The sequence below is a fragment of the Eublepharis macularius genome, chromosome 3 (genome assembly GCF_028583425.1).
Source record: "Eublepharis macularius isolate TG4126 chromosome 3, MPM_Emac_v1.0, whole genome shotgun sequence".
Classification (NCBI taxonomy): domain Eukaryota; kingdom Metazoa; phylum Chordata; class Lepidosauria; order Squamata; family Eublepharidae; genus Eublepharis; species Eublepharis macularius.
The window spans coordinates 47,330,110-47,569,478 of NC_072792.1; the positions used below are offsets into that span (position 1 = coordinate 47,330,110).

The window sequence follows — 239,369 nt, forward strand, 5'->3', positions numbered from 1 at the left end:
AAAAAGTTTGCCTCTAGTCTCAGTGAGAAAGGTCGGCTATAAATAAATCATAGCTCCCTCCTGTATATTGGGGAGAGGGGAGCATCTCTTACTTAAACGTGAGAGATTCAGAATTAGACATTTTAAATGAATAGATTTTCTGTTTTTCAAATAGTATCGGGATATTTGGATATGGTGTCATGGTATGGGGGAAGCAGGGGTTAATCGCACCCCCACACTCTGTTCATGATTTCAGTTGTCCTTCAGAGCGGCTGTTTGTGCTATAGGGGAAAAATATACAGATGATGAAAATGAGGGGGTAGAAGGGTTAACCCCCTACCTCTGATATTGCACTCATCTGAATCTTTTTCTTTATCTCTCTTCAGTGTTGGCTATTTGCAATTTAAACAAGAAGAGACACCACCTCTTCACACTGAGGGTATCTGTTTTCTTCTTTCATCAACATGCCGAACTCAAACCTGAACTAGACATTACAATTTGTAACACTTAGGATCACAGTTTTCCCAGCCTGACAAGTTTCCCAACCTGATTTTTATATTGACATTGACAGTCAAATGTCAAGTGAGGGAACTTGTTTTTCAAGCAAGATGGTACGAAGGAAAGGGTCCAGCCTCCCTGGTGCCATTTTCCTGATTCAAAACAGCCTGGGGAGCATTATTTGCCCCACACATGCACTGGTGGCTACATGTGCAGTCCCTCAACAAGTGAGGCTGTTAAACTTAAACTTACCCCTGCCCCACTGTTCTTCATTGCACTCTGGTGAATTCAGCATTTTGCTTCCAGTCAAGCTTATTTTCCAGAACTGAAGGTGGGCTGGAAGAGAAATTCTTAAATGCCCCAAAACATTTTATTGAAACAGAGGATCTAAATGACACTTTTCTCATAATGATAAAAAACAAAAATGGGGTATATACTTACCTCATGATTAAATACCATATTATTCTTTTAAGGTCACAAATAAAAACCCTTTAGGGAACACAAAGCTTAGATGCTACCAACCAGTTCAATAAAGTTTTACTGTGAACAGAGGTTTAAACAAATCAGGGCTGAGGGGATTTAAACAAACAAAAGGAGAAGCCAGAGTGTGGGATTTGGATCACCTTAAGTTCAGAGGTCCATTTTGCCTTCTCCTGTCTCTGTCGCTTCATTGTTGCCTCCATAATATGAAAACCTGGGGGGGGGCGGGTTGCAGAAAGGGCTTGGACGTGTGAGGCAGTTAGAGTTCATCTACACATCATTTTGGGAATACAAAATAATACTTCTGATCTGAAACATGAATTTATTGAATCCATGTATGTTCTGAAGATCACACTTCCTTCTTGTTTTTTTCAAAACATGGGCTCCAGAGCTAAACAAAGACCGCTTTACAGGAAATTAACCAACATGAAGCTGCTTTGTACTAAATCAGACCATTGGCCCAAATGCCTACTCAGACTGGCAGCGGCTCTCCATCTCAGGCCAAGAGGGGTTTTTCACCTCACCTCCCACCCGGTCCTTTTAACTAGAGTTGCCAAGTACGGAACCTGGGACCTTCCTCCTGCAAAGTGGAGGCTCTTCCAGTGAGCCACAAATCCTCCCCTAATCCCCTAAACAACAGTTTGAGTCTTTTCCCAAACTCTTATCAAATGATTTAATTTGATTCACTATTTATCAGGTTCCTAAGAGGGTCTGTTGCTCAGTAGTAGAAGGCCAAAATTCAATTCCTGGCACCCCCATTTTAAAGGATTACAGGCAGCAGGACATGCAAAGGCTGTTGTCTGCCTGAGACGCTGGAGAATCTCTGTCAGTCAGAACAGATAATACCCAATGAGACGAGCAGTCTGATAACAGATCTAGAGTAAAGATTTTTCCCCCTGCTAATCGTTTGTTGTTTCAGCCATCTATGAAGTCAACTTTTTAGTTCTGTTTTTGGTGGCTCTCCAAGCTACCATATGTAGTGGGATCTCAAACATCCCCCTGTTGGGAGATATTTCTTCACTTGATATAGGAACAGTTCGTAACTATGGAAATGTTTACAAGTCATAATATAGTTATTTATGAGCAAATAATTATATATACACAACAAACCTGACAATTTATATAAAAAATCATACATTTTAATTAAAAGCCCATCCTTTACCGAGGTATCAACATTACAATTCCAGTTATGTTGCTTATTATGCATTATGAAGGTTAATGGGGAAGACTGTTGTAACTGATTTTGATTTATGAACATCCTGGATTTATAAATCAGGATAGATTAGTTTTCTTTTGCTACTGCAGGTCTATCTTTTTTGTCAATTGCAAAAAGCGCTAGCTAAGATAAAGCTTAAATTACCTTGTTCGAACTGAAGCCAAGAAAAATGGCTCTGCTTATGGACTTTGACAAGTGTTAGTAAGATAGAAGACGGGACCCTTTGAATTCCCACTACTATAATATATCTTGGTCTTTGCATAAAATTAAATGGAATTTAAAAACTTTTTTTCCTCCCAGACTAAAAACTGTAGAGTGTGGATGACATACACACTTATAAAAAAACAACTCTTGGCCCATATTACGTATACAGGTGTTTAAAGACGTGAACATATTTCCCATATTGTGAGGAAAACACTGGTGTAACTTGGATATACCCAGGGCTTTTTTTCTGGGAAAAGAGGTGGTGGAACTGAGTGGGTTGCCCTCGGAGAAAATGGTCACATGGCTGGTGGCCTCGCCCCCTGATCTCCAGACAGAGGGGAGTTTAGATTGCCCTCCGTGCCGTTCCGCTCCAGCGGCATGGAGGGCAATCTAAACTCCCCTGTCTGGAGATCAGGGGGCGGGGCCACTAGCCATGTGACCATTTTCAAGAGGTTCCAGAACTCCGTTCCACCATGTTCCCACTGAAAAAAAGCCCTGGATATACCTATACTAATTAGCCGCTTTCAGTCATTACAGTTTTGGCAGTCGGGGGCGGGGGGGATTGTGCTATTCACAATCCTGTCAATATACGTGGCTGCATTTTGTGTGAATAAGGCAATGTGCATTTTTCCAGGATTGGTACATGTAAATGTAAACCTCAGGAAAATAATCTAGGTATCTGATTTCATGGACCATGTCTGGAAAAATTCTCATGTTGCCCTTTTGTGTGTGTGAAATGGTGATCATGCATATCAAGAGGATCGCAGGTAGTACAATCACTCTTTACATGCCGTTTCAGCACTATTACAGTATCGACTGAAAAGCGATATTGAATCTGCCACAGAAAGTGCAGAGCTGCCCTTTTAATCTTAAAATTTTAAAAAAGAAACCCTCCATATAGGTGCTTTTGTAACATTGTAATTTTTTTTCTTTGACCGCCAGATGTCACTGTCGATCTACTTGCAGCCCAGGCAAAACTCTCTAATATCTCTCTTTCCATAAATTACATGATGATGTGTAAACCCCACTGATGCTTGGATGGAAAGTTGATTACTGTGCTACTTCATATTTATAAGTCTCTATTTAATCCAAGTAAGTACGAGCCTTTCTGCCAGTATACATTAATGATAATAATAATCAAAAAACAATAAAATATGTTGCAGGCCCAGCATTGATGCGGAAAGAGGAGCAAGGGCAAGGCGACAGAACACACCAGACCACCTTGATGGAGTTGAAAGAGGCCACAGCTTTACTGATTTACAGCTTGAGGAGCATTGGCGCTGCATAGGGCCCGGATCTTGGCATTGGCTGATCCACCTGCCAGCCGATGACTTCCAGCCCCCTCAGACCAGCAGCTGGGAAGGGGAACCACAGGATGACAGTTAGTGGGACACCACATGGGTGCATACCTTTGTGTGGATCCCCTGCCACCTAGGAGTGCTTTGATAGCCCCTGAGCTGGGCATGCACCTATCATACTCACTCCCAAGATCCCTTAAGGAGATCCCCATAATAGGTCCAGAGGAGTTAGCCGTGTTAGTCTGTAGTAGCAAAATCAAAAAGAGTCCAGTAGCACCTTTAAGACTAACCATCTTTATTGTAGCATAAGCTTTCGAGAATCACAGTCCTCTTCGTCAGATGCACTGACGAAGAGAACTGTGATTCTCGAAAGCTTATGCTACAATTAAGTTGGTTAGTCTTAAAGGTGCTACTGGCCTCTTTTTGATTTTGCCCCATAATAGGGTCACACAGGCCCTATTTCCCCCCAAAGAGATCCGTGCCAAATGCCCAAACTGCCACAAGAGCCACAAAATGGCTCCTGCCAAAGCTCCTAGAGCCACAACCAACCCAGCAAGCCATCCCGGACATCCTGCAACCAAATGTCCTCTCCTGAACTGGACAGGAGCACCCCATCAGGACAGAAGAAGGCCTCCACTCTGAAAGAGATATCCTTGTGAGGAATCACCATACCATGCCCGCCCCCCTGCCCCAGTCTCAACAAACTGTCCTACAGCCTTGGCCAACTTCTTTGGGCCAGGTCAGCTCTGTCTGGGTCAGCAGCCTCACGCTACAAGCAATATTTTAGCAAGCCTGACCACAGTACGTGCATCTGGGGAAAGCATCCCCAGAGGAGTTCCAGACTGGCCACAATAGAATGCTTCAAGCCCATGCCCCGCTGTCTGCTTAAGTCATTCTCCCCAGCTGGATGACCTGGACATTGGAGGGAGGACGCCTGACGACTGGTGCAGCGAAGAACTGTTAGCACCAGCAAGTCCTACAGCATTCTCCTGACGCCGATTCAGGTGATGTTGACAGCACCATCCAGGCCAACCTGCTGGCCCCATCTGGATAGCCCAGTACATGATGCTGTGCCCGCAGATCTAGACAGAGTTTTGCCAAACTGCAAGGACTGCCAAGAGAGGTTACGTTAGTGAGTGCCCCCCCATGCTTTTAAATGAGCCAGGTAGTGAAGGACCATGGTCCCCGAGGTAGTCCAGTAGACTACACCACCAGCGCTGGCAGAAAATGCCAGGAAACTGGAAGCGACTGCAGAGTAGGCCTGGAGGGTGGAGGGAGCAATGGAGTTGACTGTGATCTTTCACAAAGGTCATATTGAATGAGTTTGGGGAAACATCACATGAAAGCAGGGAGAAACCCCAAAAGGTGGACAATTGAGGAATGATATTGAGTGGAATTGCCAAAAAAAAAAGGATTTTAAACCAGAGCAAAACTTGGTTAGTTACCCTAACAAGCCAGCCACTAGATACCATTGGGAGGGGTTTTCCAAGGGCTTCCACATTCCCTTTGTCTGGGGTCTGGGTCCCAGCCCCCAGACTTGCCAGGAGGGAGCAGTGGGAGGCAACTGGGAGGCAGTGGCCCTACCACCCCAGCCAGCAACCAGGTCCAGAACCTGCCCACTCCAGGGGGAAGAGGCGAAAGGCCCAAGCCTCAGAGGGCTGGGGGGAGACCAGCCAGTCCCACCCTCCAGGGGGAAGAGAGGGGGCTAAGCAGGACAGAGGCAAAGGGCCAAGGCAGGGAGAACAGGGACCCAGCAACAGCCCAAACAGAGCCCTTACCTGCCAAGGAGGAGAAGCAGCCACTACAGGCCAGAGCCACACCCTGGCTAGAGGACAGCAGTCTGGCTCAGGAGGTGCTAGGAGCCAAGCCCCTCCAGGTGGAGCTGCCACAGGCATTCTAGGAGAGGAGATGGGTAGCCCCGCCCAGCATCAATGAGCAGGCAGCCCAGAAGCTGGCCAGGGCAGCTCCTCGCAAGCAAGGCCAGGCATACTCAGCAGCACAGAAGCCGGCTGGGGCAGCTCCTTGTGAGCAAGGCCAAGGAGACCTCAGCTGAGGATGGCTCGCATTCAACCCCACCCTGCCAGCAAGGCAAGGAAGCCAGGAAGGGATTAGTGGTAGGAGGGAAACACCTGAGGGAAGGCACAGCTGGGCCAAGTCAGGAGAGGGAACAAGCCTAGAAGGAGGGCGGGGCGGGTAAAGGAAACCCTATATAAGGTGGCTAGGAAGAGCTCTGAGGTGGTGGGTGTGATTAAGGAGTGATGGTGTGGAGTGAGAGCAGAGCAGTGTGAGAGTGGAGGCTTGGAGGAAATTTCTGGGAGGAGGAGATGATGGAGGACGCAGAGGATGAGCAGGCCAGCGAGTGGACTGAGAGGGAGTCTGGGTGATGTATACCGCCCCTCCTTCTGCAGAGCAGGGTCCTGCAGTATCCCTGGTGCCCCTCTGATGTCAGGGCTGGCCTAGCTGGGGCCTCGCCCAGCAGCGGCAGTGACAAGCCCTGACATCCTTCACTGGCCCCCAGGTCTCCACAATCTCTGGCATCCTCAAGTCTGCCAAAGATCTGCAAGGCATTGTGGAAGCAAGAACTGTGAAGGGTGCGGGCCCCTTCTGTACCTTGCCCTGCCCAATCTGAGGATATCCCCACTAGGAGAGGTGTTGAAGAAGACCCTTGGAGATTGTTGACTGATTTATCACCTGTCATATCCCCAGGGCTCTTCAGTTAATGAATGCTATCCATGCCAGCTAGATGGTGAAGTCAAACAGCCAACCTCTGCGCAAAAGAATAAATGGACACAAATCTGACATTAAAAATGGTGACATCCAGAAACCAGTGGGAGAACACTTCAATTTACCAGGACATTCCATCAAGGACTTAAAGGTCACTGTAGTTCAACAGAAACCTTTCAAAAACAAAATCCAACGGGAAGCTGCTGAATTGGAATTCATATGTAAATTTGACTCAGTTAAGCTGGGATTGAATAGAGACTATGAATGGTTATCTCATTATCAGAAGTAACTGACTTCCTTAACAGAAGCAAACTGATCTCCATATCAGAAGCTACTGTTTGCATCTACTCCACCCTCCCCTCTCCACCTATATATCTGACCAGTTACTTCTTGCCCTCCATGCATCTGACGAAGAGAACTGTGATTCTCGAAAGCTTATGCTACAATAAAGTTGGTTAGTCTTAAAGGTGGTACTGGACTCTTTTTGATTCTGTGTTTGCTGCCGCTATGAAAGCTACATAGAGAATCATAGCCATATGGAAGCAGTCTTAATCAAAGATGGTTCCTTCATGGCTGAGTAGAGATTTTAACATGGGTCTCTCCAGTCACAATTACACACTTTACTCAATAAACCATATAGGCTTGCTTGTGTTGGGACCCTGCTCTCACTTGGCACAGCAGAGTAATTCCCTGGACGGATTTTGTCAGAAAAGGCCAAGTATACCACTGAACTGTGCACTGATTCTCCAGAAGGTATATGGAGTATCTTGGATGAGCAAAGTTAAAACTGGCCTGCAGCTTAGTCGTAGTGATGCTACTGGCAAGAAGCTTCTGGTAACTCACTAGTGATTTTCATGTTGTTTCCAGACAAAAGGAGAGCATGTACGGGGCAAGGCTAGGAGGTTGTTTGAATAATTCTCAAGTTTGAAGACCAGGAGAGTTAATGGAGAGATAGGTCTGTGGGAGTGATTATATTTACCTCCATGCTTTTCTTTTTTGAGAAAAAAAACATTGCTGTTTGAAAGAAAACTGTTTTGAACATGGAAAAATATAAGGAACACATTCAGAATCCAGCTGTGAACTCTATTAATTCCCATGGTTACTGATTCAGTGCAAGCTATTTATATATCTGTATCTGGAGTAAATATGCAGTGCACAGAAAGGGTCTGAAAATGAGGGGGCTTTTGAGGGGGACAATACCTTGTTTTTCATTCAAATGTTGCACTTCACACTTCAGGAATGAGCATTTTCAATCCACTTTCCACATCTGAGATTTAAAATTTGCTGTTGTCTAAAAGTAGTGCTGTACTGAATTTGAGATATTTCATTTTTGAGGGTGGGGGGAATCACAGTTTAAGGGCAAGGTGAATGGTTCACTAAACCCCTCTCCTTGCTGTTTTTGATCTGTAGTTTCTTTGGTATTGCTTTGTTTTAATTTGCCTGGGCTTATTAACTGCTTGATTCCAAGCTGTCAGAATTCATGTGGTCAACATGATTACAACTCCCCATGACCACTCAGATGTGACTATGTGATGATATCACTCAGAGCAAATGAAGTTCTCCCAATGGCTTCAGCTCTGAGAAATGCAGCCCTGGCTTGCCATACTGTTTTGCAGGGCTTGTTTCTGGGAAAAGAGGTGGTGGAACTCAGTGGGTTGCCCTCAGAGAAAATGGTCACATGGCTGGTGGCCCCGCCCCCTGATTTCTAGACAGAGATCCTGGAGATCCGGGGGCTGGGCCACCAGCCATGTGACCATTTTCAAGAGGTTCCGGAACTCCGTTCCACCACGTTCCAGCTGAAAAAAAGCCCTGCTGTTTTGGCAGTTTCATTGCCTGGCAACGCTGCAGCACTTTGCCCTGATACACCTGTACTCATGAACTCTGGGGGCAGAATGTGGATCCAAAGATATATAACACTGAAAGTGATGCAGTGTGAACTGTTAGCTCTGGATGTCGCCAATCTGTAATGTGTTGCTGTAACGTGTTACTTTGCATCAGATTTGCACCCAGATATGCACCCCCAGCTAATTATCCATGTATAACTGGATATAAACTAGATAACATTAGCCTGTTTACTTGGGCATTGGAAATTCTTCAAGAATAGAGAAATATCTCCTGGAGTTTGGAAATGATGTAAAGAAGACATGAGGATGTGTGAAACTTCCTTATAATGATGCCGTTTCATCTTGATCTGTAACATAGCACTTAATTTTAATCTGATTAAGGTCACAATCCTAAAAACACTTTCCTGGGAGTAAGTGCCATTGACTAATATGGGACTTCTTTCTGCTGTGCCCTACATTTACTGAAATTATTATATTTACAAACAGGGACAAGTAGACATGGGCACGATTTAAAAAATACCCGATTTTGGCGTTTGTGCCATCGTGACTCAGCTAATCGTTTCCGTCCACGGCAACCGATCCAGCAGTCGGGGGTTTGCTTGTTTGGGACTTGATCGGTTTTATCGGTTTCTGTTTGGAATTGCAGACACTCTTGCACCAGTAATTTATTCGTGGGGCAACGGAGCCAGGGGAATGAGCTGTGTTTGCCCTCCTTCTGTCGCCCTCAAAACACGAATGGAAGCCCAGCTTTCCTTGATTAGCAGGCTTCCTTCCAACCACGGAGCAGCAACCCAGGGGAGGGAGGGGGAAGGGGGTGTTCTGAAGCCATGGGAACAAAGGAAAGGCAAAAGGCAGTGCGGGAGGCTGGGAGGCCGCCCGCGCCGTTCGTCTTTCCCCAGGACAAGAGGCGCATGGGCAAGCCAGCCACCCCTTGTCCTGGGGAAGGCAAAAGGCAGCGCAGGAGTCTGGGAGGCTGCCTGCGCCATTCGTCTTTCCCCATGACAAGGGGCGCGCGGGCAAGCCAGCCACCCCTTGTCCTGGGGAAAGGCAAAAGGCAGCGCAGGAGGCTGGGAGGCCACCTGCGCCGTTCACCTTTCCCCAGGACAAGGGGTGCGCGGGCAAGCTGGCTGCCCCTTGTCTTGCGGGGCAGGTGAACGGCGCGGGCAGCCGCTGAGCCACTCGTGCTGCTGCCAGCTCCGCAGCGCACCGGGACAGCCGGCTTGCTGCGTGGGCGGGGGGGGCGACCCAGGAGCGCACGCGCACGCGCAAGAGCCTGACTACGGTTGCCCTGGGTGCTGGCAACCATAGATCTGGCCCTGGGAATGTCCCCTCTCTGAGGGGAGGCGGCTCGTTGCCGGGTTAAAAACTCCCCCCCTCTACTCTAAGAGAGAGAGAGAGAGAGAGAGTGTGTGTGTGTGTGTGTGTGAGAGAGAGAGAATGTCCCCTCCCTCCCTGAATGGAGGCGGTTCATCGCCGCCTCCCCCTGCCCGCTGGGCCTGGTGGCTGCTGCCACCAACCACCATTCCTATATTGCTGGAAACAGCAGGGCACCCTTCCGCTTAGGCCTTCCTGATTCCGGATCGGAAATGGGACTTGATCGGTTAGAATCGGTGGCCTGGGTTCAGCAGCGGCCCGGATCCACGAACAGCTTAATCGGTATTTTTTTTTGGATCGTGCCCATCTCTACTCACAAGAACTTACAGTATCTCATTTTCTTCTCCCTGACTATTTCCCTTCTCTTCCCTGAAAGCCCCCATAGTCTTTCGCCCTGTCCTGCTTCCTTCTCTCCTTCCCACCCACCAGCCAACCCATCTTCATCTGCCCCCATGTCTTCATCTTTCCCTCCATCACTCCCCTTGGCAACCTCTATCTGGGAAAACTATGGCCTAGTTCTGCAGTGAGAAAACTGCATGGACTTGCAGAGGGTACCTCACTTTCCCTATATCGCTCCCACAATATTATCTCTTTTCTTTCCCCTAACAGCCCCCATATCCTCACTTTTCCCTTCTTCCTTCTCCCCAGCAGCACCAATAAACCTTTGTTTTGTCTGCCCCCATTTTCAGCTATGTTTATTATTTATTTATACTCTTTCTGCCCAGTGGGAACCCAAAGCAGCTTGCATCATTCTCCTATCTTCTATTTTATCATCACATCCCTGTGAGAATGTGTGACTGGCCCAAAGTCACTCAATGAGATTCCATGGCAGTGTAGGGATTCAATCCTGGGTCTGTCTTGAAACTCTAACCACTGCACCACATTGATCAGATGGACAGGAGGAAGCAGGCAATCCTGAGTGAGTATCAAGTTGCCTGGTGGCTGCTGCAGGGCCTGGTTCTGGTAGTCCTTCCTCAAAGAACAAAACAGTTCTTGAAAAGGCCCTGCTCCCTTCCTTGCTACCGTTTACAGACAGAAGCCAAGGCTTGAATGATGACAATACTGTTATATGGGTATATTTACACGTCACTGCCTCAGGAGGTGGTAGCAGCTTCAAGCATAGACAGCTTCAAGAGGGGGTTGGATAAACATACGGAGCAGAGGTCCATCAGTGGCTATTAGCCACAAGGTATAGATGGAACTCTCTGTCTAGGGCAGTGATGCTCTGTAATCTTGGTGTTTGGGGGGGCAATCAGTGGGAGGGCAATCAGTGTCCCTTCCCCACTGGCAGACCTCCTGATGACACCTGGTTTTTTGGCCACTGTGTGACACAGAGTGTTGGACTGGATGGGCCGCTGGCCTGATCCAACATGGCTTCTCTTATTTTCCTACCTGCCTCCCCTTCCTTAGGCACCTTGTATGTCATAATATCAGAGACATCTGGAAATGGGAAGAAGGAGAAAGGCAGGTGGGGAACTCATGCCTCTGCTTGGGCCTCTGGACCCACTGCTTGCTGCTGCCGTAGTATCGGATGAATTGGAGAGGGTATGAGGAGTTGGTGTGAAAGCACCATCCAAGCCAGAGAAGAACTGGGGTGCCGTGTGGTTCCTCTCTCTTTGAAGGTGAGCCTTGTATGAATTGTTTATGCTCTGACCAAAGGAATGCAAACGTTTAGGAGCATTGTTAATAAAAATCAACAACTTTTGGACGTGTGCACATGGCCAAATAACAACAACATTTGATTTCTATACCGCCCTTCAGGACAACTTAATGCCCACTCAGAGCGGTTTACAAAGTAAGTCATTATTATTCCCACAACAAAACAACCTGTGAGGTGTGTGGGGCTGAGAGAGCTCCAGAGAACTGTGACTAGCCCAAGGTCACCCAGCTGGCTTCAAGTGGAGAAGTGGGGAATCAAACCCGGCTCTCCAGATTAGAGTCCTGCGCTCTTACATGACGAGGCTCTATGGACGTTTAACTACTGTAGTGAACAAGCAATACTCTGATATGCTAAATCAGCGATTGGTTAATCTAGTACAATATTGCCTTCTCTGTCCAGCAGCAGCTTCCCTGGGTGTCAGGCAGAGTGGGGCCTTTCCCTGCTATCGGATGGCCAAAGTAGATATGACAGCATCCTGGGATACTGCCAGCATCTTAGAGTGGTTTCAAAATACTGTGAGGGGCCCATGCATGCAGTGGAGCAAGCTGAGGCCCTCTTGTCCGTGCCCCCCCCCCCATTTTATCAGGTGTGGAAATGACCACATCCCACTGCATAGCTGTTTTGACACGTGAAATGGCATGGTAGTGAGGTTGAGGGGAACGAGAGCACCTCATCCCATCATGCAGTGGGCCTGGTGGATTTTTTAAAATCACTTTAAAATGGCAGCTGCATCCTCATGGTGGACATGAGGATGCTATCCTATCTAATTTGGCCCTGAGATTCTTTTAAATTGAGCCATTGGAACTGCAAAGCATATGATCTACCACTGAGCCATGGTCCCTTCCACGCTGGTTTGTTGGTTGTCTGGGAACCCTTTGCATATTTTCTTACCATACTTCTCCTTTGAATCCGCTCTCTGTACCATGTCACAGAAAATAGCACCGCTACATGGCAACTCACTAAGCAAAGTGAAGGAACAACCAGTCTAGCTCTTGATTTGCATTTATTTGGTACTTATTCTTCAGCCGACCCTTTCCTCATTGGTCTCTTCCAGTTCTATATTGGGCCTCATATTCTAAAAGCCCGGAGAGTCCTGTGGAGTGGAGTGACAGGTCAGATTATCAGCAAAGGGCAACAGATGGAGCTAAATGGTCAAGCAGGTCTGCCCTGTACATGCTGAGCTGACCAACTTTTATCACCCATGATTGTAACTCCTCATTGCTGCTGTTTGGTTATTCTGATTGCTGTATTCAAAGCAACATTTCATATCCATGGATTAACCTTTCAAATTATCCTGATAGATGTATACAGGCAAAAATGTGCTGTAGAAGGACTAAAAGTGCCACCTGGTCAACATTTTATTGGTCCCACCAATAAAACTGTATTCCGGTATGAAAACAGTGGCTTTGATACCATTGAAAATCTCCATCAGAAAAATGTGACTTCTCCACCTCCTGCTGAAGCCCCAAATGCCCCCTGAAATGTTGCTGCTGGGAGACACAGGGCCCCCAGAAATAGCTTAAGGGGGGAGTCAGAGGTCTGCCACAGGAGTCGTGAAAAACCCTCAATATGTACAGAGAAACGATTGGTGAGATTGAACTCAGTATCATGGTCTGAAATGCCACTTAACTTCAAAGCACGCTGAACAAGGTCTTTTTTCTTTATTAATTGCATTCCTTCATTCATCATGCCAGTCTCTGTCCACAATAGACAAGATTCTGCAAGGCTGCACATATAGCCTTAACCTAAAGGACAATATTTTTGAAACTTAATCCATGCAACTGGCTCAAGGATGGCCTTGTGAGCGCCAATCAGGAAAGAGATCCAGGATTTGCATATAAATTTCATGCATTATGTAAGTGAATCACCTGGATAGGGTTAGCATGGGACTGCTAATGAAATAAATGTAAATATCTTTCCTTTGTGACCTCATGTATAACATGCAAAAATAAAATGGCTCATCTGCCAGTGATATCAAGCTGCCCTAAAATACGGAAAGCATCAAGAACCTTGGTCTAGAAAAAGCTCAGCATGCCAAAATCGCTTGATTTTAATGAGTTTTCGAGAGCTCAACTCTGTATTAGTTTGTAGTTAGAAGTTGCCTCTTACGCACCTGCCCTGTTTTCCCAGGTCTGTGTAATACTTCCCTATTCTTTTCTCACTTTCCTGTTGCCTCTTCACAGCAACTTTTAGTCTTATTTGAGGCCAATTGATGTTTTGAGTTTTAAAAAAACCTCCTCTTGGAAAATGTGATAATTTGAGAGCCATCTTGGATCTCATGTTGAGCGAAAGGAGGCACAGTTTAAAACAGTTAAGCAAGCATGAATGACAGAAGGGACACATTTTCCGTCTTCCCCATCATACCTCATAGAGTTCCACCCCCAGTCCTATCACAAAAGACAAGGGTATTGACCTTTTTTGTGACTACTCCTTTTTTTCCTTTTGCTTCGTCTGCTTCACCCAGATGGGAACACAACACAGCCAGCTGCTTGGGGACCTGGAGAATTTAAATATATTTTAAATGTCATATACTTTGCAAATTTTAATTAAACTGTCTATTAAAATTCTACTTAGGAGCACAGTCATTTGGCATTTCAATATGTAAAAAGATATTGCTGTGATGGAATCTCCCCTGAAGTAAAATTGCAAGGGAGAGGGAGACTTACGAATGAACTAAACAAAGGCTAAATACTGGGAAGATTCTGATACCCAACAAGTAACCTTAAGAGAGTAGAAGATAATTTGAAGAGAGATGTCTAGGGGTCGTGGAATAATAAAAAGGCCCAGAGATGGTATGAAGCTGAGGGAAAACTCTGGTAAAATGATACACACAGTGAAATCCTAAGCAGAGTTAACAGTTTTCTAAGTACATTGAAATCAATGAACTTTGAAGAGTATAACTCTGCTTAGAATTGCACTGAAAGTCTTGGGTTGTTTGCAAATGTATCCCAAATCAAGCAGTGAATTCCATGAGAAGACATTAAGTGTTATCATGTGTCACAGCAGTGTCCCTTCTAGTACTGTCTACTCCAATTGGCAGCAGCTCTAGTATCTCTGGTAGTAGCCTTGCTTCTTCTAACCCTTTAAGATAGAGAAGTCATGGACTACATTTATAACAATGTGTGCACCTCACTACTGAGCCACCACCTCTTGGGTACAAGCATACATTCACGTACAAGAGCACCTGTATTTTAAAACATGGAATACAAGATGGTTGCATTATCATGATGTTTGCCCCATTATATACATAGTCTCACCGCTAATTACCACACCCCAAAAGGTATCAGAACAAAAATATGAACGCAGTCATTTGTGACACAGCTATATGCAAGAGTTCGTTGATAGCACTGCCTGGTAGGGAAGTCCTCTCTCTTCTTCATAAAAAGGCTTTCAAGTTCACTGGACATATGTCTGCATAGCTAGAGACGTGGCTTGTTATTCTCACAGTTAAAAGCCCCTCATGGGTGAAAATAAGCTGGAAAGAAAGTAGCCAAAGTGGTACCTCCCCTTTTCTGATTTGAGCACCCAAGAGAGACAGTGGGGGTGAAAAAGTTCCCTGCTGAAGCCCCTACACAAACAAGAAAATCATCTGCCACATGTATATTCTACCCTTCTTCCAAGGAACAGGTATGAGGTCATCACATTTTATCCCCACAACAAACCAATGAGGTAACAGAAATTGGAGCATAGACATTGGTTCCAACCCATCCACCAAACACTATGACTGACTGCCAGTCTCCACAGTCCATGTAAAATATTCTGTATATTTCCACTACTTCCAATGAGCACAATGTGATTGTTTGATGGTCCCACTAAGAAGAATATCATTGTGAGGGGAGGGAATAGTTTCTCCCTTTGTCACACACAGTTCCATATGTGAGTGGCTTGTTGTGAGTTGATGTTAAGGATTTGAAGGATGTGATGGGAAGTTATATGAGACAGTGGATAGAAGTGTTGTACTTGGAACAAGGAATATTTGGGTTCAAATCCCTGTTCGGCCATGAAACTCACTGGATTACCAATGACACACAGTCTCTGTATCATGGCATATCATGGCTCATAAGGAGGTTGTGAGGATAAATCTCATGGGACTCTCAAGTAAATTTCTTAAAGGTGAAATATAAAGATGATACTGGCAGAATGATTCAAGCAAGAGTGACGGATGAGTGAAAATGAGCGAAGCTGATGTGGTTGAGCACAGGGAGAGAGATGGTCCTCCAGATAGGAGGGACCAAGGCCATGAAGGGCTTGGTATGTGATAGCCATCTAATACCTTGAACTGAGACCAGTAACTGGCAGAGAGCTACTGGAGTGGCTGCGGAACGTGAGTCACATGCATGTTCCACCTACGGTAGCTCCTGCTAATCACAAGGCTGTAGTGTTGTGCACTGATTGGAGCCTCCAAATTAACTTGATACCTTCAGTGTGTTGCATGAATCTAGTCTTCTTGACATTACTGTGATGTGGATCCAGATAGTCAGATCAGGGGGCCATCTTCCAGGTAGATAGCCTTTTTTTGCAGCTGCATTAACTTGCATTTCTAACAGCAATGATGGATCCATTATAACCCCTAAGTTCTTAACCAAGTCTACAAGAGTTAACTGAACCCCATCAAAAGTGAGGAGCACAATGTCCTTCAATATCTCTAGCTTCCCAGCCAGCCTATCTTGTCTGAACTGAGTTTCAATTTGTTTGCTTTCAGCCATTTGACCACAGCAGTCAGGCAGTGACCCAAAACCTCTACCGCATCACCCAGTGATTTGGATAATGAGATATAGAGCTGGGTGTCATCTTCATACTGATGGCATCCAATTCTATAACTATGAATGATTTCTCCTAAAGGTTTTACATAGAGGTTAAATAACATGGAGGATAAGACTGGGTGCTGTGGAACCCCACAAGACAATTCCCACACTAAAGGTAGTTGGTCTCCAAAAGCAACCCTTTGAGTCCATTCCATGAGAAATTATTCAGACCAGCACAAGGTGCATCCTCTAATGGCATGACCTACTGCATCAAAGGGTGGGTAGGTAGGTAGGTGGGTGGGTGGGTGGGTGGATGGATGGATGGATGGATGGATGGATGGATGGATGGATGGATGGATGGATGGATAGATAGATAGATAGATAGATAGATAGATAGATAGATAGATAGATAGATAGATAGATAGATAGATAGATAGATAGATAGATAGATAGATAGATAGATAGATAGATAGATAGATAGATAGATGCAGAGAGAAGCAAAAAAGAAGGATCTAACTTCATGTGAACTACTAAGACGAGTGAAAATCTGTCAGCTAACAGGATGGTTGTAAAATGTCAACTGCTAAAACCGAAAATTCAATAGTTACAAGAAATGACAACTATCATGTTAAAAGCTCCACCCAGTGATCACTATATGTTGTAATTGGTGCATAACCAAGGTAGGCTTTCACCAAGCATGATTTTTTTTAAAAAGTGATCCAAAAAAGTGATCCTAAGATCCCAGGTATGCTTTCCCCCATAATCTCATCCATTGTAAAAACCGGTTTTGTGTCATTTATTTAGCAGGAGATCTGGAGAAGCCAAATTAATTAATACTTAGGGCCAAAAAGTAGCCTTAGTTTTTCTCCCAGACAATCTTCTCATTAAGATAAGGTGGCACTATATGCTAGAATGATCTCAGCAGGTGTTGTCTATAGTGCCTTCTGATTAGAAATAATTCATTATGTATGTCATCTGAAGGTACAGATGTTGATTTTAATGTACATGATACAAATGTCAACATCTGTCTTTGTGCCAAAAGGGATAGGTGCTAAGAGCAGTCTTTGAGAACAAAATATTTCTGTGCCCTTACTTGAAAGTAAATACTGTAATGAATGAATCTCCAAGACAGCCAATTTTGAGCGAGCATCTTAAGATGACCAAACTTCATTTCATAAGCTGGAACAGGATTTTGACACCTATGTGTCTCTCAAAGTATCACTCCCGGGGAGACCAACGGAGAACAGAGCTACACTTGATGGCCCATTACGGAGAATTTTCTTCCAATCTAACTCCTCTGGTACATGTGGCCCAGAGACCTCTGCACATAACCTCAAAAGTGCTGGGTGCAAAACCCACATGATTCTGGAGAAACCATTCATTAATATTTATGTTGCTGACTCATGCATCTCCTCTGATGCCTGCGCTCGCATCCTTCCACTCCTGCTTGTGAGTCCTTTGCCAGTTCTGCTCCCAGCTGCAGATGCTGCCTAGTGCTACTAGACAGGAGCATGTGAGTCGTGCACAAAGCCTTAGCATTCCTAGTGGCCATGGCAGTGGCATTCCTACCTGCACCCATCACCCAGTATCATGAGAGAGAAGTCATGCAGGCATTGTAGGCAGCTGTGACTACAAGTGGTAGGAGAGCTTGTTAGTGGGCAAAGGAAGGACGCACAGGCAGGTGGAGATGTGCGTGGGGGGGGCAAAAAGGGGAGACTTGTTGTAGGTATGAGGGACCCGGAGCACCATCTGACGAGGACCCCCCAAAACTGGGCCTGAGCTGGCATCAGTGTAGCCTGAGGTGGGACAATTATCAAGGCCGAGGATTTCTAGCAGGCTTCGCTGTCTGCATGCCTCCTTGAGGCTGACTGCACACACTTCTCCCACCCATCCGGTCACTTGCAAGCCTTCCCTTCCTACTTACGCTGCTGGCCATATGAGCCGACCAAGGTAGAGGCAAGCAGGTGGTATATGTAGCTGGGAGGGCTCAGAAATGAGTGAGCAGAGCAAGGATGCTCAAGTGGGTGATGGGGAAGATGAGCAGGAAGGTGTTGCAAGTGGGATGTAGCAGCGGGGAGAGGAGGGGTCCCAAGCACTCTCTGCTCCCCCAGACCTGGAAGCAGCCCTGCAAGGGGCCATCAGTGAAAGCCACAAAGAGGTAATTCTCCAGTCTGTGGCGGCTTCAGCAAAGGGCAACAGTGCTGAGGGTCTTGAATAAAGCTTCTTTAAATGGATGCACCCAACCTCATGCTGTTTGACAAGTACGATGGAAATAACTGGGACGTGACTTCGAAACAAACATTTTCAGGATCAAGGAAATAAAGGATATTTACCTGCTCAGAACTGTGGCCCCATTCATGAGGGGGAAAGCTACATAAATATGACTTTCCCACCAATAAAAGACATTACATGGCTTTAACTTTGGATTTTCCTTTGGACCAATATGGCAAACCCTCTTTTCCCTACCAATATTTTGCTCAAGAGATTTTTTTAAAAATGCCATACACATCTGTGGGAGATTCCTCTTCTTTTTCAAGTAGTTTCTCTTCTGTTGAGATATCTTCAGTTTTCTGGGTAGGAGAAATGTTAACAAAGAGTAATTTCTTTGTTAAATGCTTCAAGCTAACAATCGGTAACAGGGCAATTATTTTCTGGGGACTTTCTTGCTCAAAATACTTGTTCCAGGGTCATATCTAGTACAAACCATGTGACCTCAGGGGAAAAAAAATTCCTACTTAAAAATACAAAACATGCTTCATCACATTGGTCAAATCCACATTCACCCATTACCCGCATGTTTATCGGATATCTTCTGTTTGCCTCCAATCCGCGATTTTTTCCTCTTCGTTCACATTCCTGCTTCCAATCCGTCTTTCTCGTGCGTCCCTCCGGTCACACGGCTGCTTGAAAACCGCTTTTTTGGGCGGGACCTTTTTTCCCGCCCATTTTTTAAAAAAAAATTTTGAGCGCACTTTTCCGTTATTTTGATCTTGCCTTATAAAGAAACATCATTGAAGATAACGATGCCTCTCTTTCCCCCACTGACGGCTCTGATGGCTCTCTCCCGTTTCTTTTTTGGAAATTTGGAAGCATGTGGGAAGCTTTCGTGGGCATTTCCTATGCAGGACAGTTCATTGCCTGAATTTTACTGAAGTTTCACTTCCTTGGAGTGTCATTATTTCGATATTTCATAATTTCGATATTACAGTAATATAAAATAAAAAAAATAAAAAACAGTTAAAAAGGAAGTTTTGCGAGTCCGTTCTGAGGGTGGATTCACCCCAAAATGATTTTTCAAACTACCAGATTTGATTCAGAAACAGCATAATCAATAAATCCTATGCTATGAAGTAAAAAACAGTCTTTTGCAGACTACGGAGCACTTGCAAGTTGAATCAGCCAATAGGAACTCTCGGAACGGCCGGAGAGACAGGAAGGGGGGTGTTTTTTTAAAAAACCGCATAAATTGTGCATTGGCCCGTTCACGGCCACCGTGAAACTCCCGTTGAAAACCTGTGACCACATATTCGGGAGAAATGCAAATGAAATGCGTCTGTTTAATGAGGTAATGTGACCAGCACTCGGGATTGCGTGGGGAATGCGGGGAACATGCAACTTAGAATAAGTAATGTGGATTTGACCATTGTTGGTTTTGGACAAATGGTGTATTTAATTTAGCCCTCTTGGCTAGTCACGGAAAAGTGATTTTGGTTCTGGCTCAGCATTGCTGAAAAATTTCTATGTGCATAGCCTTGCTGTTGATGATATGTGAATCAGCAGTGACTCAACATGACTTTTAGGTCTCTGATTCACTTTGCCAAAAATGTTACTAACACCAAGCAATTTGATTAGAAAGCCAGGGACATTACAACAATGCTTTTTAAACTATGTCTTCTTCAGTCACATTTTTTCCAAGCAAAGATTTAAGTCTGCAGCTGCTTTGAGTATGCATATCAAAAGGCCTGCCTCTGCATAGATGGGGGAAATGCACATCTCCTTTCAAGTAAACCTGGGTTGATATTAGGAGTGATTCTGCACACATTGGATAATGCACTTTCAATGCACTTTATCAGTCGTTTGAGGTGGATTTTTTGTTCTGCACACAAAAAAATCTGTTCCAAATGATCTATAAAGAGAATTGGAAGTGCATTATCCAACGTGTGCGGAATCACACATTTATGTTTCATATGTTTGCTTGTGAAGAGTTGGACCATTGTATTCTGATGTATATAACCTGAGTTATAGAATCTCCTTCCACAAACAGCATATGGAATTTTATAAACAATATTCATAATGACACATTTTCTTAAGTGGCACATTCTTAAAGCCACATTTTTGAAGCATGTGCACACATACTTCTGGTGTTTCCATATATAAGTATGGCATGTATTATGCTTAGGATTTTATGGATCTGATACTATAAAGCTATTTGGTGATTAATTGTGTGTGAAAAATAATCTGACCAGACATGGCATGTTGATTGCCTTCCTTGTTCAAACCAATGGATAATTGTCTACCCTATTTTTACCAGAGAATTAAACTTGGGTAGTTTGTTTTTTTAAGCACTCTAAGCACATCTTGTCTTAATGAACACTATAAATTAATAATGCAATGTGTATAGTCATTCTATGTACACTACTAATATTGTAATAATCTTTTCTTATATTCTCCTGACCCTAAGTTTAATTTCTAAGCTAAACATTCTCAACACTCTAAGCATTTCTTCATGGGGAAATGCTAGTGTTCTCTCTAAGAACTGGCATTGTTGATTACAAGGTAATCAAACCAGCATAGAACACAGAAAGCCCAATCAGTTGCTGTTGAATTTCCATTATATTTCTTTATAAATGGCAAAAGATGTTGAATTCATTCAGTTACTTCCCATGACTGGTATTTCTAAAAATAAATTGTTATGTATAGGCTTGAGGCCAAGAACATCATAGAATCTCAACTATATTTGGATGCCAATTTAAATAAGGAAAAGAACAAGAGGAACCGCACACTTACAACACAGAAGGCCTACACTTTCTGCAGGCTGCAAGCACAGCTTGCATTCTCCAGGCCAAGCAAAAAAGCTCCGAAGGATACCACACTTTTTACAGAACTGTTCCATACTTAAGGTTGCCAACCCTCCAGGTGGGGCCTGCAGAAATTACAGCTGATCTCCAGGCTACAGAGATCAGTTCCCCTGGAGAGAATGGTTGCTTTGGAGGGTGGGCTGCTCTGGAGGGTGGGGCTCTTCCTTCCCCAAACACTGCTCTCCCCAGGGTCCACCCCTAAATATCCAGGAATTTCCTAAGCCAGAGTTGGCAGCCTTATCCATACACCACTCACATTCTTTCTAAAATGGAGGCTCGTTCTTCTCACCTTGCATGGGAAACAGTGTAAGCAAGTAAAGTATGTGATGTAACTTATTTAACATGTCTGGAAGAGTGACAGCTGTCTCCTCCACATATTCACTAGACCCACATCTGTCCTGTTTGAAAGCACAACCCATACCTGTGCACAATGTGCAAACAAACTTGCTTTATATTGAGTCAGTCCATCCACCTAGCAAGTGTCAAGTATTGTCTCCTTGAGCTCTCCAGTAGCTCCAGCTCCAATTCACTGTGCATACTCAGTTTATGCTTACCTCTTCTTCCACTTTGTCACTCAAGTCAATCTCCACAAATGATGATGCATCCTTCTGTGAAGCAAATACCAAATAAAGGACTCAAAGTTATGAGTGACCCCTAGGGGAGAATTCCACAATATACACATATGTAGTGCTGTAATTTTTGTTTTAAAAAGTGCTGGTACTCAATACTGGTGAGTTACATGGATATGTGCCCCTGCACATATGCATGTAACTAAAGCTTGACAACTACTTTTATGAGGGAAAAGCAGCCACTGCAGTTATAGTATGTTCTTCATTTGCATCTGAAGTGTGGTGGTGGCAGCATATATTTCACCCTCAGAACAGTCCTACAAGGCAGGTGAGGCTCTCTGCCCCTGGTTGTCCTGACAGCTTTGTGGCAGAATGGAGAGACCTGAACCCATATCTCCTGGATCCTAATCCAGTGTTCTAGCCCCTACACCATGCTAGGGCTCAAGGCATGCTTTCTACTGCCTATCAGTAGTGATGCTTAGTAAAATATTTAATGGCGATATATTTTATCTAAATTGGAAGTTCATTTCTGCTATATGTATCTAGAAGTGAGATGCTCTATATTTTCCTCAATGATGTTACCATGTAGGAAATTGATGCAGAAATTGGCCTTGTATAGGTCTTCACCTGCGTAGAATGTAAGCTTTCTATAGGCAATGCGGATAATTCGTCTAATACCTAACTGAATAGATGGAATTAAATGTGACAAAGCTGAGACATTCTTTTTAAAATCCTGGCATATTATTGTTGGTGTTTCTCAAAACACTAAAAAAAACCCTTGCTTTCTAATTAGAGAGAAATTGAATGCAGGGGATATTTTCCTGAGAAATTACTTGCCTTTATCTTCAGGAGAACATCTTCTAAGTCACTTTGTTCTTTTGTATTCTGCAGATTTAAAAGTAGATGATTTAATGCAGTCATTTTAAATAAGTGGGCATATTATGTGCTGAGCAAGGGTTAAAGGGCTGCTTGTTTGCATTGTGTATTAATGTGGTGACCACATTCCATCTAATCAAAAGTCTGAGTCAGGAATTGAGTGGGGCTGGGACTCTTTGGCGTCAATGAGTTGAATCAAGCTAGATTTCCCTCTCAGTTTCACCCAGTTCTTCTCCTCACTACAACTCCCATTCAACATATTTTTTGGGCATTCCAGCTCAACTATAACAACAACAACAACATTCGATTTATATACGGACCTTCAGGATGACTTCTCACACCCACTCAGAGCGGTTTACAAAGTATGTTATTATTATCTTCACAACAACAATCACCCTGTGAGGTGGGGTGGGGCTGAGATCACTCCTAGAAGCTGTAACTGATCCAAGGTCACCCGGCTGGCTTCAAGTGGAGGAGTGGGAAATCAAACCCGGTTCTCCAGATTAGAGTCCTGCGCTCTTAACCACTACGCCAAACTGGCTCCCCAGCATAGCCATTTTGAGTGGATAATGGGAACCTCTTCTCCCTTTCTTGTCACTGGAAAAGCTAGTTGTATCCAGCCCATTATCTCTGCCATTGACTTGCTCCTTCATGAACTGAAGCACAGGCAAAAATTTCTTTGATCCTCCCCCAAATGTGTGAACCTCAACACAGTATGATATGAAGTAGATGGACCACTGCTGGATCCAGCAGAGGTGGTCTTCGTAGAAACTTGGGAGGGCTCTTAGAGCCAAGCTACAAGTGATGAATTACACTTGCCTGGCAAGTGAACAGACTCAAGTGTATTTCTCCCTGTTCACTTGCCATTCACTTGTGCTCCACTTGATCAAGTGGAGCACAAGTGGAGCGCAAGTGAACAGGGAGGAATACATGTGAGTCTGTTCACTTGCCAGGCAAGTGTCATTCGTCACTTGTAGCTTGGTCCTCATTATCACACTGAGCACTCATGCAGAAACCTGGTCTACACAAGAAGCAGAATGCATTGGGAGTCCAGAGGAGGTAGAACAGGTTGCGTTATTTCAGATACAGGATCATCTGGACTGGACCCAAACCTTTACCCGTATTTTGCTAATTTATTTTAGTTTGAAGGAAGGTTCCTTCTTTTTTTAAAAAATGAGGAAAATGGCATTCCTCACCCATAATCTGAAGTAATCCCATCTGTTTAGCCACTTCCATGCATTACATATGGAGACCATGTCGCCAACGTAAGTCAGCGGCAGCAGAGGCTGCAACAGTGGAGCTCTACCACAGCAGAGATGTCATTTCACACATAGGGTTTCCATCCTATGTAACAGTCAGATATGAATTGCAATATTCTTTGCAATTGCCTTGTGTGCAGAGCTCAGTTGGATCAGGGCTGTGGCACATCTACAGAAGGGTCTTCAGCAGAAGGGGCTTCAGCATCCTCCCCCCGTGCCATTTCTCCAACCTGAAACAGTCCTATTAGGACTGCCTTTGTGTTCATCTCTGATTTAGCCTATAGACAAATGTGGAACTGCTATAAAGAAAAGACTGAAAGACACTTGAATTTGTAAAGACACCTGACCTGTTTTTCAGAGGTGTGCTTACTAGCAGGTTCTTCTTGCACATGATCACCTTCTTTATCCTTTCTGCTCTCATGTATTTTCTTCTTAATCTCTTTGAGACTGCCCAAGGGAGAAATATTAGTATTTTAATTCAGGTTTATGCCGTCTAACTGAAGAATTAAACAGACACATTATGTTTATAGCCACGAGTTAGAATATTGTTTTATCAATTGGCATTTGAACAAAAAAACACTTCCTAGTTGTTAACTTTTAAAAGTTTAGATCATCCCCCCCCACCCCCGTGCTCTTAGATTTGTGGGTGAGTAATGGGAACTATCTTGTTGAAAATACCTTATGGGTGCCACTCCTTTCTTGTAAAGCATCAGAGTTCAAACATCCTTTCTAAGAAATTAGGTTCAGGATGCACAGACCGGATTCATTATTCCCACTGCTAGGGAACTGCAGGGAACTAATTTTTGCAGGGGCCTGGTTTGGATTGGGACCACAGCATGATGACGACTGCTACACATGCTGCTCCAAACAGGATAAATATCACCCCAAGGACATTTCAGGTCAGGAAAACAACACGGGGCGGGGGGAGTGGCTGAAGCCTTTCCCCCATGGTCTCAGTCTGAACTGAGCCCCCTGGCACTTGAAAAATTAGCATGTCTTGCAGTAGGGAAAGTGAGTCAGATTGGGGAAAATTGGACCTGACTTAGGGCCAAGCTACAAGTGACGAATGACACTTGAACGGCAAGTGGATTGAGTGCAAGTGCGGCAAGTGGATTGAGAGCAAGTGGAGGGCAAGTGAACAGGGAGGAATACACTTGCCGTTCAAGTGTTATTCATCACTTGTAGTTTGGCCCTTATTTTAAAAGTTAATGCCCAGTTTGGATTCAGCACAAGGATGATGAAAGGAATGTGCAAGGATTGCCAAACTTCCTAACTTTCTGTCTCCCCCTGCAATCCAATAGTCATATCTGGCCTGGGGTGTATTGATTCCCAGGGTCACAGAGCTCAAGCGAAGTAAGCCATGTAGGAAGGCGTCTGCAGTGAGGAGGGAGAAGAGGGCAAATCACTCTCTTCTTCCTCTTCTCTCAGCATAACTCTGCTCATGGAAGAGGCAGGAGAGCGTCTTTCTGCCCGTTTCCCAGTGCAGTATCCCAACTCACATGGCTTTTTTCATCTGGGTCCTACAACCCTGGGAATAAACGTTGAGAGTATTTCCAGTTAAAGACTGCGAAACTTCATTCAGTACTCTTACTCTCTCTTGTGTAATTCATAGAGCACACACACACCCAGTGTAATTTTCATATTAAAGTGGTCATTTACCAGCTAATATCATCTTCTGCACTTCGCACCCTTTCTTCTGTAGATGAAGTTTCTAGAAGAAAAATAAAGGTTTCATAAGCAGCCCTTCTGGGCAAGCAGAATCAAGCTTCCCTCTCTTAGGGCTACAATCTCACATCCTAATAGATAGCCCTGAGGGGTCCTAAGTCCAATCATGAAAGGAATAAAATGAATGCTCATGAAAAACAGTGGTAGGTGGGACAGTAAAATTCAACTAGTGAAACCAGATAAATGTAGCTCTTCTGGTTGATTTTGAACTCAACAACAAAATCTTCAGCTGTCAGGTAAAATTGAATGATATCAGGACAGGAGTCTTTACTATATTGTAATGCACAAATGGAGTCTGTGGACATCACAGTTAGTTACAGCAGTTGTAGTGAACAATCCTCTTTAACGACCTAGCTGCCCTCGTGTGAAGTTTCTAAAGTGCTGGAGAATAAAAAGAGATGTATGGAATGTTTAGAGATAGTTGCCTTTGAGGGGAGTGACATTGGATACCATGGCTGTTTCCACACGGCTTACCTTTTGCCGGAACACAGCGTGTTCTCGTGCGAAATCGAGCAATAACAGCGTCTTCCTGGCACAATTTTGCGCATGAAGATGCTGTGTTCCGGCAAAAGGTAAGCCATGTGGAAACGGCCCTTACACTGCTTCATAAGGAAACGTTGTCTTGGCAAGGTAGGTTTGTTCAGTGAGAAGAGATCCCAGGAGGCAAAGGACAGGGAGTGAAGGAAAAGAGTGGCCAAACCAACAGTAATCTGTGATACAGGAACGTGAGTAAGAAAAGCAGCTGTAGGCCTGAGGAAGACAAACACAGAAAGCAGAAGACTGAGGAAAGGAGGTTCTGCTCTAATTCTGGGTAGAAAACAATTCAGGCACAAGGGGCCTCATGGGAGGGAAATGTAGGCAGCTTGGCGGAATGTTGGACAAGTGACAGTTGTCCATTGGACAGCAGTCAGAGAGCCAAGCTGCAAGACTAGGATGCCTACATTTCCCATCAAAACTTGAGGGAAGCTGATTCGTTTTCGTTTTCTCAGCCATGCCGGACGCTCCTCTCGGCTGGTCCGGGAGGAAACGACCGGGCACCCTGACCGGGCGGCTGATCCGCAAGGATTAGCCCCCAGGACTCCCAGGGAGGGAGCCAGGGTCCGGGACGCTGCGGGAAGAACTCCCCGAAATTAATGCGGGGGGGGGGGGAATTGCCCGTTTGTCCCTATGGAGGCCGACAGACGTGCGCGGTGCCTCGAGTGCCGCCGGGCAACGAGAAACGGCAAATAAAAGAAACAGGCGGAAGCCCGTAAACAAGCGAATCCCTTCTGTTCTACAAGCGTTGGTGAAGGAGAGGTTGATCTGAAGAAGACTCGTTCTTCCCCTTCGGTGAGTTCCAGAATTTTGTTGGCGCCTCCCCCCCCCCCAAAATGGCAGCAAAGAAGCAAAGTCCCGCTCTCGGTAAGTCAATCTCGGCTACCTTGAAGGGGGAGTCGCTCGAAGAGTTGGTGCGCAGGGCGGTGGTGGAAGCCATAAAACCCTTTGTTGACAAGCTGAACGAAACTGATCAAAGGGTGGGCTCAATTGAAAGCGAAGTGAAAACCATTAAGGCAGCTGCGGGGGGGGGCAGAGAAGTCTGCTCTGGAAAGTGCGTCACTTGTGAAGGCTACGAAAAAAGAGCTGAAGTTGGTGGAGAACCAGCTGATCGGGCTACAGGTGGAACGAACGCAGACAACTTTGCGTCTCCAAAACGTGAAAGAGGAGGAAAATGAGGATCTGTGGGAGGTGGTCTCGGAACTATTGGCGATACCCGCGAGGACGACTAAAGAAGAGGTTAAAAGTGCCATTTTGGAGGTCCGTCGGGCTTCTTCAAAATATGCAACAAAGTGACAGTTGCCTCGTGAGATCATTATTGACTTTTCATTTAAAAAGATTCGGGACACCATCCTATATAACTCATACAATGCGGATTTGGACTTTTTGGGTTTGAAAGTCAAGATTTTGAAGGACGTTCCATTTCTAGTCCGGAAAAGGCGTTTTAAGTATAAAAAATTTGCAGCTCTTCTGAGGGACCATGGAATAAAGTACAAATGGTTATTCCCGGAAGGAATATGGTTTAGATATAAAGATCAGGCCTATAAGATACTATCAGAAGATCAACTAAAGGATTTTGAGAATAAAAACCCGGAACTCTGCTGCACCGAGAACGAAGAAAAGGAGAAGCCGGAGGGGGGGGGAGGAGGAGGAGAGCACCGCAACAGCGATTGCACAGAGAGAATTGCGTCCGGGACCTAGAAGGGGGAGGAAAGTTTAATCAGAATTTGAAATGTTTATTCTCTGTATGATTAACCACTCCATCATTATCCTATGGAGCTATTTTTGTATTATGACAGTATGAAGGGAAAACATGAAGTGTAGTGTTTAGTGTTTGTAGTTCATTCCCCCCCCTTTTCTTTTTCCATCCCCTTTTGTCCCTTAAAAAAAAAAAAAAAAAAAAAACTTGAGGGAAGCTGACAAGTGTCCAACCTGTGCCTTTTGTCACTTGTAGTTCCGCACATATTTCCAGCTAGTCTTTCTCATCCAACCTGAGAGGCTGTCCTGGGACAGCAGGAAGAAGTTTTGCTTTGCTTTCGTATTGGCTAATCTGTGACAGCTGCTAGTTTCACAGACAGGACCAGTTGTGGAGGAAGACTGGCAAGGGGTAAAGGAAATTTGACCAAACATGGCCTACCTCAGTACTTTTCCTCTTCCTGAGCTACAGTCTACAGCCTGAGACCAAAATATGGCATTGCTGAAGACTTATTATCTAACTGGGCCAATCTTTTGTACACATTTTGTTTGTGTGGAAAGCAAAGCAACAGAGATCTCTTGCCACTCCACTTTAAAGCCTGTTGAATCCTATTCAGACAGCACAAATTGTCCTGGCGTTATTTGGTATGCTTCTACAAAGACAGCTGTTACCAATCTCCCATATGAAAGTTTACGGATTCAAAGGCTATGGCTGGTCACAAATTTATTTCCCACGAGAACACATTTTCACAGAGTTTGATAAGAAGGGAAGCTTCCATCCACCATTTTCTGTGGTGGATGGAAGCTTTCTATCTTATTGTCACTGTTTAATGAATAAAGCCGCATCCCGAACTTATATTACTCCAAAATATGGTTTAGCAGTTACACTGTGGACCAAATATGACCCCAGGATGAGGAATGCTATGTGATACGCCAAACTTCTACTAAGAAACAAGAAACTTGGCAAACAATCTTCTTTGAGGGATAAGCAGCTAACCACAGCTATCTTGTTGAATTGGAACTTCTAGCAATATTAGCTAATAACCAAAGCTCATGCTACAGAACAAACACTGGAGAAAATAAATGAAAATGACACAACGTATGAAGCCATGCTCTTCTTTTTTTAGATCTTAACCACAAACCAAATTGTCTTCTAAGAAATTTCTTACCAGCTTCTTGCAACGTCTTCTCAATCAGCCCTGCTAGCTCAGGTTTAAGAGAGTAATTATGGAGTCTGACACTCTTGCTTTTGTGGAGGTCAGCTGTTTCTGTAGCTCGGTGGGTCCCAAGTAGAGGTTTTGTCACAAAAGGCATCCCTGCTAGACGTCGCCTGTACACGATGGCTGGAGTCTTGGACATTTTTTTAGTTCTTCATGTTAACTAGGTCTGGAGAATAATTTAGGGCTTTTCTCAGTGGCTGGTTCCCCCTCCCTTTAAATGTGTTGCCTTTTGTTCACACACTGGATTGTTGCACTGCTTCTATGACATCACAAAAGGTGAAATGAAACAATCTGCCCCATCCATCAAAACTGTTCCAGTGTTTAAAAAGCCGGCTCACATATTTCTACTTATTTGGTTAGTATATTAGGACATTATTTTACATAGCAATGGAAACTCTTGTCAATCTATAGATGACACACTTGGAAGGGAGTGGGTCTCATTCCTATTTAATGGCAAAGGATTTCTCCATCTCTATGGAGTACTGACCAGGCTACGACTCTGCCACTGTTGTCTGTCCCAGTTACCATTGCTGAAGATTTTTTTTTCTGAACTTGTATGGTTCTAGTTCCCTTCTGGTGGAAAAGAGAATCTTATCAGGAAATAAAAAGCAGGACTGAAAAGGGTGTGTGTGCTGAATGTGAAAGGGAAAGATCTGCATGAAAGAGAATATAGGTCTAATTTTTCAATGAAGAGATGGGAATGGATGCAAAAACATGCATCCCATCCAATTAATCAACAAACAACATCTACACAGAACTGGAATCAAGCTTTCTAGACCCCTGGTGGGATGGGGCATATCCCACCCTCACTTGGGACAGCGAAGCAGAATTTGTTTTTAAAGTATGTCAGGTCAACACTGTGACATCACATATAGAGAAATCCCTGGAAGTTATGTTACTCCTCTCTAGGAATCACCAGAAATTCTATGGTAAAACTTCATGCCACCATCCTCCCTCCCCCGTTGCTTCAAGTAGCAGTGGGCAATGGGAAGTCAGGGTGAGGGATGTCCTGCCCCCAGTTGGGGCTTGGCAGCCTGAGTTAACACATTGGGAGGTTCTAGGAAATCAGCATTTGTATAACAGATAGAGATCTATGTCCTAATTATAATATTTTCTGCATTGGTACCAGCTTATGTATTTTCCTCATCGCTGCTGTGGCCGTTGATACAACATAGTGGCAATGGGGCTTGCACATAGCAGGTTTCCCTGCTCAGAACCCAGGAAGCAGCCACTCCCACCACTCCAGGGCTTTTCTGTTTTTTTAAAAAAATTGGCACTTGGGTATCATTACAGTATTATAACAATCCCTGTATCAGATTCTGTGAATTCCTAGCTTTAAGAAAGCAAGACTCTATCTCTTTTGTTAAGGAGATATGACTTTCTCTGTATATTTCCACAAAGGAAAAGGCTAATGATTTTTTTTTAAGTGAAACACGAGAATTCAAAGAATCTGATAAGCAATTGTTATATCTTTACATTGTTATATCAGGAGGGGCTGTGGCTCAGTGGAAAAGCCACTGCATTGCATGCAGAAATCCAAGGGTTCAGTCCTTGGCATCTCCAGTTGAAAGGACCAGACAGTAGCCGATGTGAAAGACCTCTACTTGAGACCCTGGAGTAGGGCTTCCAGTCCCCTCATGCATTTACAAAGTTCTTCAAAATAGCGAGTAATGGGTTTCCCCCCTCCTACTCGGAAGGTAAGGGGACATGGCAATGCTATCCTGGAGGACCATGGCCTGAGTAGACTAGGGGGTCCCAACATGGTGCCCTTGGGAACTATTGCACCCACCAACACGTTTCCTGGTGCCCGCCAACTGTTTTTAGAAAGTGGGTGGAGCCAAATGGAGCTTTTGCCAAGCATGGCTTTTGACTGGCCATCAGGTATTTGATTAGCTGTGCAGATTTTTAAAAGCATTGCTTTAGCAGAAGCTGCTTCCACAGCACAATGATCTTCACTGTGTGACTAAAGGTAAGCTGTAGCAGCCATTTTGTGGTCTGCTTCACCTCCTGTAGTAGCCATTTGCAGCCATTTTGTGGCTGTACCCACCACACTGTGAGTGGAACTAAGTGACAAAAGGCACAGGTTGGACACTTGTCAGCTTCCCTCAAGTTTTAATGGGAAATGTAGGCATCCTAGTCTTGAAGCTTCGCTCTCTGACTGATGGTTGATTCAAGATAGAGCAGCTTCATGCATGCACATGGTTATTCAATTGCTGATTAAAGCTCCAAATAAACCTCCTAGTGGCGGGGGAGGCAATGACTGCTGTAGGGACAGGGGCAGGGAAAATGGCTGTCATTTGGGCAGGACTGGAAAAATTCAAACTTTCCTGCCCACATTACAGCCATCCAGGCTTTGCTGTGACCTTTCCCAGAACTGCAAGATTGGGAAAGATTGGAGAAAAGCTAAAGAAATTCTGGGAGGTGCACAAATGCACCATGATGCTGTGGAAAGCAGGAAAAAACTTCACCTCCCAACTGCGACAAATTGTTACGGACAATCAGCCTATGTGGATATGCCCTAAGTCCTCAGACACTTAGGCCACAACATAACACAGCTTAACAGTGCAATCCTAAACAGAATTACCCCCTTGTAAGACCATTACTTCAATGCACTGTAATGTGCATAAGCCCTAGTGGCTTTAATGGCATTTAATTCAGTATTAAGATTGTGGCTTGATTTGTTAAGATTCCATTTAATCAAACTTTATTGCCATAGTCGAAGGCCCTTGCATAACAGGTTAATATCTGGTAAAAAATCAAGACCGTTACTCATTAATAAAATACAGAAATTATGTACATATATCCATATTAGTCAGAGGCACCACATAAATGACACTAGTTTTTGGACCTCTTTCCCCCCACACTTCTTGCACAGTTTCTTTGCCACAATAGCAAATAATACAGCCTGATAAGATGTACTTTTATCATTATCAGACAACAGATGAACAACTATATCCTGTGGTGACCAAGCAGTATACTGAAAAAAGACAAAATTAAAAAAAAACCCAGTCCTCCTTGGGGAATCATACAACCAGCAACATAGCAAGTAATGGACTAGATCAGAGGTTCTCGCTGTGGTGCCTGTGGGTGCCATTCTTCCTGCCGACATTTTCCCTGGTACTTCCTTTTTTAAGAAAGTGGGCAGACCAGGTGGAGCTTTTAATCAGCAGAGCTTCTGATTGGCCATTGCATATCTGATTGGCTGTGCAGATTTTAAAAAAAACTTTCTGCAGTAGTTGCTACCACAGCACAGCATTGCTGAAGGCAAGTTGTGTGTATGCAAGCCATTATTTTAAGTTCATTTTACAACACATGTTAAACAGAGCTTCTGCCTGAAATTTTGAAGCGATACTATTAGAGTTATGCATAACCTTACTCCCTGACATTTTGTGGCTGGCTCTACCTCTTGAGGCAGTCATTTTGTGGTTTGCTTGGCCTCTTGCAGCAGCCATTTTGTATTTGTGCCACCACCTTGTGGCAGAGTTCCAAAAGTGCCCTCAGGCTTGAAAATGTTAGGGATCTAGGGCTGCCAGGTCTCCCTGGCAATCAGTGGGAGATTTAGAGGGGGGGCAGGTTTTGCAGTGCATACCTTTGTAATCCTCACTTGCATGTGCCTCTGCACCCTGCCACAATGCCATCACTTCTGGAAGTGATATTGTTGCCGGGGGGGGGGGCAGAAATGCACACGCTCTTCACACCAGGGCCAATTCCTTAAGAATCTGCCCAAAGTGGTGTTTTGCACTAATTCTTATGGAACAGACCCTGGCATGAAGTGCATGCACGCACCTGCCCCCCGGCAATGACATCACTTCTGAAAGTGACATCATGGCAGGGCACAGAGGCATGCACACGTTTGTCCAGGCTGTGGGGGCAGGGGATTCCCCCACTTCCAGCTTTCGCCCTCCACCATCACTGACTTGGCCAGTGGGGGGGAAAGGCCCTGAGGAGCATGCCCACCAGCGTGCAGCTCGTGCGCTCCTGGGAGCACATGCAAGAGAGACACCCACCAAGGTGAGTGCCAGGTTTCCCACCGAGGTGTCAAGGAGACTTGGCAACCCCATCGGGCTGCCTGCTGGTAGTGTTGCTCTCCAGGCAGCTTGCCTCCTGCTGTTGATTGCAAGTGATCGATGGGCAGAAAGGCAAACTTCCCAGTGTTTGTTCACCACCAGCAGGCACCTGGCAACCCGATGGGGACTGGACTAGATCTTCAATACAACAACTTTGACATATAAACAGTCAGTTTTATCCAGGGTTATGTTCATACATGCCCTCCTAATACGTATGTGTAAGATGCTAGCCAGCTTCACACCACATTATCAAACTGGTTTACATTTTTTAACCTGATTATATATTCTGCAACCCATTAATTTAAGTAACTGCTTTACTAAAAACATAATGTGACTTTTTGAGTTACTGGTGGAAGCTTAAAACAATTTACTATTTAACAAAGAAAAAGATACTATCCATGGTTAAAAGGAAAGGCCAACTGTAATTCTTTTTTTAGCTCTGTATTACTGAAACAGCCCACAGCCAGAAAAGCTGGACTTGCAACTCACAGAGATACATGCGTGCCCTTCAATCTCAGCCAATCAATTAACATTGACTTTCACTAATCCCCCAAGCTGTTCAGTGCCATCCTATTCCTACTTAATGAAACATCGGCAACTGAAGCTCAATGGGGCTTGTTCTCGAGTGAGTATTGGATTGCCGATTCAGTTGATTAATCTACCAATTAAATCAATTTAAAGTCTGCAGCACTTCTATAAAAGGTTGAATATGTTTTACTTTTTTCCCTTCAAGCCACAGGCAACTTTTTACATATGGGAAGAGTTGTGTGTGTGTGTGTGTATCGTGTTGTTGTCTGTATCTTTGAATTGTGCAAGTAAGCTTTCACTTTTTTAAAACACCTGATATCCTTTAGTTACCGATACATGCACACACGCTTTTCTGAAATAAAACACTTTTTATTGGCAAGTAGAACACACATTGCAGGTCATTAGTATTTAATTAAAAGTCTATTAAGTTACAAATACATTTTTTTTTAAAAAAAAAACTGGCTTTCAGAGGGCAGTTCATGGCACATAGACCTTTCCCAGTCGTTCTGCTGGCAAGTGACAGGATACCATTTCTCATCCTGTAGTTCCCTAACACAATGAATTGCTAAGGAACAAGAAAATATGTAACATTACTAAAAAAAAAATAGAGGATGCAAGACAGAGAGAGAGAGAGAGAGAGAGAGAGAGAGAGAGAGAGAGAGAGAGAGAGAGAGAGAGAGAGAGAGAGAGAGAGAGATTAATTTATTTAAATAGGATTTGAGTGCTCTGTGCTGGGTTTAGTTTCAGTATTTCTTTAATGCTCCAAATGCCTGCAGGAAACTGAAGATTTCTTCAGAAACGTGATTAGGCAAAAACAATGGAATCTTGATATCAATCTGAAAGTTCATTCATTATGGTCCAAAAATATTTCTTCCTTCTTCAAAAAAACCTCATCACTTCTGTTACGTTATTTAGGCTTTTATCAAAACCCAACATGCATTGCAGCAGACCTTTAAAGAGAGGTTACGACATATAGCTAAACAGCAAATACATACATATACATGTGTGTATGTATCTGTGCGCGCATGCACGTGCACACACACACACACACACACATATATAAAACATCACGTACACTTATATCGCATCATCATTTCCTCTCCTTAGCAATATCTACTGATATTTATGAGGTACATAACTCATTCCACTTCATCTAACATATTTAACAAGTTACAACTGTGTTAATGCTAATTTTTTAAAAAGAAACACCTATATTTCAATTTTTTTTTGTAGAAAGTATAAATTTCATCCCCCAAAAACAGAGCTAGGAGAATATGAACTTCAGTTGAGTATATAAACCTTCACAACTTTCTGCTCTGGTCTCTAAAAGAATGGGCAAGCCCCATTTGGCAGACACTTCTCCTACACAGTTAAAGCAGCACAAGCCCCTAATTAGAACACGTTTCTCTGAAATTACAGCTCTGTCCCTTTTTAGGGCAGTTGGGATGTTATTTGTGAACAAGACATGGTCTTCCAACATGGATAATGCTTCTGTGTTGGGCGTACAAGCCATGGGTAAACATGGGAGAATCCATTTGTGTCTGAAATGCATCTAGTTTGCAGCAGTCAATCTCTGTACAAAGGGTATTTTGAGAAGATACAGCAGTGTCTAGTTTTTCACATTTCGCCTGAGAAAGAACCTGGTGAGGTTCAGAACACTTTGGGACTACAGTGCTACACAGTAAATCCATTTCCACTTCCTGGTGTTACCGCTATGTTCTACTGTCTGCATGAGGTCAAATATGAGCACATGTGGAAATGACAAACTGAACGTGATCTGAATCCCTCCCCCCCACCCATATGTGGAAGTACTATGAATGAAGGAAACGTGTTGTGTGATCCTTTAAAACAGGAGAAAAATACAGTCACTCCGATATCCAAGCTAAATTTTCTGTGAAAGTCTCTCCGAGCAGTCTTGTATTATTTACACTTTTGACTATTTGCTTTAATTTGTATTATTTAACTTTATGGCACCGCTTATAGCAAAAATAGAAAATGCCTTGATGGAAACAACTTTTATCTCAAAAATATTAAGAAGTACCATTAAATATTTAGATTTCTCTTAAAAAGCCAACCCCTCAACAAACATTAAGCTGCTGCTAAGACCAAACTGCCCTGCTGTTTGCCTGGCCTATGGTAATGCAAGCTACAGTATAGGGAGACTGCCAGAAAGGGGCTACTCTCCACTTTGTTTTAAACAATGCCACTAAAAAGGGGGAGGGGATGTGCTGCAAAGCCTTCTTTAACTGCTGTGAGGCATCGCACAAAAAGTAGCCAACAGCCAATAACAAAGTTTAGAAAAAAGCTTCCAACAACGTTGTTGGCTTTCAGTTATGTAAAGGGATTGTGGAAATTGTCCGTATGAAGTCCACACACTTTGATCATTGAACTGATCACTAAAACACACACACAAACACAATGCAACACAACCAATGAAAACCACCAAGAAGGCAGAGTTCCTCCATCTGTTTACACCAGATGAATTTAAAGTGCATAGCAACTACTTTAAACAGTTCCTGGAGAGAGAAAATGCTCAGCAAGCCTGGTGCTCGTTATGTACATCTCGCTACAAGTGGCTCCTCTTTTTCTTCTCCTCCTCCTCCTCCTTCTAATTCAACCTATCAGCAACTTCTTTCAAACTTCAAATGGAATGTGCTGAGATTTCTGACTGCTGCCTGATGTAACTCTGGAAGCTCTTGTCTCCAATGGGATGTTCTCTACAGAATGAGCAATAAAGAAGAAGAGAGGCATGTTTATCATACATTTTGCAGAGAAGGAGAAAGTCTAAGGCAAAAAAGAAGGAAAGGCGCTCTCCCTTTTTCCCTCTAGAAGAAAGCCTTGGCATGAGTGAAATGAATGGAAATCCAGGAAGGCCAATAACAGTTTGGATATCCTGGAATACCAAGGCTTCAGATGCCAAAAAAGCAAAAAAGGTGACTTGCCAACCAACCATCTAACATTATGGATGAACAAGGTAAGAACAAGATGGAAGTATTGTGTCTATGAGCTTCACATGGGAAATGCATCTTTGAACAGTCAAAGCCTTTGGAAAGGAAGAACTTTATACAGGAGCAGTATAGGGTAGTGATTGACCATGCAATGAAGGGGGTGCGTATACCTAGTGATGGCACTGAAATCCAGAATTTCCTGGCTTGGTATATCTATCACATTTTTTTTCTTGCCCCTTCTCCAAGGATTCAGTTTACAGAATTACCATGCTTCGTATAAGTGTTTGCCATAAATCATTCCAAGTTCAGAAAAATCACATGTACACAACGGTACAAGAAATACCTGATAAACAACAAATCTCATGGGATACCAATAAATTTTTCACAGTTAAAAAAAACATACCTGCAGGAACCTGTTTCACTAGTCCAACTTCCTCAATCATGTTATTTCAGAGAATCAGATTCTGCCTATATTGTAAGCTTAAAGCCAGGAACCACAATCTCTTACTGTACCCTTTGGTTGATGACTCTGGACCAAGCAGCCTGGAGCGGGGGGGCGTGCAGTATATTTTAATTGAGTAGGATGCTCATGTTTGAACAGTTTCGAGGCTGCTTTCTGGTTGTGCCTTCATTTGAAAGAAGCCCATTTCCCAAGTCTTTTCATCTGGGCAGATGTATTTAGTGGAATTGTGAGGCGTAATGCTCCTTTAAAGTGCAAGTGTTGTGGAGCAATGGGGAATTGTTTTGCTAGGTGCCGCTGCCCTCTTTGATACAGAAAAGCAAGAAGCATTGTCTGCTTCCTACATCATGTTAAAACAAACCATAATTCTCAACAATCGGTGTGAAGCAGCATACGCAAGTAGGTGAGACAGGATGCACAACTTGCTATCATGAGCTTACAGAGATCTCATGGGGCTGATGGGAAGAGAAAGAATTGCATATGAGATTTCCTTTAAAGAAAGTTTGTAACTGCTGAAATTTTCCTATCATTAAGCAAAGCAAGGGAGAGGACTAGTGAACCTGCATGTGGCCCAAAAGATCTATACCAGCTCAGTGAGTGAGTCTTCAGCCCAGATAGCAGAAGATCACTGGGTCTGAGATGCATAATGGTTGGTGGTCCTGAGACAGCAGGTCTAACCACATGAAGAAGCAGAATTTTATAACTGGCATTATCGTGCCCTCGAGCTACTTCAGAGGGTGGCTAAATGCTGACTTCTCTACACAGGATTAGACACAAAAACCACACAAAACCGCTATCTTCTGGTCAGGGCTGGACCGTCCAGCTATAGAGAAGCTTCATGAGATCTAGATCACAGTGTGCATAAGCAGAGGACTGGGGTATGGCAAAATAGCACCTGCATAACAAGCACTTCACAGTAGCCCAAAGACAGCAATACTGCAGGAAAAGCAAGCCAAAACTAAACCCCTCCACTCAGTATTTTGAAAGAAAAGAATGCCAGGGGACTGGAGTGCTATTTTTCAGGAGTGTTCCCGAGCAAAACACACTTACTGGCTCCCATATTTTGTCTTCTTGAACTTATCCCTCTTGTATTGGGCATGTTCCTGCTCTAGGGTTTTAACACTTGCAACAATCTGTTTTAGTGTCTTATAGGTCTCCTGAGGGTCATCGATGACAAAGGTTGAATACTCTTCCTGTTCTGGCCCATCATATACAGATTTGCTGCCACAAGCCTCTGGCAAAAAGAAAACAGGGGAAAAAAAGAGACACTTGTGTAACTAACATGAGATAAAAAAGCATCTCCAGTGAATGGATACCAAGGCAACTGCAAGTCCACCTCTACTAATCAAGAGCAAAAAGTTATACACTAGGAAAATGAACAAAAGGAAGAGACCAAACGGATCAAGCATCCTGGTGTCCAACCGTGGCCATTCAAATGACTCTGAGAGCTCACAGCCAGAGCAGAAAGGTCGTACACTTCCCCAGTTCATGCCTGGCATTTGGTTTTCAGAGGCATACCTTCACTCAGCTATCATGGTTAACAGCCACATATTGATGCATCTTCCACAGACTTGTCGGATCACAGTTAGAAGCCATCTAAAACATGGGTCTGCTTCCACACTGGGGCTCAAAAACACATCTTCTGCTAGGAACACAGAAGGACCTGCAGAGCCTGTCTTTGCTGTGTTCACTGATGCTGCTGCCATGCCACACTTCCTCCCCTTCTCCGCATCATGTCAGCACAGAAGGAGCAACATGATTTAGAGTCATCCAGGGCCTCCCCGAAGCCCAGTACCCTCCCCTCCTTCTTCCTTGCCCGTTTCCCAGCTAAGCCACAGGGGAGAACATGTGGAACGACACTCAGCTCTTCTCCATACTGACTGCAGGCAAAGCATCCACATGGACATTCTGCCCACAACCACCCAGCTGTCTCCCCAATGAGCCAGGGAAAACAATGTGCTTTGAGCTTTTGCATGGCACAGGCTGTGAATTAGTTTGGGGAAGGGAAGACTTGCTTCCACTACCTATTCTGTTGGAGCTTTTGCTCTTTGCACAGTCACCTATGCTTGATTAAATGTAGGCAACGACACCTTTCTATTGGCAAAAGCTTTGCTTACTCAAAGCAAAAAGAGATAAGGGCAAAGGGACAGGCAGTTCGGAAATGGTAAGAGGGGTCATAGGTTTGCAATTACACATGGCTGAGAGTAAGTTTAAATATATCTGACACCACTGGCTTACTTCCTACAGTTATATTTATATTTTAAGCTTAAGATATCCTGACTCTCCCCTGAGCTCAAGCAGATTCTGGAGTTTGGCAAACTGGTAGTTCAAAATAGTTTGCAAACATGCCAAGAAATGCAGTGATCATATGATGTTCCTTCCCTCCTTTTACATTCATTGAATACTTTTGCCTAACACTCATATTTCATTGATGAATCTGAAAGTAAATGTCTTTTAGGACCTAAAGTGATTGATGAGATATTTACATGTGCGTGCAGTTAAGAGTGGCCTATACATCGATAATCTGAATGATGAACTTGATCAGTCATTTCCTAAATTTATTGTTCACTTTGAATTAAGATTTACCTTTACTGGCTAATTCTGAACAAACTACTTGCTGTATACACATATAAACTGTTGTATGATTTTGTTTGCAAAGTAACTATTTAAAAACTAGAAGTTGTTGTAATTACACAGGAAAATAAGCCATGCAAAACTCTTCTTATCAACATAAATAGCATAATGTAATTTATATATGCGTGATATACAGGTATCATTTCAGATTCTCCAAAGCAATAGATCCTTGAAAATGAAGTTTTTAAAACAGGTGACCAAAGAAGTGACACTCACCTTCCATTTTCTCCAATTTAGACAAATACAAATTAAAAAGGGAGTAGATTCGTTCAGTTTCTCTGTCACCATCTATGTCTAATTGTATATTTGCTGGTAGACCCCTGCAGAAACATTTAGGAAAAGGTTATATGCATTCAATTTTTTTTCTTCCTGCCATGGTACACATGGATCACATGGATCTTTATCTTGCAAAAGAACAACAAGATTCCAAAATTAAACAATAATATGAACATTTAGTCCATTTAAATTATATATGGAGTTTTGCAAAAAGTGATAAACCTTACAGCTTAATATTTTCTCTTTTTGAGAAATCAGAGCAGTGATCTGCACCCCTTCCCCAGGCCAAATGCTCTACATGTTTAAATGAACATGAACTTCCTAGTTTGTGGCTCAGCAAACTGTGCTGTAAAGCTAAAGGTTTCGTTCAGCACAAAGACGCAATGTGTTCCCTTTCTAACTTTCTGACTATACAATTAATCTGGCCACTCAAGCATGGGGGAATGCAATGTCTCATTAGCACAGCATATTCTAAGCAATGCAGGAGGTGAATGGGTATGGGCTTTAACCTTTCTATTCTGCTTCGCTGGGAAGGTCAGATGTCAACTCTAACTGGTCTCCTTGTTTTACCTTGACGCACAAGGCATACTGTGACACAAATGCTGTAATTCAGAGAAACTCCAACATCAACTGGTAGTGTAACTTCTGTAAGTAGAAAAGAGCAAGAGTCCAGTGGCACCTATAAGACTAACAAAATTTGTGGTAGGATAATGAGCTTTTGTGACTCACAGGTCACTTCTTTAGGCTCACGAAAGCTCATACCCTACCACAAATTTTGATAGTCTTATAGGTGCTACTGGACTCTTGCTCTTTTCTACTGCTACGGACAGTCTAACATAGCTACCCATCTTTTTCTGTATAAGTATGATTCTTGTTCATAGCACATAATTTTTAAGCACAAGTCTGTGATAATTGTGCGCTGAGATGGAAGTGAAGCCATGCCTTTTTAGGCAGTTGCCCATGGTGGTGAGACAGAGTTCCTATTCTGCAACATATTAAAATGTAGGGGAATTTTAAGCTGATGAATGGAACCTTCCCAATAGGAGAAAGTCTCTTATCCATCTGGTGAAATTATTTATTTATATTTATTTATTTAAAAGAATTTCTATCTCCCAAATGGTTCAAGTAGGTAGTAGCTGTGTTGGTCTGCAGTAGAGCAACAGGATTTGAGTCTAGAGACACCTTGGACACCAACAAGATTTTCAGATTATAAGCTTTTAAGAGCCAGAGCTCTTTTCTTTAGTGAAGAGCTTTCGGCTCAGGATTTCTCCACTCCTCCCTGTACCTGAAGAAGGGAGCTTTGACTCTCAAAAGTTTATACTCTGAAAATCTTGTTGGTTTCTAAGGTGCCACTAGACTCAAATCCTGCTATCCCCATAATGTATGCCTGAAGGACATATGCCCTCCATCCCTCAGGGGATGGGAACTATGCAATGAAAAAAGCATTCTAAAATTGAACAATACATATATTACAAGGGCCGTTTTCACACTTCTTACTGGCTCCGGTATGTCGCGCAAAGCTCCTGCAAGGACAGCGTCTTCCTGGCGCAATTTCCTGGTTCTCACGCGAAATCGCACCAGGAAGATGCTGTCCTTGCGGGAGCTTTGTGCAACATACCGGAGCCGGTAAGACATGTGAAAATGGCCAAGATATGGTCTGCAAAACAGGGTTTCTATTACTAATATAGTATTAAATTAATGAACCATTTACCATCATTTAGAAAATGGCTAAAGTTTATAGAAGAATATTTTTTTTCTTTGTAGTTCAAGTTTGAATCATCAGTCATGTGGGTTAACTTACTCAATTAAACATGCACAAACTTTTATAACAGCATAAACTATTATTACTGAATGGAAAAATAGTTTCTTAGTTGTGGGGTGCTATATGCAGTATCATAGCAGGCTCTATCTTTAAAAAGTTATCTTGCTGAGACAGAGTGGAGTTCCAAGATGGTACCTGCTGCATTTGGGTTTTTTTTCTGGGGTGTGTGTGTGCTTAATATTGTATTGAAAATGAAAAATTAAAAGCTGTTGGCCTGAACAACCGAGGACAAGTTTTTAGTTAGATATTAATTCTAATAGATTAATATCACAGATTAATTGCAGCAAGAATAAAACTTCTAAGACTGCCTCGTGCGATAAGGCTAATAAAAACTAGCTGTTTTGCAGATGATTTGAGGAAAACCAGAATAAGAAAATGGCTAAGTAGCATTTTAATACATATTAATACACGTTTTCCCTCACATCACTTAGCATCAGTTCACAGCCTTTTTCACGATCTGAAGGCTACACATTTCATCATCAATATACTTCAAGGAAAATTTAGAACAGGAAGCATCCTAGAAAGTCCTTACCCAGTGCAGGGAGTACAGCCAGGAGTATTATCTGCAGTAGCTTTACAGCACAGCCAGTGCCCATTAAGGTATGCAGAGGGGTGATAGACAGTGAGACGTTTCTTGTTACACTGGCTAACTTTGGTAAGGATATCAATCCAGTCCTTGGCCTCGACACAGTTATTTGCTTGGATGTACAGGACTCTTTCAGGCTGAATAACTTGAAACATCTGAAAAGTACAGAGATGAGGAATAACAATCAATCATTTAAAATTGAACGTTCACACAGAAAAACCTGCTTCACGTGGGTCGTCATGTTGGTCTGCAGTAGAAGAGCAAGATTCGGGTCTAGTAGCACCTTAAAGACCAAGTAGGTTTTCAGGGTATGAGCTTTTCAAGACTCAAAGCTCCTTTGTCTCTCAAAAGCTCATACCCTGGAAATCGGTTTGGTTTTTAAGGTGCTACTGGACTTGAATCTTACAGAAAAGCCCGAATGAGTTCTTTAGGTCCCCAGGTTAGGCTTCAATCTCAGATCATGAGATTTCCAGTTCAAGCCTTGGATTCCCTGATATAGACCTTGTAAAAACACATAAAACATGATCTATAACTAGAATGCTGAACTTGGACTGGACCTAGAGTGGCTAGATGGGGACTGGAATAGGGGGAGGGGGAGCGAAAGCACTGACCTGTTTTTTAAAAACTTTTGCATGCACAGCACACAAGCACTTCTATACAGTGCAATGATGTCACTAGCTGAAGTGACATAATCATGTTGACCCACTTCTGGGTGCCCGGGCTGGCTGGCCACTGCTGCCAGTGCTGCGTAGGAGGCTGGGGGGCTAGGCTGGTCAAGGGTGATGGAGCAAGGGGGAGGGGAGGGGCCATGTATCCAGTATTTGGGGCATGTTTTTCCCAGACAGCCCCCCAAAATACCAGATAGCTGATATCCTTATAGTGACTCAAACTACATGCAATAATGGCAGTCCCATTTCTTTAAGTCTAGGTATAAAATAGAGGGTGTCTGGGGGCAGGGGGAGTGGTTCCAATTTCTAATGCAAAAAAGAGTGAGGGGAGCTGAGCTCCCTGCCCCCATGTCTGCTTCAGAACCTCTCTGTCCAGATGCTTCTCTCTTAGCTGGGCACCCTTCCAGTATGCAAAGCCCAGCTGGAGGAAAAGTGATATCAAGCAAGACATTGCAGAGATGGACAACTGCAGGCAGGGGCAGAGGGAAGGATTTAGAACCACCCACCTCACATGTGCCCCTTTTGCCTTAAAAACTAAAAACAAAACCAAGCTCAGCATCCTCTGCTTTATATGCAGCTGTGTCCTAAGCAAATTGCAGCACCATTCTAATTAGTTACACTCTTCTGAGTCCATGGGCTTAGGAGGGTGCAACTCTATCTAGGATGGCACTGTCAGTCTAGCACTAGTGGAAAAGAGCAATAGTCCAGTAGCACCTATAAGATTAACATAATTAGTGGTATGAGCTTTCATGAGCCACAGATCACTTCTTCAGATACCACTAGTCTAACACTAGTAAGTGTAGCTTGAGGCTTAGTGGCTGGTCTAACAGCAAAGTTTCTGCATATTTTCTGAAGATGCAGGAGCCAGTTCCACACATACACACACGACAAAAATACTATCCGCATCACTTTTTTGCAATTATGATCCCTTTACAAATTCAATCCAAGCACTGCAAGGAGACACTTCCGTAAGTATTCTTCACAGTTACCCAAAACAAAAATCTGATGTACATTGTGCAGCCCCATGCTTCAAAGATGATCCAATATAATTTTCCCAGAAGCAAACAGACATTGTGGTTATAAGATGTAACTGAAAGAAACAACTATCCAGAATCTAGTAAGTCATTATTGAGCAAGAATGACTCAAAATATGCTGCAAATAACTGAATTCCTATTCATTTCCCACAGCATGCAAAGCTGTTTTACAATGATATTTAAAACAGCTCTGTGGATGTTTGTGAACCATCTATTTTTAAGAAATGACTATAAATGGGTAATAAAAATAGTTCTTGAAAATAACATAGAGAGAAAATCTGCTTACATTTTTCATTTTGAATGACTCCTCCTCCAATTTTTCTACTGCCAGAATGTTTTCAATTGGAATGCTACACAGCGGATGATCACCTGCAGGAAGGAATCAGATCAAAAGAATATCATTTTAAATGCTCATCCTATGACTATCAAACGAGCTAAGTAGAATGGCAAGGAAGAAACTCAGACCTCCTGTTTTAAAGGGCACACTCAGTAGTGTTAATTTTAAGTCATTCCAAATACCGTCAAAATAAAGACACAAAAGACCTAAAGAAACTGCATATTATACAACACTGAAAATACATTGAAAGTAGTTTGTATTCTATATATATTATGTAGAAGCATTCCATATGGCATAAAGAGAGCATATTATATCACTACTGAATTTCCTGTCATTAAAATCTTAAAATAATTACTGTCTTTGAAAAGTTAATTGTTTCTTAAAGCATTTTTTCTGTTTTGGAAAAAAAAATCCACATATCTAATTCTGACCCCAGGCCCTAAAATGTGAAAGATTTATGCAATCTGAAGAGAAACCAGAGTGTAGGCGCTAGAATGAGAATTTAAAAAATCCACAAAATGGAGCCATGTACAAAGAATGACGATTTTCTGCCAACCCATGAGAACCTCTAGGTGTCTTATGACATGAAATGTGATACATGAGTTGGGCTGGAAGGTTCTCTAACCCAACTCATCTTTCATGACTGACAGGGACTTTCCTTCAGAACTGTTGGGAAAGCGGGGAGGAAATCAGTTGTGGAAGATGATGGGGCAGCAGGAGGGGATTCAGCTTTCCCTCCCTTCAATCCCGTGCCACTTTGGGACAGTAAAAAAATTGGTAGCAGGGGTTGCTGTTTGTCCTGCAAGTTCCACATGACTGCCCACACATCCTGAGCATATGCATGGAACTGGCAACGCAGTCATCGATTGGCTGGGTGCTGGACATGACCGAGGAGGGTTGAAGCAGAAAGTGCATCACCCACACTTGGTGCTTCAAAGCCTCCAACTATTGCTACCCAGTTGCTGATGTAGAAGCATGCTGGGAACAAACTTTTCCATCCATCTCCACTCCCGTTACCAAGCAGCCTGGCGGCAAGAGGCAATGAAGCAGAAAGTGTGGGATGCATTTCCTGCTTCAACCCTCATGCTCCTCCAGGGTCTGGCCAGCAGAAGGGTTGGAAGGCAGAGAAAGGGTGGTGGTGGTGAGAAACCGGAGGCATGGATGGATGGGATTTCCCTCACTCGTGAATACTGCAGGCCTCTCTTCTTTTATATTAAGAAAAATGCTGATGAAGCAGATGGCATAACTTCATTACCTTTGCTTTTCTGATAAGTAAATTCATGGTTAGTGAGTCGAAACCATCTCTTCTTGAAGTTCTTCATACCAAATCGCTTCCTCCCTTGCGCTCTCTTGATCATGAACCTATTGCAAATGAGCATTACACAGAAAGAAGCATTACACAACTGGCGTTCCTAGCCATGAGCACAAGTCCTCCCTGTTCACCTGTCTGAGTAAAATCCAACAACAAGAATACATCTTGATAAAGAAGCAAGTGGCACAAATTTAGTTAACCTGTGCTAATTCACTCCTGTTTTACGAAGATGCATTCTAATATTCTGCAGCTCAGTTTTGTAAGTGAGTCCTCCACATGACCATATCATGCGAGAATGCTTACAGCAGATCATTTGTATGGAAGCACCCTCATGTCAAACTTGTGTATGGGTTACAGAAGCAAAGCTACCACATGCAAGGAGATGCTGATGTTGGGGATCTTTTAAACATGTGATACATAGAGGTGATAAAACTAACGATATGAAATATGTAGATGACACCACGTTACTGGCAGAAAATAGTAAAGACTTCAAATAGCTACCCATGATGGTTAAAAGAGAAAGTGCCAAAGCAGAATTACAGCTGAACATCAAAAAGACAAAAGTAATGACTACTGAGGAATTACATAGCTTTCAGGCGGGCAATGAAGAAATTGAAGTTGTCAAAGATTTTCCGTTTCTTGACTCAACCATCAACCAAGAGGACTAAGCCAAGAAATCAGAAGCAGACTGAGACGTGAAGACCAGCCATGGAGGAATCTGAAAGGAAGGTCGGTCTCTCTGGAGACCAAGATCAAGGTAATTCATACTGTGGCATCTCCCATTCCTACGTATGGATGTGAAGGTTGGACAATGAAGAAAGGTGACAGGAAGAAAATTGATTTATTTGAAATGTGATGTTAAAGGAGAGTTTTATGGATACAATGGACCACCAAATAAACAAGTAAATGGATTCTAGATCAAATCAAGCCTGAATTCTCCCTGGAAGTTAAAATGACTAAACTGAGGCTACTGTAATTTGGTCCATCGAAAAATGAACAAGTGCTGAACTCTGAATTTATCTCCAGACTTTAATGGGGGTTAAAGAAAACTGTAGTCTTTTTAAATGTACACAAACTCTGGTGTAGAATTTCACTAACAGCTGTACTAGAGGGAGACAGTTTGTAAAAACAAAACAAAACGAAGCACCAACCCCCACACTTGTCGCACAATCAGTTTTTATCTCATAAGGAGTCACACAGAATTTTCAAGTGAAGAACAGCAGAGTTACAAAATGATAGTGGACAAAGCAAGGAAAAAGAAACAATGAACATAACCACAACATATGGCACAAAAATGTTCAGTAAAGAGCACAAATTTGATTGTGTTCTAACTTCCACTCTGAGGCTGGAACCATTTAATGGGAAAAACTGGTACAGGGGACGAGAAGGGAATAATATATGCCCAACTGCCACCTCCAAACTACTTCTGTCTCAACTAGGGAAAATTTAATCTATCTGTAAACTTTCTCCAGTAGACCAAATCAGTTTACAGGTGGTGATTTTAGTAGGAAAACAGAGTAAGCAGGAAAATGAAATAAAGCAGAAAGAGCTTCTCCCACCAACCAGTTGCCCTCTCCCTTAAAAACCACAGCCCTCGTGGTTGCATTCTGCACAAAGAAAAACCATCACGCCATGTGCAGTTATACACTAAAGCAATCACCCAAAATTTTCTGACTGTGCAGTCCTATGCAGAGTTGCACCTTTCTAAGTGTATTGACTTTGATGGACTTGTCTTAAAAGAATGTACCATTGCTTAGTATGTCACCTGACAAACAATATTCTTTAAATGGATCTGCTTTAGCAGAAGGAGAGTCATGAAAACATGACTCTAGGGCAGAGGGGATCAGGCGGGCTACTATTTCCCCTCTTAACTCTTGCAACAAGGATCAGATTTTATTAGCATTATTTTTAAATGCTTTAACTCAGATTCAGGGTGTCATAAATTTAAAATCCAGTTACATAAAATAAACACTTAAGTAGATATCCAGAAAAAAACTTTCACCAAAGCTCCTGGCTCCAAGTATCAGCTAAATCTTGGGGTTTAGTTATTTAAAAATCTGTATCCTGCTTTTTCAGAATACATTCAATGATGCTAACAGTACATTGGCTACCAAAACCTAGACAAAAACGGAAATTTTAAAGCATTTCTAGAAAATGCTAAGAAGAGGGTAGAGACGGCAGTCAGAGTTTGGGAAGTTTGAGAGGGAATGTTATAATTGGAGACAATCTTGTGAAGCTCTGGATCATTGAAGGGCAACTCACAAGTTATGCACAGTAGATGAAGGATTTCAAGTTTTTAAAAAAGAGTACTATGAATTGTGCTCAGAAAGCTGCCAAAAGCCAGTGGAGCACCGGGGTAGCGAACTCTCACAGGATAAAGACTGACCCAAAGGTGGAGGTGGCAGGCTTGTACACGCTTCCCTAGATGCATCTGTCCACTTTAACTAGCTGCAGGTAAAATGGTAAAATCACACAGTAAGAGCAAAGAACACAGCCCTATGTAGACTTCTAGGTTAGAAGAGACCCAAGAACTGGGAGTGCTAGCCTGCTGCTGAGGCAACCTGACCTAAGAGGACCTTTATCTTAACATGTTAAAAGTACATACAGGATTTCTGTAAAAATCTGTCATCTTTCTAGTGGTTCCTTCTATATCCTTGAGAACAGCTGTGGATCTCTGCTTGCTTTTTACCATCTCCTGTATTTTCTCAATGAAATTAAAACATATTCAGAGACAAATACTTTAAGGCTTTTTATTTCCTAACATCTAAAAACACTTAAAACTGTGTGATGGAATAACTGACAGAAGCCAATCCCCCTGTTATAGAGGAAAGTTTGAACGGAGGCTGAGATTTTCACAAAGGTACTACATGAATGTCCTTGGGAGAAACAAAGGAATGGTGAGAGCAAGTGGTGGGTTCCCCCTCCCCTTTACTCTTTGAAAAGAATCAGATAGACAAGAAGCTATTTGCTGAGTGTCTCCGAGCCTTCTCAGTGCCAGCATTGCAGCAACAAGCAAGACCACAAATATCACAAGCATCACATGGCTTGGCTTTCTAGCACAGAGAATTATTGGCCTTTGGAGTGGACAGAGAAAGAGGCTGAATCACTGGCTAAGGGGTGGGGGAAGACACACATAAACTATACTCAGTCACTACCCAAGCAATTATTCTACAAGGATCTGTGATACACCTGTTATTGGAATCATATATCTTCTGCCTGCCCTAATCCATCACATCTCGAGCGATGATGCGGTGTATTGTGAACAATGATAGTCAACCTGTTTTAACTTGATAATGTGACTGTTTTTACTTCTATGTACTGTATTTTAAATTATTTTATTGTTACTATAGTGTTGTAACCTGCCCTGAGCCCACAGCATAAGTTGTGGCAAAAAAAGTGCAAGTCTGTGATCAGACAGGCAAAAAGGGAATATGAGGAGCATATTGCAAAGAACATAAAGAAAAACAATAAACAATTCTTTACATATATTAGAAGTAGGAAACCAGCTAGGGAGGCAGTGGGGCCCTTGGATGACCAAGGCGTAAAAGGATTACTAAAGGGTGATAGGGAAATGGCCGAGAAGCTGAATGCGTTCTTTGCTTCTGTCTTCACTGTGGAAGATAAGAAGTGCATGCCCACTCCGGATGCACTGACTTTGGGAGGGGTTTTGAAAGACCTGAGTCACATTGAGGTGACGAGAGAGGAGGTTATGCGACTGCTAGATAATTTAAAAACTGATAAATCACCGGGCCCAGATGGCATACATCCAAGAGTTCTGAAAGAACTCAAGTGTAAACTTGTAGATCTCCTCACAAAAATATGTAATCTGTCATTAAACTCTGCATCTGTTCCTGAGGACTGGAAGGTAGCTAATGTTGTCCCCATCTTTAAAAAAGGTTCCAGGGGAGATCCGGGAAATTACAGGCCAGTCAGCCTGACGTCAATACCGGGTAAGTTGGTGGAAACTATTATCAAAAATAAAATTAGTGGGCACATTGATGACCAAAAGCTGATGAGGAAAACTCAGCATGGGTTCTGTAAGGGAAGATCTCGTCTCACCAATCTGTTAGAGTTCTTTGAGGGAGTGAACAAACAAGTGGACAAGGGAGACCCGATAGATATTGTTTATCTTGACTTCCAGAAAGCTTTTGACAAAGTTCCTCATCAAAGGCTCCTAAGTAAGCTCAGTAGCTATGGGATAAAGGGCCAAGTCCTCTTGTGGATCGAAAACTGGCTAATTAATAGGAAACAGAGAGTGAGTATAAACGGGCACTTCTCACAGTGGAGGGTGGTGAGCAGTGGGGTGCCACAGGGGTCGGTATTGGGTCCAATGCTTTTTAACTTGTTTATTAATGATTTGGAATTGGGATTAAGCAGTGAAGTGGCTAAATTTGCAGATGACACAAAATTGTTCAGGGTGGTGAAAGCCAGAGAGGATTGTGAGGCACTCCAAAGGGATCTGTCGAGGCTAGAAGAGTGGGCATCCATGTGGCAAATGAGGTTCAATGTAGCCAAGTGCAAAGTAATGCACATTGGAACCAAAAATCCAAAATATAAATACAAGTTGATGGGGTCTGAACTGGCGGAGACTGACCAAGAGAGAGATCTTGGAGTCATGATAGATAACTCACTAAAAACGTCAGCACAGTGTGCGACTGCCATAAAAAAAGCTAATGCTATGCTAGGGGTTATTAGGAAAGGGATTGAAAACAAATCAGCCGGTATCATAATGCCTCTGTATAAATTGATGGTGAGGCCTCATTTGGAGTACTGTGTACAGTTCTGGTCACCACACCTTAAAAAAGATATCATAGCACTGGAAAAAGTACAGAGAAGGGCAACTAAAATGATTAAAGGGTTGGAACACTTTCCCTATGAGGAAAGATTGAGGCGCTTGGGGCTCTTTAGCCTGGAGAAAAGACGACTGAGGGGAGACATGATAGAGGTTTACAAGATAATGCACGGGTTAGAGAAGGTAGAGAAAGATGTGTTTTTCTCCCTTTCTCACAATACAAGAACTCGTGGGCACTCTATGAAATTATTGAGCAGTCGGGTTAGAACAGATAGAAGAAAATACTACTTTACACAAAGGGTGATAAACACATGGAATTCGTTGCCACAGGAGGTGGTGGCAGCTACAAGCATTGCCAGCTTCAAGAGGGGACTGGACAAATATATGGAGCAGAGGTCCATCAGTGGCTATTAGCCACAGGAGATAGATGGTATTCTCTTTGTGGGGAGGTGGTGCTCTGTTGTCTTGGTGCTGGAAGGAAGGCAGTGGGAGGGCTTCTGGTGTCCTGGCCTCACTGACAGTCCTTTAGATGGCACTGGATTTCTAGCCACTGTGTGTGACAGAATGTTGGACTGGATGGGCCACTGGCCTGATCCAACATGGCTTTGCTTATGTTCACTTGTGCGGAGGGCGGATAAAATTAAATTAAATTAAGGAATCCAAAGTATAGCTGTGTCAACCCCTGCCCTTTAATGAATCCAATCTCTTAGCCCTGAGAATTATGAAACTAATTAAAACTGGAATTAGTAATGCATGGAGCACTGTAACCATTTAAATGGTGTTTTTAAGAATTTGAAACTAAATGTTAAAAGCACTTACATGAGGGGCACCTGCCTGAAGAGTAAACACAGACATGAACACTTGTACATGCTCATTAGCTGAAGTAGAACTTGCAGTATATCAACACATCCCCATCTGTTTTCCAGACACCCAGCATGAATATTAACCGCAGCTAATTTCCTCTCTCCAAAGCAAACATGTCCTCGCTGGATATGAAGGGAGGGTGCACCACAGGCTGGTCACTATGGCAAAGAACCAACTGCTCTTACCCTCTTACCTGCGTGAACTATTATCAACTTTCTTTACTGTTAGTTTAAGAGTCCTTAACACAGCAGGCCAAGCAAGAAGAGACAGAAAAAAAATCAGACAGCAGCAAAAGAATGACAGACGCAGAAATGACACATTTAAGAATTAGAGGGGATGTTTGTGAAATTATAAAAATGCATTTTTAAAAACAAAAGAAAGACAATATAGATAACTTTAAAAAGCAGCACAAATTCGTTATTCAAATTATTACAGTTAGAAGCATGCAGAATTTCTACCACAAACCAATTTTATTTATAGTTTTTTTAAAAAAAAACTTGCTGATGAAAGCTAGCATACTTTATTTTGAATTGTGGTCACATACTCCTAGGATTGATGTAACCTCTTCCAATTTGGTAGCCTCTGCAATTGTTAAAATTATAATTTCTATATTTCCTCTTCCAAGTGATCAATTAGTGCATAGCATTCCTCAGATACTGCACCATTTATATTTAGTATGTGGGTAACATTTTGATTGTATACTCACCCTTCTTTAAGTAGTATAGGTTGCTCTATGCTCTTGTGATCTTTTCTTCCAGATGATGAAATCAGTTCTAAAAACTTGGAAAAGATAATGCATAAGTGTGAAATCAGGGGTTAACTCCCATGATTGTTACTTGATGGAATAACTGATAAAGAACGAAGGAAACGCAAAAGGGCTTTAAGATTTTTAACTAGTTTACTCACTATGAGAAGAAAAATAACACAGAAAGAATTACATACAAGTAATTCAAATCTAAAGTTCTATGTCCTGATTAAATGAGATAAAGGACTTTTGGTGGATGATATGGTGGGCCCCACATGTCTTTGATCCATAAATCATACCTGCAGCTCTGGCAAATTCACAAAGAAAAGCGCATGCAAATATAACTCTGCCCCTCCCCTGACTCCAGATATTTTAGATATTCTTTTGCTGCTGTCCAAACAATGGTTCTATATGTTGGTCAGGGAATATAAATGGAATGATTTTGTTTTAACCTGCCTTGGACCCTCATTACAACTCCTCCTTACCTTAAACTTTTACCTCAAGAGGGCTCTGGTCACAACCACTCTTGTTTTTACACAGTGTCTTGTTAGCTACCCTTTAGCATGCTTCATTTTCACTTTTTTTACGGGCAGCCAGCAAGTAGTGATCCACAAGTTGTAGATTCAAATCTCATCTGAGCTACAAACTCACAAGATGCAAGTCCAATCTGTAGCATGAGGATAATACTGGCCTACCTTACAAGGCTGCACTGACCTGGATGGCCCAGACTAGCTCGATCATGTCAGATCTTGGAAGCTAAGGGCCAGCATGGGTTAGTACTTGGATGTGTGATGTCAAGTTGCTTCTGACTTATGGCGATCCTATGAATGAAAGACATCCAAAATGCCCTATAATTAACAGCCCTACCCAGATTTTGTGAGCTGGAGGATGTGGCCACCATTATGGAGTCAAGTACTTGGATGGGAGACCACAAAAGAAAGACCAGGGTCCATATGCAGAGGCAGGCAACAGCAAACCACCTCTGTTAGTCTCTTGCCTTGAAAACCCCAGCAAGTATTGCCATAAGTCAGCTGCAACTTAACAGCACTTGACTAGGGTTGCCAGGTCCTCCTGCCCTCCAAGCAGGAGGCGGGAGACCTTGCACTTACCTTCCCCACTTTTTCCTCACGCGCACATTCCCTGCCCACACAATGACATCACTTCTGGGAAGTGACATCATTGTACAGGGCTGAATTGGGCCGCTATGCAGTGCGAGAGTGCTACCGTGCTCTGCAGTGGCTCATTCTGGCCTGATATGAGAGCACGCAGCACTGCCCAGGAGTGTGCCCCCGGGAGGCGTGTTTCTCCCCCGCTGGCCAGGTAAGCGAGGGCAGGGGGTAGGAGCAGGGGATCCCTCACCCCCAGCAGGGACTAGCAACCCTACTTTACACATTTTATCCTACAAGGCTACTGTTATGAATCTGGGCCTACATAGTGGCTCCAGGGAAACCTGTACTAGAGTGACTATAGGGCCTACATTTCCCAGGTCCCCTTTGGACCCTGTGACTGATTAACAGGGGATTTGGAGGGGGAAATTGCACCAATATGGATGTAGGGGGGTGGTGCTTGAGAAGAAGGGATAAAAGGCCTTGCCAAAGTGGAAGGGTGTTCACGCCTAGCGAGCAGAACTGAGGAGAGGCTGCTGCAGACGGAGGGATCCCTCATGCCATGCAAGTACACAAAACATTGCTATTACTTACATTTTTTACTGCATCTGCATATTTCTGCTCATTAAAGTTGTCATAAAATGTGGCCATATAAGATTCCTTGAAACTGGCCTGAAATGCAACCACCAGTAGATATTTATGCTGAAACATGACAACTTATACAGAAGGCCAGAATACTAAAGTCAGCAGAAAATTAAGACTTGCTCATTCATGAACACATATTTCTCAATGTTGAAAAGAAGCTAGAAGCTGTTTCCATGTAGATTAAATTGCAATGGTATTTACAATGGGTTCACATGCCAAGCCCACATATCAAGGTATTTCCTTTTAAAGGCTGGATACAGTTCAACTTCTATTTTCTCAAAAACAGCCATTCATTCTAAACTGACAATAAGTGCAAGAGGGTGGTAGAGGAGATGAAGGGTACAATCCACAAGCAAATTTATGACCAAATTCAAAACTAATTCTCATAATCAATCTGTGTGGGTGTGAGTGACCTTTTTCTCACCAAGGTTGTAGCTTTCTCATACCAATTGTACTTCTTTAGGGCTCCACCACATTAAGTACGCTAGTGTCCATTCTCTCATATAATCCACACACAATAAAAGCAAACTCCAGTCATGGCTGGCTACAGAAAGAGGTTATGCAAGCCTCTTCTCAGACATTCCTTTTACTAGTCCAGAGAATCAATGGATCATAGGTCATCTATCTAATTCTGAACCTGGCTCAAGAATGTGGATCAAAAACTCTACTTAATAAGGCTAGGGAAAGACAAGGGAATTCCTCCCCCCAGTTGTGCAGAGAAAAAAAAATCTTAATTAAAAAAAATAAAGGCAGGAAAACGAAAATTTTAAAAGTTGTATGCAGAGACCTTGGGAGATTACCTCATGAGACCTTGGTAGCCATGTCAGAGTGCCTACAAATCTATGGATGCTTAGATAACCCCAAATGTCTACCATGTTTCCAGAAACTGGAGATGAGTTGTTGATAAAAAGGAGAGTCAGCAGACGTGAGGGACAAGAAAGGGTAAAGCTAGAGTAGTGAGAGGGAGTAAAGAAAAATGAAGCAAAAGGGAGGAAATGGTGGGTGGAAGGATGGAAAGAAGAAGGGAAAGGGGAAAAACTGCAGGAGCTATGAGGTGAGGGTTGCCACTTCTGGCTTGGGAAACTCCTGGAGACTTGGGGGTAGTGCCTGAGGAGGGTGGAGTGTGGGGTAGGGATTGGAGGGTTCCTCAGTAGGGATGTGACACGATAAGAGTCCACCCTTAAGCTGCTATTTCCTCCAAGGGAACTGATCTTTATTGTCTGGGTATCAATTGTAATTCTGGGAGAACTCTAGGCACCATCTTTGAGGTTCGTAGTCTATTTGAGGGGGAGGAAAGGAGGGAAAGCAGAGAGAGTATGGGGAGAAGGATCTGATTTCCCCCCTGCATGTCTTCATGGGTCTCCTGCTTGTACTTTCCGAATATCTGAACCTGTAGCTTTGTGTTACATTTACATTTTTAAAGTGTACTATGCAGTTTAAAACCATTGTAAAAATAATTTTAAAGGAATTATGGCTTACTAATGTTTACTTTAACCCAGGTACTATTATCTTCCTTCCTCCTACTCAATGAAAAACAAATATTCTAAATGCCCTCTCACCAGTCCATGGATGTGAATTCTGAAGGCTATGGGACTCCCACAAGCAAAGGGCTAGATGTGATTTAGGAGGCATAGAAAGGACTTCAAAGTTCAAACATATTAGGGCTGAGGAGGGTTGGCTATAAATAAGCTTCATGGCTATAAATAAGCCATGAAGCTTATTAGGATCCTTGGGCTAGTCAGCCTAGCATACCTCACAGCATTGTTGTGAAAATATAGCAGAGAAGGAAGGAGCCACGTACACTGTACTGAACTCTTTGTAAAATATAATAGTTGTAACAAATGGCAGTAGAGCGCCTGTGTGCAGATGGCAGGGGGTGAGCTGTTAATCTACAGGGTCGCCTCAGGACACTGTTTACAGGGAGGGAAGGATTGTGCCTTATGCATTCAATGATTACACACAGTTCAAACTGTATGCAGCAAAAGAACCACTATTTTCCCAAAGAGTACCAGGAAAGGGAAAGAGAATTTAAAATTCTTACAGATTTAGATTTTGATAAGCTGCCTAGCGTTTGTATAGTCTTGGATATAAGCGTCAACGTTCTTGAGGTCTGTGGATCCTAAAAAAAGAGAGAAAAGGACCATTGTAAAATAGCTAGGATATAGGCAGGTATGGGCACAGGGCTCTAACTATGATTTCCCCCCCGGATGTTCCACTTGCAGCTGGAGGGGTGCACAGTGAGTGATATGAGGACAGGGCATGCAGGCACCTGCATCCACTCTTATTCTCCAGCTTTTCCAGCTCCCTTGCAGAAGCAGATTACAGTCTGTGCCATTTGCTAACTTAATGCTTTACACCTCAGAGCAATATCTAAGGAAATTTATTTTAATTAATAAATAACTTTTTAAATAAATAAATAACCCCCTCTGTGGTTCTCACCACTTTTTTCATCCTTGCTGCCTCTGATTTTCAGCACCATCTCCCTTCTTCTTGCCTATACTCTCAAGATAGATCTCTTCTACCTTTCAACCCATGCATCCACCTCACATTAACACATGGCAAAATCATGTGCAAGGCTCAAAGATGTCTTTAAAAACAAAATACGGCTCACACTAGCTAAATAGTTGCTGCCTATTGACTGAGAACACTTCAATAGGCAGGAACACATTTACCTATGAATTACTGCCCCACAGACTACAGCAGTAGTACTCCCTCTACAGCTTGTTCACATTTACCATCGATCAAAAGAGCCACATTTACTCCCATCTCTGGCATGAGTTCTGCACCTCAGGAATGCTCGCAAGTTACCTCTTCTTCTGGCAAAAACTGTTTCAATGTGAACTATAAGCTTCAGTGGGTCAGGGCCTTGCCTGCTCACCTGCCCCGTGTTTCAGGAGCAATACTGAGAAGAGCCACAGGAGGCATATCAAAGAGCCACATGTGGCTACCCAGTTAGTATTGCTGGACTAAGGCCAAAAGAGTGGATGAGAGGAAATGAGGAGTGACAAGGCCCAGAACTACAAGGAGACAAAATCACAGCCATATGCAGATATGAATACTTTTGTATTAGGCAGAAGAAGACTTACTGGATGATGTGGTGTAAGGTGGAAGAGGTTTGGAGAAAGAATTGCAGGAGCAAAGAATCTCAGGAAAATAAAACTGCTTACAGCTGTGTACCTAACATCTAGGTCACCTGCAAATCAAAAAGAGAACAACAAGCCACCAATCATAAATTCCACTCTTAAAAAAAATCAAAGCAACAGTGAAAAAGAAGAATGGGTCAGTGCTTTCATGCAGGCTCCAGTGAGTTCATGAGGTTTCCAGTGCACAGCAAACACACACACAACACTTCACAAATAAAAGAGCCACCTTGCAGAGCTCACAATTATGCTGTGCCCAAATGAGCTACTAGTTCTGCTACTTCTGTAGACATCTAACTGCTGAGAATGTAATTGTTCAGTGACGAGGTTAAGTAACTACAATTGCTCAGCAACAGACTTATTCCAAATCAGGTTCTGGAACCAAATCCTGGTAAGCCCTGGACAAATTAAGCCTGAATTTAATTCTCTTTTCAAACTCCACATCCCTGTGCCTTCTATACTTCCTTCGAGTTTCTATGAAATTCAAAGAAAATATCCATGCAGGTTGGTGGGGTGCAGTGATGAAGGAGGCAGGAAGGGCAATTTTGCTCCTTCCCCCTCTTTACTTCAGTCCAATGACCTGCATAGCTATTGTTCATGTGGTTCTTATCAACTTTCCTGCAACAGGCGCTGCTGGGGGCAGGAGAAAGCTGGGAATACTTGTGATGAATCCCTTCCACTGATGGATCACTGGATCCAATCCATAGAGCACACTGTTAACCTCCTTTCAAATTAAAGAGGCTCATTCTGTTTTCTTCCGATTTCACTCATAAATTCCAAAGTCTGTGGTCATACAGGTACTAGATGGAAGATTATCTGCTGAGGAAAAATCAGCATGGCTTCTGCAATGAGAAGTCTTGCCTCATCAACCTCTTGGTGCTCTCTGAGCAGGTTAAGAAGTATGTGGATAAGGGTGATCCAGTAGACATCATATACCTGGACTCCCAAAAGACTTTAGACAAGGACAAGACAGCTCATCAAATACTCCTGAATAAGGTTAGCAGTCATGGGATAACAGTACGGGTGCTTTTATGGGTTAAATTGGGTGAGTAGGCAACAATATGGCAAATGAAGTTCAATGTGCATAATTATGAAGTGATGCATACTGGTACAAATAACTCTAAGGCCTTTTCACACTTACAGTTTAAACTGCCATGTAATGATTTTAAGTGTGTGTGTGTCTTTAAATACTTGGTGTGGTACAGATGAAGTATGGAGGTGAAAGAGAGGGATGAGTGAGTGATATGATAGGTTGATGACTGATGAGTGTGTGGGTGGAGTGAATGCATTTTTAGACTGAGAGTGGAGGAAAACAGATTCAGTCAGGGCAAGAGATAGGCACGCTGTGTGCAGCCTTAGCATGTTTAAGCATTTCTGAGAAAAATATTGAGTCAGAAGAAAGCAGGCAAGCTGTGTGCAGCCTGAGCTTGTGTATGTTGTCTGAGAGAAATATAGTAACATAATAATAATATTTGATTTATATACCGCCCTTCAGGACAACTTAATGCCCACTCAGAGCACTTTACAAAATATGCGATTATTATCCCCACAACAAAACACCCTGTGAGGTGGGTGGGGCTGAGAGAGCTCCTAGAAGCTGTGACTGACCCAAGGTCACCCAGCTGGCTTCAGGTGGAGGAGTGGGGAATCAAACCCGGCTCTCCAGATTAGAGTCCTGTGCTCTTAATCACTACACCAAACCTGTGTCATAACCTGAACTGTGTGTTTATGAAAGAACATTCAATCAGGAAAAGCAGGCAAACTGTGCGCGTGCCTGAGAAAAGGTCTTACTTGTAATTGAGAAAGAAATTAATATCAAAAGCAGACAATCAGTGTGTGAAACCTAAGAAAAGAGCTGTATGTCTGTGTCTATGAAAAGAAACTTTAACAACCAATAACACTCTTGGAAACCATCAAGCTTAAGAAATAATATGAAACCAATAACGATTCTTATAAAAATAAAAGTTTATTTTGTTTTTTAATATCCCAGAGTATCTGTCATTCCTATATCCCATTCCTATCCTCAGGGCCACATAGTACCATGAAAAGCCTGACCCTTGGGCACATTACTAAAGGGGAAATATAAATAAAATATCTTGGAATATAATATTCCTGGTGGCAACATCTAGAGGGTGTAAGAGAAAGATTAAAGGAAAAATCTACCCAAGAGAAAGAAAGGGGTCGTAATTCACCATTTATGAGCATTTGCTGCAATTGCAATGGCTTCGGCATGGCACACATTCCCCACTGTCCAAGGCAGTTTTGGTTTGGTGTCTCGTTTTTCATTTTAGATGGGTTTTGAAGCCTCAGTGCATTTTTGGGCTTTCGGGGCTTTGCAATTCACGTTACTTTTTTAAAAAAAACTTTGAGCAAGCATAGTAATGTTGCAATGTTGGAACCCATTCCCCTGCTGTATTTGCTGACTGGGCTGTCCCTTGCCCATTGGGGAGGCAATTGGTGGCAGAGTTCTGGGGGGAAACACGCACTTTTGTGTTGGTTTCACTCTCATTTATTTTTTAAAAGTCAAGGGTTTAAAGGAAGGGGTTTAAATGTTGCTGCTCTGGCAGCTTTCCTGTTTTGCAAAACTCTTGCGGTTTTTTTGGCATTAGCAGAAGACACCAGAAGGGAGGGAAAGCAGCCATTTAACCCTTTCCTGGCTTTTAAAGCCAGGAGAAATGAGCAGCAACGTTACAGCACAGCAGAGTTACAACTCATTCCTGGCTTTGGGGGAAAAAAAGTGTGCGCGCATATCCTCGAGAGTGGAAGGGAAAAGCTGCCATTTAACCCTTTCCTGCCTTTTAAAGCCAGCAGGGAATAAGCAGCAACATTAGGAATCATTCCTGGCTTTGGGAAAAAAAATAAAGAGTACCTGGCATACCTGGGAGGAAGGAAGTCAACGGAGAAGCAGCCTTATGACCCTTACCTTGCTTTACTGATAAAAATGGCAGCAAAGGAGTTCAGAGAGCTGAGGAGCGTGGGAATGATTAATTCCGCACAGACCAATCAGCTCCCAGGGAAAAGGAGAGGGAGGAGAAGAAGAGGAAAATAGAGTTCGCACTGACATTAATCAGGCCAGACACAACTTGGCAGTGGCTTTAAAATAAAATTGCGTTATGTCCACAGGGGGAGAAATCGGGGATACCTCAGACAAACATCGATACTGCGTCCCATGACTACTTTGCAAGTGTGATACTCCTGCAAACATGGGAAGCAGAATACATACTGAAACGCTTTAAAGTCCTAGTGCGAAAAGGACTTAATTTTAAATATATGCTGATGGGCTCAGAACTGGCTGGGACTGACACTGAAAGAGATCTTCTTGTAATGGGAAGCTTGATGAAAAAGTTGACCCAACGTGCAGCAGCAGTGAAAAAAGTGAACGCTGTGCTGGGAATTATTAAGAAAGGGATTGGAAATAAAACAGATGATATTGTAATGCCCTGGTTCAAAGCTATGATGTAACTTCATTTTGAATATTGCGTGCACTTCTGGTCACCGTATCTCAAAAAGGATACTGGTGAGCTGGAAAAAGTGCACAGGAGGGCAACCATGACAGTCAGGGGTTTGGAACACCTTTTCTATGAGGAAAAGCTGGAGTGTCTGGGCTTTTCCAATGCAGAAAAAAGACAGGTAAGGGAAGACATGAGAGAGGTTTATACAATTATGCATGGCGGGGGAGAAAATGGATAGAGGGAGCTTTTTCTTCATCTCCCATACTAGAACTTGGGGGCACCCAATGAAATTGTGGGGAAATAGGTTCAGGACAGACAAAAGGAAATACTTCTTTACCCAACTAGCAATTAAATTGTGGAATTCACTGCCATTGGAGGTAGTGGCTGTCACAAGAACAGACATATTTAAAAGGAGGTTAAAGAGGTTCAGGGAGGAGAAGCCCATCAGTGGCCACTAGCCACCGTAACTGAAAGGAGCCTCCATCTACAGAAGCAACAAATTTCTGTCCCATACTAAGAAGCAGCAGCAGGGGAGAGCCTTGGTCTCCACGCTCTGTTTGTGTGGCCCTCCAGGGCAACTGGTTGGCTGCTGTGTGAGATGGTATATAGATCACTGGTCTGATGCAGTAGGCTATTCTTATGTTCTTTAGGCATAGGAGCTTAGTGATTGACAAGAGATGCACATTTGGGCCTTGATGTTATCCGTTATCCAATTTTATGAATGTTGAGTTTTTGAACAAAATAGGCATCTAGGATGTCAAAGCTTGGCAAATGCCTCACTGTTTGGTGTAATGGTTAAGAGTGGCAGGACTCTAATCTGAAGAACTGGGTGTGATTCCCCATTGCTCTGCTTGAAGCCAGCTGGGTGACCTTGGGTCAGTCACAGCTCTCTCAGGCCCACCCACCTCACAGGGTGATTGTCATGAGGATAATAACACACTTTGAAAACTGCTCTGAGTATGGCATTAAATTGTCCTAAAGGGCAGTATATAAATCGAATGTTGTTACCACCACCACCACCACCACCACCACCACTACTACTACTACTACTACTACTACAGTGGTATCCACATAATGCAAGGCAGATCAGAAACAGAAGACAAGTAACACAGATGCATGTGCATGTACAGCAAAAATCACAATGAAATATTTTAGTGACAACAATTGCAAAGCATTATATGGACAGACAGTTTTAAAAATTTCACTTTACATAATACGCACCTTGGAAACGTTTTGCAGCTGACTCCCTCAGAGAAAAAAAGATATCACACATCACTGTAGGACAGCTAACCCCAGATTTTGTAATGACTGTGAAAATCCGGTCTACATATTGCCTAAGATTTTCCTAAGGGGAACAAAAAGATATACAGTTAAAACAATTGTGCTGAAGTAATGCCAGGCATTTAAAGCAAAGACTAATATTTTCATAGCTCAATACATTAATCTAGAGTATTTGGTCCAGATGCCAGTTCATATTTTAGTGGCTTTTTAATTATTTCTAGCAGGGGTATTTTGAGACACCAGCATCACTAAAAATATTAAAAGTAGTTCCAAATGAAATGAAGTTCCAAAGACCTAGGGGTGCTTTATGCTGGTGGTGTGCAATGCTGCGGCCTAGCTGGGGCTATTTCCTTCTTCCATCCCTGCTTCTGCTTCCTGGTGTGGGGAGCAGCTGGTGCAATGGCCTTTTAAACTTCAAAGAGATATTATTTTCAATGGGCAGTAGACCACACCTTCAAACCTCATAGTCGAGGTCTACCTGTCCATTATTTAGACCACCCCACCCCTGTCCATAGTGTATTGGATCTTTCAAATTTCAAAGGGCTCTAGAATTTAGAGGCTAGGTATTGCCATTGAACATAATGGCAGTTTAAAGGGCTGATGTGATGTGGACCAGTTTTTTTGGGGGGGGGAACACTCTCTCTCTCTCTCTCTCTCTCTCTCTCTCTCTCTCTCTCTCTCCTTCCTCTCTTGCTAATCCTAGTGCCTGAAAAGTAACGGAGAAGGCCACAGCTGGGCAGGTTGCCACTGTGGGCAATGAAAAATAATAGGCTGTAGATCTCACCAGATGGTGTGTGGCACATGGATCCTTTAAACTTTAAAGGGCCATCTTTTTTTGAAGAGGGTATACCTGGCCCCCCAGAGTTTAAAGGGCTGACATGCCATGCACCACCAGTGGGCCAGGATGTGCTTCCTGGCTTTCCCTCCCTTCTCACATTGCTGCATCTGGCGTGGAGAGGCGTTTCAAAAATTATTGTTATAATCTTCTTTTGTAAGTTCAGAACGGGCTTGATCATTTTCACTGAATGATAATATTCCCAATATTTAATGAAAATGATAATCATGCCTTCCTGACTTTACAATATGGAACTAAAACCATTTTTGAAATGCACATCCCTGGTTAGGAAGATTCAAAATTTTGGATATTTTAAGGAGGGGATCTGCTGTTCATAGAAACAAATTTTTAAAGGAATCTTATTGGATGTCACAAGAGGGCAGCTAAAATAGCTTTCTGGATCATGGCTGTCAGGAAGTAGTAAAAATGAGTTCTTTTAAAAACCCACTTTGCTACCTTTTATGCAAGTTTCTACATGGACATTTCAGACAATTATTCTTTGGAAAATTTGGCCAATGCTTTGACAGAGTTTTAATTTTAAAAGACTGTCAAACTTTTTCTTCCTTGCTCAATTTACATTATACTTCTACAGGATTACTATGCTGAACAATAAAACAAAAAGATTAAGATTTGTCAGCTGTTCCAATATTACTCAAATTCCTGATTCTGACTGTATTTTAAAAGCGAACAGCAAGCAAGTTTTCATCCAAGTGGAGGATAACTCATTTTTCCAGCAAAGTGTCTTCTGAAGAATCACAGCTTTGCCTTTGCAATACTGGACTGCCTTACACTGCCTCCTTTCTTCTATCATCCCTAACCCTAATCTTCTCCTCTTCCACCCCAGGATGTGCTATGCGTCTTGCTCATGGTGCATATGTACTGGATATTGATTGCAAGCCACTACTGAATTAAAGCATCTGTAAACATACATCCAAGCTAGGATACCTTCACATATTACCAAATTCCTACAAAAAAGCACTCATGTAGGAATTTACATAAACCCCAATTGTATTAATGCTATGTGCAACTGTCCTGTTTTTGGCAAACACTTCATGTACAAGGAAGCCAGAGCAAATCACAGCTTTTAAGTGTGTACAGGTTGCAAAATATCCATGTACAATTGTCAGACATCTCAATCTACATGTTAATTCCTTTCATGGAAAAAATCTGGTAACATGTAACCTGCATCAGCCTGCAAATATTTACCCTTACTACATATGAGAAATTGGTATGAATGCTGTAGCACAGTGGTTAAGTGGTTCGGCTGTGAATCAGCACTCTACTGGTTCAAATCCCACTATTGCCCTGAGCTCAGTAGGTGGCCTTGAGTAAGCCACTCCTCTCAGCCCCAGCTCCCCAGCTGTATTGTGGGGATAATAATAATATTAACTTGTTCACCGCTCTGGGTGAGGCACCAATCTGTCTAGAAGAGCAATATATAAATACAGTGATGATGATGATGAATGTCATCTTACGGATGGCAGTTCAGTGTTACACAGACATGAAAAAGAGCATCCAATATCATTACCTGTTACTGAACCCAGCCCACAATTTAAAGCTACATTAACATCAAATAGTGGTAACTGGAGATGGAAAGCCAGTGTGCTGTAGTGGTTAAAGTGTTGGACTAGAATCTGGGAGATGCAGGTTCAAACCCCTGCTCTGTCATGGAAGCTTGCTGGGTGATGTTGGACCACTCACACACTTTCAGCCCAACCTACCTCACAGTGTTGTTCTGAGGATAAATACGGATGAGACAAAAATTATATAAGTCGCTTTGGGTCCCCACTGAGGGGAAAGATGGGGCATAAATGAAGTAAATAAATCAGGAGCTAGAAAAGTGGTTTTCAGTCAAAAAACGAACTGCCTACCTACCCTGTTAGTTTCCAAGTTTTCAGCATCTTTCAACTTCACAGGATCAATTTCACAAGGTTTATGCACTTGGCAGATCTAAAATAATAATAAGAAAATAATTCTAATTGGTATGCTGGATCAACTTTAGGTGTGAGTTTTTGGATTTAATTTCTTATGCGAGGAATTTGGAGTCAGATCTTTGCATTAAATTGACCAAGTCTCATTCGCTTTTGGCAAGATCTCATGAGTTTTCTCAGCTGCAGTGAAGATGTAGCATTGATACCCTACAAGCATGATCTTCGCATCAGGAACAAGCTTCAGGAACGTCTGTCTGCTCCCTCTCCCTCCATATCCTGTGCAAATCCTCTCTCTCTTCTCTTGTCAGCTTTAACTGCAGTTTCATAATGCAAATGCACTAACCTCTTAACTAGAGTTTGCAAACCACTTTAAATACTGGTTAAGAAGGGAACTCTGATCAGCATTACACATGATTAGCATCCCTTAAAGTTTTGACACGAAACAATGGTTAAGGCAGACAAGGGAAAGCAAGGGGGCAATTCAGGCTGGAGACGAGATGTGTATGAATTGCCCCCTCCTTTTCGTTGTCTTTGCATATTTCCAAGACAGGATCCCAATTGCAAGCCAGGCTTTGCAGGGACCCAAACATTACATTGGCACAGGTTCTCAAAGAAAAATCCCAAAATTTCTACCGTGTTTATTTATTTTTCTTTAGGCCCCTAGTGAACATTTAAGGAAACATTCTTTTTCTATCACCACTTTTGTTTTATAAAAGGAGAATAAAAGAATATCATTGCAGAACCATTTTTATACATATACATAACGTATAGATTCTTAGCGAGCTATGGCATGAGTTAGGAAAGCACTGATCAGTTTAAGGAAATGTGTAGTCTGCTTATTTGTGACACTGGCAAATGGGATAGGGTAACTGCATGTCAGAGATAATAAAACATTTCCACATTTGAAGCAAGAAGTACACAAACCATCTAAAAACAATCAAACATTTCACTTTGTTGGTTGTTTCTTTCATATGTTTGTATGTCTTCAAATGCTTTCCCAATGAAACCACTTGCTATTATAATATAAGACTTAGGTTTGCCTGCAACTTGAAAACATTTAATTTCAGGTTAATGCTTTGGAATTCAAATGACACGACTGACTTGCTGGATAAGCAACCTCCCACCCTCTTGATGCATTAGCCCATATGTTAAACAGCCTTAAAACAACAAGGAATTTTACACTCTGCTCTTTAAAAAAAGACTTCAGGTTTATAAATGGTTTACAGGTCTTCATACCTCATCAATAATTGGCTTTAGAGTAACCTGAAGGTAATGCATCCCTGCTAGTTTCATGGTTTCATCAATGCACTTGGAAGTTAATGAGTTTCCTCTGAAAATTGTGTTTGGATCTCTGGAAGCAAAAAGAGTTTCTCCATCATTTAGCCTTCTAAACCACTAGTACTATTAACACAATGAAATAAACAAAGAACATGGAGCAGAGGAGCGCACCCCTTGCACCTCCCTTAGCTAAAGGCATTCTTCACTTTTGGGGGATTGTACTTCAAGCAGTTACGAACTTCAGCTGTCACAAAACAAGGAAGGTTCCACAGATTGTTCCGAGCAAGTTCAGCCATTGGCTCCCACATTAAAAAAAAAGAAAAAAAGAACCGTGATGCAGGTGTCATGTACAAGTCTATGGGTTGGATCCAATTAATCACAAACAGAACACAGAACTGACCCCTCCCCTTTTTCTCTTCCCTCTGTAGCTCTTATTGCCCCCTGGAGAAGCTGCACCAGAGGGAGGGGCACAGAGTGGAATTCAGATAAGGGGGCGGCCATACAAGGGTGACTGAATGAAACACCACCTTGCACGAGTTCTTCCATGACTAGAACAACAGCTTGTGCAAGAATGGTGGAGGTGGATTTCTCCATATTTCCCTTTTGGCTGCAATATCAATGCCACATCAGACTTTGTTCCTGACAGTTCCCCAATCCCCAAACCACAGGAGAAGCTTGGGAAGTGACTCAGGAGACTACAGCGGAAGAGGAAGAGAAACAAGAATACTTCTGATTAAGAGTCTTCCAGGAAACTCCTATTTGTTGTTGTTTTTGTAAAGGGATTCGTGGTTTGGAGGCAGGAACTGGTAGAGGAGGAAAGGAAGGAATAATGCATTGACAAATATGGAACAGGATGCAAATGTCAGAGTAGAAGAAATTACAGGAAGGCATGCAATACGATTCCATTTAAAAAAAAAACCCCATGAATTAGAGGCCACTCTTGAAGTCTTGCACCTGATTTTTTTTTCAAAAGAACATCTTGTTTATGTTCATTCTGGTTAGTGCAACTGTTGTTAGATGCGATTGTTAGCGCTTGCACTTGCATCTATGCAATAAAAAATAAGTGCTTCAAAATAATGAAAACATTGGGTCTTAAAATAAGGCCATCTTGAGGTTCAACACCTTCAACTACAAGGAAGTTCAACAGATTTCAAAGTCCCATTGCTTTCATTCCACTGAGGAAGTTACTTTCAAGGAAGCTATATTGAGCCACAGGGGAAAGCAAGGTACAAATGTTTTAATAAAGAGAAAAAAGTTGCCACAGAGCAAACACGAACTCCTTTCACAAACATTGGTCTTTAAGGCTTTTAAAATGGGCAACAGTATTCTTCATTTTTTCCGTTCAAAACTGTCACAGTTTTGCAGTCCCATTTCTGCTTGTACGCTGCATTGACTCTCTCTGATTGCTACCTTCCCAGGCCACATGCTGCTGAATCACTGTTAGCCACTAACTTCCTATACAGCAAATATTCTGCTATGGAACCGTTATGAAAATGAATGCTGGGAAACCAAGACCAATTTTTATTTCCTCTAAACTGGTAATCCTAAAACTACTGCTTGCTAGATGGGTCTACAGACTTCAAAATAAATGTACGATTGTAGTTTGTTGTACTTACTGAGTTCTTCTCACTTCTGCATTTGCAATTGCACTAATGAAAGGCACAATTTTGCCATAGTGTAAGAAAAGCCGCACCAGAGGTATGGCTGCCTCTTGTTTTTCCCTGCATACTTCACCCAACACGTGGGCAGCAGATGCTGAAACAGGCTAAATATGGAAAGAGACAAAGTATATAGCCAAGTAGTTAACAAACTTTTCATTAATTTGTGCAGGACTGCTAATATTCGTTGCAGGTCCCAGCTAAAAAAGATACCTGTGAGGCATCTAGTTGAGCATTTTAATCACAAGAGGGCAGTAACAATAAAAAACTATAATGGACCATGCATTCATATTGTTCTTATTGGAGTTCAGTAAATATTCCAGCAGGTGTTCACTGGAGGTTTTGAATAGGAAATAACTGGCTGAAGTTGTTATATTTCTACTAGTTTTCTTCAGTATCAATTTAGCTGTGCAACCTAGAACGTATGTACAGAAAAGACAATGTTTTGTCCTGTGTAATACTTACGGAGATGAAGCCTCTGACACTGACCAGCTAAGCTGATGGGAGAGCAAGGAATGTTAAGCTAGTCTATCATCTACATGGGAAAGAAAAGTCCCCAGTGTGGCAGGGACTAACATCATACAAGGCAAACAGGGAACTTAGAAGAGGGGTAGGTCTTTCTTGAAGTAAAAGGGGATAACCAGAAGGACCCTGAAGAATTTTCAGAATGGTTAAGGTTGGAAGAGTCTACATGCAATGGAAAGGGAGAAAGGGAGGGAAACAGTTACTATGAAGACAGCTCAAAGAGACAGGGTGCTTAAAGGAAGTGGTTCCTGTACCTAGAGGATAGCAGGGGAATTCTGCCAGTTGTAGCTTCTACTGTAATGGCAACATTGTGACCGGGAAACCCTATGAGAGCAATGAGGGCCAAAGTGTGGCCAGTGTGTGTGTGTGTGTGTGTGTGTGTGTGTGTGTGTGTGTGTTTAAATTTCTCATATTGGAACAAACCAGCCAATTGTTTGCAGGCTTTTTAGTGAAATAATGGTTTACTATAAAACACATTTCTTTCAATAAAACACCCCTTTCCCCAATCCACACACAAATTACACACAAATCTTGGTTTTATGGTATCTATCCACTAATTTTCATGGTTATGCTATAATCTTGGGTCCATTAAAATTAGAGAAAGGCAAAATATAAAACATTTTTAAAAGGCTTGTATTGTACTCCAATGCAGATTCTTATTCCAATGCGTATTGGAAAGTTATCACTTTATTTAATGTCAATTTACACAGACAGCTATTTTGACATGGTACCCACAAAACAAAGAATAAGGGAGAGATATTTTTCTTTTTTAAGATACCTGAAGCTGCCAGAACTGTTTGGTGATGTAATGCTGGCTCCCTACTAAAAACAGGGAACAAACGAATGTACACCTTCCTCTAAGCCGTTTTCTCTCCTTCGTGTAAACTGAATCCACTCAGCCTCCTTTTTAATCACAGCTAAGCAATTCATCAGTATCAATGTTCAGAGTGGTTAGAGCTAACCAGAATTTCTCTTAAGATAGTAACTGAAACCAAGTTCAAACTGTACTTTCAGACCTCTGTTTTAAAGAAAACTGTGGTTAGCTTTAACCCTTGGTAATGTCAGAGCCAATCAACCCCTTAATAATGGTTAAAGGAGAAAATGAAGATACTGCTTCCAAGTAAGAGAAACTCCGCTGGGAGCTACTGTATTTTCCCATCTGGCTGCTAACTTGTTAACCGTGGTTATCAGGGAACCAGAGTTCACAAAGAGCTAACAACATCGGCCCAATTCATTGTGAAATGACAAATAGTACCAATGATTTGGGGTGGAGATCTGGGGACAACAAACAGCAAGTAAATTACCTCAACATCTGCAGATTTTAACAAGAGGTCTCTAAGTGGGCTATAATAGTCTGAGGGAAAAACATGATCTTCTGTGTAAACCACATTTAACCTCAAGGAACCCAGGTCATCTGGTTTCAGTGACTTGTTACCGTTGTCTCTGGGCTGCAGGAAGTACCTAATAAAAGGGGAAAAACGGCACAGGGGTGTGTCAGGGTGTGACATGAACTGACAGAAAACCACAAACCTTCCTTTCCCTGTGCCTTTTAGAGGCATAAAAGGTATAGTAATTTGGCAAGTGTTTTCATATTGAAATTAAGGGGGGGAGATGATTAAAAAAATATAACAGTGAAACAGTGATGGAATACTATTAAATGATGGTATAGCAATCATATAAACTACTAGAAGCCAAGCAAAGAGTATATTAAGTACCATGCTTCATAAGAGCTGGATTGCCGGAGGAATTTCAAAGGTAGCCTTAGTTCTCCCAGAAACTCATCACCAAACTTCAAGTTGCTTGCATTCCAAAGGTCAATTCTGTAACAAAACTGAGGAGTTAAATTGCAGCCATTTCTCCCCGTCTTGAATAGTTCATTCTACCTGCCCACCACCATACCATTTACACAGGAAATTATATCTTGCAAAGTTCAAAATAAAGTCCTGTCTTCCTGCCTTAAGTAGTAAAACAATGATAGGACAGTATTCTAGAAAACATGGGAGATGTAACAGCAAGACTTTGCCATTTTATATGGAATCTTCATCGTGTTTTGTGCTTCCTATTTTTTTAAAGAAAACCACAAAACAAACATGATCAGCCAAAATCTGCCGTATCAACAAAAGTTGAAATATAATTTCTTATTTATTATATCACTATCTGGTGGGAGCCCCCCTCCCCCTGAACTTACTGGGAATCAGGGACATAGAATGGCCAACACTGGCATCTGCAACCATTGCTGGCAAACAAGAGTTCTTCCCTACCTGAGAGGGTGGCCTGGAGAGTGGACAACCACAAGGTGGACAACAGGATACAGGGGTGGGCACAGGCCCAACATGATCCCACTTAAATGTTGCATGAAGGCCTCCTAGAGGTGGGGCCCATGCTAGGCAGGCTTAAACCAACTCACCTGAGAAGGGCAAACTGAGGAATAGGGACCAGAACAGGCAAGCAGGACTGGCCATAATAAAGGCAACAACTGACTAGAAGCCACATACTTCCTTCAATTCCTGAGGGCAAGGCTACTTCTACACTAAACAGAGACAAGTGAAGCTGTGGGCATTAAGACTGCCAGGTTTGCAGTGACAGTGAAGAATCTCCCACTACCAGTAGGTATTTCAGGCGACCACTCAGCTGAGCAGCAGGAGAAAAATAATGGAAAATGGGATGGTGACAGGCAGCATCCTGATGTGCTGACATCACTCCCTGTGGGCCTGGAAGTGATGTCAGCATGTTCCCGGGGAAACTCTAGCATTTGGGCAAAGCTCTGGTTAAACCATAGAATTTTGCCCAAAAGCTACAGTGCCCCTGGCAACATGCTGCCATCACTTCCAGATTCATGGGGAGTGATATCATCACATAATTGGTGATGTCATTATGTCACTGGAGAGGGCCCTCCACCTGGGTAAGTCTCCCACTGGTTGCCAGCCTCATGCTGGCAAATCTTGTGGTCACCAGCCAATAGAGCCTGCTTAATAAAGTCCAGGGACTCAGACAAAGGAAAAAGATCTGCCCCAGCTCTCCCTGTATCTAGCTATCTGGAGGGAAAAGCAGTGGAGAGAGAGGAGGAAGAGTAAGCTTGCCAGTCTCCTGGTAGGGGTGGAGGATCCCCCCACCCCAGCCTCTGACCCACCACACCTCACCTAGCTGACAGGGGGAGAGGTAAGGAAATGCAGTGGGAGGACGAAGCATGCCTCCATACACCCTTGCAGCATGCTGGGAATGACTGCACGATGTGGGATGCAAGCTCTGGAGTGTCCCCCATCGCACCAGGAATGATGTCATTCCTGGCAAGACGCAGAAGTGACTAGTCATGTCGGGGGTTTGACTGGCCCCAAATACTAAATTGGGGGATGATTTTTAAAAATCGTCCCCCAATTTAATATTTGGAGTCAATTTGACCCTTGATGCAGCCTGTTACTTCTGCATTGCGCTGGGAATGATGTTATTACTTGCATGCATGTTGCTTGCACACACAAAGTGAGTGCCCTCCGTGATACTAGCTCCAACCCCTCCACCGCCTATTCTCACCTCAAAGCAACCTGGCAACCCTAGGGAAAGGCACTGGTGATCTGAACCCTTCCCCCCTCTCAGGACTGAGGCCCATGGATGCCCCAAAAGAGTGAGGCCTTTGCGGGTGGTTCTTGTCCCTGTCAAATTCAGGGACACCACAGAGGCTGACAATCAATTTCACAGACATCCTATCTCTACCATTTATTCTTACAATTCTTCACAAGATTCAACATGGCTGTTCTGCTGTTTCTTCGGAGCTTTTTCAGAGGCTGTCAGCTAATTAACATGGCAACCTTTTAACATGTTTTTTTACACAACATTCACAAAGCTGAGAGATAAATACTCAGTTTCTCCCTGAGTTATTATGAATGGTTTCCTCCTGTCCAGTCAGTTATGGGTTTTTTAAAGCATTCTGGAAACAACAGTGTTAACCCTCTAGTGAACAGCAATATTCAGACAGTGACTATCATAAGCAGCACTCAACTGTCAGTAGCTTTTAGGACTTAAGTGTATAGCCAAGTAAGTTCTAGAAGATCCTTCTACAAGAATAAGTGTGTTACTATTGGAGAATAGTTCTCCGTTGCAACAGGATAGGGTAGGAACCCTCACCTCCCACTGGGCAAGGATACTACAAAAAAAGGGTCAAGTTAAGGCTCTTTCTTTACCCAAGTCCCTACCACCAAGCACAGAGTGACTTGAGGTAGGGGAGGCCTGGTCTTCCGTTTTGGCAGGAGAACTTCTACCCCTGCCAGCTGTCCCTGCCACCAGCCAGCTGGGCAGTGGGGAGGAAATTCTGGGGCAGGGGAGGTATATATGGTGTCATGCCTCAGGTGGGGTGAGCCACTTTACGCTGCCACCATTCTGGGATTTAGGGTCCCTTGGGAAGGCCCAGAGTACCCTCCCAAACCTTCTGACCTCCGTAGCTTGGCCAATAAACAGGCGTGAGGACCCAGCAGAGTAACAGCAAACAGAGGGATTTATTTACAAGGAGGACAGTTAATAACAAGCAAGCAAGGTGCCTTAGCAACAATAGATGGGTGAAAGTAAAAAAAACAAAAGGCCCTAGTGTGACTGAACTCACTGTCCCTCTGTCTACCAGGCCTGTCTTCTCACCCTACCTGGATGAGGGCCTCCCCCCCTAGCAGAAACCTCCTCTAGCCTGCTCCCTGGGTGAAAGAACCCAGGCTTTTTTCCTCCCAGACTTATATAGCACTAGCCCCATGTTCTGATTGGCCAAAAAGGGCGCCAAAACGGCCCAGGAGCTCCTGGGAATCATAGGCAGGCCTACTCCCACTGCTAACAGGCTTCTGAGGCCTTGCTAGGCCTTCCTGGCACAGCCAGATCATGACATATGGTTTAACCAAAGATTTTGTGCAAATGCTAGAGTGTCACTTCCTCCGTGATGACACCACTTTTGGGCTGTGCTGGAAGTGACATCACTGCACTGCTGGCAACACTGCTGCATTGCCAGTGATGTAATGATGTTGCTAGCTAGGGACCCATCCCAATGGAAGTCTCCACCAGTTGCCGGCCTTGGGCTGGCAACCCTAGCTTGAATCCTTAATGCAAGTGAGTACATAGGGAGCCACTGAGATGCATTCATTAGCCATTGAACTCATCTTTTCACTTTGGATATGGCTTATATACCAAATGAACACAAGAAGCTACCTTATACTGAGTAGATCATTGGTCTATCAAGGTCAGTATTGTCTATTCCGACGAAAAGTGGCTTTTCAAGGTCTCAGGTTAAAGTTTTTCACATTACATAATACCTGATCCTTTCTGCTAGAGATGCTAAGGATTGAACCTGGGATCTTCTGCTTGCAAAGAGATATTCTACCACTAAGCCACAGCCCCTCAGAATCAGGCATCTGATCCTGCTCTATCCTCACAGTGTAGACGTTCTGAGCTTCTGGCATACTCCTCCTATGTGTATGTGCCACTATGTAAGTGGCAGGCCTCTACTCTGACCTTATAGCTTGGGCTGCATTTGACAGTCCCAGCGTGTACTTACACGGAGCTTTCCTTTTTCCATTTGGAATGTGTACCAAATGATTGTAAAATTATATACATCTAAAATTTTAATGGCTTTACCTGCAATGCAAGAAACCACAACAAAATGACCCGCAAGGACTTTCTGGCACTTGTGCTTTTTTTCACAAATATATTACTTAGCACTATGAGAATGTGGGAAACCTGAGAAGTCTACCAGATAGTGACATGTAGAAAGTATTATAACCATGCTGTTTCCAAGACTCTTTCCTACCTACCCAAACGATGAAGCTTACGTGTGGAAAAAGAATGTTATTATCCAGAAATAGTCCACTCCCAAGAAAGTGTTGCTCCATCTGAGTTTTAACCACCAAGTCAAGAACTAAGCCAATGTAGCTCTAAGTATTATGGAATTACATTTGTTTGATATTTTCTTTGATCTTATAGTACTTGTACATTCGCCTCGTCTAGTTTGTACAAGCCCTAATGCTCAGAAAAGTAGATTCAATGAGTCAAAAAATAAACAGCAATTTCCTTTCTCTGACTCTTGCACCCTTCCCCCCACAGCCCCAACCCCAGACATATATGCTTTTCCTCTAAGACAACTAAGGATCATGTACATAGAGACAATGTGACCTTTCAAAAGCACAAAGGAAATATAACAACATAAAGCTGAGCAGAAATCTCTCATTTCTGGATTATAGTTTTTTCTCTGAGGGGTAGTCACGTAAAGTCTATTGTGGCAAAAGTAAACAGCAGTCTAACAGCAGCTTAAAGACATAATATTTTATTATGCATAAACTTACATTGATAAGAGCCCATTTTGTCAGATGCGACGTAGCGGACCCTCACAGCTGCTGCATTAGAATTAATCAAGAGGTTTGATATACTTTTCCCTCTAAGGGCTGAATAAGGACTTGGAATTCTTTAGGCATTATAAATTTTAAGTATGTTAGTGAAACTTGTTAACTAGCTTAGCAAAAGTAGAGAAGTAGGCCATTACAGCTAATGTGAATGGTCTCTGTACTTTCTTGCGTATATCAAAATTTTATATAATAGCATTTCTCCCAGTACTTCCTGCATTTCATGGCTTGGACTATACTGATGGCTTTTTCATATCTCATATATAAATGCCTGCCTAATGAGGCCCTACTATATTGCATCTGAAAAACTGAGCTCTAGTCCACAGATTTATGCTAGAATAAATCTTGTTAGTTTTATTCTCAGCTTTCCAAAGAGCACATTTGAGGTGGGGTGAGGGATTGCGTGTGCGCGTACCTGTATATGTGCAACATGGAAACAAATTTACCTGATTTCCATCTTGTCCACTTCATCAGCATCTTCAATGTCAAAGTGGGACTTCTTATTATAACTGCAGGGTCTGGTAACCTAGTCCAGACGAGAAATGATAAAATGATTAGTACAATCTTTTTATTAGCGAGTAAGGGGAGAACTAAGACACTTGTCAGTTATGGATGAATAAGCAAAGAGGGTTTTCAAAATTAATATAGATGACGCAGGTGTAGCTTCTTCCCATTTAAGAGACAGACAGGGAATTCCTACCTGACTTCCTATGTGGGACAGGGAATTGAACATACATAGACAGCAGTTTACAGAGGCGGGGCAGGAGGATTAGCAACAGGGCTACACGGGAACTTGAGAAGAGCCACGCTGGATCAGACCAAAGGCCCGTCTAGTCCAGCATTCTGTCTGCAGTGGCTGACCAGCTGCCTCTAGGAAACCCACAAGCAGGATGATTGCAACAGCATCTTCCCACCCATGTTCCCCAGCAACTGATATAAAGAGGCATACTGCCTCCAGTAATAGAGGAAGTAGATATCCATCATAACTAGTAGCCATTGATAGCCCCATCCTCCATGAATTTGTCCACTCTCCTTTTAAAGCTTTCCAGGATAGCAGCCATCACCACATCCTGTGGCAGTCAGTTCCACAAGTTAACTATGTGCTGTGTGAAGTACTTCCTTTTGTGTGTCCTGAAACTCTCACCCATCACCTAGAGGGTGACCTCAGGTTTTACTATTATGAGAGGGGGAGAAAAGCTTCTCCCTGTCCACTCTCTCCATACCATGCATAATTTTATAGACCTCTATCATGTCCCCTACCCCTTAATCTCCTTTTTTTTAAAGCTAAACAGTCCTGAGTGTTTTAACTGATCCTCACAGGGCAGTTTCTCTGATCATTTTGGTTGATCTTTTCTGCAACTTTCCCAATTCTACAATATCTCTTTTCAGGTAAATTGGTAAATTAAATTGGATAAACTTTAGAAATATGGACAATATAGGACCAATTTCATCAGAAGGTAAACTCTGTTTGTTTGCCTATGCTACTTACTTTGTAAATTATGCGGATGCCAAGGTCCCTCTTGCCTGAGACTTAAATTGTACCAGAAATTGATCACACAAAACATACAGAAATAATGAAGAACAAAAAAATCTAAACAGCCTGCTTTTATTTAGAAAGCAAAACAAAGACGCTGTAACATTAAAATGCTCACAAGCTAATAAGGGTTACTGTAAAACATCAAAAGTTTGCATGTCTTAATATTACTTGTAAAAGCCATACTAGTACCCTCACAGTTCTGCCATTACATGTGGCGTGCACTCACAGAACCATTCTCAGGTAACTTAAGGTGCAATCCTTAGAACATTTTTCTGGGGAAAAGCCACAGTGAATAGATTGCTCTCTTTGAACATAAAAGGATAATAGCTACCAACTACCCAATCATTATAAATCCAAACTAGGTGAATTATATGAATCCTATCTCCATGAAGGTATTTTCCTCTATGGCAGAACAGCTTCATCTTATTTTTTCATAGTGGAAGGGTCATTTTCATCTTTCCATTCTGCTCTCCATTGCAAATAAGAGCAGAGGAAAAGGGGATTCCACTTATTCAGACTTCATCTCTCCTTCCCATTTAAAACATGAAATATCAGCTGAAGACTATATATCCTGTCATATCGCATCTAAATTCAGAATATCACCTTCTCCCTTTTTCCTTTTTGAGGTGTGGTTTCTCAATGGGAAAGGATCTGGGAAAGGGAGAGAGAGCACCTTTAAAATATTCAAAGGACAATGAAAACTGTGTGTGTGTGAATTTACAATTAAGCTTCCCATTTTACAAGAAGATTCCTGTGTGCTGACAGGTTTTTTAAATTCTTAGCAGGTAGGATGTTTATGAACATTCCGCAACACCTCAGCAGCTGAGCCAGTAATGATGCAGGATTCATTTTAACCCAGTTTTAACTGTCATTCACCCTGGAGCGTCCAAAGAATGAAGCCTCCACTTATCTCTTTTTTCTCTCTACAAGTTAACTTATTTTGGAATAAATGCGGACAAGGGGGAAACTACAGTATTTTAGACTGCAAATTTCTGCGTATAACCTTGTTTGTCAGCCAGTAACCATAGTACGTACTTTTCCAAAGCTGGTTTTGATCATATAAATGGATACATAGATGTTACTGCCCCCCTCCCCGTCTATAGAACTTGTGAGCAAAACACAATTCATGATGCGTTGCAAGCCCAGCACTGCAGAGGCAGCTGCGTATCTAAAGCACAGGAGGAAACTATTCTTAAAACGAGGTTACCTATTATTCTGTTTTTCATAACTCAAAGGCAAGAATGTAACGTTGAGGTTTTCATTTCTAACCAGCCTATGACACAAAAACTACCACTACAGTACCCCACCCAGCAGTAACCACAACGGAATGTGTGCATAAATGTATGCAACGGAATGTGTGCAGAAATTAAGCAGCTCAGAAGTCCCTCCCTGTTATAAGCTCAAATGTTTTGGTGGTTCAGGGTATTTGCCCCCTTCCCACAAAGAAGTGATTTTATTACCTGTTAAAAATATATACATTAGTATGCTAATCTAACTGCATTTTTAAAAGGTAGACACCAACAGAAAAACCAGTTCCAGATAAAAAGACAAACGTATTTAAAAAGTAATGCTTATAATTAATGAAAACTAACGGGAATTAGAAACACTAGAAATAAGAGCCCTTAATTATGTGTTTAATTTATATGTACCCTGGAGCCAGGCAGCACAGTTAACTTGGCCTGTTCAGCAGTTCTGTGTTACTCTGTTCTGCACAGCCTCCTAAATGATGATCAATCTGCTTTTGAATGCATTCACACCATTAGACGGGGCAGAATACAGGTAAAATGTGTTTTAATAAAACTGGTTGTGACCTCTCATAATGGTATAATCTTCTAAGTCTAAGATAGACATATTGACCATGACTTAAGATCATGTCAATCAGCTGGGCTGAGACACTCTTGGCAATAGCCTGCCTACAGGGCTGGCGCCTGAGGCCAGGGGCAGCTTCAGGTCTGCTCTTGCGCACACACCCGGACTGCAGGGCAGAGGGCAGCTGGGCAGGAGGGCTGCCCGCTCAGACTGCCCTGCGCTGCCACCGCTGGCGTGCACTCCCAGTCAGGCACGGCAGGTGGCTGGGGAGGCGCGCGTGCGTCCTCCCAGCCCTCCTGCTCCATTGCTCTGCATGCCACCCTGGACACCTGCAACGCCTGGCCCACGGCTGCTACTCCTGGCCTGGGGCATGTGTTGGCAACGGCGGCAGTGTGGGAGGGCTGGGAGGGTGCCCCCAGTAGCTGTGGGCCAGGCATGGCAGGTAGCCAGGGCGGCATGCGGGTGGCTTCCCATCCCTCCTGCTCAGCTGCCTGTGCGCTGCTGCTGCCAGCTCCGCAGTGTGCGCCCTCGCCCCTGGCGCCCCCTCCGGCGCCTCAGCACTGGAGGCGGTTGCTGGCCCTGCCTCAATGGAGGCGCTGGCCCTGCCTGCCTACTTCCTCTCCCCCACCCCCACTAAGGGTACCAGCAACAGCCAAATACCAGAGCGCCTGGGCAGAGGCTTTATCACCACATTCATCCCCTCCATTTCTCTTAGCTATCCTGCCACAAAAAGATTACCTGAGATCCACATTCCATTTGTGCCACCCCCTAGGATCTCATGTTGCTTGGACCACACTGCCTGGGTGGTGGTAAAGAGAGGCCTATTACCTGCCACTAAAAGTGCAATACCAATAGTATTGTCACTTAGAGAGCATGGATTGGCCACGGAAGGTATTTTCTGGGAGGATTTTTCAAAACAAATGTTATGTCTATAAAACATCCATTGTATTCAGTCTGGGGACAAAAAGAGGCCAAATGATTTCAGTTGTTGTTGTCTTAATTCAAAACCTGCCTTTCTCAATAAGACTCAAGGCAGATTAGCAAATATGAAAAACAATTCAGTCAGCCAACAAGGGATTCCAATAAACAATGCAGAGGGACTAGGATTATAGAAGTGGGAAAACAATGCAAAGGACACACCATGACGAAGAGAGGGAGGTACAAAGGTAGAGAACACTGCAGTAAAAAAAGAGGTGGTATGTACAATAAACAGTGCAATAGGCGACATTACTCTCCTTTATAGAAGGAACCTCCCATACTGTTCCATTATATTACCATTCTAATCTCTTTGTAAAAAATGAGCTCCTGAACATTTCTCTTCTGAACATTCTGTGAAATAATAGAAGTGTGTGTGTCTGGGGCGGGGGGGGCTTCCTGATTACTTTGGGCAGGCTGTTCTATAATGTGGGAGCTGCTACAGAGAATAAGCATGAATGAGCAGTTGCCAATTTCACCTTCAGAAGGCTCCACTCAAATGTTGTGTGCCCCACTTTGGTACAGAACTGTTCAAATTAGAATAGTTGTCAGCTGCTCTGAGCCCATGGGTCACAAAATTAATACATAAATAGTGTATTAGACGGTGTCGTTGTCGATGGGAAAACATGACAAACGTATGCAGAACTTCTCTGCCCCACAAGAAGCAGCCAGCCACTCAGGCTCCAGAAAGCTCAGACTAGCCCTGATTTGAAGTTTTATCATTTAAACAGATACAGATTCAGGAATGCATCAGAAATGACTTCTGCCATCTGAGCTGGGGATTGTTTCTACTGTAGTCACTCCTAGTTTATGTAGGCAGAAGATTCAGGACTGACCTGGCCCTTCTTTAGAAAGATTGCAGTTTGCAACATGATCTGCTAGGATCTAACCAGAGTTTATGGGGTTTCTGCAGGTCTCGCTTGTTTTGTTGTAATTCTCTCCTTGGCCAAAGGTCAATACTAGATGGAGCACTGGTTGGATCCACAACTAATGTTTACATTCAGGACATATTTAAATTCAACTGCAAATTCTTCATCATCTCATAATTCTCTTCATTTCATTTATACCCCACCTTTCTCCTCAATGAGGACTCACAGTGGCTTACCTCATTCTCCTCCATTTTATCCTCACAACAGCCCTCTGAGGTGGGTTAGGGTGAGAGTGTGTGTGACTGGCCCAAGGTCACCCAGTGAGCTTTCATGGCAGAGTCGGGATCTGAACCAGGTTCTCCCCATTCCTAGTCTGACACTCTAACCACTACACCACACTGAAATAAGGTTCTGATTATGCCACCCAGGAGTTAGTTTAAGGTCTTGATGATGATTTAATTTCACTTATACTGTGACTAAGTAGAACAGAAATCAAGCAGTACCTTTCAGATTAACCAAGTTTATTCCAGCATAAGCTTCCATTAACCTTTTATTAGAAGAAAATAGCAACCCATTATTTCAGGGCCTGTTCTAGTTTTAGGGGCCCCCCTCTTCTGTTCTGACCCCCACTCATACCTTCCTTCCAGCCCACCCATATCCCCACCTGCCTTGTGTTTCCTTTCTATTTGTGAGCCTTCCCTATGGGAAAAACAACAAAGGGAACCCCCTGGGAACACGAACAACTCGAAGGTACAGCAACCAGGGTAACAGACAGTCAAAAAATCAATATTAATACATATATTATTATTTTATGCAAAAGTGCAAAAGTGCAGAAGTGCAAATGCATACAAGAACAATTTAAAGTGCATATATCAGCATTAATGAGGTAGTCTATCGGATAAACAGTAAGTACATAAATTCATTCAGTACAAAATTTTTCAGTACAAAATGTTTCACTGGTGGTAAGAGAGTGCATAAAAATGGAAAGAAAGCATTCCACTTGTGTGTGGAAACAGTCCATATGTCCAAGGATGGAAGTTGGACGTGTCCAAAGTCACCTAGCCGACGGGCTTTAGCTCGCTGTTACCAATTCCCGTTTCGGTTTTTCTTCTTCCTGGGCTAGACTCTATGGACTACAATAAAATTAACCCATCAGTAATAAATATTATGCAACTGTAAAATATCTCCAATTATTACAATGTCAACAAATGGTCATTTTCCTTACTGTCCACAAGCATCTCTCCTCACTCCACACACCGTTGCAATCTCAAGGAAACCGATAGTTACAATTAATTCGAGACACACCCCATATTTAAATAACACGCCTTGGGTCGCATAATTGAAATAAAGTGATGAGCCCTTAAAGAAGCAGTACTACAAGGACATGATAATACCAATATCATAAAAACCACATTACAATAAAGAAACGGCAAATAAAAAATCACCACCCATATATATATATACACACACACACACACACACACAATACATACAAAATGGAAGGGGAGTGCAGAAGAAAACATTATCCCCCTTATCCTAAAAAACAGGAATAATCCATTGAGAGATTCAGACCCCCTGGCGTCAGGCTCTTAAACTCAAAGATCCACTTGGTTTCAGCTTGTAGAAGTTTTTTAGTATAATCAATAGTGGCATGTAAGTCCAACACTTCCAAAACAGAGACAGACAGCACCCTGGTATCATTGTGTCTAGACAAAAAATGCTCCACTAGGGGCGCCTCCCTGGTATAAGTTCTAATACGTGACAAATGTTCCTGTATACGGACACGTAATTGTCGCGTGGTAACATCACCCATCCGGCCAGAGGTAATTTTTTAGGGAGACCTCCGTCCCGATTCAAAAAACCCAACAGAAATTGGACCTAATATTTAATTTGTCATCTAGAGTCTTGACTGAAGCTGAGAAATCCATTTTGAACAAGGGACTGGGATTTGTCCCGGTACCCAGTTATAATGCCTTTAAGACTCGCATTGATTTCTTTAAGCTTGTTAGACTCATTAAACTTAGAAAATGTTTTGGCAGTTCCCCTAGAACGGATACTCATGTGGCAATTAGGTCTAAATCCACTTTTTGTCCAGTCACCTCCGATCCTTTGATTGACTCGTTTGAGCAGGTAGTGCTAAGGGACATTGGGAAATTAGAAAAGAACAAATGTCCCCACAACTATAATTTAACCAAACAAGAATGGCTCGCAATTAATTCTTTAAAAAATGATCGTAGCATTGTCATTAAAGCCGCGGATAAAGGCGGCGGCATTGTAATCCAGGATGCTGTTCATTATGTTCAAGAGGCGGAGCGTCAGTTGAATATTAGCACGGACTACAAGCGGATTCCCTCTAACCCTCTAGCACAAATACAGTGAGTAATTAGGATTGTGTTGGAGGAGGGTTTACTTGCAAATGAAATTGATCAGAAAACCTACAATGCCCTCATTAATAATCAACCTCATACACCAGTTTTCTATATGCTACCCAAAATACACAAACCGGGTTTTCCCCCTCCCGGGAGACCCATCATCTCGGGTTCTAACTCGGTATTAGAGCCCCTGTCCCTTTATATTGATTTCTTTCTTCAGCCTCTGGTGATTTGCACCGCAGCATATCTTAAAGACACCACGTCTTTAATATCCTACCTGGAACCTTTACAGATTCCGGACACGGCATATTTGATGACACTAGATGTCAACTCCTTATATACTTCCATACCGCATGAGAGTGCTAGAGCGGTAGTGGAAAGTGCATTGTTTAAACGTACTTTTCAAATTCCTTCCACTCCTTTCCTTTTGAATATTCTGGATATAATTCTTGAAAGGAATTATTTTAAATTCAATAATGAATATTTCTACTAGACAAAAGGGGTGGCAATGGGCTGCGCCGCGGCCCCCAGCATTGCCAACCTCTTTATGTCTCGGATGGAAGAGCAATATATTCTGGCAGAAGCCAATCCCTTTAAGGACTTTATTGTCTTTTACAAAAGGTACATTGATGATGTCATCGTCATCCTCTGTGCAGAGACTCCAGCGGAAGGCTTTGTTAATTGGCTCAACACTCTTGACACTGACATACAGTTCTCCTGGGAAGGCAGCGAGCAATGTATTAACTATCTAGATGTTACTATTTATAAACGAACAGCTCGCAATCTGGGAGTGCGTCCCTTCAGAAAATCTACGGATTGATGTTCTTATTTACATTTTGATTCGTTTCATCCCAAACATTTAAAAACTAATATACCGATCGGGCAGTTTTTAAGGATTAAACGAAATTCTACCGCTCATGATGATTTTAGAGAACACAATAGGCATCTTGATCTAGCTTTTGCCTCTAGAGGTTATTCGGAGAGTGTGAGAGCACCAGCGATCAGGAGGGCGGAGTTAACACCGCATGATATGATTCTCCGCCCGAAGATCCGACAGCCCGATACAAGGATCACTTGGGCGTTAGAATATACTCCCTTGTCCGGGGCAATCAATAAAATTGTCAAGAGACACTGGCACCTAGTGAGCGGCATCGCCGGCTGTGAGAACTTTCCAAAAGCAGGTCTTAGACGCACCAGGAGCCTGAAAGATCTTCTCGTAAGATCAGAATATCAGCTGCTGAGTCGGGAATGCCCCCTTCCAGGGGAGCATTTCCCTTGTGGGGATTGCTCCGTATGTAATCTGATGGTTAATGTATCCACGCTCATAACACCTAGAAGAGGTTACTCTCCTCGTTTCTCTAATTGCAGAACATCAAACGTGGTTTATATAATACAATGCAGCTGTCACTTGAATTATGTAGGGAGCACCACGCGACAATTACGTGTCCGTATACAGGAACATTTGTCGCGTATTAGAACTTATACCAGGGAGGCGCCCCTAGTGGAGCATTTCTTGTCTAGACACAATGATACCAGGGAGCTGTCTGTCTCTGTTTTGGAAGTGTTGGACTTACATGCCACTATTGATTATACTAAAAAACTTCTACAAGCTGAAACCAAGTGGATCTTTGAGCTTAAGAGCCTGACGCCAGGGGGTCTGAATCTCTCAATGGATTATTCCTGTTTTTTAGGATAAGGGGGATAATGTTTTCTTCTGCACTCCCCTTCCATTTTGTATGTATTGTGTATATATATATGGGTGGTGATTTTTTATTTGCCGTTTCTGTATTGTAATGTGGTTTTTATGATATTGGTATTATCATGTCCTTGTAGTACTGCTCCTTTAAGGGCTCATCACTTTATTTCAATTATGCGACCCAAGGCGTGTTATTTAAATATGGGGTGTGTCTCGAATTAATTGTAACTATCGGTTTCCTTGAGATTGCAACGGTGTGTGGAGTGAGGAGAGATGCTTGTGGACAGTAAGGAAAATGACCATTTGTTGACATTGTAATAATTGGAGATATTTTACAGTTGCATAATATTTATTACTGATGGGTTAATTTTATTGTAGTCCATAGAGTCTAGCCCAGGAAGAAGAAAAACCGAAACGGGAATTGGTAACAGCGAGCTAAAGCCCGTCGGCTAGATGACTTTGGACACATCCAACTTCCATCCTTGGACATATGGACTGTTTCCACACACAAGAGGAATGCTTTCTTTCCATTTTTATGCACTCTCTTACCACCAGTGAAAAATTTTGCACTAAAAAATTTTGTACTAAATGCATTTATGTACTTACTGTTTATCCGATAGACTACCTCATTAATGCTGATATATGCACTTTAAATTGTTCTTGTATGCATTTGCACTTCTGCACTTTTGCACTTTTGCATAAAATAATAATATATGTATTAATATTGATTTTTTGACTGTCTGTTACCCTGGTTGCTGTACCTTCGAGCCTTCCCTATGGACCATATGTCCTTTCCCCAATGGTGCTGGGTGGTATGAACAGATAGGAATACCTTCACTGTTCCCACCTGGAGTGTCACAATTTCTTTCCTGATAGCATGGAGTTGGGGGGCTCTGCAGCAGTGGGCCCTGCCAATAACCCTGGCAGCTGTCTCAATTCTGGGTATGCTGCTGCCAGCCCTAGTTTTAATTTTTTTTTTTAGTTGGAGTGAGGGCGCGGGAGGAGAACAGGAATCAGCAGATTTTCAGGAAAATCAATGTAAAGGAGCAATGTATTGAGCCAAGTCCTTCTCTAGGGTTTCTTAGCATAGCTATATTACAGCTTCTGCTATGTTGAGCTATATAGATTAGTAAGGCAGGAAATGGACAGCTAGTCTCACTTTAGTCATGGAAATTACTTTGTTTCTCAGCTGGATCCCTTGCAAAATGGTGAAAAATGGGGATAATACTGACCTACTGAGAGTCTCTCTACATGTTACTAAGTACCCAGGGATGCCCAAGTGAACCTCATTTCACGTGTCCCCCCTCCAACTTCCCATGTACTCGCTTGCACAGTCACACTTCAATTGGCTCCCTGTGAATAAATTCGTATGTTCTATATTGATTCCTCCTCAACTGCTAAAAGTATCCCTGTCACGAAGGGAGCTCCTGTGAAGGCGGCATTCACGGGTGCACAGCAAGAACAGCCTGCACGTGAACTGAGGACCAGGCCACACATACAGTCCTGCACTTGAGCGTCCCTAGGTACTTATAATGTGTAGAGAGACTTTGCTTGTTCTAAGGATTGCCAATACATAAGATGCAGTTTTGAACATATGAAGGAGTGCACTATATACTTAGTATTTACACACGCAGGCAAGTTCTTTCTCAGCTGGAACGCATCCGTGACATGCATAACCTCTCTAAAGCTAAGCGCACCCACCTCCCATTCCCAAAGCAATCTTGACAAAGCAGGCCTTCTTTCTGCCCTTTCGGCCTCACATCCTGTTCCCAGTAACCAAGATCAGCATTAGTAATTGCCGTTAGCGCAGTTCGCTTATTGTATGTTAGCCAGTGTGAAGATTTACTCAGACATCACGCTAAAACTTCCTTTAAAGCACAGAATACAAAAGCAAAACCCACCACATTTCATATACAAATCAAACAAAAAAAGGTACTCGCTTTGCAAACTACTTTAGAGTTTGGATTGAGCTCCTGTGCAAAGTTTGTACGTATTCCTATTGCAACTGCAGCTAAAACGAAAGAGATGGGTGGGAATGGCATAATTCTGAATGATGTAAGGCTTTTCTTTTCTTTCTTTTTTTTAAAAAAAGAGACTCTCTTAAACAAAGTTGTAGAGATTTTCTATGGAATGGAAGAGGCTTCTATTGAAGTGAAGTGAAGGGAGCTTTTGTGTTACAGCATGTTGGCAAGCAACCAAAACCTTCAATTTTGAATGGCTTGCAACTACTGCTTTTAAGGCTTTTTACATTTCCTGTGAGACAATCCTCCCACCATTGACCAAGAAAGACAGGGTGGAGTGGCTCTAAAACCACATTCTGGAAAGCACTCACTCATCAGCACTAAATCAAAGCCTGGCCAATTGGCTTCGAAGGGCCATTCCAGGGAGGGGAAGCCACTAGATGAACCTTGCTCCAGTCACCTGGAAACATGATCATTTTCCATCTTGCCGGGTGGTGAGCTGGGCTCAAGATTTTGGGGGGCAATGCACTGTCCTGAAAACACTCTTTTCACAAAAGGTAGCAGCTGGCACAGTATCGATTGCACGAATCCCATTCAATAGCACTGCAATGCATTTCATTACCCACTATTCTGAAATACCAACCTCAAAGTAAAACACTTCATCGAACTGCGGGTTGTTGGTCTTCTTTTTAACTTTAGTCTTTTTGGCTTCTGATCTGCAGGAAAGAGAAGCAAAAAGAAGAGTTACCCAAAATCTGACATTTTGTAGCCTGCTCTCCCCCTGCTATGTATGTAACTTTGTGTCTTCCTTCAATCTCGTACAAGGAGAATTTGGGGAAAGGCCTTCTCATCGGCTTCCCTTACCATATTAGGATGCACCTGAATGGGGACACCCCACCATTATTTGAAGCAAAAAGGGGCCTCAGCCTGGCTAAGGGAAATGCTGCATTCAAGTTACTACAAAATCTCCCAGTGTGGTTGTTATTTTCAGCGCACTGTGAGGAGAACAAGGAAGGCTGTGCATTGACCCAGGGCTCGCTCCTGATCACAGTGCACAGAGGAAGGTGTGGGTTAAGCCTTCAAATAGGCTCTTAGCATAATTTATAATGATTCACCCTCTTTTTATGTAAATGCAAATATAAAAAGTAAAGCCACACCCCCAAAAGGTATTTTGATATATCTTAAAACAGTTTATTAGATTATTTATGTTTCTAGGCTTTCTTTAAAAAATACAAAGACTTATTAGTTACCAGAATAGAAAATGACACCCCTCCCTTCAGGCAAGGTCAGTAGGGATTTGAGAGTACCTCAAACTACCCTAAAAGATTCTTGCCTTATCTTTTGTTGTTGGTGATGTTGTTTTGCATATTACTTTCTTCAGTTTTGGGAAAGTGACAAGTAATAAAAAAACACGGTAACAGACTGCTAACCTGCACGGTCCTGTTAATGTAACTGTTGCGTAAGGATCACACTGTCCGTTCACGATTGGCAGGCCTTGGCATTCTAGAACTCTGAATAAAGGGAGAAAAACATTGTCATAAAGCAAAGGTTAGGGATTTTGTGGCAGAGCCTCTGCTTTGCATGTAGAAGGTTCCAGGTTCAATCCCTGGCATGTCTACTTAAAACAGTTGAGTAGGAAGTGATGTGAAACACCTGTGACCATGGAGAGACTGTTAGCCAGGGTAGATGCTACTGGCCTTGACAGATCAATGGTCTGACTCAGTATGAGGGAGCTTCATGTATGAGGATTACAGACCCCTTCTCCTACTAGTAACATCTCTCCACATAGTCATTCTCCACGAATCCCTCTTTAGCTAATTTTTGATACATGATGTGACCTTGGCAGATTAAAAAGGTATTAGAGAAGAGTTACAGCAATGCACAGGGAGAGGATCCACCAGCTCCCCTCACACATACTCTTTAAAAATATTTATCCCTTCTGTTCTTTATACACAATTGAAGGTGTTTCCACATGGGCATATTTGCCCCAAATTCAACGCGATTGGGAAATGTTTTTCTCTCCATTTCCTCAGTGTTGTGGTGCATTCATGCACCTCCCCAACGTTTTCCCAATCTTCTCCAAACCTGCTTTGTGTTGAGGTTGTTGGAAAGGAAAACCTGGATGGCTGCCATGTGGGTGAGAAAGTTCAGATTTTTCCATTCCCACCCACAGAGCAGCCATTTTCCCTGCAAAAGCCACATCGTCTCCTTATCACCAAGACTTTTTTCTTTTTAAAAAAACTGGCTATTGAATAGCAGTATGCCAATATGTGAATCAGATTCCCTGCAGTCTCGGTTTTCATTTTTTAAAAAGTAAAATCTCTAGCCCCTTTTGCTGCAGCAACTTAAGGGAAAAGGCATCTCTCTGCTGGGAAGGGGGCCAGAGATAATGTTATGCAAACTCGGTTAAAAAAAAATACTACTGGGGAAACCTGTTGTGTGGAAGCCCCAGGGTCACTACATTTTATTAACAGCTATAATAATCATGAGGAAACTATATAAGCCTGTCCCTGTGCGGAATACACCTAAGACACTTCTGTGTTTAAGTAGAAAAGGGAAAAGATATGGTTACTAACATCTTTTTTTCAGTGGGGATAAAAGCAACTTTGGTGGGGCAATTTTCAGCACAAGAGTTACAGAGGCACTCTTCTCCCTGCTCTGGTCCTCCATTTCAAATTGTAGCCTTGTCATTCAAACGAAAGAATTACAGTCCCAAAAATGAATCACAGAAGTACATGTAACATACAGTTCCACCCTAAATCTTCCAGGAAGTGATGAACAATTTGTGCTTGTATGTGTTTAATGCAGAAACACAGTGAAGGAAAAAGCAGCACACCCATTTTAAAATATTCCTTTCTCTTTGTGGCTGTGACAAACTACACTTCACCTTTTGTAAATATATAATTTTGAGCTTACAAGAGATTTATGGTTTACGTTTATCTAGCACTCAGGGAAGATGCTTGAGTTTACGTATCGGCACATCCCTAGAATATTCTAAAGCACGGAGAAGTAGCCTATAATCCACAGTCCTGGTAAAGACTAAAAGGGGGGAAAGGCGCAGATCAAACATATACCTTCTCCACTCACAAGAAGCTTTTTTTCAAAATCAAGGGTAATCCTCATGCTGCAGATTAGTAAACAGACAACAAGGAAAACCAACTTAATAGTGTACTTACTACTGATTTAATCAATCTCCACAAAACTAAAAGATGCTGAATCTTTGGGGAAGAATTTATTTGACTATAACATACATATGGTTTTTGGAAAACAGAAAAGGGTTAGGTTCAAACTACATATTAGGCAGGAAATCTGATTGAACGTTATTATTTTCCACAGCTTCAAAAGAATTGAACTGGAGTTGTAAGTCCTGGAGAAAGGGGATTAAACCATTTTCCTCTTGTTGTTTTCTTGACCAAAATAACCCCAAAGCTGCTATTAACTAAATAGGGAGAAGAGAGGCAGGTATCACCTCCCTGCCCCTTGTAACTCATGGCAGCTTTGGGTGATGGGAAGGATTTCAACTGAGGAAGTTATGCCAGCATCATAGCCCTGATCTGTGTTTCTCTTGCAGCTGTTTCAAAGACTTAAAAATGCTGGGGAACTCCAACCACAGAGCTCCCAAATCATGGCCGTTTCCACACAGCCGGTCTTTCTCGCCCTGGTCCCAGTTATTGTGTGTGTTTTACTGAGTCGCTCTGAAAACTCAGCATCCACATACACTCCGCAAAAGCGCTTACCTTGCACTTTGTTGTCACAGGCAGCCTCAGCTGCTCCTAGAAAAAGCTGGTTTGGAGGGGAGGTTGGGCAATTTTGTCAGCGTCGCCTACCTCTCTTTCAAATGTTTTTTAGTTCTGCACAGGGGTGATCGAATGCTGAGAGCTTGGGGAGAAGAGCCAGGCGGCGATCGGAGGTTTTGTTGGCGCGCTTTTGGCATTCACATGCCCAGGAATGAAGAAAAAGCACTCCATCAAGCCGTGCCAAAAGGAAAGACTGGAGAAAGTGCGTTCACAGAAGGAATGCCTAAAAAATGGTAGGTAAATGCCCTGCACCCATTTTGCTAATGGAGACATGTGGAATGAAGGGGAAAAACCACTAGCATTCTGTGAGTGTGCTGTCCCTTTAAGGACATGTGGAAGTGGCCAATGACTAGTTTGACCCTGAGTAACCGCAATACTGTGAGAACTGGATGGTTATTATAAACCACCTTCCTTCAGAACCCCCTGGAACCTCCCAAAGGCATTGCTGTAGGTTTCTTGGAACCCTGTGTACCTAAAAGTAATTCCTGACCACGAGTGTCCTGTTATACCTGGCAATGCCTTGGGGGGGGGCATCATAAAAGGACAATTAAGGAAAGGGGAAAATCCACTTTTAACTTGTAGCATTCAAGCCAGTAGGTTCAATTCTGCAACTTCATTTCATTAACAGAGGAGCCGCCCACAAGGTCCAGGAGTTTTTCCACCAGAGGAAACCTCCTATAAGCAGAATAGAGACATAGGATCTATCTCACTGGTTTAGAATCATGGTCATTTCTGCATGGGCCTTTTTCATTGGTTCTGGTCCCATACTGCATCAATATTTCTCCAGATTTCTGCACGCATGGTCAAAATACCCTGATTCAGTCTCCAAACTGTTCCCAGACTTTTTTGCTCTCCACATGGAAAGGCTGCGTCTGTCGCAGAATCGATCTTTCCCCAGCTTTTCTGTAGGTGTTCTCTCTGCCACATACCACAATGAGTTTTTTTTTTTAACAGCAAAGTCAAACCAGGGCTTTTCTGAAGTGCAGAATGCTTTCTTGGCCCCTGCCTTTTGCCCTCCCCTTTATTGCCCTGCATCCTGATTGGCTGAACAGTGACTAAACCAGGTTTTGTTCCCTGAATTAAAAAAAATTAAATAGCAGTGTTACAACATTGGTAACTTAAAGAAAAAAAACACAAACACTCTGCATAAAGAGCCTTAGATCTCACTTGATATTTTAAAGTTTTTCACCTATGCTGCTTGTACTTTTTAGTCTAATCTTCTTTGGCATTAAAAAAAAAATTAAACAGCAACACTGCAATGTTAGTACTATTAATACAACCAAACAAAAATAAACCTTGTAAGTTTTCCCATCAATCAACTGAGGAAACTGACACATTCTCAGCCTGTCAACTGAGGTAACTGACAAGTCCTCAGCCAATCAGGTAATGAAACTGAAGTGTCCTCAAAGTCTGCAGTAGAAATGGAGCATTTTTCTAGTGCAGAAATAAAAGAACAGACACCACTACGGTTCAACTCCCTCAAAGTGTAGAATTAGAATCAAAGCAGTATGGGGCCAGAACCGATGAATTAAGTAGATCCAATCCTCATGGGCTGAAAACATAGAAAGCCCAAGGTAAGTTCACCATGTGGAAGTGGCCCATGAATGCAGCAGGGAACTTTCAGGCTTCCCTTCTGTTGCAACCCTGGGAGTTGGTGGAACCCTGGAAAAAGCATGGCTGCAAAGTAGTGGTCGGTAGCTGGAGGAGAGGGGAATAAGTGAAAACTGCTCCCTGCTCTACCTTTCATTAGCAGAAACTGTAGTTAGGATCCAAACTATTGCCTTTTAATTAAAACTAATTATATTACTGACTTATGATTTTCAGGATCAAGGAATTATAGAAAAGAGCTTTTATTGTAGTACCTATGCACCCAGTTATTTTATTAAAGGTCTGGAATCCAAGCCCAAAATAGAGATGAAGATTTATTTATTGGCATCAGTTAAGTTACTGATTGTTATTAAATGACTTCAGAAAGAAGTTTCTTTAGTGGAATTGTGTTTTTTTGTTTTTGTTTTAAAAGGGAGCTCAATAATATAAACAAGTTAACAAATTATATACTTTTTGCATAACAAAGGTCATTAGAAATATAGATTAAGTGTGTACAGTTTTATAACAATTATAGGATATCACGGGACCATCCAATTTAGAATTAACACCCTGGTTAAATATTTGTTTATATACTTTGCTGGTCCTGAGCTGTTCTATTGTATTAATTTCTACCAGCATGTTTGATCTTCTGTATCACTGTCTTATCTCCCAGAATTTATTTTTTGCTTAAAAATGCCAGGCATCTAATTTTTTTCTGTAACAAATTTACTTAAAAAGGAAATCTTTACACGCTCTTCCGTGTATATCAATGAAACAGATTTTTAAAGTTAAAGCTTTAGCATATTGTCAATAGCTACCCCAAAAGATGTGACCTCACAGCAGTCTGTGAAGCTTATATGCAACTGCTAGGATCAGCAATTCAAAACAGCGATCTTTGGATACTAGATGATATGGATGAGATAATACATTACAGAGCCTCTCTTGAATCTAACTGTTTTCAAAAATGAACAAGTGCAAACTGAGCCCCACGACATTTGCCATCACCATGAAAGCTTTAATTGATTTTTCTACTGGTTAAACACAACAGCGACCACTCTCCTGGATTTCTGTAAACTGTGCAAAACTGAATTATTCAGGAGGGTTTTTTTACTTAAGCAATAGGCCTGTGCTGTAAGAAATGGCTCAGAGAGATGTCTTGATAATGGGGACGGTAGTCACTTGGATGCAGGGACTTACTGGGTACTGTTTGTGGGTATAGATATGCTCCTACTGGGAGTTTCTGCGTTGTTCAATATATCATGTCAAATTACTTCTGTTTTGTTTCTGTAATGTGTCATATCTGTATTCAGATCCATTTTTGTTTTCAAATTTCTGCAATCCATACTCTATTATATTGTTTATTGAATGTTCCAGCCATTAATTATATTGACTTACACTGTGTAATCCACCTTCAGTTTCAGTGAGAAAGGCAGATTATAAATAGCATAAAATAAATAAAAATAAATAAATAAAATTAAGTTTGCAACCTAGCCTAAATAATTTGCCATGTGGTAAAGCACTACATAGAATTGCAGATCATTATCTCATTCATCCAAGGTAGCTCTTAAATAGTCTTTTAAATATGGTCATATCACAATATATCTTTCACCTCAACGATCCTTGACTACAATTCCTTAAGATATCATGTGATTACTAAGCATTTTCAGAGACATCACTTGGCAGATCATAAAAAGGAAAATGCCATCAAAATCTCATCAATATATCTAATTCTCTACATGGTAGAAGCTGTGGATACCTAAATTCAGAGACTGGAGTCACAAACAGACAAGACAGTTTTCTACAAACCCCCAAATCATTCCAAGATCGCAACAAATGCCCTCAGAGGCGATTGCTAGTCCACCACAATGATGCTGCCAGTCTTCAAGCCTTGCTTTCTATCAGTAAAAGGAGGCGGGGGGCAGGGCCCTTTCCAGGGCTATTTTGGCCTTTGAGGGAAGACTCATAGGGGTCTGGCCCAGCAGCAACCACTGGACGACTTTCTACCACCTGACTTTCATGACTCACCAGGCCCTGCTGCTTTCTACTGTTCAACAGCGGCCCCTGAACAAAAGCCAGTGTGGTATAGTGGACAGAGTTTCATCCTGGGATCTGGAAGACCCAGGTTCAAAACATCACAACTGTGAACGCTCACTGAGCGAGCTTGGGCCATTTACTAAGGGAGTGCATTCTGAAATTCTTGAGCTGATAATATACACAAAAGGTCATGACCATGATGTTTTGGAAATGTAACACAAATCTGGGATTCTTAGACATTATGAAAAACACCTCCCAGAAAAATCTGTATTGTTTTTCGTTTTTGAGTGCTTACCTTCAGTAGCAGCAGGCATCTTGTTTTTCTTTGATTGTCCTGATTTCCCAGGCAATAGCATTTCTCCCTTCCAATCAGATTCTTGCAAGGGATCAGGAGGTGAGTACTCCCAGCCAATCACCTTTGGAGACAAGCCCCAGAGAAGGAATTTCTGTGGAGGTGTCTGTGTTGAGCTGTGAGTGCTCAGACTACTCCACAGGCAGCTCCAAATTTAGGCAAATAACTTCCCTATGGGGTTTCTTTAGGATCAGGAAAAAAAGGGAGGAAAAGCTCCCCTTCACCCATGCCGCCCCTCACAGCTTCTATGGATTTTAAAGCAATGTTCTTGGAGCTGATGTGTGACTCTGATCACAGTGATGAACCCAGAGACAACATGTAAACAAATATACCATGTACCTTAGCCCTCAGGCTATCATGCCCCAGCCCCCGACTGCTGCTTCCTCTTCCAGGAACTCCTTAAATAGTAGTAGTACTAAGTACTAATGGAGTAATTAATACTACTGCATTGGATGCCCAGTAGAAGACACGTGTCTCATAATTTAAGGGTCTGTAAAAGTGAACTCCATGGTCTACTCTGCTTGAAATTTATGGGAGTCTTTAGCTTAGAGGGTGGACTATGTTCTGTGCAAATTTGGTGTCATTATCTATATAAATAACTGCCACAGAACCTTGAATTCACTCCTCGTTGAAAATAATGGTCTCAAAATTCTGAAACCTGAAAAAAAAATCTACATGGATTTGGAATCCTGAACCAGTAATGCCCAACTCAAACCAGCTTCCATGCAGACTGTCTAGGAATTTTCCCTAGTCCCTATGGTTTACTACAGATATTAGGGGAAATTCCTAGAGTGACTCCCAGAAGTGTCATCATATTCTCCCTGAACTCCCCCATCAATCTCCCAGCATTTGCCTAGGCTATGTTGTGAACCCTGCTCCTCTGGTTTCTAGGAGAATGTTAGGAGCCCAGAACCACACAGAAGGACTCATGCTATAGATCTTCTTTGGGGAAGTTTTAACCTCTGAAATAGGGTAATGCTAGATGAGGGGAAGAACTATAGTAAGGGTTCTGCTTGCATGGCCCAGGGCTTCTTATGTTACCTCAGTGCCATGGGAAAGCTAAAACTGCTACAGCTCTCTCATCACCACAGAGTGAACAGGAAGTATCTTGGATTACTTGGGGGTTGTAAGAAGGGAAGTGTAGTTCAGAAGAAGCCAAAATAATTTAAAGATTCAATCACAAAACAAGTTACATTTACAAAACCGATAAGCTATTTTCTTCAATAAAAGCCTGTTTACAAGAAAGAAAGAAAGAAAGAAAGAAAGAAAGAAAGAAAGAAAGAAAGAAAGAAAGAAAGAAAGAAAGAAAGAAAGAAAGAAAGAAAGAAAGAAAGAAAGAAAGAAAGAAAGAAAGAAAGAAAGAAAGAAAGAAAGAAAGAAAGAAAGAAAGGGCTATCTAAAGTACTCCAGCAGTCATAAGTGAAAAATATTTGAAAAGTTGCCACTCTAACAGGCTTGGGGGCAGTCACAAGGCAAATAATTATAAAAGGAGTTACGTTTATTTAATTGGCAGATTTATGATCAATCAGTGGCATTTCAGCATTTTGTATTCACAGGCTGCTTTTAATGTTACTCAACAGGAGACAGAGCTCCAGGAGCCTGATTTAGACACAGTGTTCCATGCTTTCCTAAGAAAACCTGCTCTGAGAAAAGTTACCCCACCCCCACCCCCCTTCAACTGATTCCTAGCAGGGAGCCAGGAAACAGCTGCAAAGGATAAAAGGGAGCAAGACATCATTTCTACAGAAATTTATACTACAAGCCTGGTAGAATAAGGAAGCCTTTGCTCTCATTCAAAATGTCTTTGGTGCCAGGCTTAGGTGGCTCTCCTTTGGGGGAGGTTTATATAGTTTATCTGCAAACGACTAGGTACTAAAATAGTAGAAAGACAACTGCAAGGCTTGAATATTTATGCACATACAGAGCCCGCATGATTTTGTGTTCCCCTTAGGATTCTCTCCACAGTGAGCCTTGGGATTGCACAATTAATTTATTACTCTCTACTCACTCCAGGCAGGAGTAAATTGACCAACTTCTGGGTTTAAATATCCCTGAAGAAACTCAGGGAAGGGGGATGAGCAGGTTCCCTAAAGGCACAGTAATCAAATCTTAAGAAAGCATGAACTATATTAAATGGGGGGGGGGGGGTTATGTCAGTATTAATATAGCTGATAATTGAAAATATTCCTCCAAGAAGAATTCTCCTGTTTCGTACAGGAGAGTATTTCATACAATTCTGCTTCACTTGCCAGAGGTCCTCACACTACTGCCACGGACAAACATCCTGAAATATTTGAAGCCCATTCTCAGTCATGAAATGAACATACAGGAGGGTCAAATTAGAGGTGTTGCTGGTAGAACAGTAATCAGTTCTTCCTAACATTTTAAAAAAGTGAATTGCAGCTGTCTAGAGAGAGGGAAATCCCAATCAGCACCTGCATGGCTATAGTTTTCAAAACAACCCTCCTCACCAGCACACATTATTAACAATCCTGGAAGAGGAGCAGGGAAGATGGCCTCCAATTTACTTCTTTAAAAGAAACCAGAAGAGACCCAATTACAGATTTCCCAGTGCATCATCCACTTTGACCCTGAGTTTCCTTGGGAGGTGATTACTGCTGTTTCTATGCTTATAATGTCCTTCCAATGCCCCCAGACAAGGAGCAGTTGACCTCTAGGAGAGATACAAAAATCCACTTTGTTGTTCCCCCTTCCCCCAACATGAACAGCCTGAGGAAGTAAAGCAGTATCTGGGATGCTTGACAGAGAAAGAAAGGGGAGGAAATCCTCTCAGTCACAATATTTTCCTAGGAGAGAGAGAGCCAATTCATTAGTAGCATAACCATTTATGAGTGAATTATGAAAAGTATTGAAGCTTTTTTAAAAACAATCATTCAGAAAGTCATTCAGTTCTCACTAAGTTAAAAAGTTACATTACATTTTCTTCAGTGAAGATGTGTCAAGAATAGTAATGAATGCACAAAGAAAGAAGTGCTTAGACTATTTATGGTAGATTTTTTTTAAAAAATGTATATGGATCTAGTAATAATAAGAGTGGACCCAGCCAGCTTTTCCGCTGATGAACAAAGGAAGAAAGCTCCCCTTTGATCACCCAAAGATTATTCTGGGGTTCTCATGGGTCCCTGGCATGGGCAAAAGCCATTTGGGGCAGAAGCTGTAGTCAGAAGGGAAGTTGGGAGAGAGGGAGTGGAAAAGCTAGTCAGACCCTCTCCAATGTCACTAATTTAAAATGAGGGTCTGCAAGCAACAAAAGTATTTTTCCCAAGGAAGGAACTGTTGAAGAAATGGAGAACAAGAAGAAATTTCCTAGTATTTGGAGTGGGGAAAAAATTAATAATCCACATCTGGAGAGCTGAAAGAAATTGTGGAAAAGGTGGCCGTGAGCTCTTCAAAATAGGCAAACCCACCAAAAATTAAAACTACTGAGAGAAAGGAGCAACATATCTAAGAGTCTCTGTACACAAGATGCAGTACATGAGAATGCTCAAGTGAAGGGAGACACAATGTTAGCTGGGAATTGTAGTGTAAAAGGCAAGATCAGAAGGCTCTGTCATTTTCACCTCTTTAGAGCTGGGGGAAGGGGGACCTCACCTGCTCCAAATCCCTGGAAGTAAAAGAAGGAAGTTTGCGGTGGGTTGATTAATGTAGAGGGCTGGGGGAGGGACATCTTGCTGAGGGAGGCATCCCCCCATTGTTTTGCAGAACAGCCCTCCCTCATCAACGCCCAGCCCAAATCCCTGTACCTAGAAGTGTGAAATTTGGGGAGGATGTTCCTTTCGTGGTGTAGAGACTCACTAAGAAGGGATTTTAAGAAATTTGCCCCCTAAGAGGGTTAAAAGTGTTTTCCCATAGGGATACAGCTTCCCTGCGTGGCTGGCAGGGTGCTCACCCCCTCGCACCAACTGCCAACTCAGCCTCCCTGAGGTCATTTACATATATGGCCTTGATTGGTCATCATCCCAACATTCTAAATAGTATGCAGGACACATACAGTGCCTCAGGACACATTCAATGACTCCCAGTCATTGACTGTGTCCTGACGTAAAAATACATCTCCCTGTCTGCCCCTCTAGGGTTGTCATTCTCCCTGTGAGGCCTGGCTTTCCTGTGTGGCTGGCAGGCTGATGGGTCAGCTGTGGAACTGTGTTCTGAGGTAAAAATCAGGTCAAGGAAACTATAGACAGTTGAAGAAAGACAGTACAAGATTCCTGAAAAGGGCTTTTTATATAAAAGTCAATATGGCAACTGAGTTTTTAAATGTTCATGGGGGCCATTTCAATGTGAACCTCTCACATGAACTTGCCAAAGTGCTCACCACACCATCCCTCCCTCAGTCCAACTCCACCTCATACCTCTTGCAGCCACCACCTCTTACTGCCCCCAGGAAGCCTCCTGGCAGACATTGTATAAGATACACCAATGCTAAAAAGAGGAAACAACTTAGAGATGCGGCAAAGAAATATGCACATCATATTCCTGCAGTGGGCAAGTACCAGCAAGTCCCAAATCCAAGAGAAAGGTGACCATCCCTGCAGGCCTGGGCACAGTAGTGACGACCCTAGCAGACCTAACAGCCACAATATACCCTGATATTGTCACTATCACAGAGAAGTCCATGGACGGTCTGTGCAAGCATGCCATTCTGACCCCCAAGAATGACAAGGCTGCCATCATTAATGAAACACAACTTAACTCCCTTGAAGGGGCAGAAATGGAGTACAGATCTGTGGATTCAGTGGTGCCAATGGATGATGCAGTCCACTGCCATGTGGAGTTCCTCAACATGCTCAGCCCTCCTGGCTTCCCACCCCACAAGCTTCTCCTCAAAGTGGGGGCTCCAAAGTGGGGGGAAACCACCAATGAGGTCTACAAAGAAGTCCTTCAGTAGAAAAAAAAATTTGTACATATTTTTCACTTTATTTATTGCACTACAATCTTTTCCTTTTAAAAATCTCTTCAATAAATCTTAATTTCGAAATTCACTTCATCAGTTTTAGATATCAACATGCTTCGCTTTATTCAAACACTTTTGTGAAGCTCAAGTACTATGCTATTATATTACAAAACCAACTCAACCCTGCCCCGCAACCAAAAAACGTAACATACCCATAAATATTATAACTGGATTTAAAGTAGTTAAATACCGTAGCGAAGAACGGGCATCAAGCTAGTTAGATATATAAAGACAAGCGTCCTGACTGACTCATCAACGCCCAGCCCAAACCCCTGGACCTAGAAATGGGAAATTTAGGGAGAACATTCCTTTCATCATGTAGAGGCTCACTAAGAAGGTATTTTAAGAAATTTGCCCCCTAAGGGGGTAAAAATGGGTAAAATGTATTTTCGTAAAGGAATATAGCTTTCCTGTGTGGCTGGCAGGCTGCTGCCTGCTTGTGCTCCCGCCCACCGCCAGCTCAGCCGGTCTTCCCTAATTGGGCCAGCCTTTCAAGGTCATTTGCATATGCAGGCTAATTGGGGCTCACAACATTCCACACCTAACCCCTCCCGAGACAGTTGTGACACAGAGGTCATTTGCATATGTGGCCTGATTGGTCCTCACCCCCACATTCTAAACAGTCTGCCGTTGCTATTGGGAATCATTGAAAGTGTCCTGAGGTCAAACACACCTCCCAGTCTGCCCCTCAAAATTCACTAGGGTTGCCAATCTCCCTGTGGGGCCTGGCTTTCCTGTGTGGCTGGCAGGCTCCTGCCTGCTTGCACTGCCCTCTCTCTGATTGTTCAGCTGTGGAACTCTGTTATTCTGAGGTAAAAATCAGGTTACATACCCATAAGTATTATAAGTGGATATAAAGTAGTTAAATACCGCAGTGAAGCATGGGTATCAAGCTAGTTAGATCCACGCAGTTCTTTTTAAAAGTTTCATGTCCAGTGTCAGCTCTGTCAGTTTCACCTCCCCTTCTGAGCAGCGATATTTGCAAGCTCTGTAGATCTGTCCCTTTAAGAACCTGGCTTCCCAGGTAACATTGCGCCTCGCTTCACTTGAGCATGCTCGTGTAATGGGGTCTCATGTAACAAGACTCTGAGAATGGACCATTTAGTAGAATCCTGCATATTAACATAATAGGCTTTTTAAGAAGCTCACAAAACTATTAACAGATGAGGAAATTTGGGGCGTTTCCACACTCCCTTAAAGTGACAGCCCACTCACTGAACATTGCTGGCTTTTCCTCACGATTCCAGACGTCTCCATTTGCAAAATGGTTGTGGGCCGTCTGGCTTCTGGTTTTTTTGGCACTTTTTTGGGGAACTCACTTTCTGTGGTCCCAGAAAAGGTGCTGAAAAAACAGAGGCCAAACAGCCTGTATCCGTTTTGCAAATGGAGACATTGCCAGCGTTCCATTTGTGTGCTATCCCTTTAAGAGCATGTGGAAACAGCCTTGCTTAGATGAGGGGTGCTGGGGTTTTAGAGAGAGTAATTTATCAGCAGCAAACACAAAGTGGAATAAAACAAGTTACAGGATGGCTGTTTCCACACACTCTTAAAGGGACAGCACACAAACAGAACGCTGGTGAGGGCTATTTCCAAATGGCCTTAAAGAGACGCACACAAATTGAACGCTGGCAAAATGGATGCAAGCTGCTTGGCTTACAGTTTTTTGGCACCTTTTCTGGCACCGTGGAAAGTGCATTCCCAAAAAAGGTTCCAAAAAAACGGAAGCCAGACGGCTTGCAACTGTTTTGCAAACAGAGACATCTGGATTCGTGAGGAAAAGCCACCAGCGTTTGGTGAGTGAGCCATCCCTTTAAGAACGTGTGGAAACGGTTGATATCAGAAGAGATTGCTTCATAATTACTTGTCAAAAAGAGATAAATGGTTAATTCACCTTGATTTTGATTTTGACAAAATTACACAACCAATACGAAGGGTTGGAGACTGAAGCATATTCAACAGTTTTTGAAATAAACAGCAACTATTTGCTGATCCTGCTTAGGGTAGAACTTTGAGGTAGAGTTCTGAAAGCTGCAAGCATGGGACTGGGCTAGAAGACGGGAAAAAGTGACCAGGCAAGGAAGCTGTGTGGAAAACTGGCAGGGAGATGAAGAAGGAAGGATCCTCCTCTAGCTACAGTTTCCAACTCGTTTGGGAAAATACAGGAGATTTGGGCGTGGTGCTGGTGAAGTGTGGGGAGGGTAGGAAGCTCAGCAAGGATGTGATTCCAGATAATTTGCCCTATGAAGCTCCAGGGAATGTGATTTCTATAGCAATTCTACAGTAATTCTGGGAGAACTCCAGGCCTTCTTGGAGCTTAGCAACGCTGCTTCTGGCTCAATGCTTCCCAGTGGCAATTATGGCCCCCCAAGTTGCTTGGGAGAAGCAGCAGTTTGGCTTTAAAAACACAAGTTCAGGGGAAACCCTCACAGTAACTAACAACCATTAGGAGTGACAATGTATTTCAGTAATACGCTACCGCTGTCCTAAATGGAATTACTCTCTTCAAATTCTATTGGGCAGGGAAGGAGGTTTCGAAGGGTGTAACTTTGCTCAAGATGGATCTGTTAACATATTAACTCAGGAAAATGAAATGCTATTGGTTAAGCCATAAATGGAAAACATTTAAGTTAAAATAACACAGTGACAGCTATATTGATTACCACATATTTCTAAGGTCAATGGAGATGATGTACTGTAAATTCTGAGACCTCACAAATGCATTCCAATTGCATGATTTGTCAGTTCTGATTAAAGCAGATAACACTCAACCTCACTATGCTATTGTACATGCAAAGTGCATAACATTTATCTACTTGTTCAAATGACACCTTTTCTTAGCCATTTTGGACTAGGTTATAAAATGTTATCTATTAGTTTAGCAGGCAATTAAAAGTGAAGCAAGCGTTTATCAAAGTTGACAAATACAAAAAGAGATTGTAGCCTTTTTTTGCAGAAGTGCCAACAGACGTATTGTCACTGTTAGACAAGTCTTCACATTTGGTGAAAATTTCATTGCAATAAAGTAATTAATTAGATAATTTCAAAATGGCTCACTCTGAACTGCAGACTGTAATTGATATTAGAACAGAAATAGAATGTAGTACTTTCAGAAGACAATATACTGGAGAGCAAGGATCAGTCCTGAGACAGGTCTATGGTAGATCACATTCCCTGTATGCAGAAGGACTTGGGTTCCCTCTCCAGAGTCTCAAGCAAAAGGATCATAGATAGCAGGACTGAGAAAGACTCTTGCTCACCTTGCTGAGCTTCTGCCGCTCTAGACAAATTGGACTGGACAGAATGGTCCAACTTAATATAAAGCAACTTTATTCATGCATGAAAACGTACAGCATTTTGGATTTTACAAGTCTGTGATGGAGCTAGCTCGCTGTAACATCAATTCACGCAACACATTTTTCTGACATTTAGAGTTAATGGACAAACACATATAAAATATTGGATGTGTCTTTTTTCAATTCTGAATGCATCACTTTCCACTACTGAAAAACAGTTTTGTCTGAGATGACTTAAGGTGATAGGTAAGCTCCCTCTGAGACCTGAAATGCTGGTTCAACTTATCATTTATCACTTGATGTCTCTATCATCAGATAATGCCTATACATGTCTTCTTTCATCATAAGCAGTAGATGTAGGTCACTTCTTGGGAATTTAAATACATTTAAAACTTCTATATCAGTGAATTACGGCAGCTGGAAGTATTCTATCCATCCACTCCAGTCACCTTCAGAAGAAAGGGCCTTCTCAGTAGCGGCACCAAAACTCTGACATTCCCTCCCCCGGGAGATTCTTCTGTCTCCCTCTATTAGTGTGTTCCACCAGTGGGTGAAGATGCTTTTGTTTCGTTTGCCATACCTCTGTAACTGTTATTGGCCCTTCTCCATGGTTTTGATGTTGTGTATTTATGTGTTTACATGTTTTCACTGAATTATAATATATTACTTTAAATGTAGTTTTAAAGTTCAAATGTTTTAATATTCAAATGTTTGCTGCCTTAGAGACTAAAAGGCAGCATAAAATGTTTTAAATAAATATTTGAAAAATATGACGTTTAAAATAGTCACTCTAAATCCTATCTCTTGCACATCTTTTTAGTGAGCAAGGGAATCCTAAAAGAGGCTGTACTATTAAAAATAATTCTGGAAAGTGTTCCATACACTCTTTTGGAATGGAATGCAACATTGGGCTACTCTGGATTATACAGGTCTTCTAATATACACAAGAAAACAATTTTTGAAAGCAGTATGCATGCTGGAGCCATGCTATTCCAGTCTCACATGCCCTAATGTGAGAATAATGTGAGACATTAGATCACCAACTGCTTAATGTTAGCTATTATGCAAGGTTCTTGTTTATCTAAACACTTTTCAAGTTGGAGGAGTTAGGCTCTTGATGGCTAATTTGCTGTTGTGAAATTCTCGCTCATGATATGGAATAAATTATGCATGCCTTTTTTGCGAGTCACAACAACAGTGTACTTGGCCATGTCTATTCTGGTTCACTTTATGCAATCTCAACATTAAAAACAACATTTCCTTTAAATGAAAGGCAACAAGATATCCTCATAATTTTACATGCTGGAACTTTACATTCTAAACATTAATTTGAAAATTATGACTTGTATCCTACCACTCGACTCAGTGGCATTTGAAACCTTCAGCCAGCCTAAGAAACCTTCCTCCAATTTAAGCCTTCCTCTACAAAAGAACCACTTAAGCTGGAGGAAGGCTTCAGATCTGCTGAGTGGAGACGCAGGACACATAATCTATTAGGTACTCTTATACATATTTTAAGACCTATGCAGAATTTTTCTTTTAAAGGTATGCAGCAGATGAATGGGAAGAGCAAGTGATAGAATACTAGGGCAAATTATGGCCATTTCCACACACGTTGAATAATGCACTGTCACAATCCTTTTGAAGTGGATTTTTTGTTCCACACATGGAAAATCAGTTTCAAATGTTCACTAAAGAGTATTGAAAGTGGATTATCCAACGTGTGTGGAAGCAGCCATAGTGTAGGCTGTTCATGGTTTTGTACTTGGAAATCCCTACCACTATTTTTGAAAATTGGTTAAATAGGCAATTTATGTTTAAATAGCACCCAGCTCCCATTCCTAATAAGCAGGCAAGTATGTATAAAATATTTTTTTTTTTAAAAAAAGAGAAAAAGTAAACCAAAGCAGGGACTGAACAGTGATGAGGATTGGAAAGAGTTCTGTGGTTTGCCCAAGAAGACGTTTTTGATAGGAGTTGATTAAATACTTGTTTTGGTTCCTAAAACCTAGAAGCAGCATTTAAATCAGGACAGACCATGCTATTCATATGTAAATTGCACAAGGTGCCAGTTATAAAGACAACTGTTCTCCATTTGGAAAAGTCATAGTTCCCAATCTGTAAAATATGTCTACAGATAGAAGTTAGAGCAAAACCGGAGTGTATACCATTGAGAACATTAAAAAGAACCATGTGTCAGACAGGTAAACCAGCCTGCCTGCCATACCTGTGGACGGGCAGTAGCGTAGTTGTTTTCTTGCTTCACTGTGTCTTAGCTACGCTTTGTTTGGGCCTAGAGGTGTTATCAGTGCAGCTGGGGCTGGGACCCGACCGACCTTGAGAAACTCGTATCTGCATCTCTTCCAGGACTTTTGTGTTTCGCAGCTCTGCACCAACTGCAACTGACTGTCGTTTGAACTGAGGGGAGGAGACTGGGAGTATAACCTTTCTGGGAAGACTTTGCTTAGGCATTCCAGGCAATTACTATGTACAGTGTACTTCTAGGGAGCAATCTCTAATAAAGACCTTTAACTCATACAACTGTGTTTGATGAAGTGGAGAGTCTGAGAGAATCCTCTAGCCAGACCTGACACCATGTTAATAACTGGAAAATAATCAGTTAATATCCTAATATTAGAGAATAGAGGAAATGAAAAAGATTTCTCTGGGTGCCATTATACAGAAAGTTTTACAACTGAAAGGATAGCACGAAATCTTGGTTGGTAAAAAGATTTTCTTGTGTGGGGGGTAGTATCCTAGAAGAACATGTGGGTTTCCCCAATGGGTCATAAAGTGGCCTCCTCAGGACCATTCCAGGTTGTAAAAATGGGACAGAAGGAGAAGACTGATGCCCCTTCTCCATTATCCCAATCCAAACTGGGCCAGCTTATATGCAGGAGTTGATGAGATCCCGTAACTCTCATATGACTGTTACACATGTAGAAGCAATCACAGAAACCTTTAATGTCTGATTTGTGGTCTCTCTTATAAACACATTCATTTAAAAAGTTCTTAAATATTTTAAATCTTGTCTGTATTCAAGCTAGGTGACCTTTCATTACACACATGTGTGACTTTTGGAGGTGCTTACCAAATACTATCACATTTGTTTAAGCTTATAGAAAAAGGATCTTTTCAATATTCTCCAAACTTGGTAATACTGAAAAACAAAGAAAACTGTAGTTGCAAACTACAAGAAAATATGAAGATAGCATTAGATAGGAGACTTGGGAAGAGTATAGGCTGTGAACTGGAACTAGAGATGAGACAGAAGCAGAGGTGGGAAGTCTTGAGGGACAGGCGGGATATGAGTCAGTCAACAGAACATAGATTTCAAAGTGAGGATGTGGTGGGGACAGCTTGAGAGAGAATGAACAATAGCATTCATTCCGACTGTCCATGTTCCCCTGTAGCACAGGGACTATATGAACACATATTGTGAAGACATTTATACCCCATAGCTTCGTTATTCCTTTCTCCTTTCTTTTAAAAGTTATTTAAGAAGCATTTTTTTTTCTTCAAAAGAAAGCAAAACCCCATATGTATAGAAATGAAATATGAAACTTACTCTGAAATCCTATTTCAATGGGGAAGAATTGAAACTACTCTGCATAGGATTGCACTGTTAGTCTACATACACAGCAAGAGCTTCCCGCATCCATTTCAGTGTCAGGCACTGATCCATGCCCCATCCCACTGCACAGACACAGCTGTCTAAATAAGTGCTTTTGATCCTAGTAAAACACTGATGCCAACAGTACTTAAATTTCTTATTCTAGATTTTATTACAGATTCATTTACTGTTTCCCAAAGGAGTGTGGGAAAAAACCCTAGTTGCATCTCACCTTAGATTATAAAATGAAGTAATGCCAAGTCAAATGAATGGGAACATGAAGGCAATTTTATGTAGCATATGCATGGACAAGACATTTTAAAAATGATATTTTCACACATGTATCCTGAAAATAAGCCCACCACGGGTTGTACTGATCTGCTGCTGCTCTAACATGCCCTTCCCCTGCTCCTGAGCTCCTGGAGAAAAACTGGAATGAGGGCGTGTTAGAGCAGCAGCAGATTCTTCCGCTGTTGCTGCGGCTGGAGCTTCACCGACATGGCGGCTTTCTCCAGAACAGCTCCCCAGGAGCAGGATGCCCAGGAAGAAAGTAGCAGCTGCCCGCCCCCAAACGATCATTGGGAGCCCTCTTGTCCAGCAGGATTGTGACTGGAGGAACGATTTGCAAAAGCTGCTGCCGCCGCCGGATTTCTCTGGCTCTTCAGGCAGTGATTTTAACAGAGAGGGGAAGGACACTTGGACTTCATTTCCCAGGAAAACTTGTGAGAACAATCAAATGTTCTCCATGTGAAAAAAGTTACTTGTAGCTTGGCTCTGAGACTGCACCACTGGGGGAAATGGGAATTAAGCTGTTACCCCAAACTGATTTCCTGACCTGAATGGCCACTCCTGACCTCCAAGGGCTATCTCTGCCCTGCTATTCAAGGAAACTTGCCCAGAGCATCTTAAGTATAAACAAATGACAACAGTCCAGATGAACTAGGATGCTTTTCTATACTTGGTTGTTCTCTCTACAAGCAAGTAGTGCAGAAATGTTTCCCTTTTTGAAACAGTACTATCTAAAATGAGCTAACAAATATTTACACAGAGCTTTAAAAAATTCTCAAAATAGTGCAGCCCATGCATGTTGCATTTGAATTAAAATTAAGTTGGCACAGTCACCCCAATATTAAATGACTACCCATAGAGGAAGCCTTTGTGAGTGAAAAGAGAACACCGGAAAAGTTATTATTATATACATGAAAAGCCCCATGTCTATTTTGAAATTATGCTTTACACTGCTGGGCTCTTGATCTTCTTCCATCCTCTCCCATTGTACTTTCAAGCTTATCTTCCCTGGGCTCCTGTTGTCTGTACTAGACTCTCACTCCCACTCTAAGTAGCAAAGGGGCTATTGAACCACTTCATGGGCCATTCAGAGCAGGAAAGGAGCTCTCAAATCAGCTGAAGATCAAATAAAAGACCGGAAAGGCCCTCAGTAGGAAAAGGAAACGACACTGGATTCTCATAGCAGGCTTTGTTCTTAACAGATAGTAACTTTTATAAATGAAAAAGAGGGAGGAGGGGTCGTGGGGATGTGTTCAGTCTCCGGTAAAAGTCAAACCAGTCAGGAATTCAGGATAGCTGTGATGTTCCCCAACCAACATTTTCTGTTGAATCAGATTAATAGAATGTTCAAACTGCTGCTTAAAATGTATTTCCAGCACAAAAGGTACTGACACAGATTGAATTGATGTTTCAATACAACTCCTCCGTAACAAATGGCAGCTGCACAACAGAACCGCTGTGTTCTTGCACACTTCCTGCTCTTTTCAACTGGGTTCCCAGGGAACAGGTACCCAATGTTTCAAATCCAAGGTTGCATAAAATATGAATATGAACAGAACCTTCAACTCATTTGATCAGCTATCCACTACAAAGAAAATGTTGCACTGGGGAAGATTATGTTGAGTCTGTCTACAAGTCGTGTAAACAAAAAGGATATCATGACATTCCTTACTGCTTTTGTCTTTTTCAGAGTTCCATACCTAATTAAGGCTTCTTCCCACAAAGAGTTAGTGAATCAATAGGCTTTGGTGATAACATGTTGCCTGCAGAGGCTCTTGCCCTGGTTTTTTAACAGAAGGCACACATACGTTTCTAGGGTTATGACCATGCCACATAGCTTCTTTGAGCTATTTCTCTGAATTGGTTATAACATATTTGAGAAATTAAATCCACACCATACCCCTTCCTTCAAAACAATTTTAAGGAACTCTTTGGACATTGCAATATATTGTAGTGTGTGCCCCTCCTACGTTATGTAAATAGCTCCATGTTGGGGATACCAAATGTGGTTTCTTCCTCCCATGCTTTTCTTGTGCGGCCAGGAGCTTCTGATCTTGCACATGTGGTTCAGGAAGGACACCTATTGCTGCAAATCTTCCACTACAAAGCTACTGTCAAAAACCCTAATTATGACAATCCATGATGCTATAAGGATAAAAAGTGCTCTAATAAGATGGAGAAAATGTGCTAATTACACATATTCTAATCTATGGTGGTATTTTAACATATCCTTCTGTCTCTTCACATTAAAACTGGAGATGGGCACGAACCAGAAAAAAACTGAACCGTGTGGTTCATGGGTCGTCAAATTTCATGAACCATGAACTTGCACGAACCTGCCCCTGGTTCGCGAAGCAGTTCGTTTGGTTCGTGAAAACATCAGGAAATCATCACTTCCGGGTCAGCAGAAGGTCACTTCTGGGTCAGCAGAAGGTCTGCAGGAAGTCCATCCCCTGTTGCCTAGGAAACTGATTGACTGGCACCAGGCTGTCTGCAGTGGTGAACCAAAAAACAAACCAAACGAACCAGCCTAAAGTTTGTGGTGGTTCGTCAGAAATGGGATCCGACAAACTGCTGGTTCGCGAACCAAGAACCAGCCTGGCTCGTGCTTAATTTTGGTTTGTATTTCAGTTCTTGCCCATCTCTAATTATAACACACAGCATGAAAAAAAAAAGGAAACAAACTTAGCAGGCAAAAAATCTGAAGTGGTGAGAAAGGAAATATAATACTGTTAATTAGAGAAAGGAGTACTTTTGACCTGAAAGTTGCAAACTTATAATTCTTTATTTGACCATAATGTTACAAACCACTCCATGCATATTTAGCACCAATACACACTTGCAAAAAATACAAAAGAAGTTTCTAGCCTCCCCCCTACCCCAGACAATTTTTACCAGCGCACCTACTGAACTATATTTATGTTAGCCAATTGTGGCACATGGGTGGTTTCCTCTATGCAAGCCGGCCAGCTTGGTCTTCTGGAATCAATTCTTGCCACAGGAGATTATGGCTTGAATTTAGTAATGCACAAGCAGAAAAATAAATGGATATAGATCTTGCGCGACACCTACCACTTTCTTCCCATTATGTTACAGTGCCCAGAAAATGGATGCAGAAGACCACTAGCACAAGCAGAAATGCAAGTGAGGATACAAATAAGTCTGACTTAGCACAAGTAGCTACTAAGGTTATCTTCTTGTGCTTCCACTTGCGCAAAACCCCTAGCACGGGTAGAAAATTTCCAATGGATCCAACTGCAGTTGAGGATGTAATTACAAGCCTGAATATTAACTATGGGCAATCTTTCAAGAGAATGTTTTCACTTAGCTGATTAACAATACAAGCAAACTCTTTTCTGTTGGAGAAGAAACCCATAAACTCATTTCTGACATGCAAAATTAATAATGCATTGATGATTTTTAAATTAAAATAGTTAAAAAGAGCATTTTTAAGTCCACAGTTAATGAATTAATAATATTAACATTTTATAACCTGTTTGTGATCATTTTTACTACAGTTCTTGTTTAATTTTCATGATTGTCAGAAGTATGAAATATTTTATATTTTCTTGTATTTTGAAAAGTAGAGTAAAATTGAAGACCTGGGGAATTCTGGCAGGAATTTTTCCACGGCAATGTATATTGGTTGCCCTACTATGTAATTTATGGTAAAAGACTGGCATTTTTGTCAATTACTAGGCCTCTACAAAGATACCATGTTTCCATTCTGGGTTGTAATGTGGATTTCATCTAGAACTGACACTAAGGATTTACTTAAGATGAATTGTTTTTAATCAATCAATTATCGGTTTGGTGTAGTGGTTAATAGCAGCAGGACTAATCTGGAGAACCAGGTTTGATGCCCCAGTCCTCCACTTGAAGCCAGCTGGGAGACCTTGGGTCAGTCACAGCTCTCCCAGAGCTCTCTCAGCCCCACCCACCCCACAGGGTGTTTTGTTGTGGGGATAATAATGACATACTTTCTAAAACTGTTCTGAGTGGGTGTTAAGTTGTCCTGAAGGAGGTATATAAATTGAATGTTATTATTATTGCTGTTATTAAAACAGACTTTTACAGAATACATAATATGGTTTATGAAGGAAGTTAATGTACTTAGAAGCAACAGGAGCCAAAGAACTAATCTGAACTAGCCCATGCCTGTCCAGCAGTTGCTGTAAAAAACCTAAGTAGCAAACATCACATACCTGCCTTACTTTCAAAACCAGTATGCAATGTAGCCTTTGCATAGATAGGAAATCATACTAACAGTCCTACAGGTATTGTGGAACTAGGTCCATGATTCTTTCGGCCCTGGATAGATTCTTTAAAAACAATGTTCTTAATTATATTTAAACATATTAACATGCATATACAGCTGCCATCAGAGCACTGTAAGTAAATATTGTCAAGTTACTGATACATATCAGTCTTACCGTGTAGCAAGCTTATGGCAAATGACACCAGTGTCTGTTATGACTTCACTGAGCCTCAACTCCAGATGGACTTTGCCCTGAAATGCAAATAGTAAGCCATTATATGAAAATAACATATCATATAGCCAGTCATAACAGTCTTAAAACAGTGATACCCAGTGTAGTGCATTTGCTCATGTCCACTTCCTTCTTCCACAAAGCAAAGATCCTAGCCTGGCTTTCCGCAACCTCAGCAGAGTGGAAGGTGTTTCAGAGAAGCCCAGGAGGCATCCCCTTTTTGTCCTCAGCTGCCTCTGTCAAAGGATGATACTTGGCTTGGAACCTCCCAACATTTTGTGATTGGCCCCAGCTCCCATGGCAGCCATTTTGTAGTGGTGTCCACTAACTGATCTCAAAATTCCTGAAGTGCACAAGCTCAAGAAGGTTGGGTACCTCAGTCTTAAAATAAGTTGTTGTCAATAACAATGTCAAAGATAGAGGCCAAATGTGACCTTGAATGACCAAACTGATTACAGCCAAATCTAATGAGTCTGTGAAAAATGAAGACATCCTATCAGAGAATACCCAGATAATATTTTTCTCATCTGAATGAATTCATAAAGCTGTAGATGTTCATGTCTGATGACCAATTACCAAAAGTTTCTGCATTCCAGCAGTTTAAATTAAGTATTGATTACTGAAATTGAGGATCTAGGGATAGACTATGTTGTCACTTCTTTTAAAATAGCTACTTAAGCAGGAACATGCTGTCTGCTTATCTGATGAGTATTATACTTGACTTCCTGTATTAGTACTTATTTCACAACTTTGTTCATCTGAACCAGATTTTCTGAATCAGCTCCCTGTCTGATGAAGCAGAGTTTGATATTATGTGACAACAATCCTCAGCGGGTTTACTCAGAAGTAACTGTCTTCAGTGAAGCTTACTCCTGGGAAAGAGTTCTTAGGATTGCAGCTTCTGTTTGTAACTGCTCCAGTGAAATGTTACTTGAGGCCTGGCCATATGCAAATAACACATGGGAAGAAACAGTAATAACTCTAGAAACAACCATAACAAAATAAATAGACAATGAATAGATATATAATGATAGCAAATGGGCTTTTTCAGATGGTGAGCTACCTTTTTTCAGAAAACATTCATCATGTAAAGAGAAAAGAGGCAGTTTAACATATCACACACCCCCTCTATCTGAACAGAGGATTGAAGGCTGCAACTTGCACGTGCTACTGCAAAAGTTAAATGCATTCAGAAAACTTGGATCAGTGGATTAGATCCCTGCTTTAGGAGATTTAAATGTACCCAAGTGCAATTGATTTTCTAAATGAGACAACTTTTTAAAAAATTAAATGCATAGATGTTCTAAGCCAAGAACAAGAAACAGACAGGTAGAGATAGATGCAGGTTGAAATGATCCAGTTAGCTATTTTCTTCATGGTAGATGCAATGGTTAAAAAGGGGAAAAAGTATTTTTCCTAACTGTAACAACAACTACCTCACAGGCCTGCAAAAAAGGTCAATAGCTTGATCGCTCTGACTCAGTCTGAATTTTCCTTTAACGTTGCTCCAGCTGTGTCCCCGTTAGTTTCCTGTCTACTACTTCTGCAGCACACAACAGAACCTCAAGAAGATAGATAAGGTACGAGTGAGCAATCTTGTCAATAACCCTCTTCTTATGGTCTTGTTATTCCGGACTAAAATAAAGGAGTTCCAGAAGGGTAGCCATGTTAGTCTATAATTTTATTTTAAAGCAAGACAGTCAATTGCTACTATGGCCCTTTAAATCACAAAGAGGATTCCAGAATCTCACCAGAGCATCTCGGTTCACAATTTCATTGGATACACAAGTTTGTGAGAGCAGATCATCCTAACTGATCCGCCACCTTTGTGGAAGAAAAGATCCAACTGAATGTAAAGCAGCATGTTCTCACTGTTCTAACTATGACAATGTATTCAATTCATTTCTGTCAGACTGCCCATTTCCTCTACAGTGCAAAAAGGTAAATCCAGCATGTATGTTTGTTTTTAAACATGTGGAATTGAACACAAACAGTGATCATGGGGTTGCCAACCTCCAGGTGGAGGGTCTGGGTTTCTCCAGGAATTACAACTGAACTCCAGACTACAGAGATCAGTCAGCATGGAGAAAATGGCAGCTCTGGAGGGTAGTCTCTATTGCATCACATCCCCGCTACTCTCTCTCTAGTCCCCAGACTCCATCCTCCTCAGATAGCGCCCTCAAATCTCCAGGAATTTTCCAACCTGGAGCTGACAATCCTAAGTGTTAATGCCATGAAGTCCTGAGCGCTGCCAAACAAGCAGCCTCTGCATGGATGTCAAACCTCACCCTGAATTATATAACTGCAGGTTTTCAATATCAGCTCCAACATCACCTTCATTAGTGCAGCAAGGAAACTTAGGAGTAAGCCAATAGCATCCCCAGCCTATCCCAGTAACCCAATACAAGGTACAGATAGTCAGCATTGATTAAGTTTCTGACAAGAATCTATGAAAGGAGAAATACCATGCAAGATATTTTTCCCACACTCCCTGACTACCATTTCAATACTGATGAAGCATCAAATATGCAGCCTGAACAAGCTGACAGAGGTCCTTTCCGCATGGTCATTTTGCAGCAGTTCAGATTCCATTTTGCTTCCCATGATCTCCAGAGTTCTCCATGTGCAAGGGAGTCATGGGACGCAGAATCAAATTTTGTTCATCTTTTCCCCGAGTTTCCCCCCTGCAGACCTATCACAAACTTTTTTTTTGAAGCTGTCGCAGAGTCGCCACTGATGCATCCTATGTGTGGTCAGAATTCTTAGTCCCCAACCGCATCTCCCCCCCAACCTTTCCCCGGCTGCTGATTGGTTGGCCACCTGCCAATAACTACTCCTACCCTCCTCAGCTCTCCGAACTCCTTTTCCACCAATTTTATCATTAAAGCGAGGTAAGGGTTGTGAGGCTGCTGTTCCATTCACTTCCTCCCTCATGGCTTTAAAAGTGAGGGAAGGTTCATAAGGCTGCTGCTTCTTTCGCTTCTTCCCTCCTGGCTATGCACACTCTCGCTCACTTATTTTTTTCAAAGCCAGGAAAGAGTTGTAACACTGCTGCTTCATTTGCTTCCTCCCTCCCGGTTGTAAAAGCCAGAAAAGGGTTAAAAGGCTGCTGCTTCGTTCACTTCTTCCCTCCTGGCTATGCACACACTCACTCATTTACTTTTTTTTTAAGCCAGGGAAGGGTGCTTCCCTGCTGCTTTGATTCTCAAACAGTTCCTCACAGCACACACAAGCAAAATTCTCCCTCTCTCCCCCCCACACCTTTCCACGGCTGCTGAAACACACACCTTTGGGTTTTTTTCCTCTTCAACATTAGGAGAAGCCTGAAACAAGCCCCAAGCACTGAACATCTATTTCTCTCTCCTTTTTTTAAATTATGGGAGAATCCCAATGCTGTGACTCCTTTCAGCACAATGCCCATCCCGTTCCCTGAGATGGCAATCCACATTCCCCACTGATCGCTTCTTGGGTTTACTTAGTGGAACAAGCAAAAAAATTACGTTTCCCCCCAGAACTCTGCCACCAATTGCCTCTCCAGTGGGCATGGAACAGCTAAATCAGTAAATCCAGGGACGGGGTGGGGTGGGTGGGAATGGGCTCCAACACTGCAACATTAAGACAAATGGACAATTTTTTTCAGCCCCCCCAATAGGCATTTTCAAAAAGATACATCTCAACTCGTCAGTCAACACCAAATCACCTTGGGGTTGTACACTGCAGAATGCCAGGAGCCCAAGCCAATTCAGCACTGATCGGCATGAATACGCAGAGGCACCGGCTTAAAGTGTGCTGTGAGGAAAAGTGCAGAGAACAGCACCGATCTGGCTGACATTGTTCTCCAAAATCATATCATGATTATTTTATTTTATTTTTTAAAGAGACTTGGCATTGAACAACACCAAGCTAAAGCATGGGGGGTGGGGGAGAGGAGGTTCTATAGAAATTACATCAACATCACCTCTTAGAATAGAAGACCTCTCCCTCCCTTGCCAATGTCACTGGTGGTTCTGGAATGTCCAGGTTCTCTTTGAGTCCATGTGTTACATCACTTTAGAAGCAAAGGGTGAAATGGCCAACGACCTGATGTCACTTAGATGACTAACATGATATTCTTATCAGGAGCAGCCTCCCATGAAGATACATGGCTGCTGAGAGCAAATGTATCATATTGGTTAGAACATCCATGCTTCATTCTGCACTGGCAAGGCCATGTTGAGTGGATAGTTGCAAAAAGCAGTAACAATTGTTGAGAATTATTTAAAAGTTTAGCATTTATACAGAGTATTTTCAAGTGTTCATGAAGCATAACGCTCACTACAGTAGTCATCCAGTCCACAGTCCTCTTAGGCAGGCAATGTTACTATCTTCCAATGTCTTTTTCCTTAAAAAAAAGTGATACCACCTTGGGAGCACAAGCTGCCAGCCAAAAGTGAAAAGACATGCAATTACTGCGTACCATCAGAAAAAAGGCCCTGCTATCTTCTATTGTAAAGGAAGAGACTGTGGCTGCGGCATATCTTAGGTCACCCAGTAAACGTGGCTGAAATAAGAGCTGAACCACAGTCTTCCTATCTCACAGGACCTGCTGGAATCTTCTTAGAAAGTCAAACAACCCATTCACTAAGCACTATGCCTTTAAGGGAGGGCACTCTACCATTTCCCCATGCTGTTAAAAATAGAATCAAGTAACCAGCAACAAGAATATGACAGAAAACAATCAAAGGTCTATAGCATTACTAGCGACTGTTATTATTTCCAAAATATTTTGTTACTCCCAGTGGCCAAATTCGTGCAAGCTTACCTAAACCACTTGCTGCAGTTAACATGTTTCGATGCATCATGCACTAAATGCTGCTCTTATGCAAACATCATGCTTCTGCCTGTGTCAATTATGCCCTTGGGGATCTCTTAAATAATTTTCTCATGTATGCTCCAGTTTAAACTTGCTGCAGAGTATTGAAGTAACTTCTCTCAAAGCATCTCAGACAGAAAGAACAGGCTGCTTTGCATATGTATTTTATAACCAGGTTGTCTAAAAATGTTTAGATTTATAAATCAAAAGTATCTTTTTGGATATAGGCTCTCTATTTCTAGCACACGCAAAGCTAAATAAAACAATCAACAGCTATGCCAAAATTCTTTACATGGCCGTATGTATCTGTGTACACGTATACACCTATACTGTGAGACTGTAAAGTAAAAGGAACAGGCACTGGAAAAACAGAAATAATTACATGCACAGTAGAATGAACTTAAACCTTTAATGTTATTATTAAGCTTTCATATGACCACTGCATTATGGAAGTTGGGTTGGAGAGAAACCTAAGCAAGAGTTTTGTGTAATGTAACATCAATAAATTCAATCCTAATGTTGTATTCAACTCTCATAGTATTCAATAACATTTTTTAAAAAAATGAAACCGCCATTACAAAAGAGCATTGCTGAAGAAACACGAACGTGCCACGCAGCCTGCCAGCTGAGCTGGCATTTGTTAACATTGGGAACCAAGGCCATTAGTGTATCCAGGCAAGTTCAGAAGCCTACTTTAGTAGCCACCGAAAAACATGTACTAAAATTACAACTGGTACATAATGCTACAGCAAGAATGCTGTCATGACTGGATTATATGGACCATATTACTCTAGTCTTGTTTCAGCTATGCTGGCTTCCAATCAGGTTCCAGGCCCGTCAAAATGCTGACCTTTAAAGCTCTATACAATTCCATGACCCACCAAGTGAAACGTAACAACCCTGCAATCATGTTCACCAGATCATCCGTTTTGCTGCCTGCCTGGGACTGCAAAAAAGAATGGTGTTGCCAAAATATAAACAGCAGACTAGTTTGGGCTTGGGGGATCATGAATTACACAGACCTGCTGTAAAGCTAGCCAGGGAATTCAGAGGGTTTGAGACACCATTTTTGTTTTGGGGTCTTCAAGTCAGTGAAAGTTCAGAGATGTACTTCCATAGAGGTTGTAACACATATGCAGGGCTTTTTTTCAGCTGGAATGCAGTGGAACAGAGTTCCGGAGCCTCTGCAGCATGGAAGGCAATCTAAACTCCCCTCTGTCTGGAGATCAGGGGGCAGGGCCACCAGCCATGTGACCACTTCTCCGAGGGCAACCCACTGAGTTCCACCACCTCTTTTCCCAGGAAAAAAGCCCTGCACATATGGGAGATCTGATCATGGCTCTTAGGTTGGCTGGCTGTTGGTTGATTGTATTGCATTTATCTAGTGTGTTCTATGCTGGGTTCCGTGACAAGAAAAGAGCTGATGAGCGAAGCACTCTCTTCCCTTTCTTCTGCCTCTAATCCTGGGGTAATACACCAAGGAGAAGTACAATGGAACCTGATACAAAATGGTTCTTTTCCACAGGTTTTTGCTACCATTAGCACATCCATTAGAACTGCTTAGGGTAAAACATCTAAAATAGATATAATTTGTTTTTGTAGGAACAGATATAAAATGATGGACAAAACCCTGCCTTCGAGTCATAGTTGACATGTCAGCCCCTGGTGGGGTTTTCATGGCGGGAGACTGGCGGAGGTGGTTTGCCATTGCCTGCCTCTGCAACCCTGGGTTGTATCAAAGGGGCCATAGCGTTGAAATCGCAGGAGGTCATAGCCCCTCTCTATACTGTCTTGGTCAGGCCACACCTGGAGTATTGTGTGCAGTTCTGGAGGCCTCACTTCAAAAAGGATGTGGACAAAATCGAGAGGGTGCAGAGGAGAGCGACAAGAATGATCGGGGTCTGGAGACTGAGCCCTACGAGGAAAAGCTGAGGGCCTTGGGAATGTTTAGTTTGGAGAAGAGGAGGTTGAGGGGGGACATGATTACTCTCTTTAAAAATATTTGAACATTCCCCCCCCCGCCCATTTGATTCCTTCGAATAGCTTTGTTTGCAAGGAAAGCATCAATATTGTGTGGTTCCTTGTCCATGTTTCTCCTTATTAAGACATGATAATTGTTGTTGGTGCCAAAGCCTTCCAGAGAGGCCATGCAAGGTGAACAGGAGAGTTTTTAAGTAGATTGGTGTAACTTTGCAACAGAAGAGCTTGGAGAGGAGGGATTGAGTATGTCATTGGTGATTTACGTATACCTAAATGTGCGCACATTTTATGCATACAGATGTCTTCATTGTAGGAAATGCCAAAATACTTAGTGAAACTGAGATGTGCTAGGAAAACATTACCCTGACTTGTTTTATTTAAGGAAGTGATGCTGGTTGCCACCAGTCAGCAATTCACTTATGTGCTTTTTTAGCAATTTTATAACATTTTAAGCTAAGTTGGGGTATTTTTTTCCCTTTTTTGCCAGTTAGGGCCCTCAAGGCAACAAAGAACTAAAAAGATATTAAAAACCAACTTTGGGGGGGGGGTTCTCCCCACCATTGCACTTGGTTAATTTATTTCATTATTGTTTTGTATGTTGATTTTAGTATTGTTGTTTTCTTGTTTTTATTGATTTTAACTTGTTCACCGCCCAGAGCCCCTGAGGATGGGCAGTATATAAATTGAGATATAAATAAATAAAAACTCTTCTGTGTGTGTGTGTGTGTGTGCACACGCGCACATGCATGTATGCATGACCAGCAATGAAAAACAAACAGGGAAGTTTCTGGTGGGTTGCTGTGTTGGTATCTGACAAAGGGATCTTTGATTCTTGAAAGCTTATAATCTGGAAACCTGGTTGGTCTTTAAGGTGCTACTGGACTTGAAACAAGGGGGAGGGTCACTAAGGGATTGCCAGAAGAAACAAAAAAGTCTTTGCCTGCTCGCTAGGGGGATGGATAACAGAATATCCCTGGGGAGGGAATTCCATAATTTCGATGCCATGATTGAGAAGGCTGTTTCTTGGTTTGCAACCTGTTTAGCCTCAGATGATGAGTAGCAATCCAAATAAAGTCCCCTGAAAATGGTTGTGATGGTTAGGTACGTTTGTATGGGAGTCAGCAGTCCTTAAGGTATGCAGATCACAGGCCATATAGAGCTCTAAAAGTCAGTAACAGCATTTTGAATTGGGCCTGGAAGCAGACTGGAAGCCAGCACAGCTGAAAAAAGACTAGAATCAACATCTGAGAGTGGAACTACAAGTGACAAAAGGCACAGGTTGGACACTTGTCAGCTTCCCTCAAGTTTTGATGGGAAATGTAGGCGTCCTGGTTTTGCAGCTTGGCTCTCTGACTGCTGTCCAATGGACTTTTCAACTGTCACTTGTCCAACATTCCGCCAAGCTGCCTACATTTCCCATCGAAACTTGAGGGAAGCTGACAAGTGTCCAACCTGTGCCTTTTGTCACTTGTAGTTCCGCTCTTATAGATGGGTATGTGCACATTTGCACTTAATGCTGGCACTTGTTCCATAATGGGAGGGTATAATCATGGCATGGAAATTGGGAGTTTTGATGTTGTGGGACTTTGGTAGGATGACCACTGAATACTAGTAACAGTATTCAATATCAGGTGAACAAGGCTTTCATTGTTCTTTATCCTTGCAGGGTAACGGGCTGTCCAGTGTATGAAACAGGATGCTGGACTAGATGGAACTCTGGCCTGATCCAGCAAGGCTCTTCTTGCATTATGTACTGGAATGAACTCTGCTACTACTGCAAGAGTCTGGTTAGCTGTGTGCCAATAACAGCCCTGCCAAATGGTAGCTATGTTATTGCTTATATTCTTCAAGCATTTCTGACATCGTGTTATTCAAGTTGCAGCTTTGGAATGGTTTATATATGTCAGCTCGATACAGCTATGACACATAAAGCTATGACACTTGCAAGCAGACACATATATATACCTTTTCCTTATTACTATTTACCATATCCTATTTCTTCTCACAGTGTAGTTTTGGTTATGGTAATGACTTGCAAGCTTTCTCCTGAGACTGAAACTTGTAATGTTAGAAATAGTTTCTGATTTATTGTAAATTAGATTTGGAAGTTGCAACAACAGAGGAGGCAGTGATAAGAATGTGGCTGGGGGAGGGGATACTAAACTGTTTCAGATCTAAATAACTTATAGATCACTTCCTATTCTGATAAATTCTTGAAAACGTGGTGGACTCAACTTTCTAGGGAATAGGGATTATTTAGCTATTTTAAAACTTGATTTCACACCTTGGGTGTGGCAAAGAATTCTTTGCATCACATCCCTGAAGTGCATCCTTGTTGGCTCTCCTAGGTCTTTCAGTACTACTATTGACTTTCATATCCTTCTGGACTGTGTGGCTGAGAAGAGCCTTGGAGGAACTGTTTTCAACTAGCTTAAGTGCTTCTTAGACAGCAACTTGTAGAAAGCAGTGCTAGGCTGAGTTAACCCTTTTAATTAACCAGGGGTACAAGAAGCTTCTATCTTGTTATCCATGCTGTTTAACATTTACATGAAGACACTGGACAGTCTTCAAGGGCAGCCCCACATACAGCCCACTGCAGTAATCTAACCTGGATGTTAGCAGGGCAATCATGACAGTGGAAAGATCTTTCCTCCCCAGGAAGGGCTGCACTTGGCTCTCCAGCTGAACCTGGTCAAAGGCATTCCTGGCCACTCTGACACCTGTTTTTCCTACTGGGGCCCCAAGTCTAAAAGCATCCCTAAAGATATACATCTGCTCCTTTAGGAGAAATGCAACTCCATCTAGAACAAGCAATACCAATTCCTGGGTGAAAGCTTCATCCCACTAGTAGCACTTCTGTTTCGTTGGGATTAAGTTTCAGTTTGTTAACCCTAATCCATTCCAAACTGCATCCAGGCATCTGATCACAGTTTCAACGGCCTCCCTGGGATCTGCTGGAAGTACAAGACAGAGCTGTCATCTGCATATTGGTGCCAATGCAGCCCAAATGTCTAGGTGACCACTCCAAGCAGCTTTATGTAAATGTTAAAAAGCGTGGGGGGAAAGATGGAACCTTGTGGAACCCTGTTGGCCAGAGACCAAGGGGCAGAACAGCAGTTCCACAACACCACACTCTGAAACCTATCCTCAAGGTAGGACCAAAACCATCACAGAACACTGCCTCTCAGTCTCAACCCTGAAAGGCAGTCTAGCAGGATACCATGATCAAAGGCATCAAAAATAGCAGAGGTGTCCAGGAAAATTAACTGGGCTGCACTCCACCTGTCCATTTCCTGGCACATATCATCCACTAGGGCAGCCAAAACCATTTCAGTCCCATAACAAGGCCTGACCAGGCCCAGATAGATAGGATATATAAATTGGTTTTACCATTTGATAAAAGGAAACTTTCCTAGCTGGCAGAGGGGAGCAAGTCGATTGTGATTCTGCAATGATAAGTCTTTAAGAAGAGCGTTATAAGGAGGTTCAGTGCTGGATTTCAGTACCTGACAGACTTTCAGTGCTATCCTAAACAGAGATACACTCTTCTAAGCTGACTGACTTCAATGGATTTCCAAGGGTGTAACTGTTTATTATTGCACTGTTTCTATCCCACAAGATTCTTATATGAAATCTTTTACAGTTGAATAGGCATGCGTTTTTAGAGAAGACTGTACTTTTTTCCCTTTATGGGTAACAAAACAAGAGACGTGAAAACCATTATTTGTTAAGATAAAGCAGTCACACCCTTTTATTTCCTGGGTGGTGGAGCAGAAGCTAAACTGGAAATAGCTTTTTTCACTTTCACATGGTCTGTGGTTACAATAAATTCAGCGCTGAGTCTTTCTGAATCCTGCAAATTATTAACTAGGTTCAAATAAGCTCTCTTCTAGATACATGCAAATAAGTTGAACAAACATCATTAAGGCAACTGCTGGACAACAGCCATGCAGTAGTTTTTAACCATTTATAGCATTTTATAAAACTGTATCTCAAAAGGATCCAAAAAAGTCTCACTAAAACAGCCTTTACTATGCATATAAGAGTACATATCGTGCACTCCACGGATAAAAAACATAATCCAAGTAACTTAATGGAGCACATTTTTTAAAGCTACACTGGCAAATTCCAAGATACTCTTAGAAAGTCAAATAATTAACCTCAACAAAATAAAGCAAAGGGGATCTCACTGGCAGCTCCAGCATCTTTTAGTCTCGCCCTCCTCAAAAGAGAGCAAAGTGGCATACATGGTTTCTCCTAGAGTTGCCAGGCTCCAGGTGGTGGCTGGAGATCTCCTGGAATTACAACTGATCTCCAGGCCGTAGAGACCAGTCTCCAGGGAGAAAATGGTTACTCTGGAGGGTGGATTCTATGGCATTATATTCTGCTGAGGCCCCTCCCTTCCCCAAACCCTGCCCTCTCCAATGCTCCACCCTCAAAATCTTCAGGAATTTCCGAACCTGGAGCAGGCAACCCTAGTTTCTCCCCTCCTCCATTTTACAACAACAGTGGTAGGGTTGCCAGGCCCCCTCAACCTTCCGGTGGGGGATTGGGGCCTGGCACTTACCTGAGGGGGTGATAGGGGTGCGCGCACACACTCCTGCAAGTGTGATGATGTCACTTCCAGGAAGTGATGTCATCACACTGCGGAGCTTGGAAGTACTCATGCCCTCCACATCGGCCCCCAACGCGCCTGTTTCGGCCTAGATCAGGCTAGTTTCAGGCCCATTTTGAGCTGCTGCAGAGGGTGGGAGGGCTCCTGCGCTCCGCGGTGGCCCCAATCTGGGCCTGATCTGGGCCAAAACGGGCCCAATCCAGGTGCACAGGAGTGCACAGTGCTGCAGGGCGCACAGAAGGTGTGCTCCCCTCAATGCTCAAGTAAGCGGGGCCGGGGGGGGGCGGGGGATCCTCTGCCCCTGGCGGGGGTCTGGCATCCCTAGTATGAGATAGGTTAGGCTGGAAGTGAATGGCCCAATGCGAGTCAATTTTATGGCTGAGGGCACTTTAAGCGCTACACTAAACAGGATCATAAATATATCTTATTGAAACGGCAGTTTTGCCATGACCACGATGCTGTGTTCAGCAGTGACTGCTTGGCAGGAAAAGGGAGCGCCCCTTCCCATGGGGGAACTACACACTGCATCTTCAGACTCTACAGCACTGCTGTATAAACAGTGACAAGTCCAGCATTTGAAGCATATTGTATAAAAATGCAGTTCTGCTGTACCTGTTGCATTTAATAGGTAAGAGCAGATTTTTCTGCATGCAGGTTACTTGCATAGACACAAACAGATTTCATGTGAGATGGGCAGGGAGAAGGAAGTTATGGTCCCTCACCATGAGAGAGGATAAATTAAGAGACAGCAGCCCTCACTTAGTAAAGAAAAAACAGCCAAGAGTGGAATTCAGATTTCAGAATCTGTCTGTCTCATCACCAGTAAACCAGCCTAAACTTTACCATGCTATGCATCTCATTGCTCCTCTATTTATAACCATCACTTGAATTTTGTAAATGTAACATCAGTGCATGTCTTGGGACTTCAAGAATCTGAACTTTCTGACAGAGATATCCTGGGGGGAAGAGCATACTGAATGGGTGACCTCTGAAAGTCTTGGAGGGGAAAAGTTCACAGTGATTCTCTCCATTTCTGGCTCCTCAAGGCAGTTCTTCCTGGTTCAAGCTTTGGCCTTCCATTTTATTATGAAATGAGAGATTTGCAATTCCCGATTGAACACATTTTCTATACTAACAGGAGAAATTCCACCTTCTCCGTAGATTTCTGTTTGTTACATGCTGGTCACAGATCTAATACTATGAGGCTTCGTCTAGCCATACACAGAGATTATATCCCACATGCTCGCTGCTACATGCTGCTGATGCAGCAGTAAGTTACAGTAACAGAACATTAGCAACTGAACATTTCAGATCAGCCATCACTAGAAAAATAAAACCTCCAAAAGTCTGGGTAAATTTTTCCCGTAGTAGACGTTGGGCTAGCACCTATGCAAATAACTCCTTCATTTATCCTCATCTCCTCGTACAGTCATTGACCTCTGTATTTTAAATGATAATGGTAACTCATAACATTAAGTCCTGTCTTGTATTGTTCATATCTAAGTCCACCCTTATGCCTGGAGTGAAACTATTCCACTTATATCTAGAAACATTCCATTTATTACCTTCAGACCAGTTTGCTTGAGCTAAGAATCAGCAGAAAACTGGTGATGACCCACTCACGGCTGAAGAATGGGGAAGCAGTAATATTTCCTCTGTCAGCCCCACATTTAGGCAGCCCACAGTCTTCTCCAACTTAGTTCTTAAAATATTTCCATTTCCATTTCTTGGTCCTGCTTTAATCTCACTTTATCTTTTCTTTCTGCATTTGGCTCAAAGTTGTCCATTTCCTATCTGCTGCCTTTCTGTATCTTGCTTTGAGGTAATAGTTGCTTCAGCTTTGAGCCTTGCCAATGAAGACCTTGTTTCGAACTTTCCTTTTGGTTGAACTAGACATTCTGCTGCAGCTTCATGTAAAGTGGAAGAGGGGCTTAGTTTGTAGCAGAAAAACAGCAAATGAAAGTGGGTATTTAACCCTTGCACAACCAGCATTTGTTCCTCAAAGCCCAAACGTGGTCTGAAACTTATTATGGGTGAAGAAATGTAAAGTGAGGGGCATTTCAGACACAGAGCAGCTGGCAAACTCTCTTCTTGCTGCACCTTTCCCACGTCAGAGTGCATCTTCTGTACAACCCTCGCAATAGGGAATCAGCCACTGGCTACTGCTTAATGGGGAATCAGCCACTGGCTACTGTTTAGTTTAGCCCTTAATGTGTACTGCTTTGAACACCTGATGATTCATGGAATTTGCTGGCAACAATATTTCTCTCTTCAACCCAGATAGTTTAGATTTATTTCCAATGCTCTTAGCCCAAAGCTAAAAGTGAGCAGGCAACCCGTACGTACAACCAACTTTATTTCTAGTAATACCTATCAACAACAGAATTCTTGGAGGGGGAGTGTTTTGGCACACATACCAAGTGTTTTTGTAAATGTAAAAAGAGAGATCTTGTGCTTTACATGCAGAAGACCCAGATATAATCCCTGGGCAAGGGAAGGGTGGGGACAAGATGATGACAGATGAACAGCTTTTTTCAACTGCTCCGCAATTTCAGCTTTAATTGTAACGTTTAACAGTTCAAGATATCTTGGCTCACCTGTGTTATTTGAATTAATTGGTCTATCCTGTACTTTTAAACTGTTGGATTGCTTAACTTCTCCAGTAAATACTGCAGCTGCGTACAAGAGCTAAGAACTTCCCACTTGCAGTGAAGGAGAGACAGAGCTAAATATGGAGAAGAAAAAGCACCCCAAAAGGAATTAAGAATCACATTCTCCACTAAAATCAGCAAAACAGCTGTGCACTGACGACCTTTTACTGAAATAACTAGTAAGTGAATTCTCTACCTTTGCCTCTTCTAACAAGCACATTGTGCGAGGAGCCACTAATTCAATTATTCCCAGATTACTCCCCCTCTGTGACCAACAAACTTTCTAAAGAGAACAGGGTAATGGACACCTAACTGGCACTCCCACGCCATCTGGAGGGGAACTCATCCATGAATGGGGAGCTTACCCAGGACTCTCTAAGATACACACAGTCCCTGGTCTCAGGTACCAGGTGATGGGAAAAGTCCAAGCCCAGGACCCTGGAGAGATGTTGGTGTACTGGCCTAGATAAGCCAATGATCTGAAAATATACAAGGTATCAGATGGATCCTACAAAAACTCATATACACTATTTACTTAAATAAATACATTTTACTGTTTCTTTGTTCACTGACACATGAGTTGTTTTCCCCTGTTGGGAAACAGGAAAGATGGAAGAAAGACTGGGGTGGCATCCATATGGATGGGAAAGTATGGATCTTCCTGGTCCTGCCCACATCTGTACCATTTTCCCTGTCCCAGTCCCCCAAGATGGCAATTCCCTCCCCACCAAAAGGCTTTTAAAAAACCACTAATTGAATATAATGGTAACACAACAACGATTTATCTATCAGGTTCTCTTAACTCCTTTCATTTTAAAAAAATTCTAGCTCCTTTTATTGTAGAGATCTAAACTCTAACTGGACAAGAGAGAAGAAATAGGGAAAAGCTTGGGTGGGGAACAGAGGAGCCAAAAGATATAAAAAGAAAGCAAAGGGGGCAATAGAGGAAGCAGGAGGAGGAGAAAGGGGGGCAAGAAAAGCAGAAACAGCAGGAACAGGGAAGAGAGGAGGGAAGAATAGGGAAGAGAGGAGGAAAGAAAGAAAGAAGGGGGCAGCGCAACAGCCTGGGTGATGAGAACCACAAGTTATTTCATTATATGGACTGAATCTGTAGTAGGTAAAGGTAGTCCCCTGAGCAAACACCGAGTCATTATTGACCCATGGGGGGACGTCGCATCATGACGTTTTCTTGACAGACTTTTGTTACGGGGTGGTTTGCCTTTACCTTTCCCAGTCATCTACACTTTACCCCCAGGAAACTGGGTACTCATTTTACCAACCTTGGAAGGATGGAAGGCTGAATCAACCTTGAGCCAGCTACCTGAACCCGGCTTCCACCAGGATCGAACTCAGGTCGTGAGCAGAGCTTGGGCTGCAGTACTGCAGCTTACCATTCTGCGCCACGGGGCTCCTTGAACCTGTAGTACCTTTGCGTAAAACTTGTACCTACAACCACTGTTCCTCATACCTTATGTATGGAAAGCACATTAAATGTCCCATCCCCCCACCCCTAAGCTCCTTTCCTTTCAAGTAGCAAATTTCCCTTAGTCAGTACTAAGAAGTGATGATTCAATTAAGAAATATTTAGCAGTCTTTACATATAATGGATAAACATGCTCCCCATGTTTCCCCACGGTCTTCTTTCAGCAAGCATTTATCACAGAGCTCCAAATGCATCTTTAAGTTGCCAGGTTTTACAAAGCAAAAAAAGAGGAAATGATAAACTGCAGTAGCCATTGCAAAAAATAGCACAGCATTTATAATTAGCATTTAGCTCCCATGTCCTAATTAACTGGAATGTTTCACAAGCATTTGCTACAAGATACATCAACTTGAGATATAAATAACCAGCATCCTCCTAGAAAGTTATCATTGGACAAACAGCTCCCTTTGTCTCAGAGTGTGTTCAAAATACAATAAATATCAACAATTTTAGGGCTATATAAATATTGGCTCACTTCACATAATAAAAGAGAAATATTCATTTCCCATAGGAAGCAAACCCTACAACTGCCTAAACTGCTGCTGTTAAAGTTGTCTAAAGCCAGTACCTACTATCCTAACATGCATTAATTATCCCATAAAACACTTGAACAGATTCTTAAAGTAAATAATCTGGATGGCTGATCCATAGTTTATCATCATACAGTGTTGTCAAATACTCATTATCCTTTTACCAGGATGAATAAGCAATAACTCCAAAGGATCTTTCAGAATTTCAAAGAATGTCAAAAGAAAGAGAGAGAGGGAAAAGGGGTAGAAGGGAAGGGATGTTAAGTAGGGCTCAATTTTTCTAGATTTTCAGCTGTTCCAAAATCTAAATAAGATTTTAAAATTACAAATCAGGAAAAGTTGAATTTATGGGGAATGGAAGTGGCTATTTAATCAAAGGTAATGGTTACTTAAGTTTATTGCTGTGCCGCACACCCTACACAGAGGAATCTGCAACAACCAAACCACTCCCCACCATGACTGCCTGCCATCAGCTCCCATGCCTAACTGGATCCTTTCACTTCCCGTGAGCCAAGGAGCCATCCTATGCAGCACACAAGTGGTCCAGCTGCCCACGAGCCCCCCAGTACAGCTGGCTCCCCACAGCTTGAGGGAGAAGGAAACACCCAGTGTGAAGGCTGGGTTTTTATATGGCATTTGAAGAGAGGTAGCATGATGTGAAGTTTGACCAGTGTAGTCTCTATCCCAGCTTCCCCCTGAACCCAATGCAGTTATTTCAGATAAGACAAACAAAAAAGGTAAACAAAAAAAATTACTTGTATTAACTTTCTTGGATTGAATAAGGTAGTTCAGTAAAGAGGCTTGAAACCATAGAGAAGTATAACACATATTTGCTGGGCTCATTCAGTTACAACTAGAGGTGGGCACGAACAGGAAAAAAATGAACACGATGTTCGTTGTTCATTGCCATCCACGAACAGGGAATCACGAACGACTACGAACATGACCCTGTTCACGAACATGTTCGTGGTTGGCTGCTCATGGGAGGGAGGGGGGGAGACTTGGAAGGGAAGAAAGTTCCCTGCGCCGTTTGGAAACGGCGTGGGGAACCTCCTTCCCTTCAAAGTCTCCCTCCTTCCAGCTGGCTGGAGGGAGGGGGGGAGACTTGGAAGGGAAGAAAGTTCCCCATGCCATTTGCAAATGGTGCAGGGAACCTCCTTCCCTTCAAAGTCTCCCTCCTTCCAGCCGGCTGGGGGGAGGGACGGGAGACTCCGAAGGAAAGAAGGTTCCCCATACCGTTGGCAAACGACGTGGGGAACCTCCTAGATCCAGCCCTGCTCCTCACAGAAGATTCTTCCAGTTTCACTCCCTCGAAGTACAAACCCTACCTGACTCAAAACTGACAGTTTAATGGATTTCCTCCCCACCCCCCTCAGCTCCTCAAGCAGTTCATAGTTCCTTACTGGCTGTTGGCTGATCTGTACATGCACCAAAACAGGTATATAGAAGATTAGTGACTGACAGAAAGGGACAGGACCTTTGTCCATTCATCATACCCAAAGATGATGTTAGCTGACAGTATTCAATATCAAATGCACAGTAACAATCAGAGGCATCGAGCTGACCAGCTGAGAGTGGGATGTCAGAACAAAAAAGCAAAAACCAAGAATCAATTAAAACGTACTTGTAACAATACACTCAAACTTTATAAAATGAATTTGGGATTATGCTAAAACGGGTTGAAACATTCTTCACACATTGCGAAAGATCACCTCTGCCTCCAGTGTAATATTTTCAGCTAGGAAAACAATGGGACCACACAACTATTCCACACTGTAATTCTTAAGTTTTCTAGGCAACCCAAGATCTAGCAATAGAAAGGTGATTTAAAAAGTAGCCTTACCTGTACTTCTGAATCTGCATCAACATGTTGTAGCTGAAACCAGGTGTCTCTGTTATGGTACTTCTGTAGATCTTCCTTCCATATTGCTACTTTCCCTGGAAATATATCAAATCATTACACAGGAAAAATATAAGTGTTTCTATGCACATATTTCAGAGGGAAAGAATTTTATTCACTTCATTTATATCCAGCCTCTCTCACTGGGACTCAAGGTGGATTACATTTTTTTAAAAAAAATTAAACGTAACAAGAACCTCCAATCAACAAGGCAGCAGGACTCAAACAACAGCAGTAAAATTCAAAACACAAGCAAAAACCCATCTAAGACACAATAATGCCATAATACAGAAGCTTTGTGTGTGTGTGTGCAAACATTTAAAACCAACATTCCTGCTCAGGTAGGAGAGCAAAGTTTATAGAGACTATTTCTGGCCAGATGCTTTTTGCAATATGACATTCTGTTATAGTGCAGATTTCCATGCACGTCATATGTCAACATTTAAGTTTCTTTAAACATGTTCACATAGCATTTATGCTGCTGTCTTGATTTTCAGAGAATGTTAATGGGCTTTGACAGAGTAGCCAATAATCATAAAATTAAAATTATTTCCAGAGTTTAGCATTTTTTTTAAATAAGCAAGTTTTAGAAAGAAGCTGTCAATTCAATTGATGTAGTCTAAGACAAAGCTGTAGATAATTTTATTTTTGGCAGTGAAAGGCACACTCTTGTTTATAACACAAATTTCAAGTTAGGATTGCTCCATTTTAATTTCAGTTTAGTATTCTACAGTTAAGCCGCCTGTGCTTAAACTCTGTTTGCTATTCTCTTATGTAAATGAGTTCATGGATTAATATGTAGAAGGAAATGATGGAAGATATAAGAGATACAGGCTTTGCATGCTAAAACAAAGCTTATTTATGCTGTATGAAGAGTTCCTTCCTAAAGTAGGTGCATCAAACATTCTGAAAATTGATTGTTCTAATAGAAAGGATTGCATTGTTTGCTATGTGTTTTTGTTTTGAGGGGCTAACACAGCTACAAACAGTACAACCCATGGCTTCTCAGTTACTCAGCAATGAGCTCTTGACTCTCTAGAGGTTTCCTAGTGAACAGAAGCAATCTTATCAAGTGAAAAGCTCATGACTTTGTATCTATATTGGCAGACACTGCATTCATGCGATAAGAAAGCTGCCCACAGTAGCTTATCCGTGATACCCTTTTCACCTTACAACCAAGCTGAATAACGGGACTCTTTCAGAAGGAACTTGTGTACCTTACATCCCCTCCTTGGGACTTCTCTCTTCTGTTTTTACTCTAAATTAACTAGCACATGGAAGGAAGGGAAATCAAGGAGAGTGTTTGTTTCTTTAACTATAGTGCCTTTTTTTTTTACATTTCCATTATAAAACTGTTTTGCCAAGGAAGAAACAGATTTCTTCAAGAGGCAGCTAATACAATCCTAGTCCAAAAGATCCTCTTAAAGGATCTAAAACTTAAAGCAGCATTTTTAAGCCTATTGTTTGGTACAGGAGCAGTGAAGTTATACCACCTTCAGAAGCAGTGTATTTTGCTCAGGCACCTTTTTCTCAATGCTTTCAGGATTTCTATGAAATTTCACAAGGATGACAATCAGTTTGGCTCCCTTTGGATGCCTGGACACAAAGGACGCATGAAATGCTTACTTACACAGTGTTTGATTAGTAAGTAACCTCTGGCCTGTGTGCTAGTGGCAGCACAGCAGGCCATTATGTTTGGCCCACACAGTTTAGACTGGCCCTCCGCCACAGCGCGGAAGGCAATCTAAACTCCCTTCTGTCTGGAGATCAGGGGGCGGGGCCACCGGCCATGTGACATTTTCAAGAGGTTCCAGAACTCCGTTCCACTGCGTTCCAGCTGAAAAAAAGCCCTGGCGACAAGCATGGCTTATGTCCATCATCACTTTCCCAGATCTGCACAACCAACATCCAAGTCAAATCCATGAGATGTCTGGCAGCTGGGGCTTGTCTTGCTTCTAGTGTATTTGATTAAGTACAAACCCACACTCCTCTTGGTTTCAACAATTTCACAGGAAGACACTGTACTTGACCCAAAAAAGGTTTCTCTCTCTATGTATTGGTCCCTCTAAATACAATGTACTTAAGCTGACCACACCAGGTTATGGATCTCACGCAATAATGTCTTCCCCAATTTTGAAAATTAGGCCAGAAATAATTATGTATCTGTCACATGAAGGACGCTTGGTATAAGTATTCTTTTATTCTTTTAAAGATTGCTAAATGATCGCATGATGCCGCCTGCTTCCTGTTTTTAACTTGAAGGTAACAGATGCTATTACTGGCCTTCTGAATATTCTTTCAGCTATTCTTTCAGTTTGGTCTAGAGTTCTCAGACAGCTAATTTTTGCACCAGTTTTCTCTTGAAAGTCTTAAGTCAAGCTTCAGCCCGAAATAAGTCTAAGTAAGAAATAACTGTTGATGTAAAACAGTATTACATATTCATGTTTGTAGAGGCTTTTTCCTTCTGCTCTAATACAAACAGAAAGACTCACAAATTGCACTTTTAAATTATGAAATCACTAGCTGTAATAAACTGTATGAGTGTTGAAAGGCGGAAGAAGCTGCTTGTCAGTTTCACCTTGGCAGTGAAAAGTATGGAAGTCCCTTATACTTAGACCACCATACTGGCCCAAATAGCTTAGTACCATCTTTTCTAACTGGTGGTGACTATTCAAGACATCACACAGAGAGGGACTTTTGCGAGAAAGCCTTTAACTAAAAACCCAACCCTAGCATGGGATTCATACTAATTATATACTCCATCATGTACAACTTAACAAAATGTAATATGAGAATGTCACAAGGAGTATTTTTATTTGTTTAGAAAATTTATATACTGTCTGTTCAGACCTGCTTGAGGCAGCTTGAAACTAAAGCAGTGAAAACTATAAAACACAAATCATATTGGCAACTGTGATGGACTGTACTTTTTAAAAGCTTAGAATTGCTGTACAAACAGCTGGAGGACCTTGAAGGGTTAATTCTTCACAGAAACAAAGAGCCTTGACTGACAGGCCACTCCAAGGAATCAGATTGGGTAGCATGAGCTGAACAGAGAAAGACTTCTGAACTGGATACTGGGGAGAAGAGAGTCTGATTTCAGCCCTAGCTGAGAGGAGTCAAGTAAATATTGACAGTTTTGCGATTCAGCCCTGAGTGAAAGCAGTTTAACACAGACAGGAAAACTGGGGGAAAGTTGGCAAGGAAGTTTGGGAAGTAGGTGAAGACTTCCATTTAGGCCACAGAAAGAGGATAGACCTTCTAAGGAGCAGAAACTTTCCCTACTCTGTCAAAAAGGGAGTTAGCTTTGAAGAGTGAAGAGATCCCTGGTCCAGTGTGGTTAGCACTGCCTTTGGGGACCTTAAGAGTCAGTTAAAAACTGAAGATAAATACTGGTGTTTCAAGAGAAGGAGGTTGGGTACCGGAAAGAGGGTACCATCCTTATGGAAACCAAAAGAGTAAGAGGACACTCAAAGAAAGTGTACTGGAGTGTTTGGGAAAAACACTGGAACAAAAGCCTGTCAACATAAAGATTTAAGAAACTGTGAAGAACTTAAGAAACTCTTATTAGTCTGTAACATAAGAACTAAATTCTGTGTATGTGCTGATTTTACCTCAGAGTTATCTATTCTGAGTTACCTCTCAAATTTTCAACCCGATTTCACCTGACCTTTCCCCCCTAAGTTAAATAACTGTTTTGTTATTTTTGAATTTAAAAATACCTCTAGCGCCATTTAAGCTGTTTAAGTCAAAAGGGGGCATGTGTCATAAATAAAAACAAAACAAAAATAAAATCAATCTCAATAAAAACATGTCAATAAAGGCAAGCTGTAATATAAAGCACAATAAAAGTGCTTAAATAGGACTCCTCAACAATTCTATGAGCAACATACACAACTACTTTCCTGGAAAGCCTCCTGTTCAACTGGGGAAAAGGTCTTTCCTAACTGCAGCTTTCCAACACACTCTGACTGGAGAAGCAAAGGGCTGAGCCTGGAACTTTCTGCATGCAAAGTATGTCTTCTCGGACTGAGCTGTGGCCATTATCCACATTCCAGTGGCTCTAACTTTCTGGGGGGGGGGGGGGGAGCAGCTTTTCTCCAGTAAACAGTATTTCGGTTTGACCACTGGCAAAATGAGATAACCCAAAAGAGGTGCACTTCCTTGAACGAGAGGTCAGAATGCTACCCAACAATTACTACTATGTCTACTTCTACTACGACGACGACTACAACTAATTTGTCATGCTTAAAATTGGTCACTAGGAAAGGCTGTTTATTGTCTCTTGTCAAACAACACAATAGATTCCCCCCCCCCATTTTACACTCATCTTTCTGCCAGTGTAAAAAGAGCATATTCTGATGCCTTAATAATGTTATCTATTTGCAAGCATGTTTCTTGTTTGGAGTTTGTTATGTCTGTCGAGACATTTTACACACAGGAAACATTATCAAGTTGGGTTTGGGCTTCTTTTGCTGACTTCACATTACTCATTTGTGGCATATTCTGCATAGACATCAAGGAAAAAATACAAGAAATCAGAGGGGAAACAGACAGCGCAGTGGGCAACTTAACACAGCAGCATTTAATATTCTACTGGTCTCAAAATGAGTTTTTTTTCCTTTATTGGTTTTACAATTAAGTGCATCTCTCTATATAGGGAAGCAGCTTGTAAAAGATAAAAGGTTTTTGTAAATGTGTGTGTGTGTGTGTGTGTGTGTGTGTGTGTGTGTATGTGTGTGTATATATACATATATATATATATGTATATATATATGTATGTGTGTGTGTATATGTGTGTGTATACATACATAATTTATAAAAACTCTCCCTGTTGAAATGCTACCACACAGGGTCATTTTATACGGTTCTGGGTATTTTGCATTGCAAAGACACCCTTTTTATCTCATTAAAAAGTATATAGACACACAGAGTGATCATACTTCACCATCTAAGGCAATCTCCTTTGAGAATATCACACACGGCAGGGATTTTTAGATATTAAAAAGTGAGATTATGAGCCTTATTTTGAGCCCTTAGACTACTCCAATTTGTTCCATACTATACATCAATATAACTCTTATACATCATCTTATATTATCTCAGTAATCCTGGAAGATAACCCTAAGTAGTGAGCCATTTCCTTATAAGCAGATAGAGCAATTTGTCTTGTTTATGACCACCTGCTGAAATCATGGCTGTGCTGAGATTTGAACAGAGGACTTTCCTCCAAACAGCTCAGCATTAAGCCACCATTCTATGCCAGCTCATGTTATTTCACTCATGGTAATAACTTGAAGGAATGCATTTTCTCCTCCATATTGTTCCATGCCTCTCTTATTTTTGTTTTCATTTTGCAACTGTGTTGCAATATGCCCTTTTCAGCCCTAAAAATCAGTACCTTCTGTATTCTTCATTGGAAAACTGCCAAAATAGAATTTATACCCCTCCAAAAAATATGTATATCCTTACTATTTAAAAACACCATGATAATCAAGCTGGACTCATTGTTTATTTAAGCTACAAGAAGAGTAAAGCTCTCTGACCAGTCTAGTAAGTTTAAGTGAATGAAAACATGAGTTTAAATTTAAAACATTCAGCAATAACCAAGGTTGACTAACCTCTTTATCCTTCTTAACAGGTAAATTAAAGCCATGCTGTTTGTGAAACATTAAGGTAAGTTATTTCAAAAGATTTTTTTAAAAAAACCAGGCCCCTTCCATATCACAATGAAAAAGAAAAACATTATACTCATCCAGATTTGGGGAGTAGTTTCCTTTTTTTATTACTTTAATTACTGACAATTTTCTTTAAACTCATAAAATGCTTCCTTAAAACTCAAGCACTGTGGAGAAATAGTCATTGTCCAATTAAAAGAAAGCAAGGAGGAAGTTGTTTCCTAGTGAAATCCAGTGTTCCCTGTAACAAGATTCGGAATGCTCACAACTATATTGTTGTCCTAATAAGGAAAATATCAAAAATCCTAGAGCCATATTTGAATTGTACTTGCACAAAACACATACCGATTATTGAATCCCTGCGGAAAACATCTCTGTCAAAAATGTAAAATGATAGGTGACGAAAACTCCGCGGAATTTCACAGTAAAAGTCTTCTCCATAAAAGGGGCTGTGTAAAACAAAGAGAAAAACATTAGTAGTGGTTGGCAACTAAAAACCATTGGATCAAATCTGGCCCATATAAAGTTGCCCCCTCGGCAACTGTAAACCATCATCCTGTATACTTCTTTACCTTGAAGGTTAGCTTACTGCCTGCCACTGGCATTTTAAAGCCAGTTTCAATGTTCTGTCCAGATTATCTGGCTGCATTGGTGGTAAGAGATAAGATAAATGTAGGAAAGGATCCCCCAGTGTTATTTTTGAAGGAACTGGCTACTGTTAACAATAATAAAAATTATAGGTCATATTTTGATTCAATTTAGAACATGCAGTGCAATTCTAAACAGAGTTACTCTCTTCTAAATCCATGGAAGCCTGTTAGGATTGTACTAAATATCTTAAATTCTCTTTTCCTTATTAAAAAAACAATATTGAAGTCTTGAATTTTCCCAAGGAAAAGCAGATATTTCAGGTCATCACAGAAATAATGAACTATACATTACAACATATTTTGTAAGGATATCCTGGTAGACAACAAATTCAGTGGCGTATGTTAATACACATATACACACACACACAAATTGGATCAGACTGGGGTGAAGCACTGGCCTCATCAGAAATTTAAACTGCTTCTCTTGAATTCTACTAATTGAAAAAGGACAGCAATTATAAACTTCTAGCAAAAATCCTTTTAGTTTCTTCTACTATCCAATTATGTTAAAGAATTATGCAAAGGCAAACTTCAAATAGTTTTGCATGTTCTGCTGCTAACATATTGTGACACTGATTTGTTCAAGCCCTCTGATGTTACCAAACCCATCTAGATAACTAAATCATGAATCAATAACTGCCATACAGAGTTCTTAAAATGTGCATTTAAACTAAGCTAATTCTTATTAAAAGGTAAAGGCATGTCTTTCTGCCTATCTTTTTTACCCTTTATAAAAAAATTACCTACTTTATTGTCCTGTAGGACACAAAACTTGGGACAGATTCTCAAGGACAGGTTATAGGGAAACTCTTCTCTTATTTTATTGTGGGAGTTGACATGCCTATCATAAGAGGAAATATGAACAAGTTGTAAATGGAGATATTATCCTGTGTTTCATGCACATGCAGTATGCTTTGCTTTCATTTTTGTAAACACAATAATCAAATCAATACTGCCTGAGGTACTGCCACCTTTTCTACCCATAGCCTCACTGTTTAAATCTGTAAAATATATTCTACTGCTTAATAGGAAGCCTGAAACATTAATAAACATAACAGTCATCCAAAACACTCAGGCTTGGGTTCAACGAACAGTAAGAAGAGCTCCTGTGGCGGGAGAAAGAAGGATTTTCATCACTGTCCTTCTACAGCCTCTCCTGCCACATCCCAGGCAATTACACTGGATGTCCCAAATGTCAAGAACAGCTTTATGGACAGCACAGGGAGAGCACAGAAATAGCAAACATGTCTTCCATAATATAAGTTCAATTTGTCATCCGGTGAAATGTTCAAATTTGGCTGACTGTGCCCTTTACTTTTAAGCAATGGTATTAGCTGAATGTTGTGAGGCCTTTGGTTTAACTTGCTCGTTTGGTCTCCCCAGCCCCCTTTTTTTGTAGCACTGTAACTTCACTGAGATAGCCGAATGAAATTTCTACAGATGGTCAGGTCATCCTTTTTATGAGGCAATTTCCAACAGCAGTGCAGTGAAGGTCACCCAGTGGAGCTCGCTGGGTGACCTTGGGTCTGTCACTCTCTCTCAGACAAGACTTCCTCATAGGGCAATTGTTGTCAGGCTAAACTGGATGAGGGGATAACAAAGTTGTAAGCCATTGAGTCCTCATTAGGGATGAAAGTAGGGTATAAATATCCAAAATAAAAAAAACCCACATACCTGTTCAAGGGGACTAGAAATATACAAAACACACTGCAATATAATATGCACCTTGAGATACCAGAAAGTAAGTGTGTAATATAATTATCTTAACTGAAATCTGAACACCTGCTTGTCCCCCACAACTGTTTTCAAGAAGGGAAAGAAACTCGGATCATAACATGACATCTGGAGCAAAACCTCACAAGCCCTATGATTTATTCTTTGTATTTTAGGAGAGGGTTAATATTGGTAGAATGCCAGCAATGAACAATAACAAATAGTATTCATATAACATTGTAAAAGAACCTATAATAGTTGCTTATGAAACACTACTAAAACAGCATCTGTCAAAAATGCTATGGACTGTGGATATTAGATCCATTTACTGATAAAGCCCTTAATTTTCACCATATGCAGACCAGAAACTGAGAAAAAGATGGAGATGTCCCCAGCTGAGACCAGAACTGAAGGAGGAATGGAGCCTCTCTCTTTCAGGTCCAGATCTGATGCTTCATCATTGGATCATACCATAATCACATTGCAATATCATTTGCCATCTGATCGAATAATATTTGCTATCTACACTTTATTTAGTAAGCAGTAACACCATTCCTATGGTGCCTGTACTCAAGACTGGAAATGGCTACTTGCCTGATAGCCTGTGGTATAAATATTATTGTGAATGGATCCTACAGACTTGGCCTAAAGTGGAATGCCTGAGGGATAGCCAGAACCTATGAAAAAAGGAACCGTGACTATCTAAGCACCCATCAGGGCTTGGAGGCTGAGACATCCCTCCAAACCCAGCTGAAGGGAAGGGGCAGGTATATGTAACAACATATGAGCAAACAGCAGCCAGAGAGAGAAGCTGTGTACTGCTGCCCTGTACAAGTGTCTCCATCTCTGTTGTACTTGTACATTTATAAATAAAAACAAAACACTACAAAAATGTCACAAGTCTCCACTGCTCTCTTCTCCCAAGGGAACCAACACAGATAAGCAGTCCCTGGAATTACTGGCTGCTTGGAGAAGTGGGGAAAACACTGTGTAGCAATATATTCCACATAACAAGGCACATTCCACTTTATTCTCTCCTTCCAAGCTGTCAAAATGTAACAGTAGTGTGCATGGAAAAAAAGCATTGCCAACCTCCGGTGGGGCCTGGAGATCTGGAGTTACAGCTGATTTCCAGACCACAGAGATCAGTTCCTGCAGAGGTACTGGTAGCTTCAGAGGACTCTACAGCATTATACACAGCTGAGGTCCCTCCTCTCTCCAAACTCCACCATCACCAGGCACTATCCCCAAATCTCCAGGAATTTCCAAAACCAGAATTGGCAATGCTAGTGGACAACCATTCTAGTAGAGCTTTTTAAGGGCTAATAATTTTTTGCTGGTTTATTCGCATGGCTGCAACTGAGTTCCCAAACCCCCCAAACTGCTCATGTGGGGCAGGAGAGGGGGGCGGGAATGATCAGCATCTGAAGAAACAACAGGTCTGCTTAAACTGCAAACTTTGCCTTGGTAGAGTCCTTTGGTAGGGACTGTATGTAGTTGATGGTCACCCTAATCAATCCAAAGATGCTTGGGGGTATAGAGCTCGATTTATAAACTTAGGAAAAAATGCTTTCTATGCTACTGTTGGCAGCACTTCACATTTTAACTGCAATAAAATAAAGAAAGAGAAGCATATGGCCAAATGGAAGACTAAGAAGATCTTCAAGAACAGAAATATTGTTAAGGAGCAGGCCCTTTCAAACTTAAAGAAGCACAACTTGACCTTTCAAGCTGCCATTAAAGGACTGTATAGCAGTAGAATTCTTTGTTACTATTTCTAGCTAAAAATAGGAAAGAACAAAAAATAAGATGCAGATTTCCAGGGTCAAACAGCATACAACTATAGATGCAGAATTGAAGCCTTTAAAAACATGAGTTCAAGGTATTTCGGAGATACAAATGTAAGTTGTGGCCTGCATCATTCTTTTTAAGCAATAATTTATACACGGACACATAATTATGAGTCTTCATGGATGGAGAAAGTTCTCTCAGTTCAAGGCTTAGGAGTCACACCCATGCCAAGGTCAGCACTTGAGTTAAACACATTTTAAGTCCAGGCCAGAAGGTCTGATGATACAGCAGCATAATACTCTTTGACTGTGTAATGCAGTATTAAGACTCAGTGGTTAAGTGATCCCCTACAGATGACTGCCTTCTCTCCCCATCCAGCTTGGCTCCCTTTGGGGTCATTTATCATCTGCCTTTCCCACTGTGATGTGAGGAATTGCTTTCCCAACAATAGCTTTTACTACCCATTTTACAGAAGGGGGGAAATTGAGGGCCACCAAACAGATTGAAAAGAATAGCCCTCCCCTTGTACAAATAGGAGGTACTTTACAGCAAAATCCTAAGCAGAGTTACTCCAGTCTAATCTCATTGATTTCAATGGACATAGAATGGAGTAATTCTGTTTAGGATTTCACTGTTCATTTGCACAAGTGGGGATTCCCTGCACACACACAGACACCTCTCAAGCCACAATCTCCAATGGCCCCCCAGTTTGCAAGAGTGGTAGTGAGAGCAGAAAGGGAGAGTAGCACAAAGGGAGAAGCAGGATCTATCTCCCAAACTGAACTCCACTTGTGGTTTTCAGAATCCTGTCTAGTGAGTCCATGGCAAAGGTGGATGACACTACTCAACTACCCTGGTTCTCCATGCCCATCCTATAATGCCAGGCATATTCGTTTATTCATCTCCTGATTTGCAAACCAGTTCCTTGTTCAAGGTTTTCTGCTTCCTCCCCGCCTTCAGGGGTTCTTTTTCTCCTGCAGTCTTGTACAATCTACTTTTTAAAAGGTGATCATCCTTGATGGAAGTATTAATCAGGTGTAACAATTGAAAATGATTATATATGTGGGTGGACATAGTCTCATGTCTTAACTGTGAATTTTCCAGAGTTCATCTTCTATTCTGCAAGATGATGAATTTGTGAAATTAAGGATAAGAGTGTACAAATTATTCATGCTGAAGCTTATGAAATTATTCTGGTTTGTACTATCTTGGGATAAATTGAACCCAAACTGAAACATTTAAAACCATTTAATAACGTTTAAAATGCATTTGCAAAATATCATCTCACATCATTCAGGCTACAATTGTTTGCTCAGTTTAGAAGATGTTAAACACTGCATTTCATTCTCAGTACTGAGAAATTAGAAATGCATAGTTGATTGTTATTAAACTATTCCCCTCTGGGAAGAAGTGGAGGGAAATGTATAGTGACTAATAACACAATATCCCAAACCAGATCTCTTACATATGGATTTTAAACGTCTTTAAAAATAAAGCAATTAAAATGCCACAGAGGATGTATTTTATATCCTCTGACTGATCCACAATGTTTGGAAATGCCTGATTCATCTTTTTGGATGCACTAAAGAAAGTTCACATCACAGTACAAATGGCATGAAAACATGAGAAACAAATGCATGTGTCTACAAACTGCCTGCCTTAACCTAGGCAGGGCTAGACTGATCTTGTCAGCTCTCAGAAGCTAAGCAGGATCAACCCTGGTCAGAGCTTGGATGGGAGACCACCAAGGAAGTCCAGGGTTGCTCCACAGAGGCAGGCAATGGCAAACCACTTCTGTTCATCTCTTGCCCTGAAAACCCTTCCCAGTCACCAGAGGTTGTCTGCAACTTTATGTCTGCAACTGGCTGATACATTTATGGCACTTTCCACTGATAAGAGTTCCTTGTACAGCTCAAGTATTGGTAGAACATGCATTCACGCCTTATGGCCCAATTCAGCTCTGGCTAGCCATTCATAAATACTGGTGGATTCACAGAGATGTGGATCCCCGTATGCTTTAAAAGGCACAGCCAACAAATGCACACACAAATGCATGTTTTTTATAATGCATAACGGGGGGTTCTGTGTTGAAATGGTAGGGCACTTTGATGGTAAGAAAGCAAGAAACCAAGCACACCACGGCTGAGATAAATGGGTAGGATCCAGAGCAGTGCTTCCATCAGTGCAAGGACTTCTGTTCACAAAGTGGGCCTTTCTTGCCTCACCCCTCCTGTGGCAACCCAAAATGTCCCCTGAAATCCTACTCCATGAGGAGAACTGCAAGGGGCAATTTGGACAGAATCCTTTGTGCCCATGGAAATCCAGCAATGGATCCAACCCTGTATTTAATATAAAACATTTTAAATAGTAAAAAATTTATCTTCACACGTTTTTTCCCAACCTGGCTCTCGACAAGCCTCCTCTTCCCATCTGTATCTGTCCTTTTCTTTATGTCTATTTTTTTAAAAAAACCTGTGGGTCTGCACCTTGCTGATTTTTGAAGCACCTACCTTTCTTAAGATATTAAAAGACAGCATTGAAACATATGCTAAGTATCTCAACATCATCTTTAACATACAAACTGGAAGTTCACGTCACATGAAACCACAGTTTAATTAAGCTAACTGTGGTTTAATGTGATCATCCAAATGTGGGCCTTGCCACTAAAAATGGTTAGTTGGGGAACGTTTAAATAGGACCCAAAACCAGGGTTTTATATTGATGCATGAAGCACAGTCAACTATGATTTCACATGATGCACGAATGCAGGCAATCTGGCTTACTCCTAACTTGTTGCTCACTGCTGCCATTGCCGCAATGCGGGCCAGGATAGCAGCCAGGTCTCTGTAGGGGAGGCAGCGGAAGAGTAAAGGCAATAAAGGCAGCATTCATTGAGCCAAACCAGGATTTGAATGCTTGTCTGCAAGCCTTCCTGGTTTCAGAATCTAATGATAGTTAAAATAAAACACAGTTTCATGTTATGTCTGAACTGAGCGCAAAACAAAAGACTACTGACATCTTAGACACTGGTGGTAGAAAGAAATACACAAAACGTATTGAAAAAAGAGAATTCCACCCAGCACTAGCTGGCAGAGTTCGTATCAGCTCACTGATGATCTGCCAACTGTTTCTTAATTCTACCATTCTGATGGAAAAGAAAAACAGGGGTAGAGGAAACATACAAATTTTTATGTCTAAACATTTACAGTGCAATCCTATTCTGAGTTACCCAATGATTTCAATGGATTTTGAGTCAAGGATTACACTGTTAATTAGCCATCTCAGCCACACTTGAGTTTTCAACATTGGATTGAAAAAAAAACCAAAGTTTCTCCATTCCATCTCTGTGTGTTTATGAGTTCCCAAGGACAAACATTTTGAATATTAGATGATGTACCATTAGAATATCAAAAAAAGTCACCCTGGCACCGTTCAAGTTTTACTTTACTAAGCAGAAGCCAATCCCATCTAGTGTCAAAAATATCTTTAATCTGTGCTGACTGGAAAAAAAATCTTTCCTTAAAACTCTGGCTGATACATTTGCCTTCTGGTAAACTCTACCAAAACCTCTTGAAGCCCTTTTGGAAAGGACAGCTGGGGTTTTACTATGACTTGTAGCTTTCAGCACTACTATATCCTTTCCCACCCCCATCCTCAACCTTGTTTTGGATTTTCTCTTACTCTTCCAACTTTCCTACTGGAGACAGACAATGAGGGAAAGAGTAAGGGACACAGAGTTGGAAAAATCCCAGGTGCCGGTGCACATTAACATATCTGATAGTTTAAGCATTCATTCAGCTCTGAATACAGCTGGCTCCTAAATATTTGATACTAGCTCCCAGGTATTTCAAATATTTTGAACCTTGTCGAGACACACCTTTTATGAGCAGTTTGCCCCTTGGTGTTAGGATCTGGTCCAGAGCAAAGCAGAGCCATTGAATGAAGTGAAAGGCATAAAACTGCACAGCTTGCGTTTCAGCCTTACCAAGTAGCACCTTTTTGCTCCAGAAGACTGTCCAGCTACACTGAAAGACCTGGTTAAAAGCCTATGGGTTATACTGGACCCAGCATTGCTGCTACAGAGGCAAGTTAATACAACTGCAAAAAAGGCCTTCTTCAAACTCAGTCTAGCTTGGAAGAAGGCCCCCTACCTTGACATGGCTGATCTGGCCACCTGGACCTATACCATGGTAACATCAAGACTAGACTACTGTAGTGCACTCTACACAGATCTCCCCTCAAATTGGCTAGTCAGAATGACAGTTGGATCTGACAGGATTTTTTTTTTAGTTAGCAGGTGAGAGTTGAGAGTGTGGAGTCTGACAAGGAGAGTCAGACTTGTACCACTCTGAAGTGAGGGAAAACAGAACATTTGCCCTCACTGTGACAACACTGTCTTAAGGAGGACTTCCAGTTGATAAGTCCAAATACAAAAGCCAGCACAAAATCAAACTCATTTACACAGCCAAGACAGAACTGAGGGCATTTTTTTGGCAGAGTGAGTGGGTAGTAAGTGGAAACTCCCATTAAGCAAAATGAAAAGGGTTATGTCTTATGAAGAAGAAATAATTCCTGCCCAGTGTTTAGAAAGGTGGTTTTGGCTCTAAAGAAGAACCTGGGTCTGTTGTAAAGGGAAAAGAGTGCTGAACTAAGATCTGGAAACCTATGTTTAAAAGTGAAGAAACACTGTTACTGTAACCAAAGGCATAAACAAAACACCTCTCACTACCAAGATCCAAGAATAAGAAACTAAGCTTAAAGGAACTTATTTTGGCTGTTACTTTTAAAGTATTCTACCAACAAATTTTACCTCAGTAATTTCATCCACTGACTGCTCATACTCCATTCCTGCCTGTTCTATAAAGTTGCTGTTTCTTTTGAGAGTTATTCAGCCTCTAGTGCCATTTCATATAAAGAGTATGAGGGCTCCTGCTTTCCCCCCTATCAAGTTTCTGGGCTGGGCTAAAAAGCCTAAAATATAACTACTTATCAGGGTGGGACAAAAGGACCTTTACTACTTTAAAATCACTAACAGAGACATGCTACTTGAGTGAGGCTGCTCAGCCAAAGCAGGCAAACTTAGATTTTAGCAGGAAAATCTCCCTCAGAGTAGAGAAGTGAAAAGGAGGGTCCATCATACCTGCCCTTCAGTTCTTAGGCTCAGTTTAAGGTTTTGGCTATCACTAGGGGTGTGCACCAGGGAAATATTTGGTTTTCCCGAAGCAGTAAACCCAAAGTGGGAAACAGATTCGGAATAACCCAATACCCGCAGTAGCAAGCCACTTTGGGTTCGGGTTATTGGAAATCGCTTCGGTCTGCTTTGAAATGATTTGGAGCATACCGAAGTGAGACCCCCACCTCCGCCCTGAGACCCCCTTCCCCCAACCCGAACCCTACTTATCTTTCCTGAAGGCCGCAGCAGGCGCCTCCATCACTTGTGCTGCCACTTCGGCTGCCACAGCAGCCAGCAGGGCAGCGTGGAAGGCCACAACCAGCACCTCCACTGCCTGTGCCACCACGGTGGCCAGCAGGGTGGCATGGAAGGCTGCAGCCGGTGTCTCCGCCACCCGCACTGCTGCTTTGGCCTCCACAGCGGCCAGCAGGGTGGCGGGGAAGGCTGCAGCTGGTGCTGCTGCTTCTACCGCTGCCAGGATGTCACAGGTAAGTGGGGTGGTGGTGGGAGGGAGCCCTTTAAAAAGTCCCCGAAGCTTCCTGAAGTGATCCAAATTGCTTCGGGAAGCTTTGATTCAGTATTTCTGAATCGGGGCCATTATACTGGCCCTGATTCGGAAATACTGAATCTTTACAAATCGGGCCCGGTTCAGGGATTTTCCCCGAACTGGGAACCTGAAGAGCACACCCCTAGCTATCACATACAAAGTCCTTCTTAGTTTCATGTAGGTAGCTGTGTTGATCTGCAGTAGAACAGCAGGATATGAGTCCAGTGGCACCTTAGAGACCAGCAAGATTTTCAGGGTATAAGCTTTTCAGCCCTTCTTCAGATATGAGGAGGAGTGGAGTTCCCTGAGCCTTTATATCCCAGTCAGGAGGCGACAGGGGTGAGGCAAAGAAAAGAACCAGGATGTAAAGGTACAATGTTACAGTGCAGCTTGAAAAGAACAGAGATGTAGTGAGACAGGAGTTCTATATCAGCCCCAGGCTGTACCTCCCAAACCAGCCCATTGTTCTGAACTTTTGAACTCAGTTTCAGCAATCTCACGTTACAATTTGCCCCTGAAGCTTCTTTGTTTGATGACAGCCACTTTTAGGTCATCAGTGGATGTCCTGAAGGATTAAAACCACTGGTTTTTGAGTGTTGTAACTGTTAGAGTCAGATTTATGTCCATTTATTCCATTATGACCTATTTGTCCAGTGTAGAGAGAGGAAGGGAGGTCTCTTTCCTCCCCAAACCCCCCGCCCTCTCCAGGCTGTACCCCCCAAATCTCCAGGAATTTCCCAACCTGAAGTTAGAAACCGTAATAGCATATATAACATCGCAAGATGAAATAGTGAATTAATCTGCAATGTTATCATGTCTAGTGGTTCAGACAGATTTGTTAGTAAAGGGGGGGATGGGAGCTGTAGACTATACTATTGTACTGTCTGTTGCTTTAAGCATGCTTCTACTGGGTACTTTCCTCATCATTCAATATGTCATGTTAAGTTGCTTATATTTTGTTTCAGCATTATTTCAGTTCTGTATCAGATTCCTGGTTCCCCCTCCCCCAATTTCTGTAACCCGTACCTTATTATATTATTTATTGAATGTCCCAGCTGTTGATTGTATTGACTTATACTGTCTAATCTACCTTGAGTCCAGTGAGAAAGGTGTAATATAACGTGAATAAATAAAAATAAACAATCTCTCCAAATCTTGTACACACACACAATGCAAATGTTATAGGCCAAATCATTAACCATGTTTAATTGAAAGTATTTTTCAGTGATAGTCAGAGAGGTACACTACCTAGAGTACTAGGCTGGGATACAGAAATTCAGTTCAGTCGTGACTGATTCCTTGCAATGACAATTTTGTGCTGCTTAAGGATCATCTTCTCTACATTCAGTGGCATTTAATATAATACCATATTCCCCATAAAAAGTTATCATCAAAGACATGATCTTATTGCCTACCAAACTGAAAGCAACATCCTTCATCCAAGTTCTGATTCTATCCGCAATTTTTCTCTGTTTCCTCGTTCTACAGCATAATTAATCTCCTCTGATGTTTCCCAGTTCACTTAAACACTCATGAAATAAATGTTTAATTATCACTTCTTGTTCTCTTGGGAGAAAGGGGGATTAAGTGCTAGTTTTTACTTTGTAACAAGCCAAAATCACTGTTCATTTTTTTTTGGGGGGGGGGGATATATGATTATAATTATGAAATATTTTTTAAAGATTAGTAGCTTTGGTTGAATATAAAAACAACTCCTCCAACGGAACAAAATCTGATAATTAATTGATTCATCAATGCCTGCTGTGGGAGAGAGAACAGGAAGTAATTAAGCTGGAAGGACAAGAAAGAGATGACAGCATCACTGAGAAACCTTTGACTGTCCCCATGGGGCAGCTCAGCTTTGCAACTGACAAAAAAAATCTGATCCGAAAAATAATCTGAAAAAATTAAACATAAAGATAAGGCAATAAAACAAGTTGATTATAGTGAATTTCACACAGGGATGGGAGTTGGTGGATTCCAGTACTGATGCAGCTAAGGCACAACAGCAATAGAGCCTTCACGTGGCAGCTTTCCTGGCAGTTTCCTTGCTCTAGTTCCCTGGAAGTGGCCTCTACCATCCCGGGCCACTAAGGCTTTTACATTTTTTAAAAAATAATCAGCACTAGAATATCATTATATCAATATACCATAGTAACTACAGGTCTAAGCAGATTCTCTGCATTCCCAGGTTTCATTTTTTTAAAAAGGTAAGTCTCAATCTCCTTCCCTTTCTGTGATATACCTTTTCCCTTATATCTCAGCAATGGAAAGGGCTAGAGACTTACTTTTCTAACACTGAACGCTGAGAATTCAGAGAACCTGCTACACCTATTGTTACAATGATATGTCAATTTCTTGATAATCCAGAGATGATTTTAAAAACTAAAAAGTGCCCCTGATGGTGAGATGAAAAAATGGTTGTTGGGGAAACAGGGTCAGAAAAAATGGCTGCCTCATGGGCCAGAATATCCAAATTTATCCACCCACACAGCAGCATTTACTGACTTCTTTCCCAAAATTTCAGAGCAAAACAAGTTGGAGAAAGATCACAGAAAATCAGGGGAAATCCCCAGAAGTGCACAAATGTACCACAATGCTGTGGAGAAGCAGGAAAAAAACACGCTTCCCAAAAGCATTGAATTCAGGGCAGATAATCTGTGTGGACATTATCTGCAAAAACTGAATGAACAAATTGTAGCAATTCCATACTAAACGGCTAGCACAGAATCAGTCCATCAAGCTTACTGGGTGATCTTGCTGTTTCCTAGGGATATGCACTTAAAAAAAAGGGTTTTTTAAAAATTCAGGTATAGGGAAGGCCATAAATATTGGTATTCCTGATATTTGGGTCCTTAGATACTGGTTTTGTATTTGACTTCAGGTTTTATCAAGATTCCAAAATTAACTGGGACCATTTTTCCCTATGGAGGAATCTTTTGAGAGGGCTGGAGGGGCTGTTTTTGAACAAAATTGCACCAAATTTGCAGTGATAAGGGCTGCTTCTCACTAAAGAACCGCCCCCCCCCCCCCAAGTTTCAAGAAGACTGGACCAAGGCGTCCAATTCTACAGATATCTGAACAAGATGCCCCCAACCACTGTCCATTGTTCCCTACAGGGGAGAAAAATCTAATGCTTTCTCCAGGGCAAAGAAGCCTTAGCCAACACACAAGAACAACCACTGACCAAAAACTCCCAACTAAACCCGATATAACCATTGTCAAACCAGAGAATCCGAACATAACCTGGCAGCAGAAGGCACATTTGAAAAAAAAATCTCTCCCTGAAGCTACAGATAGTTGTAGCAGCTTGTTTTTCCCTTCTTACAGGTTTTCCAGGCAAAAAAAGGGAGGGAGGGAGGAGGCGATTCTCACATACTGCTCACCAGAGAGTGCTCAACTGTCTGTCCAATCATGGAGATTCTCTCTTAAACCACATGGGCACTACCAATAAACTTCGTGATGAGCACAAACACGTTTAATTGTTGTGCTTGTGATGTATGATCTTTAGGGTTGCCAATCCTAGGTTGGGAAATTCTTGAAGATTTGGGGACGGAGACCTCAGCAGAGATGAGATGCCATAAAGCTCACATTCCAAAGCTGACATGTTCTTCATGGGAACTTTGTAATTTGGAGATCAGCTGCGATTCTGGGAGAACTCCAGGTCCCCAGTGGTCCCATTTCCCTCATGCTCAGAGTTCAACTGAACAGTGCTGAGGAGGCCTAGTTGACATTTAATGAAATACGTAAGAGTATTTGGAACATTCAGGTATTCGTTGTACACGAATGAGGCATGCCTACACACTTTTGCAATCTGCCCCAATGAAATGTAATATGAAGAAAATCATCAGAGCTCAGATCAGAACCACAAGTGACAAAAGGCACAGATTGGACACTTGTCAGCTTCCCTCAAGTTTTGATGGGAAATGTAGGCATCCTGGTCTCGCAGCTTCGCTCTCTGACTGCTGTCCAATGGACTTTTCAACTGTCACTTGTCCAACATTCCGCCAAGCTACCTACATTTCCCATCAAAACTTGAGGGAAGCTGACAAGTGTCCAATCTGTGCCTTTTGTCACTTGTGGTTCTGCTCTCAGACATGATCGAAGTTCTGAAAAGAATTTTTAAAAATGGAGATACTAGTTTTTCCATCTCTCGAGGCTGGAATATGGTCTGCTGGATGATCATATTCCGTGCCATCTTTTGAAATCAGTAATTGGTTCAAGTTCTGGTTTGGAAGAGAGATTTATGCTCATAACTGACTTACACCAATAGCTATGAAGAGAGATTACCAAGGAAAAAACACTGTGCAACAGACAGCAGGAAATGTGTATGTCCTCAAGCCACAAGACTTGCCTGTTTATTAATTGATTGCTTTCTACTGTTATTTTGTTCTTATTACACACCATCGAAGTACATGGAACATTTAGCATAATCCAAAATATGGGGGCTGGGGACAGGTTCCTTCCCATCACCACCCAAAAAAAGCTTATAAGCAAATGTTTGACAATAGGAAGAAAACAATATGGGTAAGGAAAACACAAACGAGAACAGCAAAGTAAGCAAGGGATGTAAGCTAATACTTTGCTTCATTTGGGAGTGAAGATTTTGAGATCAAGCAAGAGTTTTGTGGAAAATACACCTTTTCTCCTTATTTGTATTTCATTCTTTTATTTGCTTTCATTGTACATTATTGACCTAATGACCAATGTATCTTAGCTGCTGCTTCTTACTACACTTTGCAGAAACCTCTTGCTCCAACATCCAGTCATGTTTGTCACCCAGTGCATAGCAAAATGTGTAAGCACTTTAGTCCTGATGTTAACACAGTATAACTATCCTTAACTGTAGCCTAAATCGACTCAGCTGTTCTTGCAAGAAATAGGCAACCTCATTTGTCAGTCAAGGGTGGGTGGAGTAATAAAAATGTTCACTCCTTAAAAGTGGGCCAGTCAATACATTGCATTTGCCATTTTTTAGTTCGCAGCTCAAATTCCGACCTGGGAATCAGAGGCAGTCATTAAAAAGAATGCAAGTGTGACTCCATGAAATTCAACAAAAACAGTTCAAATACATTCTCTCTTTACTGCCTCTGCTCACGTGCCCCCAATACCCTTTCTCTTCACCAAGGGTGCTCAGGAGGATACCATAGAAAAAATGCAGACTGCAGAATGTCCCAATGGTGGCACAAGAGACTGCAAATTAAATCAATTACATTAGATTGAGGAGGTGGAAGTGAGAAACCGTAGGAAATCTGAGAGAGATGGTGGAAAGCAAGGCCTTAGTGTGGATGAGATATTAAGAGTTGGGTTGTGGGATGGGGACCAGGAAGATCTGCAGTGACAGTTTACTGAGAGAGAGCAGACATGTTGGTCACAATTGCTCTCTTCTATATGAAAATTTGTGCAAAGAATTTACAGATCCGGTTATCAAGAAAGTAGAAAAGGATATTTGGCAGAGACAGATATGATGCTAAGAGAAAGGAAATATTTGTCATTCACATCTTGGAGCTAAACAGACTTTGGTCCACATAAACATTGCCACCATTTAATTGCAGAGCAGCCTCAATGTACCACTTCAGTTTTATAGGAATGCCTAAAATAGCGTTTCTGTTCTTCCTTCTTCCCTCAAAGGACTTATTTTCTCAAAAGGAAAGGGTTATTGGATTAGTCCAGTAAAGTGACGTCAATGGAGACAATAAACCCTCCTCAGAGAGATTTTAATGATCTTCGAATTGTAAGAATGCTCTCCATACACCTTCCATATTCTGAACAAGAGAGGTAGATTTAAGTGGCAATTAAAAACTCGCCAGACACATGTATTTGAAGCATTCATTAGAACACTTCCAAGTGACTGTGTTTAGGGTCACAACTTCTCATCCCAATCCTAAGCATCTTTACTTAGAAGTAAATCCCATTCATTTCAACAGGATTTATTTCTGAGTACTGCACGCTGAAGGCTTCAGGCCACTATAGCAATATAGCTGCTTATCTCTGTAAATTAAAGAAAGTCCAGATGCAGAGATTAAATGGCAGAGATGAAATGGAAAAGATTTATAGTAGATACCCTGCAAAAATTAGAAACAGGGACAAATTAGATGCTGGTTCTCAACCACTTTGATACTGGGAATGAATACTGGGCTCAGGCACAGTTGATAATGATTACCCCAGGAGACACCCCCCCCCCACACACACACATACTCAGTTCTATCCTAAGACTCTACTAAGCTATTCCTCTGGAGCCAGGAGGCTTTCTACAATGCAAGATGCTTTTGTGCTGGTGAGGGGAAAGCCTCATGCATCAAAGGAAGGCTCACAGGTGAGAGGACCATGACATCATTAGAAGGGAATGGTAGGATACAACCGTTATGGATTGGCCCCCTAGAAAGAGAAATAAGTCTGTCCTGTTCACAATAAAGCACAAACTCCATCCCACAAGACAGGACTCAGTATCCAGATATCACATCTAGGTCACCTTTCACAGCATCCTATCAACTGCAGAGGGAGGGGGGGAAATTCGATGCAGAATTTCCCCAGTCTAATACACCATACTTCCACTCATTACACATCTCACTAGTTTGTACACCACATCATTTTTGAGCCATTCACAAAACACACAAGGGTCCTTCAGGAGAAGTTTATTGATTAAATTCTCCTTTGGAGGAAGTTTTGAAAAGACACCCCATTTTCTTCATTGATCCAAAAAGGTAAGTCCCCACTGTAGCAGAACCCCTGTAATAAAGGTAACCAAGGAAGCAGTCTTTTGCCAAGCTCAGATACCTGCCCTGGGAGCAAGTCCCATCCATCTTTCAGACAGAGGGAGGTTCTGAATATTTTGTTTTCTGTATTCTGTCATTTTCGCCCTTTTATGGATTTCCCTGTTTGCTTCATTTTATGTTCATTTTTAAAAAGTAGTATGATTTTGATTTTGGGTTTGAGCAACTCGCTGCATCATCCTTCCCTTGTCTGCGGCCATTTTAAGTTACTTTATCATCTCCCCCCAAAGAAAGGGATGGGGGGCCTGTTTATTTACACATACACACAAACTCACATTCAGGGGGGTGTAATATGGGCTGAACTGGAGCAGTCTGTTTAGGAATTGGCCTAGGTGGTGGCAGAAGAAAACTACCAAGGGTTTATCTCTCCGAGTCCAAAAGCACTAGACATTAACAGAAAGTGCAGCTGGAGCAAAGAAACTCAGCGATCTGTCAAATAGTACCTAGCATACCCATTACAACAACCTTTTGCATTTATCTGAACATGGATTTTCAGATAAAGTTGCTATCTTTTATTCATGGTGAGGAGGACAAGCATGGGGAAGGAAGTGTGCTAGCCCAAGATCTACTGTCTTATCTTACTGACCGCAAGTTTTTGATGGAGGAGGTGGAGAAGCAAGGATCTTCAAAGGGTCAAAGAGCTACATTATCTATGAACCTTCTGTAGAAGCAGCAATGTGTAGTTCTCAGGAAAAGAATGTATTCTGTAGTTGGAGGGAAAAGATCCGACAGGAAGCCAAGTTTATAGGGGAACCTGCTGAAGCGTTTTCCAGAAAATAAAATATACATCTTGAAGCCCAAAGAAGCATAAAGCTGAAAACAGCTAGAGGGGAAAAGGCTTCTGTGATTCAGGAAATGTTCGTTACCATAGTGATTTCTCCACAATTTTGGTCCTGAAAACCTCTTCCTGGTCCAGGTTTACAGTACAGTAGCAATCCCTCATCTTGTTTGGCCCTGGATAGGTAGGAAGATTTTTGGCTTCTCCTAAAGAAAAAAGTAGAAGTCAAAATTAGAAAAAACATTAACTCACACTTAATTCATGAATGCCCTGACCTGGATAGCCCAGGAGAGCTTGATCTTGTCAGATCTCAGAAGCTAAGTAGGGTTGAACTTGGTTAGTCCCCAATGAAGACCAGGATGGCAGAGGCAGGCAATGGCAAACCACCTCTGTTAGTCTCTTGCCATGAAAACCCCACCAAGGGTCACCATAAGACAGCTATGACTTGACGGCAAACTCCATCACAATTCATAAATAAACTTTGGAGTTATGAACCATTTTCTCACTCTGAATGCCGGGCATCAAATCTTCTTATGTCATATTTGCTTCATTTTTTATTGAATGTGCCATGGGCATACGAAGTTAGTGCTCTATTCCAATCCCTGATGATAGGCCTGGTTAATGCCCCCTTGCCCCTGCAAACACATCAAAAAAAGGGCCTCTGCAGATGTTTGGGAAGTGGCGCTGGCTCACAGTGTCTTCCACTATGTGAAATTTTCAGGTAACACATGAGCAGGAACATGTAGTATACTTGTAAATTTAAGGTTCTGTTGCATTAGACATTTTTTTGCATTTTTTAAAGCTTTGTAATCCTAGGCTTACTGCATTGTTTACTGGACACCCTTGCTCTCTGATTGAATTGTTATTCATATTTTGTAAGCTGCCTTGAGTCTCAGTGAGAAAGGCAGGCTAATGATAAAAATAATAAAAGCACTTAAGAGTCTTGAACAAAGATGCCAGACAGACAGGTGTTAAGCTTTGTAACATTTGTGCTTATTAAGAAATACCCCTCCCTGTGCTGCATTTTATAATAAAAAGGCAAGAGCTGGAGAAATATTAATCAGTGAAATAATTTAAAAAATATCATATTTGATTTCAAGAACAGTATCAAGCATATAGTTTAAAATATTATTCAGACTTTAAAATGTAACCTCACCTGATCTGCTTTGTTTGTTAATGGCCAACAGTAGAATGTTTGGGTGTCTTTGCAAGTTACTTTTAGCTGCCCTATCACCTCTTCCAGAACATGGGGCCAATATCTCATGAGATGGTACTATGCCAAGGTCTCTTCATACACGACTCCTAGGCCAGGGTTTCTGGCATTACAGTAGGAAGAGAAGCCACATTGCAATGGTGCTCAGGCTCCAAAGAGAAATTAATCTACTTACTAACACTGACACACAATCGAGTACCTCTCTTTTTATATTTAAACATCTTAACATAAAGGGACGAGTAGTCCTCTTTCAAGGACAAGCTTTTTCTGCTCCTTTGAAGTTTTCAGAAAGCACGCATTTCAAGTGCGTATGTTTTAATTCTGCTTCTGTTGTACACAGAGACATCATTATCCGATGACAAAGCCCAGAATACACTTTCCTGACAAGACACCAGAGGATGTAAGATGTGAAAAACAAAGCTTGTTAGCAACCACAAACTAGAAAAGATGAATGAAACCAAAGTGACAGGAAGAAGTGTAACCATTTATCATATACCTGCACTGAAGAATACACTGGTTTTAAGAAGCACAAGGACACGAGCATCTCATGGGATGGAGCTGCCTGTTATTTGGCTAACCCAAGTTCCAAGGCTCGCACTTGCCCAGGAAATGTCAGTGTAAGGGTGGGGGGCAATTGGAGAATCAACAGGCAAGAGAAACAGGTATTTATCCCTTCCCCACATTTTCCTGTCCAACTTTTTAAAAAACATTTTAATGTATTTAGATACAAACAAACCAAAAAGGCTACTTGTCAGGACTTATTTTATTCATCAGACAACATAGCTTGTTTCCTACATAGCGAACGGTTACAGGGTAATTTGGCCATATCCCAATTGCTGATGGAGTATTCACTGTATCTCTATGGTACAGACACCGCAAAAACCCATAGTTTAAACAAACTATGGCTTGTTTATTTATTTAAACTATTTGAAAAAAATATTCTGCTTTTCTTCTGAACTATAGGATTCAAAGTGGCTATGTCATTTTTTTAAAAAATCACCTTAAATCTAAAAACTGTAGCAATAAAATACAAATAAGTAGAAAAGCAAGCTGAGGTCAAAGCTCACTAAAAAAATGCTGGGAAAATTCTGCTTTATGGAGTTTCCAGAACCTCTGCAAGGTGGAGAACTTCCTCACACCCTTGGGGAGATTGTTCCGATAGAACAGCAATGACCACCCAGAAAGCCTGAGCAGAAATAGCTGTTACTGCCCCAAAAGATGGAACAGCTAACAGATCCTGTTTAATTATCAGACCTGTCAAAAAGGCACATATGTGTAGATGTGGCCTCACAAATGAGAGGCTGCCAGTGAAGAGCTTTAAAAGTTAACAGTGTTGTAATTAGGGTTGTGGGCAAACTCCCAGCAGTCTTCCCCTTTGTATTCAGTGGGAGAAGGCAAGCCGCCCACTGACTGCCCGCCACTGGCAGGCAGCCTGGGCAAATGGGCACACATGCATCCACACCCCACTGCGATGATGTCACTTCTGAAAACATGGCAGAAGCAATGTCATCATGGCAGAGCACAGAGGTCCATGCATGCGAGAATTACCATGGTAAGTGCTGCATCCCCCAACCCTCCCAATCTCTTGTCAGTTGCCAGGCAGTCTTGGCAGCCCTGGTTGGAACAGAAGCAAGTGCATGCCTGGACCCAGGGGAACGCTATTTTCCCCTTTGCATTAGAATCACACTGTCTGTTTGTGTGACTAAAAACTAGACACTTCTGTCTGATGCCTCCTCCTCTTTCTGTGGCCTTTGTTGTTGTTCTCTCTTCTACTGGTCTTGAAAGAAGCAAGACACTTTCTGCAAAGCTCTCCTGTACAAGAAGCACACCCACACTTCCACTCCCATGCAGTCAGATTAGCTGCCCACTTGTAATATGGAATGGTGTTATTTAGATTAGGTTTCTATATTGTCTTCTGCTACTACAAGAATGCAAGTGAATGGGAATCACCTTCAGCAAAAGTAAATTCTTATCTGTTGCCATATACTGGCTTGGAGAGTGTTTCACCACTGGTGATTCCACACTTTCTTGATGGTGCAACTTTGCTACAACAAATATCCACTATAAACACCAGCACCTTTAAAGGAATGTAGAAATAAATGGTATCTATTATACCTTGATATTACCATATTAAGGTAATATGTGCAGAAAGCCTAACCCTTCTCAACAAACTAGCTGCCACCTTCTGTACCAACTGAAACTTCCATGTTGTCTTCAAGCACAGCCTCAGTCCATTTGAGGTTATTACAGCATGGCTAGTCAGCCGAGTCTCAAAAAGGGGACAATTTCTGTGCCACATGAAGCTGGGAAAAGGGCAGTTTTACCACCTGGTTTACCTGCTTTTCCAGAAATGAGCTAGAAATCTCAATCGTAAATGAGTCTGCTAGTGATAAAGCACATACCTAAGAACGTTATCTTTTATAGACTGGCTAAGAAACTCCTGAAACATAACTTCAGTTCAGGTTCTAACTGTTTAATTTCAAATGCTATCTGGACATATCTTTAGTGGAACAAATAGTATAGCGGACCTAATATAACTGCAACCAGGGTCAAATTCTATGTACCGTGTTGATGATTCCAGATAGCTGTGTTAGCATGTGGCAGCAGAATAAAAGGAGTCCAGCAGCATCTTAAAGCCTGCTTTTGTTAGTCAGCAATGGACTCCTGTTTTATTCTGTGTACCATGTGGTTTTGGGCATAGTAGGTTTCCTTACCATAAAGTTTCAGTGTATCCGTTCTTCCAAAATTCTAATCCAGTTCAATATTCAGGGGGCCTCCAATGGAGGTTTCCTCATATTAAGCTCCCTGTAGCCTTGCACAACAAAGAACAGATTGCTCCAGAGCCGTCTCTAAAATATACCCCATTTTTAAAAGCTAACCTCACTTCTTTTGCACTATGACCTGTTTTAATCAAACTAAAGGCGATTTCGCACATCCCGGCATAGCACTATACTCATGCAACGAGGGCATCTTCCTGGTGTGATTTCTGATGTCATCACATCACGATGCTGCTCTTGAGGCGTGATGATGTCAGAAATTGCACCAGGAAGATGCCCTCGTTGCATGAGTATAGCACTACGCCGGTACGTGCGGAATTGTCCTAAATCGCTCAGTGTTTTGCCACCCATATTACTACTGATTCTCAACATAAAACAACAATAGATGGTTTGACTCAATTGTTTTGATTGTTAGTAGGGAAATAGCCAACTTTGTAAAATCAGTTCTCTGTACATATACATGAACACATAAGTTTATCTCTCTGTATGCTACAAAGATGTTTTAAAATCAAGAGACACTTATCTTTAATATGGACATAAGGGGAAGAACTCACAGAACTCGCTTGTCTTTTAATATGGACATAAGGGGAAGAACTCACATACAGCATAGTAGCTGAGATATCTATGCCCAGTTGTTGCTTACAGGCATGAAGGCATAGAAATTCAAGCAGAAAGAAGCACATTAAAATTATGGCATTAACCAGATGTCATCAAAAGGATTCATTATTTTTGAGAATATGGCTGCATACAGACTGTCTTCATCTCTTGCCTACAAATTAGGGTTCTAAGTTTGTCTGTGTGGTCCTGGGTTCAGTGTCTGAGATGCACACAGGGAGGGAGGAAGCTTGAAACCCCAAGAACTTCTAAGGTTCATTCCCATAAAGACAGTCCAGAGTGTGTTTCCGAATCTGAACAGAGACAATCTTCCAAAGGAAATCATCAACTCCAAACTCAAGCCAGTGAAAAAAATGACCAAAAAAATCTCCAAATGACATTCATTTCAACTTTTGCTTTGTAGTTTTACTCAAGATCACATTCCCCCAACACATTTAAATTAGCTAAATGCAAAAGCATTACCACAGTTCAATGTTAATATTATACCGAAATATTTCATCGTGTTGAAGCCTGAAGTCAGAATAATTCTGAAAAAGAGGTAAGAAACCAGTAAGTAAGAAAGGAAGTACCATGTCATCTTGAGAGAAGAAACTCTCTTTTCAGTAATGTCTGAGAACTTACGCAATGAGATCACTGAAATCTCAAACTGTCACTACTTCCACTGACTATTATGATTACCTTAAATTATGAAGACTTCTCTGCAAAATGAGCATTTTAAGGATGTAGGTAGGAATAGCTGTTAGAGGTAACGCATATTTCATGAAGTATTAAAATCTCCCCAAAGGCTATCTGATTCCAATTCTCATCTTATATTGAATATAGACCCATTCGACTATTGGATATGGCTGTCAAATGCAGTGGACCCAGGTTCCATCGAGTAGATAGGTTGGAACTATAGTTGAACGAATGTCACTCTTTATTCCAGGAAGACAGTTACCTGACCAGGTCTAGTGGGTCATATCATTGTCACCTGTTGACAGCTATAAGAAAAAGACACTGTCCATATATTCAAATGTTATTCGGTCGCAGGGCTGAACCATGGTGAGCTACAATTCAATTTAATAGCTCTAATTTTGGGTCATGATCAATATCCATCAAAAGAATTCTCCCTAAGTGAAATAATAACAGTTTTATAACTGAAACATTTTGGTAACTGACAAATATTATTCAATGAATTCATCAACTAGCATATGGAACATGAAGGCAATGAAAGGTCCGCCTGTGAGGCAGCTGCCTCTTTTTTAGTTTCAAAATGTAATCTGCTTCACCACATAACAAGGTGCTGGCAGGCAAAGCTCACATTAGGAACATGTCAGTTGAAAATCTAGGGTTGAAACTGTTGAATCAGTATGCAGATGGCTATGCATGACCTGGTTTAGAAATCTAATACCTCCTGCCTTTTAATAGTTAGAGGCATGTGTGGGGGTGGGGGTGCGCGCACGCACACATGCACACGTACACACACACAATGGATTTTTGCTCTATTTAATATCTAGAAATGAAGCAACATAGATAATCCTAGTTTTAAAAATTCAGTAATTTTAATCATAATCATTTTTAAATGGATCACAGTTTCAATCACAGGTGATTAGATTTTAAAGCAGAGGTGAATCCAAAGAAAACTGGACCTGAACAGTGTTAGAGAAAGGGTTAAAGACATTAATGAGAATGTACATAGTATTGTTTTAATCTTTTTTTAAAGCTACAGTTTCCATGGGGGGAGGAGACTGTAACCCACAACACAAATAGAGTTGTGCATTATAAGTATTTAAGAAACAGAGAAATTCAGTTCTTCTTTGGATTTGGTTGCCTTACCCCACCTCCATGCAAACTCCCACATCCCTTCAGGTTCCACAGGAAAGACCTATACACAACAAAATACAGGCCAAAGTCTAGTATCCTGCACAACAGTCTTTCTGCAAAATTCATATGGGTTTTTTTTTCATTCCAATGCATTTTCACCTGCACTTCTGCATGTTCACTTAGGATCCATGTCTTAATCAAACAAACTCTGTAAATACATGAACATCACCTAATGTACCAGTGGTTGCGTCCACATTAGCCATTCAGTCTGGAATGAACATGAATCAATCACTTAGTGTTTATAACAAAGCCAAATGATGCCAACTTTCTGCACTCCAGTGTGCGTTCCTTGTTGTCATGTAGATTCCTTTTTAAATTAAAAAGCAATTGCATGTCTAGTATGGACGGACAAAATGCTACCAAAATTTCTCAAAGTCATTGCTCCTTTAAATTCTGCTCTTTTGTTTTACAGCCAGGTTCATTTCTTTGCTTAATTAGCTACTTCCTGCTCACAGGCAGCACTTCTCAATAAATTCCTAATTATCAGTTCTCGTTCCTAAGTTAAAAGAACTGTCATTACCATACTCCTTTTAAAAAATTATTTGGCTGCAAAAAGATTGCCCGTCATTCCCCCCCCACCCCGTTTACTTTGTTTGTTATTGTATTTGCATGATTACAAAATTGCAGTCATAAGCAACAGATGAAAAATTAATTCAACAATAATTTTGGCTTCAAAGAAAAAGCAATATTTAAAATCCCCAGCAACAAGCAATGATAATTGAGGACTAATTTAGGCCACCATAAGTGAAAGGAAATTAACTAATAAAGCAAAGAATAAAGCAGCTGTAAAAAAACAATGGAGCAAAACTTAAAAGGAACAGAGAAATGTCTTCCAAATGGAACTTGCTTCCAAACATATAGTAAGATTTTGTCTGTGGAGATGGATACAGACAGATTTTTATGGAAACTATAGTGCTATATTAAGTGCCATGTGGAACCATTGTTTTAATTTGACATGCAGCAGATTGTAGAAAAGGAATTCACCAAGTGGTGCACAAGAGTCCCAGTAAGGAAGCAGCCAGTTTTATCTTTCATTTAAAAGGAAGGATTGTTTCCATTGGTTTCATATGAGCTTCTCTGCCACAGATTTCTATATGCTCAACAATCCATCCAGTTCAGATCGAAATGAGCAAGCTAAACAAGTTGATTCCCTCCTATTTATCTTTTATTGTCCTTTCCTTAAAAACTGTATAAAGCATAAAAGCCTGCTTTGTTCTTTCATTTCTTTCAAAAAGCTGGACTGATAAATATCATCCAAAACTCCTCTTTCACAGCTTGTATGCCATTTTAGCATTTACAGTGTTCTTGATATCGATGGTTAACAGCATGGAACTGTGATCTCATTTTCTATTTCAGTCAGATGTTCTTGTTAGAAGTTTCTCAGCAGTGTTTGGCAGCAGTTATTTAAAAAGTAGAGCGTGCTAATTACTTGCATAGCATTAAAGCTTGTGAAAGCCTCTCCAGGATCTTTGCAGGCGAGTATATATTCAGCGTTACTAATCGTGCACAATCATGGTTGCCACTCGAGTACATTTTACAGAACTTCATTTCAGTATTTTAAAGCCTTTGTGTAAAAAGGACATTTTCCTGTTGCCTAATGGCCTCCACCTCAGGATAGGATAGATATTTCTCAAAGTTTGCTCTACCTTTAGAAAGTTTGGTAGAAGGCAGAAATGGATGCTAAAAGATACTGAGACAGCAATACTAGTCACACTTATCTAGGAGTAAGCCCACTTAACAGAGTGAGACTTACTTCTGCCTAAAATGTGCGTAGAATGTAAAACCTTTAGGCACTTCTTTCAAGCCCAAAGTAAGTGGTCCACAAAGAGTTAACCATTCCCCTGGTTGGAGTGGGGAACCCCTGCCAACAGATGGCTCTTCCCTCTGCCACTCAGCCGGCTGGCTGGGGAAAAAATGGTGGGAAATGAAGGGAACGTCAGCAGCATCTCGACATGGTAACATCACTCCCATGTGCCCATAAGTGACATCAGCATGTTACTGGGGGATGCTTGGGGCAAAATGTTAGTACACTGCCAGCCACATAACAAAGTTACTGGCAAGCCCCCCTCCTCACAACTCAGTAAGTCCCCTCCACCTCCCACCAGTTGCCAGGAGGGACATAGCAACCCTCTGTCTACAATATTATTCAGACTAAGTTAAAATTTTGCTTCTTTAAATCACTAATATTACATCTGCACTTTATCATAACTCTGGGAATCTGGAAAGTTCAGCTACAAGACAAAACCCATTTACTGTGAATTTATTTATTTAGTAACACCCCTATGTCATCTTTCCACCCAATTCAGGGTTCCCAAGGCAGTGAACATTAAAACATTTTAGACACTTAAAATACAAATATATAAAAATATTTAAAGCAATTAAACATACACATACAAATATAAAAGCAAGCACATAAAAACACACAAACAAGGAGGAGGGCTATTAAGAATTAATGAGGGAATGCCAAACTAAACAAAAGATGTTTTCTCCTGCTGGAGGAAGACAACAACAGAGGAGAACATACGTATCTGCTTGGGGAGAGAGTTCAAAAGTTTTGGTGCCATGACTAAGAAGGCTCTTTCTGGGGTTACCATGCATCTTTTCTTAGATGCCAGAGACAACTGAAGCAGGGCCTCTGAAGATCACCAGAATGGTCAGGTAGGCTCATATGGGATTAGGTGGTCCTTCAAGTATGCTGGCCTCAAGCTGCATAGGGCTTTAAAAAGGTCAATACCTTGAACTGGGCCCAAAAGCAAACTATGGATGGAACAAACCAAATGAGATGGTTCCGAAGTCCCATTCTAATCAGCATTCTGGACACAGCATTCTTTATCAGCCATGGCTTCTAGGCAGTCTTAAAGTGAACCCCCAAGTACAGCACACTGCAGCAATCTAATCTAGATGGTTACCAGGGCATGTACCACAGTGGTAAGAGCTTTCTTGTCAGGAACGGCCACAGCTGGCCCTCCAGTTAAAGATGGTAAAAAGCACCCCTAGTAATTTCTAATGCCTATTTATCCAACAGGAGGCTCAGATCCAGGAGCACCTTCAAGCTGCAAAACTGCTCTTTTGTGGGGGTGCAACCCCATCCAGTACAGGAAATATCGCAATTCTGGACCAGGCATTCCCCAACCTCCACCAGTAACACTTCTGTTTTGTCAGGATTAAGTATCAGCTTGTTAGCCCTCATCCATCCCAGACTCTTGTTCCCAGTTTCCACAGCCTCCCTCAGATCTACTGGAAGCGCAAGAAGAAACTGAGTGTCATGCACGTATTGGTGGCAACTCAGCACATCTCCAAATGATCTCACCCAGCAGTTTCACATAAATGTTAAAAAGCATGGGGGACAAGATGGAACCTTGTGGGACCTCACAGGCCAAAGGACTGAGCAGCAGTTCCTCCACTCCACTTTCTGAATCCTACCTTGAAGGCAGGACTGAAACCACTGCAAAATGGAGCCTCCCAATCCAAAGCCTCAAAGATGGTCCCGAAGAATACCATGATCAATGGTACAGAAAACTGGCAAGAGGTCCAAGGGAATTAATAGAGATGCACTTGCTCTGTCCATCTCCTGGTGCAGGTCATCCACCAAGATGACCAAGGTTGTTTCAGTCCCGTAACCAGGCCTAAGAGCAGACTGGAATGGATCCAAACAATCCATTTAGGAATCCTTGAAGTTGCCCAGTCACCACTTGTTCAATCGCCTTGCTCAAGAAAAGCACGGGTGACATTGAGCACTAGACATTCAACTCTCCTGGGTTCAGAGTAGGTTTCTTTAGGAGTAAATGTACTCCTGTCTTCAAGGCAGAGGAGAACACTCCTCTCTCCTAGAGGCATTTACTATGTCCCAGACCCTGTAAAGATTTAAGCAGCCAGGAGGCACAAGGTCAGTCAGGTGGTATAGTTTCCTTGCTTTCCTGAAGCAAAACCCATTTTGTGTTACTATAAAAAAAGATGTTGCCCAAAGTTGACCTCTACAATATAATTTTATGGTCTTGCTTTATCTTTCTCCTTATTAGATGCCCTTCAGCTACCAAGTCCACAGATTGAGCTGAATTTGCTTTTCATACTGTTTCAACACACTTTACAAAACAAGTATACCCCATTCGATATCCTTTTCTTTCCTCATAAGAAGGTGCTCCAATTCCCTGCCATTTGGTTCACTTCCCTACACCTTTTTTATTACATTTTCTGAGGCTGGACAACTAGAACTGTATATAATAATCCAAATACAGCTGCATTGTAGATTTTATATATAGCCATTAATATATGGGCCATTTTTTCTAGGTTTTTTCCTACTGCAGAATGTACATTTTCTTCATTGACATAGTACAGTGACCTACTCACCACAACTCCAAGATGTTTGCTTGGTTAGTTCAGACTTTACAAGTATACACTAAAATGGGGGGGGGGGAGTTCGCATCATTTTACGAACACTGAATGGTATTTGCTATTTTGTTGTCCCTTGACAAAGTTTTGTGGAGTGTTCCTTCTGGAGCTCTTCACATGCTACTTGGGTTTTCACCATCCTGAATAATTCGGTGTCGTCTGCAAGCTTGGCTACCTCTCTCCTCATTTCCAACTCCACATTCATTTAAGAACAAGTGAAATAGCACTTGGACCAATGTGTATCCCTGCAAGGACCATACTGCTTAGTTTTCTACACTGTGAGAGCAGTCCATTATTCTTATCCTCTCCTTCCTGTTTTTTAACCTGATATCAAACTATAAAGAAGATTGTATTCTACGTGAATGCCAGTGTGGTGTAGTGGTTAATGCAGGGGTATCCAGCTGTGGGAGCTGTGGCACCTGCTGAAACCTTTCCTGGTGCTTGCCAAGTGTCTTTAGAAAGTGGGTGGCGCCATGGGGCTTTGCCAACAGGGCTTTGGATTAGCTGTGCAGATTAACACATTTTTTTCTGTGGCAGCTCTAGAACCAACAGTTCTAGACAGGTTCTAGAGTCTCAGTCCTCTTTACCAGTGTATTTTTAAAATTAACCTTCTTCCCTATATTGGGCTTCCCTCTACGTGTGTGACTCTGCCTCCTGCAGCAGCCATTTTGCAGCCTCACCCACCACCCGGTGTCAGAATCCCAAGGTGCCTACAGGCTTTAAACATTGGGGACCACTGGGTTAACGTGCTGTACTGGCACTTGGGAGACCTAGGTTCTAATCACACTCACCATGGGTGACTCTGGGCTAATATTTTTCTTATTTATAGTCTGCCTTTCTCACTAAGACTCAAGGCAGATTTCACAGTGTGGTTCAGTACAGTCAATTTCAAAGACATTTCAATACACACACAATAGGGTATATACAATTATACATGTAAATTTGCACACATTTAAAACCAACAGAAATGCAACACATCATTGATGAAATGCTGAAACAGAGCTTAAGTAATTCTAAGATTGACATATTAAACAACGTATGATCTACCCAGTAGGATCATACTTACAGCAATAGTAGTAAAGTCCATAGTCACTCCCTATCCCTTGATTGAGGCATCTCTTTGAGACAGCTTACTTACATTACAGCCCTCCTATCTGAGTCAAAAGCCCTCTTGAATAATTCAGTTCGCAGGGGTGCAGGGTGCTGGGGAGTACAGGGGGTAGTGGGGTACTTACCTTCCTCATTCACATCAAGTGTGCATATGCTCCCACACACTTTCCCATTGCTCCAAAAAAGGACGAGCCATTGGCCACGGTAAAGCTGAGCTCAGCAGAAATCCCTCATTTGAAGGCAATTTCTAATGAGCTCAGCTTCAGCGTGCTCTATGGCTCCCCTGTCATGCTAGAAAATGAGTGCAACAGAGGAGCCACAGAGTGTACTGAAGCCAATCTCAGTAGAAATCACCACCAAATGGGGGATTTCTACTGAGATTGGCTTCAGCACGCCCTCAGTTCCTCCTTTTCTGGCATGACAGGGAAGTGCATGCCCGTTTCTTCCCTCTCAATGCCTCCCCCACCTGCTGGCCAGGTGAGTGGGGCGAAGGGCCGGCAAGTGGGGGCGGGAGATGGCAAGTCTAAAGCCAGGAGAGTGGGAGCTTTCCTATCCACGTTAGGTAGGCCATTCCATAAAGTTGGGGCCACCACCAAGAATGCACACGTAAGGGCAGTTATTGATTTTGCCCACGTGCAAGGGGTCACCTGCAGAGGGCATTGCTTAGATGAGCGAAGCTGCCATGGTAGAACATAGAGAGATATGATGGTTCCGTAGATATGCTGGACCAAGGCTGTGAACATCTTTGTATGTGATAGCCAATACTGTGAATTGAACTGGGTAACTGATATGTAGCCAATGGAGTAACTGCAGAATGGGAGTGATATTCATGCTCTTCCTGGCTACCCATAATAAGCAAGCTGCAGCATTCTACACCAACTGGAGCCTTAGTTAACTTAGAGGGAAGACCTATGTACAGTGCATTACAGTAGTCAAGTCTCGATGTTACCATTGCTTGGATCCAGGTGGCCAGATCAGCCTTGTCAAGGTAACAGGCCACCTTCCAAGCTAGTCTGTGTTGGGAGAAGGCCTTTTTTGCAGCTGCATTTACTTGCTTTTCTGGTGTGAGGATAAAAATGGAGGAATCAGGAGAGCCATGTATGCCACCGTGAACTCACTGAAGAAAAGGTGGGGTAAAAAATAAATATACTATACAAACAAATGCGGCTTCATTTACTTACAAATCTTTGGGTTAGGACTGTCTGTGAACAGCCTTTTAAAAATTCATAAATTCGGTGTCCATTGTCAAAGGATTCTGAAAGGTTAGTGAGATAAGACTTCCTTTTCTAGAAGCAAACAATTCTTCAGCAAAGGTTGTTCTACTATATGCTAGCCATTCTAACTTCAATAACGCTTTCCACCAATTTACCCAAAACATAAAGGACCTAAAACCTTCCAGCTCAACCTCTTGATTCCTTTTTTTAAAAATTTTTACATCCACAGCTTCATAATTATATAGAAACAAGGCTCATTTGCAAGGTTCATTTTTGTTCAAAGATCAACAATTTCATATTTGTTCTTTAAGGCCTCTTGACATATGCTATATACAATAACTTTTTATTTTGTAACTAGTTAGTTAGTATTAGACCTTCATGTCATCACTTCTTTGGGGGGGAATATCTTCCCATGTGAAGTTCATTTAATCTTCTGAAGTCTGCTTCAGTAATTCTCTGTCACCTTCATCAGTCAACAATTTATCTGCTTCACCAACTACTTTCTGGATTGTTGCATACTAAAATTAAAGAGTGTCTTATTTGTCTTCATGCTTTTAGTGTCAAACTCAATTGCCCCCCTCCACTTGCCTCATCTTCAACTTACATTTGCTTTGCCAGAATTTGCACTCCTTTTTATTTTCCTTCATTTGGGAAAGATACCCACTTTTAAAAGGAAGCATTCTTTGTCCTTTATGGCTTTCTTGACTTTGCTTATTTAACCACACTAGTATCCTTCTAGACACTTCTATGCCTTTTCTAATCATTAGTATGCTTTATGCACTTCTTTTTAAATGGTTCTGAATAACCTCCAAGTATCCTGAAGAGATGTCACTGACTCTCAGCTTTCTTTTTACTAATCCCCTCTTTTTAAAAAGAAGTTCCCTCTTTTGAAATTAAACATGATTGTGTTAGACTAAAGTTTTATTTAAAAACAGCAGCAGGAGATGGAAATTCAAGTAATTAATTTTAAAAGTATCTATAAATACATGGCTCAAACTCCACATTGATCCAGACTTCTTGCTAGCTTCTGAATAATTCTGGCTGCACATATAGTTCAGTCATGATGACTTCAGAGTCCATAAATACAGTTAATAAAGACTTGCCTCACTGGATCAGACCAAAGGTTCCTCTAGTTCAGTATTCTGTTTCACAGGAATGAGAAAGATAAGTATTCAAATCATATTATGATCTTGTCTCAACTCTCACAAAATACTAACCTCCAAGATAGCTCCAGCCCTGTTTGTTTCCACATGGCTGAATACCTACCATCACTGTTTTCTGGCCGCCCATGTTTTAACCAAGCCCTTCCCATGTGCAGAACTTTCAAATGTACATGCACTGAGTTCTGAAAATGTCATGAAAGGTGTGAGTGAAAACACTTGAGTATCAGCAGAATTAGCCATTAATTATTTTCACCTTCCACGCTTTTTTTCCCCCCTGCAGAGGAGTAACCTCTATATTTACTAGAGAACTTTTAACTAATTGATACAAGGCAGTTTTCTAAGACAGCAGCTGTGAAACTATTTAGAGCAGCCAGAACAGCATGTAAAGCCGTAAAATGATCAGAAAAGAAAGTTTTAGACATTATAATTGTTGAAACTAGCAAACACAGCAAGCTCAATTAAGAAAGACTTCTCCATCTTATCATTTAAATGGCATTTAAATGTGGTTTTTGCTAGTGATCTTTGTGTAGGTTAAGAAGGATGGAACCATCAACAATAATTTGTGTTTAACCTTCAAATAGGTTTAATTAATTTTATTATACTGCCGAAGGCTATGCTCTCTGTTCCTCCTCACAGAAAAATGACATAGTATGGGGCGCAGGGGGGAATTATGCAGCAACCTATCACAATTAATTAATTTGCATGCATGACCAATTATAGCACTCAAGAGTCAAAATTGCTGAAAAAAGGATAAAAGGTACCATCTTCTTAACTTAGCATTCAAATAAAAATAACTGAAATACAACCTTTTACTATAATGTGAACCAAATTATTTCATGAATGAAAAAAGGCTTAAATGGAAGCAATTATGGTATAATGTGTGAGCATCATATAAAATTCATATAGCCATGTTATGGATTTTAGAAAAGCCTACAAACTTGCCATAGGCTATGTCGGGTAACCTGTTTGCTAAGAGCATCACTGAATGTGCATGAGAATTCCTCATTAATATCAGCCAGTCTTCTACAAAAACAAAAACAAGCTATAGGACTGTGAAGATAGTCTTTAGTACTGATGCAAATGAGACACGTCCAGGTTGGCCCATTACAATGGCTACTTTCTGTACAAATGTACATCTTGCATTTCTTGGAATGTGAAACATGAAAGAGGCATATGACTTGAGGGGGATTGCATGACAAAGCATTAGAGGCTGTTTCTCACCCATGGAGAAAAGAACACACACACGTATACACATATACACGTATACACGGGAGGGTAGTAACCCTACATCAGATATAGACTATCATCATCATCAAAATATCTATGGCCTTTTCAACCATATGGGTCTTCAAGGCAGATTAAAATAGAACACTATAAAATTTAAAAAAAAACATTTAAAAATTACAAAAATGAAATCAACCCAATCATTATATGCCATAATTCACACAACTAAAATCAAGATGCTCAAGTTATTTGGCAACGATCCAATTTAGTTAACCCGTAAGTCCACTGAAACTGGATGGTCTTCACCTACTCCCTGAACAATAGTCAATATGAAGATCTTCAGAAAGGTGTTTCATAACTTTAAGACCACCACTGAAAAGACCCTGTCACTTGTTACCACCAACCTCACTTCAGACAATGAAGCTATATGAAGCAAGAGGGCTTATATGTACAGAGGACTTCATGTAAGAAGAAACTGTCCATAAGATATTCTGGCTATAGGCTGTTGCGGATTTCAAAGGTCAAAATTAGTATCTTGAACTGACCCTGGAAACCAACTAAGAGTCAATACAACTGTTTCAAAACTGGAACAATGTGGTATAGCTAGCTAAATCCTATCGCCTGGTTTGGACCAGATGTCGTTTCTGAACAATTTTAAAAGACACCATTACATACAACATATTGCTGCCATCCAATCTGAAGGTCACAAGGGAACAAGAGGTCCACTTCCCTTTTCCATTTCCCTGTAATACATAGCCTACGAGTGCAACCAAAGCTATCATAGTCCCAAAACCTGGCTTGAAGTCAGATTTTAAACCAATCATCAATCCAAGAATATCTTGAGCCATGCAACCATCATACATTAATGCAACTTACCCAATGTGATTTTTTTTCCTGCACACATTCCCAACAAATAGAAGCAAGAGATATTTGTGTATTAGGGTGGCATTGTCGCTGCAGCATCTTAAACTACTCTGAGATACTAATGTTCAAGGTTCAGTGCTGTTATACAAAGCAAGAAGCTATGGCAGAATCACAGACAAGAGTGATGAGCAAGTACACACCAGACATTCTCTAGTCATAGCTCAACTGCAATTGCAGTTTAGCTAGTAAACTTTGACGGCTAACCGGAGGTGAAGGAAAAAATTTTAACAAGCTACAAGTCTGTGACAGAATTCCATTAAGGAACCCATCATTATGTTTCTGCTCATTCTTGTAAGCTATTTACCAAAGAACAAGTGGTAGGTTTCCTCTCTTTTTGGTGAGAATGATAGCAATATTGTTTTACAAATAAATGAGTCATCGTAATACTCTTAGGGAAGTCGTAAAGTGGTGGTAGAAAGTACAGCCATACTGGGAATACAGTCCAAACCATACACAAAAACGTAATCACATCACTGAGTGTGGCTGGAGCTAGGGATGTGCACCAAAAATATCCAGGAAATCCAGATACCAGTTTCAGGGATCACAAAAAAAATGGTATTCCTGAAATCTAGGAAGGATTTTCTGATCTGGTTATGACAGATCAGAGAATCCCAGATTTAGTCTGCTATTATCCCCTGCAGAGAAAACTATCTTGGGGCTATCTGGGATGATGGGATGGCATTTTTCAAGCAAACTCCACCAAGGTACTTTTCATACTGGTACTTTAAAGCGTTTTAGCACCTTTTCTGCTTCCCATGTTTGTAGGACTTTCTCACTTGCAAGGTAGTCATGGGATGCAAAACCGATGTTTGTCTGCAGCGTCCCCAATTTTCCCCCCTGCAGACATACCATGATGTTATTTTGAAACTGCTGCCAAGTAGCGTCTGGCCCAATTAATGTCAGTGTGAACGCTTTATTCCCCTTCTGCTTCTCTTCTCCCCCCCCTCTCCTTTTCCTCGGGAGCTGATTAGTCTGTGCAGAATTAACGACTCCCACCCTCCTCAGCTCTCTGAACAACTTGTCTACCATTTTTTTAGTAAAGCGAGGTAAGGGTTATAAGGCTGCTTCTCCATTGGTTTCCTTCCTCCTGGCTATGCACGCACTCTCTTATTTTTTTTCCTCAAAGCCAGGAATGATTCCTAAGCTTGCTGCTAATTCCCTGCTGGCTTTAAAAGCCATGAAAGGGTTAAATGGCTACTTTTCCCTTCCTCCCTTTGGATATACACACACACACTCTTTAAAAAAAGGCAAGAATGGGCTGTAACCTTGTAACATTGCAATGTTACTGCACATTTCTCCTGGCTTTAAAAACTAGGAAAAGATTAAATGGCTGCTTTTCCCTCCCTCCTTCCCAGGCATGTTTCGGGCTTTGCCAAAGAGAAAAAAAGCCCAAGCATTTTGCACAGCCCTTTAAAAACAAAGGCACAAAGGGGATGAAGCAGCAGCATTTTAACCCTTTCCTGGCTTGGCTTAAAAAATAAATGAGAGTGGTACGTGTTTTACCCCAGAACTCTGCCACCAATTGCCTCTCCAGCGGGCAGGGGACAGCCCAATCAGCAAAAGGGGGGAGGATGGGTTCCAACACTGCAACGTTACTATGCATGCTCAAAGTTAAAGAAAAAGTGTGATGTGAATTATAAAGCCCCGAAAGCCCAAAACTGTACCAAGGCTTCAAAGCGGGTCTGAAATGAAGCACAGACGCTAAATCGAAACTGCAGCAGACAATGTGAAATGAACGGGTGCAATGCCTAAGCCACTGCAATCGGGGCGAATTCTCATAAATGGCGGTTTAAACCGTAAGTGCGAAAAGGGCCCAAGTTCACAAGAAACCTCTACTCCTGTCTGTCTTCTAGAGTCTCCTCAAATTTCAGGAAGATTGGGACCCAGAGTCCAATTATATGGGCCGCTGAAGGAGACGCTCCCCAGCCACTCTCCATTATTTCCTATGGGAGGAACATTTCCAAGCAGGGTCTCAAGCAGAAACACACAGGGGCAACACGACCAGTGACCAAAAGAACACTCCCAAATCCAAGAAGGAAGCCCAACAGAACCAAACAGAAGATAATGGATGAAATCCCGCCCCCAAGAACCAAACTGAAACAAGAAGAACCAAAGTGAATCAAGGGGACCAACATTAAACCAGAGAATTGTGTCAAAATCATGAATTTCACTCAAATCAAAATGAAGCAACTCAGCCCGACTGAACCAGTGTTATTCATAGAAGACAAGGAGATAAGGAGAGCTCCTGTATGGACTAGTGAAAGGGGATTTATTTTAGAGTACTCTTGTGTCAATTCAAACCCCTCTTAAGCCAATAACCTCACATAAAATTAAAACACCAAAGCAGTGATCTATAAAGAAATATGGGTTTATTGTTTGTAAATAACACCCAGACACAAATCACCTCTTTCAAGGCTGAAATGTGTAAAGACCAGTTACATTAGAGAGCTGTATATACCTTAGCACTAATTGTTTACAGAATAAACGGTCAAAAAGGTTAATACAAACACCCCGTCAGAATGACGCAAAATGACGCATTTCCCAGAATACATGGCTTCTGACAAGCGTGAGTGACAAATGAATTATACAAACATTTGAAAAGCTGGAGCCATATTTTTGTTATACTTCTGGGAAGAAGCTTATTCAAGGTTAAATCTTAATCATAACAAGATGATGATTATAGTTTGCTCAGTGACCCCTCTGCCTACCCAAGATCTAGCTGACCCACAGGATATCACAGCAGGAAGAATTGTAACCCTAGAAGGTTACTATAATATTTGTGCTTTTAGCCAGGATGTATGCTCACAAGATTTTTATTAAAAAGTCTAAAAAAACTTTTAACAACTAACTACTCAATATATTGTCGAAGGCTTTCACGGCTGGAGAACGATGGTTGGTTGTAGATTTTCCGGGCTGTATTGTCGTGGTCTTGGCATTGTAGTTCCTGACGTTTCGCCAGCAGCTGTGACTGGCATCTTCAGAGGTGTAGCACCAAAAGACAGAGATCTCTCAGTGTCAAACACTTCCCCTCTCCCTGCCCTACTTGGGGAGGCTATGAAATGCCCCCCCCCCAAGTGGGAGCAGGCTGAGCCTTGGTGGGGGGTGGGAGAAAAGGCCTCTCTTCTGCCTCTGCCTCTGCCTCCCTCCCCCCGCCTCCCCTGTTGGGAAGAAAAACTGGGAGATGCCTAAGAAGGAGCCAGCCAGAGGCTGAAGCACACATTTCCCAGATTTACCCAAATTTATCCAGAGGACTGAATTAGGGTTCCTGGATCAGATCCTAGATTATCTGATTTGATTTGGGAAAGCTGGATTTAGCCAGATGAGCAAAACTCTAGCTTTTCACCAAATCCCAGATTGCACATCCCTAGCTGGAGTCTCACAAGGACTGCATCACTGGATACAGCATCTTCCACTTTAGGTTCAAGCATCATTCAGATACAAGAAGACAGATTCATTCCTCCAGGAGAAGCAGCATTGCCTCACACCATTGCAAGACTTTGCTCATAGCTTTTGCCAGTTTTTCTAGACCATATTGTCTAGATCCTATGACTCTCCTCTACTTCTCTTAAAGGATTATTACTTCTTCTGGTGGAAAAAGCCTTCCTCTGATGGAAAAAAAGTCAGGACCTCTCTCTCTCTTGGAAGAAGACTTACTGCAAGGGAGCCACTATTGCTGAAGGAACTCGTAGGATCCCATGTGTACCTACACACAGGTTAGCAAAATATTACTTCACACAAAAGTTTTCACTCTTGTAGGGAAAAGATTTTCTTACATGCAGGAATTGCTTGTACATTAGAAGAATATGTCAGTTACTCCCAGATAACCACACATTGTTTTTTTCCTCAGTTCACCCAAAATTATCACTACATGTAACAGACATGTAGATAGACAAATCTGCATTATGGGGCCAGTCACAGCTATCATTTAGGGTTCTGTAAACCCTAGGGAATTTGCAGAAAAATCTAAAATTCATGGGGTAAGGGGGTGTAACCTCTCCCCAAGTAACTTATTCACAAATGAAAAAAATTCTTGCTAGAGTTGGGCTGCCATCAAGGGTTACTATAGCAAGCACAATGTATGGAAGGCTCCCCAATTCAGAGATTAAATGTCGTCTTTGAGGTGTCTAGGACAGTAAGGAGGAAGAAAAAGCAACAGCCAATGGACATGGAAAGAAACAGTGAGCAAGAAGAAGGGAGGAGGCAGTGGCAAGCAGGAGGGAGGAGTTAGAGGGATCCGATGCCCCCTGGCAGTACGTTAGATGAGCTGGTGGATGATTGGCATGACCGTCTTTCCGAAGCCATCGACGCTATTGCCCCCTGCCATCCTCTCCGAGCCCGCAAACGGGTAGCTCCTTGGTTTACCGAGGAGCTTCGCCAGATGAAGCGGTCTCTGAGATGACTAGAGCGAGTGTGGAGGCGGGGGCGCGACGAAGAGGCAAGAACATCTTATAGGACGTTTATGAAAGCCTGTGAGGTGGCAGTGAAAGCAGCAAAGAGGGATTTCTTTGCTGCTTCCATTGCGTCCGCTAGCTCACGCCCGGCTCAATTATTTCGAACAGTTCGGTCCTTGGTCTCCCTCTCTCAGGGAGACCACCAAATTCTTAATTCAACTATTGGCTGCGAGGCTTTTGCGAGCTATTTTGTGGGTAAAATCTTGTCCCTTCGCCGTGGCCTGCCACCCACTGTTGATACAGTAAGGGAACTGGAGACGCCTTGGCCGTCTTCTGGGTCCGTATTAGACCATTTCAGGCTGCTCTCTCAGGACAGTGTTGACAGGATCCTGCAGGGGATGAGGCCAACCACCTGTCCTCTGGACCCCTGCCCATCCTGGCTGGTGAAGGCCAGCTCAGAGGGGCTATGGGACCATTTGGAGGCCATTGTTAACATCTCCCTGAGCTCTGGGTTTTTTCCAGGAGTGTTAAAGGAGGCGGTAGTGCGGCCCCTCCTGAAAAAAAACATCTTTGGACCCCACCAACCCGTCCAGTTACCGCCCAGTGTCGAACCTCCCGTTCCTGGGCGAGGTGATTGAGCGGGCGGTGGCGGTACAACTGCAGGAATTCCTGAATGATGCTCTAGTCCTGGACCCATTCCAGTCTGGCTTCCGTCCTGGCCATGGGACGGAGACAGCCTTGGTTGCCCTCACAGACGACCTTCGCAGGCATCTGGATCGAGGCAGGTCAGCACTGCTTGTGTTACTTGATCTCACAGCAGCGTTTGACACGGTTGACTATGATTTGTTGGCCAGCCGCCTTGCCGACGTGGGGATTAGGGGGACAGTCTTACAGTGGCTGGTCTCCTTTCTCCAGGGTTGGGGACAGAGGGTGGCGCTCGGGGGAGATCTATCGCCCCGTCACCCTTTGGTGTGCGGGGTTCCTCAAGGGGCGATACTCTCCCCGATGTTATTTAACATCTATATGCACCCCCTCGCCCAGTTGGTGCGGAGGTTTGGGCTGGGTTGTCATCAATACGTGGATGACACCCAACTTTTTCTGTTGATGGACGGCCGGCCAGACACGGCCCCAGACAATCTGGCCAGAGCTTTCGAGGCTGTGACGGCATGGTTGAAACAGAGCAGGCTGAAATTGAACCCAGTGAAGACGGAGGTCCTGCAGCTGGGACGGGGGCTGCCAGATGTTGGGATCCAGCTCCCTGCCCTGGATGGGACACCACTGGCAACTTTGCCAGTGGTAAAGAGTCTGGGTGTGCTCCTGGATGCCTCCCTATCGATGGAGGCCCAGGTCACGGCGGTTGCCAAGTCTGCATTTTTCCATCTTCGTCAGATCAGGCAACTTGCCCCCTACCTGACGCCCCAGGACCTGGCTACAGTGATCCATGCAACGGTCACCTCCAGGCTAGATTACTGTAACTCACTCTACGCTGGGCTACCCCTGGGCCTGATCCGGAAACTACAACTGGTCCAGAATGCGGCGGCACGGGTCCTGACTGGTATACCTTACCAGTCACACATCACACCTGTCCTGCGCCAGCTGCACTGGCTTCCGGTTGAATTCCGAATCAGGTTCAAAGTGTTGGTTCTTACCTTTAAAGCCCTGAGTGGGTTGGGACCAGCATATCTTCGGGACCGCCTCTCCCTGTACGTTCCCCAGAGATCGCTCCGATCAGCGAATAAACATTTACTTGTGGTCCCCGGCCCTAAGGAAGCCCGCCTCGCTTCAACCAGGGCCAGGGCCTTTTCAGTCCTGGCCTCAGCCTGGTGGAACGCTCTGTCAATGGAAACCCGGGCCCAGCGGGACATATTATCGTTCTGCTGGGCCCGTAAGACAGAGCTGTTCCGCCAGGCGTTTGGTGATTGAAGGGGGCGGTGTCATGTCGGCCTCCCACCTTTGGGGTGGGGAAGGTTCTCCCCACCACTGCACCTTGTTAATTTGTTTTATTATTTGTATATTGATTTTAGTTTTTATTTTTATCGATTTTAACTGTTCACCGCCCAGAGCCCCTGGGGATGGGCGGTATATAAATTGAATAAATAAATAAATAAATAAAATAAAATAAATAGAGAGGGGGAAATGTTTTTCTCCTGTTCAGGGCATTCTCTTGTCATTTTTATGACTTACATTTTATCCCAACCTTTCCTTAAGGGGCTCAAGGGGCCAACTTTATATTCACAATGTTGCCAATGTTGTAAGTATGGGCACAGGTTTCACAATTGAGGTCATATTATGAGCTTGGGAGTGCTCTTGGATCCAGCCTTACTGATGGATAAACAGATTGAACCTATTGCTAGGATCACATTCTTTCAATTATACCTTGCTCACAGCTGACCTCTTTCATGGACACATTCTGCATGTCACACTTTAATCTATTTATTTATTTATTATATTAAAAAGGGGGAGGGGAAGGGATGCTCAGTTGCTTGGGCTTGTTTCAGGATTCTTCTAATGCTAAAGATGAAAGATGTGTTTGAAGATCTGGGGGGGGGGAGCAGTTTCCATAGCTGTTTGAGAAACGGCACTGCAGTGCTACGACCCTTCCCTCACTTTAAAAATAGTAATAAATGAGGGAGTGTGTGGCGAGCTAGGGAGGGAGTGGTTTCCACTAGGTGGCCAACCAATCAGTGCCCAGGGAAAGGAAAAGGGGGAAGGGAGAGATGCAGTTAGGGTCTAAGAATTCTCCACACACATCAGATGCATCAAAGGTGACTCAACAGTGGCTTCAAAAAAAGTTGCCTTATGTGCGCGGGGAAAAGTCAGTTCTGCATCTCACACCTCCTTTCCTCATGTGGAAATCTGGAGATCAAGAGAATCAGGTCACCCTAAACTGACCATGCGGAATGAATGGGTCAAAGCTTCCCTTGTGAGACACGTCTGAGACCCTGGAAATCTAGTTGCTCTCTAAGATGCTGCTGGACCCAAATCTTGCTCTTTACTACAGATCAACATGGTTACCCACCTGAAACTATGTTGTTACACTGTTAGCCTCCTTGAGTATAAGGGGATAAGGTTAGCTATAAACATTTTAAATAAATAAAATGAGTAGAAAAAAATAAGGCTGGCTCACAATGTGGTAGAATAGGTAAAGTTGATCTTGTCCAAAACCACCTAGGAAGCTTCCTAGCTGAACAGGGACTTGAACTTTTAAGTTTCCCACATTCAAAGCCAACACTCTAACCACAAACACCACACAGGCTTTGTAGATACTGCAAGCGAAGCAAACACTTTTGCAACACTTTCCTTTGAACTTCAGGATGTTGAAATTAAAATCTACCATTTCTTTTACTTGTCTTGGTTTATTTTCTTTTAATCATTTCCTTTACTTAATGATTATTCTACTAACTGTATATATTCATTCTCATTGGCTATCATGTGTTGGTAGAAAATTTGGTTTAGTGGGCATTACTTTTCCCTAGCTAATGCCTCTTCATCAGAAGTGCTCATTTTAATTCACTCATAAGCAAAGTGTATTCTATGAATCCAACATTTCCTAAGGTCTTTACAAGATATAAATGAACAAGTGACTAGAGATGGGCACAAAGTGAAATACGAACCAACGTTCGTGACGAGCCAGGCCGGTTAGTGGTTCACGAACCGGCAGTTTGTCAGAGCCCATTTCTGACGAACCACCACGAACTTTTAGGCTGGTTCATTTGGTTCATTTTTTGGTTTGTCACTGACTCACTGCAGACAGCCTGGCGCCGATCAATCAGTTTCCTAGGCAACAGGGGATGGACTTCCTGCAGACCTTCTGCTGGCCCAGAAGTGACCTTCTGCTGACCCAGAAGTGACACTTTGCTGACCTGGATATGACATTTTCATGAACCAGGGCAGGTTCATGAAAGTTGTGGTTCGTGAAATGCAACGAACCACAAACCGCGCAGTTCATTTTTTTCTGGTTCGTGCCCATCTCTACAAGTGACTATCAACATATAAAACATGTCACAATACAGGCTCAGCTTACCTTGAAGTCAACCCAGAATGTGTGAACATAAGTCAGAAACTGAAAATGATGCAATGGCTATTTTTAGTTGATGAGGAAGTTAATCTGGAGTTTTGACTAATCAAGATCAATTTAGTAATATGATTTTAACACACATTTCTGCTATTTCCTCCAATAAAATGTTTTTCAGCCAATGGTCCAGTTCAAAGCCAGATAACTGCATCTCATTTGCCCACAGCCAGGCAAGCACTTTGTTATGGATAACAAAACTACACACCCAGAACAGGCAAAAATAAGACTGTACTTAAATGAGTAAGATCTATTTTTTATAAACAGGCAAATGGAGGAGTTGCAGAAGTTTTAGAAGCTATCATTACTGAAGCATCCAGAAGTTGATAGGCTGGCCTACAACCATCCAGAGCAAAAGACTATAAAGCAAAAACAATAGATTCATATTAAATGAGACCTAAGGCAAGTACACAGCCTTTACAATGTTTGCAATGAGACAGGCTTATTTATCACATGCAAGCTTCCTTCAACATTGACAAGTATGGTGTCCATAAGATTAGGGATGCTTTGCTTGGTTACTCAGAAGTGACTAATATTTCTAGATATCAGGCTATTTCAGAAATTGCTGCAATAATCTCAAAAGGCAGGTATATGAATCTAATGCTTTGGAACTAAAGACAACACAAATGTAACCGAGACTAACAGATCAAAAGCTGCATTTCCAAAAGGTATAGTTTAGCACAAACAGTCTAGTTTTAATGTGGCATCTATATATCATGACCATAGATTATTACTCCTCTCATTTGAGTAGTGATGATTAGATCAACAAATTCAGTGGTAAAAGGAATATGAGTAGACTGTGAATGAGTAGATTGTGAAAGTGTGAAACAAGAGTTTTTAAATGTTTTGTAAATCCCAAATTATCAGCACAACTTTGTTAGGCTCAGAGTAGTGCAACATGTACAACAATAACTGTGTTTTCTTCAGGCACACCAGGATTGCACTGATATTTCCTAAAGCAACCTCAGCACTCCATTTATTAATATGGGTGTTTTAAAATCAAATTCTATCATTTATGCTCTACATGTTTGTTTCTGGAAATACAGATGCACCTGCAGCAAACAATACCAACTGCATGGTATAGATCCACTCTTTCATATTGGTGGAGCTCTAAATATTAAAACAATGTCTTTGCAATAGAAGGTTTTTCAGACACTAGCTGGAGATCAAAGCTAACTTTTTATTAGAAACGGAATTATACATTCTCCTGTTTTAACATCCCCACCCACAAAATTCAACCTAAGCAAACATTTCCGTTTGTATTATACATTGGGTTGAATGAGAAAAGACAATTCACTGGAGTGAGTTTAGGCTTCTAATGACAGCCAGTTTGTTTGCACACACTCGACGAGAACAGCAGTATGTTGGGTCACCAACACAGCAGTCAGTGTTTAAAATACAATCTCGTGTTTTCTCTCTACATTGATTATGTTTTAAAGCATTTAAAAGATTGCTTCACTCTACAAAGTATCACAAAGGTAGGAAGCAATAAAATGTATGCTGTACATCAAAGGAATTTCAAAAAGGGTTTCTGATATTGCATAAAGGTTGACCGTTACACACACACTGTCATGCCTCAGGTGGGGTGAGCCACCTTACACTGCCACTACTCTGGGATTTAGGGTCCCTTGGGAAGGCCCAGAGTACCCTCCCAACCCTTCTGACCTCCGTAGCTTGGCCAATAAACAGGCGTGAGGACCCAGCAGAGTAACAGCAAACAGAAGGATTTATTTACAAGGAGGTCAGTTAATAACAAGCAAGCAAGGTGCCTTAGCAACAATAGATGGGTGAAAGTAAAATAAACAAAAGGCCCTAGCGTGACTGAACTCACTGTCCCTCTGTCTGCCAGGCCTGTCTTCTCACCCTACCTGGATGAGGGCCTCTCTCCCTAGCAGAAACCTCCTCTGGCCTGCTCCCTGGGAGAAAGAACACAGGCTTTTTCCCTCCCAGACTTATATAGCACTAGCCCCCTGACTGGCCAAAAAGGGCGCCAAAATGACCCAGGGGCTCCTGGGAATTGTAGGCAGGCCTACTCCCACTGCTAACAGTCTTCTGAGGCCTTGCTAGGCCTTCCTGGCACCGCCAGATCATGACACACACGAAGACAGCAGTCCCAACTGACATGCACAGCAAGGCTATGACTACGTAAAGAGCACCCAAATCGGACCCCGTTTATGTGTGTACTTTTCTTCTGCCTGAAAACAGCAAGGAAAGAAACGTGATGTTGTGTACATCAAGCTCCAACACAACCGGCACTGTGATATGTTTTTAACATAAAGTTTCAAAACAGTGACTAATTTAAAGTTCATTAGAGAAAAAATATCACAAGAGCGCTGGTCTGAGAAACAAGCTTAACCAAGACTTACTCATCATTATATTGTAATACTTTAATTTAAGTATACTAAATGTGATGAAAGCCAAATGCTAAATTATTTTGCTTCACATAAGTGCTCCTTTAGTTCTGAAGAAATTCAGAAATGTATCCCAGCCCTCCTCAATCTACTCAGGGCTGCCAGGTCCCCACAACCTAAAAACAAGGAAGGGGAAGCAGGAGACAGGGAGACAACAGATATGTGAAGCAGGCACCCGCACCCCCAGCCAATGATGGCATTTGCAGCACGAGCTGGAAGCAACAGGTCACTCCAGGGCCAATGCAGTAAAAATCAGCCCCTAAAATCAGTTACCCGCTTGAAGTAGGAAATATTTAATCTGGTATTATTCTCAGTGCAGAGAACTTTAATTCTTACATGGGATAACTTGCCTTTTAAATTGGTTTGTTCCCACTTTTAAAAGGCAGCTTTAAAAAGGCCAAACTATCCAATTTATAAGCGGCACTAACAAATTTATGAACTTGTTTTAATTCTGAAAAAAGATCAACACAACCTAAATTTGAATTTACACAGAGCTTCAGGCCTAAGACTTTTTTCTTTCAGAAAACAATTTTTTTTAAAAAATCTAGTGTTACTTTTATACATGATCCTTTAAAACAGTATAGCGATCATTTTGTTTCAAATTATCTGCAAATACTTGACATAATGTAAGCATAAGGCAACATAACCAATGCTTCCCAGACCTTAGAAGTTGTTATGGGATACTAATATATTTCCAAGATTTCCTTCACTTAACCCAATCCAACTATATTTTGTATATGGCTGTTTTCACACATCTCGGCATAGCACTAAACGCAAGGAACAAGGGCATCTTGACGGCGTGATTTCTGACATCATCGTGCCATAAAAACGGAATTGTAGTGTGATGATGTTCAAAATCGCACCATAAAGACGCCCTCATTCTATGAGTTTAGTGCTATGCTGAGATGGGTGAAAATGGTCTATGTCTTTACTAAGCCAAGACTCAAAGGTTATCCTCGTCCTGTGTCTTTGTAGTGGAGTCAATGTAAACCAAAGAATATGTTAAACAATAGTGATAGAGACCAGTGTAAGGTTTTGGCTTCACAGAAATCACATATTTGGTGACTGCAAAACATGCCATGGGCTCATGAGGTTCTGCTTCTTCCCTGTTGTACTGATACTTCTGGTCTGATGCCTGGACAAGAATGAGCGTTGCTGGACCATTTGTCTTTGTTTTGGCTTCAAGGAGCTTTGGAACAAGCAGCTGGAAGGAAGCACAAGTGAGCTGCACTTCCTCCTCCCATGTTAATTCCAAAATTATAGAAGCAGTCTACATATCCTCTGTGTGGGGATGCAGGCAGCATCTGTAGCACTCATCTTTCATGATAGGAAGGGTGGAAAATATGTGCAGTCACAACTTTGGACCTTCTGAAAAGGACATGCATCTCCATCCCCTCATTTCCTTGCAAAATCTGAAGCCACATTCATTTACAATCTATAACTAACAGTTACGAATTTTCATTGAGCCTTTGTTTCTAACCCTTCAATAGATTTTGCCTTCACATTTCCTCAACCATAAGAGCCAATGGTTTATAATTTAAGGACAAATTGGTATACTTAAGTTTCAAAATGAGAGTTGTACATCCCTCACTTCTGAAGTAGCATTTTTTTTACTCATTTGCTACATGCTGCATTTTGCTAATTGCTGCTCCTATAGGTATCTCACAACCACATTGCAGGGTTTCAACTAAGTGTTAAACTTTCGGAGATCTGTGGATAATTACATAGCATCCATTGCTAACTAATCTGTTCCACAAGATACAACAAGCTGGATTTTAAGAACTGAAAAGCAACTACGCAGTTTAGCACAGACTGGTTAAGTATGCATCTTGTATTTCACATCAAACTGGATATCAGTCTATTCTGAGGTGGTAGGTTCAGAAGCCCATTTGAGATGGTATCTGAAACAATAAAACCACCATTAGGTGATTTATTTATGTATGGGGCGATAATAATTATTGGTCTAAACTAGACACAGTATGACATTTCCAATGAGGTGATTAGTCATGATGACCTCACTACATTTCCACATATCTAGGTTTGCCAGCCTCCCTTTACCTCAAAAGAGGGCGTGGAAGTTGCTGGCAGCTGCAGGAGGGGGGGGCAATTCATATTCCTTGTGTGCGAGCATCCACTTCCAGTTGACATCACTTCCAGTTGAAAAATGGAATTATGGTGGAGTCTCAGCAAAATTGGCCCCAAAGATGTTTAACAAAAAATTAAAAAGCAAATAATCCTTATTACCTCATCTTTAAAAGAAACAGCAATGGTAAGCAAACCTTCTCGCATTGCTCCAGAAGCACAAGTCACAAGGGTTCATTCTTGAACTAGCAACTCTGTCCTAGAAGGTGAAGTACTAGTGGTATGGAAAAAGCTGGCCCACAGAGTCCACCCACACAACCTCCGATTTCTGACTTTACAAAGAAACCTTCCTTCACCAATTCTCCCTCTCCCATCCCAGGCACTTGGGCAACAAGATCATCTACACTGTGAGGATAGGACTTTGAAGAGTGGATATAGTGAGGATCATAACCATGGATGGATTAAACAAGAGGTTTAAAGAAAATTAGTACTACTACTGGCTATGGTGACTAAAGAGAACCTCCATATTCAGAGGCAGCAATACCTCCCCACTGGGAGGGGCCAGTTGGATGATTCGTCCAGCTCAACCCCCATAAGCCTGACGGAACATCTCCATCTTGCAGGCCCTAAAGTGATATACGCTTTCTACATTGGTACATGTGAAGGAAAGTTTCATTCCTCAGCAATCTCAAAGGTCATGACCATTTTGTCCACGGTTAGAACAAAATTGTAGATCAAACACATAAAACATAACACAGGTCATAAAAATTCATGGAAGGATGAGGATTTTTAAAAAGTACTGTGAAGTTGGCTTATGCCGAACCAGACTTTCTGTCTATCAAGGTCAACATTGTCTACTTAAACTTAGCAGCAGCTCTCCAGGGTCCCACATCACTTGTTATCTGATCCTTTCAAATGAAGACGCTGCTCACTGAACCTGGAACTGTCTGCAGGCAAAGCATTAACATCAGTTTTCTTTTATTGTGACAGTTTTCCTTATAAATCTATAGGATAACGGTTGGTTTCGTTGTTGGCTAGCTTGGCATTTTCATAATGATGATGGTAATAATACAACATTTCGAAATAATGAACTTGTGAAATTCACTGCCACAGAATGTCCGTATGGTCATTAGCTTAGCTGGATTTAAAGAGGGATTAGTCAAATTCATGGAAAACAGCTACTGAGGGACCTATTAAGCACAGCAACTTAATGGAGCCTCTGTGTTCAGAGGCACTAAGCCACTGAATAGTAACGCTTTGAGACAATGGCAACGGGAGGCTTTTGCCTCCATGCCCTGTTTGTGGGCCTTCAGGGGCACCTGCGTGAAACAGGATGCTGAACTAAACGGTCCACCGGTCTGATCCAGCCCAGTTGCAATTATGTTCTTATTCACAAAACTGACAAGACAGATATACGAACACACTACGGAAACACTCTTAAGTAGTTTAATTTCAAACAATTATATTAATTTCAATTACATTAAAAACCTATATTAAAATAAGCTTTCTTTGAAGAAAAAAAACAACCAATCAAGCTTAACTGCGGTCTCAGAGTACACTTCAGATGAAAGCAACATTTTGTTTAGCAAGTGAATAGGCTTGTTAGTTTAAAGGAAAATGCATAATCTCCTACATTGTAACTCAGTAACAAATTTATGACCTGCACACCCAAAAGAGACTGCAATTTAGCTTCTTTAAAAAGGCTTACTAAAAATAGGATAGACAGTAAGCATTTCTTATCTGGGTGTGTCACACAAGGAAAAAAAGATATATCTTCAGAGCCACCACATTCTGTTTGCCTGTCATCACATGAAAAATACCCCAGAATATTGAAGCCCTATAATCTGCCCTTCATCGTTCTGTAGCCTAAAATTGGAAAGTGAATTCCAAAAATGCCCTTATGGACACAAGTTCAAGCCAAGGTTTACATTGCTGCTGGTTTCATGTCCCAATTATGCCATACTAGTGTCGAATTTCTTCTGCTAAATGTAATGTAATCAAGGGCGTTTATTCCCTAGGTGATCACTCCAGCCTCCTAACTTCATTATTCTGGCTCACCAAATGTTCAAGATATACTTCCCATTAAAGCCTTTATTAAAATGTTGGTGGGCTTTATATACAACAGCTAGAGATTGCATCCAGAAAAGAAGGAAACAGATGGCAAAGCAGTAATCAGGGGCAGCTGAATGTAAACATTTCATCTCCCTAATAAAGCTTTGCCAGGCCTAATTTTTACATACTGGGTACAATCCAGCCAGAAAAGTATTTCAAGCTTGTGCTGAACTCAAGATAAATGGGACCCAAGGAATCCTTCTTACTACATGCATTATTTTATACATACACACTCATTGTAGTAAATGCTAGTTGGGAAGAAGTGGCATCGGCTTCCAGGAGGTTCCTCAATTTGTTCTGCATTACCTGTTGGTCCAACTGTAGGTTTGTCTAGACAGAAGTGCCATTCAGTCACAGAGGGGCCTTGTGACGGTTGTCCATTTGGGGCAAAAATGAACAAGTCACAGTGATGCACCATTCCCTTGCAACCTGTGCTGGACTTGAGCTTGCTACAGGTCATAAAGTTGGCAGTCTGACAGACATCAGACAAGGATTCTGCCTGTGCAATTCCAGCCAAAGCAAGATAAGCAAAGAAGCTTCTTGGGCTGCAACAGGTCATGTATATAACTTATATTACCATTTCAGGCCAGCTGGCTCGATTTCTTTACGGAACTAGAAGATGTTGCTGCTGCTGATCACAGCTCTGCCTTGCTTCTCTCTATCCTCTCTGTCTCTGACTCGTGTTAGTTTCCCTCAACCTGTTCGCAATTTCTTGCCCACATGGGAGACTCAGCAGGCCCAAGTCCAATATTTCCATTCAGTTGCATTTGGCTGTTCAAACACACTCTTTACTTTATGTAAAATAAATGCAAACCATCCTCTTTGGTAGAAATGATAGAGGATGGGGAGTCTCTCAAACAATTTTGAAACATTTTACCGTAGCATAACACAACTCATAATAAGTCAGCTGGATCCTTAGAGCAGGGATTCAAACTGTATTCTACATATGCATATTTTAGTCAGAGAGAAAATTTACTGGTATATACATTATATCCAGTAATGAATTAAATGATACAAAAAAGGTTCTTCAGCAACTGGTGGGAGGTGTGGAGTGTCCTTCCCTTTTAACACAGGCTTCACAGGATGTTATTTACTGGGTGATGTTATTTATATGTGTACCACGAAAAGCTTCAACTGCTTATTTCCACACATTTACAGCTCAATTCTAAGAAGAATTACTCCAGCCTAAGCCCATTGATGAGGGTCCAACTAGACAGCAGATTATGGAGAGCATTGCGGCTTTAGAGAGGGCAAGGGGCCTCCCGGTGGTTGATACTGGGTCCAAAAGAGCTCGGCCTGTGCAGGCTACTGTACAATTGGCTTCTCTTAATGATATTCTTTCTCGCTTGTCCGCTCTTGAGGGTTCTTCTTACCTGGCAGGAACTGCCTGTATGCCCAATGGTACCAGAGCAGGAGCAGGCGCATAGCAAACGGAGGGAGCGATGGAAGAAGCCGGCCCGTTGTCAGGTGACAGAGGGTGGAAAGCTGACTCTGGCCAGGTGGCGCTGGCGGTTCAGCCTCTGGAACAGGATGGTAAGACACCTTGGCCCAGCAGGGGTGTGCATGGCCTTGGGGGTCCTGGGGTCAGGCTGCTGCCCCCATGCCTCTGAGTACACCACAATCGGCATACACTCAGACAGGTGCTTCAGCTTACACTCAGACTGGTGCTTCCCAGTTCCATACTGCAGCTGGTGGGTGGTCGCAGTGGGGTCAGCCGTCCTTTATGGTTCAGGCTGCAGGGGCTGGTGTTTGGCCATCCATTACGTCTCGGCTGCAGCTAGGCACGGGTATGGTGGCACCATGGGGCTCATTTTATGGGACTCCTTGGGCCAACTATGGGGCTGTGCCTTTTCGGGCTTTACCATTTGGGGATACAGCAATGCCTCTCGGTGACCACCTTACCCCGACTATTAGGGAGAAAATCCTGAAAGGACAGTATGTTGATGTCTTTACCCTTCTCTTTAGGGAACTGGAGAAGAAGGATAAAGAGCATATGGACGACCAGGATAAAGAGTGCCTTAAGCGCCGTAAGGTCTTGGTCTAACTGGCTTCCTGAGTTTTTGATTTATGTGGGTGTCATAGCCCAGGCCCAGCCTTGGAGGGCGGCCACCTTGTTCCAATACATGGACATTATCTACAGGGGGTATTCAGACTTCGTTGGTGCAGCCTGACTGCAATATGACAAAGAATTCCAGATGTGTGCCGCCCTTAACCCCTCATTGCCGTGGGACCAAATACATCAGCAGCTGTGGCTACAGTTGATGTCCCTGGTGAAGCCTAATGTGGGTGACTGCTCAGATAGTGGGCACCTTGTTCAATGTTCCTCTTTAGCATCCTCCTCAGCATCCGGCACCCACGCCTCTGCGGTGCAGTCGGTTCAACCCCAGCTGCTTTGCTGGGAGTTTTCCTCCCAGGGGGTTTGCAGCAGGCAGGGTTGCAGGTTTGGGCACAAGTGCCCCATATGCAGGGAGTCCCATCCATTTACAGCATGCAAACGCTTTAAGTCATTTGGTAAATGAGGGGGTGGTTCCAGAGAGCAGCAAGCTTCAGGAAAAGGGCCCCAGCCCAATAAATCTGAGGGTACTTGAGGCCATGCTGGCTAATTGCCCCAAGCAGGCTGATGCACAATTTTTGTTGAAAGGTTTTTCAGTTGGTTTCCGGATACCATTTCAGGGCCCTAGATCCTCCTTCATGTCACCTAATTTGTGTTCTGTGGTTGGCATGGAGGAGGTAGTCTGAGCTAAGATAGCGAAGGAGTGTGCTGAAGGGAGGGCTCTGGGGCCATTCCCTTTTCCGCCAGTTCCCTGTTTGCAGGTCTCCCTCTTGGGGGTTGTTCCCAAGAAAGCAGCCGTCAAGTTTCGGCTCATACATCATTTGTCATACCCTCGGAGAAGCTCCGTAAATGATGGCATTCCTGAGCATCTTTGCTTGGTACATTACACTTTTGACCAAGCGATCAGTGTAGTGAGTTGTGGACCTGAGGTGGAGATGGTGAAATGCAACATTAAGTTAGCATTTAGCCTTCTCCCTGTTCATCCTGATGACTTTGAATTGTTGGGTTTTTGCTTTGAAGGCTAGTTTTACATGGATAGAGCGCTTCCCATGGGATGCTCCATTTCATGTGCGGCCTTTGAATGCTTTAGCTCGTTCCTTGAGTGGGCACTGCATTGCCAGCAACGGTGCCAGGACACAGCCCACTATTTGGATGACTTCCTTTCTGTGTGCCTGGCTCCTGGAAGACTTTGTTAGGCAGTCCAGGGAGTTCGGTGTACCTCTGGCTCATGAAAAGACGGAAGGCCTATTCCAGATCCTTACATTTCTGGGAACAGAGTTGGACACGGTGAAGTAAACCTCACAGCTGCCGGGCAAAAAATTTAGGGACCTGAAGGCACGATTACGTAGCCTTTGTGGGAGCTTGAAAGTTTCATTATTGGAGCTGCAGCAGGTAATGGGCTATCTTAATTTTGCATGTAGGGTGGTGGCCCCAGGTAGAGCCTTTTTGATGTGTTTTTCTGAGGCTATGGGTTCCCTTAGGCTTCCATATCACTGGCTGCAGATTACAGGGGGAATGAGAGAGGATTTGGTTGTTTGGATGGAATTTTTGGAGTCCTTTAACAGGATATCTTTTTGGAGGCGGGATTTGTTATTGAAAGGGGAATTGCAGGTTTCCTCTGATGCCTCTGGCCCAGCAGGCTTCGAGGTTTATTATAGAGGGCACTGGTGCTCAGCCCAATGGTCAGCCAGGGAGAATATTAAGAGATAGGAGAGGACAGCAAGAAGATAGGGAGGCCAGACTGAAGAGAGCTCACGAGGCCATTTATTGTGGTAGGCCTTGGTTATTTCTGCACCATTAGTCTCTTTAAAGGGCAAGACATTCTTTCTCCAGATTGCTGGCAACCCAGTTCCAAATTCCATGGACATCTTCAGCAGGGGTTGGCATAATTTCACTTTGGAGTGACCAGTCTCTTTCTAAAGCAACTAGAAGTAGTGTTTCATCCCTTATCCTGTACTGCTGTAATGTGTTTCTAATCCTTCCTTTAAAGATTCTCTCCTTTTTCTCTTTTGAGCTAAGGAGGAACTGATATGTGCATGCACCTTTGCCCAGCTGGGAAGACACCAGTCCCAGCACCCTTTCCTATCCACATGTCCTCTCCCTCCCTCCCTCCCTCCCCGGAAAAGAGCTCTCATTCCCTTTGTGTCAAAGCTACTATTTGCCTCTTCCAGGGTAAACACAGAGGTAACTGTATTTATATACAGTGTGGTATGGTGGTGGTGGTTTGCTTTGTGAAAACAGCAGTTTTCCCCACCCAAGCACTGCAAACTGTAATTTTTGTACAAGCTACCATTTTGTGACTGGCTTTACCCACTGAGCTGCCATTTTATGACTGGCAACTCCCAAAGCTCTTAAACCCTGTCCCTATGATGCTGTTTAGAACAAATGGGCACTTGATATCTTTTCCGGTCCTCTCCATTCAGCCAGCTTGTACATTGTACCTCATGAGACTTTTCTACTGAACTCTTGTGAATGAAAAACAAGACTGAAAGGATCATGAGTGTGTCTATAACATCAATAACCCGAACTTCTTTGAAAACAAAGGCAATCAATCATTTCAGGACAGTATTTTGTTATATTCTATTGTTCTACTAACTTACTAAAAAGCAAATAGGTCTATTATACATACACACACACACACACACACACACACACACACACACACACACACGGGTTCTAAATAATCTCCTTCACAATGAAAGGCCTGGGGTAAATTTGGAAGAGAATAGTGGGGGCACTACACCATCTGCCCAATTATCACTTGATGTATGCAAAAACAACAGTGAAGTCATCCATACATAACTCACATATAAGCAAGCTATTTTAATATCAGAAAGCAATATGTGTTCATTATTACCCCTATTAAAGCACTTTAATGGCAATATGAAGGTTTAAAATCTAAAGATCATATTGTAGGCAAATATACATACAAGAAAAGAAAACTGAATTTTAGGTTCTGGCTTGAAACATCACACACTTGCCCGAAACCTAAACAATTGCTTTCCTACCAGGATTTTCATAACCACAGGAGGATCCATTCTCTTAATTTAATTGATCTGGACAGCACATAAACAATGTATGCCACAGAAATGCATTCACTCATCATTTTTATTTGTAGGTATTTCCACAAGTTGACTTTGTGGGAGGATTTTGGCTTCAGGGATCAGTCTTCTGGAATGTCCTTATACGAGTCTGAGTTTACATGGCCAATATTTGTGATTGCCCTTCTTTGGTTCATTACCTGTGTTAAGGTGCAGGCTTCCTTTTACTTCTTCCCACATGGGTAGTTTTCCCTTTTAAACAAGCTTTTAAAAATTTGCAGTGTTGTGCCCATAAATTGTGTAAAGGTTTAGCTACAGTGCATTAGCACATAGAACAACCAGAGCATTAATCATTAAAATCACCAAAGAAACAGACTTGCATAGTACCATACTGTTCTCCAAAATTCGAAGCCTTCCTCCAACGTTTTACTCTTCTGCAAGAGGAAGGCTTTGAACCTGCAGAGTCCCGATGGCCTTTCCTGCTAATTGAGGCTAAGAGGGATCCAAAAGAAAGGTTAAATTCCTCACTCAGCAGCTGACAAAGGGGACACTGCAGTTAGCTTGTGCCCCAATATTTCCAGTCCTGGTGAGTCTGATATTTTCTCCTTTGCAGCTTCACAAAACACACAGAGGCCAACTGCTGTGAAGACACAAAGTTGTCTGGGGAGCAAAGAGAGGCTCTGGGTGCTTTCACACATAACTGGATAATGCACTCTGCAATTGTTTGCAACTGGAATTTCCTGTGTGAAATGGGAAAATCCAGTTGCAAACCACTGCTATAGTGGATTGAGAGTGCATCATCCAATGTGTGTGAAAGCAGATTCTCTTCCTTCCCCCTCATTCTGAATCTGAAAAACACAGCCCTAGAGGAGACTTCATTCCCCAATGCAAGCTATTATCTTCCTCTCAAGAGAAAAACTGGACTCCATGTCTAACATAGATGGACATATAAAAATAGCTAGTTTGGAACAACATATAAGTGCATTTCTGTTTTGCAAAATAGAGAATAATCAAAAGGAGAAAAAACGGATGCAAGGAGGTGGAAATAATAATACTCGTGCAAGAATTAAACTTAGAATTTTTATTGTTGTTGAGATTAAAGGTATGTAGAAGCTACCTGAGGCAAGAAATTGCATTTATTTGTTAAACAGAAGCAAGGGCCTCTGTGTATAGACTGCAACCCAACTGAAGACCTTTTCAGTTGTTGTAATCATGGCATAGCAACTGTATGTGCGGAACAAACACGCTGCACACTATCCTCCTGATATACACCACAGCCGCTTCTTCTGAGGGGAACACCACGTGGATTTTCCACCTTGGCACAAGCACAGCAGGCACCTGCTTAATTTGTGTAATGTGTTCATACTGTATGCACGGTCACAGCAGCAGGCCTACAATGACTGGAAAGGACTATACTGAAGCAAAGATTGTATAGAACATAACCCACATGGAATTTAACTCTCAGCGCTTAATAGGGTTTAGGAAAAAATAATGGTGTGAAAAAGTGCTGAAAAGATACTCCAAAATGATTTCTTCCTAACAATGTCTATCTATTAGACAAGCAATGATGAAAATCTAAAAGCACAATGCATTTGAATCAACTTGCACACATAAACCAGTGCATGGAAACATATTTAATATTATCATTCACAATAACACTAATAATATACTCTGTCCTAATCCAGGCTCTGATTAATGGCTGCAGTAAGGTCAGAAGAGATAAGTCTCTCTCCAGGATTGATCTCTGAGTTACCTTAAAAAGGATACCTAAACTTTTTCCTGGTTGGAGGGGATTTTTAATTCACACTTTTTGTCCCATCTTAGAAGACTGGAGCAGGGAACCATGCAAATCATTATAAAAAGCAGCGCTTCCAAAATTACCTACATAAAATTACAGTCATGACATCACTTCTCAAGACTGCTGGAAGACTCAACAGCCGGAAATAACTAAACATGAATGAGAAAAGCACTAACTTTATCAGATCAAGTGTGTACACACACACACACACACACACACACACACACACAAAACTATGGGGTAGAGATACATACTTTTGTTTCAAAAATTACCGTAACCAAAATAGAAAAAGGAGCAAGATAATTAATTCAAGGTAGAAAGCTTGAAAGAAATCCATTGCAGATCATTTTCAAGCAAGAAAAGTGATTACTGAATGTTATCATATAATAGAAGCTTTAATATCAAACGGTGGCTTGGATCCAATGAAACATTTCCTGGATGGAACAATTTCCACTTGCAGAGATCTTTTCTTGCCTCCACACTCCTGCTGCAACTCAAAATGCCCCACAAATGCTAGTCCTGGAGGACAAGGGACCCAGGAATAGCATTTCAATGGGGCATCTTCAGCTCTAGCAGGTAAATCTGTCCAGAAATATGCTCTATTGGATTCAAGCCAATTTTATAGACTATTAATTATCGCAAATTATGGCACTCTTGAATTTAACTAACAGATTGTATTCTCTCCTCTGCACACAGAGCCCAAAGTAGCATTTTAGTCTGGGCTCACGCAGCTCTGCTGTTCATGGCTTCCCAAGTAACTATCAAGCCAAGCAAGGATTTGAACACAGAGCCTTCAAGGTCTTCTCAACCAAATGCCGCACCATACCGGCTTTTAACAGCTTTAAAATTACAGGTGGGTTAAACTCACTCATTTATAACCAACATAGGCCTAAAACAACTTTGTGAAGTGAGCCAAATGCAGCCCATCTAGATCTCAATAAAACTCCTGCTTTTGGTACGCAGATCAGACTGCAAGAGTCGGAGAGCTTTCCAACACTTGGCAGGCCAATACAAATGGCTGGTGGTGGATCATACAAGTTGTGCTCCAGCTCTCATGATACAGCCTCCCAATTCTTGAAAGTCCAGGCTGGCAACAAAAACAGGAAGTCAACTGCGTTTCTGGTAGACTGCCACTCTTAACTGGAGTGCTGCATTTATCTTTGTGGGTCACAATCTATGGAGATCTAAACTAGTATTCCCCAAATGTAGATAAAATAGTGGCAATAAAAACCAGGCAACCAGTACAGGCCTCTTTCAGCCACATTTTATATCTCTGACCTTCATCCCAGCTGTAGAGTAGTATTGGATTTTGTGACTTACCAGACAGATTGTGCAATGTGCTCTTGACCTCAAGTGAGCCTGATCAGTCCCAGAGATACTAAGATCTTTTCATGGCTCTGTATCAAGAGTGAACATGAATCACCCACTTCCTCTATTTATGGCAAAAGGAATATTAACTCCAGCCTTGCAATGGCATTTAGCACCTACAAGTTTCATTTCCACATTAAGGAGCTAATCGCCAGCTCTCCCTGTACCATCTGCCATTGTGACGAAGTTGTTTATACACACTGCAACATTTATACAAATGAAAAAATAGGAATATTGTAGTGTTAGACCAAGCATCTCAGAGTGAATTTCTGAATGAACGAAAAAGCAGCTTCTGTGAGATGTTCACATAATTTAAAATGTCATCTTTAAAATACGCTTCACTAAGAATGTTCTCCTGATGCCACTTTGCCATCTTTTAAGTGCCTAAGCGTATGCATTTTCCGATACTATTGTTTTTATTTGTTTTACAGCTTTTTTAATTTGTTTCACTACAGGTTAAAAACCTGTATGTAATGCTTAGTTATATATAAATATACAACAAGCTGCTATGGATACCCCTGCTGCGGCAGAATGTCTTATTCTGCCCTTTTCCATGAAGCTCGGAGCAATGTATACGGTTTTATTCATTTAACAACATTTATATCCTGCCTTTCTGCTCTCATACGGGCCAACAAGGCAGCTAACCAATTAAAACATAAATTATAATGTCACATTTTAAAACTATTAAAACCAACCCCAAATAATAACAACATCATTAAAACAGTTAAACCAGAGCTTAAAACATAAAAACAACAATTAAAACATTTTAGAAAAAAGATCGGGCCCAAAAAAGGATCACTGAGGGAACTCCAAATGAAACAAAAAAAAGTCTTCAGGTGCTGGCAGAAGATGGAATCTGAAGGGACAGGTGAGGAGGAGTTCAGAGTTTTGGAGCCATGACTGAGGAGGATCTCAGAAAGCAGGGGCACCCACATCAGGGCCTCCAAAGAGGACCACAGTGGTTAGGCAGGTCCTTAAGGGAGTAGGTGATCCTTCAGGCATGTTGGTTCCAAACCATATAGGGCATGAAAGGTCAGCACCAGCACTTTTGAATTGTACTGGGAAACAGATAGGAGCCAGTGCAGATGGGCCAAGGCTGGAATGATATGGTCCCTATGACCCACAGCAGTCAATACCTTGGCTGCAGCATTCTGCACTAAATATTTCTCAAGGGCAGCCCCAAGTAGAACTCACTGCAGTAATCTGAATGTAACCAGGGCATGTATTGCAGTGGTTCCTTCTTTCTTTGTTTAATCCTCTGATATACTTGTGAAGTAAGAAAGAATGCCTGGCCAAAGATTATTTAGTAAGCTTTCATAGCAAAATGGGGATGTAAACCTACGTTTCACCAATCCTAGTCAGCTACACTAACCACAACAGAGAACTGCAACTCTGGCGTGTATTTTTTTTTAATTAAAAAACAAACCGATGGAAAAGGTCCACTGATAGAAGGAATCTCCATCAATGGAGCAGACCTTCCTAATTTCTTCATCAGCCCAAAATGCTGCTCCTGGGGGACAGGGGACTTAAACCCAGAACAACATGAGGGAGATCAGCATTTGAGATCAGCAGCAGAAACAAGAAATTGGAAAAATTAACACTTCCCCCCTTCCATTAATGAAAATCCTCTGTAGGTTCCAACCCAGGGCTTGCAATTAAGGTGGTTCCAACACATGGTAGCAATTTCAGCTCCACGTAATTATTTCATCACCTTTATCTAATTTATATTCCAACACTTACAGTAAATACTACTAAGTGTAATTACGCAAGTTAAAGATGAGTCTCTCTGTCTGGATAATACTTACAATGCAACCCTAAACAGAGTTACAGCCTATAAAGCCCATTAAGTTCAACAGGCTTAGAAGGGAGTAATTCCATTTAGGATTGCACTGTTAATACATGAAGTGGTTTTGAAAACCAGCGTTTAAAAGGGCAGTGTCATTGCCTTCTAATTTACAATTCCTGAAAACAAATTTCATTGTCTAACCCTGAGGCAAGGCACTTAAAAAGATTTTTTAAATGATACAACAAAAAACCTATGTTGACCAGTACAGTTACTCCACAGTTCAATTGGCAAAGCTTTAAAACCAAAGCTTACAGGAACACATATGAGTATTGAGTGAACTCGTGTGTGAATTTTTGAGTCCAATATTAGCATGGGATCAAAAAAATAAACTGTGTCTCACTGAACGTTTCCATCAAGAATAGTCACAAAATCAAAGTCCATATGACACAAGTCACAATAAAGCAAAGATAAAGCATGAAGACTTATTTTTATCATCAACAAGGGCTTTTTAATATTCTGCTGATTAAAAACCAGCTATTCAAATGGATAACTACATCCAAGAAATAATTAGGAGTCAATTAAAAGTTTACTAAACTTGAACAGGTAGATACTACTTAGCTAAGGTCTTTAAGCAGATAAAGATCTTACAATACCTGTGATTTGAGCTATCTTCATTAGCTTACCAACAGTTGCATTGCTTACTGTCTGTATAGAACTCAAACAATGTTCAAAGGTACATTAGCTAGCAATCACAGCTCTAGTCTTGAGCAACTCAACATAACTGACAGTAACATTGAATAGGAAATGACAGTTGAAGGGGAAACTGATCAAAACACATACACAAATTAGGAGACCAGATTTCAGAGCGGAAAGGTGTTCTGAGAGTTAGCAAGTCAGCCTCATCAACCCTTAAGCTTCACAGGTATGGTAATCTGTTACTGAAAGAATATTAATCACGTTAGCCAACACCACTACTACACTAGCATTCCACCAGCAGTACCATTAATATACAGCCACCATTTGTTTTTAATTGAATGATTTTATGTATATTCTGTGTAAATGACAAGCATGGTCTTCCTACTAAAACTCAAAAGCTGATAGAATATCAAGGCTCTATCTTTACATAAACGTCCAGTTTACCTGTATTACTAAGCCTGTAAATCAGCTTCCAACAGTAGCAACATGTCATTGCAGAATCTGTTAATTCTTAAAGCACGCTTCAGTTTTAAATATTTTATTGGCAGACCCTAACATACAATTCGAATATCGTGACTCTGTTTATAGGCCATTGGATGAATATTTTATACTTTTAATTAATTATTTTTAAAGCAGTCAATTTTGAGATGCCATGCCACTGGGATTATTTTACAAGATCAACCTGAACAATTCACAGTTTACATTTCCTAAAAATACTATTCATTTTTATAAGAATACACACTGCCGATTGTTCAGCAGGCTCATCACGTTAAGGAAGGAGTCTTTCACGCAGTATATAACAGAAACTGTTCTCCCTCTTTCTACCTTTCTCTTTACTCCCCCAAAGGCTGAACTACTGCCAGCACCTCTGGGCCGAGCTCACTTTGCCTGGAAGACTCTCTAAAAGAGACTCTTCTTTTTGGTCTAGTATGGCAACAGAAGTGTATTGTACGAGGCACAAGATAAAAATATGTTGACCTTATAAAAAAGTATTAATGAAGACAAGATATATTAACTGAAGATGATATCCTGTGAATTCAAACTTTAGAGATCAACCTACACTGTTATACTAATGAGGCAGGAAATGATGAAGAAAGAAAGGAATTTCATAGATTCCAGATGTACCCTAACACCAGCTGGGAGGTGCAAGCCAGAAATCAAATGAAGGCCTAATGAAGGCCCTTACTGTCCATTTTCATCTGAGAGCTTGTTTTCTTTTCTTTCTTAAAAAGAAATCAAAAAGCCAGCAATAAACACATTAATGTTTTCATACTGAAATCAGCACCCACTGTGACGTAGACCCAAAAGGATGGCCAATTTTAGATATAAGGCTCTTCTTCCTTCAAAGTTAAACCACTCTTCAGAAGCTTCTAACTAGCTATTTTAAAAGAACATTTAAAATCATAAAATCTACAGTTCCATTAATATAGCCAAGAATTTTTGTAAATATTCCTGCTAAATACACACACAACTTCCAGCCAATGAATGATATGTAAGCAGGGCTTTTTTTCAGCGGGAACGCAGTAGAACGGAGTTCCGGAACCTCTTGAAAATGGCCGCATGGCTGGTGGCCCCGCCCCCTGATCTCCAGACAGAGGGGAGATTAGATTGCCCTCCGTCCCACTCAGCAGCGCGGAAGGCAATCTAAGCTCCCCTCTGTCTGGAGATCAGGGGGCGGGACCACCAGCCATGTGACCATTTTCTCCGAGGGCAATTCAATGAGTTCCACCACCTCTTTTCCCAGAAAAAAAACCCTGTATGTAAGCATGCACTTTCTTCAACAAATCTAAATCGCAGCATTTGGTGTTCACCAAGCAAGCCTGGTGCAGGATTTCTAACACCAAATGGATTAGGTTCCTTATTGTTTAGTGATATAAGCGCGTGGTGTCAATAGAAATTTTTAACACTGTAGGGTTAAAATATAGTATTAAAAACATAAGTAGTAGCCTGTAATTCCTAATTTGGGGGTGGCTGCAAAGAAAGTATTACTTTAGCAAGCCTAAAGAGACCTAGCCTGGAAAAGCTCCCTTGTGAACGAGGGTTGCCAATCTCCTGCCCTCAGCTCCCATTTTCCCCCGCCACTGGAAGCAGCGGCAAGAGAATATTTTTGAAAACTATCTATCAGCCCAATAGTGTTATGGCCACTGTGAGGGAAAACCCAGAAGAGACTAAGGGTGTGCAACTAAAAAAAATTGGGTTTCCCGCTTCAGAATTTCTGAAGCAGGAAAACATTGAAAATAAGCAAGCTGCTTCGGAAATCTTTCTGGCAATTTCCTAGAGGGGTATGATATTACTTCTGAGATGTTCACAAGTTATTTGCTGACAGTGCCCCCCCCCCTCAGTCTTCTGCTGGTTGACTGCAACCCCGCTTGGAACATAATAAAAAAAACCCACACAAGAAAGCACAAGGGAAATAGAAAAGGCCAGTAGATTCATGATTCATGCATTGGAAGTTATGGTCCTACTAGTAATGAAGCCTGTTATGGAAAAAATACAATGGGCTCTAGAAAGGAAAAGGCAGGAAGGTGGGCATTGTCTCCTCCTCCGTGACTTATCCCGGCCGGGTAAAAGTGGAATGGGCGGGCATTGCCTCCACTCCTGATTCCTACAAGTTGAAGAGAGAGTGGGCATTGCCACCTGATTCGCTCCATATCCAGGCTGGGTGAAGAGGGGAATGGGCATTGCCTCCTGCTCTGCGTCTGACCCAAGCTGGCTGAAGGCAAGAAGTGGGCATTGCCATCTGCTTCACTCCTGATTCCAGTTGGGTGAAAGACAGGTGGGCATTGCCACCTGCTCAGCTCCTGATCTCAGCTGGGTGATGGTGGGGGGCACGCATTGCCACCTGCTCTGCTCCTGATTCCAGTTGGGTGAAGGTAGGGGATGGGCATTGCCAGCTGCTCCACTTCTGATCCCAGCTGTTGATGGAAGTGGACACACATTACCACCTGCGCCACTCCTGATCCCAGCTGGGGGGGGGGGCTGGCACTGCCCCCTGCTCCACAACTGATCCCAGCTGGGTGACAGCAGGGGGTAGGCATTCCCTCCTGCTCTGCTCTTGATCCCAGCTGGGTGAAGGGGAGGCAAGCATTGCCACTATCTCAGCTCCTGATCCCACCTGGGTGAAGTCAGGGTGCGGGCATTGCCACCTGCTCCACTCCTGATCTCAGCTGGGTGACAGCAGGGGGTAGGCATTCCCTCCTGCTCTGCTCTTGATCCCAGCTGGGTGAAGGGGAGGCAAGCATTGCCACTATCTCAGCTCTTGATCCCAGCTAGGTGAAGGCAGGGGCAGGCACTGCCACCTGCTCCACTCCTGATCCCAGCTTGGTGAAGGCAGGGGGCAGGCATTGCCACCTGCTCCCATGCCTGATAGCCTGGGCTTCCTGCCACATTGTGCTCTCTGGAGGGACAGGCTGCCTCATTTGGGTTCCCCTTCATGCCAGCACCCTCTGGAGGCGCACCAGGGTAGGAAGTGAGTTGTCAGGAACACGGTTAGACTTTTATATAGTAGGAGGATATCTTCAGATGTCCCCAAGGCCTCGAACTCATATAAGTTAAACCCCCTTTTGTATACATTCAGACAAACTGACTTAGGAAACACTAAGTTTGGTTTTAGGAAAGCAAGACTGGTTCCAGGTTTTGTCGGTCCTCAACATTATGCTCTCCAGCAGGACTTCTACTAGACAGATATAAAACATTCACCTAACCATACAATCAACTTAGGCACTTGTGAACAAGGTTGGGTTCACAACTATAAACATCCCAAGTGAATGCAAACATGCAAAGTAATACCAGTAGATATAAAGGGAATTGCAGATTCAGCATTGCTACTACGTGAAATATAACTGCAGATTCTCTTAGACATAATATATATTCAATATATAATAACAGCTATGACACAGATACAGGGGGAAAGCAGGCAAAGGGAAGCTGTTTTCTGGACTCCTACCTGCCCAAGCAAACAAGCAGTTATTGCCACTAAGAGCAGCAACCAGTACCCCCTCAGGTCAGCGGCCATCACACCTCAGTTGGGGCTGGCTGGCAAACTGTGGACAATAGCCTACAACAGCACTTCTTAATTTCTCTCTGACAATCTAGCAAAGCAGAAGACAAGCAGTGCTATATCTGTGGTACTGCAGGTCAAAGAGAGGAGAGGTGGGAGAAAGCCCAGTACTTCCATGGTGCTCAGTGCCATAGTTTAAGAGAGAAGGTTGCCACATTACCCAGTCGGTTGCGCTTTAGGCATAATTTGGGCATAACCACATGGTTCTAGTTAAGCCTATTCGCTAGCCCAGATTTCCAAGAACTAGTAATAAGGCAAAACGTAAAACAGTTTTCAGCAGAAGAAACTGTCCCATTCCGGTTTCCTGTAGTTCTGGTCAATGAGGGAAGTCATGGCTGTGATTCACAAATATGAGAAACCCACAGCAATGCTTTGCTGTCCTATCACAAGATACTTCTGAACTTGCCTTAGTTCATGGCCAGCAGCAACAAGACTGTGGTTTCCAAAAGCAAGTAATTTCAAGTGAAAGTCTGTTGAGAATTTCCACGTTATTTTAAAAAGCAACAGTAATGTAATAAAATTGAGTCAAGGAGGAGACATTTAACAGGGAGCACATAAGGCCATGCATGGGAGGGGGGGGGCGGTGAGTGTTCACTCTCTGAAGCTGAGCAGTGGTGAGGGAGGTTGATTCCCTCAACCAACAGTAGGGTGAGCCTGGCCCACTGATATCAGACACAGACAAAATAGGAGCAAAGCAAGGCAGACATCTTTGTTGTTTTCCAGCCAGCTTCCTTCTGCGTGAGTTTTCCCTGTGCATTGTAGTGTCCCCGATTAATTCTGCCCCATTTTTATAAATGTTCTCCTATTTATTTTACTGTTATAGTATTCGTTTAATAAACTGCTTTTCCTTTACTCTGCCTGGGGTTCTTCACGCCTCATTTTCAGTCATATGTCAGAGCATGCCCTGACTGAAAAGGGGATTGTCTGTCAGGTAGGGTGCTCCGGGTTCTCTCCAGTAAAGTACTAGAATCTAATGCCACCAAGCCCTGGGGGGGGATCCCCCAACCCCAGCTCCCATTTCCTGTTGCCACTCTGAATGGTGGCAGGAGACAGATTTTAAAAATGGCCATTGACCCAACAACGAGATGTCCAGTGGTTCCTAGAAGGGTGCAATGTCACTTCTGGGTTTTCCCAGAAGTGGGCTGTATAGGAAGGGAGGGATCCTTGGAAAGGATGTCCTGACCATGGCAAACCCCACAGCCCTGCCCCTTCTTCTGAGACAGCAGGGTTTTTTGTGTTGAGTTGCAAGATTACTATGTAAAAGATGTCAAGGCTATTCTGTTCTAGAAGCCTTGATTTCCTAGTCCTAAATTTCTAATGGCAACACGTATCTGAAGAATTAATTTCCTCTGTTAGTAATTTATACATCTAAGTCTGATATTTGCCTTAGGATGCTATGGAGATGGGGTGAATTTGGCTGATCTAAAAATCTAAATAAAAATGATTGGCTTATAATTATTTTATTTATACACAGCCTAGTTTCATTATTTTTTGTGGTAAGGAATCGGTAATACTCTGAATGCTTGAAAAAAACTTTTGAGGTTCATGTTGGCAGCCTTTCAGCACAGTAGGAATCCCTTTCTTCTAACTGTATTTTAAACACTCTAAAGAAGGAATAATGATTTTCTATACACTGATCTGCAGCATGTGCTTTGCATATGCCAATAAACACATATTCAGGTCTGTGGATCAGCAGTATAGGCTGCTAATGTCAAAGAATCTGTGACAGCAACTTCTGTTCGGTTCTGTAGCTGACTTTATACATTAACCTTGAATTCTGTAGTCAGCATCTTCATTGTTCAGGATTTTAAAAAATGACTCAGTATTAATAATATTCTGCAGTCACTCCACTGGCTACCTATCAGTTACTGTGCTCAGTTCAAGGTATTGTTATCACATACAAAGCTCTTGGTCCAGCATACCTACAGGACTGCCTCCTTCCCTATGCTCCTCCACAGCAACTTCACTCATCTGAACAGGGTCCCCTTCAGGTGTCACCCTGCACATGGGTGAAATCAACAGCAGTTTGTACACAGGCTTTCTCTGTGGTGGCCCCTACCTGGTGGAATGCCTGTTTGAGGAGGTCAGGAGAGCCCCTACTCTCCTGGCTTTCCACAAATGATGCAAAACCGAATTATTCAAAAAGGCTTTTTACTCAAATAGGAGGCCTGTATTGTAGGAAGGGGGTCTCAGATGCTTTGCTAATGAGTTACAGACCATAGACTTCACCACTTTGTTGTGATATTCAAGCTGTTTGCTACAATTTTATGCACATTTGTTTGGAGGAGGTTAGTCCCAGTGAAACTGATCGGTTCTGATGAGGTTAGGATCAGACTTTAAGGCTGTGGTCCCATTCATTCTTCACTGATAGGAAGCATAATGGAAACCAAGGAAATCCAAGCAACAGCCCAATTCTTACTTCATCTAATGGCCTTCCATTTCTGTGGACTAAAGCTAAACGCTACAAGCTATGCTTTAGTGCGTATGTTTTAGCATTTCACTGTTAAAAGAGTTCAAGGACTTGGAAGGAAAATCAAACAAGAACTTCCTACACAGGAGTTTCTGCATGCTGGAGCAGCAAAACCAGAGATTAATTGCTCCCTCCTTCTCTCTCCCAGACAAGCTTCACTGCTGTCTCCGAAGAGAGCCCCACCCCCCACCCCAAAAATCCTGCTATGAGCAAAAGGTCAGGTAAAGAGATGTTTTCCATAATCTTTTTGCAACTTTTTTTGGTGGTAGTTAATAGGAATGCCAAAACAAGTGGTAGATAGGACAGCAATTGATGTGCTTGATTAGCATAATTAGTAAATATTTTGAAAATATAAAAATTAGATTAGTTGTATTTGGGGGACTCAAATAGGACAACCCTAATAATGGAAAAAAGCAGGATTTCATCACTGCTCTTCACAATACCATGGGGTCTTGACAACAGGACAACGGTGCCGATCTCTGGTGCCAGTCCTGCAACAAATCCCTACAATGGAGTGTTACAATATTCAAACTACTTCCTTACCACCCATTCTTACTGCAATAAGATCCAGCAGAATACCAGTAGAACTCATCCTCCTTTTCTCATCAAAGACAAGTTTGCAACTATAATAATGGAGATAAAACTTCTCTCATCCTGTATTTATACAGATATCTATATTTTTCCTATCTCATGTTACAAAGAGTCAACAGAGAAACCCTACAGGCAAACAGAGTGCGTAAAACACAACCCATCATTCTTAATCACCCCCTTGCAGTGTAATGGTGTTCGAATTTGAATGCATACAGGGGTTCTCAATGCACTCAATGATCACCACATGGGAAGAAGGAGCGTAGAAACAGCTTCCTTTAGCAGAGTAAAGCATTAAGCGAATTGTTAACAGATAGATGCATATCTCCCGGGAAATGCATGAGAGGATAATGGAAAATTCCTGCAGCCCAATACGTTTTATGGTATGGCTTCTCTTTAATTGTCACTAGATGGTGTCACTATGATTTCATAGTGCAAGATCCATGGCCAAACAGTAGGTGACAGCATGCAGCAATGACCAACGAAATCCTTGGACTGCAACCCTCCTGGACTCAGCTAGCACTCTCTGGATATGGTACAGGGACCACAGAGCCTGTTGCAGTCTCTGCTTCTCCAATTCTATCACTTCCAAGAGATACTCTCCAATGTTGTTTTCTCCCATATGTTCTACCTCAAGATTAAGGAGCTGTTTAGGGTACCCTCTCCATCTAAATAGGAGTGAGGACACCCAAACTTGGACTTTGTCCAAAGTGGAGTGTTCATTGTGGAATTCCTTGTGCTGATCTGGCTGAATATTGTTTTTCTCTCAAGAAGTATGTGAATTTTCCAGGAAGGCTTTTGATGCAATTCTGATGGTTGGATCTAGACATGAATTTTAGTGTTTCAAATTACTGATATTTCAATTTTGCCTTCTGTTAAGTAAATACTTTGTTCATTACTTTTGTAAGTCATTGCAAAAATCCAGCAGGATATTAAATTTTAGCAATTGACAGAAACAAGGACAGGGGCCCTCTACCTAGGGCTGCCAGAGCTCCAGGCTGGGAAATTTCTGGGGCTTCTGGGGATGGAGCTTGGGGCGGATGGAGATTGGGGAGGAGAAGGACCTCAGCAAATTATGCCATAAAGCCTAGCCTCCAAAACAGCCATTTTCATCCAGGGAAAGAGATCTCTGTCAGCTGGAGAGCCATTGTAATTCTGGAAGATCTCCAGCAACCACCTGGGGATTGGCAATCCTACTTCTTCCCCTTTTGCAGCTGCAATCAACATACAGTGATTTTGGACCTTAAATACACACACCGTGCCACTGCCAAACAATGAGATCTGTACATGTAGAGAAATGAACTGTATGTCCCTATTAAATCATGAAATTAAGAATTGTATCATTCACTATGGGACTGTAGAACAATCAGCTTTTATGCTAAAATGTACCTAATTCCATAGAAGAGATGTTTTAATTCACCTGAATATATTTCTTTCTTTGTGTAGATTTCCCTTCTATAGAAATTTGAGTACCAGTCACTATTATTAATGATGAATACAAAAAGCAGAACAATTTTGAGAATACAGCACATCTGAGTGCCCAAGTTCTCTGTGGTATTCTCCCCCCCCCCCCATATTATCTAACCTCTTGAATTTTGCAAGTTTGCTTCCAAAACAGGAACACACACGCACAAAATTGTGGTGACTTCCAGAACAGGCTTTGTTAATCAAATGCTGGTTATGAAATCATCTTGAGAAGCACAGTGTCAACAGGCTTGGCTCCAGCAAAGATTTTTGATCTACAAAGTTCAGCGATAATACAACATATTAATTTTAACTTAATCATGCAATGTACAAGATCAGTGTCTTAAATTTCACAGTCATTTTGCTGCACCAAACTGCGTATTTCCGTGTATTTATACATTTGTAGCATGCACACTATAGAATAATATTAAAAAGGGTGGCTTTTCAATCATACAGAGTTTTCATATTTGCTTTCATTTAGTAGTTCACTTTTGGGGGGCACCTTTCTGCACAGTATGGAGTTTGGCTCACTTATTTTGATAACAATTCAGTGGCTACTAGGTAATAGAGAAGTTCATAAAGTATATCAATAATAAAGGGAAAGGGAAAGGCAGCAGAATTAAGCCAATGTATGTGAGAAGGGCTACCTGCATGTTGTATGTTTTCTTCTCAAACACCATTTAGTATATAGCCATTCAGTGCCAATGGTTACATCCCTTCATTTTTGTTTGGTTTTTCCATTTTTCACACAACCTTCCATTTGACTTGACCATTACCAATTATAGTCCATCTCACCTCTGTTTTGCTGCTGTGCCCTGGTTATTTTCTTTTTCTCTCCCTCTCTTCCCTTCCCTCCCTTTCCACTTCCTGGGTTCTCTCCATCGTCTACCCCAGCATTCAACTCATCTTCATAAAATGTGAGATGGTTGAATCCAAAGGCATCAATCTACCAAGGGAATGGCAATTGTGCTTTTCCCTCCTTCTGAAGACTAATGCTTTGCCCTCCACTTTGTTGCTGAGGGGGGTCCCTTGACTACCAAGAGAGTGGGGACGGGGCAGTGGGCTACAGGCAGTAGGGACATTGTGCGGAAGTCACACAGAGCCAGCTTCACTTTGCTTGTGGTGCTTTGGATCCAACCAAGAAAAAAAAAACCCTCACACTTTCCAAACCGCATAAAGGAATACTGTATTCAAAAGGCTTCATTGTACTCAAAAGGCTTAATTGGATACAATGTAGCTCAATTTTATACTCTTTAAGGGCAGGAATTGCCAAAATTAGAGAGTAAGGTGTACATATGTAACCACTGAGTTACACATTATATGTTCTAGTACTGCCCTCTCTTCAAAGAGGCAGAGGATGGGAGATGTTTGTTTCAAGTCTGGCAAACTATATAGATAGTACCTAGTGGTATCTTTCACTGGGGTTGATCAGGGTGGGGGAAGTAGACACTTTACAGCTCTGCTATACCAGATCTCTTAAAACTATTGACACAATGTCTAGAGCTTAACACTAGAAAACAAGCCTCTCCTTTGTGCTGAGATTCATAACTACGAACTGGGCAAGGAAATACTACTCAATAATATTGACATAATTTACATCTTTGCATTGCTTACAGAAAATAGAACAGTAAATGAAACACATAGGGTCTTGCACATTGTTGCATGCCTTGTTCTGCACCTTCACGTTTGCTAAACATTTTATCTATATGGCCCCTATCCTGATTTTGTTTTTATATATATATAAAGGCTCCTGATCAGACCAATATCACTTTTATCTTGTTTGACTAGGACCGGTTTCCAGATCAGAGTCAGACCTTTGACTCTGTAACAAGCTACCATCTGACATCTTCTGCTACTTCCACTCAGTATATCTCCCTTTAGTCTTGAGTCTTGCGCAATTATATTCATTTCTCACCTCACTAATTACATGCAAATATTTCCAAACCTGCAGTCATAATGTCGCCTTGCCTGACTTTCACTCTTCTTTCTGAAAGAAGTGCACCAACCACACTTTCTAGGTATAAACAGCCAGACCTCATAGTTTCTGACCTACTGGGCAATAATATGGGTCATGTTCTTCCAATTTATCTCTTGCTATTTGCTAGCCTACTGTTGGTACTTCATTGTGCTTAAAATAGGAAAGGGGGGGTCTGCAATTTTTTGTCTACGGCAAATGAGGGGTGGCCTGTGAGGGCACCCATGGCTCTAACACATGGACACCGCTGCCATTTTAAAGGGATTTCAAAACACCCCAAAGGCCTGATCCTGACAGGGCCCACAGTGCAGCAGGCTGAGCTGCTCTTGCCTCCCCCTTTTCAAGTGACGAAATGGCCACATTTCAGCACTTGAATAGGGGGAGGGACTCAAGAGCACCTCAGCCTACCACGCTGCCCTTGTGGCATTTTTACACCTCTTTAAAATGGCACCAGGATCTGTGGATGCTGTCCAGTCCATAACGGTGATGCAGCTAAAAACATCCTTATAGAGAGTTCCTCCCCACCCTGCTGTTAGCATCTTTGAGTTTCCATTATATGACTCAGCACTATCACGGAATGACGACTATCCTCACTCCTGCCTGCAGCCATAATTTCACGATGCATCCAAATCACATCATGAGAACATAAACATTAATGTGGAAAATTTGCCCAAAGGATTATGGCAAATTTAAAATGTAGCTCAGTTCATTTTTGGAGTGTATTTAAAACATTATTCTCATTCTTCTTTGTTGCAAGCATTTTCATTCTGGCCTGGACATTCCTAAGAAGTACTTGTGATTTCAGAATGCTTGGCTAATAGTTCTTGTTCTGTAGGTGGGAAGCATTTGGGTTTAAGAGCAGCAAACCCTATGGAGCAAATGTTTCTGCCTACAATGGTTATCGTCAAAAGGAAGTATTTTTCATTCAGATGGGCATCCCTGCTTAAAGGCAAGCAGAAAAATATCCATGATTACCTCTCAAAACAGCAGCTCATTTTTTTTTTAAAAAAAAAATCAGCAATATAAGCAATATAGCTTTCATTTCCACTGAAGGTAAGGTACTCTATTATGGTAATATAGACAGTTGCAATTCAAATATGCAATCTGTTATTAATGCAACTTTTTAAAAAAATCAGAGAGCTAATAGAATTTAAACAGGGAATCCTAACCCTATTACTCTGTTTCGTTCTAATTAAGAAAGATAATTCATTGCCATTTAGAAAGCATATAAAAAGTTAACCTAAAAATGCATAGGAACAGTCACTCAGTTGCAATAGTTTTTAAAGAGACACCTAGTGTTGCAAGGTGTAAGTAAGCACCGCTTCTGAAATGTACATGAGCATATTTGGGTTTTTCAGCAGATATATTCTAAACAGCATTTAGGCCATTTCCATACACTTTTATAGGGACAGCCCACTCACGGAATGCGGGCGGCTTTCCCCCAGAAATTGAGATGTCTCTTTTTCAAAACAGTTGCGTGGTGTTTGGCTTCTGTTTTTTCTGCACCTTTTCTGGGAATGCACTTTCTGTGGACCCAGAAAAGGTGCTGAAAAAAACGGAATCCAAACAGTCCACAACTGTTTTGAAACTGGAGACGTCTCGATTCCTGGGAGAAAGCTGCCAGCGTTCCATGAGTGGGCTGTCGCTATAAGAGCATGTGGAAATGGCCTTACATACAATAATCCGTTTTTTTTAAAAAAAACTTTTTTCAGACAATTAGAATTCTTGTAGCTTCCACAAACATAGCTGAAGATTTCAATATATAGTGTGGACTTTCTAAGGCTAACAGACATATCCCAGGGATTTAACCAGACTATCACTAAATGTATTCTTTAATTGCATTTTAAGCTTTGCACAACAGAACCATAAGTCTCCATTCAATTGTGCAACATAATGGTGGTACAAAGACTAGGCTGCCAATTGCCTGGAGGAGGAAAAAACTCTCTGTCCCTTTAACAGAGATTTGCGATATTTACCCAAATACCATTAAAAGCTTCATCTGCCCATTTGTATGCATTAACCCTCTACTAAAGGGGCAGGACATTTTTGTCCAAGCCTACTAGTAACTTTGTGCAACAATAGGGTAAATGTAGGAAAAACAGTCACACTAGAATGAAGTAAGGGGAGGACACAGCTTTTAAAATGACTACACACAAAAATGCAAACCCAAATATTTCCAGAGTGGCTGCTGACAATCTGGTGGTTTTCATCATTTTTTAAAAAATTGTTTGGGTAAATGTTAAATGAATATTCCATGACAAACCACTCTACTTCAAACAGGAACAAATACATTTAAAATGTACAAGAAGAAGATGCTGTGACCCTACTCATCACCATTTGCATCACAGACCACATTTGGTAAGTGTCCAAGTATTGATGCAGCCATATTCTATAAAATAATCTCTGTAGCAGTGAACCAAGGATGAATGGGGAGGGGGGAAAGACAAGAGAATAACATTTCCCCCCAAACCGGAAACCTTATTTCACATTTTGTGCTGTGAAAATGTAGTATCTTTGCCACTGAAGCAGAAGCCCAAGGGAAGACCTCTTGTGTGACCTATGCAAACAATCTGGACCTTAGAAAAGAGCAAGTGTCCAGTAGCACCTATAAGACTAACAAAATTTGTGGTAGGGTATGAACTTTCGTGAGCCACACAAAAGCTGTGGCTCACAAAATCTCATACCCTACCACACATTTTGTTAGTCTTATAGGTGCTACTGGACTCTTGCTCTTTTCTACTGCTACAGACAGACTAACATGGCTACCCATCTTAATCTGGACCTTCATTCTATGATCAATTTTTGGCACAATATAGATACAGAGTCATAATAAATAGCCTAGGGCTTGACACCCAACTATACACCTCTAAAATCAAGTTAGGGGCCATAGAATTCACCACTATATTGCCTTACATATTATCTGTTGCTTTAAATTTGTACTCCTATATACTACCTGTGCTTCATGTTGTCTCATGTGAGTCCTAGAATTGATTATGTTCTGTTGCAGCAACTCTTCAACTCTGCATTGGATCCTTGCTAATGCTATGACTTTGTAAACTTATATTTATTTATCCTATGCCATTGTCTATGGAAATGTTCTTGACACTGTATGGAAATGTCCTTGATACCGTTTGTACTAACCTCACACGATGTAATCCACCTTGAGTCTCAATGAGAAAAGTGGACTATAAATGACATAAATAAATAATAAATAATCAGAAACTGCCGTCTGTGCACTGTTTCAATACCCAGAAATGGTGGTCAAGCAGTTAAGGGAAAACAAGCTGAAACTAGGGAAGACAAGGGTGACACTTGCATGGTAGACTGATGGTATGTGGTTGCCATCAACAAAAACCAATGACAGTCTACTTCCCTGATTTGTTGAAAAGTCTGGGATCCAGCATGCTCTTAAAAAAAGCAAATTGGGGAAGTGGCTAAGAGTGCTTTCTATTATTTGTTTTAAATGTTTGACATAAATAAATAAATAGTGTCAGCTGGCCCCCTACCTTGATCATGTTAACCTTTCCACATTGACCACTGTAACCTTGAAGCAAAATTACTCTAATGTATTATAGGAAAGGTTGCCCATGGAAAACGTTTGGAAACTTCAGTTGATACAGAATAACTTCCGTTGGTATAGAATGCTGTTGCTAGATTATTGACCTGTTTACACAGGTATGATATTGCACCTTTGCTTCGGTAGCTTCACTGGCTACCCATTTGTTTCCAGGAATAATTCAAGCTGCAGGCTGTTGCCTTGAAAGATCTTCATGGCCTAGGTCCCACATCTTGAAGGGACTGCCATACCCATATGACCTGTGTGCCAACTAAGGTCATTGGACACCTCATTTTTACAGTCCCCTCTATTTGGGAGGTCCACTCATTCACACCCTATGCACTCATTTCCAGTGGCTCTTTGGAACAGCTTTGCATTCATGCTTGGTAGACTGAATGTTCTTCCCACAGCTGAACTGAAGGGGCAATTTGCTCACATTCCATTTTGGGGTAGCCTTTGCTCTTGTGCTTCTGGCACGATTGAGACCATTGATCATGTTTTGTTATTTTGTGAATATTGATCTTCGTTTTGGAATCTTTGGATCTCTTCTATTTTGAGCAAATACCAACTAGTTACTGAGCCTCAAGTAGTATCCTTCCTGTTGGCTGGTGTCACATGATCTGTAGCCAGGTTTGTATCCATTGTGGTATCCTTGAGATGTTCCTTTGTTATAGGATAATTATGTATTGCTGGTATAATTTTATTTATTTGTTATTCTCCACTTGTTACTAACAGATGAACTGTGATTTTATAAATATTGCACTGTTTGGGTTTAAACCCTCAGGTTGAAGGAACTTATTGTTAATAAAGGAATAGCCTGGTGGATATGGTACAGAAAGTTCCTACACTCTCCCTTTTCCATAGGTGCAAAGCAGAATTATTTCAACATACCATTGGCTGAAGTAACTAATGAATGTCTCTGGTTGCCAATTGGTAGTGATATCTGTTGCAGTAGTTGTAATTTTGCCCTGACTAGCTTGATCTCATCAACTCATGAAAGCTAAGCATGGTCAACCCTGGTTAGTACTTGGATGAGAGATTGCCAAGAAAGACCAGGGTCGCTACGCAGAAGAAAGCAAAGACAAATCACCTCTGAACATCTCTTGCCTTGAAAACCCTATAGGGTGACTTGATGGCACTTTCTGCCACTATTTGCAATTTTAACCTGACATGCGTTTAATTTATGTTTTAAAACATGTGTTTGTAGTTTGTAGGTCACCTTGGACACTGTAAAAAGGAGATACAAATACTTTAAATATTTTATTTAAATAAAATTTATTTAATTAAACAATTTTAAATGAATTGGTTAATACATACATGGAGAGAAGATAAAAAGTTATATAACTATGTCAAGGCTTCAAAAGTGAATTTCCTCCCTCTTTACTTTGCATCCTCACTAACTTCAGAGTAAGGAAACTAACAGTGCAATCCTATGCAGAGTTACTCCAGTCTAAGCCCATTGAAGTCAATGGCCTTAGGCTGGAGTAACTCTCCATAGGATTGCACTGTAAGCCTCCCAGTCACAGAAGGCAGTCAGAATAATAACATTTTCTGACAGCGCAATCCAGGCTCTTGGACTTTGACCTTCAAGCCTCTAGAAACCGAGTCAAGAAATCCTCGTAGTTTCCACATGAGATAGTGTTCTTTTCACTAAGCTTGCATTAAGTTATTTCAGGAAGATGTTGGTATCAATACAACTGCAAGACAATTCTGAAGATTCCATTTCAACTTCTCAGCCAAACCACACACGGTTGATTGTTGCGTGGGAGAGAGAGCTGCTGACACAAGTAATCACTTGGATGTCTAAATGCTTAAACTGTAATAAACAAGATGCAATTAAGTGTTCTGGTTTGTTGTTTGTTAATCTACTGGGTATGAAAAAATGTAAGTTTAAACTTTGTGCATTTGAAGTCACAAAGAATGTGATCTGTTGAGAAGTTTTTAGTCTATAGGACAGCACCACAGTATCCCATGAAGACAGTTTCAGGTAAGGTGGCTGTGCTGGTCTGCAGTAGAAGACAGGGTATAAGATTCGAGAGTCAAAGCTCCCTTTGTTAGCTATCTGAGGAAGGGAGCTTTGACTCCTGAAAGCTTATATCCTGAAAATCTTGTTGGTCTCTAAAAATGTCACTGATGCATTTAATTATTCACAATTATACAGGGATATCATTTAGGATTTAGTTCCTTCTCCCTCAGAGTTTATGAATCATTACATCACCACAAAATTAAATCGCCTACTTCGGTGCACAGTTTGGAAGCACTTTGTGTGCTCCGATCACTGGCATTCGGGCACCAAGATACTACTGAGCAGAGATATGAACCAGGACAAGTTATATCATGAATCCTAAGAACAAAGCTTGTGTAGGTGGAGAGGAGCCTTACTAGATTCAAGGAATCAAATAAGTAATTTGCTCTTACAGTCTTCTCAGGAGTGACTTACCATTACATAACACAGTTTTTTAAAAAATGACTGATTATTAAGTCCGATGGATGAAACTAAAGTGTAGCAAAAGTCAATAATGCATTATGGACTTTGCAACACACATTTCCACAATAAAGTTATGCTATAAAGAACATTTAAACTGAGAACACTAGTTGACTGAAATATTATAACATTGCTCAACTGTGATTAATCCATCCATGGAAGTAAAATAAATCCCAGCTGTGCATATACCCAGTGTTGTGGGCTAGGACAGCCCAAGCAGAGTTGTCCAAATTCGGTCTGAGGTCAGAGCGCAAGTCCAAAGCCAATAGTGAGTACAAAGTACAAAGTCCAGAATCCAAAAGCCAAGTCAGGACGAGGTCCGTAGGTCAGTTACCAGTCAGAGCAAGGGCGATCCAGAAGTCAAGGCATGGTTCAGAGGTCACACAGTAAGGCAAGAGCAAGGCAAGATTCAGCAGAGTGGTCGCAGTCAGAGCAGGATTCTGACGTGTTGCTTCCACAGCTTCTGGTCTTCTGTGGCTGGGTTTTATAGACAGGCTGGATTTGCAGCCAGCTGCTTGGAAGCTATCCTGTGTTCTCTCCTCATCACTCTCACCAAGCAGCTGGCATCTGGCCAGGAGGCGTGCACTTTGCCGCCTCTCCGGCAGCTCCACCTGTGGCTTTTGTCTGTGGCGCTATCTGGGTGAGGCTGGAGGTCTGGGCATCCTTGGCTGTGCTTCACCAGTGGTGTTGGAGCTGTAGGGCATTGGTGCCTCTGACTCAGCTGCTGACTGAGAACTTTGGGCAACTGGTGGCTGGGCTTTACCGGTGGTGTTGGAGCTGGTTCAGCTGCTGGCTGTGGACTCTGATCAGCCAGCAGCTGTTCTTCCTGACCATTGGCTTCTGCTGAGTTGGGGCTAGCTACACGGAGTTCCTCTTCTCCTGAGGAGTCAGGGCTGGCTACACGAGGCTCCTCTCCTTCTGAGGAGTCCTTACTTTCAGTGAGCCCAGACTGGCCCATGACACCCAGGCTGTTTCCTTCTTGCCTTCTCTCCTGCCACCCTATTCATCGTTTCTGTAGCCAAGCAACCACAAGAGTAGTGATACTCAATAAAAAGTAACTCATGAATTCAGACAGCACAACAAATTTCAATTTGCATAAACTGGTTTGCAAACCACTTACAAACACAAGTTAGACCATTCAGATGCTGCAACCCATAGGAATTTGAACCACAGCTTATTATAACATCAGAATAAGACAACACTATAACCTGTTACAATTACTTCTTTCCATCACCCAGAGTTCTCCGCTATAAACAGTGCTGACAGAACACACACACATCTCTTAAGTGTTAGGTGATGAGGGCCAAGGAAAGCAACAATAACAACAATTAAAAGTTCAAGATCTAATTTAACTTTATTGTTCAAAACGTTCTGCCAGTAGTTTTCCAAAATGTGAAGATAAAACGTAACATTCTGAACAACATTCATCACAGATTCGTCATTTGTCTTCAATGTACATGCAACCTAAACACTGGTTTATCTCTCAGGTCTTTCCCCATCCTGTTGCTACGAGCAGGCTATCCGCCTTTAAAAATTTTTTTGAAGCATTTATACATACTGTATGCTGCAACAAGTTCATGAACATTGCTTTGGGGACTGGATGGGCAAAACATTTTGGTGATGTCACAGGCTACTAGCCAAAAGCCACCGTTTCCTTTTAGTTAGAAACTGGGTTAATTTATTAAAAAACAAAATATATTTCAAGAAAGAAAACAGTTTGCTTAGTTTCAAGACTGCAAAGATTCTTCAGCATAATACATAACTTTTTTTTTTTTTGTGATAGGCATGAATTTAGAGCATGCCGGGTTTTGGCAGACAAACCTACAGCATGCATTTCAGCCTGTTTGGGCCACTTCAGTACAAGAAACTGCAGAGAGCAGCTCCTTAAGACAATCAACAAGCCGTAAAACACTATGGAAAGAGAGAGACAGGGAATCACATTTTGGAAAGCAATTACTTTATGCCAATATGTGTAATCAATCAATTGAAAATGCAAATCCATAGTGTTTTTTGCTACCCACAATAATTGGCTATGGCTTCTCACTGAGCGTGCAGTTGTTGGCAAGCCCAGGTTAACCAATTGCCAAGAGAAAAGAATGTCCAGTCTTTTCAAATAAAAGTTTATGTACCTCCACACCATGGAAAGCTTCCCTTGCCCATTTCCACACATTAACCCTGTATTAAAATCAACAGGATGTTTTTCTCCAGACTGGTTGGCAATCCTCTAATGAGTGTGGACTGCTATTAACTAGTACAGTCAAGGCTGAATATGGCCCTAACACCCAACAAAGGGGGGGGCTGCTAAAACGGTTTACCCACAAAGGCTCATGGATCCTTCCAGATTCCAAAATGCTCTGGGGGATTTCAAAATTCCAAACACAGACTGCACTGGAAGGCTGAAATGTGAAGCTCCTTGAAGCTACTGACAAGATTGATCCTTGCCATTTTCTTCCACACTTGTGGCAGAAGCTAGCCCTATGGTTCACCACAGAGCTGGGTGATCTTGCCAGGACTGGAAGACATCTAGAAAGACACTGGTAGAAAACTTGTGCTGAATCTGATACAGCATGCGACAGAGATCACTGGAAGACCTATGGAGCGGCAGGGATAGCCACAAAAAAGTCACTTCTCTGCAACCATTATGTCAGCTGGGTCCCATCCATCCCAACTGTTTAAAATGCTTCAACATCTTTTCGCTCCTAAAACTGAACCTTTGCCGGCTCATGAACAGACAAAGGTGTGACACCTTTGCAAAGTTTTTTGCTGATAAAATAGCACAAACACTCTCTGATAAGGATGCCAGCTGTAATATAGCCATGACAGAGATAACGCTTAACACACCGACCATTCTGCTTCTGACCCATTTTGACCCCGTGATAGATATTGATAGAATTCTAGCATCTGTGAAGACTACTACTTGATCTCTGAATCCTTGCCCATCCTGGCTACTAAAATCTTGTAAAGAACACAAAAAAACCCTGATGTCTCAAAAATCAGTCATTAGAGCACTTCACCTTAGAGCTGGTCACCTGTTCAGTACTAAAAAAAACATACCTAGACAAAAATGATGTAGCCTATTTCCTCCAGTCTCTAATCTGCCCTTTCTCAGCAAAGTGGTTGAGAGAACAGTAGCTGACCAACTCCAGGTCTTGGTAATGCAGTAGAGGTCCAGAGTTGGCTGCTTGACTGAAAGGAAACAAATTGAAACTGAACCCAGACAAGGTGGAAGTGATGCTAGCTGGGAAGTCAAAGATCATGAAGGCCACTGTTCCCCACTTACAATAGGGCTCAGTTGACCCTGACAGAGCCTAGGGATCATCCTGGATCCAGTACTGCTACTAGAAAAGCAAGTAGATGCAACTGCAAAAAGATCTTCTTCCAACTCAGAGTAGCCAGAAGATAGCCCCCTACCTTGACACGGCCGATCCGCCCACATCGATCCATGGCACAGTAACATCAAGACTAGACTACTGTAACACATTCTACATAGATCTCCCTTCAAAGACAACTCAGAGACTTCCGCTCATACAGAATGCCACAGTTCATTTACTATCAGGATGGCATGCATATTATTCTCATTCTACAGTTTCTCCACTGGCTAGAGTCTCACTGAGAAAAGCAGACTATTAAATAAATATATCTGTGTTATACTATAAGTAGTTCAGCAGTACTGGACTGAAGCAGAATAGAAACACAAGTGCATGCCTCTCTTATAGTGCATGCCTCTTACAGAGAGCTGTTGTAGCACAGTGGTTCGGTTGCAAATCAGCACTCTACTGGTTCGAATCCCACTACTGCCATGAGCTCAGCAGGTGGCCTTGGGTCACTCACTCCTCTCAGCCCCAGCTCCCCAGCTGTATTGTGGGGATAACAACACTAACTTGTTCACCACTCTGGGTGGGGCACTAATCTGTCTAGAAGAGCAGTATATAAGCACTATTGTTGTTGTTGTTGCTATTAAACCACAGCAAAAAAGCTAAGAAGGCAGTTAAGTTGTGAGGGCTACCACCTTGATGGAAAGCAGATTCGATGTCTAGGTAGAAAGCTGTAAGACAGGAGAGCAGAATCCTTGGCCCAGTGATTGACTAGGCAGCCTGCAGACAGAAAAGAGGATGGGCAGAAAGATGCTGAATGACCAGCAAGGGGCAGGGCATGCAGACTGTGCAATGCCAATACATCCTCCACAAGGCAGCTCCCTTGCTAAGACTGAATACCACTACCAGTAATCCCAAGGCTGTGTCTTGTGGCAGCGGCCTCTCAAGTCAAATGGTGAACACATGAAGATGCCTTACATCAAATCAGACGACTGTCAAGGTTAATATTGTCTGCGCAGACTGGCAGCAGCTGTCCAGGATCCCAGGCTGAGGTCTTTTCACATCACCTGCAGCCTGGTACTTATAAATGGAGATGCCAAGGATTACACTTGGGATCTACTATACGCAAAGCAGAGGCTCAACCACTGAGCCACAGTCCCCCCCCCCCCCCCTGCAAAGGTTCATTCTTGCACAGTAAGCTTCTCCTGCTGGCCAGACTCTTAGGAATAAAAGTTTGTTTAAAAGTACATTTTAAAATGTTTTTTTCTGTTATGACTATGAGTGCCCCCTAACCATGTTTGAATGACTGCCTATAGCAAAAACGAACAACTTGTTTGCATGAGGGATCCATCACGCGGCCATGTGCAGACCTAGCCATCATGCCCCTCCCCAGAGCTTACTGATCATATTATCACTTCATACATAATCTCAACAGAGAATATGAATTCCCCAAAAGTATTGGGAAAGACAGCACAATTTAAAATAATAAATTATGGTCACTGAAGATCACTATGGTAACTAACTTGGCTGCCTGAAATTCTTAGACTAGAGCATTTTGAGAAAGTGACAGAACATGAACAGTAGGGCCAGATACTGTTCTAAGCATAAAGTTATAGGCTTGAAGAAAACTCCTCAGATTACATGCTACCATTACATAAAAGAGTACAGCAATTAAGAAGTCCCTAATGATATTTATTAACACGTACAAGTTATGTTGCCAAGCAAAAGTGCCCTCTTTATACTTCTCCCAGCCAATCATTTGCCACATGCCATATGCTGTTTCCTTTCACGTTTTGATGCAGTGACTCATGGAAACGTCAGAGCTGCACACTTCCTCAAAGCGGCAATCTTGTAGGAAGTGTCTGCTCGCCTTACGTGACACGTTTGTCTTGTTTATGTACAAGAGGTTTGGGCAGAAATAGTTCTTTCGGAGGAGGAGGACTCAAATACAAAACAGCATCAGTGGAAACGATACCTAGTTCTGATTTCCGGCTATAAACAAGTTAAATGCCTTGTTTTTAGTCCTTTAACTGCATTTTTAAGAATCACTTTTTTTTAACAAAAACAGGAGTGGATGAACCTGTTCTTAGCAACATGCACTTCCTTATTTTGGGATAGAGAAATTTTTTAAAAATGGAAATCTACTTTTGTGGTTATTTTTACCCAAAAGGTTCACCACATTTAGATTACATCCAGTTCAGTCACGTGGAAGCCTAGCCTATGGATTCCCACAGAACAGCTTCAGACATTATAAGAGGAAGGTTGTGCAAGCCCTCTTCCCCCATCGCTGAAGGATGTTGCACAGTGACCTTGCAAGGCCTTTTCTGCATCCAGAGGATGCACGCTCCTGCAGAACAGCTTTGGTTCCAGATATTACAGGCTTACACAGAGCAAAAGGCCTTGCACAACTTTGCACCACAATGTTCAAAGCCAAGTCTTGCTGCCAAGTACCCATGCTTAGGGTTGCAGCTCTGAGACGGGAATCGACTTCATTTACAGGGCTAGCTATATAAGGCAGAAATGGAATCCTAAGGATTTTAATGGACTAGCATGAGTTAAGAACATGTGTGTGAACACCAGAAAACAAGCTGCCCAAATATGAAATGTGTTCACACCTCTGACGTTATCACCACTTCCAGCTAGCTAGAGAACCAGATACTGCTTTGAAATACAGCCTTGCCCCAATGGTCCATTCTTCAGTCACATTCAAGGTATGCTCTGAGTTCAAAATGAGATCTCTGAATTGATGGTAGTATGCATGCCCAGAAAACAGGCTCCCACACACTTACTGGTGTTATATTCAAGTTCTGTACTGGTTCCCAACACATTTTCACTAGCTACTCTTCAAAGGCCTCCACAAGTGAGACCCTGGCTCCACCAGCTGCCCAACAGTTACTGTGAACCAAAACAGATTCTTCAACAGATGAAACACAGACACTCAGCTGCAAGTCTGAGAGATAAATCATCAAGTGACGTACAAGCATGTGATCAGCCCTTAACCCAAACTTTTTGTTACTTTGGGGGCATGCATTTCAGTAAAAGAACCAGGGGGGTGTATGTAATCCGATGGTTACATAACCTTCCCAAGCTCCAATCCAAGCAGTGAGTTTATGGACATACACACTCACACCAAAACCAAAGGGCAACGAAAAGCAGAAGTTAGTAATTCAGAAGTTTGCTCCTACATCTCAAGGTACCCAAGCCAAGGCTCTCCAGATGTAAAAACCTGTTCTACCTGTCTTATTCTGCCTACTCTGACTACCAACGATTCTCCAGTTCCTAAGGCAATGGTTTTTACCACTCTTATGTGAATACCAGGGATTCAGCCCCCAGATCTCTCACATGGAAAGCTGGTGTTCTAACACTGAATTACAAATCACGTATTCACTGACAGGATCTAAATTAGCTATGATCACTCAAGCAAGATATAATAACAACAACATTTGATTTATATACCACCCTTCAGGACAACTTAACGTCCACTCAGAGCAGCTTACAAAGTATATTGTTATTATCCCCACAACAAAACACCCTGTGAGGTGGGTGGGGCTGAGAGAGCTCCTAGAAGCTGTGACTGACCCAAAGTCACCCAGCTGGCTTCAAGTGGAGGAATGGGGAATCAAACCCGGTTCTCCAGATTAGAGTCCCGTCTTCTTAATCACTACACCAAACTGGCACTGATCATGTGATCAACTCAGACCACAAATTCAATTACAGAAGTTATTGAGAACATATTGAAAATAAAAAGGAAGTGTCATAATGGTGATAAGATGTAAATTTATAGAAATGTGAATATACACAGTTGGATCCAGCCAACTTTTCCACACAATTTCACCCAATTTCCCTCTCTACTATAGCCTCCATCTCCATCTTTTGATTAAAGTGGGCCCCACAATTCCAACCCATAGAATCTATCTTCTTTCAAAACATCAAACTTGGGTGTCATCCAATTAAACTGTCTGGCAAAATGCAGTTCACAACAAATTGAATTAGGACTTCACACAATGTGTGACTTACTCAGTTCACTGTCACAAGGCATTGTCTCTAGCTGATATTCATAGAAGATCAGTGGCTGTTAACTTTGATAGCTGAAATTATAGAATCTTCACACTACCAACTGATGTGTAGAAATAGAGACTGTTTATGGTCTTCATGACCTGCTCAAATGCTTTCTGGGGCCATCTGACAGGCCACTATTCAAGACCACACATGAAGAACTAGATGGACCTTTAGTCAGATCCAAGAAAAGAAGTTTTAGGGCCAAATTATCCAATAGGATTTTTAATCAGTTCAGACGCACACACTGTTTTTCTGAGCTGAAATGGCCCAACAGGGACTTATTTGCCCCACAGCTCTAAAACAGGGCAAATAACAACCACCGATTGTTTCAGCTCAGGAAAATGGTGCAGGAGGCAGGAGCCCATCCCCCATTCTACGATCTCGAACCAAACTGGGCCCTGCAGGCTTTAAAAATGACATTCCCTGTGGCTGCAGGGAAATGGAGTCCAGGTTGCCCAAACCCAACTCATTAAAAATATGTCGTGTAGTTTTGCCCTTAGCTGCAAACCATCAATTCTATGCTCACTGCAGCTGACATAGATGATCATAAGCATACATCAAAAGAAGAAAAATATTTTGCCCCAATTACCATTTTAATCACCCTAAGTATGAAAGAATGGCTGAAGCGTACTGAGAGGTTATAAGCATACACATACTGATCTTTAAAAGTACCCTTATGACCTGCTGAAGGACACCTGCAATTGCAGCCTCCTCCCCGGTTTCTCTGAGTATACTGGTGAAGCAGAAAGAGAAGCAAGCCCAAAATGTTTCATTCATGACTGTAGAATGCAGGGACTTCAGACGCTTTATCCACTTGTGCATGGGCAGTAAAAAGGATCTGCCTTTCTTTAGTTAAAAAAAATGACGGTCTTCCACCCTCCCCAAAGACTGAGACAGAGGCATGTTGATATAAGCTAAGTTTGGTGGTGGAAAGTGCCAACAAGTCATAGCTGACTTACAGTGACCCCTGCTGCGGTTTTTGAGGCGACTAACAGAGGTGGTTTGCCATTGCCTGCTTCAACATAGCAATCCTGGTCTTCCTTGGAGGTCTCTCATCCAATTACTAAAGTTTGCCAGATCAATTTAAAAAAAGGGGGGGCTGTAATGGCTCAGATATGCTTTGAAATAAGAAGCAATGTTCCGATACAGTCAAAACTATATGAACAACAGGCATCTGGGAATCATGGCAGACCCCTGCAAACTGAGAAGGAGACCTGATAGAGTGCATGTTGTGGTGGCGGGAACCTTCTTTGACTACCTGTGGTACACACAAAATGGTGGTGGAGAGTGCCCTCAAGTCATAGCTGACTTACGACAACCTCTGGCGGGGTTTTCGTGGCGAGAGACTAACAGAGGTGGTTTGTCATTGCCTGCCTCTGCAACCCTGGTCTTTGTTGGAAGTCTCCCATCCAACTACTAACCAAGGCTGGCCCTGCTTAGCTTCTGAGATCTGATGAGATCAGGCTCACCTGGGCTATCCAGAGCAGTGTACACACAAAATAAGGAATGCTAATTTTAGCCGTCGGGTTTTTTTCAATACATTCATTTGTGGGACTGACATGATGATTCACTGAACAGGGCTCACTGTTCATTGGTCTGGGCTTTCACTTTTTTGCAAAACTTGTGTTGCTTTTTCCTTTGCCACTGTTCTATAAAGCCAGGCCTAATACAACTTGTAGAACTTGAAAGGGTCTTCCTACATCTGTGAAATATGAAAGCAAATTACTGGCTCATTAATGTGATTAATGGTATGGGAGCGAGCAGCCTAGCACACCCTGTTTCTAGTTCATTCAGCAGAGGATCAACTTAAATTGTATACTGAAGGAAAGCATACCGGGAAAAGTTCTCGTATCATTTTCAACTCAGGATAGAATTTACTACCCAAATTTGCATTATATGATGGGTGCGAATGTGCTTTTACAAGTGTCAATATGCAAAGTCTTCTGCAGTGCTAGAGGGGAAAGCAGAATGCAATTCTCCAACCGGATTTAATTTGTTAAGGGCATAACACTTGCACCATAACCCAGAACACTCAAATTAATACCAGAGAGAATTTAATCTGCTGCAGTAACATCTGTTGCTTACTCTCTAGCGATGTGGCCTGGAAGTCATTCAACAGCTAAACTAATAGCCCATCTTTCAACCAAATCGAACTACCTCCAGTGATAACCACACAGCAACTGCTTGCTAAGAATCCTCAATAGCAGACTGGAGAATCAGTAGACGAATAGCAGACTCTTTATTATGCTTGCAACTTAATATTCTGCACTCTCTTTTTTCAGGGTTGGTTTTAGTCAGCACAAAACTGACACAATATTAAGTACAGCAGACACACAGTTCAAACCTTGGCTGCTTGAAAAGTTGACCGTTTGTCAGAGACCTGGCACCTGTATTTTAGAACCGTCATATTTGGTTTTAGGACTTGCTGTGGCCAGACTCAACACTACAGAAACACACAGTAAACCCCCCTTGGCCAGAGACGAAAGCTGAACTAGAGGGTTAACAGTCCATCCGTGATGGCTCCCTCCAGTACCATTCAGATGTATCTGAAGGGCCATCATCTGTACACAGGCAAATCGCAACAGCACAGTCTGGAAGGCTCAGAGGACCATTAACCATGCTGCTCTTCCACTGGACAATATTATACCACTTCTTGGCACTATGAAATACCAGCAATGGACTTATGACACACGGCTCTGCACATCTAAGTCAGAGGAGAGAAAAACAGAAGGGAAAAAAAGGAAGTGTCTTTTAACTATAACTGACAATGATGGCACAGGAGCAGCACAGATAAGTTATGGCAAGCAACCACCATCTATATTTAAGATAGCAACAAAAATCCCTTTTGCCAGTGGGCCAAATGAGGCGACTCCACGGAGAAATTTCAGCATGGAACAGAGAAAAATAAATTAAGCCAAGTTGCCCCACAGAGAGAATGCAAACACAACACATCTAAGGTTCAAGAGCGTTCGTGGGGACAAAGAGGAACCAAAATCTACCACAACTGTCCTGTGCCCGCCAGAAATGGCAAGAAGACAGGGGGCCTCTGGAGCATTACATGATACAGGAATGCCAACCGGAAACCAGACTACTAAGAGGCAGTGGAGCAACAAACCCACAGAAAAGTCAAAAGCAGACACAGGAGGAGCAAAAAGAAGCATCTGAGGAAGAGGGGGGTTCCAGATAAGGACAATGGGCATCAGCTAGACAATACGCAGAGAGGTCAGCCATAGGGGGCAACGGCACTGAACTGACTGACAGATGGAAATATCCTGCAGGCAAAAGCATGCCATTGCGACTTGTGTCTGAAGAAGGGAGCCCTGGCTCTGGAAAGCTCATGCCCTGGAAGTCTTGCTGGTTTTCTAAGGTGCCGCCAGGCTCAAATCCTGCTGTTCTCCTGCAGACCAACACGGCCACCCGCCTGACACTGCCATTGCCAGAAATCTCAAAAAAGAGGCAAGGAGCAGGGTAGAGTGCCGGGCCAATTCCTGCGCGCAGGCACCTCAGCATCCCGCTGCTGAACACTGCAGCCGGCTGCCTCCCATGCTCAGGGGGGCTACCTGTTCGCACGCCACACACCGCGACTTTCCTCTTGGCCGCCCGGCTTCTCCCGCCGGCATCCTCCCCGGGGCTTCCCCGCCAACTCTCCCTCCCCCGAGCCCACTCTCGCCAAGGTGTTCCCGCCTCCCTTCTCCGCTGATTCCTCGGGGGTGCTCCGCTCCGCACCCCTCCTGCTGAAGAACCGGCGCGAGTCTCCAGAGCGGGCCGAGCGCGCAGCGCCGTCCTGCTTAGAGAGCCGGGCAGCTGGGAGAAAGGAGAGAGGAGAAAGGAAAAGCCGGCGGGACGGCCCGAGCTTTGCACCCACTTCGGAAGGAGCCGCTCCTAGACGCCGCCGGGAGTTGGGCAGCCCCGCCGCAAGCCGCGCTGGCCATCCCGCGCGGCCCGCGGAGGAAAGTCGACGCGGCATGAAGCGGCCCCTCGGTCGCCCCTTTGTTGCGCTCCCGCCTCTCGTCCTCCCCGTACCTATTTTAATCTTGACGCTCTGGAACACCCGCAGCCCCTCTTCCTCCACCGCCATCGCGCCGCTGCTCCTCCGCCCCGACGCGAGAGAGGCTGCCGCTCTCGCCGCCGCTGCTCCGGGTGGGCTGGTGGCGGCGCGGCAGGGCTGGGACCGGGCGAGAGCAGCAGCAGCAGCAGCAGCAGCAGCAGAGAGCGCGCCCGGCGCTGCACCCTCCCCTCGCTCCGCCGAAGCCCGAGAGCCCATCTCCACCAGCGGCCGCCCCCACAGCTGCCCTCTCATTGGCTGGCGGGGCCACGGGCGGCGCCTTTCCTTGGCCCGGCCGCTCCCGATTGGGGGAAAGAATGAGAAACGCGGGGAGAGATTCGTCACACGGCCGAAACAGCTGGCGCGGACGCGGCGGAGGGGGCCTGGGGGAGAGAGCGCGGAGAGGAGGCGGCGCGGGAAGGGGCGCGGGGGAGATGCAACTTCTTCGGCGCCCCACCTCTCTTCCCTTGCATCGCCTGCAAAATCAAAGAGAAGTGACTCGAGATAAACTATCGAGGAAGGACGCAGCAGCCCTGTTTGCTAAAGCGCAAGTTCCCAAGTGACTTGGGGAACTTGCGCTTTAGCAAATTGGGTTTAACAGGCTTCGGATCGCGGTCCACGGCTGCTTTAATCGCTTCCCTCGGTAGAGACGGCGCATGTACTAGTCCCGTACCGAAGGACTGCAGCATAATACCAGCCTTGAGTTAGGACAACCAACCAGCCTATTTGGTGTATTGTCGAAGGCTTTCACGGCCGGAGAACGATGGTTGTTGGGGGTTTTCCGGGCTGTATTGCCGTGGTCTTGGCATTGTAGTTCCTGACGTTTCGCCAGCAGCTGTGGCTGGCATCTTCAGAGGTGTAGCACCAACTTTTGGTGCTACACCTCTGAAGATGCCAGCCACAGCTGCTGGCGAAACGTCAGGAACTACAATGCCAAGACCACGGCAATACAGCCCGGAAAACCCCCAACAACCATCAGCCTATTTGGTTTCAGCGCTCAAACCCCGCGCTTTCTGGCAGCCTAAAGCCAACACGCCCTAGCAACAGCGGAGTTTGCGAGAAACCTAATCATCGTTTCCCTTGTTTTTTGTAATCTGGGCCATCGGTTGGGAAGCCGTGCTAGCGGAGTTAACCGAGCATTCTTCTGTGCCACCGTAAGTTTCATCAAAGTGCAGGGAGGGTCCATCTATCTTTAATCTTAAAACAACTGTGAAAGTGTAAAAAAAGAGCTGCTCTCCAAACTGTGTCCAGTATGCAATTTTTCTAAGGGCTTTTCTTGCAGTCAGTCGAGTACACAAAAAAATGCACATTTGTTTCTTATTTTTTATACACAGTCCTTTCATTTTCCCCTAAGGTTGCACTTGTGGCCGACAGCACATTTTATAAGCATTCTAAAAGGCAAATGTTTATATTTGGCTTTGGGAAATGCATCATTATTTGGAATCTGTCTGCTCTGTTTTCTCCTTCACTGGTCCATCAATCTGACCAGTTCCTTAAGAAGGGAGGGTGGTCAGTATATTATCATGGCTGTTTCCCAGAAGCAATGCTGTCCACTGGAGATCTATTAGATCACTTACCCATGCTGATCCATGCCACTGTAACCTCTAGACTGGACTACTCTTTGTGTGGGGTTACCCTTGGAGATAATCCAGAAACTTCAGTTAGTGCGTAATGCAGCTGCCCCAATTTTCATCATATGTTTTGCAACATCTCCATTGGCTGCTTATTTGCTTCCGGTTCTTTTCAAGGGGCTGGTGCTTGCCCTTTAAAACCTCCTCTCCCAATATAAGCCCATGCACCAGTTATATTTATCTGACTAGTACCTTCTCCCTCCCACAGAATGGCTCATGCCGATACTACTTGAGTCTGAGCATTCACAGTCGTTGGCCCAGCATTGTGGATTAGCTTGCCTGAGAAAATGTGGAGGGCTACTTTTAGTAAGCTGTGCAAGATGGAGATTTTCCACAGGGGTTTCTTCTCAAGGCAAGCATAGCTCTAGTGGTTTCTTTCTAGGTGTGGTACTGAATCTTCTGAGCAGTGTCCTTGATTGCCCTATTTTAATTAATTTATTTAAAGTATCTATATCCTGCCTTTCCTATATAGTTCAGGGCATTACCACAGGCTATGTTAACATTTTTATTAAAAAAATACTTTTAAAAGTCTTTAGAAGTTCATGCCATTCCTAGGCCTCTTTGCTCTGTCCCCAAGGTTGTCTGCCTGCTCTGCCTCTTCAGAGCATTTAGCCAATGGGAGGAGAGTGTTAGCCGGAGAGGAGACCCACCAATGGCAGCCAGATAGACCCTTCTGCTTACCTTGGCATTTTGTGACCGCAGGGCTATTCAGCCAGCCTCTGCCAGAGCTTTCACCACTAAATCACAACGATGAGCGTTTTCACCATCTATTCTGTTAACACAAGGATTCCAGAGGAAACCAGGGTACCACAATTAAAAACTGTGAAGGGTGGGCTGGTGGAAGGCAAACTGTAGCTAGCAGTGGCATTTCCATTTTTCCCCACCTGGGAGAAGATGAAATTCCTCCTCTTCAAACAACAGAATGATTTCTCCCCCTCCCTGAAAGGGGTAAGTACAGTTTTATTGTCCACATGTGGAGGCTGCAAGGCACGTGGCTATCCCCCTGTGCTGCAAGCTGGGCAGTTCACTTTTGCTCATTACTGTTGTTTTCTTTTCCCTTTCCCCTTCTCATCTGGGGAAGTGCTTTTCTTGTCCCACTTCACCAACTGCCTTCAAGCTGGCCGTCTCTTCTAGCACCCATCTGTGAAAAAGCAAGTCGCTTCTCTCTCTCAGCGAGAGGCAGCTGCAAAAGAGGGCACAGCCCAAGCAAGTGCTGGGAGCAGGCATGAGGAACAACTTAAGTTCCCATGGTGCCCTACAACAGTGAGCCCAACTATGATGACATTCCTGGCTGACCAAACAGTGTGTATGTGGGATGGGGTTTGTCCGTATTCCAAAGTCAGTGCAGCAGTTCTCAAAATCATTTAACAGAGTATCTCGCCCCTGAGTAGTAGTCTTTGTTTTTCCCATTTTGCACCTAGCCTTCAGCCCACTGCGGAGGGCGGGAATGCTCCCAGGGTGGCACGAGACTTTGTGCAATGGCATCACTTCCCAGAAGTGATGTCATCACACCACAGTGGGCCAAATCGGGCCCATTTGCAGCTGAAATTGGCCCACTGTGAAGTGCAGGAGCACCACCACCACAGCACTCCCGTACTCCAGAGTGGGCTGATTTCAGCCCCAAAGGGGCCTGATTCAGCACACTACTGAGTGCAGGAACGCTGCCAGAAGGGCCCTGAAGAGCTCTTGTGCTTCACAGTGGGCCAATTTAGGCCCCAAATAGACCCAATTTAGCCCCAAAGAGGCCAAAATTGGCCTACTGCAGAGTGCGGGAGTGCTCCCAGGGGTGGCAGAAGACCCTGCTCGATGACATAACTTCCCAATGAAAACAGCAACAAACATAAGTGCCAGGTCTCCCACCTCCTGCCCAGAGAGTGAAGGGACCTGGCAATCCAAGGGGCCATTCTTGACTTTTGCCCAGGGCCCCAGAATCACTGAACTGCCCCTGTATGACTGCGGAATTTGCCTGCCAGCACTGGTGTGAAACATCTACAACCGCGATGGCACTTCATGGCCTACGTCTTTTTCTGCTTCTTGCTCAGCTTGCCAAGCCATGTGGCCTCCACATGACCAACAAATTTTTATCATGTGTCCCCACAATACAGCAGGGGAACTGGGGCTGAGAGGAGTGGCTTACCCAAGGCCACCTACTGAACTCATGGCAGTAGTGGGATTTGAACCAGTAGAGTGCTGCACTTTGTTTTGAACGGTTTGTATGTTCATCTCTTGGTGGTGGAAAGTGCTGTCAGGTTGCAGCTGACTTGTGGCAACCTCTGCTGGGGTTTCCAGGGCAGGTGACTAACAGAAGTGGCTTTCCATTGCCTGCCTCTGCATAGCAACCCTGGTCTTCTTTGGACATCTCCCATCCAATTACTAACGAAGGCTGACTCTCCTACTAAGATCTGATGAGATTGGGCTAGCCCGGACTATCCAAGTTGGAGCTCTTTCTCTTACTGGTTGTTATACTTTATACCTGTAACTTTTCTTTTACATATTTAAAATGTAAAAAATAGTTTCGAAGAGAGGAATATTTGTCATTTCAGTTTAGTATTAAAAACAGGACTCCAGTGGCATGTTACAGACAAACCAAATGTATTCCAACATAACCTTTTGTGAGTCAGAACTCGCTTCATCAGCTGGAGCTGCTGGAGCACAGTGGTTAAGTGGTTCGGCTGCAAATCAGCACTCTACTGGTTCGAATCCCACTACTGCCATGAGTTCAGTAGGTGGCCTTGGGTAAGCCACTCCTCTCAGCCCCAGTTCCCCTGCTGTGTTGTGGGGATAATAATAACACTAACTTGTTCACCACTCTGGGTGAGGCACTAATCTGTCTAGAAGAGCAGTATATAAGTGCAGCAGCAGCAGCAGCAGTAGTAGTAGTAGTAGTTGTTGTTGTCGTCGTCCATTAAGCTTATGCATATATATATATATGTTTATTTTAAAGGCTGCAAACAACAGAAAAGGGAGGGTGGTTTACAAAGATAGGCCAGTTTAACAATATCCACTCAAAAGAGTAAGCAGTCAACTGAGAGTGAACAAGGACCACTCCCAACAGTTGACAGATAGGCAAAGAAGGATTAATGTAAAATAAATCCAGTGCAGGGTCAAACATGATCTGCAGATCCAATTAGATAAGTATGGTGGTATAGCTGAACAAGTTTCAAAAATAAGTGTGGGGGGGGGAGGGTAACAATCTCACTGTGATTTTTCAGTACCACTCAGTGCAAATGCTCTCACTAATACCGTTACAAAATATAAAAACTGAAGTCCAAAAATACAAGCAGGAGCAGGAGGGGGAAGCAGTCCTACTTTTAGAAGTGGGAAGGGGACCGGGAAAGATAAAGGAAACAAAACCACAGCAGCCAAACAAAAGGAAACCAAACCGTATTCCTAAGGACAGAGCAGTTGCATCAGAATAACCTAACCTGTGCAGTTAGTGGAAGGAGCAGATAATTAGACTTCTGCAATGTTAGTCTTGGGCAGCAGGAATAAGAGTGAGCCCAAGGGCAGGAGGGTGTATGTGTGCATGCGTGTGCGTGAGTGTGCGCTGAACCACAAGTGCTTTTGCCCAAAATTTACTTCTGCCCACCTGCTATTCTAATAAAGAGTTACTTTATATACTACTAATAAAGAGGCCCATCAGGGAGAAAAGAGCAAGGATGAAGCCGTTTCGGGGGGAAATGTGTGGGAAAGGGTTCAACACACACATGCCCAGCTGTGCTGTAAATTGTCCCACCTTTGTGTGAGTTAAATAGTAGAATATGCTGGTGAAAATGATCACATCTTCCCTGTCCTTGAGAAAGAGACTTAGATGACACCTTTGTTGTACAAAGCCAGAAGCGTCTGTTCTATTACTCAACCAGCTTGTACCATTTTACTGGATTGTAACTGTGCTTCTTGTTGGCCTCAACAGAACTGCTATTACCAGAACTGCTATTTTGATGGGGAAATTAGCTAGCAGTCTGGGACCAAATTAAGCGCGGATCTTACCCAATATATACCAAGGTCCACTTCCAAGGCAGCAAGAAAGAGGAGGCGATTTCTTCAAATAAAATGTTGTTTTAATGCACAATGTAGTGTGTGCCTCTCCTAATACACATTCATTCGAGAACATTCAAGTACTAAGAAAACAGAGCAAGAAAAATAGAGCCAATTGCATGAGCAGGTCCCCATCTAAGTACGCTGGAACTGGGGTGTAATTATACGAACAACAGGGTCTTCTAACACTCTTTGTTTTCATGGATACTGTTAGAGACAGTCCAGGCCTTTTCTGTTGCTGCCCCACAATTATGGAACAGTTTCCTTGTGCAGGCATCTGCCCTTGGGTGCTTTCTACCAGGATGGATTTGATTTAAATCGTGATTTAAATCACTCGTTGGTAAGACTCTATTTAAATAATGGTTTTCTACATCATCATCATCATCATCATGTCCGCCTTTCTCAGTGAGATCCTAGATAGATTACACAGTGTGAGTGAAAATACAATATAATCGACAGCTCAGACATTCACTGAATGAAGTAACATAATGAACAACTGATAGGACATTTGGTGAAAGAGATATAGTAGGGTGTGGTAAAATTGGAAAACAAGGCTCATTCTTGCTGTTTGTTATAACCGTGTTAACCGTGCACCCTCAGGAGCATTCTTGCCATCCCCGGGCACGCTCCCACACTCCGCAGGGGGCTGAATCAGGCCCAAATCAGGCCTGAATTGGGCTGCTATGGAGTGCAGGAGCATGGTCACGCTCCGCAGCAGCCTGATCCAGCCCAATTTGGGTGCAATCCAGCCCAATTTGGGCCCGATTCAGCCACAAATCAGACCACTGCAGAGTGCAGGAGTGCAGGAGTGTGCTCCACAATGGCCAGATCCAGTCCAATTCAGCCTTGATTCGACCTGATTCAGGACCAATGATTCAGGACCAATTTGGGCCGCTGCAGAGCACAGAAGCGCTCCTGTGCTCCACAGCAGCCCAATTCGTGCTGGATCGGGCCCATGGGAGCGTGCAGCACCAATTGGGAGGGCACCCCTCGGAGGCGTGTTCCTCCCCCACCGGCCAGGAAAGTGGGGGTGGAGATGGAGAGTGGGAATGGGGGGTGGGTTGTACCAACCAACCTCTGGGTGCTTTGAATGAACTGCACATGAGATTTTCTGTTGGAATTGGTGAAAGTCTGTTATGGGTGGATTTCCTGTTGGCTCCTGAGGAAGTTCTTGCGGGATGAAACAAGCTGAATAACATTGCCGGCTGCTTGTAGAGCCGGGTCGGGGATCCTTTGGGGTCCTACGTTCCATCTGCTTTTCTCCACCTGCAGAAGAAAACAAAGAGATTGATGTTAACTATTGTGTGTTCTACGGTCAACTGAGGTCTACTGAAATTCCCACAAGGCTCTAGATGCTCGCATATCCTGTGAATTTACGGCTACACGGGACCCTCTGGCGTTTGGATTATTGTGATAGTTGGGAATAAACCAACATTTATTTGAAGACTCGTTCCAACGCTGGGGGACTTTACTGGAGGTTTCTGGTCTGTTCCATGGATTTACATCTTGTAATTATCTGTATTGATGGAAGAGTAGACTTTTGTATTGTTGGATGAATATTTTTGTACTTATCTATTGTACATTTATATAATTGTACTGAGCACTTTATATATAAAAATAATTACTCATATTATTCATAGATTGGTAAGTTGTTTATCCCCAAGTGCGTGTTTGTTGGTACCCGGGCGGGGGGGGGGACTGGCAACCCTATGCTGGGGGCCGACTGAGTAAAAATACCCCCCAATTTAGTGTTTGGGGTGATTTTTACTTAATCAGCCCCCAGCTCAACCCATTATTTCTGCGTCACACCAGGAATGATGTCATTCCTGGTGCAACGCAGGGTGCTGTGGCGCGTGCGATTCCCCTGTGCAATCCTCCCCGCCAAAACTCCTTATACTGGCTCCTACATCCTAACTCTAGCAGTAATTGTGTACTCAGGGTACTTTGAGAATTACCCCAGAGACCCAAGGGATCATTGATAAACCAAGAAGTAATTACTTTAGCTTTTTTTTGTAACCACGTATTAAAAGCACCATTAAATACACTGGCTTGAAGCCTGTGAATGAGTACTGTGCATGCTAGTCTTTGCCATGGACCACCCTTCCTTTTCTGCTAAAACTTCTGTTTGCACAAGATCAGTGGTTTTTAATGGCCTTGTAGAAATGGAAGCGGAAGAGGAAGCACACTCCATGACCGAGATGATCTGATTTCAGTGGTGTTTAGAAGGGTATATCTCTACATAGGACAGCAGGGTTAGGAACTGCAACAAGATGCACAAGCGCAGCTAAGTGCAGAATTTAACCTTATAAGAATGGCAACAAGAAAGTCAGACCCAGAACACAGTGGGCGTGAATTATCTGTCAAGAGGAGAGACTCCAGGCTTATTAGTTTCAGGCTACATGAGGATAGAGCTATGACTCAAAGAAGAGGTTTCCAACAATGAAGTAGTGATCATAGTTCACGATTGGTTGAACTGCCTGTCGTGTGTTGACAGAGCATCCCTGTACTCCCTTGTTGCTTAGTGTCTGCTTGCATGAATGTTTCCCACGCTCCCAGTTCAGCACATTAATGCCTTACCAGAAGCACTGCTATAAAGATCAGGTTCTGTGTGCCGGATGAGAACCTCCGACTGAAATTGCCTATTCAGTTGTGCAGGCACCCAGCATATAGTGCCCCAGAGATTACCTTTATTTACAGTCTCGAGGAATGAAGGACAACTTTAAAAAGCAGACAACTTGCAGAGTGTAGGCTGCAAAGGGCTGAATGTCTTCAAATAGTCAGCCACTGAGGTCCATTAAAGGGGAGGAGAAAATGTATTGTGCAATAGTTATCCCAAGAGATCTTTCTTCTGAAAAATCCCCTTTCCTGTCGTGTCCGTGGGGGTGATGCTGTTTACATCCCTAAGACATTGCTGGCTGCAGCTTTTGGTTCTCAGAATCATGCCAAGAAATTAGGTTCACACGGACTGGATTTCTTAAGTACAGTTAACTGGAGTGCAAATTCCTAAACCAGGATTTTTCGAAGAGAGAGTAGGAAAAGAGCAATCTAGGGAGAGTTCATTGGAAGCTAGGACAGAGCACAAACAATTTCCCATGTCTTGGTAAATAGGCCACTTGGGTTTCCCCCAAAATGGATATCAGTGAGGTGGCCAAAAAGTAGTACAGTCAGAGGGGATGATATTCCAGGGTGGGCAGGTTTTCTTCATCAAAAGGCACAGTGAAAATGATTTAATCAAAACAAATAAATAAATGTCTGATTTCAGACAGGAGTTCAAAATTGTGTGGGGAAAGGGGGTATGTACAGAAGGCAGAGACAGCATGACGGAAGTATGAAGGAGCTCAAGAGACTAAAGCCTAGAAGTGGCAGAGGAGCTGTATCTGCCCAGTTTTGATCAGGCATCTGATGAAGAGAACTTGATTCTCGAAAGCTTATGCTATAATAAAATTGGTTAGTCTTAAAGGTGCTACTGGACTCTTTTTGATTTTGCTACTACAGACTAACACGGCTAACTCCTCTGGATCTATGACCAAGAAGGATAGAGAAGCCAAGGAAGTGTAGCCAGGGCTTGTGTGTATTTGTATGCCTATGTGTGTGCTTTCAGACTGTTTAGCAAACTTGGGAATGGGGTCTCACTGAAGACAGAGGTGCACCTACTGCATGCAGCCACCGATTGGAGACAGAGTGCCAGTTAATTTATTTCTAGGTACCAGAAGATGGCTGTAGTCCTGTCTTATCTCAAGGCCGCTAAAACGCAACAAAAAACTGCAAGTACCCCAGAAGTAGTTTATTGACAAGATAGACAAAGGTCAAAAGAGAGCCGGCTCTGACAAAGCACTGCCAAATGTCCTCTGAAATAAAACCAGCATCTGAGAGAGTTGTGGATCAGGTTGAAAAGTAGAACCAGAAATTCTCTCAGATCGTCCCAAACCTCACAGGAAGCAGAATTCAGGACTAATACTGTGGGTCTGGCAATTAAAATCTTGTTCTAAAATGCTAGTGTTTACACAGAAATGTGATCTGTCACCCACTTCCTGATCAGGACATATGGGGGAGATTTTAACATGGGGATATGAAAGCATGATTTAGTCTCTCCTAATATAGAAAACTCTCTCATACCGGAAAGCTGAGAGTTTAAATACTGGTGGCAGAACGCCTCAATTTTCCCAAGCCTTGAGCCTAGAAACAATTATGTACTTAATTTCCCCATTCAATGGAAAGTTTTGAAAGTTTTTTTTCAGGATGAGAGCTAAACTTTCATTGTTGTTCTGTATTTAAAACGATATAGGCTGGCATAATACAGCAAAGGATTCTAAAGTCTAAATTAGGCAACAATTAGACTTGACACAGAAGGTCATTTTCTGTGACTCATTTCTGCCAGGCAAGGAAATCACTTCCTTTCAGTGATCTACATGAGAGGTTTCCCTTGAGAGGAAGCAAAGTTAAGAGATTCTTTAATTACCCTAACATAATGGAAACAGCTCCCAAAAACATGGCATACACCAACCCGTACCTAATTAAGTAATTATGTTGATTTGCCTATCAACATTTTTGCAAATAGCGGCTTCACTATAATGATTTTTTAAAAGATACATTCTCTCATGCCCTGTTAGATTCTGGTGCAACTTTATAAGTGCATTTTCAGAAACTATTGATGGTGGCAAAAAACACAGAAGCCAGCTCCTTTCTCAACTTTACCTTGGAGAGTATTATTCACTTTTGCACCCCAGAAGCAGAGTGTCTACGACCTCTGCTGGTAACAGAGAGTTATGTTTGCATCCAGTTAGAGCCAGTTCATATTGTATGTGGAAACAAGAGGGATGGAGTGCTTTGTGAATGGCGCTACCTCTTTTTCAATATCTGTTGTAGCCGTCATGCATCTTGCTTGATGAGAGTTAGGCAAGCTGCAGATTTTCTCTGGATAACCAAGTGTAACCTAGGTGTTGGAATCAAGGGTGAGTTGAAGGTCTAGGGTCTCCATTCTTAAAACACCCCATTTCCTAATCACACACCTCAGTATAAGCAAAACTGTATTCATTTTAACAGAGATAAATAGAGTGTGTAATGTTGTGCATGGTACTCCCCACCTACAAACCCCCTTTCCCTTCCAAACCAAAGGCACAGAGCCCAAAGATGAATGATAGCTTATCAAGCCAGGGCCTTACAGTCCACTAAGAGTGCAGCTCTCGGCTAATAGTCCAGGGTTGCCCTTTAGCTGCTGTCCCAGGAGCACTGTCATCTTGCAGAATCTGGTAGCACACCACAGTTCCTGAGTTTCAAGCCACCAATCTGAAGAAAAGATCTCAAGGCCAGCTTCCTCCCTAGGAAGTGATTTGATTTCAGCCAACAAAGGCTAGGAGGGCCCACACTACAAGCAATTAGTTGGAACTGAGAGAGACCATCTTGAGTAGGATTGCCAGGTCCCCATAGACTCCAAGAGCGTGCACGCTCCTGGCCCTGGCACGATGACATCACTTCTGGAAGTGACATCATTGTACTAGCTGCAGTGGTGCTCCCACACTTTGTGTGGGGCTGATTCTTTTAGAATCGGTCTGTTTGGAGCCAAAATCAGCCCCCATGAAGCATGGGAGCACTCCCACAGCCAGTGCAATGATGTCACTTCAGGAAGTAAGAATGTCACATCCTGCCGGGATCATGTCTGCTTCATGCCTGTCCAGGTTACCTGCCACTGGTGGTTAATCACTGGAAGGCTTGCCACCTCCCATCGATCGCCAGTGATCAGCGGGCACCGGGGCAAACTGCTGGGAGTTTGCCTGTCTCCAGCAGGCACCTGGAAACCCTCATCTAAGGGCCAACCTCCTTTCCAGGAAATGAGTTTAGGGAAGAGAGGCATGGAGGAAAATCGTGAATGAGAAGAAACTATCTCAGCAGCAAAGTCCTGAAGGAGAGTCCAGTAGTACGTGGTTCAATTTGTAAGATAAGGACACTGAAAAATCGAGGCTGATTCAAACCAGCTGCATCCCCATTTTATGGTGACTTTTTGCTTTTGGGAAGTGGTGCAATCATTGACAATGTTGATTTTGTTAAACAGCCTCACTGCAAAATTAATTAAAAACATCAGATGAGCCAGACTTGGTAGTAGAGCTTCCTTTCTGTAGAGCAACACATGCGGACTCCACGTGGCCAGAAACATCATCCCTTGCAGTATTCTAGTAATGTGGATCTGCTCCCTCCCTCACAATTCTTTCACAGGTAGGAAAATTAAAAAATGGTTGGTGTCAAATATTTTATACTGACAACTGCTATCACAACAGAGAGTTGCTGTAGCAGTCTATGATTCAGAAACTCCCTGGTTCAGCTCTAGAGTGCGATGGTTATTTACATAAGAACATAAGAGAAGCCATGTTGGATCAGGCCAATGGCCCATCCAGTCCAACACTGGGTCACACAGTGGCCCAAAACCCAGGTGTCATCAGGAAGTCTGCTAGTGGGGAAGGGACACTAGAAGCCCTCCCGCTGATTGCTCCCCCAAACACCAAGACTACAGAGCATCACTGCCCTAGACAGAGAGTTCCATCTATACCTTGTGGCTAATAGCCACTGATGGACCTCTGCTCCATATGTTTATCCAACCCCCTCTTAAAGCTGTCTGTCAGGATCAGGCGGGGCTGCTGGCACCGACGGGGTTGAGGTGGCCATCCTGGCCTCTTTTTGCGAGCGGATCCGCCTCCTTCCCTGATGTCAGCCGCCTGGTCGGCTGTGGCTCTCGGGACTGGCGGCAGGTGAGGGCTCCTCCCCAGGTGGCCTCAGACTCAAGGTGGGCCCTGGGGCTAAGGCTTCTCAAGCCTATCTGCCCCTGGGGTGCCTTTGGGGAAGCTTTCTCTTGACTTCAGAGACAGACTATCCCCCTCGTCATCCTCCTCCGCCTGGGTTCTAGAGCGCTCCTTTATACCTCCCCCTATCCCTAGCCCCACCCCTGCTCCCAGGCCCCAGCCCCCATGGCCAGGCCCACTACCTGGAGCAGGTGTGGCCAGATGCCAGAGCCCCTCCCCAGCCTGTGCTGCTTCCCTGGGCTGAGCTTCCCTCCGCCTGGCTGTTCCCCCTTCTCAGGTGCGCCCGCCCAGGCGGCCCTTTCCCCTGCCCAACTGCAGCTTACCCCTGCCGCCATAGGGGCGGGTCCGGGTGAAGGCCCGGAGTCTTGGGCCGGGGAATGGCTGGCGTGGACACTGCCTGGGCCCTCCATGCCTCGGGGCGCTTGGAGGCTGTGCCGTGCTGCAGCGCTTTCCCCGCTGCTCTGCTGCCTGGCGGGGAGTCACCGCAGCCGCGGTGGGAGCTTTGGTGGCCGGGCGTGCTGCACAGCGGCCGCTCCATCCCTAGGTCTCCCTGTCGCCGCCACTGTCGTCGCTGCCGCCACCCGCCGCTCCTCAGCCGCCCCAGGCCAGGCCTCCTTCAGGTGAGTGGGAGCGGGGGGGGGGGCGGGGGGCGGCCATTTGTCCGGAGGCCGCAGCCGGGCTCCGGACACTGTCTATGCTTGAAGCTGCCACCACCTCCTGTGGCAGTTAATTCCATGCGTTAATCACTCTTTGGGTGAAGAAGTACTTCTTTTTATCTGTTCTAACCCGACTGCTCAGCAATTTCATTGAGTGCCCACGAGTTCTTGTACTGTGAGAAAGGGAGAAAAATACTTCTTTCTCTACCTTCTCTATCCCATGCATAGTCTTGTAAATCTCTATCATGTCACCCCTCAGTCATCGTTTTCCAAGCTACTTAAGCATTTTCACCCTCAGATTCCCCTCTGCAATAGGAAACCAACCTGACAGGGCAAAATACAGGTCCAGTAGCACCTTAAAGACCGACTAGATTTCCCGGGTATGAGCTTTCGAGAGTCAACACTCTCTTTGTCTGATACCTGACGGGGGTGATTAAAGGGTTGCTGAGATGATTTGTGAAGTGTTTGGGTATTATACAATGTTATATAAATACTAACTATGATTGTCTATTATCACATAAGTGGCACAATTAAAACCTGCAGTTGGGCTCAAATGGTTACATTGCATTATCCTGTAATAAAACCATTTCTACCACACTGATGATGCACCTCAGAGGACACACAGCTTATATCGGTAGCTGGAAGCATATGTTCCACACTCTCTCTTGCCTGGTATTAACCTTTATTTTCTTTAGGCTCTTTTTTTTAATTCCATGCTTCCTTTAATTCTTGTGACTATAATTGCATGCTATTCTGATAAATTATAGTTGCTGTTAATCTGTGTCAGTTACGCAGTCTAATCACTGTGGACAAAACAATTCGTAGCACTAACACAATATTGCCATGTAGCAAGATAAGCAAGTAGACTGGGAAGCCAGCCATTTGTACTGAGATTCAGCAGCTAGCAACCTGCTACTGTGAAATCTCAACTGTATTCCAAAGGGCAATAGCTAGCCTCTTACCAAAGATGCCCCCAAATCCACACTATACTGCAAACTGAACCAATTTTATACTGTAATCTGTACTGTCTCTTGTCCCATGTTAGTTTTGTACATTTTATCTACTCTTATGCCATTAAAAGTGTTGAATGAATGAATGAAATAGTTCCTCTTTCAAAACTTGTACAAAAGGACATCTGCTATAAACATGGGCTTCATTGTGGTGCACAATCGGTATTTCCTCTTCTTCTGTATTTGCTCTTCTTCACTTCCAATAAAAAAGGAAAATGTATACTATAAAGCCAGTATGTTGCAGTCTTTTGGCTCTGTTCACATATGCTTGTTCACACCTTGCTGAATGCTACACATTTTACATGCCTGAAAGCCCCAGACAGAGCCCCAGACAGCCTGATTTCATCCCCTCCAACTGAGTTCTTTAATAGAAGCTGTCCATCCATTTAAATAAGGAAACATTGAGTGATGGCCATGGCATGTATGTCTCTCATCCTTATACTGCCACTGTGCTTTGAGATACATGTGTGAAGAGGCAGAAGATGCGGGTATGGTACAAATGTCCTTTCAGATTGTCTACCCCAAAGTGTTTTAAAACACAACAATCTCAGGTCTCATAAATCTCACGTCTAGTCTCTATTAGAGATGGGCACGAACTGAAATATGAACCAAAGTTTGTCACGAACCAGGCCAGTTCGTGGTTCGCAAACCAGCGGTTCGTCAGAGCCCATTTCTGATGAACCGCCATGAACTTTAGGGTGGTTCGTTTGGTTCATCACTGCACACAGCCTGGTGCCAATCAATCAGTTTCCTAGGCAATAGGGGATGGGCTTTCTATACTGACCTGGAAGTGACCTTCTGCTGACCCAGAAGTGGTGATTTGCTAGCCCAGGTGTGACGTTTTCATGAACCAAAATGAACCAGGGCAGGTTTGTGAAAGTTCGAGGTTCATGAAACATGACGAACCACGACCCGCATGGTTTGGTTTTTTTCTAGTTCGTGCCCATCTCTAGTCTCTATTTGCAGCACAATGAGGTGATAAAATGCTGAGGGAACAGGAAGGACTAAACTACTTCAAAGCGGGGGTGGATCATAGTTTGAATGCTGCCCTAGGTTAAAAGCTCCCCTGCACATAGAAAACCAGCACAGGAACTAAAGGGCTAATCAAAGGAGTTATCTACATATAGAAACATCTGAGATGTTCTCCTCCTGTAGTCTGAAGTAGTATAGTTGTTGTCAATTCTACCACTTCAGAATTTCAGCACCTCATCTCCACCTCAATTTCCTGCATGTGCAGACCCAACTTCATTTGCAATTCTGCATTCAGGTCTGTGAACCATAAAGAAGCTCGAAGGTAAAGTTTAACAAACTACAGCCCAAACAGGGAAGTTTATTTAAGAATAATTTCATGCAGGTATTTGCTGCACCATCTGCTGACATCAAAACCAGTGGACAAATAATCATGATCATGACCAGTATTTCCCACTTTAGTCCTCCAGGGCAGGAGTCCCCAACGTGGGTGCCACAGTGCCTGCTGACACTTTTCCTAGGACCTGCTAAGTGTTTTTAGAAAGTGGGTGGGGTCAGGTGTGCTTGTTGCACATCGGCTTCTGACTGACTACTGGACATATTTGGCTGTGCAGATTTTTAAAAGTTGTTTCAGCAGCTGCCACCACCACATCTTAAGAATCTTTATTGCATGACTGAAGGTAAGTTGTATTCATGCAAGCAAGTATTGTTAAATAATACATTCATTTTAAAAGGTATTAAAACTGTAACAATGCTATCCTAAGTACACTTTCTTGGGACTAAATTCCACTGGATAGACCTGAGCAGAATTCTGAGGCTGAGCAGACTTGTTTTGGGTGGCATTGTAGAGTTAAGAGACAGAACTTTAAATTGTGTCTGGAAAAAGATGCTAGACTTTCAAAGATGTACTGCACCTACACATGGAAGCTCTCTTTAGTTCTCAGTAGCCATTGATGGACCAATCCTCCATGGATATGTCTAATTCCCTTTTAAAGCTGTCTATGATAAAGGCCACCACTGCATCCACTGGTGGTGACTTCTACAGTTTAATTATTTGTTGAGTAAAGAACTACTTCCTTTTGAATCTATTACCTCTTTTGTTGGGTGCCCCCAAGTTCTAGTATTATGGGGAAAGGGAGAAAATGTTCTCTCTGTCCACTTTCTCCAGTCCATACATAATATATGTATTTACACTCCACCTTTCTCTCCAATGGGGACCCAAAGCAGCTTACATCAGTCTCCTCTCCTCACAACAACAACCCTGTGAGGTAGGCTAGGCTAAGAATTTGTGAATGGCCCAAGATCACCCAGGGAGCTTCCATGGCAGAGCTGGAAATCGGACCTGGGTTGCCCCGGTCCTGGCCTATCACTCTAGCCACTATACTGCACTGACTCTCATACAACATATCATATTAGATATAACATTATGAGATGTAACATTAATAATCACAAAATTATAAGATATGTAATATTAAAGCACAGATGATTCCAGTCTGTTACAAGTAGAAAGCATTTTACTTTTTCTTATGAATGACACAGAAAGGAAAAAAAATTATCTTGTTGGTATAGCCACCAGGACATTCCAATGTTCAGTCTGGTCCGTAAGTTCTCAGTTGGCCATTCCTGGATTACAACTGCAGGCTTTGACAAAAGTTGGTGCAAAATTTCTTTGAAAATGATATATTTTCCCTCAGTTCCTGCAATGACTCAGACCGTGGAACATCATTTATGAAGTTTGCAGGACAGGATATCTGTATCCTTTCAGTTCCCGTAAATCGCACTGCATTAGTGTTCTGGTTCAGAATGTTTTTGAACACACAAACTGTGAATCCAGCCCCTCAACTATGGAATGCTATTAACGGCAGCAGGAAAGCCCTGGTGTAAAATTATGCTGTAATGTGCTATACTGTGTCAGATTGCTTAGCAGTTCACTAGATTAAGCCCTGCTTTAATGTTCTGAGAAGTTAAACAGATAGAAAGAGCAAAGGACAGAAAACACTAAGCGTAGCATTCTTGACAGACTCATTCTCCTTTCATGCAAGTATTCTCATTCTGCCAAAGCAATTCAATAAATCTAAGTTGGAGGCCCACAAGAATTTGCAGGGGGGCAGGATTGGGAAATCCTTTCCCCATCCAGACCGTTCCTTTCAGGAAATGATAACTCCTGAGGGTGGTAGGCAGCCCACTATCTACATTTTCCTTACCATACCTTTAAGTGCCTCTTAATCCCCCTCAATATTCTGAGGCCAGTGAGCATGCTCACTTTTCGTCAGTTACTCTGTGGACTGCATGGATGTTTCCTTCGTTTTTCTAATTACATACTAAGCCTTTTCTGAGTATCTAAGGAGTTCCACAAATATGCAGAAATGAAAGTTTCCAACTCTGGGTTGGGAAATTCCTGGATATTTGGGAGTAGAGCATGGGGAAGCCAGCCGTGGGAAGGGGAAGAACCCCAGAAGGGCATTATGCCATAGATTCCATCCTCCAAAGCATCAATTTTCTTCAGGGAAACTGATCTCTAGCCTGAAGATCACTAGTGATTCCAGCAGATCCCCTTTGTTGTCGTCACAATAGATATCTGACCATTTGTTTGTTTGTTTGTTGATATTATTTATAGTCTGCCTTTCCTGCTAAGACTCAAGGCAGATTAAACAGTGTAGGTCAAGCATTAGACAGTGTAGGCCAAGTACACTGAAAGTACACTGTAGGCCAAGTACACTTTCAGTAAGAAGAGGGGAAAGCAAACCCAATCAATCGTGTTAACGTTTTCATTGATATATATTTTGTTGTTGGTCACCAATTTCCAGTCCACTGGATGACAATTAAACTTCTGTTGTTGTTGTTGTTTTTAAATCAAAGCATTCCTTTCAGGTATACAAAAATACCTTAGAATGAGGTCTGCACAAATCATTTCATTATCATTCAT

At 42.4% G+C, this 239,369-nt stretch overlaps 1 protein-coding gene across 1 annotated transcript; it reads right to left on the reverse strand.

Moving 5' to 3' along the window:
• Positions 1-33,960: 33,960 nt before the first annotated feature.
• Positions 33,961-221,521, reverse strand: RASA3 (RAS p21 protein activator 3). Its single transcript, XM_054974731.1, has 24 exons — positions 221,327-221,521; positions 151,119-151,236; positions 133,951-134,054; positions 127,871-127,965; positions 109,860-109,936; positions 86,918-86,998; positions 86,131-86,203; positions 74,715-74,794; positions 69,619-69,723; positions 69,208-69,364; positions 67,337-67,485; positions 65,679-65,793; positions 64,387-64,461; positions 61,617-61,740; positions 56,890-56,996; positions 55,845-55,922; positions 53,753-53,830; positions 52,014-52,087; positions 45,595-45,701; positions 44,289-44,371; positions 42,246-42,454; positions 39,832-39,935; positions 38,032-38,215; positions 33,961-36,290 (listed from the first exon to the last, which is right to left on the reverse strand). The coding sequence occupies exons 1-24, from the start codon at positions 221,379-221,381 to the stop codon at positions 36,215-36,217; spliced, it is 2,508 nt and encodes an 835-aa protein (XP_054830706.1). The 5' UTR covers positions 221,382-221,521; the 3' UTR covers positions 33,961-36,214.
• Between the last annotated feature and the right edge of the window lie 17,848 nt (positions 221,522-239,369).

Bases quoted from the DNA above. Each gene is read 5' to 3' on its own strand.
- RASA3 (XM_054974731.1), bottom strand. From the start codon at position 221,381: ATGGCGGTGGAGGAAGAGGGGCTGCGGGTGTTCCAGAGCGTCAAGATT. The intron at 69,724-74,714 runs GTAAATTTGTTT...GTTTTGTTACAG, and splicing joins GTGGACAAGATGGAAATCAG to AATTGACCTTTGGAATGCAA. The intron at 55,923-56,889 runs GTAAGTCTTCTT...CTCTTTTTTTAG, and splicing joins ACCTTACACCACATCATCCA to GATCCACAGACCTCAAGAAC.